This window comes from Vidua macroura, chromosome 5 (assembly GCF_024509145.1).
Source record: "Vidua macroura isolate BioBank_ID:100142 chromosome 5, ASM2450914v1, whole genome shotgun sequence".
NCBI lineage: Eukaryota > Metazoa > Chordata > Aves > Passeriformes > Viduidae > Vidua > Vidua macroura.
In genome coordinates this window covers 18,074,618-18,319,413 of record NC_071575.1, presented here as the reverse complement: position 1 = coordinate 18,319,413, position 244,796 = coordinate 18,074,618, and the positions used below count along the sequence as shown (strand labels likewise).

The 244,796-nt window shown below is 43.4% G+C and overlaps 11 protein-coding genes, 1 long non-coding RNA gene and 2 other non-coding genes across 31 annotated transcripts; 4 read left to right on the top strand and 10 right to left on the bottom strand.

Moving 5' to 3' along the window:
• Nucleotides 1-46,796: 46,796 nt before the first annotated feature.
• Nucleotides 46,797-62,430, bottom strand: NFAM1 (NFAT activating protein with ITAM motif 1). Its single transcript, XM_053978943.1, has 6 exons — nt 62,300-62,430; nt 59,906-60,244; nt 58,763-58,872; nt 56,165-56,266; nt 51,571-51,657; nt 46,797-48,963 (listed from the first exon to the last, which is right to left on the bottom strand). The coding sequence occupies exons 1-6, from the start codon at nt 62,352-62,354 to the stop codon at nt 48,904-48,906; spliced, it is 753 nt and encodes a 250-aa protein (XP_053834918.1). The 5' UTR covers nt 62,355-62,430; the 3' UTR covers nt 46,797-48,903.
• Nucleotides 62,431-76,024: 13,594 nt separating this feature from the next.
• LOC128808080 (suppressor of cytokine signaling 1-like) lies at nt 76,025-100,731 on the bottom strand. Of its 4 annotated transcripts, XM_053978888.1 has the most exons (4): nt 99,160-100,731; nt 98,275-98,378; nt 80,801-80,925; nt 76,025-77,628 (listed from the first exon to the last, which is right to left on the bottom strand). In XM_053978888.1, the coding sequence occupies exon 4, from the start codon at nt 77,560-77,562 to the stop codon at nt 76,879-76,881; it is 684 nt and encodes a 227-aa protein (XP_053834863.1). In that variant the 5' UTR covers nt 77,563-77,628; nt 80,801-80,925; nt 98,275-98,378; nt 99,160-100,731; the 3' UTR covers nt 76,025-76,878. The 4 variants fall into 4 exon arrangements, with proteins under 4 accessions (XP_053834863.1, XP_053834862.1, XP_053834864.1 ...); XM_053978887.1 differs by having other exon boundaries at nt 98,275-100,731; XM_053978889.1 differs by lacking the exons at nt 98,275-98,378; nt 99,160-100,731 and adding an exon at nt 90,848-91,033.
• Nucleotides 100,732-100,794: 63 nt separating this feature from the next.
• SERHL2 (serine hydrolase like 2) lies at nt 100,795-109,890 on the top strand. 5 transcript variants are annotated; one of them, XM_053978883.1, is made up of 13 exons: nt 100,891-101,194; nt 101,296-101,468; nt 102,270-102,494; nt 102,566-102,679; nt 103,750-103,791; nt 104,524-104,543; nt 104,735-104,809; nt 105,556-105,665; nt 105,937-106,016; nt 106,351-106,385; nt 107,141-107,217; nt 108,672-108,765; nt 109,090-109,890. In XM_053978883.1, exons 3-13 carry the CDS (start codon nt 102,347-102,349, stop codon nt 109,204-109,206), a joined length of 912 nt encoding a protein of 303 aa, XP_053834858.1. In that variant the 5' UTR covers nt 100,891-101,194; nt 101,296-101,468; nt 102,270-102,346; the 3' UTR covers nt 109,207-109,890. The 5 variants fall into 5 exon arrangements, with proteins under 5 accessions (XP_053834857.1, XP_053834858.1, XP_053834855.1 ...); XM_053978882.1 differs by lacking the exons at nt 100,891-101,194; nt 101,296-101,468 and adding an exon at nt 100,795-100,874; XM_053978880.1 differs by lacking the exon at nt 101,296-101,468.
• Nucleotides 103,871-105,629, bottom strand: LOC128808082 (uncharacterized). The gene is made up of 2 exons (XR_008437363.1): nt 105,541-105,629; nt 103,871-105,275 (listed from the first exon to the last, which is right to left on the bottom strand). It is a non-coding gene; the product is annotated as an uncharacterized LOC128808082 (long non-coding RNA).
• An 885-nt stretch (nt 109,891-110,775) lies between the features above and the next one.
• On the bottom strand, nt 110,776-114,224 carry RRP7A (ribosomal RNA processing 7 homolog A). 2 transcript variants are annotated; one of them, XM_053978885.1, is made up of 7 exons: nt 114,155-114,224; nt 113,753-113,895; nt 113,448-113,573; nt 113,052-113,175; nt 112,345-112,442; nt 111,734-111,932; nt 110,776-111,260 (listed from the first exon to the last, which is right to left on the bottom strand). In XM_053978885.1, the coding sequence occupies exons 1-7, from the start codon at nt 114,204-114,206 to the stop codon at nt 111,175-111,177; spliced, it is 828 nt and encodes a 275-aa protein (XP_053834860.1). In that variant the 5' UTR covers nt 114,207-114,224; the 3' UTR covers nt 110,776-111,174. The 2 variants fall into 2 exon arrangements, with proteins under 2 accessions (XP_053834860.1, XP_053834861.1); XM_053978886.1 differs by lacking the exon at nt 113,448-113,573.
• Nucleotides 114,225-117,268: 3,044 nt separating this feature from the next.
• Nucleotides 117,269-131,400, bottom strand: POLDIP3 (DNA polymerase delta interacting protein 3). Of its 3 annotated transcripts, none has more exons than XM_053978878.1 (9): nt 130,220-131,400; nt 127,211-127,598; nt 124,865-124,942; nt 122,888-122,983; nt 120,939-121,121; nt 120,036-120,113; nt 119,335-119,464; nt 118,081-118,147; nt 117,269-117,757 (listed from the first exon to the last, which is right to left on the bottom strand). In XM_053978878.1, exons 1-9 carry the CDS (start codon nt 130,240-130,242, stop codon nt 117,583-117,585), a joined length of 1,218 nt encoding a protein of 405 aa, XP_053834853.1. In that variant the 5' UTR covers nt 130,243-131,400; the 3' UTR covers nt 117,269-117,582. The 3 variants fall into 3 exon arrangements, with proteins under 3 accessions (XP_053834853.1, XP_053834851.1, XP_053834852.1); XM_053978876.1 differs by having other exon boundaries at nt 130,923-131,400; XM_053978877.1 differs by having other exon boundaries at nt 124,865-124,939; nt 130,923-131,400.
• On the top strand, nt 131,335-131,483 carry LOC128808263 (U12 minor spliceosomal RNA). The gene has a single exon (XR_008437424.1). It is a non-coding gene; the product is annotated as a U12 minor spliceosomal RNA (small nuclear RNA).
• A 153-nt stretch (nt 131,484-131,636) lies between these two features.
• LOC128807242 (uncharacterized) lies at nt 131,637-139,607 on the bottom strand. The gene is made up of 8 exons (XM_053977456.1): nt 139,351-139,607; nt 137,693-138,019; nt 137,184-137,237; nt 136,806-136,895; nt 136,140-136,320; nt 135,433-135,516; nt 134,777-134,851; nt 131,637-133,721 (listed from the first exon to the last, which is right to left on the bottom strand). Exons 1-8 carry the CDS (start codon nt 139,605-139,607, stop codon nt 133,470-133,472), a joined length of 1,320 nt encoding a protein of 439 aa, XP_053833431.1. The 3' UTR covers nt 131,637-133,469.
• Nucleotides 139,608-139,971: 364 nt separating this feature from the next.
• On the top strand, nt 139,972-145,474 carry LOC128807516 (heat shock 70 kDa protein 12A-like). Its single transcript, XM_053977974.1, has 4 exons — nt 139,972-140,253; nt 141,441-141,665; nt 142,031-142,202; nt 143,113-145,474. The coding sequence occupies exons 1-4, from the start codon at nt 139,972-139,974 to the stop codon at nt 144,171-144,173; spliced, it is 1,740 nt and encodes a 579-aa protein (XP_053833949.1). The 3' UTR covers nt 144,174-145,474.
• A 4,399-nt stretch (nt 145,475-149,873) lies between these two features.
• LOC128807891 (cytoglobin-1-like) lies at nt 149,874-153,344 on the top strand. Its single transcript, XM_053978573.1, has 3 exons — nt 149,874-149,968; nt 151,759-151,990; nt 153,163-153,344. The coding sequence occupies exons 1-3, from the start codon at nt 149,874-149,876 to the stop codon at nt 153,289-153,291; spliced, it is 456 nt and encodes a 151-aa protein (XP_053834548.1). The 3' UTR covers nt 153,292-153,344.
• A 6,253-nt stretch (nt 153,345-159,597) lies between these two features.
• On the bottom strand, nt 159,598-188,959 carry LUC7L2 (LUC7 like 2, pre-mRNA splicing factor). 7 transcript variants are annotated; one of them, XM_053978538.1, is made up of 11 exons: nt 188,602-188,959; nt 180,428-180,498; nt 178,648-178,742; nt 169,950-170,048; nt 168,981-169,091; nt 168,169-168,312; nt 166,956-167,132; nt 164,856-164,947; nt 163,958-163,987; nt 162,845-163,039; nt 159,598-160,525 (listed from the first exon to the last, which is right to left on the bottom strand). In XM_053978538.1, exons 4-11 carry the CDS (start codon nt 170,043-170,045, stop codon nt 160,333-160,335), a joined length of 1,038 nt encoding a protein of 345 aa, XP_053834513.1. In that variant the 5' UTR covers nt 170,046-170,048; nt 178,648-178,742; nt 180,428-180,498; nt 188,602-188,959; the 3' UTR covers nt 159,598-160,332. The 7 variants fall into 7 exon arrangements, with proteins under 7 accessions (XP_053834513.1, XP_053834512.1, XP_053834510.1 ...); XM_053978537.1 differs by lacking the exon at nt 188,602-188,959 and adding an exon at nt 179,174-179,279; XM_053978535.1 differs by lacking the exon at nt 180,428-180,498 and having other exon boundaries at nt 188,602-188,743.
• A 2,322-nt stretch (nt 188,960-191,281) lies between these two features.
• On the bottom strand, nt 191,282-191,979 carry FMC1 (formation of mitochondrial complex V assembly factor 1 homolog). The gene is made up of 2 exons (XM_053978540.1): nt 191,619-191,979; nt 191,282-191,527 (listed from the first exon to the last, which is right to left on the bottom strand). Exons 1-2 carry the CDS (start codon nt 191,745-191,747, stop codon nt 191,333-191,335), a joined length of 324 nt encoding a protein of 107 aa, XP_053834515.1. The 5' UTR covers nt 191,748-191,979; the 3' UTR covers nt 191,282-191,332.
• A 319-nt stretch (nt 191,980-192,298) lies between these two features.
• Nucleotides 192,299-192,371, bottom strand: TRNAR-CCU (transfer RNA arginine (anticodon CCU)). The gene has a single exon. It is a non-coding gene; the product is annotated as a tRNA-Arg (tRNA).
• A 409-nt stretch (nt 192,372-192,780) lies between these two features.
• Nucleotides 192,781-244,492, bottom strand: UBN2 (ubinuclein 2). 2 transcript variants are annotated; one of them, XM_053978530.1, is made up of 17 exons: nt 244,044-244,492; nt 239,835-239,927; nt 234,105-234,206; nt 225,127-225,264; nt 223,788-223,900; nt 222,278-222,776; nt 218,979-219,049; nt 218,165-218,294; nt 216,698-216,816; nt 215,939-216,052; nt 214,474-214,617; nt 211,280-211,330; nt 209,885-209,927; nt 207,704-209,236; nt 203,769-204,015; nt 202,930-203,019; nt 192,781-201,964 (listed from the first exon to the last, which is right to left on the bottom strand). In XM_053978530.1, exons 1-17 carry the CDS (start codon nt 244,461-244,463, stop codon nt 201,915-201,917), a joined length of 3,957 nt encoding a protein of 1,318 aa, XP_053834505.1. In that variant the 5' UTR covers nt 244,464-244,492; the 3' UTR covers nt 192,781-201,914. The 2 variants fall into 2 exon arrangements, with proteins under 2 accessions (XP_053834505.1, XP_053834507.1); XM_053978532.1 differs by lacking the exon at nt 244,044-244,492 and adding an exon at nt 241,030-241,096.
• Between the last annotated feature and the right edge of the window lie 304 nt (nt 244,493-244,796).

Sequence of the window (244,796 nt, the reverse complement as noted above, 5' to 3'; positions counted from 1 at the left end):
ACTTATTCTTTTTCACCTAAATGATTAGGACTCGAAATACAGAAGCATCTCACACACCCTCAAATCATCTGATTGTTTCATAGGAATTTCTCAAAGGCAAAAACCAGCCTGAAACAGTGAGCTGGGCATTCTCCGGGGGGAAAAAAACCCAGGCAAACAAAAGCCTAAACAAGATTTGAAAAAAAACACAACCTTTTTCTCTGCTTCTTCCCCTGCTGTCCCAACTTTCAAGGAAACGTGGCTCTCACACTGCTGTCACCATCTGAAGGAGATGAGCCCACAGTGAAGGAGGAGATAAAAGCTTAACACAGGAGCTGCCACATCTGGCAGCATCTTTGGTCCAGCCCACCCAGGACACCACACTGCCCTGTGTCCTCCAATGCCACTGACAGGGCAGGGCACCTGCCCCATCCTGTGCCAGTGGTGATGAGCCGCACCAGGATACCCAGCAAGTCTCCCCTGGCTCCCATGTGTGATGATTGTGCACTAAGGAACAAGTCTCTCTTCCTTATTAATCTTAGCAGGAGTAGTTATGGGTGCTGCTAGTCAATGTAACACCCACCAGAGCCCTGGGGAAGGCAGCTGCTCCATCTCCATCTCTTCTTACAATTCAGGATTGGAGTGGTTGCCTATATTTTCCACAACTTTCTTAACCAGTGCTGCGGTCAGAGGTGAGGTGATTGCTCTGCTTTTTCACTGCCTAATTAGTCACTGCAGAAGCTTATTCCAGACCCAAGATTACACTTTAACATACTGTTTCATTGAGAGAAAATAGAAACATTTTTACTGGGAGAATTTTCAAGTTATCCATCTGCCTTCAGGTAGTTTCAAAGTATCAGTCTTAATGGTTTTTGTTGTGCTTCATTATATTTCAAACCAGTATTTTTCAAAATGGGAAGTTTAAACATTAATTTTGAGAACCAGCTGCTCTGTGGCTGAATCACGCAGTCTGGCGGAACAATAGGAACAGCAGCACTCCCCAGCCCTCCCCCCCCCCCTCCCCCCCCGTTTCAACCCTGCATGGGCCATCCCGTTCTTATTTCCCGAAATAAGTCATCACAAACCATCCCTGCTGCATCCCTTCTCCTCACCAGTCCTTCCTCACACACAGACTTGGCAGCAGGGAAAAGGGAATAACCACCACCGAGAACAACCAAACAAAGCCAAAGGCATTATTGGGCACAGTTTTAAATCAGGCACATTACTCTCTAAACAGTAAAGGAAGACAAAAAATCCACAGACAACAAACTTTCTCTAGCTACTTTTTGTTGATGTTTTAAATGCTTTACATGTTAGAAGTTGTCCTCTACAACACAGGACAATAATTTAAAAGCCAGCAGGACAAATTGGCAGGGGACTGTGCCAAGCCATTAACACAACGGTTTGAGGGACTATTTTCTAGAGAAAGGAGGGTGCTATCAGACACCATTGTGACCTTGAAGAGCAAACTTTAGAGATCTTCCTGCTCCAAATTATTTAATGTGATAATCTAGAGTGTTCAGATCCTTAAAAAAAAAAAAAAAGCAAGCCTCATTTTGCCCTAAGTTTAGAAACATAAGGGTAATATCTGAAAAGTACAAATCAGATAATCTACAAAGGTAAATGAACTGAACATACCCTCTTCCTTATTCCATCCCTTTGCTTTCTTCCAACTCCTTGACTTAACCCACCTTTCTCCAAATCACTGCTTTCATTTGCGCTCCACTTCCTTTCCTTGTTTGATCTGCAGCATCTCCTTTCCTCTCACTTTTTGAAGAATTCTTCCCATTCCTGCAGCTCAACACCAGCCTCCTGCCAGTACCTCTCAGTGTAAACTTCCCTTTTATTCTGTCACTGGTCCCTTTCTGCCCCTTCATGCTCTTCATCCTAATTCTGCTAGGTCACCAGGTGTGTCCCCTCTTCTCTAATATTAAGATTATTCTACCAATATCAACTATATTAAATAAGCAGGAGCTACCTTGATTTCAAAGATAATGGAAACACAAGATAAATTTACAAGTGACTGAGCAAAGGCCACATGGCAAGTCAGTAGTATCGTACAGAATAAAATGCAGAATCAGGCTGATCTGTACCTGGGCCACTTCATAGTTTGAATTAGATCACAGCACTGACCAATTGAAATAGATTTATGTCAAGCCTAAACCAGAAACAGCTACTGGAAAAAAAAATGTTGTTTGGCTGTACATTGAAGTTATGATTAAAAAGATGATTAAATGTTTCTATTTTGGACAAAAAAAAAAATACAACAACCACAAAAAAAACCCCCTCAATCCAAACAAAAAAGAATGTCTTTAAAACCCTTTTGCTGCACTAATTCATTTCACACAGGGAACAAGGCAAGAAAAACATATTGCAGTGACTTTAGCAATGGGAAAATGACTGATACTTCAGACTGAGCTGACAGTTGACTTAAGAGTCATCACTAGGGCTAACATCTTCCTTCTCCCCATGGCTTCAGTGGTCTGGCATGTCTCAAAACTTGAAGGGGAAAAAAAAAAAAAAAGCCCTGCTGATTTCATAGGGAAGTAGCCAAAGAGCCTGTTTGGAGGATGAAGTCAACTACATATGGTTCTATTTATTTGTTTGTTTTGGGGTGGGGAGAGGGAGTCAGTGGCAAATTCTCAGCCCTAACAACCAGCTCACAATAAAAGCTTATGAAGTCAAGAGTTCCTCAAGGAAAAGAAACACTCTTAAAGTTTGTGTTTATTACATAAATGCCAAACATATTTGCAAGATTCCAAAACTCGGGCAGCATCCAGCTTGAATGATTAAAGAGTATTTCTCCTTGAGGATTTGAATCCAGCTCAGATAAACTGTAATCCAAAACTGCCTTTGGATACCAGGTCAATACAATCTACACAAAACCCCCTCTCTGTATACAGAGGTGATACAAAACAGGTACACTAGGCAGGTCATGTCCTAATGCATGCTTAGACCTCTACACCACAAACCAAACTCAGCTGCATTTAAATGCATGACCAAAGCTTTCTGCATTTTTTTTTAGTAGGGAGAAGAAAAATATCTCCCTAGGAAACAAAAATACCCCTTTCTCTATGCTTTATGAATGGGAATTGACATTAAAAAAAGGCAGGAAATGAGATAAGGTTGCTTTTTCCCTCATTTTCTGTATTATGACCATGACGCATACATACATTTCTACCTTTAAGAATATAACCACATACTCATATATAGCTGCATCTCATCCAAGCACTGGTCACTTGGGAAAACTTAGAAATTCAAGAATTCTGTGACTCTGATCCTACAACCATTACCAGTTGGGAGCTAACATACATTTCTTTTTTTGTTCATCCTGAAGCTTTGAATTATAATTTGCTCATTAGCCTAATAAATATCTCATCCTTGTGTGGCCCATAACAGCAGAAAGAGTAGTTATTATAGCAGTTCCCCACTGCAGCAGAGGAAGCTTGTCTGACCTCAGCATCCCTCAGCAAATACGGGTCCAGTATAGCCATGATCCTCATGGAGCTTTCCTGCTAACCTAGACACAGCAAAGCAAGAGGTGTGACTCTTCCCTCTCCAGAGTGCACAGAGACTTTTCTCCAGTCACAAGAGAAAAATCCCATCCCCAGGGGTTTTCTCCATCTGCTCCGGGTAAGAGAAAATTAACAGTCTGTGGCACAGGGGCAACATGTGCTGTAAAAAAGGTTCACTAGCTCAAGTGCCTTGGTTGTGCCGAACATTTCAGTTGTGAGCAACATAATTTCCTGTCATTCCACTTTTCCCAAGTTACCTCTACATCTGTCCTGAATCTATGTGAAACTCCTGTTTATACTTGCATAAGAAACTAAGAGATATTAACAGTAAACAGATTTTTTATTTATTTCTAAAAATCTTCTCAATAAATGACCCCAAAAAATGGGTCTGGCTGGTTTGGAGAATTTTTTTGGTTGACAGGGTTTTTGTTTCTGTTCTTTTCTCCTTTTTTCCCCAGATTTTTTGTTTGGTTGGTTGGTTTTTGGGGTTTTTGTTGTTGTTGTTGTTTTGTGCGGGTTTTGGGGTTTTTTTTCAAGAAAGCTGAGATTGTGATTTTGATTCTGTTGAAAACTCCCCTGGCCCATTCCCAAAACATATGCCTGATGAGCAGACCGATGACTCTCCCAAATGTACTAAATGGGGCAATTTTGGGACCTCTTCCAAAATCTCTTTCCATCTGTCCATCTTCTGCCCAGCAATTCATCATCTCCCCCAAATCTCTAACTGCACTTCATGCATTCTTCAGCCCTGGCATCGACATTTGTCTCTCTCCCACATTAACCCAGTCACATCCCACCTCTGAGCAACACCTTTGCTCTTCCTGGAGCTGTTTCCTTTCACCAACATGACACCAGCTAAATTCTCCAGTTTACCATTCCCAAAGCCAGGTGTCTCTGGGGCAGAACCCACTGCTGGCAAAAGGAAGAGGGATAATTCTGTCATAGATCTTTGTTTTCTGCTGCAAAAACAGGCACCAATCCAAAAAGCAGAGGCATCGAGTTCTGCCTCTTCTACACCAGCTCGCATGAGCTCCAATAGTCCACTTGTCCCTTTTCTCTTTGGGATTCCTTTATAAGCAAGGCTGAACCCTCTAGCACCATTATCTGACCTAATCCTTCCCTGCTGAAATCCCATCATTTGCCTGCACAAAACATGGAAAGAACGAGCACTGATCTTAGACTCCAGACTATCAATGGTCCCTGTACACAAGAGACTTAAGTACTAATACTGCATATGCCCAGAAGAGGTGGCAGAAAGACTCCTCTGCCTGCAGCAGGTGAGAGACCTGCAATTTTCCGGGGAATTGGGCTTTTTCCTTTAGCCTTCTGATTTACAGAGCAATCAATAGGTTTCTGCCCATTGCTGCCACCCCCTTTAGTTTCAGAATTGATGGGCGGCAGCGCTCCAGTGCTATTGTGTTACAGACAAACTGCGAAATGCCACCGAGGCAGTGCTCGGCTGAGTCACGCACAGTCAGCACAACACAACGGGCCGGCAGGGTTGGAAAGCTCTGCACGGACCTGACCGTGCCAAGGCATCCCGTTCCCACCTGTCAGCAGCCCTTGCCAATGCCATTTCTTGCCCCGCAGAGGTTTTGACAGCAGAAATTATTCTTAGGTCTCTCTCCCTCTCGCACATGTATACACATACACGCGTTTCATCGGATCACTTCTCAGCCTGCAATAGCCTTATCACACCCTCATAAAGCTGGGAAGTACTATTAAACGGGGATAACAGGAGAGGGCAACGGCAGGAAGCAGACGAGTTAGCTAAATGAGCTGAAAACAAGTTGTCAGATAACACGTCAAGACAATCCAAGTCCTTACTTCTGCTGAGGGGGCAAAGAAGCCCCTCCTGCCTCTTTTCCCTGACTAGATCTGGTTGAAAAACGTTGTCTTTACTTGGCTACTTTACCACAGCATACTTGCAGCAGTAACAAGGAATGCGGGAGACAACTGGGACCGTTCCATTTGGTAACTGCTGATCTCTATCTACATCAGCCTATCACAAAGCCATGCCCTTATGAACAACCTGACCCCTGCAAGCCAAATGCCAATATTGCTCCATGTCCAGGCCATAGATTTCAACTCCAAATGGCGAACAGCACCAGGTAAGTGCAAGCCTGCTTTCATTCAGATTTTTCCATCTGCTTCCCTTCCCCCAGCTCAGTCGAAAGGGGTTCAAGCCTAATTCCTGCCTTCCTCATCAGATGCCCACAGCCAGAGCTTACAAAGGGAAGCCCTCCAGCACATCCTCTTCTGGAGGTGCAGAGAAGCTAAATGTCATCAGCAGATCCAGGCTTGGGTTTGAAGCACAGCAAGTCAAGTCCTCATCCAGCACCTTCCCCTCCAGTGGTATGGCCTATCTTCTCCCCTTTCCCTGAACTACACATGTTCTAAATGATACTGCAGCCACAGCACTGGCAGGACCACTTAGTACAAACCTGCAGCTTGAGAAACAACTGTTTAGTGCATCATATCAACAAGTACCTGATCCATAACTTGACACCCAATCCCACCCTTTCACCTTCCAACATCTTTTGAAGGCATTTTCCAAGGACAACTTACAACAAACCGGCTTTCAAAGTCAAACAGACGTAAGAATAACTTAATTACACTGCAGCAGGTGACACACCTTTTCAAAGCTTTAAGGAAACAAAACACAAACCAAAACAAGCTTCTCCTCCCACTCCTCACAGAACAACATGAAGGAGTCTTACAGAGAAGCTTCTCCTCGACATCCTCACAGCAGGATCCTGGCTGCTGGTGAGAAAGCCAGTTTCCAAAGCCATTTCCCCACTTGCTGTCTCTGGGTGTGACTGGGAAGCAGGATCCATTTCATAGAAGAGCCATGAAAAAACCTCTCTGCCCACCACCCTATCCCATCAGGAGCAAAGGCTTTGCTCTAGCTCAGAGGACAGCCTTTGTGCTGGCAGGCTAGGGGATATTCTGGGCAGCCAGACAACACCACATTCCTCATTCCTTTCCCTGTGAAACTTGTATGAAATGCTGCATCTTAGACAGACACTTACTAGTGTTTAAACTAACACTTTCCAAAAGAGAAAAAAAAAAAAAACAAAAAACCCCACATTTAATCAATATTCCCAACTGGCTCAAGTGCTCATATCTACAATGCAAGGAGAAGAGAAACACTAAGAGAAGCAAAGAGAGGGGAAAGGGAGTGCTTTCAGATTAAATGAGACACATGAGAGACAAATGACAGAATGGTCAGCAAGTGCCTTCCAAAGTCACACAGCTGTATAGGAGCTTTTTGTACCAGAGAAGAGCTCTTATAGCAAGCTAGAAAATAAGCTGCTGTCTCCAAAGGAGTGCAAGGTATGGTGTGAAGAGAAAGTAAAGGAAAAGGGAAGCTCAAGCTGCTCGAGCAGCTGTAATGCTTTGACTGGAACCAGCAGATGATAAGCTGTAAAGCACATTAGCTGGATGTATAGGGTAAGTATGAACAGAGGGATCCCGCATTTTTGTCTCCAGCGCCTGCAGTTCTGGCAGGAGGCTCCCTGGATACTTGGACATGGAGGACAAGTAAAATTTCTTAGATGCAGGCACCACCCAGGAGGTGGAGGTATTGCCAAATTACAGTCTCTACAGCTACAGGATAGAAGCACATGGAGTTCCTTTGACAGTCCAGAAGACAGACTGGCCAGTATCTTAATTCAGTTAGACTTTTGCAAAGATAACAAAAATATCCACAGTGGTATCAGGCACAAAATCAGTTATAAACTAGTGCAGACCCTCACATTCCGAAGCATATGAAAGCCAACTGACAGAGACATAAAGAAGCAGCTTCTCTCTTAGGGTCATTGCTCCAAATTACCCACACTGGGGTAGTTCTTCACTTTCCGAGGATACCTGGCATCAGCTCTGGCATCACAGCCAGCTCCAGTGCCCCAGACAGGGTATCAGACCGAATGGGTCAGTGGGTCCAACAGTGGGGCAGTGTCTCTGGCACTTTACCATGGGCATAAAGCAAACCACAGAGCCATGACACCCCACCATGACACCCCACACAATGGTGATCCAGCAGGATGCCATGGTAAGAAGCTTGGAAAAACCACTGACAGTAGACATGGTCTATCCAGCCAACACCTCACTCATTTTCATCCATCATTTATGTTTATCTTATGTAACCAAAATAATGAAAAATCCAGCTCTGTGGTATTTGACATTGAATTTTGTGCTACCCCACTGCATCAGCCTGCAACCTAGGTCTCAGATGCATAAGAGTCCTACAAGAAACAGGAATAACCTACAAATATCGGGAAAGTAGATGCCCCCACCCAATAAGGATTAAAGATCAATAGTTTTCTGTGGCAGAAATGTGGCTTACAACAAAAACTCAGGGGAGGGGACTAAGAAGGAGGATTGAAATATAGGGCTACATTTAACATAAAGCTCTTCTAGTGAATGACACTTCTACTGTGCAATACCCAGCATGGCCCATCTTTACCTGAATGGCCCACCAATGGGGTCTGATCAACAAAAGTGCACATTCCACTGCTGAGGGACAGGCCAGACAGGCCAAGGCAGGTGAAACAGAGAGGCTCTGTGAGACCTCTGTGACCTCCACTCTCCCAAGGCACAAGCTGGAAGTCATTGCTCCTAAAAGGTAATGAAAAATTTAGAAGTTTGGAGCGGGGGAAGTTCAGATTCTATATTTGAGATTCTGGGAGCTGAAAGTGAATAAAAAACTGGTTGAAGCCTAGCTCTGCTAAAAAACCCTATGTGCAGACATAGAAACAATGCTCATTTTACATTAGAAACCAGGAAACGAGGTGGAAGGAGAATGCAAGACAGTGCTGTGTTTCTGCATTAGGGTTTTTAAGTACACTGCAGGATTTCTGTCTCAGAGTACTCATTGAGTTACATCAGACTGTAATGGCCTGTTGATTTTGAGAGATTATGGCAGCGCTGCTGAAGCAGGGGGAGAGGAGATGGAAGGAGAGAGAAGATGTGATGCATCAGCCAGCGTGCACACACATTTCAGATGATTACCCCTACACTCCTGTGCGAGAAAGACACGGCGGATTCACAGCAGGACCAGGAGCAGGAGCAGACCGTGCACGGGACCCTGTTAGCAGCCAGCACAGACGCAGCAGGCAGGCTTTTGCCCCTCTGGCGCAGCAGATGCCAAAAGCGACATTTCTGCAGGAGCCCCATCCAGGGCTGGCAGGACCAGAGCCACATGGCATGGCATGGCAAGCATAATGGAGAAGGTCAATCCCATGTTCAAGGTGTGCAATGTGTTCCTGAGATGGATTCAATCTCACTCTGTCAGGCTGACAACTTTGCTTGCCTGCCTATTTCTCTCTCCTGTATTTCACAGAAAAGATGGTATCCTTTCCTTTTCCTTTCTTTGCTCCCGGGCACAAGCAATCAAGAACAAAGGATGAAAGAAAAATGCAGGGGGGGATGGGGGGGGAGTGAGGCGGGGGAGGGACATTTGAGAGTTAGGGAGCAATCTTTAGCAGAGAGAAGATAATTTAAAAAAAAAAAAGAAAGGAAAAAGGAGATGCAGAGGCTTGGAAAAAAAACCCCACAATATGCAAATGAGGCAGAACAAGAATCAGAGCTGGAGAAAAAAATAAAATCACACTAAACTAACCCATGTCTCCATAAGCTCTCCATCTCTCAAACAAGGGGATGCCATTGGGGTGAGGGTCCCCAAACCCTTCTACCACCCTCCACCTCCAGCAGACACCCGTGACTCACTGCAGGCAGGCAATCTACCCTTTGGGGCATAGCAAAGGAAGGGAAGAGGAAAGAGTAAAGCAATTCTGGAGCAATGAAAATCCTTGCTTTCTCTCTGAGGTAGGGAGCTGTGGGGCAAACAGAACCAGCCAGGTGCTTCTAACACGATGTCTGTCAAACAATCTGATTTCAAGCTTCACTGGAGGAGTCTCTCAGCAGCTGCTTTAATCTACTGCAGCACTTTTTCCCCCACAGCAGGCTGCATTCCCCTTGTGCCTCCTCCACTCTTCCACCAGGACAGAGGTCCCACAGGAGCAAAGACCTCCATCTCAGCTGGCAGCAGGTTGCCTCACAGACTGAAACACCTCAGGCCATACCACAAGCTAAGGAGGATTAGGCTTGAACTGGAGCTTTCCAAAGGGCATCCAGCTGCACAAGGAAAAGCAGGATTTTGCTCCTGCAGATGACATACTATTCTTAATGCAGAGCCCTCACACTGCTCAGAGGTGGGTGTCAGCAAAGGTGGCTTCTTCTCTCCAGACCATGGAGTAAATAACTCATCCATCAGCTTGATCATTAGCGACTCCGTAGCTGGTGGTGTGTTACAACACACCATAGTGCAGTTACCCTTCTACTCATCATCATTTATTTCTTCTCCTTCCAAGGTATGGCAAAACATCAGTGTATGCTCCTCAGCTGGGAACAGTGAGAGCTGTAAAAGAGAACTAGGAAGCAGCAGGATTCCTGGCTTTTAGACAAAGTCTGGGGCTGACTCACCTGAAATACCACTTTTTAGTGGCAGGAGTGCTCTCTTTTTCATGTAAACAGCAGCTCCTCTGCTCCAGCTTTCTGCTCTCCTTCCTGTCCACGTTTCTATTTGAACCATTATCTGTTTGTCTAGTTCTGCCTGTGAACACCTGAAGCTAGTATGGGTTGGTCCTAACAAAATACTTTTTTAAAAAAATCTATCAATATCAGAAACATGGCATTACTTTTACTTATTACCAAGGAGCATCAACTTAACTTAGTAAATACTAACTGACTAGAAGTACAAATCACAGTTGTGTTGCAAAGGCTAGCTAAAAAGCAATTTCAAGAAGCTGACAAATTCCACACCAAAGGTGTCTAAGCTCTGGTGGCATGTGTGAAAGCAAAAACTAAGCCTTGCACCATATATTATGAAGGACTGTGGATATCAAGGTAAAGCAAACACAAGAAGCTGTGCTGGTATTGAGGGCAGTCAAATGTCTAAGGGGAAAACACCAAGAGAACAAAAGTACAGCAGTGAGAGGACAAGGAGAAGAAAACAGTAAGTTTTAGCAGAGATCTCTGCCATGCAGATTGGTAACTCCAATCAACTGCAATGGTCACTTGCACCTCCAGAAGCCGGAGTGGCTGCAGGCACTGGCTGTATTTCCCAGGAGCTCCCCTGCTCCCAAGTGTGACTTCCCCACCCCAGAAACCCACAGGGAGGCAAAGTGAGATGTATGTGCCTGTATGATGTCTCGGTTCACATCTTAGCCAGGTCTGTGTCCCCATCAGTAAGAACTGCCACCATAACTGAGACTAACTGGTTCTCTTGTCATGCTGCAGAGGTGACACAGACCACATGGGCACAGACAGGAAGCCTCTCTCTCTGTGGTCCCCTCAGGTCACAGCTAGGTACCCGGGTAGCACAGTGTGCATGCATAGCTGGTGTTGCCACGATGCGTGATGCCTGCTCGGTGAAAAAAGAGCATCACTATCTGGAGCTGTTGAGCCTGCGTCACTCACTGCAAGAAGCGGGGAGGGGGAAGACAACTACCAGCTTAAACCAGATTTTACTGGTAGGAGCATCACCAGAATCCAGGCTCTCAGGGACTTTACAAGGGATCCTGAAACATTACCAGCTGCAGTTGCAGCCTCCATATCCTCTGTCAGCCTGGAAAAACAACAATTAGCACACGTGTGCATTAGTGCATGCATGTGTTTGCATGAGCCTGCGGTGAAAACATACACAATAAACAGTACGAGGAAGAAAGAGATTGCTGTTTGAAGCTCAAAGAAGCTATTTGTAAGAATCTGTGTGCAACCGAGAATGAAAAAAAGGCAAAAATTACTTTCATCTTTCTGTGAGGCAGAGGGGGCAGGGAATTAAGCACACACACCCCCCAAAGCAATGCCCAGGAAAAATTATGCTGCTTGTGATAAATGCACTTTTCTGGTTCTGTGAAAAATCTGACATAATGAAAGTACCTTGAATGCAATTACTGGCACTTGTTTAGCATGGCAGGGCATTGCACTGCCACTGGGCTCACTCCTCTCTGCTCCCAATTAGCATGCCAAGTACTCCAGCCACACACATGGGCTCACAGGTCAGGGATTGGCGCAGAGGAGCAGCAAACAGCTACCTGCCCACCAATGAGGGAGCGAGAGATGTGCTGGAAAGCTCCAGCTTCCTTCATTTTACATCCTCCCATCCCTATCACACTCTTTTCCTCCACTCCTCCAGGGTCTCTGGAGGCAGTGATAAAAACCGCAAGCTCTCCCCCTCCTCTCTCAGCTGGTCTCATTCACAGCTCATGGCAGACCCGGTTTCCTCTGGGGACTCACTAATGAAGACGGCCAACGTTAATCTCTTTCCCCCTCCCTGACGGGTCGATTTATAGTTCCACGGAGAGTCCTGGATTGCAGCCAGAGGGCTTGACACATTCTTCTTGTTCCAAGACGAAAGGGGAGGGGGGGAAGAGACAGGCTTGCGCGCACACACACACTCTGAAGTCACACACACACACACTTGTGATTTGGATTCAGCTGGAAGATGCAGCTGGAAAACCTGTTTACCTGTTCCGAAACGGCAGCTGAAGGAAACGGTAGCCAACAGTGCCTTTGTATATATGTGTACATGCCAAACATCTTTGTGTTTCCATAGCACCTCTTCCAGCCCAAAGACCCCAAACCACAGGGATCACTCCCTCATCACCAGGATGAAATAAAGCATCGGTTGTGTGCCAGCAGCATTACCCGTGAGTCATTAGGAGAGGAAGCAAATGATAACTTCTCCAGGATAAATGGCAGGGGGAGGGAAAGGGGAAATTTTAGACAGGCAGAAAGTAATGAACTGGAATTTGGCCAGGACACTGAGGTTACTGTCCCCTCATCTCATGAGAAGAGGAGTGGGATCTTTAATAATCGATTGATCAAGACCTCGTCTCTACCTCTCATCCGTAAGAGTTTCCAGTACTGTTTGCAGCTTCTTCAAGAGCAGTGCTGGTGCATGGGCTCAGCTGTGGCTCAGAGAGAAATGCACCCCTCTGGTACCCCCACCTGCCCTTCTACAGCACTGCAAGGCACTGCCTGTACTGGAACTCTTCAAACCTGTCACTCCCACAGCTGCACCTTCAAATGAACCAGAGAGAAGGAGAGCCTTGGCTATTTTTTTACAACTGAGCTATGAGGGAGCATCCCTTCCTTTCCCCATGTGGCAGTCTCTGCCGTAGCCTTGTCGGAGCCCCTACCTTGGTGCTATTTGTTCAGCTCAGCTCCCCGTGCACACAGCGGACTGGCCTGCGCTGACAGCACAGCTCTGCTAATAGGGTCAGTCAGTGAGCTACTGCTGCAGAGCCGCAGGGGAGCACAAAACACTGGCTTTATTCCTGTAAGACCTATACATTATGTCCTCGCCCCCGCCCCCTCAGGAACCAAGTGGTGGATTTAAAAGGAGCACTGTCAACTCATTTAGGCCCATTATTTTGCACTAGAAGAAATGGCCTTTACAAATCTCAGTGGAAGCACACTCTCATTTCATCTTTAGGTAATCTTGAAGGTTTCAATTGCAAGGCTGTAAACCACAATGCAAAAAAAGCACAGACAAATAGATCAGATCAGATATGAGACTGCCCAGACACAGAGTTCCCTTTGCCAAGCTGACTGCAGAGCAAAAATAGAAATGAACACTGCACATAATTATAGTATTTTACATTTCCACTGCACTTCCATTCTGAACAATCCCCAAATGCACGCACATGTGCATGTGTGTGCATACAGAGAGGTAGGACATTGGGAAAATTCACTTACTTCACTAAAACCAAGAAATTGTAGTCCAGTGGTAACAGCTTGTACTGAACCAAAGCCTTCATTAACACAAACACACACACACAAGCTCATAGAAAATCATTATAATGAGAAACAAGACTAAGCCAAGCCACAGCAATCTGTAGATCAGCAGCTCTAGCACTTCTGCCGCTGCTCAGCATTTCCCCCAAAACTGAAGATTAGAAACTGATCTTTTATTACCTCTCGCCCTCTTGTTTCCCAGTGAAGCCCAAGGTGCCAATTCCACTTTGCTACTGCAGGGCAGGGGCAGCTCTGCAGCTGTCGATCCACAGACTTCCTTTCTCCTGCTGTCGAGTGCTTTGCAGTCTGTAAGCAGGCACATCCCCCAGCCCTGTGGGCTGCAACAGCCCCATTTTGCAGACAGCAGAGCATCTGAACGGGGGAACCAAAGCCAGGGACAGTGCCCAAACCACGGTGCTCCTCTTTCCCTCCTGACAAAAGAGCCTGTACCAGGAACAAAGGCCTGTTCTCTATTTTGTGCCACCCTGCTCTGAGCAAGGATGAAAAGAGCCAGGAAAGAACACTTGAAGATAACCAAGAGTGAAGACCTGACGCTCTAGCAGAAACCTTTGACTTTCTCAGGAGGCTAAGAGGCAGGGGAGAGAAGAGCACACACCTCAGCCTGGGATGCTGGGTCACTCCTTTCTCCTTCCTGTGTGTCTGTGGCAAGTCAGTCTCATCTTCCACATATTAAATATCTCACAGTAGTTTTAAACTCCCATCTGAGCACACAGGCATTTCAATGCTGGTATGTGGCCAAGCACATAAAGAATGGGGGTAGGAAGTTCAAGAGGAGACAGAGAAGGAAGCAGCTCTGAAGCACTACAAAAATGAACTAATAGGTCAGAAGCAGGGAAGGAAACAGTCTGAGGTTATGAAATGATATAACAGCTGGCTTGAGAACACTAGGTTGTTTTTTTTTTTTAAAGAAAAACAGAAATCTCACCAACAAAACAACGTAATCAAGTGCAGTACACAACTACCTGTTCAGGGAAGAACCTTGGCCCTTACACGAGCACGAGGCCAATATCTGCCTTTGATGCCCCTCAGAAGAATCTGTTCACTCAACAACATGCTGCAGTAATGTCTAAAGCTCAGTGAATGACTGGCCCATGCCTCTCTTAGCAGATATTCTGGAGCAGAAAGATATCTTGTCAAGGACACTGCAACAACACCCTCCCCAATACTTAAGGAAACAGTCATGGGATTGCCATCATCCTGAGAGGACTCCAGGTTTTAATAAGGTCACATCTGAAAGAGCCCCACCTAGTAAGCTGCATGGAAGTCAATTTATCGACCTCAGCACACAAAGTTGCGGTTGCAGGGTGTGTAGGTAATTCATACCTGATGCTCAAGGCCATCCCCTCTGGCTAAAAATGGGAGACCAATGCAATTTCTTAAGTGTAATTTAAATTAGTAATCCAGTGCTTTATTCAGAAATGCAAGGAAGAGCCTGGTTAAAACACGATTTTTATTTTGACAATGTCACTTTAACAACAAATAGCTGGCTGCTCAGTTCCCTTAGCAGGAGACAGCAGGTGCTCAGCTGGCTGATTTAGCAGCAGCCACAACTGCCACCACGAGCTGCTGGGTGCAGTTCACAGGCTGTAATTCCCAATTCCCCTGACGCAGATTCCCAAGGAGGGGGAAGGGCTAAGGAAGTGAGAGGAGAGGCAAGGGGGTGAGTTTAGGGTGAAGTGTTACTGAATTAATGAACAAACCTCACTGACACTTCCCTGGGGCATCCTCACTAGCCTGACGGGCGCCTAGGTCAGCTGCCTTCCCCCAGCCTTGTGTGCACACCTTCTTGCATTGAGGAATTAAAGTCCTTTCACCCCTCTTTCCCTCTCAGGAAATAACATGCACACTTTTTACATGCATGCAACACCAGCAAGATACTCTGTGATCTTCAGAGACCTTCCCCAATGGCCTCATTTTATGGAAACCAGTGTCCTCAGTAAACAACTGGAAAGCTGGAAGACCATCTTGTACAGCCTCGTGCCTACAGAAAATCAGGGCTATGGAAATGCATCTTAGAAGAGGGTATGGTACAGATAGAGGCCTGTGGCAGAGATTGTTAGAGACCACCTTACAATCATCTTTAAAATTAAAAATAGACATGTGCATGTGACTTCGTGGTTTGGTTTTTGTTGCAGTTTGGCAATTGTATTTTTTTAAAGCATACAATATAAAAACGTCAAGACAAAAATTCTTGCCATTTCCTTTACCTCACCCATCTTGCCCATTCAGCAATGAAAGTTTTTTCTAGACTGAAAGACTGTGAGAATCGGTGGGCCAAGAAAATGGTATCTCCTGAACAGCGAGAAACTGAAAGCTGTGTTGTTGAATGGGAATGGGATTTTACTCAGCTCACAACAAATTCTGGATGGTCTTCACTTGATTTTGCTACTGTCTATAGCAAGACTTGTATTTATTGAGTTGTTTTAAGCTGCAGAAAGGCAAAATTCTCTTACCTACAATTAAAGTATTAGAGCTCACAAAAACATCCATTATACCTCAGTAGCAGTTCTCTAAGGCCTCCAAAAAATTAAAACACAGAGCACACATTACTCTTTATTGCAGCCTTAGATATATCAGGCTTGATGACAGTACCATTTTTTAAATCTATTGAGATGGGGTGAATGGGGGAGATAAACTGGTACAAGCTTAGTTTAGAACAAACATTCCCTTTGGGTCATCTGTAAAACTAATCTAGACCTAACACTAGAAAGCATGCTCAAGGACAGAAACAAAATCCTTCCACTTTTTTTATAAGCATACTATCAGTGGAAGAGGTTTGAGTAAAAATAATAATATATCCGTGCGTGAGCCGACTGTTATTGTTGGCTACTCAAGCAAAGTAGGACGTCAACAACTCAGAATTTACAGGGCTGGGAGCCTGGTGGGTCCCTGGTTTTTATTTTGTGCCAATTCACATTCACTCATGCACCTGGGTAAGTGATGATGCCGTCAGCAACTTCAGCCCAGCTGGAAAAGTGGGTTAAGAAAGCAGTGGACACTCATCAAAAACTAGGTCTTGCCTTCAGAGGGGCACACAGGAGAGGCAAGCTGAAGCACTTTAAGTGGATGAGTAAAATGACATAAACACCTGTATGGACAGATTTATACAGAATGAAAATGTATCCCTGATTTGCCTGCTTCACTACTAAACCTATTTTTACTAAATCAGATGAAAGTTAATTTCAATCTAAATAAGGGTATGGTCAGATTAGCCAAGCAATTGGGTCAGGGCAGACTAACAAGTTGTTGTCCTTTCAGACAGATATCAGTAACTCACCATATGTGCTTCCAGTCTTCTGCAACACAAAGAAACTTAGAGTATTCTCAGAGAAATTGCCCACAAATTGTTTTTGTGAGACTTAAAAATCAGAGGGGCCAGTTTGGCTGGGAGTCAGCAATCTGGTATGTTGGCAGGGGCAGGCTACAAAGGATATCCCAAGAGTTGCCAGTCTAGCACTATTTCTTGGCTCCAAAATTAAACAGACATCAAATTCTTAATTTTCCCCCAAAAATACAGCTTTGACCCTGTAGGGATGCTGCCTCGGGAACACCCAGAGAAGTTGCCACCAAGAAGAGGCATGTCTGCTGTGGGACGTTTTCCAGCCACTCAGAAACAAGAAGCCAGGCAAGGGCTGTTGCCAATTCACACACGCTACTCCAGGACTGGGCAGTAACTCAAGAAAATTGCTTCCTGACATCCTCCCAGCAGTGACCCCAGCCATGCACCTGCCTCAAGAGATGCTAGCATGCCTTTATGACTTTGACAAGAGATGCCTCACATGTATTGGCTTCTTTACTTGGAGAAGGGCCCACCAAGCCACCTGGGTTCAACACCAGGTGGACAGATCTCCTGTAAGTGGACACTAAGAGATGAGCTTGTCACTGAATACAGGGGAAATACAGAGCTGGCACAGTAGCTGTTTCTTGAGGAACAACAAGTTGCTGGCAGCAGGGAAAACCCTAGTTTGGTGTCTACCTGATTTTCAGTCCTTCCTGCCCTGGGGTTACATCATCCTTGACTGGAATTTTGTAAGAATGAGAATACAAGGACAGAGAGAGATGTCACTGCTCCCCCAACCCTCCTGCACCAGGAGCTGGCTGGGTGTGGACTCAATCCATTGTACCTGACCATACCAAAACCCTTCCAGCCAATCTGCCAGCATGCCATGAGCACCATTCCCTCCTGGCAGTTCCATCTATCAGCACACCCGAAGTGCCAGGGTTGCTCGCTGTTTGCTCTCTCCCCCTCACCAGGGCTATGCAGCATTAATGTTTCACCGGCAGCTCTCGCTCTTCTCACAGCCTCATCAAGTACATCTCTGCTCTGACCTACTGCCCCAGGCAGCTGGCTCCTGATCCCCAGAACCCACAGCTGCCCTGGCCTGGCTGCCCCTCAACCCCAGCTGTGCTCTGCATGCCTTTGAAACAGGAAGCCCCAGGCAGCTGGCTCAGACCACCAGACTCATCCTGCCTGCAGTTTAACTGGCATATTAAGGCTGGAAGGGGAAAATGCCCAGCACCCGCCCTGCACCCCTGCCAACCCCCTCCCTTCCCCTGCCTGCCACCATAGCGTAAACCCTTTTGTTTCTCAAAAGTATTTCTCTGCAGAAATTCAGCAATTATTTCAGAAAAATCTCATCCCTCACCACTGGTATAAATACCATAGTCTGAGACAGTAGCTCTCTTGATGATTGCAGACAGTGGAATATTCCAGAAAAAAAATGAAGATTTGGGGAGGGGGAGGGGAGGAGGTATCTGGGATCCAATCTTTCTCTCCCTGCCAATCCCCTCCATCTCCAGCAGATTTCATTTTTATCAACAGGATTTCTGTGAAATTTTCACTCAATCCTCCCTCTCTCCCATTTCAACTCCCAGCTAAGCTCAAAGGTGCACAAGAATAACGTGCTGCCACCCTTTTCTTGCAGGCTGGACAAATAAGTCCTCAGCTAGCCACATGGAAGCCATTAAAAATATATTAACATACCCAGCAGGGTCTGTCACTTTTTCTTTTCCTCCTCCCCACCCCCCCCTTCTTCTTAAACACAGAGAAGGAAGAAATCTTGCCACAGTAACAAGAGGTTTTCATCAAGTCTCATTACCTCAAGCGCAGCCGCGCACCACAGCCCCCACAGAGAACAGCCTTCGGTTCCTGCTGTCATTAAAGGAACAAAGATCTTAAACAAAAATTAAACCCTGGACAGCATGAAGTTGGGAGCACATGAACGGATCAGGCAGGGAAGGGTATGAGAAAGCCAAGGGGATGAGCAGGAGCAGAGCCACCAGACAGGGCTCCACTCTAGCAGCTCCGGAGGGATGGGGCAGGTTAAACGTATCCCACAGAGAAGGGCAGAGGGAAGCATTTTCAACATTTCGAGCCAGCATCAAGGTATGCTGTATTTCCCACACTTAGTGACACAGCAACATCCTGGAACGTTAATAAGGCTCAGGGTGAAACCAGACCAGCAATAATAATAAAAAACCACAAAGCTTTGTCTCAGTCTGTGATGTTCCATGAAAGGATGATTTTGCACACTTTGACACATGTCCATTTTTACTCCAGGGGGTCCTCATTCCTTCCAAACAGTATCATGTCCCATACATCCTGGAGCGGCTGCACAGCACATCTTAACCTGCAGCAGCTGCTCTAAGCCTGAAGCAGGTGGCCGCTGGTCTTTAATAGCTCAGGATGAGGGTTTGAAGGGCAGAGGCAGCAACTCTACATTTAAACAAGGTGTTGTTAGTCAAAGGGCTATCAAGTCAAAGTGCTCTTAAACTGTAGTTTTTCAAGTATTTCTTTGAGCAAATCGCTGGGTTAAGCAGCTTTCCTCTCCACCTTGGCTACTTTAATCCAGATCAATTCCCTGATCCAGTTCAATGTGCAGCAGCACATTCAGCTGCACCGGCACAGCTGACAAGTAGCTGAGAAGCAGCAGCAGGAACTGCTGCAAACAACCCTCATAAAACTATACCCTCGGATTCAACAGGCATGACACTTAGACCCAGGGGAGCAAGACACTGCATGCAAACCCCATGAAAACAAAGGGAAGATGCATACTTCATACACGGTTAACAGGGAAGAGATGAGCTGAGTCAAAGAGGACACAAACTAACCAAAAATCTGGTGACAGTGTGGCCATGTTTTATGCACCTCTAGACAAGACAGAAGTTTTATTTCTCCCATGGGAGTGGAGAAAAGCAAAAAGCTCTCCCTTGTGAAATAGGCAGTGCAGTCAGGAAAGGCAGAGCTTGCAGAAGAACCAACAATGGCAAAGCACCATTTGGAAAGGTGGACAAAGACCTCTGAGGATCAAGGAGGATAGGAACCCACAGCTGGTGAGGAGTAAGAACTGGATGGGGATACCAGAGAAGTAACTCACTTGCAGAGCGGTGAGGAACAGAAGGGAGCCAGGACATGAACTGGAGGACACAGAGGCAGGATGAGGATATAGAGGGTCCATGCTGGGTACAGAGGAGGAGATCAGGAGAAACACTAAGAAAGCTACTTCACATCTCTGTGTCACAACCATTCTGGTTGTGAACAGTTTAATGGGTCATTGTCCAAACAGTTCATACACCCCCTGGTTTTGGAGTAATTACATCCATTCTTTAAAAAGACATCACATAACTAGGTCTACCAAAATTATAGAAGCAGATAGGAGTACTGACTGTACTAGAAACCAACTAGAAAATAGTGTCAATTTCATAATGATATGATGCAAGTCAAAGATACATTTGTCTCTGCAGCACTGAAATGTGCTCTACTCATCCCACCTTGGAAAGGGAATGCAAGAAAGTGAGGAGGTTCAGCAACAAAGAGAAGAGACCTGAAAAGTATCAAATGTTTTCATGAAGCCCACATGGGCAAAACAACAGCCATGTGCTGTGAAGTCTCCTAGCGCCGCTTTACTGTAGCACATACTAGGGCTGTGACACCGGGTGCATGCTGCTCTCCCCAGGAAACTTGTCCATCTGCTCACAGCCAGCCAATACAACCTGGCCTAACTCCCACCAGCCTAGGAAGAGCCACTCCTTGAGGATCAAGCAAGGCAGACTCTTCACCCACAACTGCCAAATTGGATACACTGCATACAGAGTCAACATTGCTGAGCCTCATGGTTGGTATTTCCACACCCTCACAGATGAACAGCTTGGCTGGGTTGCTCTTCCTTGCTGCTTCAACACAGACATCACAAACTCTGTCATGTAAAAGAAATCAAAAGCCCTGCTGTAAACTGATTGCACGAAAATACTGGAGTCTTACCCATACTTTTGGATTTGACAGCAACATAACTGGGTCATGGGATAGCTGTGTTGTAACAGATTCCTTGGACTTGGCTCTATCCAAGGTAGAGACAAACACGAATGCTGCTTCAGTGTGTATTTCCTTACTTGCCAGCAGCCTGGATTCTTGAAAACGGACTCAGATGACGAGTCCGTCTCGGATCACAAGTCAGGCCCTTGATGTGGGCTTCCAGATCTCAACTTCTGCAACAGCCTCCAACAGCAGTGCAAAGGACAGGGGAGTCTGAGCCAAGGTACAGCTGCCTACAGTTGAAACAGGTCTATAATAAATGCCAGAGGAGAAGGAGGAGCAGGCTCTAGGCAGCACATGCAAGGAAGGCACTGCTATTGATGCAGGCTAAGGTCATTCCAGGGACCAGCAGTCTGGCACCCATGATTAAAGCCCCATTAAGAAATGTTTCCTGACAGAAAAGTCTATTAGGCTGTGGAACAGGCTCCCACGGGAAGTGGAAGAATCCTCATCCCACTTCTCTGTAAGGAGTGATGGGACAGGCAGTAAGGGATCAAGCCCTAAGACTGGTGTGATTGATACAGAAAGTCTCGTAAGATGCCTCAGGAGTAACACAAACTTTAGAAATTTCCTCTGCCCCTCCTGCAAAACATCTCCTCTGCTGATACTGCTGCTTGCAAGGCAGCACCATGGAATACATCACTGTAGTCTGGGTCATTTCACCTGTCTGGAGGAATGGGGCTTCTAACCCACAGCAGATAACTAATGTATGCTACAGCACAGTCCTACCAATGGCTGCACCTCCAAAACCAGTGGGATGATGGTAGCACAGGACAGGAATGAGATGTGAGGAAATAAGAATTTCTTAGGCCATGCTACAGGCATCTTTATATTAACTCTGTCTGCATGAAATAATGCAAAGAAAGGCAGTGGAGGATGCAACTAGGATGGAGGGTGTTTACTAAACTGTGACTGAGTATGGTCAGACTTGTGTAATAGGATATCGCCTAACATATATGGAGATTATCTTAATTTACTGCAGACAATGTTCCTGTTGATAATACATACAGTATCAAGTAAGTTTCTGTCACACTGGACTGGCACTAACTTAAGTGTTTGAGGTCTGAAAGACTCTCTCAGTTTATACTGAGAGAATAAATTAAATAAATGAAACTTTTATTTAACGTTTCATTGCACCCCTTACATATTTCCTTTTATCTATTTTTTTTAATGTGAAAAGATCAACTTGGTTTTGAACTGTGCAGATCAATAGGAATGCTTACTTTGCCATATTTAATGCTAGCAGATGCCTATCTCCTATTTGGTTTGTGGTTTCATTGTTATGATTTTTGAGGGGTTTTGGGTTTTTTTCTGTTTGGGGATGTGGGGAAAAGAGGTGTTAAGGGTTCAAAAATTAATGCTTCACAAAGTTCAAAATTAATGTCTCAACTTGTAACACACTTCCCCTCTCCCACGACACTGGTTGCAGAAGCTACCCAGGGCTGACACCACTCATGAAGCTCCATATGGTTCTGCTTCTCCTCATTTCTCCTCAGCCTAACAAACTTTGGCACTGCTCAGATTTTCCTGGTCCTGAAGAAACAGGAGAGATTCCAGCAATTCCAGTTTCTCCTTCCTTTGCTTTTACATAGCTCCCATGGTGCCATCTGAGAAAAACCTATTGTAATGGCAAAGCATAAAGGCAAACTTGTCTGAACACCATTGGCAGTGTAATTTTTCCATACTGCATTCATTAATGGTAACAATTACTTATACTGCATTAGAGTTGAAGGACTTCAGTAACATCAGGGCACCTCAAGCTCAGCACAACTTACACATACACCAACAAATGTCTGTGCCTGACTAACAGGCTAGTAAAGTTTTTTAAGGTAGAAAGGCTTCAAAACAGATTGTCATTTTAAAGCACCCCTGAGTTGACAACAGTTTGTACAATTATCACAAACCACTCAAAAAAGGCTTCCAGTACACCTGGGAAGCGACCATGTACAGACTAAGTACCCTGTACGCACCATAACTCAGCAAGTGCTTTTTGCAGCTCCCTTCTACACTCAGTCATGAAGGATATAGATCATTACAGCCTCCAGCTATAGAGCTTTAGCTCAGAGAGTAGCAGCTCACACTTTCAGCTCTGGAGATCCCCAGTTCAATCTGCTGCATGTCAGCCAAGAGGGCAGCTGTCATATAATTACAGCCACAACTTTGCATGTGAAAAAGTAGGGAGAGCAAACAGAGATCTTATTATAGAATTCTAGTTGCAACCTGCTGAACAGCTCCCTATTTAAAGTAACTTCTTGTAAAGAGGAGGGAGAGGGGGCCAAAAAAAAAAAAAAAAAAAAAAGGCAAAAGAGGAAAGAAAATCTTTCAACTCAGCTTCCCAATTCCCTCTGTTTTGTGGAACAAACCAGTGCTGCTTTGCAGTCTTTTGTTCCAAATGCATATGTACACTAGATGAAGCACACAAGTGCAGAGCCAGGGGTAAGGTTCCTGGCTTATCAGTCCAAAAAAGAGAAAAAGGAAAAAAAAAGTTCTCATTGCTGCAACTGAGGCATCTGAAGTCCAACAAGGCATCACAGTTTCTTCCTGAACTATAACCATCCCATAGCAGCCAACCCACTTAGTTATTCAATTTAAGTATTAAAATTTAAGATCAAGAAATCTTAAGTCGTTTGCATCCTGTTTTCTTCAAGCTGTACATACAAGCTCTTAGGAAGATTTAACAGAATAGAGAATCCAGGAAAAGAGTATGTTTGAAATACAAAGGTACAAAGCATAGTGAAAAATTCACTCTCAAATTAAAAGTTATTTTAGTGAGTGCAACATAAAACAGTAAGACCAAGTTTCTTCTTATCCATTCATCTTTCTGCAGATCCTTCTGCACAGAGAGTCATTTTTGAGCCAAACTTTCTTCCAAGCCAAGACAGTCAAAAACTACATTTGAAACAATGTCATCCAGTTTTGAAGAAACTGGGGGGGAAAAAAAATCAGTTTTCTCCCCAGAACAATTCTAGAAACCTCTTTGAAGCTTAAGATACAGATTTCTTGCAGAACATTGTTTTCTCCTCGATAGTTCCATCCACCCATCCATCCATGACCCAGCAGTACAAAACCTGTGGGTCTCCCACCGCATGAGGTGAATCAACCATTTTGGACCGCGAGTAACAAATGGGAGCTAACTCTCCAACATCCTGCAAACTACTTACCTGCTTGCTAAATACCACTTAAGTGGACTAACCTGACTCAAACTGTTCAGTACCTGCCTGCAAGATCACAGGCTTGCTGAAACACCTCAACTAGTTCATGCATTCTACACCACTGGCCCTCCAAAGCTCCCTGAAACACGCTGCCATGCTTCCAACAAGATTTGAAGAAGTACCTTGTCTCCAGCCAAGCTGGAAGGTGTTCAGGTAAATGCTAATGCCAAGCACAAACTTGCAACAGTAAACTCCAGAACAGAATTCAGCAACACTTTGTATTTAAACCAGTTGAGTTCTCTGGTGACATCCTCTCATTAGCCTTGTTTCTGAAGACCCATTCTCATTTGGCTCAGTCTTCTGCTTCTCCCTTCAAGCAAGACCTACTCAGGAAACACACACACTAGCTTGACCATCTCCCTCCCTTAAGAAGAGAGTAAGGGAGAGAATAAAGGACACGAAGCCCAGTTTTGAAGACAGTTACATGCAGCTTCAGCAGCACAGATGCATTTGGGGTTGATTATGGACATGCAGCAAAACCCTGGCTGGGGCTCATCCCACAGGAGGAACCCATAAAAAAAATCACCTTCCACTCACCTCCTGCAACCAAGGAAAGCTCACAGACACCTGAGCCACACTTGTCCAACTGATTTGTTGGACATCAGTCATGTCCCTATGCAGAGATGACTGAAATGAAACACCATTATGCTATTTTCTGGTATTCTGTGAATTCAGCACAGCTAAAAGGTTCCAGATAGACATGATCTGAAGACCCAAATCCTCTGCCTACCTTGAGAACACATGCAGAGGGAACAGCAGCAAAACTTATACATACTTTTCTCATCTCTTCCAGCCTCCCAAGGCTGAAATGACTGACAAAGGTCCAAAATGAGGAACACACATAAATTATCAACACTGCACTAGTAGTCTCACTGTTGCTGTAACGGTCTAAAGACTTAACAGGCCAGGCTCTGCAGGGAAATACTACTTTGCTTCAAAATAATTCATTCAGGAAACTTACAGAGGACAAAAGAATCACTCTGCAGTACACTCTGTCAAACCCCTCAGCTTTAAGACCCTTCATTTTTAAAGCAAAAACAATTTTAACAAGAACAGGAAATTGATGTGAAGCATAAGAAGCTTCAGATTTCAAGTGAGCAACACTGGAACATCATTACTTCTGGACACAAATCCCAACACACACATCTTCTCACGCCTGACCCAGAAAGCCCATCCCACTTCTGAGAGCCAGGTAAATATTCTGTTTCTGCAGCCTCTCTGCTGGAACAGCCAAGTGGCAAGCCAGTGAGAAGACAATGGGGAGCCATGCTCTACCAACTGGAAGGGAGCCAAAAAGCCACTTCAGTTTGTTTCTTGGATTGCAACCTGTGCTTTACCCATGCAAGGCTACAGATTCACATTCCCACCAAGCTTTTATTTCATTCTAGGTCTCATGCAGTACCTGCTGCCACAGACACAGCTTCCTACTGCCATATTCACCTCCTCTCCCTTGTTGCAAGGGGAACAGTTTATGCAGGGGTATTAGTCTGCTTTACATTAATTTCAAGAACTAGGACAAATAACCTGAACTTTGACATTTCTGAAAAAAGATAAATTATTTTCATCTTCCTTAGTAATCAGAATAGATTTACTTTTCATTTAAAACATGAAGTTTCCCTCCCAAAATATCTGAAGTAGTCACTGAAATGTTTTCTTTACCAAAGCCTGCAAAGCCTCAAAACTATTAATAACATTTTGAATATAAAGAGGCACAACTTTGCTCCATACCAACAAAAAAAAAAAAAAAATCCCAGTCAAGTTTTCACACAATGAAGCAATTAATTTTTAAACAAGTTCTTTCTATTAAAAGTTCTCACATTTAAAAACCCAGAAAGGTTTCCAGTAACTCTAGACACCAAGGGGGACAAAGAAAAAACAGACCCTACCCCCAGATGGATGGCATTCCTCTCTTTGGGTGCAATGTGGTAACATTTGATTGACGCATCTGATCCATTCCAAAACTCCAGGCGTTGTTTTAATCATCAATGGGTAGAATCCTATTAATTTTCAGGAAAAAAAAAGAAAAATAGAAAAACAGAGTAGAATATGGATAAAGGACACAGAGCACCTCATGTTTGTCTAGCATATCCAGCTGTTTTAGCTAGAACCACAATAATCAACAGATTGAAGACCGAGTTGATGACAGAAACTCACATCTACCAGCATAAGCCCCTTTTCCCCTTCCACCCTCTTTCGGTCATCTCAACACAACCTGGAACATTAGTCCCATACCAAAGGAAATGAAATAGGAACAGGGAAAGGAGTGGGAAGAGATAAACCAGGGTAAATAGGGATAGCATGAAAAGCCTATTGGCATGCGACCAAGAGCCTACACAGGCCCTTGCTACAGCAGAAAACAGGAGATCAGGCACATACGAGGAGACAGCGGGAGAACAGATGTGGGAAGAAGGTTCAAGTGTCCCTGGGCTCAGGGGGTAAGAAATGGCAGCAGAGCACAGCAGTGAGCCCCAGCACACACAGTGATCTCAGCCTTCAGCAGCAGCACCAGGTGACCCACTAGCTTGGTGTCTGCCATCATAGGCACTTTCAGTATATCAATATTGATATTGCATGGTACGAGCAATGTTGTGTGAACCTTCCAGATCAACTAAGGCTTCCCAGTCTACCCATAAATTTATTTGGCTATCAGCCAAACCCAGATCCACCAACACTAACCACTTTTGCTCTGAAATAAGCCTCCATTTACACTCTTGCAAAAAACAGTCGCTGCTGTTTCATTTCAGCGCTGATGAGAACTGCAAGCCCTAAGGACCCACAAACGTAAGAGGCGGCACAATTCTAAAGGAATTTACCCATTCCAGAAGCAGACAGAAGAGGAGCATCTGACCCTTCTGCCTGGCCAACCAACACATCAGACTAGCCCACACATCAGACTAGCCCACGTCCCATTCAATCGAACCTGGAGACTGGTAACTTCCCACTAGAAGTAGTGGTGAATGGTCAGCAGAACATCAGGAAAATACTCCTGGTCTAGCTGACCAGCTGTCTGTTTGGGAACACAAACTGCACTACAGACTTCCTGCTGTTCCTTGGTTGTTCCTTATATCAGTTCTGTGTTCCCAAGTCTCAGGAGGATTACCAGCGGAGAAGTGCTGGATGAGGAAAAGTAGAGAAGGCAAGTACAAGCTGATGTACTGCAAAGGGAAGGAAGTAGCAGGTTGAAGATGGGATTTTACAGTGGGAAAACTGGTTGCTAGAGTGTAGAGCAGAATCTGGGGGGAACAGGAGGTGCTGGTCACAGAAAAGAGGCAGGCAAAGGCTTGCTACTACAGGGAACAGGAAAGGCCTGTAGCCCTGGGCTGATAAATCAGATATTGTTGCCAAAGTCTCACACCAGTCCCTAAAGCCTCTAGCATTGACTGGGGGGCTCAGCAACAAGCAGGACCTGCCACAAGTATGTCCACCCAACAGCTTCAGGTAGTCACTTAGGGTATCTCAGGCCCAGACCATTAAGTGCTCTGATGATATGGACACAGACCTTGAATTCCACATGAGACAGGTCACGTGGAACTCGCACAATGAGAAGGAGTCGCTGCTTTGCCCAGCCTACACAAGGACCACACAGCTGCAGCTCGTGCCTCCCTTAGGCTCTTCAGAGCCAGCGGCTTCATTCCCAGCCAGCCTGCCTTTGTAACCAACCCCCTGCCCGCCAGGAGGGCCTGAACCCTGCACCATCAGCAGTGAAAGCACAAACCTCCACCTCATGCTCTAAATAATTAAACTCTGTGGGAGCATCAACAGACTCATAAAACTCTTACACAGACCAAGCCAGTCATTAATGGGGGTCAAAGATGAGTGCTCTATTTTTTTTAAGAGTGCTTTGATGCGTGGAGAGAGTGGTGAGAGGAGATCTTCATTACCCTTCTCCGATAAATTTTTCCCTTCCTGGCTATCAACACCTCCTACTTCCACCCAAACCCCATACTGCTGGCAATCATCTGGACAGCCAGAGACAATTGGAAGGTGTGTTTGGATGACATCTGTGCTAGCTGGTCACCTGCAAGTAGGGAAGCAAGGGGCCTTGCCGAGCAAAGCCAGGCTCTACCAGAGGCTCAGCTGGTGCTTATTACGAGGTTTGGCTTTCCCCAGGGCCAGCACAATGCTTAAAGTCATGCAAACCACAACCACACACACCGTCTCCCCTACAGCAAGGCACGGAGCAGAGCACAAGGCCGTAAAATATGTCAGGATTATTAGCTTGGGCTCAGAGCCAGAGCTGGGAGCTGCCACAAGGGTAGAGAGGCTGCCTGCAGCCCTGCAGGTCAGCAGGAAGGAAGTGGAAGTCCCCTGACAGGCAAGGAGAGGCAGAACGCAGGAAAGGCAAGCCATGGCTGAGAAAAGGTCACAGAAACACTAGTTTGACCCACCCCTTCTAGCCTTAAAATACATACATCTATATATATATATATATATATATATATATATTTATTTATTTATATAAATGTGAGCTTCTTGCTCCTGTGCTTTGTTCAGACATTTTAAGTAGAGGTCTGCTCTTCCCATTCTGTCTACATTCCCCTGATCCATACCAGCTTTGGAAATGGTTTCTTAGACTTTCCATCAGTGAAAGCCTTAGGTGGAAAGAAGGGAAAGCAGGCAGTTTTGGGGAAAGGATCACCACAAGACAAACACCCCAAGCAGCAGGCACGGGTGTTGGATGCTCTGTCAGCAGCTCCAATTCCACCTCACACCAGCCTAGCCTCCACATGCTTTCTCTGCTGCATTTACTTTGTGTGGAAGAGAGGTCCCAGACTGGAAGTGGCTCCAGGATCTCTGCTACTGTGCCAAAAAGTGACTGGTGTAGCAAGGCCAGCTTCTATTTATTAATTATAAGTAGAACTGATAGATGCCCATTTTTTCAGGAAAAGGGAAAAAAAAAAACTTCTCCCAACAAGAAGAAGAAACCTTCTCCCCAACAAGCCCCAATACTTGGACATTCAGAGGGAAGTTAGGAGATTTACACACATCAGTACTCATCTTTTCATGAACAAAAGCAGCAGCTGTTACTTCCCTTATTCTTGGAAATAAGGGGGTAAATAGCTAGGACTCTTGAGCCTTGGCACCTCTTCCCTCTCACCCTTTGGCTACCAGAGCTCCTGTTACTATTCAGGGCAGAAGTGCTCCACAGGGCACACATTCCAGGGGGCTGAGCCATCCCACGTGGCCAGGCTCAAAATGGCAGACAGCGATGAATAGGATAATTAGAAAGTACAACAGCAACCGCAACATAAAAACAAGCAGCTTCTATTACAAGAAACAATTCTATGGCATGGTTAGATCCATCACCCCATATGCTGGGTTGTGGTGGTGCCTCAGGAGCCTGCTGCTATTATCTGCTTGCAATCACATTTCAGCCCGTCTTTCTGCTTAATGCTCGAAAAGCAAAGCTAATCAGATTCGCTCTCTCTGCTTAATGTCTCCAGTTCTCAAGCATGCTCTGTACTGCTTCAACTGATGTTCAACTAACACTAGCCAGGAGCATGCAGTTCAAAAAAAAAAAAAAAGGAATTACCTATTAATTTAGTCCTTCTTTGCACCTATTTTGTCTAAAATTTCTTCTATGCTTGATCTTTGCAAACAAAAGTCAGGAAATTCCCATTTCCCCCTCTACACTACATCCGGCTCCCATATGAGTTCCCTTCTTCAAACTGCTCCTCCAGTGGTATCTGGGCAATTAATTATAGCACAGACCTCTCAGGCTTCCCTCTTACTCTCTGGAATAGCTTTTTAAAATATTTGCTGGCTAGGAACCTCCAGATTAGGATGTCTTCCACTGGCACAGTAATAGCCCTTCTTTGTTAATCTATCTGAAATGACCATCACATGCTCTGCTACTCCCTCTCCCTCCAGTACTATTTAATTACTACAGTCCTGCATGGGAACTCTAACGTGCTCTCAGCATTTCAGGTGTGAGGACAAACAGGACCCCAAAACAGCTGCTTTTTTACTGCATTCCTTCGCACTCCAAAGGGCAGCCGGAGCATTGCTGGAGTCAACTACAATACCTGGATCTTTATTAGAGCAACCATCACAAGAGCAGATAAGCTGCCCCCAGACAGGGCAGAGTGCATGAAAATTCAGCAAAGAGATCCAGGAAATCCAGGAAGAGACTGGCTTACAGGAACACCCATCATCATGAGGAGAAAAGTCACCCATTACAAGCACAGAAGATTTGCCAGAAAAACAGCCATCAAAAAAAAAAAAAAAAAACAAACAAACAAAAAAAAAAAAAAAAAAAAAAGCAAGTATTTACATGAGAAGAGAAAGAGATGTAGGTGGAAGACAAATCTGCCAGGATACATATCTCTATCCAGGAGGAGGGGAAAAAAGGGAGACTGCAGAGATGAAACCCCAGACAGCCCATCAGCTCTGCATCTGTACACATTCTCCAGCTAATACCCACTACACCAATCAGAACAATGGCAGCTCCAGAGAAGACCCCGATTATCAAAGCTCCTTCACTAACACTTCCCCAAAGGGTGCAGGCATGTGCAAAGGAATTAAAAAAAAAAAAAAACATACCTCTCAATGAGATTACTTCCATCATTGTCTATATTGCTCCCACTCTTACAAATGTGTCTTTAAAAAAAAATATTGCAGCTGGCTTATAAATGTGTCAGTTTTTAAAAAAACCCAAACATAGCCTTAAAAACAAAGACACTTTGTAGTCACCATATCCAGTGGCATCATTATTTAATATCAATGCACTGATTATTTCCTTTATTCACTCCATCCTTGGAACACAAAACTACTGTAACAGCCACCGGTGTATAATCTTACCATTCAACATGACACAAACCCTACAATAGCCTTTCTTTTGCCATGTCTTCAGCTACCAATGAGAAGAATTTAGGTTTAAATGCTTCAAAAACCCAACCCAACTACAGTACAGCATGAAACAAATCTCTAACTCTCAAAGCTGGAGCCAATTCTCTCATCCTTCCCTATGACTTTCATTATTTGAAAATGGCTGCACAAACATTTCTAATTTGTGCACCATACCAATTGCAACCTGCCCCTCCTGCCAAGTACAGCTGCTGGGTCAGTCCACACATGCACAGGCTCACTGCATCCTGCTGCCTCTGGCACACTGCTCTTCACTGACATCATCTCCACCTTCATGCTGTAGAAAATTCACCAGACAGGCACTGTTTATGTTCCTTTAGCCATAAGGCAATTGCTGTAGGCCAACAGATGCCTCCATCTCATCTCCAAATGCACACTCCAACCTGCACTGTGACCCTGCTAAGCAGATGCTTGAGCACGTGTCTCGTTGGACACACGTCCTCTCCGCAGCCAGCACGGGCTAATGCAGATACACCAAAACATCAGTGGCACAGCCAAGGCAGAAACACCACCCCTGCCAGTCAGCAGAAGCAATGTTTGCCTTGGCCAGTTCCCATGGAGCCTGAGCTTCATCTCACCCCAGGCTTCATCGCAAGATAGCACTATTCTACAACACCACAGCAATGTCCCACAAGGCCTTCCCAATTTCTGCTAGTGTCTGAAAATTAGTTAGGCAGTAGCACCTGGAACAACTGCAAGCCACAGTTCAGAGAAGGAGAAACTTCCTGCTGGTGCCATGGTACCCAGCCCCAGGCCCGGCTCACCACGGCATGCAGAAATATCTCCAGACATTTCCTCTCCTTGTCATTTACCCCAGACCACCTGGTCCCACCAGTGCCAGGGTCTCAGTCCAAACAGCTGCCATCACTAGGTTTGGGGGAAGAAGCTCTTTTACAAACTTAGCCTACAGCTATCCCACCAGGCAGTTTCCTTTTGCCCTCTCAAAAAGAATAATTACAGCTACTATTTTCTGAGCCTGTTAATAATAATACATGAGCCTAATAATAATAATTCTTAGGCTCACAGGAACTACAGTGTGTCTCCAATTGTAGAGGCAGTGAAACTCAACCTTTTCTCTTTTTTTCCCCCTTTTGAAAATACTGCTTGGGAATGAAGTCGGCACCTGGAGGCACAGGAGTATATCTGAGGGACAGAAGAGGTGCAAGAGGGAAGGGAGGGATCTGAAAATGAAAGCTGAGGGTGAGGCTTCACATTACAACTGAACCAGGCTAATAGGTCACTGCTGCCAAAAAAGGGGGGGGGGGGGCATTTTCACCTTTCTTTCATTCCTTACCTTTCACTGCTGGCAAAACAAATCTCGCCCCTCCTTAGTGGCAGCTCTGATACGAGCCTGAACCTGGTGAACAGGTTCAGCTCTCTGTCCCAGGAGAAAACAATTCACTTTTTTATGGTTTTGGGCAAGTCAGCTTTCCAAAAGCTGAACAAGCTGTATCCACAAGGCAAGGAATATGGCCACAGAGCCAGGCAAGGCATGATCACCTCTCTTAGGAGGAGCAACTGGTTAGATTGGGTCAGCCACAGCAAGAAAATCCATCCTAAAACACATGAAACTGCAGTTTCATCCAACAAGGAGACTGGTCAGCACAAAACAAGTGGCCCAGCTGAAAAGCCTGCAATAGAGGTGTTTGCTAATACTCATAGAACAGGTAGTTTTACCTATTATTAAGGTGTCCACACCAGTAGCATTTATGAAGGCAGCCATGCAGATGAAAAACAACACTAAAACTGAGCAGATCCAAACTAGATGAAAAAACAAGAGGTACTGCAGGATTTCCAATAATAATTTTCCCTATTTCTAAATAGGACTTTGTTATTATCAAACAAGATGGCTGCCTTCATCACTATGTTAAAGAAATGTCTGTTTTCATTACAAACTTAACAGTTAGTTTCAGGGTGAATTTTTCTTTTCCCATTATCTTCTACATCATCAGATGAACAAAAATTATGCTTTTCTTTTATTAAAAAAAAAAAAATCAAGCCCATATTAACTCCACTGTCTTTATTTCTCTCCACCTCCTCTGCTCAATTACTAGAAGCAATTTACAGACAATAAATGTAACTTCACAGCTGCCTCTATGAAGTATTCCCTTCATTTTATAGATGAGGTTACAGGCTATACAGAAATTAATATCAGCAAGGTCTACTTCAAAGCTGGATAAGCAAGAGGAACAGATGCACTCTTAAAGAACACAGATCATGACTCTACTCTAGTAAAACTAGTAATAAAGGATTAAGAATGTTGCCAGTTGGATATAAATTCTTTGAATGTATCTGCTTAAACACAGTAACAAACAAAAGCCTGCTTTGAGGTTTTGCCTGGGTTTATTTTGTTATTATTAGAAACAGCCTTATGAGATTTCTGATACACCACTCACAGACCAAACATTCTTGCCTTACTAGTAAACATTGCTTAACTGCTCACCTCAGGACTCAAAGAGGGTCTCTTCCCAGTTGGTGCATGGTCACCAGGAATCTGCATCTAGAAACTCCGTACATAATTTTAATCGATGCAGATAAGCAAGCCAGGAGAGAGCCCAGTGTTATCTGACACAGCCTCATGGGCTTTGGCAGGGCTCGGAGGAGCAAGAGCCAGTGTCTGTCGTTATAGCTGCCAGCCGTGACTGTGAAAAAGCATTGGGAGTAGCAACAGTAAAGGGGAAAAAAAAATCCAAAGGTGCAGTTTTGTGCAGGCACTCTTCTGATGATAACTGCTCCTTAAGGCTTCATAAAAATGCACAGCAAACTTGTCTTCTTCCACACATTATCAGAGCTCAGAAATAGCACCTGAGTCTAGTTATACAATTCAGCAGGCACAGCTTCTCCTAGGAAGCAACCACCACTGGCATGCAGGTACTCCAAAGGCTGAGTCATCTCAATAGGCCCTTCAAGGGAAAATAATCCTATTAAGAATTGGTGTGCTGGTGTTGAAGGCAAAAAGGAGTGCTAATTTTGGCAGTTAATTACACTCCTTCCACTCCATCCATTTTCTACCAAACCCAACACCTGAAGGTTAGTAAATTCACCATGCTCCTCCATCCACCCCCAAGGTCCTTTCTTGACCCTAATCCCCTCTTTAGCCAGCAACTGCCTGTCATTGCCCATTTTTCCTTATCCCTGACTAACATAAATTAGTATTTGTACAATCACAGAGCTTGAAAAAGTAATTTAGGACTTAGGCCTTCATTTCTAGTCTGCATACAAATTCCTTCACCTGAGGACAGGTTACAGCACTGCCCCCTCTCCTAAACTCTTCCAAAGGGGTGGACTGAGAAAGAAACCAGTGGCTTAGGTCAAGAATTTTACTTTTGAGACTGGTAGATCCGTTGTGGAGACTGATCCACTGATATTTTTCTAATATAAGAAGCACATAAAATGCCTAGAATTTGATATCTGCTTTTTAATTAAATTGAAATAAGTAAATCACAGCCTGTTGCCATGGAGAATGAACAGACACGGCCTCTTGACTCCAGGGCAGGATCAAGCAGGAGAGGCAGACAAGGCTGTGAAATTAAAAACACCTATTTTAAAGCAAATGGTCTTGATAATTAGCAAAAAATGTGGCATAGGGAAATAATATAACCATATGGCAGGAAGTGGTTTTCAAGGTGAACTACAAAGCCATTTTAAATAAATGAATAAGCTGCTGGAGCTGCTGGGTCACCCACAGAATCATATATGCAGGATTAAATGTGATTTTAAAAATACACCAAAAAATAGTAATTAGTTCTTCTTTAACTTTCCTACCTATAGCCTGCATCTGTATCTGTTCTTATTTTTAAGGACTTTTTCCAAGCAATTAATGCTTGCACCTATTTGCAGTTAGCAGAGAATCATCAAATTCAGACATTTTCAAAAGCCTTGCAGTTTACCCTGAAGCTAGAACCAAGTTTATGGGACATAAAACCTTTTATCTATTACTCAGTGTCATCACACAATCCTGGTAAGGTCATCAGACACTAATAATCATTCCTGAATCTGTGCACCCTTGTTATGACTTCCACGACAAAGTGACTTTGGAGAGAATTTGCCCTCCACACACCATGTGCCCGATCCTGTGCTACACCTCTCAAGAAGCACAGCTCAGAGAGAGTCAAAAAGTAACTCTGGTTTATCAGTGGGAGGCTGACAGCACATCCACGCTTGGCTGGTGGACAAGAGCCTTGCACGCTCCCTTCCCAGTTTGTCTGGAGTGCAGGGCATCAAAATATTCTACCCCTTTTAAGATACTTCTGCCCTGCTCAGATCTAAGAGGGCTGCAGCAAGGAAACCCCCTCATCACCTTTTTGAGCCCAGTCAGGGCAAATCTGAGCAAGACTGTCTAACAATTTCTAGTAAGCACGTGGCCCAAGTGCATCAAATTCGTAACAGCTTAAAATACTTGAAATAAACTGTAGCTGATGACTCAGTTTCAAAAATGTACTGTACATTCTTTTAAAGGGAAGGGACAGATGAACTAACTTTCACTTCAAACCTCCCATCTATGCTAGAGAAAAAGCCAACCTTTTCTCCTATTTTCCGTGAAGACAAGTTGTCAGCTACAATCATTTGGTCTTCCACAGCAGTTAATGACCCACATGAAACAAACTCTCAGGGTCTCAGATCAGACCCTTGTGACACAGCTAGTTGGTTGCATTAAAAACCAGTCACATTCTCAGCCCTCTGCAGCCCAACTTGAGCCAGCTACTGACAAGTTATCTTCTGTTTTCCACTATGGCCAAGAAACACCCACAAAGTGAGTAGAGCTGGGACAGAAATCTTGGGAAAAGCAGGAGTTGTGGGAAAATGCACAATTAAAATTAGTATTCTCTGTTTTCACAGTTTTGCCCAGTTTTGGAACATTTGCTGCTTTAACTAAAGTCACACTGCTTAAGATGTTTGGCTTCCATTAAAAATAAACTCCAGGTCCAAGTCTGCATGAAGATAGGCATAAACTTGCAAATCTGGTTAACCCTGGAGGACACCAATTCCTTAAAAATGCTAGAGTGGGGGCAGCACATGTGGGCTAATTCATAGTTTTTGAACAGTCAAGGCTAACAGCAGTATCTGCCCGACTTCTTTGCTCATGCACCCCATTTCTTCCCAAACCCTGCAGCGAGAGGAGCTGTGAAACACCTCAGGTGTTTCAGCTGCACTAGAAGGTGCTACACACCCTTGGCTTCCTCACCACCCAGCACCTTCCCTGGCATGCCAACAGTTTCCTACTGCTTGAACCACAGTCCTGCAATGCCACCCAAACACAAATGACTTTGCCAGAAACTGTTTCTCCCCTCACCGGCACCTGGCACATAGAGAGCAGCAGGTGGCTTGTTTCTCCCCACTTCGTAGTTCTACTTGCATTTAATTTTGACTTGAAGAGATTTAACACAATTGTAAAGGCTGGCCAAGCATCTCCCTTTGAAAGGGAACTGCGTTTTCTTCTCCATCTACACAAGCCAAGATAACCACACAGAGGAAGACTCCTTCCCAGGGACACTCCCAGTTGGACAGAGCCAGGGTTTAGGAGCACCTCCATTAAAACTCAAGCCAGTGGTCACTTGGCATATGAAGGAAGATACTAACCATGCCCAGGAGAGATTCTTTTCATATCACAGCATACTGGGTCACAAGCCAATAATAAATTAAAAAAAAACCAACAACAACAACAACAAAAAACACGACAACAACCAAAAAAACCCCCACTTAAACAACAATCAAAACCAGACAAAAAAAACCCCCCACCATCCCTCACACTGTTCCCTTCAGCAGCATCACACTGAACCACACACACAATAGAGGGGCCAAGAACCCTGCCCAGGTTGCCCACAGCTCCTCATTCCCACCACCCGTGCCACCGTGCCAGCTCCCTGCAAGCCCCTCCTGCACCCCCAGCAAACATCCCCAGGACCGCTTCCACCCACCCACAAACTTTGCCTGACATCTGTGCCCCCGGGACCACTTCAAGCCCCACCAGCCAGGTAGCAGGCTTCCCAAACAAGCAGAAGCTTCAGCCACAAGCCTTGCTGGGGTATTTTTTCCCCGGCAGTGCGGCTGCCCGGGCTCCCAGCGGGAGTTTCCAGCCCTAAACCTCGGCGGCTCGAAGAGCGTGTGGCACACGTGTGCGCCCGCCGCTGTCAACAACTTCCAGACAGCGTCCCAGTGGGCAAGTCCCGGGGGGCGGGGGGCTGGCCAGATCACCACCCCAGCAGTGATCTGGCCTGGGAAAGGACGCTCGTAAGTAGGACAGCGCTTTAACAAAAATAAAGATCACCTTAATATTATCCTTAACAGTCAGAAAGGTCACGACGTGGAGGTCCATAAGGGGGGGAGGGGAGGGAGATGGATAAGGGGAGGGGAAGGAGGGGGGTGGCAACGCACAAACCCCCACGGTTTTAACTGTTTGACTGCCGTAAAAAATGAAATAACATGAAGTAACTGGAGACTAACGAGACGGACAGACCCCCAGGCGCGGGGACTGCCCGGCTGCCCGATCCCCCGCCCGCCCTTTACACGAGAGAAGGCGGCGGAGGGACCCGGAGGAGGGAGGGTGTGGAAAGCAAATAGCACCCCCAGCAAACGCCGCACACGCCGGGGTCCCGCACACACCCCCTCGCCGCCGCTTACCTGTGCGGGCCGGCGGCCCTCAGTGTCCCATGGCAGCCCCGTCCCGCCCCGCCCCGCCCCGTCCCGCGGCGGGCACAGGAGCTCCCGAGCCTTTGTTGCGCGGAGGGGAACGGGAACGGGAGCGGGTCCTGTCAGCTCATGTGACGCGGCGGGCTCGGTCTCCGCTGCCCCTCCTTGCTGCTCTCCCCTGCCCGCCCTCCGCCGGCGCTCAGCGCAGGCCCCGCAGCCGGGAGCGGGTCTCGGGCCCGACTGGCTGCTGGCGGAGCGGCGGCGGCGGAGGAGGAGCCGGCGGCGGGGCGGGCTCGGCGGCGGGGCCGGGCGCGGAGGAAGGCGAGGAGGGCTCTGGCAGCGGAGCGCTGCCCGCCTGGAGCGGGAGGCGGCGGGGCCGAGCGGGCGCTGCCCTGCGGGCCGTCCTGCCCCCCGTGCCAGACCCCCCGCTCTGGGAGCGGTAACACGGAGCCCCGAGCAGGGGGTTTGTTCCCCTCCTGAGGCTGCTGGCGATGCGCTTGGAGCCCTGACGCACAGGCCCGGGCCTGCCGCTGCAGTCAGGAAAGTAAATAAAAACGTAATTATGTGCTTTCTAGTTGGGGCTCGCAACGAAAGAGAGGAAAACCCCTCGTTTTCTCGAGAAGAAATCTGAGGAATAGCAGTACTGGATCCGATCAGCATTCTGCCTTTGAGAGTGCTGAACAGATAAACCCTAGGAATCGGCTACAAGAAGCAGACCGTGACACTGCCCCAGAAGACTATGACCATGACCATGATCCTGTGGTTAGGTACTTACCAATAGCTGGGGTCTTCGTATTTAACAGCTCCCAAAGGAATTTTTTAAAAATACATTCAGTATTTTTGTTTTTGAACCATTTGAAAGGTTTGTGTCTGCTCCGTCATGCAGCAAGCATCCAGCTTTCTTCTTCAGAGAGCATTTAATCATCTCCTTTTGTGTGCCAAACTCTAAGTAGGGGGCAGAGAGAGAGTACCTTCCTGCAGGTCTTTAAAACCCCAATATGCTATTTTTCTTCACAATCCAAGACTGAAAAACAACACCACCAAGCCAGTAGAGGAAACAGAAGTGACATTTCTATCAAAAATGCAGACAGCTCAGAAAAACTCAGATTCCTTCCTCAAACACAACCACCAATTCAATGAGCATCTTCCCTGCCATCCCAAGATTGCTATTCCATGGGCATCCGTTTCCTAGACATCACAGCTGACATTAAAAATGGCACCCCAAAAGCTAGCACATACATGAGAACCTACAGACCATCCAACTTGCTCTATAAAGCAGATGCAATAAGATCAGCAGCCATTCACAGCACAACAAAAGGCTGTGAGATTCAGCCAGTCCTGCAGATACTTTTCACCTGCACTGAGGGGAACACCGGTGATCTGCTTTATACACGAAGATCACTCTTCCATAAAATAGATACAAGTTTACTACAATAAAGATACAATAGCAACAATAGCAATTTTGGAAAATAACTTTTCAAGGCATCAAGGTTTGTTTGGTGTTCGTCTAATGCTACCAAAATTAACAAGGATTAGCAAAGTCTCTAACCACATTAGCTTTCTGCCAGTCAGTTTTTCCTCTTTTTATTTTAGTCTCTGCTGTAGCATTCTCCCCTGCAACCACGTGCTCCTGCTGATGATAATACTCCATGCTAAAATCCACTCATAAAATATTCTCTTAAACTACTGGCTCTGAAAGGGTGTTTTTTCCCCCATGTCTCTCCTGCTAACCTTCAGGCTCTTCCTTTTGCAACTCATTACAGGAAGCAAATCCACAGATGCAAACAAGAAATAGAACCAGATACCACCAGAGCATCAAATATGAAATACGTCAGTACCACCTCACAGACAGCATAATCAATGCCCTTCCTCCCATAGAAAATCTGCTGAAATTCTTTGTTCTTGCATGTACTTGTCCCAAATCTCTACAGTTCATCATTTCATCCAGCACATGAGATACGCCACAGAAACCATGTGAATGAAACTAAATAATTGCTGTCTTACAACAAGCACATAAAGTCAGTCAGTAAAGGACATTAGGAGAATATTTGTCAGAGAGCAACAACATGAATGCCTCAATCCTTACCCCAAAGGAGACCAAAACCTTCCCAAAAGCTAAAGCTTGGCATTAAAACTTATAATCCCTCGATACTAAAGCTATGGATTTAAGGGAGATGTTGCCTGCCTAGCCTGTTACAGCCTCCCCGCTGACCTCTCCTTTGTCACCAGCACAAACAGCCCTTATTCGCTAGAGGTCCATGAGAAAACCAGCAGCCTGTCAGTCACTGCTGTTTACAACCTTTTCCACTTCATAGGTGCTCCTTTTTTTATTTTTCTCAAGTGGTCCAATTGATTAATATAATTAGATTAAACTAAGAGCAATTGCATCTAACCTGTAGCTAGCTTGAATATTGCTGTTTTCTGTCAGATCTGATAAAAAGACCCTGAGCCCAATAGCTGTTTGCTTTTTCTAGCTCTATCAGTTGATCTAATACAAGATATTACCTTTCACCACAAACCTTGCTTCCCTAGGATCTTTAGACCATCCTGGCTAAAATACCATTTTAATGTTTTGCCTTAACTGATTCCTCCATATTCTCTTATCTATGAAGTGGAATATGATCAAATGTATTCCCTTCTGTATCATTTCTTACACTGTTTTCATAAACACAATATCCAAGTACCTTCTAGGACTGCATTAGCTGATCTGACTACCTTCTGTCATATGAAGGGTTTGGTTTTTCTTTTTTTTTTTTGTTCTCTCCCCAGGAAGAAAATTATGCATGGAGCAAAGTTTTGGTTTTGTGATGGTTTCATCCCCTGTCCTCTATTCATGTTGCTTTGTGTTTATACCATAGAAAATGAGGACAATGGCAGTTTATGTGATAGATAGACCTTATTTCCCAAGGAAGCTAATTTCAGAGTGTTGTGCCACCCATAGAAACAGTCTCCTGCACAAAGCAACAGTTTACTATGTCATTCCCCACCAAAGAAAAGCTAATCCATATTCTTGACATTTGGGACAGAAACTTCCTAAGGCAAGAACAGCATTTTCCTTTCTCCAGAAAAAGAGTTTCAACCTGTGATCCTCAGTATGCGACATTCAAACAGATTGTGGCAGATTATTAACATACAGGCCAGCACTCTACACAGTTATAAACAGGAAAATCTGGAAACCAAAAAGAGTAACATGCCTTTTAATTGCACTGAGGCAGACTATCATAGGACAGCCTGGAAAGGAAATGGTGGAGACAGATTATTTAATGCTAAAAAAAGAGAGGGAATTTACTTATGTGTAAGGAATCACACTGCTGTTCCTCAAAGAGGAACCCTGAAAGATCCCACGTGTCTACAAAGGCAGTAGGTACAACATACGAGCTACTGAGAGTGAACATACTGAAACTGAGGTGAAGAGAGGAATCATCTGTGTTCAAGCACTGAAAGCAGAAATGCCAGAAGACCTCAGGGAGACAGTAGACAGCAGATTTAATATGTTTTTGCAATGTGATATGGCAGCAAAAATCATGCAGTTAATTTAATTTGGGGTTGTAAAGGCAGAGACCTCTTCTCAGAGATACAGGCAATAGTCCCATTTTTTAATATAGTAGTGAGACCGCAGCTCGAAGACATGTTTAGTTCTGGACAACGCGGTGCTAGCTACATGTCAACAACTTGGAGGGAAATAAAACAAGAGGAACATAAAAAGATGGAAGGGATTACAGCATGTGTAGGCTGGCCAAATAACAACTGTGAAGAGCATCACGGGAATTGCAGATGAGAACTTCAGGGGCACAGAAGCACCAGGGAGCAAGAAAGAATGTTTAGGGTTGTCTGAGTGAGTATAAATAGTATAAATATGAAGTAAATTAAGTAAAAGAAAACATTAATCTACAAGACTGCAAGATAGCATCCCACAGGAGCTCCCATCACCTGATTCACACAAGACTATGGAGCAAAGCACACAAGAAACCATTAAAGAAACCCTGACTGCAGGAAAGGTTTACATGAGGACAATATGCCTTTGGGACCATTTAACTGCTCACTGACTGGGACATGTGCAGAGCAACAGGTCCCAGCCCAGTACATGGAAATCTTCCTTCTCCACACCATTGCTGGAGGCACTTGCAGACCAAAATAACCATGTTAATAACAAGATGGAGTCTTGTATTCAGAGGGGCTGTGGGGAGTAAGGTCTGTTGTCAGAATTCTTCTCTTTTATCACTATGACTTCCTTGAGATGTCACTGGCTCACCATCTGCAAAAAAACAGCAGTGATGTTTTAATAAATATTCATTTGGATTACATGGACCTTTGAGTAGATGTCTTGGACAGCACTAACCTCTTCCAAGGTCTGTGGCAGGTACAGTTGTTAATTAGAATGAAAAAAAAAATCTTTAATATTCCATAGTTAGAGGGATGAAACCAAGATAGGATGTAAAAGATGTAACACAGGAAAGCTTGCACCCATAACACCTTTGCATCACATTGTGCCATCATATTTTCTAGCCTGTTATACAGAAAAGGAGACCTGACAGTTTCATATCTTGCTTCAAAGCAAGGGCTGATACACCATGTTGCCGCTAAGCCCACATGTGCCACACACTCATTGCTGGGGGAAGAAAAAACATGGGGAAAAAAAAAGCCAAAACAATTTTATAAATGGTCTGTAGGGAGCCTGAATGTCTTTTGGTTTTAATTTGGTGTATATTTTTTTAACACCACCCTTTAGGAAGGCATGTGTAGTGATCATTATCAGTTCATCCATACACAGAGCACACAAAGGTATACTCCCCCATAAGTGTTGACCTTAAATTGTCTTTCTCTACATAGAAATGTCATGATCTTCATGAAGGAAACCTTTATTTGTGTAAATGAAAAACATGGCTTAACACACACAAATATACAGCAAATGTAAGTGTACTAATATTTGACATAATCTTGTAAGGAATTGCTGAAGCATATGCTAAAATTAATTTATCAACCCCCCTAGCTTATCACAAACCTGTGACTGCTTCATTTGCACTCTGCTTAATGGTCCGTCTTTCTCAGGACAACATATGTTACAAATCTCTGTAATTTCATGCTCTTACCTTGCAGACCATGCTTAAAGAAAAGGAAAAAAATAAGAAGAAAGAAGCATTTTCTCCTTTCTTTTAAATGTAGCTCTTATATAAGTGCTCGGACAGGCACTGTCAGCTCTGAAAATTCAAGATTAATCAAGCAATTAAGAATTGATATCTAGTGAGTTATCATGACTGGAAATGAGAGATGCTGCATTCATTTTAGCTCTGCAAGAACCCAAAATAGCTAACCTGATTTTTATGGACAGCAAGATCTTAAATCTTATGGGGAGAACAGTTACAATTCCTTCTATTAAAGTGGTTCCTTCAGAACCCCATCTACTCATTCCTTAGCAAAGGGCCAGTCTGTACAGAGGGCCATGCTGGAAGAGCTTCAGATTCACACCCTGCCTTTACCTGAATGAGTCTGAAAGTGTACAGAAATCCCAAGAGAGCCATGATGAAGTTTTGCATTCTCTCCCCCATGTGCCAGCACAGCATTACACTGCACTGCTTGAATAAACAACCCAATTGAGCAGGAATTACATCACTTCAAAACTGTGGTTTCCTTTAAATATTAAAAAGAATGGCAAGCATTTCCATTCACCTCATTATCAGCATTATCACCTCTCCTCACACCTCCTTCTCCAGCATCTATTAGATGTTGTGATGGTAGGGACTTCCCTGCCTCCTTCCTTGGGAGCGGAGAGAGCCTTTGCAACTCAGCTGCAGTCATTTGCTTTCCTCTCCATGAGCTCAGGAACTTCTTCAGCAGTCAGAAAGACTTCATGGGTTGGATGAGCAACAACTCAGCACATTCCCTCTGTAAACATGTATTTGGAGAATTACAGCATACATATTTGGACTTTCTCTGGTAATTTGGATCTGATGAGCTTTCCTTATTGTCAAAATGATGGATGCCTCTGTAAAAGAGAGGAGTAACTTCTTCTGCAGCTTTGCTAGCTCAGCTAGGCAGATGCAGGTCTGATTGATACCTGCACGAGAAATCAAAAATGAAAAGCAAAGTGTGGCATAACCCACCAGGAAGAAACTTTATTTTCCCCTAAACTATAAGTATCTCAGCAGCTCTTAGCCAGCTACTGGCTCCTTCCTGGACAACCTGATAGAATTAAGAACACAGAAACCTGAATTCTGTTCCAAACTTCACCTCTGATGCTCTGATGCTCTTGGAAAAGTCACTTAAGCTCCTGAGTCTCCATTTTTCCCATGCATGAAGCTGAAATGACATACTGAGCCTTGCAAGAACTTCTGAAACCTCTGATTTTAATAGTACATGTCAGTGCCAAAAGCACCATTACGGGCATTACAGCACTAATTCTCTCACAAGGGAGGGAAGCTCACTGTGTCACAGGTATTTTGGATACAATTATTACCCATGGAAGTGCTCAGATATCATTGCACAAAATTGTAGGCAGATGAATCTTTCAGATGGGATAGAAACCAGAGGCCCTGACAGGTTATTAAAAGACATAACGTTTTGAAGAAGCCCATATGTTAGCTTTTTCATGTTCACCCTGTTCCAATTTGGATAATTATGCTCTAACTCTTTAAAGCAGGGTGGCTGACCTGCCTGGCCCTACCAGCTGTATATCCAAATCTTCATGTGGCCCAGAGTGATACAACACAACCCACATATTTCAAAAAGCTGAAGGAAAAGAGGAGCTCTAGGAGAGGTTCATCAGCTAGTAAGAAAGATTTCCTCCTGGAACAGGAGCCCTCCCCTCCTGCTGAAATAGTCCTTCTCTGAGAAGCAGCTTCTCCATGTCACTTCCCACAGGAACCTGCTAGTACTGTCAGGGCACCATCACACTTTGTCCCCAGGCAGCTGCACAGTGGCAGCTCTGTGATGCACAGATGCTGTGAACATTGAAGATTCACAGCTCGCAACACATTCCAGCAGTTTACAGGCCTAGTTATTAATAGTGAAGGACCTAGTGACATACTAGTTACTAATAGTAATCTGCATTTCTACTTTATCATGAAGAAAGAAAAACATTTCATCCCTCACAGTAAGTGGAGCCTGGCTTGTCTGAGGATCAAGCAAGAGAAGAACTGAAGGTTCTCATTCTTCTCTTGGAGATCACTGGTGCTCTCTGAGCTGCTCCTTTTCCTTTATAAACTCTCAATGATAATTCACTGTGCATTGCACATCTTGACCACCACAGAATCCCAAAACACATAAAAGAGCAATATCTGAGCCTTCATCAGTTTCCTGACATAGTAAAGAAGAGAAGCAGCATATGGTGCAAGGATTTTTTTTTTCACCACAGACACACAGTAAATTTTCCCGAATCCAAAATAAGATTCTTCCAAATGGTGAAAAGTAGTGGCAATTCCAAACAACCCCCAACATCTGGCTAATTTTGCATTTCAAATGCCACTCTTGACCCAGTGATGGTGTCAGCAACCACTCTCCTGTCCCTCACATGGGCAGTCCTGTGCCAAGACATTGGTGTCTGATGAAGCAATTGCTCCAGACACAAAAGAGGGATGCAAAAGAGGGGAGCCTGTCCTGTCCCCATCTCTTCACAGGTGTTGGTGGCACCTGGGCCATGGTGCAGACCTTTGAGGAGTGTCAGAGTCACCAGCCCCAGGGGTAGAAGACAGTCATGGCTGGGGATGTTCTACGTGGCTATAGCTGCCCACCCCGGGGAGTCTGTGGTCTGAGGGTTACTAGGGAAGCTGGCGGGGGCATGTGGGCACGCAGGGGACAGGAAAGAGAGCAGAGAGGACCTAGGGCACCATCTGGTGGCTTCACTCACTGCCTTCCCTAAATCCTTGTCTCACAGGGTCATAATATGGCCTGGCCAAGGGCTGAAAGAACACCAAGTCTTCCCAAGAGACAGCCCAGCTGGAACAAGAGACCCCCGCCCTTGGCCCAGACTCGCACACCTGTAGGGCACTGCTGGGTAGGACAGCAGTGAAAACCAGAGCCATAGTAACCATTTTTCTTGGGTGCTGTTCAGTCAAGCACTTCCCTCGATAAAGAACCAGCCCTAGCTGGGTATTTAGAGATGATTTGCAGTAGACACACCCCTGAGAAGGCTAAAGAAGAGAAGACAGAAGTAATGAAGGAGAACACTTTGGACATGTGTTTCGCTGGCGTTATCCACCACAGTAAGGTCTTGTCTGCAGATAAAGGCAAAATATAGTTTGCACTGTTTCATATGACAAACCAGTACCCATGCAAGAGCTTGTCCTCTGCAGAAAAAGATCAAATCAACAAAACTCTCAAGTACACCCTGGGCTTTGCCTTCTCAAATAAGGATTTGCTGTAAAGCATTACAAAAGAGTCCATTTAAAGGGAATAGATGACCTCAGTGTCACCAACACCCTTTGTAGCAATGCACTCCCAGGACCAAAGGCTCATATCTGGTGAAGAGGGCAAAGGATCCTAGTCCTAACACAGCACCTCCTTTAGAAGAAGGCAGGCAGTGCATTTCCACCTCACACCACTGCTTACTTTGATAACAGGTCTCCACTTCCCTGAAATCCTGTCAATAGAAAAGGATAATTCAATACCTGGGAATCAAATGTTATACCACTACCCGGGAGTCTGCTCTGTGCGTAACAGCACCATGCTGGGGGAAGCAAGCGAAGCTGAGGACCTTAGAGACAAAGTTTTAAACAGGAATCCATTCTCAGCCTTCAGTTTAAAGCAAAATGTATAGGGTGAACACAATAAGCCAGTCACTGCTTCTCACATTTGTGGAGCTGGGGAAAGTGATCCATAATTTCCTTTTTTTTTTTTTTTTTCCCAATTGCCTAACACTTAGAAATGAACACATTTCCTCTTGCTAGTAGCACTCATTTTTTGCACCTATTCTCATGGGCCACAGAGCCAGGTAAGACAAAAAGACCAAATGACAACAAAAAGATCAAGTGACTGCCTTTTCCCTGAACAAATCTCAGCTACAAAGTAGCTATACCAATATTATATAAATTATATTTCATAGTCTCTCCTACCTGTGCCTTCAGGCATTTCCCCATACCACTTGAAAACATCCCTGCTCTCACAGCCTTCTGCTTTATGCTTTTCTCTCTCACACAAGCTGTTGCTGCTGCGGCTGCCCATAGTGCATAAGAAAGTGATTTTAGGTTGTGACTTCATAGCTTTAAACTTCCTTTTTCTCATGCAGCAGCCTTTTAGCCTTCCTCACAGGACCAACCTAAAAGCCATTGAAATCAACACAGCGACCCCCACCCCGATTTAGACAAAGTTTGGCACACAGCCCAAATCCTCACATTTGCCAGTGTTTCTAAGAAATTTTCACTTTTCACTTAATTGATCAGAACGTGGTGTGATTCTTCCAGTACTTTAGCACTGACTGTTCTAGAATAGCACTTTCCATTCCAAATACTGTTCTTTCTCTCATGTTTTATTTTAAACAGCTTCAGCTTTTTAATACATAGAATTGTTCAGGCATAAATGTAAGAAATATGCTACTTAAAAAGGTAACAGAAACACAAGACAAATCAGCTCACTGCAAAGAGAGATTCTTGCCAGAAAATTTCCAGTAGCATCCAGTATTTTTAACATTTATAAAATTTAAAAAACAAAACACAAAGCCTAAGCAACATTATTTTGAAAGTTTTTACTTTTCATCTAATTCACCAGCATCTGCTAAATATTTTATTGCCATACTGCAACATATTTATAATTCATCTCATCATTTCTTCAAATTTGTTAAGGAAAGAAATTATTATACCTGTACAATCCTCTGTAAATTCTTCTGTGAACACAAATATTTCCTGGTCATATTAGTAAAATGTAAAACTTTTTACTTCAAAAATATTTATAATTGTTGTGATCACTTAACAAATTATAAATGGATTTAATAAGACATGCTGTCCATTCATTGCCTTTTCTGAAATGAATTCCTCAGCACTGGGAAGAGAAAAAGCATTTTTCTGTGGTTAAAGAAAGTCCAAATTGCATGTTTGAAATCTTTTCTAATAAAAAGAGCAAAGCAATAAGCGGATTATCTCTTTAAACATAGTATAGGAAGGTTGGAGGCCCCAGAGACATTTTCCACAGCCTCTATCTCTGATACATAGCAACATTATCTTCAGCTAGAGAGGGTCCTATGACCCTGGAGCTCAATTTTAATTTGATCTTCTTTAAAGAGGTTTCTACAATTCCTCTCAAGTTATGCTGCATATTCTTATTTGGGGTTGGTTTTGTTTGGTTGTTATTTCGTTGTTGTTTTTTAATATGAGATAAAACAGCCTCAGCTTTTTGATCTGCTGGTTTGATCATGTTATACAGCTATTTAATGTAACTCCTTCCCTATCAGAACCAGAATATGCATCAGCACAAATGGTAGGCAAGTTCCAGCTGATAGGGGAGAAAGAACTTGGACAGCAAATTCACTTCTAAGGCCTTTCTCCTCCTTCCTCCAGTCGTTCTAAGTTTCAGAACTGATCTCCCTGGCCAATAATGTATGGTGGGGGGGTAAAGAGCTTTACAATCTCTACAACAGCCAGCTGAAACAAAGGCAAACCGACTGGTTTTGGTGGGGCAGAGGTACCATGCCTGCTCCCACAGAGGCTCAAAATCCCAAGTGATAACAATGCCCACTGCCAAGAAGAAAAGGAAACTGGTGAGCTCCCATTGGACTTCTGCAGGCTGGAGCCTGGCCCCAGACCCGCCTGGCTTATGCAGCCCCAGCAAGGGACTTTCCTCACGTTCCCACCTCCTTGTTCCTCTTTCTTGTTCTGGAATGGGCACTGTCACTGAGACATGTTGTCAGGAAGGGATATTTTCTCTGTGTTCCTTTTCTCCACCTTTATCTCGGTCAGTGCATCCAGTCCTCACGGTGTTCCGCTGATATTGCTGAAGGGGAAGCATTTTCTTAGAGGCACTGATTTGAGTCGCCCCAGTAAGGTCGCAGCAGGCATCTGTGACTACTTGATGGGATTAGCAGATTATGAGAAAGCCTGTTTGCTGTGGGGTTCCTGAGAATGGGAAATGGGCAGGTGGATGCTTGGATCTGATTAAATTATGCATGAAGTCCTGTTGGCCATTTCGGCAAAGCCACAAGCACAGGATCAGATGGGCGGCTGCAGGTCAGGATCAGAACATCAAGCCAGCAAGCAGGGAAGTCTCTGGATTGTTCTACCACTTGCAGAGGATCAACAGTTAAGTATTTCAGCCGGGGCAGGTGAGAGAAACCTTCACAGATTGCCCATTCCCAAGATAAGTGCTTGACAAAAGCAGCTTTTCTTTTGCATCAAACAGCTTTGCTGCAAAATAGCTTTGCTGCATGAATGCAGACTGAGCCCCGAGGGATTTTAACAGATACATTCTGTTGTTAATGAAGGGCAGTTTAGAAGGGGCAGAGGGCTCACAATTCCCTCGTGGTTGTGCTCTGAAGTCAGGGTGGATCTCTCCAGGTATCTGCATCTCAGCAGGGATGTAAGAGAGTAGCACTGCCATACAGAAAGATGTCTGGTCCACATAGGGTCAGGTATCTTCCCTGTTAGATATTCTCATACAATGTATCAGAGGATTCTTCTAGAGTTTCTTGCTTCTTAGGTGTCTGCAGAATGATGAAAAGGAGAAAAAAAATGAAGGAAAATTATTCAAAAGATGATTAATTAATTCTTAATAAGCAGACACTGACGTTTGTTCTGTTAGAAATGGCTATAAGTGATCTGCTGAAACAGAAGCCACTACCGTGAGAAATGCTGCTCCACCAGAGACTAACGTGACTAATCCCGCCCAAGGGATAAAGATGCCTCCTTTACTAGTCACTCTTCCCCAAAAAAACTGTCAGACAGGGAGGGGAGGGAAAATTGGACTCAGTAAGAAAATAAATCACTTGGGATTCTGTGAAGGAGGAATTCCCTGACCTCCTCAATCCTGTTTCTTCAACAGTCGAGTCTATTCCTCACGACCGTTCCTTGTGTAGACAAGGCGCTGACAGACTGATATTTTAAGTGCTGTGTGGCACAGGCCTGCTGTAAGCAAGGTTACACAGCAAGCAGCTAAAATGCCACCGGCTGAACTAAGCCCTACCTACACTAGCATTTTCTCTGTTGCCACCACCAAAGGGAAACACTACAAAAGTGCTGAGTGGAGGCACCTCCAAAGCATGCAGGATTAACCCCTTGCTATCCAAACTGGCCAACGGTCCAGAGTGACAGCATGTAAATGCTCTTTTCCTGAGGCTTTCTGCCCTGCTTCCCTTTACAGCTCCCCCTCAATTGTGCAGCCTCCCACAGCAAGGGTTGGGCTGGACCCTCTGAAGCACAGTGAGCCACTGTTCAGCAATCTCAGCTCCCACTCACAGGCCAAACCCACTAACCCATAAGTCTCACTCTTAGGGAAAACACCCTCCTATATTCTGGCAAAGACAGCTGGAGGACAAGTGTCTCAAGTGGTCACAGCCCAGGATGACTGGGGGAAGCTGATCAAAGTGCTTGCAACCATAGTGGATAGTGCAAACTCTCCGGTGCTGAGCTCATGGGATCCTGCCACTCACACTTCCCTTCCTCCAGACCAGCAAAAGAACTGAGGACACTTGGAGTTGTCTGCTCTCACTGTGAGAGTTCATCCTATCCCCTCTCTGCTTTCTTCCCCTCTCTTTCTCCCATCTCTGCTTTGACCTCTACCCCACCCTGGCCGGGGCTGCCAGTGCCAGAACCACTCACACACAGATATTCCTCTGCTGTTGCTTTGTTGCTGCTCTGTTTTACAGACCCTCTGTCCCTCCAAGCAGCAGTTGAATGGTGTGGGCCACACACAAGCAACTCAGCACAGCCTAGACAGCTCCCTGGTGGGGAAAAACCCCACACATACTTCATCTTACCATCCAGACTGAATAATTTCAGAGGGAGCAGCTGGTAAAGGTATACAGAAGAATAAACAGGATCAGAAAGAGGGCCCCTATCCAAATAATTCAAAATGCAGCAAAACACATATGCAGCGATGCTGTCTTTTCCAGTGCATCATATAAGACAAGCCCATATAGAACAACCCATCCTTCCCCTCAATAAACAGGAACCTGCCACTGCTATTGCTACCACCACCATGGCGGTGTCACAGCAGTAACTGCAGGAGGTCAGTGGACATGGGACCAGAGCACACAACAAGTAGCTCTGACACAAAGGGGGCTGCTTGATTTTAGACCACCTTTTCCTAAAAGGTGGGAGTTGTGAAAATGTCTCAGACACATGTCCTTCATGAAAGAGAGGGCTGGTGCAATCAAGGAAACTCTCCCCAGTAGAACATTAATGGGAGAGAGCAGCAGATGTTTTCCAGGAACATCTTCTAGCATTGGAAGAGGATATATTTTTTTAAGCAGATAGGAGGTCTGGAGAAGAAAAGAAAAATTAGGTTCTGAGGACAGGAAGGAAATGTCCCCTGGGGTGCCTGATGCAAGTTTTGTCCATATGAAACAGCTGATGCCTGCCAAAGGCAGGGTAGAAGGCTCTGTGGGCCTCTTATCTGCTTCATGTGGCCCCTACAACTGATTTACACCTGCATATTCCTAGTTGCCTCTATTTTCACTATGAGTGAATTTAGTTCCTTGTCTCTCACTCATAATTCTCAGCTCAACAAGAAGATCCAAATCGAAAACATACCCATACTGCTTTTTCTTGAGCACCAGAGCTGACAGCAGAGATTGTACAAGCCCAGCCTCTGCTCAAACCATCTTTACTTCTGCTGCCATGAAATGGCTCTCAGGTGCTTAATGCTGGTGAGAGGAAAGTTGTGTTCAGGGTCTGCTGCTGGTGCACAGATTCCTTCAGCCCAGAGGATGTCTCAGCTGCCTAAATAATCTGGAAAGGGCAATAACAGGACCAGCACCTGCCCAACTTTTTATGAATGCCCATCTTGTTCAGAGGGAGCAGTCATGCCAAACCCCTCGGTGCCTTTCAGCATACGTCATACAGCAAAGCATCTGCACAAAACCGTGAGTGCCAGAACTGGTAGAGCTGCAGGAGCCAGGGTTCTGCTGGAAGAGAGAAGAGAGGCTACATATGCAGCCCAGCTGGTGAGTGCATGCCACATCTCATTTTCCCCTTTTGGTGGGACTGCAGACACATTTACTGCCTGCTAGGTCATGAGACTGTGTGGGGTTTCTTCCCCCAGGTGCCCAGGGCATATGGGAACTTTCCAAGAACATGGCCCCGGCCCTTACCTTCCCTGGAGGATTCTTTCTGTGTGATGGGTTGTGTGTGTTGTTCTCGAGGCTAGAATAGACATCAACTTGCTGCACATCCAGGCTCTGCACAGAGAGAGAGAAGGCGTCAAATAAAATATTAAGGTTTAAGATAACTAATTACCCACTGGATCGCTCCCCATATCATGGCTGACATTTTTTAGGGACCTCTGCCATCTCCAAAATTTTGAAGTTCCTGACCTTAACTTGGGCTAACAGAAAATCTTTTTCCCCTGAAATCCCTACAGTGCAGCTGCATCATCTTATTTTTTTTCAGGCTAACAGAGACAGGCTTTGATGTTGCCTGCCCTGTGTAAGGCAGTGGAGAAGAATGCCAATGTCCCTGCCTCCCTCTGCTCCAAAATTGTCCCAGAATGCGAAGTTGTGTGCACCAGGGTGACCACAGGCAAGAGGCGGTGCTCTGTACCACCTAAGACTGTTTAGGTGCCTGACAACCACAAGTTCTTGTTCATGATTATTCTGGGGACAAAGGTGAGAAAACAGGAGAGGCTGGGGGTCCTGAAGCACAGAAGCTGTCAGAAATGAACACACTTTCTGTTTATTGTCTGTGGGGTTTTTTTCTCCCAAGCCAGAACTCTCTTTTCTTCTTTGAGTGAGCAAAGAATAATAAAAAAAATCCATATACTCCCAGGCCCGCAAACATTACCATGGTCCCACTCAGCTACACAGAGAAACACACACACGCCCTGCACGCATATGCACTCGTTGTCCCCCAGGTAATCGTGTCACAGGAGATGCATGTCACTTTGAGTGATATTCCAGATCTGCCTGAAGGATCAAACATAACAATCATGAGGACTTTTCCATGTGTGTTTCAAGGATGACAGCAGGTTGCCAAGGTGGCTGTTTCTCTGGCAACAGGAAGATGGGAGGAGCTCTGGCTGCAAGAGGGGCAGATGGTATTAGTGGAGAGAGCGAGACACCCTGTAATGCAGTGAGAAGGATGAGTAAAACATGGAGGCTTCATTGAGGGCTGCCAATCACTTGAACCCTCATAATTTCATGCAGAGTTGCAAACACTCAGCACTTTTAAGGATCATGGCCAGCAGGACAGTGCTTTGAACAGGGCCAGAAGATACAGAAGCAGCACTGGGGAGTGAGTCTCAGAATAAACAGGCACTAAGACATGAGTTGGCCACAGTGAATGGGGCACTACATGGCTCTCACATTCCCACTGCTACTCTGGAAACAGTCAAATTATTTCACCTGTCTGCTTCCTGCTCCCAAAAACCTGCTTTGCCTACTCAGACATCCCCACCATTTGCACACACACATGTGCACACAGAAAATTCTATTTCCCCACACTTATTTTCAATTCTCTTTGTGATACTCACAGTGAGGACACAGTCTTATGTGCTGAGCTTCCAGAAGCCTGGCTCCATATCCCCTTGGCAGGACAGGCAGCCTCTTTCTCTACTCCAGTCTGAAGCTACTTGCAAGCAAGGTGTTTAACTGACAGAAAAGATTCCCTTCCCTCCACATGCCTTCTTCCCACGCAGGCTGTTAACAATGCTGGTCCTTTTCTGGTCAGTTGGAGAGCTGGTGTCTCCAACCACCATTTGCAAGTTAATTACTTTTACTTGGTCACTGATCACCTGCTACTGTCACAGTGAAGGCACACAGGCCACTCTCCTCCCTGCTGACAGATGCCTTCCTATCCCTGAGCAGCCTCCTGTCTCCCTCACACCTGGAAAAGCTCCTGTGCTCTGGAACCTGACTGCACCTGCACTGCAGGAGCTCTGTTTGCTGCTCAAAAAAGCTTGTTTGAAGTGTAAAGCAGATGAGGCAAGTCCCTCAGATTGTTATTTCCAAGCTGCTCATTAACTGAGCAGCTAAGCTGGAAGTCAGAGGATATACAGGTTTGGTTCTGGGCAGTGCAGTGAGGTAGAGCTACTCTACAACTGTAGGAGGACAGAGACGTCAAGGAAGGCAGTATAGAGAGAACAAAGTGGGTTCCCAGCTGCCCCCTTATTACCAGCCTTTTTGCTACCTTGTATGCTTTTCACTGCATACACCCCCAGGGACCACAAAATACATAGTGGCATGTGGAAGAACCACTGGGGAAGGTATTTTCTCCTAGGAATGTTCAGCAGGACAGCTTTGCAGAAGGTGTGTTAGGACCCTTCCCATACCAGAGATGAGCCTTGCTACCATGTAGGATAACACAGAGCATGTAATGAGCTGTGCCAGCCAGTTCCAACAGCATCTGTTACTTTGATGTCCAGTGCTGCCTCCTCTTGCTTCTGCTCCCAGCTTCAGACCTGCAAGGACACTGTGCTTCCCTGGCCTCATCTTCCTCCACCCAGACAGCATAGCTAGCATGTGCTGGCCTCCTGTCCAGCCCCTGATCTCTGACCTCCTTCTTAATCTCATCACTAGGAGTTACTTCTCACTTGTCCTTCCTTTTTTTCCTAGCCTTAGATTACCCCGATGCTGATCACAGATTTTTTTCCCTCCCCATGAATTAAGCACTGAGTTCAACACCCACCAATAGATTTTCACAACTCACCTCGTTTCAAACACAGTTTGCAGGGCTGAGTTTACACCATGCAGAGCCCCAACAAAATTTAGCTGTAGGGCACCAGAGTTCTTACTTAAAGGAAATAAGGTTTGTCAACTTTCTATTCCCTTCATCTGTCCTGAGGGCCCATCCAATGCAGGTTTCCATCCCAGGGCTCTCACCCTCCCGTGCCCATTATGCCTTGCAGGGCCATGCTCGCTGCTCTCCACATCACAGCCCCGCTCTCAGGGCCTTGTCTGGAGCGGGAGTTGCTGCTTCGAGCTTCCCCACTGCAGCAGTTGCTCCACAATAGGAAACTCCCGTGGGCAGACTCGTACACCCCAGCACGCAGGAGATGGTCCCAGGCTGTTTGCAGCCCTGCCAAAGAGGGCCAAGCCACCTGCCCTGCACAGCAGGCTGGCCAGGAGCCCTGAACAGCTGGTGTGTGGTTAACAGGCTTCACAGGAAGGCTTCTTGGGCCAGGTCCATAGGGCTCCTGCAAGCACAGGGGCTCAGCCAGCTTCTGGGATTGCCTGTGCCTAAGGCTGGCTCTGCTGGCTTGCTATATTAGCCTTAGTGGAGCCTGAACAGAATAACATGATGAAACATGTAATTAAGATGGAGCTAAGGATGCATGACGAGGCCGACTGAGCGAGAAATGGATTTGATTTTTTTTTTGTCTCCTTGCAGAAACCATCCACTTCAGCAGGAATCTACCCATTTGGATTTTTATAAGCCTGAATTAAAAAGAAATTACTTGATACAAATGAAAAGGTTTATAACCTGCAACCTCCTTTACCAAAGCATTGCCTTTTGCCTAGAATAAACATATCACGTACAATACATAGTGCTCTCTTTTAAACTGCTACTCCAAAAATTAAAGTGGTGCAAAACAAAACGGTGCCCCCCACCCAGAGTAAGAATGAGAAGTGGCAGGCCCATCCTCTTGTAGGTATCTGCCCCTGATCAGGTCTCCTGCATCCCTGGCAGAGCTTTGCTCCTCTCTGTAGTACATTCTCCAGAGCTTCGCTTTGTTTAGTTTAAATGATTTAGTTTTAATGCAGCAGAGCTCACAGGTTGTCCTTGGAGAGACTTTTCCAGCACTTACAGACCTCACAGACAGAAAGGTTTCCTAGTATTCAGGCAACATCCTTTTCTACTCACTTTCATTTTATTCCTCCTCGTTGGTCTCACAAGTCACAAGAGGAAAAAAAAAAAAACCAAACCCTTCCCTTCTTAGTGGAGCAGCCATCCCATGGGAGTAAAAGGAGAGAAAGGAATCCATATAACATGGAGCTGGACAGGTTGTAAATGGGATTAGGAGTCATGGTTTCTTGAGGTAGCTGAGGTCTAGGCCTGACATCTCAGGGCAGTCACTTCAATCCTACTACCTATGACACTGTGGCTACTGGACTCGAGGAGTGGGAGCAGTTTGGGAAATGGAAAAGGAGATCCTATACAATGAAAAGAGAAATGCTTAAAAAAAGAAACTCCCTTTACTTTCTCCTTGCCCATTTCCCCATGCTAGCTAGTGTGTCTGCTCAGGACTGCAGTAGTCTGTGACACTGACACCAGCGAAGGTGCCACAGCAGAGGCCCAAAACAGCTGGGGGTTGGCCAGGGCATCATGTCTCCGCCCCTTTCCTGAGGCATCATTCTCCAGCTGGGAAGGGCACGCCCTCATGACACTCTGCAGTACAAAGTGAGGCTGGGAATCCTTCTTCCTTCCTGACTTTTGGAGACCCTTCTACCTCTTCCACCAGGAACCCTCCCAGGCCCCACACTCGCTGCTCTGTGCTGCTGGCAGAGGGAAAGGTGCTGCACAGCAGGGCATGGGGCAAGGCTTGGGCACTGGGGAGGCCGTGACTGGGACTGGGATGGAGACACACCCAGTCCTGAGAGAAGCTAAGCAGGGCAAGGTCACCAAGACCAGGCTGGTATGAAGGTATTGCTTATGATTCAAATCATGACACATGGTCTGTACCATGGCAGGGAAAGGAAGGGTTGTACCGTGAGGTGGACAGAAGAGATGAAGGGTGATTCTGGTACTCACGTCATAGACAGGAGGTGGTAGTGGTGGTGGGCTGGCTGAAGGGAGCTGTGTTTCCACCTTCTGTCTCAGAATATTTGGCTGGTTCCTTCTAGGGCACAACACCTGCTCAGGATAAGACACCAAATGACACATTTGGAGAAAACCACATGTCCCTCCCCAAAGCTAAAATGAATACCAATGTCATATCAAAGCCAGCTGTTTGCACACCTCCTGAATCCTTCCACAAGAAAAGAGTGTTGGTAGTGTCTGTACAACACATGCTGGTTACTTTCCTCACTACATGGTTAAGTGTAGAATCCAGTGACTTACACTGGAAAGGAGAACTGGGGTCTGTGTGTACATATAAAGCACTTTCAGCACTGAAACCTTACTGGCTGAAAGGTGTAAATATTGAGCAGCACGAAACAATGCTACAGGACAGGGAGTAAAGCGGGGCCTTTTCTGCCTCTCTGCACTGGTCATAGTGCAGAGAGGAATTTCAGAGAGGCAAAATGCAATTACTTTTATCAGGATTTGGCAAGGAAGCTTTTCCTAATACAGAGAGTCTACAGAACAGCACCAAACAATCATTAATGGTGACATTTAGTCAGTGATACATGGATGCACAAGTCCAGCATGGAGTTGAAGGAAGAAGGTCCCTTCATCTGAATGTTTCTTGCATCAAATGAGTTCTCCTTGAACACATTCCATTCACACACAGATAAGGGTTAGCCCTGCTCAGCAAGCAAGAGAAGAGGCAGAAAAGGCAGAAGGCTTTGCTAAGTATCTCTGTTCTAATTCAGAAAGAAGTGGGATGATTATATTCACATCACATGAAAACGACAAACTGCTTTCCAGTCCATTAGTAACTAAGGAGGATGCTAAATAGCTTCTCTTAAAGATAAACATTTTTAAACCAGCAGGTCTGAGCAAGCTGTGGTGAGAAATATGGGCTGTGTTCTGCAGGAGGGCAAATGTAATGACTGCACAATCTCTTCAGACCCCAAGGAGAGGCCATAAGTCTGAGATTCACTGGCCCACCTCAAAACCCAGAGGTGCCAATTGGTGAGTCGTGACAGTGCCTCCCCTCCTCATCCCCACAGAGATACTCTCTCTAGGCAAACAGAGATGGGGGCCTGTCTTCAGCTGACTCCCTTTGCCTCTTACACTCCTTCCCCCACATCAGACTGCCTGCAAGGTAAGCCTCACGAGATTAGCTGGGCTGCCAACTGCTGCCGTTCTGTTTTCAGCCTCATGATCTCTGACTGTGTGTGCTGAAACCTGATGCTCCTTGGAGTCGAAGGACTGTACACGCAGCACAGCCTCCACATAAAAGAGCATGCAGAGTCTGCTGTTGTGGTGGCAGAGAGCAGCTTCAAGGAGTTATGGGGCATGCTCTACCTAGAAACCAACAATCCCAAATTCCATTCTAGAAGACGTAAGGGTGTTTTTAAGCCAGCCTTGAGATCTCTGGAAGAATGCAGATGATGCTATTGGAACATCTGAGGGTAGCAGTACTAGAAACAGTTGTTTTCCCCAAACGACAGGGATTCCAATATCATGACTCCAGATGGTTTTTCCACAGGGTCCATCTCATCCAGATCTTCTAGTTCTGCTTTTGGCTTTTCTTCTCCCACTCTTCAAATCCTTTCTTCCCCACTCCTGGTATCCCCTTTGCTCTCAGCTCCCCAGATTCCCCTTTCTTACCCAGGAAGTCCCAACCTGGGACACTAGTCTGCTCATCCAGGGGCCTCTGGCAATCCAGTCTTAAGACCCTTCTAGTGCTTCCTCACACCAGATTCTAGTCCCAGCTTCCCCCCTGAGGCTCATTCTTCCAGCCTCACAGAACCACTGATAATGGAAGGTGTCCCTGGAGATTGTATAGTCCAATCCTTGTCCCTTTATCTTTTTTTCCTAGTTATTTGTAATTTTCACACAGACTTCTTTGGGATCCTTGTCCTGACCTTCCCGTCTCACTCTGTCTCTTAATGTTTTCTCTACCAAACAGATGCCCAAGGCTTTGGTCCCCATCCCCATCACAGTGCAGAGGTTTTTTTGCTACAGTGCCTGAGCTCAGGAATGCATCTGCAGTCTCCTTGAAAGAGTATCCTCCATCTTGAAAGAGGATTAGAAATAGGGAAAGTCCTGCCATAAGGGTTGTAACAGATTTGCTCGGGTGCACAGGACATTACTTGTCTAACTGGCCCCTTCACAGGGGTTTTAGACAACTGAACTGGTAAATTGACAAAAGCCATGACTGAATATGCACAAACTGCAATTTTCCAACATCCCATCACAAGGCCACATCTCCTTGAATATTCTCACGGCCAGCATACTGCTAGTGTGCCTTCTTGCCCTGTGTCAAATCCTTGCTCTAAAGCAGAGCATGCTGTAGTCAAAATGATTGCCAGAATTTCTTTAATGGGCAAATCACTTACTGGTTTTGTCTTTCCTATCATCTTTTCTTCTCAGAAAAACTGAACTTAAGAAAATAAACTGGATCAGACACCTAGCATGGAAAACTTCATCATGGGGACTTCCAATTCAGCCAAGTTAGAAGTAAATGGAATTAATTCCTAGAATGCATCAGGTATTGCTTTTTGTTTGGTAATTACTTGCCTTTCTTTTCCACAGAAGCAGAGCTGTTGCAGTGATGCTCAATACAGCAAGAAGCACAGTAAGGGTAACAAGGATTTCCCACCCATAAGAGGTATTTATGTATCCTGTATCTGTAAGAAAGAAGGCAAAAAGTTCACAGTGTGAGTGGAAGCTACAACCCTGCTGTATTTTTAATCCTGGAAAGAGCCTTGAGAAAACTAAAATACAGGAGTACAGAATATGGTGGCAGAAATGCACACACCCTTCAAAACATACTCGGACTGAACAGAGAGCAGGGTGCAGCTGCAGAATCACACAGAAGATGCAAGGTAAAAGCAGCACTGTTTCACAGACAGAGGTGATATGAGACAAGAAATTTGGTAGATAGAGGCTGGCAAAGGTCTTTTGTGATAGGAGCAAAAAGAGAGATGGTGGAACGCACACAGGCCACACGAACTGGGAGGATGGGTACTGTAGGCATCCTCTGACCAGTATCACAAAGCTACTTCATCACAGCTCTTTGCTTTACATTAACAAGTTCTTCATATCCAACAGTCATTAATGCACATCCAGCCAGTCAGCAGCATGCACATCCTTATCACTTTTCTTTAACATTCCTCTTATGTTGCATCAAGCTTTCCACTGCCTTCCAGTGTGCTCATTAACAGACCAACCAACTCCCTGTACCAAATGGAAAAAAGGGAGGCATGTCAGTGAGACCATAACCTGTTCGTGAGTCCCTAAAACTGAGCATGCTGAACCTATACGTGTGGTAACAGCAAGCACCCTCCTAATGAGTGACCTTATCAGCTGCCTCTGTCACACTGCTGAAGGACAAACCACACTGTCTCCTGAACACTGACACCTAAAAGCACTGTCTGACCCAGTGCCCAGGCTCCCTGAATAGATCCTGACTCCCATGCGGCAGGGCAGACATAAATTACTGCCTCTTCATATGTTCCCATCTATGCATTGGGAACAGCAGAACACCTGTGCCAAGTGCATTTTAACTCTGATGGCAATTAGTATTACACATAAAGCATTATTCCTACCTGACTTCACAGCATGTGTGGATAGAGAAAATGAAGAGCAAAGATCAGGTTTCCATAGCCAGATACAGCTGATTTTTAACCTCCTGCCCTTCCTTTCTGGTTGTTCACTTACCTCTAATAAGGACAAACACTCCCTTTCCCATTTTTTCGATATCATTCCATATGACCTTGCAGTAATACGTGCCAGTAGAAGAGGTGTTTTCAAGTGGCATGATTCTGTAGTCATAAGATAAGGCAGCAGTCTTATTCTCTTCTCCAGAAGGAATGACTACGTTTTCCAACCTACTATAGATAGACGTCTTCTGATCCAGTGAATTAATCCAGTAATAGGAGATTGAAAATCTGGTGTATTTCGGCATGTAAGGGAAGATGACTTTACAGGGGATGGATATTCCTTCCTCGAGCAAGGCAACCTGGATTGGAGGTTTCTGCTGTACATCGACATTTCCTCCTGTAAGGGTAATAATTGTTAGCAGTCACCTAACCTCACTTTTAGTAAGGAGAGGGTGGCTGCCCCAAAGACAGGACCACTGTGAAAATAACCATACACCAGGAAGCATGCCTGTACCATGCAGTGTTGGCCCTTGTCAGAAGCTGAGTGATTCAGAGCATGTGCCCTGTGTGATCTGCCACATCTCTTGGGTAATTGCTGTCTGATCCACGATAGCCTGCTGCATTCACAGGCTTCCCCTTTTCTCTTGTGAGCTTCTCCATACAACAGCAGCACGCAGAAAGACAGGAAATTAAGCAGGAAGTGAACTGATTTTGCAGTGGTGTATGAACATATTTACAGCAGGTGAATAGAAAGCAATTTTCCAAGATAAATGCTAGCTAGACATCTCCTGAAACTCCCAATGTATAAACCATGCTTGGGAATCTACGTGTGGCCATGTGATGGCTCTGGGGCAGCGAAGGTGTTGTATGCAAGCAGGCGTTATCAGTGCGACTGTATACTTCTGAAAAGCAAGTGAGGAAGGAGATTGCATATTCCATATAGGGGCCAGCACCAAGGCCATGAGAAATAAGCCACATCTTAATCACTCCAAACCTTTGCTGCTCTAAAATGGGAGCAAAGCACAAGCCTCAATGTTAGCTACAGGAACTATCTGCAGATCTTAAGTATTCATACATGACAGTATCTTAGGCAGAGTTGAGAGCATGCCCTTCATATGCTTCCTCCTAATACATACAAGGCAGTTTAAAGTGATCTATCAGTGTAACTCAGTAGACAATGATGTCAGAAGTTAAAAGAAAGGACAAATAAGATGAGGAACCACACCACAGTTCACTCGCTGTTTTGTTTAATAAAAAGGAAAAAACCTAAGAGTGAGCCACAGGCTAGTAAGGAAACTGGGGTACAGGACTTCTTTGGTTCCCAGCCAAATCTGGGTTTGGTATCAGGCAGTCTCTGGATCTATTTATTTGTCAACTGATATAACACCACATATAAAGCAATTTAAGAGGAGGCTCTTTGAGAAAGGGAACTGGAAACTTACAAGTCTTCTCACAAAATGAAGGATTCTTTCAGAGACATGAAAAGAGAAGAGGAAAAAAAGGCTAGAGAGAGAAAGTAGGGGATGGGCAGGCTTTTCCATTTATGCTTTTGATGGGATTCCCTGGAGTTCTGCATCTAAGAACAGGCTCATAACAAGGTATTAAAGCTGTCCCAGAGCACAGCCAGGCTTGCTTTTCTGTCACCATGGACCAACGCTGCATCACAACAGCAGTGTCACCTCAGCACAGCGGGAGCTGGCATTGGAAAAGCAATTCAGGCTTAGCACTGCTGAGTGCTGAGCACTGAAGATTCATGGTGGGGGACAACAATGGAGAGAGGGCACACCTACTGCCCAGAAAAGACTGCTGGGAAGTACCATATGTTAAGGGAAACTCTCTACAGATCACATAGCCAGGGACAACAGCCTGACAGTAAAGAAGAGCTTAGGTTACAACACCAGAGAAAGGCTCTTGGCTGTAAAAGCAACTGAGATACAGTACAGTCCTCAGGGACATACTCAGTCCTGTGTACACTAGTTACAATATTATGGAAAGGTGGTAACAAAATCCTGCAGACACTGTGGGAGTGATAACTCAAGTGTTTTATTCTGGGCCATATTTTTCAAAATAATTCATCATCCTTCTCCTCATCTCTACATAGCAGAACACACATGAATATTGTTTCTATATAAGATATAGCTAAGCACTACTGTAACAAAAGAGAGGAGAGATCCATCTTCTTGTATTATCCCAGAAGCCACTAGGTTGAAAAGAACATACCAAGGAAAAAGCTGAGACATTTTATTTAGGTTATCTAACCCTTCTCCCATATTCCCCCTTTCTTGAGGATTGACTCTCTTAGCTTTGAAATGCTTAAAAGACAGAAATAGCAGCAGCATGCAAATTCCTAGAGGGGATCTCTGGAAATTAGCAAAAGATAGCAGCTGGAACTGCTCTAATATGCAAAACATGAGAGTAAACAAAAGGTATTAAAAAGAAAATATTTGTTTACCTCCACACTGAAGCAACCAAAGAAACAGGAAGATGACTTTTAGATTTGGGATCATGATGGGGGGGTCAAAGGCTGTAAGAACGCAACCAGACACAAAGATCCAAAAGGCAAAGCAGGTGGGGGTTTGTCAGGTATTGTCATGCCAGGGCAGCTGGTTGATCTCCTGTTTGTGAAGGGACAGGCAAGATGTACACACACTGCATTTGGCAAGCAGTTCCTGGCAGATGCAAGCTCTTCTGCTTTTTGGTCAGACTCCTCCCCACACCAGGGTTGACTTCTCTGTATTACAACGATGGTGTTAGATCCACTAGCGGGTGTCCAAAGACTAAACCACAAGCACTTTAACACACAGAGTTTGCTTCCTGATGACTGTAAAGTATCACATGCATTTGCAACAAACTGTCACCTTCCACAAAGCCTGGGATCACCTGTTTTGCCTTCAACACAGAAAACCAGTATACATATGAGTAGTCAGTAAAGAGCAAAGGCTCTACTGTACCCCTGACTCCACAAAACAGCCCTCTATGGCCAACTTCTCCAGTAGGTCCCTTCAGAGGAAGGCACTCACATTCACAAGTGAGAACAGCCAGACAGCGAATTTGTCCCAACAGCTGGACCGTTTCAGATCCATACCATGCTGGCTCTGAATCAGCTTCACAATGCAGGCAAGCTTTAAGTAATCTATTGTAGGCAAATCTAAGGAGAGCCCTTTGAAGAAGAAAAAACACGTTTTGTGGGAGGCTCCTGCCGCCTATACTCACGAAGAGTCTTTGATTTTCAATGAATGCTTGTTTTTAGCTAAGACATCTGCAATGCAACAGCTGAGCAGCATCTGACTCATAAAAACTCCAGTGGCTGAGAGGTCTCCACTTCTCTTTAGGCAGCTTCCTCCTTTCACACTTCTTGTGAGACAATTGCACTGTCCACAAGAAAGCACTTTACTGCAACTTCAAGGGTGCCCATTCACATGGGGTGCAGAGACTGGTGGGGGATGGTCATGTGGGGAAAGACCTAAGGCAGTAGATAAGCCTGTAAGCTTCATGTATTCAAAAGCACTATCTGTTGTTTTATGCCTCCAGACTTTGTAGGAACAAGGTTTACTCCAAACAACCTTTGGTTTACAGCATTTTTCCTCCTGTTCAGCCTGGGACAGGTCCCCAGGAGGAAGGGGTCTTGACACAGGGGGAGGCATGTAGCTGCATGATGCCCAGGGACAGCTGAGAGCCCTGACAGACGGGGAGTAGAGAAAGTGTGTGGCTCTCCAAAGCTGGTGCAGCAGCTGCACTCCTCCAGGGAAGGTTTAGCTTAGATTAGCCAAAACCAACTCCTCTCCCCAAGACATGCTGATGTGAGCTGAACGGGGCTGGTCTCAGCTGGAAATCACTCCTCACAGGTCCTAATGCTGAGCAGCAAGGGCAATCAAAAGCAGTAACAAGACACTTGGGGCCCACTTGGTATTTCAGATATGGAGGCACAGATCAGGCAGCTATGGCTCTGGGGTCACAACGGTATTCAGAAGCCTGAACGGCATCTCAAGGTAGTTGGGGCAGGGAGAGAGAAGGAAGCAGAGGCTCACTACCTTCCTGTGGAAGAACTCCACTGAATAGTGAGGGCTTCCTCAGCTCTTATATCATGCTCATCCCCATGGTAGCACACAGCTTTGTAATTTCCAGTATTGATGTATTTCTAGAGGACAGAACATGCTGCTTCTGCCAGCAATGTGTTTTAACTGTTATCAGCATTTATCTGCTTCAGGAATTCAGGGTGATAAGTGGATTAAGTGTGGTAGGTTTGTAGGGCTCCTAGGTCAACATCATCCTTCCGTCCTTTCTGTTCTCTTCCTATAAACAATCCTGTTGCCACTCAAAATGCCAAGTCCTAGAAATATCGCTGTCTGGAATTAAAAAAAAAAAAAAAAAAAATTCTAGCATTTCAAAAGAGATCACACATAAGACTCAGCTGTGGGATTAAAGGCACAGCCAGGCCAGAAATACATTCACTGCTGGGATTTGCTATGGTAGAGCTTACTGAAAAGAAATGGCTTTGAAACGACTACCCAGCAGCTATTAACTGCGAGACAGGATGACATTCTGTTCCTTAGAGCCTAAAGGGAGCCTGAATCTTTGAATGTTAAATTCTAATTCAATTTGGTCTGGGGATTCTGAACTGAGTTTTAACCCTGGAGAAATAAATGGGAGGAAGATGAGGAAAATCTGGGGAGCTGCTATTACCAGCCAGTAGCAGGACTGAACTGATCGCCCCAAAACCTAGGTGGAACTAACCACAATACCTGTGCCAAAGGAAATAAATTAAAAAGCTCCAAAGGAATAGGTCATTGTATGACCTTCACTCATGCATTATACAGTACATTGGTGCATGTGAGCCAGTCCCTACAGCATGATGAGGAGAGAACAGCCTGGCCAGTTGTAAACCCACCACAGCACTGACTGGCCAGGACCTGTATGGCTTGGTCCTTCTTTTGATGCAGCGAATGCTGGCACTTCCTGAAATTAAATACAGGATTGGGGTAGATTCAAGCCAGTTTCTGCCTGTAGTTGAAAAGTGGATATTAATTTCACTCAAGCACTTTAAAAAGCCCACAATAGTGGCCAGCATTCCCAACAGTGAGGAAAAGCACATTGTTCCGGCATGCATGAACAACAAGTTTGGGCAAGTACTGCACCTACCAGAAGTGCCTGTTCACAGCTGTGTCCAATGTACACCCACAAGTCAAGGCACACACACGAGCCCACACATGCCCCCACACAGCCAACTCCAGGGAAAGCATTAATTCAAACAAAAAGGCTGCTGCTAGCCAAGGCAAAAGCAATGCTGCAGAGACCACAACAAAGCCTCTTTATTGCTGAAGCGTTTAACACCACAACCATCCAAAAGAGAAACACCACTTGGCACACAGAAAAGCTCCAGCAGCTCAGCGAGCCTGATTGCACAGAGCGCTTCGGAGCATTCCCCAGCACAGCAGCTCTGGGTTTGCTGCTTTGTCAGAGACCAGCTCAAATCCCCATGGCTGGAAAGCCAGCCAGTGGCAACATGTGCACCTCTGAGGATTCACAATCTCTTTGACTCATCTGACCCCAGACTCCAAGGCGTAGAGTTTCCCTCTGTCTGGCAGCAGGAGTGATATCAGAGCCAGCATGAGCAGGACTGTAGCCCTGCCAGCATTTTTACCACTGTTGTGTGTTGAGTGCCTCTCAGCAGGGCTGGATGATGCTGAGGTAAAAGCTGCCAATGCCCTCACTACATTTCTACCCACTGAAATGCTGTAGGGAAGAGAATTATCAGAGAATAAATGCTGATGGGAAAACAGAAAATTAGGGGTGTTGACACCACCATGGGGAAGGGAGGGGACAGTTCTCCAATTCCCTTTCACCAGCAAAACACGTCTGCCTTAGAAATCACCTACTCCTGCTTTTTCTCTGCTCACCTGCTGGAAAGATTCCCAAGGACTAAGTTACCACCACTGGCCTGACACACTCTCAGAGCCGTGCCTCAGACTCGCGGTGAATCCCACCCATTCTCCTTCATTGGCTCCTTTTGTGGCAAGCTGTGGCCAGCGGGAATTCGCCTGGTGGGAGAGCTTTGCCTACTCAGGGTGACACCTTCCAGAAGAACGTCTACCTGGCCGGGCCTGGGGGTGACGCGAGGCCAGGGCGGAGCGGGCCATGTTAGGTCCGCCTGATCCAGGGGGTTAAATCTTCCCCCGGGCAGCCCTCCCCGCCTCCTGCGGGAGGCTGAGCCGCGCACACCGAGCCCGGTCCGGCCGTGCGGCGGTGGCGGGGCGCGCAGGGACGGGCGGCGGCCGCTCCCGCCGACCCGCGCCCTCGCCCACAAGATGGCGCCGCCGCCCCGGCCGCCCCCTCCCTGCTTCCCGCACCCGCCCACCCACCACGGGCCCAGGGCACCGGGGGGCCGGAGGAGATGGAGAAAACGAGCGCAACTAGGATCCACTTAAGGCAAAATTAATGCTAATTAACCGTAATCAACAGCTCGAGGAACAACTTTTACTCGGCAAGCAGCAGATACTGCAGTCGCAGTTCGCCCGTCAGGCACGAGCAGCAGACAGCAGAAGACGGGGTGTGGAAAAGGAAAACGAAGCGCTCTGCCGCGGGTGTAACCCATCCCCGCTGTGTCCTGCCCTCGGCGCCGCTCTCTGCGCCACAGGTCACTGTCCCCGCAGCAGCCCAGCCCATCATCCCCCGCACGCCTCTTGCCCCACCACCGGACACTCCCCTCGCAGCCCTCTCTGGCAGCGGCAGCCGAGTCACTTCTGCTGGGCCCTTTTGGGGGGCAGCAGCCCCCAGCCGGGGGGCAAAGCACAGGGAGCTGCCGGCAGCATTGCCTCCAGCCCTGGCACTGCCTCCGCACTCACAAGCCATCTCTTCTATGCCGAGGGTGCTCTGGAAACTACCAGTGCTAGTGAGGAGCACGGTTTTATTATGAATGACAATTCTCAGCTTGCAGAGGCCTCTTGGCACCACGTGTGGGTGCTTCCCACCACAAGCAAAGCCCAAGTACCTATTTCATGCCACTGACCAGTGATGCTGCACTAGTTTAGGGGCTGGTAATGGTGTTCAGCTTGCTGTGGTTGCCTCAGCAGGAGCAGGCTCAAGAGTGTCCCCACAGCCACAGACTCGAACACCTCGACAGCCCCCATGGGAGCATGAGTACGGGAGTATCAGGCACACAGCCCTCCCACGGTCACAGGATATGCCACCAGCCCCTCAATGCCACAACCCGAACAGCCCAAACTTTCTCACATTAGCAGCAAAAATGCTGGGGGTAGGATGCTGGGCAGGAGCAGGGCATGCTGCCAGCAGTGCTCTCCTAAAACAGGAGTCCCTGAGCCCCTGCTCGCCAGCTGCATGCCTTGAGGTGTGCACATCAGGCTCTGAAACTGTGCTGAGTGAAGGGCTGTGCATCTCCCCTGCTGGGGGTGAAGGGGGGCAGGCAGGCAAGTTTGGCAGGTGCCGGGTCCTGTGCAGGGCACACACAGGGAGGATCATGTTGGACAAGATGGCAGCAGTTGCAGCGGAGCCTCAGGACTGGTTCCTGCCAGCAATGGCCTCGCCAGATGGCCCTTCTGGTCTTGTCTGTGCAGGAAAACTCCTTGGGCCTCAGCCCTGCTTCGAGCCAGCCAGCTGTGCCAACCCCAGCTCCCTGCAGCCTGGCAACAGTTCCTGACTGCCTCCAGGTACCCAAGCCTGCCCCACAGCTGACTCCAAATCTAAGCTCCTTCCCCCTGAGCTTGTTCAAGTCCCTGCACTCCCTTTCACCCAAACCACCTCATTCCCTTGCCTGCTCTTTCTCTCCCTTTTTTTCTGGCTTTTTAAATTTCTTTTTCCTTTTAATGTCTTCCCCTTTTTTGGTTTCTTTTCGGGACCCTTTCTTCAGCCTGCAGGAGCTTTTCAGCTCAGGACATTGGGAACTAGAACAGGCAGCACAGCTGCAGTGACCCTGGGAACCAGCATGGACCCCCACAGCGGACACTTGAGTGCACTCATGCCCTGCTCTAGATTGGTACAGCTTTCCTCATGCACTCCAGGATTCTGCCAGCTCTCAGGAGGAAAGCTGGGAAAGGATTAAGTAGCTAAGTATCTCATTGGCAAGTGAATATATTGTTTTTTCTTTCCATTAATTCCTCAACTTTGCTTTGATTGTGGACTGTGGAGAATGTGCAGGCTGATACAGCTGTAATAGCACACCCTCCTAGGGTGGAAAAACATAATTTTGCCACCAGGCCCTATTCTGGCTATGAAAACTAAATAAAGGATCCTGGCAAAAACATGTGCTGGAAGAACCACATCTCTGCTAGGATTTTTGCCAATACAGAAATGTGTTTCATTCTGTTTTCCTCCCTACCTCTGAATTTCCCACCTGCTGTCTACATTCCTGGCTGACAGAACTACAGGACAAGGACTTGTAGTTTTGACCTAATGCAAGAGAAACATCATTGAGTTTTGTTTTTCAAACCCTTACAGACCACTGCTGAGTGCACTGGGAGTATCCAAGGCTGCTGCAGGCTATGGGGAGACCTGGGAGGGGTTTTGTGAACCTCCCTGTGGGCCTGGAGGTAAGGCACTGAGCCTGAACCCACTCCAACCCCTCCAATGGAAGGAGGTCTCCCTTCCCTGGAGAAGTGCATGATGACAGATGTAGGTCCCACAGGGATGAGAAATGCAAAAAAAACTGGAGTATAAGAGGAAGCATATCCTGTCTGCATGGAGACACAAACCTCAGCAGGAGCAAGTGCATGGAGTTGAGACTATATAGATACCATAGCAGGGTTCAGACACCTTCTTCTGTGACGAATTATAGCTCTTCTGTGATGAATTGTATCTCCATTTTGCTCTTTATATATATAGATATATAGATATATAGATATATCGATATATCTATATATATATATGTATATACATGTACCCACATTTTATACCTAGCTACTAATACTGCTGAAGTTTCCCTAAGACACCCCCTCTGTGTCCCCCTACAGCCCAAGTAATCATGCTGAGACCCTCTACCACAGCTGGGCCCACGGTTTCTCCTGCAGACTATTCTCTCCTCACTCTGTACACACTGGGGAAATCCTTCCCCACCCCAGTACTGCTTCCTTTATTATCTCTGCCCAGCTGTGGTTTATAAGTTGTTTAAATCTTTTCTAGGAACAGATAAAGATCACAGTTACCCAGAATCCCAAAACACAGACAGCTTGAAATGTGGTTAGACTCTGCCCTACTTTCATTGAGTTGAGAGCAAGGCTCTGCCAAGGTGCTCAGGGGAGACGAGATGTGAAAGATCCATTTCAGCAAATCACCCCTTCCCCCCAGCCCAAGAAATAAATCTAATGCAACCCCTCCAAACCTGCTGCATCTGTTCAAACCACATCACCTCTCCTCCTGGTTTGCCCAGGACTTGCAGGTGAGCAGGGCATGGGGCCATGGAGCCTGGAAGAGATGCTGTCCAGCACTGCAACACCTGGCACAGGTACAGGCATGTCCCCAAGCTGAGAGAGGTGCAAGGGATTCACTAAATCAGGGCCATGAGGATGGCAATGCAGGGTGTGCTGCAGATTAAGAACAAGATGTGTTGGTAGAGTTTTTGCTATCCACATGCTCACCGACAGCTTTTCCCCATAGCAAGTTGCTCCCTAAGCTGGGGGAGCTGCAGAAGTGGAAATGCTGCCTGGGACTTCCCTCCTGTGAAAAATCCCCTCCCTGGTAAGTCCACACTGGGTTTCAGAGCTGCTGTGTGCTCCCTGTGTGGCTCACCTCCAAGGTGAGCTGGCTCCCTTGCACTGTTCAGGCTCCTCTTACAGCAGTATTTCCAGAGATCTGCAGTGATCTAGGAAGGGATACTGCTGAATAAATGGCAGGGTTTTTTTTTTCCTTCTCTTGAATGGTGCCAGCCCACAGGACCAACCTGCAGACAAGGATGTGTGTTTCCCTCACCCATTTTGCCTGTGGTCTGATTCTGATAACCCTGGGCTTTTCTCACAAGTACTGCTGGTGTTCAGAGGAGATGGGACTTGGGCAGCGGAGAACACCTTGCAAATATATACCTCCAGCTCTATGACTTTCTCCAAAGTAGAGAATGTTTGCTGAATGATTCCACCTATATTCCAAGTGGAATACATGGAGCAGTACACAGAGCAGCCACTTGCAGACACTAATATTTCATTTCAAGGGTGTTACTTAACCCTGCTTGGAAGGGCTTGTATCAAGGCAAGGATCAGAGCAGCACTGGTGTATTTTTGCTGGTACTTTTATTAGAGGTAGCAACAGCGAGGTGTTTCTGGAGAAGGGTTTGCTGCAGTCAAGGCCATTAAGAGATGCTGAAGAAGGCTTCATCTGAAAGATAGTACAGATCATTATGATATTTAGTAACGCCACTTACAGGGGCTGACTTGAACAGCCTTGGAAGGAAGAATGAAAAAATCCTTCCTAATGTGTTTGTGCCAGCAAACACATTAGGATCTCCTGCAAGAAGTTTTTCCATCCTATTGAAAAGCTTTGTTAGAAAGAATGATGAGAATGGTAATAATAAGGCACTATAATTATACCTGATCCTTCTATAATCTTTCTCTCTGCAGAGTTCGGGAGCACTTTACTGCTATTATTGGATTTGAACAGTCCCATCTGGGTAACATACGACTGATTTGTTTGCATGGCTTATTTTAGGTATCTCAACATGTACATTAGACTTGCTTCATATCTGGTTGATTCCCTGCACAGCCTGGAAGAGTAGGAAAAGATCTGCAACTCATGTTCTCCACCACCCCATTCTCCCATCCCAATGCCTAGGAGAGCTACTTACAGAAGACCAAGGATAAAAGGAACCATCAGTCCTTCCCAACTCAGTACTGCAGAATGTACAACTGTAGTACTGAAGCACTTAGAACATGGAGGCTGGATACTACCAGGAATGCCTGGATTTACACCTGTATTATTCTAGGCTTGAGATTCCATGGATTCCAAAACAACTCAAGATGCACTGAAAGTCTGGCAGCAAGGATCTGGCAAACACCTCACACTCTGTGATCAGAATAGGCTACCTGAACCTTTTAAACAAAGGGATGAACTGTGTGTTTCCAGCAGACACAGAACCAGGGAAAGCGTGAGGGTGCTTGTGTCTTTCTGGATTTAGCATTCCTTGCAACACCATCTCAGTGACAGAGACACTGCTGGACCCTGGCCACAACTCCCATTCACCATGTCATTAAATGAGTGACCATCAGTGTCACGAACCTTGTTTTCCCCTTGCAGGAGCTCTTGAGTGTGAAGGTGGGCACTTGCTACTTCACTCTGCCAGGGCCGGGAGAAATGAGACATAATTGAAAATAATTCAGCCCATACTTAAAAACCCTAGCACAATACAAAAACTATGGTTTACGTGACTTGGACAGTTTTCAGTCTGAAAATCACAGCAATTTGTCACTAGTTTGCAGTTTGAGGAGGGAATGTCCCTTTCAGACTGAATCACCATAAAACAAGCACAAGTTGCCTGATCCTTTTGTTCCTCTCACCACTTTTTAGGGATTTTTTTTTTTTTGTCCTGTGAACTGAAGAAGGGTTTTCTCCTGCATCCCTTACATATCCCACCTGGCTTCATTCACAAGGACAGATGAGGTTTCTAGTGTCTGCCCATCCCTAAGGCTGTGGGACATCTTGTTGAGGAGTTTAAGAGGAGCCATTAGCCCTGTCTAGTTTTCCTCTACTTAATTTTTGGTGTATTATATCCCGTTTCCTCACTTTCATTCTCCTAGATTCTTCAGAGCCATCTCTGTCAATTTGTTTACTTCTAGTTTATTTTTAAAAGACAAACCCCCAATGGACATAAGCTCTCAAGTCCCTTTTGAAAATGCTGTCTTCTCCATAAGTGCTTTGTTTGTGATCCTCTCCAATCCTTTAGGCTATTGTTTACAAGCTGGAAGGCATCTGCACTTGGGCTAATCATGCCGAACGCCAGCAATTCCCCCAGCATGATTTGTTGCACAAGCCAGTGGGAGCAGGGTTTGTTTTGATTAAGTTTAGTGTGGAAAACCCACATTTTGCTCACATCAGCCTGACAAAACAGGGAGGCCTAATCCAAAATCTTCAGAGAGGAACAATAATCTGGTCATTGATTTCAGTGGCATCTGGGACCAACTCAAAGACTGAAGGTTCTGATGGCAAGGATGGTGTCTTGGGAAAGCAGGTAGCTCAGGAGGCAAAAATATTTAAAAGTGTATGCAAGTAATTTCCTCTGGGATGGATGAACCTAGCAGCCTGCCTAGTGCTTTGCTTCTCAAAGCTCTGCAGCTCCTTTCTGACATGCAGTTAGTCAGGCTGGGAGCCCCCAGCTCTGCCCCCACCAGCCGTCACCTCGGGCTGATGCTGGCCTCCCCCAGTGCCCTCAGCTGACAAGTCAGGCTCCTTCACTCATTCTGAATGATGGCAATGTTTTTATCCTCAGCCTGTGCTGACGCTTGCCTCCAGGCATCAGATGGGTGTCCCAATTCTTCTGCTTGTGAAAGCTGGGAAGAAGCGCCCGAGGGCTGCTCCCTTTGGGGCTGCCAACAAACTGCTGGGGCACGCAACTGCACTGCAGGGCTGGGTGTACAGGTCTGCCAGGTGCAGACCCCTCTGTCTCGAGAGGCCCAGCACAGTTCTGGGAGCTCAGCACAGCTGTCCCTCACCAAGCCACTGGCTCAACTGGCCTGGGCTGCCCCCTGTGCTGCAGAGCCTCAGGCTGAGCCTAGGCTGGCTTGTTCCCACACTCCTGCCATAGCAGAGGTCTGCTCTACAAGGCACAGAACTCAAAAGCTCCACCTGGATCCTGCCTCTCCCCTATTTTCCAACTCTGCTTTTCCTCCTCCAGAGGTGCTCCATCAATCACCATTAATCCCTTTTTGTACCCACATAGAGGTTAGTCTTGCTGGTGGCCTGTGGTAGAGATTTCCACAGCTTAAGCTACTATACGTCACATGAAGAAATGTCTCCTTTTGAGTCTTGAAGTATTTCATCAGACGCCTCCCTGGATTTTTAAGAAAACACGTGGTCACCTACTCCATGGCATTTAGGCTTTACAGATCTCTGCCGCAGACCTCAGCCATCTCTTTTCTGGCTGAAGAGTCCTACTATCAAGCCAGCCCTTGCACAGGAAGCGTTTGGAAGTACTTTGCTTTGCCTGAATCAAAACCTCAGCTCCGCCAGCCCCAGCTGAGATCAGAAGGCAGCAGGAGCCTGCCAAGACCCAGGCAGCTCTGCAGGGAGGCATCGGGAGTTTCAGAGCGACTCTGTCACACCTCCCTCTCCCTCTGACACCTGCTTTCTCTCTGAAGGCTGCCCTCAGTAGCCCGGCCTTTGCACCAGGGAATGGCACGGGGCAGGCAGAAAGCTCCAGTGCGTGCAGTTTTAACTGTACAGATGCCAAACATCTAAGGAACTGGGGCAAAACGATCTCAGTAAGACAAAGCTATCACATTCCCCTAACCAAGGGGTGTTGTAAATTAAGGGGTTTTGCACACGTAAAGACTGAAGACACAAATTCACATTTTCAGAGGGACATCAGGGTAAGGGTCAAAACTGAGATCCTGTGGGTATACAGGCTTTATTTTGAAGCTACCTAAGAGTTCATTTCCCAATCACTGAGGATGACCAAATGAATTTTTAAAGTGTTTTTGCACAAACTTGTGTCTTTTGGTGAATCCTGATCCCTAACGACATACAGACCCTTATGTCAGAGGTAATCAAGTATTATTACAAGAGCTGATGGCTGTGGGGCCCCTCCTAAGCACACACATGGGTACATATGGAAGTTATTAGCAAGTTCCAGAAAAGAATTTTGGGAAATTAACCCTTGGGGCCCCAGAACACTACCAACAGACAGCTAGCTGGGAGCAGACAAAGAGCAGTTTCCTGCTGGATGCCTGCAGCATATTGGGACTGAGATCCAGGCCCTTCACAGCATGGTAGAGGAAGCCCCTCTCGCAAGCACTAAACTTTTCAACTTCTGCTGTTAGGAAGAACACTTGAAAAAAACCATCTGCAAAGCCTGTGTAAGTTTCCTCAACAAAGTGAAATGAGTCAGCTGGAGAAATGTATAACATAACATATAAAAATGCAAACAATTTTCTTCTATTCCCCAAATGGTGCTCAAGAGGTTGTGAGGAAGTTTGCAATTTCTTTTTAAGTCCCCTTAGGAGCCACCAAAAGAAACATTTGGATACAGACCACCAGGAGCTACTCTTACGTGACAGAGGGACCAGTTCAGAGGCAGGGTCATTAAAGTGAACATCTCCCACTCTAATGAAAGCAGCAGGATAGTGTTACCCCATGGAAGTAAATTCTTACCCTTTTGCTTTGTACGTCTTTTTTCTCAAGAGCTGAAAGAAAAAGGTTTCTCTTCCAACATCCAAGCAGAGAACGAAGGATTCTAATGCTTGCCTCAGCCAATTCACTTTCCTTCACTTTCCTGTTCTTTCTACATTGATTTCCTTTCTTGCACCAATCCTGATCTGCAGAGTGACCTCTCCTTGGGAATAATGAGGATACTCACACATGATGTGCTTTCAACTTCCACAATATAACAATGCTTGGCAGTAATTCACTGCTTTTCATCCACAGATCTCAAATCAATTCGCTGCAGCCCTGCATGGAATTGACTTACTTGTAAGACTGAGACAAGTGCTTGCTGTGCAATTAAAAAAAAAAAAAAAAAAAAGAACAAAATAAAGTAGACTTTATTAAAATCCAAACAATTTCCTTCTCCCGTGGTGTAATTTTCCTAAAGCACAATCCAGGACGCAAATAGGGCTCCTCTGCAGCAGCTACGCAACCCAAGACAGTCATTTGCGGCCAAATGAGAACAGTTCACAGCCAGGTCAGAGCAATACCATCAGAAAGCTCTTCCCTCAGTGAGGTATAACCGTGGCCAGAAAACAGAAGCATTCCTGTGCTCAGTTCTAAACATGGAAGAAATTATACTGCTCCTCCACCCCCCTGCTTTCTGAAGGGAAGGCAGGAAGGGAGCCAAGGCACCTCAGCAGACACCTTCAAGAAAGCAAAGGATCAAGGGGTGGACATGATTCCTGGGCCAGCAGATCCAGTACCACTCTTCCATGGCAGAGAGGGAGGGCAGCTGTGTGGCTGACCCTGCTGAGGCAGGGGCTTCACCCAAGAGCCCAGGAATGGTCCCAGAGGTGCCCAGAGTCACCTGAGATGCTGACAGCAAGCAACACTATGCCCACATGTCAGCCACCCCAGGGCACACATTTCCTGCAGAAATGAACAATCCCAGCTCCTGCTTTTGCTCTGGGCTGAGAGACGCAGTAGCTGCAGGGCCACCAAGCTGCCTCTAGCCTCCCTGCAGCTGGAAGGAGCATGCAGCAAGGACAAGATCACCACTTCCCTGACACTTATCTAATTACCCTGGTTGATAAGCCAATGCCCTGAAACAGGCAGCCAGGCACCTCACCACCAGCAGAACAACAAAGCCCTCCAGAGAATAATTCAGAGCGTCTAAGTTTGGCTCCTGTGATGAATCACAGCCTGTATCTTTGTCTGTGCTGACCACACACTTTAGTTCCTCAGATGAAACAGCTGAAGACAATAGAGCAAATTCAGTGTATTCTCTTCCCCTGTTCAGCTTTTTTCTTCCATACAGGTCTGAAGAGGAAAGTCAGCATGAGCAAAGCAGGCTGCCTGCCCAGCTATGGATATTTAGCAGCCTATGAAATGGTTTGGCTCAAATTTTAGAGTATCTGAATTTCTTCTTTCATGTAGCTGTTTTCAATCACTTATTTTGAAGACATCATACCTACTATCCCTGAAATGAACCATGACCCTATTTAAGCCAACTGTGTTCCTCCCATTTGTACTCATACTCACCAGTTAAGTTCACTGATGCTGTGCCCTGTTCTAAGATCTTGAATTACTCATTTTTTTTCAAACACTCAGTACAAATTTTAAGGTACTAAAAAAACTTTCTAAAAATGTAGGGCTGAGATTTTCAGAAGTATTCTCTGTTTAGAAAATTCTTCACTACATTACACTACAAGATGAATTTAATGTTCTCAGCTAGGACCACTCATTTGTGCTCTGCTTTTGTTCTTTATGAGAAATTCACTTATTCAGTTTCATTTTGATTGCCAAGCCCGGGCACTAAACTAACTGGGCTTCCAACATTACAAGGGAATGAAGTTATTGCCATATATTCACTGACTTTTAAAAATCAATATAAAAATTTTATTAAAATTTTAGAAGTTTTATATAAAAAATTCCTTGCCTTTCAGAGGCAAAACCAAAACATCTTCTGATGCTCGACAGATGGCAGCAGCACACTATCATATGAGCTTAAGAAAGGGTGCAGGATCCCATCTCTTCACACCCTCCCAGGGCAGATACAACTCTCCAGACCAGGGTTATCTCTGCAGGAATGCCATGCCCTTAAGTACACATAACCCCATCTTCACTCTCAAAAATCCAATCGAATAAAGCAATGCAAAAGCCAGTGAAGCTGCATGTATTGTACATGGCTGCAATGTTTTCACTTGGTGCAAACACCGGCCTCTGAAGTAAGTAACAGGCATCACATTCGTGCTGCAAGGAGTGAAACATGCTCTTGCTCCACCACAGCTTCGTGGGTCAGCACAAGGGTCATGCCCATCGATGTCCAAGCTGCACTGCTGTGGGACTGGATCAGCTGCACTCCACCAGGGCAGACTTGAGGCAGAAATGAGCTCAAGCACTTTGGGATACAAGAGAACACAGGGCTGACCTGGGAGGACAGGCAACTCACCTTTTTCTGAAGCTTTTAAGTTATAAATGGAGCAAAGAGCAAGACTTGGCAGCAGTGGCAATGCCTGCTTTTTAGGTCTGGCTTTACCCCAGGCATGTCTGGGAAAGTCACACTCACTGTGTATGTATGAGGACACATCTGTGACAGCCACTGGGTTCAAGCTCCGTTCCCTCTGCCCTCCCTCTTCCTCTCCCAGCAGCCAGTTCAGCATCACTGGTGTGGCACAAATCCCACCAGCACAGCCATAAAAGAGGCATCTCCTTTCATCTCCCATATGCATGGCATCATCTCCTAGCCCAAGACAGAGAGGGGCTGGGGCCAACGCTCCCCTCTGACCCTCCCCTTCCATCCAGGGGTGAGAACACCTCTTCCCTCAGACACATTCCCAAGGAGCCCCCCAGCCCTGCTCTGTCCTCCGTCGTGGCACCAGCAGGGAGGCTCCGGCAGCACAATTCCCGCAGCGTGGGCACTGCCCGGCGGCTCCGGCACAAGGGCTCAGAGAAGATCAGGGGAGTTCCCCCCATCTCATCAAAGTGCAAGGGGTTGTTCCGGGTCCCTGCCACCACCAGCTCCAGCAGCCGGACCACACAGTCTGAAAACCAGTTCTTGAGGCGGAAATAGCCCTCCTGGAAAGAGATTCGAAGGCTGACGGGCCCCGCGGGCATCCGCACGCTCAGGCTGAACAAGCAGTTCCCCTGCGAGCTGTCCCGCACCAAGTAGGTGCCTACAGGCTCCCGCTGGAGCTTGGCGTGAGCCTCCCCCACAGACAAGGGGCCCCAGTAGAAGTCACTGGCCTGGAGGATATTGAGGGATCGCTCCAGGACTTCCCACTCACAGCTGCGAAACATCCGGAAACGATCGGGCAAGCCGGGTGGCGCGGGGCTGGGGAGAATGCTCCGATGCCGCCTTTGCAGACGAGAAACAGTGGTGTGTGTGTTGTGCAGGTCATCTGGCCTCCCTCTGATCATCTCTCAAAGAGCCCATGAATCCTGGAAAGGTGCTGCCTTTACCATGCTTCCTCCTTTGCATCCAGCCTGTGGGACAGAAGAAGAGTGAGGCAAACCCAATACCTTCTTCAACCTGGGCAAGACACTTCCCAAGGGAGAAAGACCAGCAGGAGTACCACAGAGGGTACCGAGGAGCTATTGCATGTCACTAACCCCCAGCTGCAGGGAAAACCAAGGATATATGTGTGGAAAGGGCTCCAGCTGGGTCCCCACCAGCAGAAGGTGGCACTTTACAGAGCTCTGAATGCATTGGGTTTCTGTGATTCACAGCCAGGGGCTCCTGCACACCCTCCAGCAGGCTACTTTGAACCTAGCAGATCTCAACATTTCAAGATTTCCCTCTGCTAGATGTTTGGTACTTTTCAGAGTGGCCTTGAGATTGGAAAGGTGCAATGACACCACAAATCAAAAGGGAAAGATTTCCTAAAGGAGGAAAGTATCATTTACTTTGTCATTCAGTGAAAGGTAGAAAGGTTTCCTCACACTTCTCCAACCCTTTCTCCAATAAAAAGACTGACAACAGGACTTAGCAAAAGCAGAAGACAGGTATGAGCCTTTCTCACCAAATCCCAGGAACCACTCCCTTATCCCAAGACAAGCCTGTTTCACTATGTCAGGAGAAAGCAAAGGTCTCAGATCAAGCCCCCTTCAAGAAATGTTACATCAACTTCAAGGCTGAGACTACCTTGAATGAGTTCACTTAACACTGGTACCAGGCACTGCTGATGCCCTTCTTAACTTCTGTTTCTTCCAGAAGGACAACTCCCTGTGCCTGCAGACAATGCTGCCCTCTCCCAGTCACCATCCTCTAATGTACTGTCATGACCCTGCTCATCTCCTGCACCTTGTGTTATCACCAGGCTTTTTCAGAAATGCAAATTTCTGAACCCAGTGTTGCCATCAGCCATCCAAGTCACTTCAATTATATTAAAAAAAATATATATTCTAAATGTGTGTGTCTGTATAGGCACAAATAAAAAAACCACAGCCCTAAGCCAGAGGCTCATTCTGTGTGAGAAACTGAGCTGTAACATACTACTTCCCCAGGCCTGACAAGTCAGTAGCTCACTGCCAAATGCTGCCCTCGCTCCCTTGACATACTCCATTAACCCAGTCATACTCACTCACAGCACAGCCATGCTTGCAGCAGAACAGAGTGCTGGCACAGCCTGCAGCAGAGGAAGAGACACACTTCATCTCCAGCAGTCCCCCCCCCCACCCCCACCACAGACTTGCCAGAGCATCGAGGCTTGGGGCTCATATCAGGCAGGCAGCCCCCCAGGGAATGTGCAGAGACCCGTGCTGGGCTTGCTCTGCAGGGAGAGCTTCAAGTTATGCTCAGCTCCTTGCAATGTTCCCCTGTCTCACACCCTTTGCCAGCTACTCAAAAGCCTCACATTCCTTTTGGTGCTCGTGCCAGCTGGGTGGCCATGCTGGTGGCCACACTCTGCGCCCTGGGAGAGGACAAACATCTTTCCTTCACAGGGGCACAGTAGTTAGGGAGAGCAGGCATGGGCCTGGCAGTGCCTTACTACAGACATCTTTTCTAGTCTAACATCTTTCTCAATACTTAACAGTAATACCAATAATGTAGCTGCCAGGCTCGTTTCATATATGGAGCCATAAGCATCCTTTCCAAGAGCAGCCTGGGAATCTTATCCAGCTTATAGCCCTGTGATTTGCAGTCCACAAGCTGCTAATGTCCCTGGTACTGTTCTGAGTGCTGTTGATACTGCCCTCTACGTAGTTTCATAGTAGGAGGGAAATTCCAAGCTTAGAGAAAGGTGGGAGGGGTAGGAAGGAGTTAATCAAGTTGGGTTTTTTCTTTTCCATTAAAAAAAAAAAAGGCAGCAGTTGAAAGCTGCTCAGACCATTCAGCAAGTCAGAATAAATCTTAGGTGAAGGTGATTTAGTGAGCAGGATGCAAACAAACACAGCAACAAGGGCCATCTATCACCACTGAAAACTCAGCACAGAAGGCACCACAAGAAGATGCAGCATCTCTGTCCCTCTCCTTCTCTCTGCTGGGTGAGGAAGCTACAGGGCTCTCTGACATTAGCTCCTATAGAAAACAAAGGTCATCTGCCAGGTGCTTCCAGCGCTGTGGCTAAAGCTTCAAAGGAGTGATAAAGACCCTTCCTAAACAGCAATTTTTCTTGGGTCCAAATGGAAATTTTGCCAATTTCACGTGTCGAGGTTGGAAATTTAATTCAAGCATGAAAACAGAAGCAGGCAGCTGTCTTTCAATTCCAGACTAGTTTTAAAAATAACAACAAATATATAATTTGTTTAAAGCTGCAGATTCTATTTGACAGAAAAAAACCCCAAACTGGTTTGTCCCAGTTTTCAACCTTTAGTCATTCACCCAAGTCCTTTAAGAAAAATCCACTGCTACTAGAAATCTGACTGACTAAGAACTGAGAGTGTCAAAATTTCAAATTCAAAGTAAATGCAAAAATAGCACCTTGACAATTTGTTCACTTGGTTTGAAATCTACATATAGGTCAGAGATTCAGTGACCCATTTCCAAGAGGTAAGTGCCTGGCCTGCAGCACAGCATTAGTTACAGTAATATTAGCCCTAGAAGTGCTTCCTGACACTACCTTTAAGGTTCACTTTAAATGGGTCAACAGGTCCTAGGCATACATGGCCTCCCACATCAAGGAGGATGTACATACCCAGGATTAGGAATAAACCAACCCAGGGCATGGCTTGGTTTTGACACATGCATAATTAAATCTGCTGACTTGTCACACCATGATTTGCTTTTCCTCTTTTCCCCTCCAAAAAAACCCAAAAAACCCCAACGCCCAAACAAGTTACTACCTCCCTACTGCAAGTCAGAACAATGCTTGCAGTCAAAGCAACATACCCTAAATGGCTGGTGTCCTGCTAATTAAAAGGCTGGATATGTTTCCCCAGACTTTCTGATTTACTGCAAGTTCAAGAGTTTTTCAGAAGAAGTGCTCTTGACACAGGGCATTCTGCTTTCCTCCTCACTCACGACCCAGACAAGGCAGCATGTTTTATATAAGGAGACAATTCTAGTTCACCAGGGGACTGTACACAGTGTATAGTGTCAGCCAAGCCAGCCCTGCACCCTGGGGCTTGACAAATCTGGCATGTTCAACATCCGCCTCAAGTACTCAGCTACGATGCATCCTTGCACTCTTCTTCTAGGACACTTGAAAAAGCTTACCTCTTTGTCTTTGCCACCCATAGGGATGAGTTTCTGAATGTCAGGACTGGAAGTGGTCCAAATTCAAAAGCTCTGATGCAGCACTTTCCAGTTTTTGCACAGCTTTACTTAAGAGCAAATCCATCCTTTGAAAAGAAAAAGACATCCGTCAAGCAGGTGACTAAGCCCATTAGTTTGCTGTAATGTGGATCTAAAATACAACAAATCTGGGGACAGGTTGTTTGTCTCTATCTCTTTGATCTGTGTTACTGTAGAAACACACATACAGCACTTCAGATAGCAACAAAGACAGCAGATTGTTGCTGTTGTTGTTATTATTGCTATTTACAAAGCCATGAGCTGATTAGGTCCAGGCAGCTCACAGGTGGCCCAAGGACAAGTGGAAAGACCATAAAGTTGCCATCATCTTCCAGAAGCAGGAACCATAAAACCCAAATGTTAAGAGATGATGGCAACAGAAATAAACCTAAGGATTCAGAACAGCAAAGTCCCAACTTCTACTGAATACAAAACACAACATTTAGAGTATCTAATTTGACACCACATAGGTATCCATTCACTGTGACCCAATTGTGACCCAATCTGTTCTGGCCCACACTCTTTTGCCCTGCTTCTCCGGCTCTCAAGACTTTTCCTCCTCACCTTGCAGATGGAAAAGTAAACTCACTGACCTGGTGGAGCAGCAGACCACCACGTGTGCAATCACCTGTCTGTCAGTGGATCCATCAGCAAGCTGAAAAGACAATCCCAGCTTTTGCATGCCTTTCAGAGGCAGGCCCTGTACGGCTTCACTTGTACCCACATAACATCACTTCTCTGCATCTTCCCCAGCCCAGTCCGAAGTGGGCACACACACCACCAGCTACATTGGCTTGCCACTAGCAAAACTGCAGGTTGATCCCATTATTACACTTTCCCATTACCGCTCCATTTGGCTTTGGCATCTCCCAGATATCAACCCTGCAGTTCCCAGAGCAGTTAGATGGAGGCTGGGATAATTAGGAAAAGCTCTCCCTAACGTACCCTGCAAGCCCTTGCGACAGCGTCGCTACTCCAGGCAGCAGAGCCGGAGCAGACATCGCTTGTTTGCACGTCTGCATCCCACAGAAATGCGCTGCCTACTGATTTGTGGCTGGGAAAGCTGTTTCAAAGGAAAGCTTGAGCAAAGGGCTGGAAGAAACCTCCCTGGTAAGAGCCAAGCACGCAGCACTGGGTTTTAATGGTAGGCCAGCCTGGTTCTCAGGCCGCCACTGCCTGCCACACACCAGCACTGGTTTGAATCGCGCCATCGCCGCCATGGTTCATGGTCACACCAAAGCCCCTTGCCATGAGAACCCTGCCACAGCCAAGGTGACCAGGCCTGATCCAGAAAGGGATCACGGAGGGGGCAGGGAAAGGAGATGCACAGACAGACATGCCAAAGAGAACAGAGGGAGCTGTGGTTAGAGGAGGAATGTGGCCCAGCTCAGCCAAGAGGACCAGTGTCAATCACAGCCAATTTCTCCAGCACAAAGCAGACCTCGGAGACATTGCTGTTCCCTCTGTCTTTTATGCCATGGCAGTTTGATGTGAGGGTGCCATTATGTCTGAAACATGAGAGAATATGTGGGAAAAAAACAAACCACACCACACATACATACCCCAAACCAAAACTGCATTTCCCTAATACAACCAGCATCCAAGGATGCAACATTTAATAAAATAAGCTGAGGCAGCACACACACTGTGGCAGTTCCTATTTCGCACAGCAGAGACACAGTGCAGGAAGATCCTACATGCTGCTCTGGGAATCAGCAGCTGGACACTTTGCAAGAACACTTGTCTTATCAAAAACCTCCTGACATTTTGAGTCTGGAGAACATACTTCAAAACCCACAAATAACTTTGTTATTAATTAATTTTAATCTGATATTAATGTTTGGTATTTCTTAACATATTTTTCTATGACATGTGCTTTCTGAATGAACATGGCACTTTGCTGATAGGGGCTGAAAGGGTTTAATTCCAAGAAAACCAACAAGACAGTGTGATGTGTGCCAAATACTCTTCAAGGCAGGGAGTCTGCAAGCACTTTCGTTTCTCCATGACATGCATTAATAAAAACCCAACAAGGTGTCAGTTTAAAGGAAAAACTAATTGTCTTTACTGGACTAATTGAAAGAGCTGAAAGAAAGACATCCATTTTTAGGGTCCCTTCTTCAAACCTTGGAAATACTATGCACTTTCAGAAATACTTTCAAATAAAAGAGCCTATTCCTCATCTAAATAGCCCAATGTGAAACTGTAATCCTGCCATTTCAGAACAGAGAAGCCTCATCACTTCCCTGAACTCAGAGACTGCTCTGCAGTAGCCATGAGCAACTACAGCTTATTCCACAGCAAGTAAAACTACCAAAACTACCATCTGATTTCTGCCAAAGATATCTTCTACCGAAGATTGAATTATTTCTGCCTTCTGTAACTGGGGAAACAAGAAGGAAAAAAAATAGAAAAAGGAAACCAGGAGGAGTTACTACTAAGTTCCAAAGCTGCAGCTCAGCCTATCCTGCTATGGCTTCAGCAAAGAGAGTTGTTGCTTGCCTCTGGCCAACAGCATTTTTGGTAAGTGAGGGAAGCCCAGTCGCGTTGCTCCTGACCTTTGCAGTTTCACAGCGAGCAGCCATTCCTGTGAATGTCAGTGCTGCACAGCTACACAAAACCTCAGCCCTGTGCTTGGCCAGGGAACACAGACTCTGTGCTGCTGCCTTGCCATCCCTCCCTCCATACCACACACCAGCTCAGGAAGCAGCCTTCTGGAAAGGTGGCTGGAACTCTTTCCACTTTGGGGCAGAAACAAAGAGATGGGGAGAGGGCACAAGGAGGAAGAAGAAAGAAGCCAAGATAACAGCAGTCCCTCATGTCTCCCTACTTGAAATGCTCTGTCCCATCTCCCTGCTGAGAAGGGGATCAGTGGGAAGAGGGCAGCGATGCCCAGGGCTGCCTCCAACCCATCATGGCTGCTCAGCATTGCCAGCTTCCCCCACCCCTAGACCGGCAGCACAGGTACATTTCTTCTGCCTCTCTCTACTAAACTGACTTTGTTCCAGAACCCTGTTTGAGGAAATGAGTAAATCCCGAGACACAAAGGCCATCAGTGGTCCCTGTGACAACCACGGCTTTTTATCAAAACCATCACACTGAGCTGGAAAGGAATTCAAAGAAGCAGCTAACTCCGAGAAATTAGCAATGTCTGCAGCTAAAGCTGGTTCAGAATCCTTACCAGAACTACGCTGTTAGAGGAGTCCCAGATGATTAACCAACAGGAGCACAGGGGGACAAAGGAAACACCCTGCCTTGACTCTTCAGGAGGACCAGCTTCAAAAGATGTGAGGGGCCATTATGCAGCACCAGTTACTGTGCCTTCAGAGCAAAGGGCAAGGGGCAGAAAGCACAGACACACCACAACACTAAGTTTTATAGTGGGGGATTTCCAGCACACAAAATAAAGAAACTAGTCCTGGGAGTCAAAAGTAGAAAGAATTTAAAAAAAATAAGTCATGAAAGGTTATTTAGGAAATCTTAAGTGACAGAGTGTGCAGACCTCCCACAAATGACAGCACAGAGATGCTGCCTGGCTAAGAGGACAGGCTTGAGGGACAACACAGGTCACACTGCAGGTATCAGCTGTAGGTGCAACAGCTGGCAAGGGCTTCTGCTGTGGATCAGAGAATCAAACTACAAAATCACAGTCCTTATTCAAATCTCTCTACAACCTCAATAATCCTTCAGAAAATGAAAAAACTAATCCTGGAGGAGCCAATATAAAGGAATATAAATTATTGACAGTAGGGAACAAATTTATATGAGGACGGCTGTCATGAAACGGGGACAGTAGGTGGCCAAGATAAATGAAACAAAACCCAGAAAACATATGGCATTTTCAGTTTTATCAAAAACAGAAAACCTCAGGGGGAATAATTTAGTTGAGTGGAATACCAGCTAGTGGGGATAGGGACACTGCAGAAAAGTTACACAAGCAAGCAGGTATTATTTTTTTCTTGCACAGGATGTTGAGATTTCCCAGTATTTAATGCTGGTTAACCTGAAAGGAAAAAAGAGGATGCTCTATCTGAAGAGATGGGGGAAAGTGACATTAAAGCAAAAAGCCAGCTAGGCACAGTGGACTAGAGATTTGGAATTGGAAATGGATAGGTGAAATACAAACAGAGGTGTTCTCTCAAGCAAATCAGCTGCACTAGCAATTGCCAGAGGGCTGCAAGTATTGGAAGGAACTTTTTTTGACATGTGCTGCTAAGGCAGGAGCAGCACAAGGCTATCTGTTGTGGGGGAGAGCCAACCCATCAGGCAGATGGCACCTGAAGAAGCAACAGATGACAGGACACACTTTGTGCTTCCCTAAAGCAAGTCAAAAAGCAAGACACGGCACACGAGCTAAAGAGCCAGCAGCACCCCAGGACCTGTAACAGCAGATGGGCAGAAGACATGGAGCAGTCATGCCACAGGGTGAATGGGAGATAGAAGAGGGGTGGCCAGAGGAAACCAAGGCATTTCAGCCCCTGCACATCTGGTCACTCTCTGCCACCCTCCCAGCCACTGCGTCTTCCCCCTGGTTTGACTCAGCCCACTTTGCAGAGCATCCCACCTCACTCCTCAACAGGCTGGTTGGTACAAGCAGCCCAAAGGCTCCTCCATCTCTTACACAAGCAGCTCCCTCCCCCCGACTGTGCAAACTCACATGTTGACCCAGGTCTCTTCCTAGAGTTGTCTCTCCATCTTCAAGCTGTCATTACCCACAACACCTCAAACCCCCATGGCCTAACCTTGCTCCCCAGCAGGCAGCTCACAGCCTCGTGTTACTTAAATCTAGGCAGCCAACTCAAAACATAGTGAGCCCTCTCCATTGCCTTCCCAGGGTAAACAGTGACAAAATCACTCCCTGCATGACAGAGAAGTCAGAGGTCATTCAAAATTCCTCAGCAGGAAAGCAGCAGGAGGTCAGGCAAGACTCTGTCCTGACACACGCAAATGCACGCAGGCTTGAAGAAAAACCAGCTGGGTCTATATTTTCAAGAGCAATAAATTAAGTGGTGCAGCTGACCAATGAGCCGAGTAACTGTGCTGAGGGTTCATTAAGGAAAGCTCCAGCTCCGAATGCAAAAGCAGTCATTTAAAAACCAAGAGGCAAGTGGGACTGGGAAGGTGCAAAATGGATGGGAACGTAACAGTAATGTCACCACCTGAGAGAATACAGTCAGTTCTAGTTACCTGAAATAAAAACATACAGAGCTGAAACAAAGAGGGTAGGCCTAAAGATGGGTAACAAGAAGCAACACGTAACTGTACAGAGAGAGACTGGAGAAATTCCTTGCTCAGTTTAGAGAATAGATACATATACAAGAGGATGCCAGAGAAAGATACAGTACAATCAGGACATTCTTTTTGTATTCTTTCAGAAAACCAGATGAGAGGAAGTTCAAAGGTGACCAAGATTAAGAAGTAACTAATTTTAAAACTCATAAAAGGAAAAACTCCAATCATGTAGACGGGGGAAAGTGAGAGAGCTGATCTGAGGAGTCTCATTTCTCTTCTCTCTCAAATGTCTTTGCTTTGTTTCTATGCTATACCTACCACGTCATGCTTTAGGCAGAGGAATCCAGCAGCAAAGGGCTGGGTTTTTGAGCAACACCTTTTTAAGACATCTCTTAATCATTCAAACCGGACATAACAACTAAGGGGAGCTCAGCACAAGGCATAAATGCCCTTTGTGCAACACTGAAGTAGTAAACAAGGGCATATGAAGTCAATATGAGGAATCAACTATGGACCTGCTGTAGAGTTAAAAAAGCTCTGTCCATGTTTTCCTGGTTCTTTGATGACTAAAAAGAACAGCACCTCTTCTTTGGATCTGCTGACTTGAATATCAGCGTGCACCCTATACAAACAGCAGATTACAGTCTTTACTGCTAAAGCAGTAAATATTTCTCCAGCTCCAACTTCTCTCCTTCCACACCACAAAATCTCACCAGAAAACAAGGAAGAACTAAAATATGGATAAAGAACAACACTGCTGGTCTGTCAAAAAGCATAAACAAACCATTCCTGCACAATCAAATCTGTGCTCATCACCGCTGGTGTGGCAACTGAGGCAAACTTATGCTGAATCCCCTTAGCTTCAGCAAGGCGCCTTCAGCAGGATGTGCAGAAGCTCAGCTACAGTACAGACTGCAGATCTCTGGCATTTTCCACCTGCTAACAGCCACACTCATTTTCTTAGCTTTAGCCTAAGTTTCCAAATAAACTTTGCTACTGAAGAAGTATGAAAGTAGACCCATACTGTTTCTGAACTGCAGAATCACATACACGCAAAAAACTCCCTTGTTGCACAAGTCACAGTCTGAAGTCAAATTTTTTTTTCAGCATTTGCAGGCAGTGAGGGGAAGGACAAAAGCCCTCTGCAACAAAGGCAACCGAATGCTGCCAGCTTAACCCAATTTTGCCAGCCACTGCTCCAGTACAAAGCTAAAGGAGCCCATCTGCAAATTTAACAGTGGCACTATTTGATTCTTCCCCTCAGCTTTGCATGTGTTTGCGAACAAGCAGAAGCACACAAAGTGCAGGAGGAGCAGGAAGGGAGAAGGCAGAGAGAATGTGCATTATCAAAATACCTTGAGAACGGTTCTTGGAAATGTGCAGCCTGCAAGCCTGTATCAGACACTCATTTCCTGTGAAGTGCACACAGGCCTTTTCATTTCTCCACTGAAGAGGATGAAAATAAGGGGTAGATCTGAAGTCTCCAAAGACAACACAAACCAGAATTTAGCCATTCTACTAAAACTGAATTTACATTTTTACACTATTAAATACCTATTGAACAGAAGCATTGAGTTCCAGAACTTTTAAAAGTAGGATTTTCAACACCTCTCACTTCTAAATGTTAACTTGGAACCTTGCACTTGGTGAGGGGCAAGGGGGAAAAATTCTACTCGTCATTTTGATCACTCACTAACACAAAGTCACCAAATCCTGCTACATCAAACAGCACTGCCCCTTTTTTTTTTTTAAAGTTTGAGACTGATTTCAGCAAAATTTCAGCAAAATGGTGAGCTAATAAATATCTTACTGAGGCAGAAGGGTGCAGGATATGCACAAATGCAAACCAGAAGAGTAGGTTGTAATGAAATAGACTGACAGGATAAAAGTTGCTGTCATACCTGCCTCTACTTACACGTAATCAAGGATTTAATTAATGTAGCACTTAATTGCATTATTTTAAATAAATATGCCTCCTACTGACATACACACTTAACACCTTTACTCTTTAAAAAGGTATGGTCCCTGTATGGCTTACTCAGCTCTCACACCATCCACATCTTAAGTTACAGAGATGCATGTGCCTTCCTCTCCCATCTTGTGAGCTTTTGGCAAGCACCGCTAGCTGAGGTCTGCAGCGGCCTGGAATAACAGCTCAGGAGCACACCACCTCCCCACAGCTTTTATTAATCTAACCACAGTATCAACCCAAATAAAATGATGTCATATTTAAGTATTGGCACTATCTCTTTATTGCTGACCAAACCAAGGCTGGAGGAATCAGGACAGAGAAGCCTGTGGGTGGCAAGGGGAAAGCGACTGGTAAGGAGCTGCAGGGAAAGACTAGGAGAAAAGAGCAAAACATTCCTAGTGGGGACAGAGAAAAAGAGAAACAAGGGAAAAAACACAGCTCTAAAGTCACATTTTCCCCTTTGTTTCTCAGCAATGCAACCACAGTATTAGTGACAGCAATTAAAAATTTACACCACCCAACCCCAGCTCTATCCTTGCGCAAACCGACCACCAACTTCACAGAAATCCCAGCTGGACTGAGGAGGGTAAGAGGCACTGGCTGCATGCTTGAAGCTGTCATCTGGAAACTGAATTTGGCCCTCTCTGAGCAGGCACAGTGGGGACAGAGACACACACCTGGGAGGATCTGAAGATGCTCAGTCTCTCCCCAGGGCTCCTCTATGCCCATTTTTGGGGACCCTAGCACAGTTTACCTGTGCCTTCCAACACAATCTTACAGAAAACCTCTGTGTTGCCACTCAACTCCACTACATTTAAGTAAGTGATAAGCCAGGTTATTAGAAGACATGCAACATACAGAGTATTAACAAGGAGCACAGAAATAACAAAGGCCCAGATCCCAGTTTAACTCAGGAAAAGACAGGAACCTGTGTGGGAGGTTGGCATCCCAGTAATCCTGTGGGTTTGTGCCCAAAAGCCTTCCCCTCTGGGGGGAACAAAAATCCATACTTCAACAAGTTTTAAATCACATACCCAGCAGAATCACTCATGAACACAGAAACAAAGCTTGGCTTCATCTGCAGCGACTGGCCACATTTTGTCGTAACTTGATTCAACTAAAAGCAACATTATGTGATAATACAGTCTCAGTCTCACAAACTTCTGTGCATGTGCATGATTTTAAAGCACATGACTATTGCCCTGCTGTGACTGAATGGGCCATTTGACATTCACACAGCATCTGAATTGCAGTTGCAGTTGTTTGGAGAAAGAAGATATGCTTGCATACCTTCTTAAGGACACAGTCAATAGAATGAAACATCAGGAAACTAGTTATTTCTGATTCTACTCCATTTTACAGAGTTGAGTATGGTCAACATGTGACTGGGTTTTTCATTTTAATTCTCTGAGAGCTGCAAGGACTAGAACTAGTAAATTGGACTGTCTGGACCACATAGTCCTAAATAGCAGCTTGCTAACAATACTCTTTACCCTCAACTTTCCAGAACAATGGTCAAGCCACATCCCCCTTCTTCACCATGCAGGAGAAGAAAAAAGCCAGGGACATTAACTTAGCATTCTTGAGTTCCTCTTAGCTACCTCTGGGATTTATCCAGATCCTGTTTCCAGGCTCCTATTAAGCAAGAAGTAATATACACTTAAACCAAATTTTTAAAAAAGGAAAAAAAAAAAAAAAAAAAAAGAAACCTAAGAGTAGCATGAGCTGAGGTTTTACTTGGTAACCATTCCAAAATTCTCAGTAGCAGCGCGTGTGTTTGTGGGAAAAAGTGAGTAGCAGATCCTGCATGGCTGTGAGCACCATGACTCAGATTGCATAAAGAAGGAGGATTTAGCGATAACCTTTGCGATGAGGCTTTTCACGGGTGCGCAGAACTGATCTTCTGAGAAATGGCAGGTGTGAGGCTGCGTTCTGACTGTGCCAGGTCTGGAGGATGTCGAGTTTCTCCGCCCTTCAAGGCAACCCCAAACGGGTATGTACACCCCCGGTTCAGTTACCCCTCTTCCCTGTAACGCCTTCACTTCTGGCAGGCAGCTCCCTTTTCCAGCTAAGACTAAGTGTAACACTCTGAGCATCGCTTCTCCAGTACTGTGAAGACCAAGTTACTCGGACCTGTGCGGCTGCTTCCCTACAGACCCATCTAAGACATTACATAATTTGCAGGTTTCACTTTAAAAGAAGCATCTCCCTGCCCTGACGCTGTGAAGAACACCTTGACAGCAGGACAGTCCCCATGGAGCCTCCCAAGCTACTCCCAGAACCTCGCCGCCACCCCAATACAGCACATGGCTCCCTTCAAGACCAGCAGTGAGACGCCAGTACCCCAAATCTCCCTCGACTCCTCGGGAAAAGCCCCCCAAGCCCCAACACGCTCCTTCTTCCCAGCCAAGAATGGCCCTAACGCCCCCAAGAGCCAAATCAGCGGGGGCTGCACCCCCTCGCAAGCCAAGGGGGGATCGGAGCAGACAGGCAGATGGACGGACAGACTCCTCGCAGCCCACCCCCCAAAAAGGCCTTTTCCAGTTAACGCAGCACAACTTACTCTCGGCACCTCCGGGGCCACGGGCTGGCGGCGCTGCCTCCGGTGCGAGCGAGCGCTCAGTGCCGGGGCGACAGCGGCGCTGCCTGGCCCGGCCCCCGCCGCTCTCCCGCCCCGAAGCCAAACGGAGGCGGCCCCGCTCCCCGCCGCGCTCCGCATCCCCCCCCGGCCCCTCTGCTCACAAAGGGGCCGGTGCGCGGCTTACCGGGGGCGGCGCGGCTGCCCCGCCGGGCCCTCCTCGGCCGCGGGGCGGGCGGGCGGCGGCTTCGGCTCCGGGGAGCGGAGCGGCACAGAAGGGAGGGGAGGTGTAAGAGGGGAGGAAACCCCCAAAATGTTTCTTTTCCGAGGAAGGAGCCACAGGGGGAGGGGAAGGGGAGGGGTTTCTCCCTCCTCCACCACGCCGTCTTTCCACGGCGTGGCTCTTGCAAGGAAAAAAGAAAAAAAAAAAAAAAAGAAAAAGTAAAGAAGAATAAAGTTTGGGGTTTTGTAAAAGAAAACTTGGACGGATAGGGGAGAGAGAAAGGAAAAAGGGAAAGGAAAATAAAAAAGATGCTGTGAAAGCCCCTCCACCGCAGACTGGCAGAGGAACCCCACCGGGACGGCACCGCAGCATCCGCCAGCCCCGGGACCGCCGGAGCCACGTGTCGCCTCGGGGAGGCGGCGGCCCGTCCCGGGTTCTGCCCCTCCTCCCAGCCACCATCAGCTACCCTGCAGCGCGGGGCTGGGGCACCGGGGCTCGCAAGCACCGGGGAAGGGGCAATGGGAGGCGGAGAGGGGGGAGCACAAGGCTCTTTACACCAGCGGAAAACAGAGAGCCTGCCCCGACCTTCCCTGCCAGAGTTCTCCCAGCTCCTGTCGGGCACTGCAGGAGCTCTCAGAAGGACACCGGGCACCCTGGAAGCACAGCGTGTGTGGCGGGGTAATACGCACTTAAGGAGCGTGCCCCGAAATGCACTCAGTTGTCTTGATGGGTCAAATTAAAATATTGGAAATAATGTAAAAAAATCACAAATGCAGAGAAACGTTATGATATGAAATATAAATAGCACACCGCATATTGCTGCTCAGAGAGAACAGATGTAATAGAAGAAATTATAAACTTTGGAATTCAGTACAAACCTCACAGTTTAAAGGCCTAGCCTGTAACGAAACTATGATTTGATCATGTTATCAGAGCTCTCCTTCACCTACATACTTTCTTTAGATGCTGCACACATTCCCTGCACACATACCAGGTGATTTTTCCTGTTGAAAAAGCCCTGTTGAAAAGTTTGAAAAGCCCAAATGCAGATGTGCTCTGGCTGCTCTGTACCAGCCTAGTGATCCAAAGCAGCTGTAATTCCAGCTTGAGCAGCAGACTAAAACTTTTACAGCTGCTTGGCATTGCTAGGGAGCATAGAGCAGTCAGAAACACCACTGAATCTGATCCTCAGCCTTGCCAGAAGTTCCACTGAGTGTTGAGACATCAGTTCTTGTTTTTTCTTTCAACCAAGCATGAAGATGTTGCTGACCAGAGAAGAATTTCTGAACTTCCATAAGAATCTGGGAAAAGCACTTTATTCTTTTTCAGAAAGGCTTCAGTGGGAGGACCTGCCACTGGAGCTCTAAATCACAGCAGGGATGAAGTGCTCATCTGTTCCATTTTTGGTTTTTAAGTAGGCTTGTCACACTTTTCTTTGTATTTTTGGATGGGAGCTTCAAAAATATCCTGTGGTTTGCTTCACAGTTGCCTAGTAGGGAGTCTGTTTCCCTCTGTGGATATTTATAACATTTATTGGGTGACTTCATAGACTCTTTCAGCCACCTTGTCTTAATGTTAAATGGCCTGGTCTAATTATACCTTTTATTCTTCTTCTTCATCTTTGCCTATGAAAAGTTAACATCCAGCCTCACTGTTCTGAGATTGTCTGTGGGTCTTGCTCATACTTCTCTCATCCACTTGAAACTGTGACCTGGCAGCAGTTACAGCTGAAGGGTATTGCAGCAATCATCTTCAAAAGCCAGTGAGATATGTCACAATGGCACCATTGACCACAGCTTTCCAAAGCTCACATTTGAACCACAGGGTCCAAAATGCCTTCAGGATCAAGGTACCTCTGAGGTGGCTTCATTATAGGTGGAAAACACAAGGGTGCTGAAATAGCTTGTGTCCTGTGCCATGAAGGAGGAGAAGGCAACCACCTGAAAGGCTTTGTGTAATGAGAGTGAGAATACAGGCAGACTAATTTGAACACTGCCCACTGCTGCATCTCTGGAGAAAGCTGGATCCATCCTAAAGACAGATTTTGAGATGCCCAGGATGCTGATGACAGCATGACAAGGAATAGCTCCCAAGAAGGTGCCAGGATTTGTTCTTAGGATTTACAAGTTTTATCCTACCCCTCCTTTTTTCCTCTGCACATGGATAAATATACCCTCACTATCACTGATATTGAAACTTTAAACCACATTAAACATGAAAGAATTAATTGGTAGAGCTGCTGACAGAATGAACCATTTCCAGAGAGTTTGGTCTGAAGTCTTGCTGCTGAGAGCAGTAGGTCTGAGTTCATTCTACTTTTGGATCATAATTCTACTTCGTGGTGTTTCTCTGCTTGTTCTTCAGCAACCTCCAAGTCTGGTAAGTTCCAAGATGTTGATATCCAGCAGCCCAAGAGCCAGTAACACCCTAACACCTTCACTTCTTCTCAGTGTGCACATTCCTTACATCTTGCATAAGGTAGAAGGAGCCACAGTCTGCCTATTTACTCCTGTCACTTTGGGAGGTGTGGGAAAAAGAACAGTATTTTGGGGCAGGTCATTGCAAACTACTGAATAAAGATGGTTTTCTGGGAAAGCAAAAGGCAAACATTGCTTCAGAGGAAGGGAGAGGATAATATGATGAGGGAAAAGAACTGGAGATAATGAAATGCTGAAAATCTGCAGAAGAATGGAAAAAAGATACCAAAAAAACAAAGGAAAAGAACATGGAGGGCAGAGAGGAGGGAAGATGAGTGAACACATTAGATCACCCAGTACTGACTTACCCTTCAGCTTTGCAGACCTGTGTGTGGAAGCTCAGCTGGGGCTGGAGCACCAATTCCACATCACAGGTGACCAATTACTTAGGATCTCAGTGCCTTACTGGGCCCCCAGCCAGACCCAAACATGCTGTTGCCCACTGGTGTGGACACTGACTTTCTGGAAGGGATCTGAGTAGGATATGCAACTTCCCTGACAATGTAGCTGACCAAGTGGTCCAGAAATAAGCTGGGGGGTTCCTGCCAAGTGGTTAAATGGGAAGGAGAGGGAGAGAAGAAAGCAAGGGGAAGGCCTGGGTACCCTGGATTGAGAGGTGATGCAGGCAGAGGCTGAGTACAGATATGAGGATGGAAGGATGCTCGTGGGGTGGGTAGGAAATGACTGCCACCATCTCCTGATGTGCTGCAAATCCAACCTGCAAAGAATACAAAATGTATGATGTTTGATTGAATTCAGTCTTAGGCAGTTTTTCCCTTTTGACTTTTCCTCCCCTTTTGAGATGGTCTCTCTCTTAACTTGCTAAAAACCTCCTTTTAGGAGGTGCTAACAGCAAAGCATTAAGAAGAAGGAAAAAAACCCAATTCCACAAAAAGAGAAAGCCAGGAGGACTAAACCAACACACAAAAATCCCCCAGCCCTATTCCTCTGCTTCCCCAGGAAAACAAACAAACAAAAACCAACCAAACAAACACCTTCAGTGGTTTAGAGTGAGCAGAGGCTGGTTTTGTTCCACTCTTATGAGAAAAAATAGCACAAGTAGTGGCTCCTTTGCATGAAGTGGTGGCAAGGCCCCTCCTTCCTCTACCAGAGCGGGGCTCTTCTCAGTAACGAAGAGAAATTACTTTCCAGGAAAGCGAAGGTACAGGGGCTGCCCAGAGCGCGGTGACCCAGCGCGGCTGCGGGGAGCCGGCTGCCGCGGCTTGCGGGCTGCCAGCCCCGGCACGGAGCGGCTGCGCTGCCGTGCCCGGCGGCGCCGCGTGTCCCGGAGCATGGATGGAGCGAGGGGAGCCAGAGCCAGCCGCGCAGGGGGCAGGCCGAGCACCGCGGCCGGTGCGCCTTCACGCCAGTTTGCAACACCTTCTGTTGTCGCGGCTTTCCCCGCTGGCCGCCGCAGAGCACGAGTTTTCACTCGTTGCCAGTCCATGCCCCTGGGTCACTTGAGGGAGGAATTCCCAGCGGACAGCGACATTCTGCGTTTTCAAACAAAGCATCAGGCTGCATAGTCTGGAAGGTATTTAGGTCAGATTTAAGCAGCTGCAGTCTTTTATAACTGTACAGCAAACCACTACCTCACCTCTGAATCTTGCCTGCATGTCAAACACCCTGGAGCAGTAGAGGACAATCCGGGACAGGGGAAACGAGATACCAGCCTTCCACACCACTGGACTCAGGTGTGAGCTCCTTGGCTCTGTGGCCACATAAACCCATAACCACCCCAGATGACTTCTCCCAACATTGCTGCCCAACAGACATAGAGGTGGAAGCTCAGTTAAGGGTTTCATTGCATCCTTGAGGTCTGTTGCCTCTCCTTGTTATCCCACATTTTCAGGACGTGTTACTGGAGGCTGAAATGGGTGGATCTTGCCCAAATGTCTTTGCTCAGAATCCTTCAGTCAGAACATGTAGCCTCAGTCCTGCCCATGCTTTCCCAGATTTGCCCTCCCCACACTGAGGTGGGTGGTGATGCTGAACCCCACTCACAAGGACACAGGCACTGAGTTCACTCACTTCGGGCATTTCTCCAAAGCAGACAAAAACAGCCAGGAGAGGTTGTTTGCAGGGAGCAATCCAAGACAGAGACCCCAGAGCAGAAAGGTCCTAAGTCATTGTTGGACCTAGAAACAGGGGTTTCCTCAGCTGAGAAACCAAGTCTCTAAATAAAGTAAAACAATGTAAAATGCAAGGACTATAATTTTGGGAGCAGCTGTAGCATTGCAGGTTGGTCCCATTTGACAGCAGTGTCTATTGCAGTAGACTAATTTCCAGACCACTCTGCTTTCCAGATGATCACAGGACAAAGAACTCTGTCACATTAATCATTGTTGTTTTGTTAAACATCCCATCTTCATTAAAAAACTGCCAATGGTTGGAAAGCTGCCAGCACCCTAAGTAAACCCCTGAAGTGTTTAACTCCTTTCTCCATTATCGAATGTATACCTCGTCTCTAGACTGTTTTTTTTTCTTGTGCCATTGTTAGGCAGTGTGACAATCAGAGGAGCAAAAATGCAATGCTACATAGGTATACTAAGGCTTTGATCATATTGGTCCTAAATGCTTTTCTCTCATAAAATATCTTCCAACTCCTTAACAGGACTTAAAGCTCTGCCAGGAAGCCTCTCCAACTTGTTCCCTTCCTCATTGAATCATAGCTGTCAAAACTGGGAGTTCTTTCACACCAGTAATCACCCCCATGGAATTAGCAGACACAATATAATCTCCTGCAATATAATCTCATTACACCTGTTCCACATTCCCTGCTTATACATCGGAGAATGGAGTTAGCCTTTCTGACTGCACTGGGAGCTCACACTCAGCTGCTGCTCTGCTGTGAGTCAGTCCTTCACCAGAGTCACTTCTTCCACAAACAGCATGGCCAGATAAATTGTGGCCCAGGTGGAGTAACTCACCATTGGACTGTTTCAACCCCCCCCCCTTACATGCTTGTATCAACTTTAATATTTTGACACTTGCTACCTAGTCAATTCTCAGTCCAATTACTACAAAAGGTGTTAATTTGATATCATTCCAGTATTTTAAAAATCAAAACACAGTGTAAGACTGTATCAGTTTCCTTGCTGGAGAGCTATTCGTTCAACAGTTTTTACTTTAGTCAGCCAAATCCATAACCCAAATCTATAACTTACATCTCCAAAAGTTCCCAAGCAGTTTTATAGATTCTTTTCCATAAACACATGAGACTTAGTGTTAACTAGAACTTTTCCCTTGTTTTTAAATGATCCTAGTACATGCTATTTCCTTATTCTGTCTGAGGTCAATAAGGAGCTGGTGGGCCTGTAACTACAAGTGTCAGATTACTTACGGTTTTCACTATTATTTCATCTCAGCCTATGGGGAATCTGCCAGATTTTCCAAGTGAAAGATGGTTAAATCTAGAAAACAGCTGGAGATAAACTTCTCTTCTTCCCCTGCCACTTCATACATGAAAATAGGTGCATGCTCTAAAGGTGGATATGGGTTTTGTAGAGATGTGGAGAGTAGCTCACCTCGCAAGTTAATATAAACAGGCCCAGGGGATGAGAACCAGCAGAGTACTCCTGAATCTGTCCCAAATATAATAGATTTTCTGATTAAGGAGGAAATGGAAAGCTGAGACTGGAAAGAGTTTATTTGTATGATGGGTGCTCATATATAATTTATATGCAATAAATGTTTCTAGCCATTTCATTAGCTGCAAATAAAGTGATACAAATGTGTACCACTTGGACCTGATGCATGGTGTGTGCCTGGGGCTGCTTCCAGCTGAATGGTGGTGGCTCATGTGGGAATGATTTAACACCCCAGCAGCCCCACTACCCAAATTATGTCGCAGGTGAATCCCTGAAGTAGATGCACTCCACTTCTTCAACTACTCATTGCTTGTCTTCAAACAAAGATTTCCATTTAAATTATCATATTGGCCTCAGACTGTGGTGGGTAAAGAGCCAGCATCTCTTTGTCTCTCCCACCTTCTGCACAGCTGGAGAGCTCTGGAAAATCTGAGTTTAGCACAGTTGGTTACAGCATGATGCCAATAAACAAGGAGCACAACAGATCTGGAGCAAGGGAGAGAAACCAATCTAGCCATCACAGCATTTTTTTTGCACTTAATATGTAAGCCACTTTTTCAATCAGAAATTCACATAAATGAAATTCAACAAGAAATTAAGAAAAAACCAAAGAAAAAGTACACCACACGAGGTACCTGGATGAGTCTGTTGCTGTTGAGCAGAGCCCAGAGATTGTGGGATAATATCCTACCCCAACTCTTCCCACCTGGGGAGCTCATTTAAACTCTTGAGACTTCCTGGGACCATCTCCAAGGTAAGCAAGATTTGCAGATGGAGCTCAAACTAAAGCCTGTGAGCCAGCATGTTGGAGCTGCTTGCATGATAACATGCTTGCCTGTGATCACTTTTATTTTCCTGTCTACTATAGATTGCAGCACATGCTCACAATATGGGGCTTTATATAGAGGTGTGTCCTCTATATACCCTCTGAAAGAAATCAGTTAAGCTAGCAATAGCATGGGGTTTTTTTATTTGTATAACTGCACAAGAGAAATTGGGGTACAGGACTATTACTAATAAATTAACATAAATAGATCAATATGTCAGTACTTCAGTGCTTGAATCCAACCAGCTATGGGGAATTTGTCCCCTGGTAGCAATCAATCTGCTGTACTTAAAGTTTCCCCACAAGATCTGCAGCTAGCACAAACTGATCAATGCTGTTCCAAGTCAGTGGAGCATAACAGTTCTGCATGTCCCAGTGTTCACCCTTGCAGGTCTCCTGCTCCTTTGCAAGGACACAGAGGTTAAATTACCCTTTGCTAAGCACATGGGATATCTCACACTAACTCACAGTTCTTTATTCAAAACCAGTCTTTCTTACCACCAGTCCAGTGTAGCACAGCCAACACCTCAGCACCTTTTCAGGTGGAGTCTAGTTTGGTCCTCCACGAGCAGCAATTCCACTGCAGTGGCCTGTGGCACTTACTAGAAGTAGATGCAGCAAAATGAATTCTGTGAGCCATCCAAATTCTGCTGTGCCTCCTGCATAGGGCCCTCCCCCTGGGGAGTTTCCCAGGCTGTGCTGGGGGAGATGCACAGTCTTGTAAGATATTGGGCTGCTCTTTTAGAGGGGTGAGTAGCATTGCTAGAGAGGTATGAGGGACCTGGAGGACAGCTCAACAATCTGGCTTTGGCTAATAGGGTGACAGTCCTGCTGCTGAGGGGAGGCTACAGAGCACATCCCAGCAATCTTCTCCACTTGGAGCTCTATCTGAAATCACCTACTCCCCATCACTTCTGTGAGGATTTCTTCCTTTCCCAACAGGCAGCTGCTGATGGAGCCTCCTACCAGAAGTGATTTAGGATGCAGGTCACAGGAGTCTAACATCACTAGTGAATGCATTATTCCCGCCTGAGTCCCAGAATAATCTCTGTGACCCAGAGCAATGAGAGCCCAGATCCTACTGGCTGCTGGAATGGGGGAGAGAGCCCAGTGTGGTGGTCTAAGACCTGTGGGTGGTGATGCATATACTGCCAGGGCAAGCATTTACAGCAGAATCCCAGGATTATCCCAAACAAGGCTTGTGCCCAAAATCTAGTATTAGGTAGAGGTCAGGTAGAGCTCCAGCATGTAGCTCTCAGGGGATGTTGCTTGTGGGTACAAGTTCTTGGAGGTGAAGCTCCCCATGCCCCAAGCACAGGTGGTAGCCAAGGCCTGGGAATAATATGTGCTGTGATTGCATGGCTGGCTGGACAATTCCACCACCTTCAGTGGGCTCATTTCACTGCTCCCCAGAAGTGGGTCTGGCTCATGAGTGGCAACGGATTTTCCTGGCCACGACCCGTTGTTCCACCACCACTGGAGTGTGTGCCAACAGTCCACATAACTTCTCATGGCACAGGGAAGTCATGCCACAGACTGAAGTCTTCCTCATGAGTCATGTCATAGACTGAAAAACCACAAGCCTAGCAGCAGCCACTGCCTAACAATTACACTGCCTAACAATTACACTGCCGTCTGGTGGCTTCTTTAGGAGGAAGTCCAGGAATTCACAGGAGGGCCCTGCCCTCCCTTAGCAGTAGTCGCTATTTGATTATTGTTCATTATTATTGAGTGCATTTTACAAATCTGTTCTGCCACGCTGTCTCTCACTTTTCACCTTTTGTAATCAGCCAACTACCTCTGAGAGTTGTAGGAAAGAAGCTGTAGAAGTTACTGTGGCCTCTCTCCTTCTGCAAGGCTCCCCAGCCCTTGTAGTTTGCTTTCCTTGTTCCTGAAGTATGGAGACCTAAGAGAAAGCAAGGCACTGGACACTTTGCAAACGTGTTAAAACTCATGTTCTGATTTCCTTTCTAATGGCTCACATGGAGAGGAGGCTGTGAGCTACACAGTGCTCTTGTTTCTTCTCAGTGATGGGTCCCCAAGGTTATGTTTCAATGCTGTGGTGCAGAGCCCATTTTGCCAGGATGAGTTAGAGCTAGGTAGGAGAAATAGGGCTCTAAGCTTCTACACTGGTTTCTTTCAAGCTTTTTAGGCTATTCTGAAAATATATTGTGTAATTTAGGAAACTGATGTGCTGAACTGAACATAAGGCTTCCAGTTACCTTTATAAAAATTATTCCCTAAGAACATACATTCATTCTGCCTCCTTCAATTGTAGCAGCAAGGGCTTCCACTGCTCACAGTGTGATTTGACTTTGCTTCCTCTGACTGCAGAGTCCTTGACTGAAGAGGAATGGTTGTGGTCTGCATTAGGCTTAGCAGACTAACTGCTGGATGGAATGAGAGGCACCAGCAAGCAGCCACACTTGGGTATTGGCTTCCTTGAAACTTGGTCTATGCAGACATCACCTTTTTGGGCAATTAATGAGGCAAACCATATAGAAACCTCTCCATCTGAGAGGGGTCTGTTTTCACAGAAGAGGAGTGGAGTGGCTGAGGCAGTGCTGTCCACTGTGTATCTGCAGCAGCTTGGCCCTGTAGTAGAGTCAGTTCATTGCGATGGGTCACAGTATGGGAGGGTGACTCTTGTCCCTGAAGCAACATGATTCCAGCAAGTGTTAGGAGTTCAGAAGAGTCTCTCTATCAGAGAGTGACAGAAGTTCAGTGTCAGTGTCAATCACTGGGCCTGTTTGATGTCAATATGAAGCCCCTGGGTCACAGTTAAAACATCTCACACTGTCACCACAGTACAGGCAGCTTCCATCGTCAGTAACGTGTCTTCTGGAGGTAGTCAAGGATGCAGCCATACCTCCTTGATTTCGACTCCTTAGAGATTCCCATCACGCCCAGGAGGTTGTTCGCAGCTCCAGGCCCCACAGCCAGCGTTAAGTTCCCGTTCCTCTTACCGAGCCCGACGCACACAGAGGCGGGGGCCGGGGCGCCCCAGGGAGGCGGGCAGCGGGGCGGTGCAGCCGGCCGGCCCGGCCCTGCCCGGCCCCGCCGCCGCCTCTGCTCAGCCGGCCCGGCCGCACGGAGCGGTAGGAGGGCGCCGGGGCGCCGCGGGAGGGCGGCGAGGGGAGAGGGGGCCGGGTCGGCCGTGACGCTCCGGGAGCTGCTCTCGGCGCCGGGCGAGGGTCGGTCCCCGGGCAGCCCTTCCCCGGGGCCGGGAGCTGGACCGGGACCAGGCGCTCCAGTGCACCCCGAGGCGAAGGCCCGGGTGGAGCGGCGCCTCCTGCCCGCCCAGGGAGGCCTTACCCCGGGGCCGGGGGGATCATAGGGCCGGAGCCCGCTGGGTTCAGGCAGGACCGCCTGGGGAGGGCCATCAGGCTCTGCCAGAAGCCCAGGCCCTCAGGACAGGGTAGGTCCATGGTCACACTATGGAAAGTCAGCCCACGGTTGTTTGTCAGGATCTGGCCCGGCGAGGGCAGCTGGGATCTGACACAGCCCCGTGATCAGCAGGCAGCGCCACGGTTCCTGGGAAGAGGGCGTGGGTGATGGAGACCGGCACTCCTGCAGCACTGCTGGTCCTGGGCCGAGCTTAAACACACTTATGGGGAGCCCCAGGCTTGGCTGATTGGGACCATCAGGGCCCTGACGGCAGCCTACCCCCTCTGTCCTCACTCCTTAGAGAGGTATGGGCTCAGGAGGGATTTGATGTAGAGTGATTTAATTGCTGTGCGGTCTCAGAGGGCTATTTAAGGGAGCAGATACGCAAGACAAGTCACTTGAGAAGGGGATGTGACATGAGAGATTTGGAGATAGGTTGCCTGTGGCTTAGGGATGAAAGGAAAATGTTTAAACCACCATTGGAAGGTCACCAGAGGCTGGGTTCACTCAGGAGCTGGCACTTGAGCAAGGGTCAGTAATTGCCAGATAGATGAGATGGTTTGAGGTCGAGCAAGTGCCTGGCAGGTTGTGGACCCATATCCCATGCAAAAGTTCCTGGCCCTGAGGGGTGCACAGGTGGGTGGTAGCAGTCACCTGCTGTGCAGTGTGGAGCCAGCTGCTCTAGCAAATGTGCCAACCAGTGGTGCGAAAGAGAAGCACTAAGGTAAAAGAGGGCAAGGTGGTAACAGTCTAATGCTGGAGGCAGCATCCTTATTCCCCAAACTGTCTTTTTGGCGCAGGACAGGTGCCTGGCTGACTGCAGCTAGCTGGGGGAATTCTGCGTGGTTCCTTCTTGCCAGATCTCCTGTGCCTTCTGGTCAGGTTGCAGCTGCTGCAGAGACACAGAGAAGGCTTTCTTCTCCTGCGTAGGGAAAGCTTATTTCTTCCTAGGAGCATAGCTAGTACGTGCTGGGAGGAGGATTCCCCAAACAGGCAGTCAGGAATGGCAGCTTGGGATGTTGAATGGGGAGCTATAAATCACCAAGCTGCTAATTAAGACCACAGGAGACTGGTGAGTTACTAAAGACCTGTATTACTCCTTTCAGAGCTCTAGACCATTAACAAGACCCCTGGGACCTACTCCAAGTACCTGACTCTCCAAGGACATCACCCTGTTTTTGGCATGTCCTCAGAGTTGAAGTTCCCTGTGCCCTGGGGACATGTGGCAGCCAAGGCCTGGGGACCCTCGGAGGGACACCCTGTGCTGTGTTTGCATGGCTGGTTGGACAATGCCAACACCTTTGACAAGCTCATTCCACTGCTCCCCAGAGGTAGGTCTGGCTCATCAGGACGGCTTGCGTTGTGTGGCCCGTCTGCACATCTGCTACTCTTTCCCTTTCAGGTTGTTATTATGTGGCAATGGATTTTTCAGGCCATGGTTTGTCCTCCCACCGACCTGCAGGCTGCCCCTACCATTTCCTAGATTATGTGACTGATGTGCGCCGGGTGGCAGCAGGTAGGTAGTTGAAGGAACCCTCGAGGAGGTGCTTGTGCAGGGGTGCTGTATTGGTCCTGCTCTTTCCAACAAGCAAGCAGCATTTTCTGCCAGGAGAGGAATGTTCCCCCTGCTTCTCAGTTTGATGTTAGCCAGCGCTTTGTGACTGAATAAGCATCCCTCTTTCTCACTGTTTGAGAAAGGAAGAAACTGTAAAACCCTGGATGTTTCTGTACTAAAAAAAAAGCTGTAGTGGTGAAGTGGAGGATGCAACTAAATGGTTTTGCCAGACTGGCTTTTTGGAAGCAGTCAATGACCCCTAAGCAGTGTTAGGTGTAAGTTGGAAGCTTCTGGTTCTCCCTGATGGCAGTTTGCTACTTGCTTTAGTATCATGCAGAGAAATCTGAAAGTCAAAGTGTTCTGTACTCCTAATAACTCCTGATATAATTGTCCATCTGTATATTTAGCATGTGTGGTTTTACATTCCCCATTCAGTATACAAAAGAGCCTCTAGAAGCTCTCAGATGTTCCAGAGAGTAAATCCCATCTTTCAGTGAGATATATTTCAGATGGGCAGCACTGATAAAGCTGTATTTTCCTATATGGCTCCCAGAGTGCCCTAAAAATGGACTGAAGAGCCTGATGTGCTAAATGGTGCAGAAAGCTTTCACTTGGAATCATACTTCCCTCAATGCAGCAGACCTGGCTCTGTGTCCTTACATGTCTTGCAGAATGCCCTGCAGCAGGATGCTCTGTAAAGGTTTCTCTCTTCCACCAGATGCTACGCAGTCAGGCTCCTCTTCTTCTTTCCAGTCTCATATCTGGCAGTGAACGGGACTTTGCTGGAGTTTGTTTGACATACAGAGAGAGCTTGAGAGCTGTATGACTTAACTACCATGGAAATGAGGTGGTAAATGCTCTTTTTCTTTAAAATCAGCCTACTTAGCTGCTTGGTTTCTGGATTAAGAAGCAAATGTGGCAGTGCAAAAACCCTCCTGGGAGGAAAGGACCCATGTCAGTGGAGAAGCAGCAAGATGTTGCTGCTCTGGTTTCTAATGTAGCACTGTCTGTTTTTCTCTGTTGCCATTTAGCCTTGCAGTGGAGACGGTTCACACTGATGGGTCACAGTATGGGTAAGTGGCTCTAGCCCTTGTAAACTGTGAGATTAATAGAAAGCAGTAGATAATTAACATCCAAAACACGCTGCTAGGAGCTGGGTTGGAATATTTATTATATTATGCCAAATGCCAGGTTCCTGCTTGAGTGATTCAGAAATCTGTTCCTGTGCTTGAAATGCCTGTTTTCAAGACCCTGCCATACAGACAGTGGTAACTCTTGCTGTAAGAATTTCCCCCACTCGCAGGTCGGAACAGTGAGTGGTAAAGAGGGGTGGTCTACACAGGAGAATTCACAGCAGCAGGCCTTCCTGCCTGGTCCCCACAAAGCCTGGGAACAGCCCCATTTGGTGGGCTGTAAAGCTGCCTGAGCAGAACTGGACTCCAGGATCCATCCCTTTGAGCTTGGGATATTATTTGATTTTGCCACAATTTGGAGTTTGCTTCCCAGGGCTGCTCTAGTCACAGCTAACAGGACCTGCACACCAAGACATTTTAAAGAGTAACTCCTCCTTGGCCTTTGCTGTCTGAGGGAGGTGGGAATGGCACAAGATGGGGAACACAGGAGGTCAACAGCCTTGGTCTCTGCCTGCATGTTGTGGGCTGGGAGAGCTCTCCTCTGTAGTGGGGTTTTGTCCCATAGTACAATGCACATTTTTATCTCTGACGCAGCTCCTGCTGTGGGGAAAGTGAATTTCTGTTACCAGGGGCTGTTCTGTGCATTATTGAGCACCCTTTTCTTCTTTGCAGGTGGGGCTGTGGCAGGAATGGTGAGTAAAGCATCATTTCTTCATGGGGTTGTGATTTCTGCAGCTGCGACAACAAATGGGAGAGGAATGAAGGGACAGATCTGGATCTCAGGGGAGGAGAGGCCCTTCCCTGACCCCTCTCCCATGCAACAGGATAAAGACATCACTCAGTGCTCAGCTTTTCATTTTCTTATTGTTTCATCTCTCTTCAGTTCTGTTTCCTTTATCCTGAGATGGTGGACAAGCTGATCCTGTTGGAAAGTCTTGGCTTTCTTCTAGCTCCAGAGGTTAGAGCTCATGTGTCCTTCCCTTCACTTTTTTAAAATACAAAAATAGATGGTTTTTTTCTTTCCTTCACTTGTTCAGAGAAAGCACTGATGTGACAACTTCCTGGCAGGTCACACAAGTCCTAGGGCTCTTTCTTTTGGCAGGAACTGATCTGCTCCTTGTGGCACAGACTGAAGTCAATCCTTAGGGTGGCCCTTGGGGCACACTTGTAGAACTCCACATCCTACAGTCCCTTAGCACTGAAATTTGCTTGTCTGTGCCAAGCCTTTGTACACAGGAAACTGGAACCTCTGACCAGGCAACTGCCAGCTGAGGTTATCTTTTTGCCAGCAGCTTATTGGGTGACCTGGGTACAAGATTGGTAGATTTTTTTCTGTTCCTGGCAGTTCATAAAGCTACATTCCCAACTTGCCGTCATTGCTACCAGATGCTGGAGTTTTCGCTGGCAGTAGTGGGACAGAAGCCCTAGATCAGAGAGACAAAAAATACCAAACTTTGGAGAGCTGTCCTCAAGTCAGAAGTGAGGTAGGAAGGGTTAGAAAAGATGGCAAGGATAAAAAGTTATTAAGTTCATTACAGCAGTATTGATGTTCCCTTTCTCTCAGCATTTTTAATAAGATACCTGTAACTGGTACCAGTTCTGAGGGATGTTGAGGAGTGAAATTCCCTCTTCCACTCTCCAGTAAGGGGTAAAATCATTCAGAAGAAAGGGGTTACTCCTCTTCCCTACCTCTCTGTGTTTCAGGACACTGAGGCATGGCTGAAATCAAAACGCAGGGTGATCGACAGACTACTGAGTCTAGAGGCAAAGCAGCAAACTCCCAAAGCACGGAGTCCTGAAGCAGCATTGCAGAGGTGGGTTCCCATCCATCCTCTTCATTTACTGCCTGCCTTCACCTTGACAGAGTTAGAGCTGCACAAATGAGAAAGGAAAACCATCCCTGCATTTCATCTTTCAAGTCCTTTTCTGGAATCCCAGCAAGATTGCTTCTGCTGCCAGAAGGTGCTGCTTCTTCCTGCTCCTTTCTGAAGCAGCCTGAGAGCTCACCGTCACCTTGTCATGGCATTTTTGCTTCACTTCCTCCCTTTTCCCAGCATCACAATCTCTCTGCCATGTCTCCCTCAGGCTTTTAGAAGCAAACAGCCATCTGACAGCAGAGGGTGGGGCAATCCTGCTGCAGCGAGGAGCAACTGAGACACCCGCTGGTAAGGGGCTGTGTGCTGCTGGGCCACTGCTGGGCGTGGGAAGAGACTGGTGCCAACAGCCATTGTCTTCTGCAGGGTACAGGGTGCCCTAGCTATACATCTACACAGCCTGAATGGGATCAATTAAGTCAGGAGGCCGAGTTCTCCATTCCCAGCAACTGGGTTTGGTGCTCAAATCATAGAACAGCTAAAGAAAAAAATTTTAAAAAAGGAGAAATCTGAATTAATCCTATTCCTCCCATCTCAGAAAGTCTTGGGCAGACCCCAAAGTGAGCTAAAAAAGAACAACTCCTGCTCCTATGAAACATGAAAATCTTCTGTTTTTTCTTTCTAGGGCTGGTGTATAACAGAGACATGAGAGCCCGTACGGTGAGCACTGCTCTTCTGATATGCCCCCTGCTACTTTGGAGCCGTGAGCTTACAGAACACTCAGATAGAAGATGCCTGCTCACTGAGCTAGGGCCTTCCTCCACCCAGCTGCTTACTTTCTGCTTCCCCAATTCCCACATGTCCTTTAAATTATGCTTTTAAAAGAGCCTGCACTTGATCATTGATTCAGCTTACAGAGTCACTGGAAAATGTTACCGTTTGTTTTTTAAAAAGTTCCTCTGCCCCAGGGCCTCCTGGCCACATTTGCCTGCTGTTAACAAGTCTTCAGGCAGCAGATGGATGGATGCTTTCTGTCAGCTTCTTTGTCAGATGACCTGAAGGGGAGTCGAACAAAGTCCTTAGGTTTGGTATTTTGATAGTTTTGTGCCACTTTTGAGCAATTAGGGCCTCCTCTATCTGTGCTACTGTCAGGATATGGAAGTCAGGGTAATGTACTCTCTCCTTTTTAGTAAAAGAATTTTTAAAGCTTTTCTCTATGAGATCATTCCCATATGTGCTGCAGCCCAGCAGGCAATGCTGTTGGCAGCCCTGAAACACAGCTGGACAGAAGGAGCCTTTGCAGAGCCATCTACTCCTGTGTGCAGCCTGGACACGTGTCATGTCCCAGCATGGAAGCTTCAGGGCCACAGTTACTTCTATCTTCAGAGCCCCTTGTGCAGGAGGGCTTGGGGACACCCTCTGCTCCCAGCTGCTGTCCCTGAGCTTTGACACTTTCCCTCTCTTTGCACCTGCAGCAGAGTCGAGAGTTCTTCACGGTGGAGCAGTGTGTGAAGCTCCTGCAGAAGATCCAGGACCGTGTTCTCATCATTGTGTAAGTGAGGCACAAACCATACCAACCCTTGCTGTCTCCCTCAGTAGAAGGAATGAAGGCTAGGAAGGAGTCCTCCACTACCCCTTCCTCTACACTATTCATCCAGACTTTTGGCCAGCTGGTGTAACAGTACAGCTTCACATGTGAGAAGTATTTCCCAATTCCCCACCACTGCCCTGGGTTGGGCAGGCTCCTAGAGAAGGCAGACAGCAACTGGAACATCCTCCCAGCCTGGCACTCTACTTTCAGGCTGGGACTCTCTGGTGCAAGGAATTGACTGAGGAAACGTTAGTCCTGCCCCATCTTCCCCATGCTCTTGGCCTCACAATCCCACCTCACAACTTTCCATTCCTTGGTACTGCAGCAAGGGGCCATCCTGGCAAATACATGACTCTCCACAGCACCACACCTACTTGCTGTCCTCCTGACCTGAACTCTACCACAGTCAGCAACCCAGCCTGCCCCCTTCTCCAGGCCCCAAAACCTCTTGCCTGAGCAAAGAGGTGAATCTACAGCAGTTCCCATCTCCTCCAGCTGCTCCTGAAGCCCCTGGTCTGACTGAGCTCCTGCAAGCTCTCTCCTGTGGCACCTGGGGCAAGCAGCTCTGGGGACATGGCCAGTAGCTTGCCAAGCTCTTAAGCTGTCTGGGTGCACAGCTTGTCCTGCGAGTCATCCTCTGCTTTTTCCCATCTCCTTTGAAGGCAAGGTGTGCAGGGCTCTGGCTACCTTGGCTGGTGGGGTGCTGTTAAAAGATTGTCTAGAAAACAAGAAGTGCTAGCAGCTGAGAAAAGAGGTGCAGTTTTGGCTTCCCTGATCTGTTGTAGTATTGTAACAGGTTCAGGTTATTCCTGCTTGTCCAGAAATGTAACATTGTGCTGAGGCCCAGTCCTCTGTGCCATAGAAATGCCATTGAGCCTGGGATGTTCCCTTGTCCCACCACCAGCACAGTAGGAGACAGCATGATCTTAGCTCTGTGGGAGATCAAATGCTGACTTCTCCAGGGCAACTGCCCTGGTACCTCCCTCTCTGAGCAGGCCATAACCTGGCTAAATAAGCAGCAAAGAGAGGCAGAAGGGACTGAGGGGAGATGTGGAAACTCTAAGGAAAGAAGTTAAGAGTAGAAGGCAGAGCAGGGGTAGGGAATGATGCTTTCAGACCAGTTAAAGAGTCAGCTCTGGGAGGACAATATTTAGCCAGTCTCCACTCTGATACCACTAGGCAGTCACCCAAGGTTTTACACCTTTTAGTTTGATAAAAAATAGCTGCTTAGCCAAGCTGGGCAGTGCACTCTGACTACCATGTATGACCCTGTCACCTGCTGTTTACGAGCAGCCTGGAAAAAACAGTTGGGTTTGTCACCTACTGTATTGGGGACACTGATTCTGCCCAGGGCAGCCACAAAGACAAATGGAGGCACACTGGGTGCTGTACTAAGCCTCACTGTTGTTTTTCAGATCAAAAGATGGACTCTTGGTACCACACAACCTACCCAGCAGAAATCACTTTGTGAAAGCCCTGCAGGAGGCATTTGAGTCTACCCTCAAAGAGGTGAGAGCAAACATCATCCTTGAATCTCGATTTGCCACCAACCTGGGAGCAGCAGCTGGGAAGCAGCTGACCTTGGTGGACACCCTCCACTGGTGATTGTCCTGAACAGCACAGCCCTCACATGGGGGAGGGGGGGGGGGTGGAGTCAGGGGAGGAAGTCAACTTTGTCCCTGCTGCCAAAGTCCCAAGTTAGTACTGCCCTCTGGACCCAGCTCTTCCCTGCCTCACTTGCCCTGTCCCTTCCCACGAGTGTCACACAGCAAGCAGTGTGTGCTTGAGGGAACACTTTCCTAGTCCACATCTTCTTGTGTCCTTTCCCTCCAGCACATCCAGCTAGCAGAAGTGCCTGGGAGTCATTTTGTGCACCTGAATGAGCCCGAGGTGGTATCTGGGATCATCAGCAACTTCTTGACAGCACAGAACACCAGGGCCAGACTCTAGGAAGCCCTCACAGCTGCAGCAGTCCAGGAGAACTGGGAGCTAACAAGCAAGCTCCAGAATTGTCACCATTCCTACCTCACATCCAACATTAGATCGTGATAATCTTTCCTGTGCTTAGCTCACTGCAGGGTGGAAGCAGGTCTGCCAGGGGTACTCTGAAGGAGAGCTGAGCAAAGTATCTCATTTTCCAAAGGGAAAAGGAATCTTTGCTCTACTTCGAGCTCTGTGAGTACAGGGATAGAGGCCCAGAGTGGCCTTCCCCTTGGCTTACTCTGAACTTGCACGCTCCGAACAGAGCAGAACATAAGGCAGAGGCATCCTCTGTGACAGCAGCAGCACCACCAGCTTTGGCACTGCAATAGAGGTGGCTCATCTTGCCTCCTCCCTGAGGATAGTGCGGACAGGCTGCTCCCAGGATTTAAAAAAAACAAGGAAAGTGTTCTCCTTCTCTGCTTACTTCCATAGATGCCTGAGCTCAGAGGGCCTCAGTGTCTCTGTTCCACTGTGAGAGCTACTGTTTAAGAATCAGCTTAAGTAAGAGCTCACCTGTGCAGAGAAGGCCATTTTAATGAACACTAGAGAATCCCTAATCCTCTAGCTGAAGCAGTTGGGAGAACTACAAATTATGGAAAAGTTGGCAGAGACAATTTCTGTCCTAAATAAAGATCAATGCTCTAATGTTAAGTCTGTCTCCTTGACTCTATAGGAGAACAAACCTCCTTTCTCTTTCAGGCCACTCACCCAAACAGCTAAAATGCATCTTGGGAAGCAGCAATTTTTACACACTGTCTGCCTTAGGTAGGCCTTATTAAGGATCTGCCTCCCAGTTAAATTGATGCAAAAAGCCCACTGAAGCAGGCAGGCCTGTCATCTCTGCAATCAATGCAAACTGTATTTGCAGTCAGTTTTTTAGGAGAGGGTAAATCCATTTTATCTCAGTTCTCTGGAATTTACCACCACTCCCACCTTACATTCATGGTCACATCTCTAGCGAGGCTGCAGATAGTAAAATAAATGTGTAAAAGCCTGGGGCTGGGTGGGTTACTTCGATTACAGACCTACCACTATTCCAGAGCTGCACAAATGCTATAGGAGCAGTACAAAACCATTGCCCCACACCTAAACATGCCTGCTGCCATCCTTACGTGCCTTCTGTGGGCTGGGGACAGGTTAAGTGGAAACAGGGCCTGGAGTTTGGTTTCTCCTTCCAAACCAGGCTGCTCAAAGTGGCATTTGTTCTTGCAACAGTGCTGGGTATCAGGAATTTCCCATGGCCTAGACAAGGCTGCAGAGCTCCATGCACAGCTGGATGACTGGGCACTGCAACACTTGGCCAGAGAGGGAATCACCAAGAGAAGGGGTAGGGCTCTGTACCAAACCACTGATCTTTCCTTGTGACAACAAGTTGCAGTTAGGTTTTTCCTAAAGTCACTTCCCTCCTCATTCCTTCAATAAAATGTGCAAAGAAGCATCAGGTTACAAGCCACAATTTTTATCACCACCCCAGCACACAGGGAGCTGTTTCCTATGGGAGACTGGGGGACGGGGGGGAAGAGAGAAGCATTCCCGTGTTCTGAAAACAGTAGCAGCAGTTTATTTACAGTTCTTCAGCCATTCCCTGCCCCTGCAGAGGCTGTGCTAGGTCAATCCCAGTTCTCACCAAGCTTTAGGAGCTGTGGTTTTGGGTGACAGGGAGATACATGTTGTCACAGGATGTGCTTCAGCCCCTTGACCTGAGCACCCTGAGAAGTGGTGCCATGGGGCTGAATGACAGAAAAGCAGGAGGATACTGGTGCAAGTAAAGGGAACTTTCTTCCAGCAGCAGTTGCTGGGATCTCCAATTTCAGATCCAAGGGTAGAGGCAACCCAAAGCTGCCTCAATTCCTCAAAATCCTTTGGCAAATGGAGTCAGTAGGCATCTCTCCTACCCTCTCCAGCACAAGCACCTGAAGAACAGCTCAGTACAACCTAGTATGGCCGAAACTTGCGCTGGGCTCGCATCAGTGCAATCCTCTGCTTGTCCTCCTCAAATTTCTTCCTCAACTGGGCAATGTCTAAAACACAGAGAAGGCGAAAGAACAGGTCACTCAAGAGCAGCAGATCTCCCTCTCCTGGGAGCTTCACTTCCACACAGTGGAGGAGCTCAGTCCCAACAGCCACAAACACACATGTCCCAGAGCAGGTCCTTTTACACCTCAGCTGAGTGCCAAGCTGGGACTCCAGCTGTTTATCTCCCACGGTGCTGCAGCTCCCTCTTGAGGAGGAATTGGCTAGTTTCCCCCTTCAATCACTGCCTTTGTGTAGACTGAATAAGCACCTCTTGGAAAACCACACCCTCCCACAAAATATTCCAGCAGTCCTTGCTAGGACACCTTGCTAGGTGGTGGCAAGAGGCCATTCAGATCCAGCCAGCCAGTTGCTTAGTGGCAGCTGGATGTAGCCTCCCCTGAAGGCAGAAGGATGCTCTTTGCACCACAGTGTGAGAGACAAGACCCAGGCAGGGGTAGGAGGACACTTGAACACTCACGCTCTCTCTTGGTCTCGCGATGCTGCCAGGCATAGAAGTTGAGCAGTTCTTTGCGGGCCCTTTTCTGTTTCTCCTTCTCCAGCACACGCAGGTTGGCAGCCTCTGTCCGGGGCAGGCCGGGCTTCCGGCCCTTCCGGGTCACCTTCACCCAGCCCTCCTCATCTGGAACACCCTCCTCCTTGGCTGCTTTGGCTTCTTCCTGTAAGGACAGGAGGGTGAGGCAGCCCAGTGCAGATGCACAACCTATGCACAGCTCCCCACAGCCCTCCCTTAAACACAGGCAAAGTTACAGCTCCTGCTTCCATACAAGATTTAAAGGAAGGCCTGGGATCAGGGCAGCAGACATTCAACTCTCAGTCACAACACTGCTTGCTTGTCAGCTACAAACCAGTTTATTTGTGGATATCTGTTGTAAGCCCTGGGGGAAGGGTCAGGTGTTGCACACCAAACCTGGGTCTGACTGCCCACCAGCAACTGGGAGTATAAAACCTCTGCCGAACAGAGAGACCCTCAGCCCTTTCCACTATGGCTGGAGCACTGAGAAATCTCTCTTCTTTCCCTCTTCCCCAAGAAAACTGCTTAGCTGGGTTCCTTCCCTAGCCTGGCCTCACCTCTGCCATCTTTTTATCATAGTCTTGCATGTAGGCATCCACCTCAGCCTTCAGCTCCTTCGGATCCACGATGGAGGCCTCATAGCTGGCGATCCACTCTGAGACAGAGAGGGCACAAGGCAGCAGCAGCTGCTGTTAGAAGCAGGCTAGTGTGGTGCTTTTGGGCAGCTCTAGAGTGAACTCTAGCATGGGGGAAGGACGTACTCATCCCATTTGTGTTCAGCTTCCCCCCTGCCACAGCTCAAACTGACTTGGCTGAGAGCACCGTCAATATGCCATGGGAAGAGTTTGCAACTTGCCCAGGCAGAAGTGGGCTAGCCGTAAGCCCAAGGGGCACAATATTCAGGGCTGTGCTTCTGTCAAGCAATTATATGTGAAGTGCTGTCAACTTGACAGACATCCCGGGCCTGTTGCACAAGTCTGGTCTCCATTTTGAGGACAAGATGCAGATAGTATCTCTGAATCTATGCAATACTGAAAAAATGTCAGGAAAAAAGGACCCTTCCGCACTCTCCCATAGGGTCACCAGACCAGACCTAAACATCTGGTTCAGTAAGATTACCACTCTGCAAATAATAAAAGAACACAAAACACTGGACATCCCCCCAGCTTAGAACAAATGGGACATGCAGGGTAGAATTCAGCAAACAATGAGTATAGTTCTTCCCCAGCATTAGCCCACAGAAAGACTGTCAGAGCTGACATACTGCTGATGCCGGTTTTCACAGGGTGGCTCTCTGTTGATATTAGCAAAGGACCTTCCTGTGATAGAGCCTTGGCTGCCTGGACAGCTGCTGGTTTCCTGAACACCACGTATGCTACTTGAAATCCCTGAAAGAAAGAAAACAGCCCAGTGAGTCAGATATGTAAGAGAAATTGGTAATGGAGCAAGGAACTGCAGTACAAATAACTTAAAATAAAAATCAAACCACAAGAGGCAGTAGGACAGCAAAAAAAAAAGACAGTGTAAACTTAAGTAAGTAATCATGTCACCCAATGTCCCATATGGTTTCCTGTGCCTCGTGCTCTGAAGAGAATAATTCAGTATTTGCCATCTTTTCCCACTGAAGCATTAGTATTCCTCTCCCCCGCCCAAGCTTTACCTTTAGAGTTTTGTGGTCAAAGAATTTGGACGCCAGTTTATCTTTTTTCTCTCCTGGCCCTGCCTTGTCACGGATGTCCACAGACTGCACATGCCCGCAGCGAGAGAACAGCCTAGACAAAGAGTCCTTAACACGAAGAGTAAGAGAAAACACGCGGTACAGCAAAGCAGGAGCGATGCCTCCCTCGAACAGCCGGCAGAGCTCTCCGGGCGGCTCCCCGGCCCCAGCCCGACCCTCTTGCCCGCAGCAGCCCCGAGGCACGCCGGCTCCCGGGCCCCCAAGCCCCGCCCTCGGCCCCCACTCACCGGGCCGCAGTACGGGGGCACGTTGAGGACGAAGAGGGTGCGGCGAGGCGGGTGCGCGGTGTCGGCCCCTTCCCGCACCTGGTGCTCCTTCACCAACAGGCAGTGGTGCGAGCGCTGCCGCTCCGCGAACTTCACCGCCAGAGCTGCGAGGGACGCACCGCTCTGAGACGCCGCTGCCGCCCCGGCCCCGTTCCCCGCGCTGCCCCTCACCCGTGTACCCCGCCGGTCCCGCTCCCGGTGCCCCGCGCTGCCCCTCACCCGTGTACCCCGCCGGCCCCGCTCCCGGTGCCCCGCGCTGCCCCTCACCCGTATATCCCGCCGGCCCTGCTCCCGGTGCCCCGCGCTGCCCCTCACCCGTATATCCCGCCGGCCCCGCTCCCGGTGCCCCGCGCTGCCCCTCACCCGTATATCCCGGCGGCGCGGCTCCCGCCGCACGCCCCGTGGCGGCCGCCATCTTCTCTGCGCGCGGCGGCGCGGGGGCCGCCGGGAGCTGTAGTTCCACGGGCGCCGCGCGGCCCTGATAATGGCGGCGGCTGGACTCGCCGCAGCCCCGGGGTTGAGTTCATGTTTTTGTAAAAACAGTGTAAAACTCACGCACTGTCCTTAATCCGAGAGAGGCAAGTAAATCTTAAAGAGATGTAGAAACATTCAAATGCAATTGTTTTTAAAGATTCTTGTTAATAAAAAAAAAAACTCAAAAAAGCTTTACAGACGAATTTGTAATGGAAGACAGAACCATTTTAAAAATACTGAAGCAAGACAAATGTAGGAGGTGACAAAATATGACATGATATGGAGAATTGATCCAACAAAAAGTCAAGTTAATGAGCATTATCAGAAGGTACATGCAAAAGCCATGAAAATATACCAAACTTGCACACTGTGGCATCATTTCAGAAGTCCTCACACTTTTGAAATAAAAGAAACCCAAAATAAACAAAAGAAACACGATTACAAATTACCTACCACCTGTCCTGGCCAGCCATTTAATTTAATATCTAAATTAATGCACATTAATTCAGAGTGCAGGCAATTAGTATTTCATATGCAAGTTCATAATTTCTACCAGCCCAGAAGGAAAAAAAAAAAACACAAAACAAAATAACACAAAAATATAACCATGTTGCATGAGGATAAATGTAGAAAGAAGGTGGTAGGTTCGAAATCATGATTAGCATGACAATTGCAGGATGCCCAGGAGAAACTGGAGAGCCAAGGTGAACTACCTGAAAGGGATTGGGAATAATCTGGTAAAAACTGGGAATAAACAGTTACTTTTTGTTTCAGTGCCCAACAGAAGAAGCCATGCAATGGTGCATTAAAGAGCTGACCAAGACCAGAACATCAATGTACACCAAGACACTGCTGTAAGACGAGCCATGGAGTGGTGTTTGGACACCCACATAATTCACCAATTTGTAAAAAAATAAGAATATGCTGCCATGGATCACAGAGCTGTGGAACAGAGCATACTTCCTTCTTCCAAGGAAGTATGTCAATGCCATCATAAACTCTCAGATAACTTAAACATAAGGGAGAGTTTAACTGTAAGTTAAAATGCATCTTGCTGCTTGGCTTTTCAAAAGGACACAAATCTATTAATCTAAAAAATCCTTGAGTCTCTCCATTCTTTCAGAAGAGGCAAGAGATGCGCCCCCAATACGTTTCACACTTACACAGCCTTCTGTCTAGCTGGTAATAAAGTATCCCACTTCACCTAGAACAGATACCCTGATCTCAGAGCTGGTTTTGCTATAAAATTACTTTTTAAATGACTAGACTGTCAGTAACAAAGGTTGCTTTTTTTTTTTTTTGTAAAAAGAGAATTGGAATTACATGGACACAAATGGCTTCAATTTAGTAGCAAGAGTCAGCTGCTAATTTGTATGAAACAGACTAAAAGGTAACAGAGTAACAGTTCTCTCACTCATAAGTTCCTCTTGCTCTTCATCACGTTATCAGTTTGGAAATTCCTACATTCACTCAGGAAGCGCAATTGACTCAATGTTAGAACACCACCACTTATCTTTAGTTGCTTCACAGCATCTACAAAGGCTTAGAATCCACTCTCTGTGTAACAAACGTTTATTCAGAAACAGGTAATACATTATCTTCTCCAACCCCTAATGTTTCCTCCCCCCCTCCCTTTTTTTTTTTTAATGAAAACACAGGTATTTGGTGGGCAATCTAAAAAAAGGAGAACAATAGCTGTCTTAGGTCCCCTCCCCTACAAACATCTGATGCTCACATGATGCACCCCACCAATCATGGTGTCACTGCCCTTCAAACCAAAGAGAGTACTCCAGAAAAAACAAGTCCTGCCAAGTCCTTATTTTTTCCATGGCTAAAAGGGATACAGTGAGATTAAGGAATGGTCTGCACAAGCTAGATAGAAGAAAGAGTTCATACAGAACAAGAAAGCAAAAGAAACATGGGGTTGTCCAAGAAACGGAATCTGGACTTACAGGAGCCACTCAGCAGAGCTGAACAGAATGGATTAGGTTAGTTTCCCAGCTAGTAGGATCAAGTTCAAACCCCAACCCGATTCTGGAAATTGCTCTCAGCTTTCCTCTCTTCCAATACAGTTTGACCAAAGACAAAGGAGTGGAGCTACTGGGACTTTTAACATCCAAGGCGCCAATGCGGCACAAACAATGCGAAGTACTGGAAGTGCCACCTAGTGGCCTGTCACACACACGCGCTGCCCCACGCCAGTCCTCGCCGCCCTGCACGGGACTTGACACTCCTCTCCCGCGTTCCTTACACAGCGCTAACTGCCCGCTGCTCCTAAACCTCTCCCTGAAGCCACACGCTGCAGCCATCATCCTCCAAATCCAGGCATGCCAGCAGCATAACTGCACAGCAGCCAAACAAATAGCATCTCTCAAAGAAACGAGTTCTCAGACACAAGACTCGGTGTGTATTAGGATCTGAAAAGGGTCTCAGGTCCTTCCTTTTTATAGGAGATTGGCTGAGTTAGAAGCCAAGAAAGAAACTCATGTCCGTGCATCAGCAGGAGGAGGCAATATAATCTAATGGGAGTCACACAACTGGGCTTCCTCTAGCTCTGAACATGACTGGTTTTTAATTTTTCAGTCCAGAAAGAGGAGAACAACTGAGCTGACCCTCCAGAGCAAATATCCTTGTACAAATGCCAGAACAACCCTCCAGCACCACCAGAGTTGAAACACCCCCGCCCAGAGCACGATGGCCAGTGCACTCGCGCATACATCCCTTCTGCCTGATGTCTCCGCTGGCACACCGCGGGCAGCTCAGCTTCTCCCGCTTCTTCTCAATGTCCCAGCTGCTGAGCAGGAAAGTGTCCAACAGCCAGAAGGAAGAGTTATGCCACCAAATGCACACAAGTCCCTTCTGGATGGAGCCCAACCTGCCTTTGTACCCAGTGCAGCAACTTCAGAAACAATGTGGTGCTCTTTCCTGTGGACAATCAAGGGGATGCACCCTTTAGTTAATGGTCAGTCAGAAGAAAACAGAAGGAGATCACCACTCCTTCCCTCAAAGTCTATGTGCACTTTTAATGGCCACTGGGGGCTTTGGAGTAAAGGATGAAGTTACATGGTATATGCTTGGTAATACATTACTGGCAGAAGGGGAAAGTTATTCTCTTGGGAAAAAAAATCATGGAAGAAAACTCCAACTATGAAAACAGAAAGTACACACACAAGAGGAAACACTATTGTACAGTAAGGTAGCGATCATAGAAAACAAAAAACTTCAGGACAGGCAAATGCAAATAACATCTGCACTCCTGCACTTTCCTCATCCCCCAGCTTATATGAGTTTTCCAGTCCACTGCTTGCTCCCCCCTCTCAGAGTTTAATTTTGAATTCTGTGGGCTGCACGGAGGCAGAGACCCCTGAGGATTTGAAGAGTGCCTTCAAGATAGTTTCAGGGTCCACTTCAGCTGGGGGATTTGAGGAGGCGCTTGCACTTGACCGGCGTGGTTCCCCTTCCTTCTTCACTGAAGGGGTATCACTCAATCGGCTGGAGGATTAAAAAAAAAAATTAAAAAGGCAGTATTTAACCTCTCTTTATGATAAATAAATTTTACCATTGTGTCTGCATTTCCTGTTATCAGTGTTTTCCCCTTACCAGTATCAGAGAGAAAGGTTTTAAATATGTTTTTCTCACAAGAAAATATCCTCATCTCAGCCTCAGGGCTGAGAACACTATGTAGTCAAGCTACATTGCACTCCACTCAACATATTGTGGCACAGAAGGGGAGAGAAAGAAAATTCATGAGACAAAATTCTCAAAATAGAACCTGCAAAAGCATTTGGACCTTTTCCCCACTGAAGGACACTTACAGCAATATAGGCTGGTCTGAGGTGATGACATTCCCATTCATATGAAGATTGCATTTCATTGGCTGACCTAAATAAAAAAAAAAACCACAAAATTCATTCTATCAGAAGTGGAGTAAGGCAAGATCCTTGAAACATCACGCAACAGTGCAAGCAATAGAGTTTGACATGCTGGGGAAATATGAGAAAAAAGAGCTGATAAATCTTTTGTTGCAGAATCATAGCAATAGAAGAGCCACTGAAACACTCAGTACCATATGAAGGATCATACTAAATAACAAGTTACACAGAAGTATGAAGCCTTCAGTAGGGACACAAGAGGATCTCCCATTCTTAGCTGTCTGCTCCTCATCTGACATGCATAACATATCACTCATCAAAAGAAAGAAAAAGCATCTATTTCCAGCTAAAAATTAACAGTTCAACAATAATTTCAGTTTAACATGGTTAAAAAATAAAATTGCATTATTTAAAGTTTATGGAGAATCTGATACTAACTATTTTACAAGTCCAATTCAAAATGTTCCTGAGTACACCCTGAAACTATTGCAAATACGAGTTTTACTTGTATTTTGCAAGTAGCTCTGTAAGCAGGTAAAGCCTTCCTAAGGACTTTCTGTGGAAGAGGTTTTACAACGACTTCTATGAGCTAGACACAAGTTTGATAAGAGGATCAATGTTTACCCCGAAAGAATTTTCTACCAAGGTTGTTGACATAGAAACCAAGAAAGAAAGAAGGATAAATAAGAGAAACCTGCAACTGCCTATTCCAATAAGCACTTTGTTTGTCTCTCGTGACCAACGAGTAAAGTGTAAACTTACGAGTTTTGTAAGAATGTGTAAAAAGTACGCATGCTATAATAAAAAACTGTTTGAAGCCTTCTGAAAATGGAGTGTGCTGCTTTGTACTGTCTCCATCTCAACTATGACAACTTCACAGCTCTTGGTACCAAATTAGAAACACAAGGAATTTAATCTGAAAGTTAGACCAGGAGACTCATCAGGACCCTGCCTCCAGCTCTGAATCTTATTTTTCTAGGAAAATGTGGGTAGGGTTTTTTATTGCATTTAAATAAACTGAGCATATATCCAGCTAGTTACACAGCAATTATTATCTTATCTAGCTCTTGAACTGATTTTCTGGTATTTCTCTCTTGATAGCATATTAACATCTAAGATACTTTTAAACCTTCCACTCAGGTGGAAAAGTCATTCTTGATTTATTTATTCTACATGCAACTCTGGCATCAAACTTACCATCTAAACACCTGTTGTTGTATTTCTTATATGCTGTGATAGCATCTTCTTTCTTCACAAATACTACCTCAGCCACGCCAGGGTGCACCAGCCGGGCTCGCTTCAGAGCGCCACACACACAGAATAACTCCTGAGGGCAGAGACTCAGTCATGACCATGGTCACATCAAAGGCACTACATGAGAAGGGTTTACTAGCTTCATCACACCACCCATCCTGCTTATTAAATACCTGACAGGATCTGGACACTTCTCTTACTGTGTTTGTTATGGTATAAGTACTTGGCACTAGTAATAGACAGTACACAAGCAGGGAAGTGCAGGGCCAGTACCCAGTAATGTTTTTCCCACAGGAAGACCAGATTCATTCTCAGCCCGGTGAGAATGGAAGCCCCTAGATAATTTGGATGGGGGCATGAGTTTGGGTAGAAGAATCATTTGGCATGAACTCTTCTTCTAAGTGATGTCAGGTGTCTCAAAATACTCTGTGGGATTTTGTCCCATGTTCTTAAGCACACACTTTTTAAAAAAAGTGTAAACAACCCCCAAACAATCAGGAACCCTCAAAGTTTTTGCACAGACAGTAAACCCACATCACACCTCTCTTCACTGCATTCACCATAGATCAAATGATTTATCAGAAGAGCTAGGACACGGAAAGGAAGTGTCACTCATGCACAGTCTGGCAGAAAGCAACACTCACAACAATATCTTCTTCTGTGACTCGAGGATGCAGATTATTTACGGTCATCTTTGTGCCTTCCAAAGGACTGAATGCCAGCTGCCAACACAAACAAATGCATCACAGAAATATGGCACACAATACAGCACAGCAGAGAAAGCAATAAAAAGTCACTAAGGATATATCTGGGAATGTCTGTACATACATGCAAAGGAGAGAGCTACAGCTAGTAATAGGAAAGTGTACTAAAGCCCAGCTCATCTGATGGCAAAAAGGAGCTTCTTTTCCATGCTAGTTTTTCTCTGAAGTAACTTTTCACTTATTCCCAAGAATAACATTAATTTAACCTGCATACATAGTACTCTGGTCATGCCCACACTTTTAACAGCCTGTCTCTGTTGTACTCTACACCAGCCAGCAAACTCCAAAATACAGCTCCAGCCTCTCAAGAGCATGCTGAAGTCAGCACACCTAGAAACATCCGGTGGGTTACTTGTACCAAACATCAGGCAGTTTGGCAAAGCAATTCCAGGCAGGCTGTCCACAAATTGCCTGGGAGGTCTCATGTGTACATTTGGAAGAACTCTTTTTTTTTCCTTGCTAGCTGGAGTGGACATAGAACATAGGAAATAGTGTTAAAACACTACTCCTAGGGACATGAAAGCCACCAAGGAGTGTCCAAACAATTGCCACCTTCCCTTCCTGTAATATGGATTCCTCCAGGATCATGTGCAGGGAAAGGATGTTTAGACAGGTTCCAAATTCTTGGGACATGGACTGCAGTTATCAGAATAACCTTGATGATGTCCCAGAACTAATGGTGAAAGGCAGGCACAAATGAGCTGCTCACATGTCCAATGAACAACAAGTTTCAGATGTTTCAGAGACTTCTACAAAGAGCATTTTCCCCTTCCCTGAGCTCACCTCAACAGGTGCTGGCTCTTTTGGAGGCACTTCCTTTGTCACTAAGGTCCGGGACATGTTTGCCAAGGCCTTTGTCCGCATAGGAGGGGGAATTGCAGGTGGAGCTGTGTATGTATCGTTCTGGACCACTTTAGTCAGGGGAACAGTCTTGGACAGAGAGAATTTATTGCTGCTCAGACCAGTCTACAGGAAGAAAAAAGAAAGTATCTCAGAGCTACAGCCTACAAAAGCCATCACTCTTCTTCAAGCACCACCACCAGAGTATTACTAGTATGCACTGCATGTCCTTCCCAGTGTCAAAACCACTACAGTGCTGAAGACTATCAAAAGGCTCAGAGAAAAAAATCAGCTCAAGTTTCTGGGCATAAACATAAAAAGGTATGCTTATCCAGAAAGAGCACTTCCCTCATAAGCAATTTTGGTTTCATACTTTTCATAAATGAACTTTAACAATATGATCTGAATTTGAAAAGCTCCTTTCATCTGCAGGCTTTCAAGTACTTTATATAGAGTTCACAAAGATTGCTCATTAACAGTAAGATTGAGAATCCACAGAACAAAATGCAGTAATTCCTCAGAATCGCCAAGCTAGGGCACACAAAGACATTGAACTTAGGCTGAAATACCTGAGTTTAAAGCCAGACTAAAACTTGTGCTTGAAAGCTGATGTGAACACTGAAAAGAACAAATTTACTTGTGAAAAAAACCCTCAAAAAACCCTCATAAGATTATTTGAGAATCACAAATAGCTGAAGCTCTAGTCTGAATACCCACATGAGGAAATAAATTCCTGGGGTAATCACAGTACTACAGTGCCTGCATGAAGGTAAAACCACATGAATTTGCTTTTCCAAGACCAGAGGATAACTTAGCCCAAACCTATGCCCAACTCCTGAAACAGGGCTAACTTCAAACACACATGAGGTTGGCAAGGGCCTCATCCAGCTAAGCACTAAATATTCAAGAATGACAACTGCACAACCTCTCTTGGTCTCTGTGCCAGATGCTGATCAATACTGTGAGAATTTCACCAACTAGAATTTCTTTTGCTGCAGCAAATTTATTGGTTTGTTTTCCCCATGGTCACTCCTGAAAAGAACCTTTTCCAGGCAGTGAGAGTGGACAGATCTCACTACAGCCTTCTCAGCCTCGAGACACTGCTCTCTCACCCTCTCCTTGTGCATAATACAATGCAGCCCTCAGACCACCCTGTTAACTGGTTCCAGTCATGTCTTTCTTGTATTGCAGAGCCCCAAGATAGGCACAGAATTCTGGATGCATTCTCAAAATGTAAAACAGCAATAATTATCTTCCTTGATTAATTATCTACAGTTGGCCTTTGTTGCTGGAAGGATGCACTACTCACTCATTCTTAGCAGATCGCACAATAGGACCCCTAGGCTCCTTCCTACAAAGCTGCTGATGCTTTCTAGCCAGTCAGTTCTCAGTTTAAGCTGCAGAGGGCCATCCCATGCCAAAGGCAGGACCTTATATTTGTACTGAAATTCCATCTTCTCCAGAGCAACAGTCCTCCCCAACAAGATGCCTACCTACTAAGATTTTTGCACTGCAAGAGATTTCCTGCTTTGATGCCCAGTCTCCAGAAGCAGCAGAAAGCTTCCCTTGCTGATTTACTCCAACAGTAACAAGACAGGTTCAGTGCACTTCCTCAACAAGAAGAAAGAGCCAGGATGCAGCAACCTGCCAGCAGGGCAGAAAGCAAACATTCTGGCTGCTGAGAGCCCATAAACCCAGTTACCCTAAAAGAACTCTGTTCCAAAAATAACAGTAGAAGCATTGGCACAAAGGAAGGGTGGGGTGAAGAGCAAATATTTGAGGAGAAAGCATAATTTACAGACTTTAAAGCAACTTAAGTCCTCTTAAGACACAGCCTCTGTGTCCATGCAATGTGAGCATGGCATGGTGGGGACTGTTAGATAACCCCTTACCGAGTTGTGCAGGAAACTGTTTGTGGTGGTGATTTTCATCTGTTTGCTAGGAAGGGGAGAGACACTTTCATCATCATCTTCCGTGTCATATAGGCCCTGAAGTAAAGAAGGCAATAGTTTACATGCAGGAAGATTTCATTGAGACATTTCAAAAACAGGCAGTTTTCTCCTGCCTTCAGCCTTCAACCATCTTCAGCTAATGAACACAATTACACTGGATTTTAGTTTCAGGTATGTAAGTCCATGTCAAAACATCAGTATAAAAACTATTGGACTTTCTTTCCAAAAACACCAGAGTAAAACTGTTTCCCTAGATATACTGAAACCACATACAGATCCCCGTACTCCTGGACCTCATTAGGACTGCTGAAGCTACATTATTGCAATAAAGCCTCAGTGTCTTACTTTTTAGCACTCTCCTACCTTTACAGCTGAAACCTGTGCATGTGATTTTTAAATTAGTTTGGGGGTGTATGGTGGGTGGTTTTTTTGTTTCTTTGCGGTTTTTTGCTGTTGGGTTTTTTAAAATTAAACAAATGCCTGCTGAATACACTTAAATGGAACATTCCTTTTGAATAGCCTGCTTTCCTTAGCACAGGACATATCCATCTGGCCCTAGAGAACACTGCACTAAGAGCTTTACTGAATGAATAATTAATTTTCCAGTTCAACTTAACACTCATAGTCTTGCCTTAAAATACTGAGATGAGCTCCTACACAAGCATTTTTTCGATTGACCCTAAATAACGTTAAGAAGTCTAGACACGTATAGGAGTACGCAAAACATAAGAAATCACAACTGCAAACAGCTTCCCATTAATTCAGTAAAAAGGTAAAGAAAAATGGAGGGATTAGCAATGAGAGCTTGCAAAATCAGTGGGTTGTCCATAGTCAGCAAGATTCTGGTTTACAAACAGGGAAGTTGTTCCAGTGACACAAATGCTATGAAGGAAAAAAAAAAAACCAAAATGGACAGAGAACAGAGGAGAATTATGCAGAAAATAAAAGAGATAGGAAAAACAGTAGGCATCAGGACAATGGACTTGAGTTTGAGACAAAATGAAATGGATTCCACGTTTACAGTGATGAGGTCAGAATAATGAAGACACTTCCTTAAATAACAGCTTCTGAGATAGGTGAGGGTAGCAGGCCAGCATAAAGGTAACATACAAAAATAGCTAAAATTACTATAATCATGGGAAAAAAAAATCACATGACATGATATTGTGAATGTCAGATTTCTAGTACTTCATGCAATACTTTGTGTATACACAGAAAATAACATAAATAATAAAAATATCCAATTCCTCTCTGAAAGCACCCAAGGTAGTAAGGTGGCTGAATGGCTGGGGGCTGTGACAAAATCTGTTAAAACTGATCCCAGAAAGACAATACTCTAAGGTCTTTCTCAAAATCTGCTTGAAAAGGGCTACGGGAACTCTGGAAGTACATCAGAATCCTAGTTAACATCATGTTAACAATCCCTATCAGGATTCCAGCGGTGGCCCACAGCTGGGATTTCACAGGAAGGTTATACCCTCTCCCACCTCACTGCAGCACATCTGACCATGTACAATTACATCCTCTCTCTGAAGAGGCTGGCAGCATGGTGAATCAAAACAATCAAAAACTTGATCTGATGTGGTGTCATAAGAAATTTATACAAGAACATCAGAGCTAGAGGTCAGCCTCTAGGGAGAAAAATATACCATTAGCACACAGATAAAACTGGGAATATCTGCTTCTCATTCCTGTATCTCATGCAGATAATACACTAGGAATCAAGATAAGTTACACTAAATGAAAACCTCAATTACCATGAACTATCTTAACCATGCAAGACATGATAGCTAAGCTGATGGAGAACTTTCCAATGTTTTTCTTTCCTACTTAAGAGTTTTCTTTGCACCTGCTAATGTTCATGGACATATTTTCTTCCCTGTTAAAGGTAACAAAGAGTACAGAGCAGGTACACACCTGTTTATGTGTATGGTTGTTCACCACATTGATCCTCATTCCTGCTGGATGAGAGTGTCCAGGAACTGGAGCCTTCTGCTACAGTTAGAGATAAAGAACCAAAGCATTAAGCATTACAGTCCACCAGGTTAAGTTCAATAAGATCAAAGCTTTAGTTGAATACCCTGAGATCACTTAAATGAAACTTACCTTCCCTGCTTTGAAACATATTACCACAATATGCTCTTAGGTAACACCTGTATTTCCTGTGATATGTTCAATATGAGATAGCTTCACTTAAATTAAAATCTAAGACCACATGAAGAAAAGGATTCAAATTACTTAGGGTTTAGTCCTAGATTACTGGGAAGAGAAGTTAACTTCAGTCCTGTCAGGACTGACTAGATCTACATTTCTGCCAATACAAAACCATGAATGGGGTAAGTCAGAAAATGTCTCTTCTTTCATGCTGCAGGTAACTAAACATACATATCTCCATCAAACAAAAGGAGAATATACACTGCCCCTTAGCACTAGAGCTGGAATAAAATGATGCACAGAATAGTGTGCAGCCCACTATACCATGAAACAGGGAAACCACAACAGAAGGAGGTAGGGAATGTAGCTGTACTAATCGATAACTGAAATCATGCAACAACACCCATAAAAACGCCCTTCTGTTTTTTTGAAAAAGCTGGAATCTGTCCATTAAAGAACACCTATTCTTACAAAAGTAGTCCACACAGGTAATAAAATCTTCAGATTTGCATTTTTTCTAGACTGCAACTTATATCATAGCACCTCATGTTTCAATTTGCTGATCAAAGAAACAAGGATACCCATCCTACAGAAACAGCAGCAAACCTACTGTCATTTTTTGGTTTCAAAGATTTTTTCTTTGCTTTATGATAAACAACACCTCAGGACAGCACATTTAGAGCTGTGTGTTGTACCTTGGATCAAAGATACACTAGTTTGATTCCACTTCCATGTTCAGGAAGATAGGAGGGTCAGGGGTAATTTGGAATTTCAGTACAAATCTTTTTTTAAATGTTTAGATAATTGCTTATGTGCAAAGTTCTGTCTAGAGTCTGAATCACCATGATACCCTATGTATAAATATACATGTTCCCTTGCACTATGATGTCTAACAAAAATTGGTCAAAACAAGTCAAACAAAAAGCCCACGAAACACCAGGTCAGAACAAACAGCTACTGCACCAAGTCTCTGGAAACTACTTTAACTCCGAGAAACTTTGTAGAAGATGTTCAATTCCTCCTGGCTGATGCTGGTGATTTGGCTTAGAAGGACAGCAAGAGTACTAATCACCCTCTTAATTAACAACTGCTGAACAGACTGCTCTACTGCTCTGCCATCAGCTCTTCTTACTGCTTCAAGAGTCCTTTCTCCTTCTTACATCAGCCTGCCAGGAAACCTGCGGAGTAGTGGGAAATTTCCTAGGCCAATCTCATCTAGGCTTTCAAACTCATGACAATAGATTTCTGGGTATGAGTAAGCACACTACTGATTTTTGGGAGGTTGAAAATGGAAGAGGTAGACTAGGAACTTCAGTTACATGCTTGTAGAGGTAAGAAGCAAAACCACTCAAACAACAATCCCAACAGTCTGGAAATTTCTCTTCTGACTCTACACGTTGTATCTAATAGACACAGTTCAAGAGCAGTTGTTTCTCAGAGAAGCTGGCTAAGAATCAAATTGCTATGCACACAGCAAAATGAAATAAGAAAACTGGCCCAGGAAATCAGCAGGTCAAGGTGATCAACTGATTATAATACAACTGAAAGAAATCTTGAGCCTCAGCAGGAATGCTTCATGTGATCAGGCAAATCCCTGGAAACCAGACAAGTATAAAAAGAGAAAATTGTAGAACGGCTCATTGAATTTTAAATTTTCTTAGATACAAACACAGCTGCATATTCTAAACTGCTATTCCACCACTAGGATAAACCAGTTATCTATACAGGACAATCCACCACATCAGACTTGCAAAGAGGGGCAGTATAAGAATGACAAAAAATCTGCATCACTTTGTTTGCATTCAGGTAGGAAAGAGACTATTTAACCATTCAAGACATTTCCTTTAATGCTGACAGGAGCTCTACCTCAGTCTTTCTGGGCCCAAAATTAAAATGAAAATTTAAATGAAAGGTGTGATTCTACAAAAAGTCCCAAGCAGCTGCAAGGACCCACAAAAGGATCAGAATCCCACCCCACAGGCTGGGGTCTTTCTCAAAATTGTGTCATTGTTGCTTTTCTTGTAACCACATGAACATACTAATGTATTATCATGTCAACTGAACTGCTGCAGAGTAACTGAGGGGCTCAGAGGTGACTCATTCACCTACTTGGATAGTTTTGGTGATTTTCATGGCTGGATTTACTGTCCCCATAGCTGGGCTGATAGCGGCTGGAGTGCTCCTTTTTAAGCTGATCTTCTCTCTGGCATCCACCACTTTGGTCACCTTTTCAGCAGCAACACTTTGCTGCTTACGGGAATTCAACATCTCTCGAGCATCCTGCACCTTCCCTTTGATTTTGAACCGAGCGTCCTTTTGAACCAGTTTTTCTCGGGCATCTTTAACCCCCAGTTTGTGCCGGGCATCAGTGAGTCCAATCTTCTGTCGGGCATCAAAAGTCTGCTGGAAGCTCACAGCTGGTGATGATCTATTCAGAAGATTTTGCTGGATCCCAATGCGAGATCTTACACCCCCAAACACTGGCCTTGTGTTAAGTCTGAGGGGGGAAAAAAAGAAAGAAAGAAAGAAAGAAAGTTTCAGGCATTACAAATGTATTTGTGTTGCTGCAAACAAAAGTTCATTATTACTGCGCAGAAATTCACTCCGGTTGGACGTCTAAATACAACAGTAGAACTCCTAAGCTCTTTTATGCTACATTTTTTTTCTTCTACATAATCAGCTAAGGAACTGATTTCCAAAATCCATCCTTAAGCTCACATTTACAAACTAAAGGGTCTAACTTCAGCTGTGCTAAGTACATACTACATTTAAACAAAATTCAACAACTCAGGTACTTTGGGGAAACCTTTGAAGCAAAGAGGAACAGGAACAGACTTTCTAGCTTTAGGAATGAACAGGTCTGCTAAAGCATCTTCTGTAATACAATAATATATCCTGATAGGAAGGAAACATGTAACTACACACGATTTCAAGAATTCTGGGCAGCAAGAATTTCAGATTTGTGGGAGCGCAGCAACTTGAATTTTAGTATGTACAAGCACCAGTAACAATCCCAGTTCAAAGCCACCAGTTTCAAGGTTGATTAGCTTCCAGCAAGAATAGTCATTAGTCAAATTACTTTTTAACATGACTTTTTAACTCCCCTGCCAGGGGAGCCCCCAGGGAGTTGCCCAACTTGGGGCCAGCAAACTCACAACTGCCTCTTCTTTAATCTACTAAAAGAACTACTGCACTTAATGGCCTTTACTTTTTAAGCACATCATTATCACAATACTGAGCACAGAAAGACAACAGCCCTCAAAAACTATAGCATTTGTACTTGCAGACAAGTATTCCTAAAAAGCAGCACAATACAGGGTGAAAGCTAGAACTACCTTCTTATTACAGGTCTGATACACTTTTTCAAAATCTGCCTTAAGAACAAAACCAGTTTATCTAAATGGAGTTCCTCTGATGAGTATTTTAAAAGTTTTTTATGCCATTGGGTTTCTTTGTATTAAAAAAAAAAAGACAAAGTAGAAAGAGAGAGAAAAAATATTCTTGCTGTTGACTTTTTAAAAGTCAAAATAGAGGGCTAAAAAGTTCATCTGCTTTCAGAAATGTGTTGTCCAGTATTATAAAGTGTAAAAGCAGATACCTGGAATTTGTTGTAATAAAAGGTTAGTATCACAAAATCAAATTATGATGCTATTTCAATTCTTTATGCACCTTTATATTAGTATTTCCTGATCTAACTCCACAACCTTTACATTATTTACAGTCCTGTATTTTCAATGGAGAGATCTTTCAAAAAAAAAAAAACAAACAACCCAACCACCCGAGAGATGAAAGAGTTAACCTCTGCTTCTGCCTCTTTCATTCTTGTGTCTAGATGTCTGGAAACCTGGGACTGGAGTTCCATTTTATTATCTATCTAAGAGTCCTATGGCTGCTCTCTCATACAGCCAAAGCAAACTAGCCAGAAGAAACAGGAGGATTATGAAGACCATCTATGAAAATATACCCAGAACACAGGAGACTAACAGTACCCATAAAGCAACAGACACAGAGCAAGACCTTCCTTGCAATTTTAAAAAGCATTTATTTAGACATGTTGAAAGCATTCAGCTGGAGCGCTGCAAAGGGCTGGATGAGTGGTTCATGAGGGAGATCAAAGTACAACCAGAAATGTATCAACATTTAAACTAGAATTAGTTAAGACTCTTGATGACAGAACCAAATGAAATAGGTTAAGAAACCGTACTGAAGATTACACCATTTCTGAAGAGTTGTCTTTACCCTAATAAGCAACTCTCTTTCACAGGTAATTGCTTACCCTACAAGAGCATTAACTGCAGAGGTATTTGTGCCACAAACCTGAAACAAAAGCAGATCTCAAACATCTAATTCACTTTCCAAGATTCCAAGCTCTGGCTTGAATATGTTATGGACCAGTACATTTTATTAGTGAAAATTTTTCTGTTACTTTATCTAGACTACTGAACAGCAAGAATATAATGATTTAAGTTTATTCAGTTTATCCAGACTTCACAAAGCCAAGTCTGCTACCTCAGGAATTTATAAAGTGAGCTAAACACAACATACAAGAAGAGTGGGGGGCACAACAATGCTCACAGTGCTGCAGAGGGATTATTGTTCGAAAAAAAAAAAAAAAAAAAAAAAAAAAAAAAAAAAAAAGCAGGAAGAATTCCTGAAAGAAATGAGAATTAAGGAGGGATTTGAAAAGGGATAAAGGAGGTACTTGGGGCATACTAAGCATCCTAAGACTCTTCCAAATATGCAGGATAACATGAATGAAAGTGCAAGGCCAAGGCTTTGTCTAGACTAGGATTTAAATATGTTTGAATGTTTTGGTTGTATATGTTAGCAGGTAACTCAGAATATTACTCCAGACATGTAAGTGTATACACATTCACAGTCAAAAACGAAGACTAATAAATTAAAAACAGAAAAAAAAAAAAAAACCAAAAAACAACAAAGCAAGAGCACACTGAGCGAACAGAGACTGGGGACAAGTTCTTCAGAAGCATTACGAGACTACGGCAAAAGCGAAAATGAAAAGCTACCGAAGGAGAATCCAGGTAAGAACTGCCAACTGTGGCAGTAAATGGCCCAGCCTACACTGGAGACATCTGCCATGCAAAGAAATAATCTGACCTTGCAGCTCCAATCTGTAACATGCTCCACGTCCTCTCAACCACTTCAAACAATCAGTCGGAGCGCCACTGACCACGCTAGAGGGACGACACCTTCCGAAGTCCGGGCAGCCTCGCCCGCGCGGGTGCCCGGCGGCCCCGGTCGGTTACGGCTCCCCGAGCACCAGCAGCCCTCCCACGGCTCTCCCACAATGCACCGAGCCGCTCCCGGGAGCGCGGGGGCACCGGCCACGCCAGGGCACTGCCTGGGTAACACCTGCAGCCCGACGGCGTTCAGGGGCGCCAACCCCGTTACAGGGAGCAGCGCTGGGTTAAGCGGCGGGGACGAGCAGGAGGCGGCGGGGACAGGGCAAGTCGGAGAGTTCAGTGAGAAAAGGGACGATGCCAGGAATCCCGAAAAGACCGAGAGGGGATGGGCCGGTGAGCGCTCCTGCCCCACCGGGACAGCGCCAGGCACAGGGGCCGAGATGGGGGCCCGACCCCCGCCCCGGCCCTGAGTGACGGCCGCCGCCGCCAATCGCGTGGCAGCGCGGTCCCGCAGGCCCGCGGCTCAGCCAATGGGAACGCGAGGGCGGGAGCAGGGCCGGGCCGCGCCGAGACAGCTGCGGCCCGCAGCCCCCGGAGCGGAGCCGCCCGAAGGGACTCTCGAAGAGCGGCCGGGGGCCGCCGGCCCGAGGCGCTGCGTCGCCGTCCCAACCGCTCACCTCCCCTTCACCGTCACACCGCGTTTCCGTATGAGCTCGTCCAGAGACAGGTCCGCCATCTTCTCGCGGCCCCAACGATGAGACGCAGCGAGCGAGTCCCGGAGGTGACACCATACGACTTCCGCTCCTCGCCCCGCCCCCAGAAGTACGGCGGGCCCCGCCCCGGCTCCGCCCGCTGTGACGGGACGCCCCACAACTCCCCGCGGTCCCCGGGCCTCTCATTTGCATACGGCGCGGCACGGCGCGGCTCGGTTCGGCCCGCTGTAGCGGTTCCGCGGCGCGAAAGGGGACAAGAACCGGCCGCATTAGTGAGGACACTGTAGCCCAGCTAGAGGCTGCGTCGGGCGGCGCTCGCCGTGACCTGTGGAGTTAGTGCCGAGCAGTGTCACAGCGGCGCGGCGAGCTGTAGGGTATGCCTTAAACTTATGAGTAAGGAAAATAACGACCCGGGGTGACGCCCGGGTCCTCACTCCGAATGTGAGAGGAATTTTTGCGCGGGTACAGGTCGCCCCTGGGTGCCCCGCTTACTTCGCGGGATGCCCGGGTGCCGTGATCTGCCCGACCCTCCGTGGCCCGAGTGCCAAGAACAGAACTGCCGGGGCCGGGGCGTTCCGTGCTGCTCCGAGGGCCGGGGAGGCGGGACAGCGCCAGGGCCTCACGCGGGCGCAACGCAAACAGAAATTCCGACCGGTCTAAAGATCAGAAATGCCTTCACCTGTGTTTGTCTCTTTTGCTCTGCTCCCTGAGGTCCCTTAAGGGTCTTCACGAGGCTTAGAAATAAACCACCAACCCCGCCTAATAAATACTTCACGTGTCTGCAGGAAGCAATTCCTTTTCTGTTCTTCTGGGGGAGCAATTACACCGTTTAAAATCAAGCTAAGGGAAAGGGAAATGGCGGTGAGCTCCTCGGGTCCTGCCCTGTCACGAGCTGCACGGCCGCGGCTCTGGGTCTCAGGGCGGGCCGTGGTGCTGCTGGGCCTCCCTCAGAACGCCCCTTCGCAGCACGGCACAGCCGCAGCTTCTCCCAAATGCAGCTTTGCTCCCGCCCGCAGCTCTGTCACGAGGCTCACTTGTGACCCCTTCGCACCCCCGTTGTTCCCCTTTTGCCGTTTCCCCAGCACGGGATCCTGAGCTGCAGTAACTCTGGGGCTTTTTTAGTTCACTTGTTCTATTCCATAATAGATACTTCCAATAAGGGTCTCAGTTTCTCAGAATACTCCAGTTTTCTAGAAGCCAATTTTCTTGCACACACCTGGATCCCAGCTCATGTTGTCAGTGACCTGCAATATGCTTAGGGAATACTAAATTCCTGAGAGAAGCAGAGCAATTTGCTTGCAGAGACCTGCACAGAAATTTGCCTTTCTTTCTGGAGGCCCATTGAGAAAATCCCAGGGAGTTTGTGCAGCCGAGGAAACTGATGTATTAGAAACAAAAACTGGAGAAAAGGATTTGGCAGGTGTTGAGTTATAAGTGGGTCTTGGGTCTACAAAGAGATAGGAGTAGTTGTTGTTTGTTGTAAAGTTGTTTATTGTATGAATACATCAGTATTGAAGGTGAAGAGTTTAGAGTATTAAAGTTTGTGCTAAAAGCTTTCTGATATAGATTCTTGATGTTCTCAGTAGAAGCAGTAGTAGTTAGTAGAAGCAATTATCACCTTTTTTGTACCCCAGTGTAGGGGAAATTTATACATAAATAATCTAATCAGCTAAAAACATGAATCTAAAACATTCTTCCTACACCTATCCGAGCTTAATTCTAATGTGTGAAAGTAGTGTTATTTTTTACAAAAAATCTACTCATGTAGTTCTATCTGTTCTATTTAGAAATGTAAGCAATGTTCTGCTATGTTTTTGTTATGTCTAGAGCTAAGCTAATTTTGTGAAAGGTAACACTACTTAACTTTAAACTAGGATTTAGGGTTTTTTACTAGCTAATATAGATTCTTAAGGCACTTAAGATATATTTCTACTTACTGAAAACTAAAACTTACACTCCTATTTCACGTCTGTGTGGTTTAATATATTTTAGTTTCTCTAAAGGTTCCAATTCAATCCCTGTATTCCTTTCGCTCCTGAGGGACTCAGAGAGGCTTCCATTCCATGCATTCTAACAGCAGGCACACAGCAGAATTTAGAGTCTTTTTTATTTGGTAATTCTCAAGTTGCTGACAGAATACTGTGTCACACCAAATCACATAAACATGCATTTGCCTCATTGCATCCCCATTATGCCATGGAATACAACGTCTAGAGTTCTTTGGTCCAGTGCTGTGGCATATGTGTAGCTGAAGGACTTTGGGAGAGGTAAATTGAACAGATGTGGGAAAGCAGGGAGTGCTAACAGGCAGGTGGCCTTTGTGAGGAGACAGTTGGAATAGCTTCAATTTTTAATACAGGTTTGTTAATGATGATTTATCCTAGGTGTCCTAAGTGAGGGATGTCTAACTTACTAGCTCTGAAAAACAGGCAACATGGGAGAAAGAAAAGCAGAGTATGGCATAGCAGCTGTTTCATCTTGTTATGGCTAAGTAAGTAATTAGCCTGACTCTCAAGTCATTTTCCTTTGATCCCAGACTACACCTTTCACAATAATTTCTTCCCCACGTTTCATTATGGGCCACAGAAGTGATGCTTTTTTCCAGTGCACTTCATCTTTCTTGTCCACGTGCTCTAAATGGCTTCTGTTCATCCTCCACTCAGCTTTAACTGGTGGGTCCTGAAGAAGCAGCAAACAATAAATTTGGCAGCACTGCAGCAGGAACTGTGTTTCATTTTCAGTTCTTATGTGAATGGCAGCTTCCTGAAAATCAAATGAGAACAGTTTTCCTTATGCTGATGTATTGTTATGTTGCCTCCCCGCTATCATTCTGTGCAGCTGCTCCACAGGAACTAAGCACTCAAGAACTTCACTTGTCAAAGCTGCTGGTACTGTTTGAGTGGGAAATGCAGGGGTCCCAGGGTCACTTTAAAGATTCTTTAAAGATTCTTTTATTTACTAAGTACTGGCTTCTAGATTGTGCCAGTGTCCAGCCCTTGTCTCTATTTCCTCATAGATCTGCAAGGGGTTTGGTAAGACCAAGCTCTTGGAAAAGCCCAGCAAGATGCAAAAGGAGGAAGCTCCTCTTTGGCAGTTTCATATATCTCTGATATATATGTCCTCTCTTCCACAAAAAAAGCCCACTAGAGACTTGTCCATGTGGATAGCAGGTGTCAGGGCTCTGTGCACATCAACAGCCTCTGCACGCTTTCCTCTGCCTTCCCAGGGGTTTGGCTGCATGTGTTCAAGGTCAGCTCAGATTTAGCACAACCATATAACCTCGTATTCAACTCCTGCAATAACAGTCAAGCTGGCAGAAAGGGTGGTGCGAGAAGGAGTTATGAGAAGCCTCATCTTCACCCAGACTGGCCACCAGTTGACCCAGGAGCTGAGTGGTGGCTGGGTGCTTGACTGAGCTGTGGTGTTGAGCTGATGCCTGTGCCCAGTCTTGCTGGTCCTGACCCACAGACCAACTTCACAGCTTGGTCTTGACCTCGTTGGTCACTGTGAGCTTGCCCAGTTGGTCACTGGTTTGTGGCTGGCCCTGATCACCACCACTGGCCCTTTGCTCTTTGCTCCTTGCTTGGGTCCAGTAGGGCTGTGCCTTTGTTAGTAGGGGCATGACCCTGCCTGTCCTGCTGTACTTCCCTTACAAGGTTACATGTACTTGAGAATATTTTGGGAGTATATGGGCTGGAAGGACCTGGCCACAAGTGGAAAACAACCTCATGCAGAAGGGAGACCTCTCATGTTTTAAATAACAAGCTGCAGAGACAATTGAACCATTGCCCCGGTTCCTGGGCTGTATCTTTACTCACTTGAACAATCTTGTTGTAAACCATTGAGTTTTGGTGATACTGTTGCCTCAACAGCTTCATTATGTCTTGCATCACCTGCAGAACAATCATATCACAAAGCAGGCTGTTACTATGTGGTGAGGCAAATACTGGGGATTTTTGTTTCTTATATTGGGTCAATCAGTAATGGAGAAGTCACTCATTTCAGGCTTTGGAAGAAGGTCACATAAAAGCAACACAGGGCTGGAAAATGCTTTCTGCACTCATATATGTGCTTCATCCAGCTGGACAATTCAGATATGCAAGTGTATGGCTTTGGGATCATGTATCCCAATTCGTATCATGGGACACAGAATAATTTAATTTTGGAAGGCTCCCACAAGGATCCTCAAGTCCAGCTCCCTGCTTCTCCATGGAATAGCTTAACTCATCGAAAGAAAGACCTGTTTTTTATCCAGTGCTGCTCTCATACCTAGGGTTGTTAGAGCTTGGCCCCAGACCTCTCAGCTCAGAAGTTATTCCCAGTGTCATTGCTGACAGATATTGAGCAGTGTCCTTAGCAGAAACAAACTTCTACATAAAATCGCAGATGCCAATGGCCCTTTTACAGGCCATAAAAGGCCCTTTTACAGGCCTTTTACAGAAACATAAAATACCTTGGTCAAAGGTATTTTTACCTTATTCGAAGGTGGAATGTCAAGAACTTTAAGTATGTGATCTGTTCTCTGTTGTATATCTTTTTCACAGGCTTCAAACACCTTCTGCAGTGCAAAAACAACTGATTACAGCATCAATCACAGTGAAACCACAGGTGTAGTGTGCAAAGCTGAGAAAACATCTGCATTAGAGTTAATTGTAGGGCTGCTAATTGACTGAAATATGTCTTCAATAGCTGTAAAACAAACTGTTTCATCAAGCTGCTTGGGTATTGGAGCCCATTCTTCAGCATCTGTGGGGTCTTATCATCACAGTCAATGCTAATAATGGCCTCATCTCAGTCTTGTCCTTTAAGGTAATACCACTTTGGTATTTTCCTTTAGATCTCTCCAGCATCACAGCAGTGAGTCAGACATCAAAATGAGGTCTCCCAGCTATCAGTTCAAGCACTGACATAAGGAAAGTGGACTGTTTTCCCACTTGTGCTTAACACATGAGAGATGGGACTAGTATTTGAGTGTGCCCTTCTGAAAGGTAGGAGGAAGAAGGTCACTGTCAGTTTGATCTCTACAGCATTCCACAAGCCCTGCTAGGCTGCAAATTCAGCGACCCAAACTTAGGCCCCAACCCTGTCTGGTACTGAAATACAAATACTCAAGGGTTGCTATATGGCTACACCATAATTGATGTGGTAAGAATCAAATGGAGAAAATGGACTTGAACAAACCCTAATGGCGCGACTGCCTTCTTCATACGTCCAACGGTAGGGCATGGAGCTCCTGACTTTCTCCCATTCCTGTAGCCGGAGCATCTCGTATCTCTCCAGCACAGCAGACAAACGCGAAGGGTCAGTGATGTCCTCAGAGTGTTGGTGCATGGCCATTGCTTTAGCCAACAGCTCTTGGATTCTAGGTCAAGGAGAACATTAAAAAACATATCTAAGTCAAGATGAATTAATGAGCAAATGTAAATATTTTACTTGTGAAACTGTTCAATTAATCCCATGTTTTCTACAATGCACTTCTCATTTATATTATATAGCTGGCAAGCAGCTTTTTTTTTTGTGGAAAATAGTGCTTTCTCAGCTCAGTTTTGCATGATTATAGTAGAATCTGATCAGAGTGGCATCTTGACAATGTCATTGCAGACTGATTTCCTTTACTCTTTATTTAGCTGGTTTACCCCAAGAATGTCTTCTTCCCTTTGCAGAGCAACCCAAACCATCTTCCAGAAGTCAGTTATAAAGAGATGCTGGCAGGTTGTAAGTCTGGAGAGAAGGTGTCTGGGCTGTCTGGTCAGAAATAGAGTCCCCAAGGACTGGAGGAAACAAGAAGTATGTGGCTTTTCAGTGTAGAAACACACACTATGTCTGAAATATGAATAAATACCTTACCTTTCCTCTAGCTTTTTGGTCTTCTCTTTAAGCATCTCGTTTTCCTCTTTCTCCTTACACAGTATTTGGATTAGCCTTTCAGGAAGTGCTCTGAAACAGATTTGGGAGATCTCTTTATTTGTACTTGGACACTGACACAACAGTGGACGTGTCCCTATTGAATAAACTGAATTCAAGAAAAAAAGTTCTGAGGTAGGAAAGCGCAAGAGCATCCAGGAAAACTCCAGGGGAGCTGAACACCTCCCCTAAAAGCTCCCTCCCAGAATTTATGCTCAAATCAAGTGGGAAGATATTTACATCAGAGGAAATGGAGGTGTGGTTGTAAGGATCATGATTTTCCCCTCTTACACTGATTATTAATGTCAAGAATCACATTACCTGTTGTGACTATCCAGAAGGTTCAGTAGATACTGAACAGTGTCAGACAAAGTTCTGTTCTCATTGTCCATCCATCCATAAAGGAAAGAAAGAAACAATAAACCACATTGCAATCAGTGGGCAAGTATGCAATAAAGTCTTAAAAAAATGCACAAGCTAAACTTCCTCCCTCCAATTTCTGATCAACCCATAGGGAAAAGAAATTTAGAGACCAAAACTTGTCAAGGCTGTTCTTTGCCAGATGCTTGGTTTGTGATTCTGTGAGTCAATACCAACAGTGCAAATAAAATACCCAAAGTGTAAGATCTGCTCGTTACATGGTGCAAATCCAACAGCTTCTGTAAATTGGCTCTGGGTTCCCAGTATAGCCTGGGCAAAATTTATTGCTAATGCAGAGCCCTCCCTGTGTCTGGCTCATTTTCTGTCCCACCCACCCTTGTGTGCACCAGCTACAGTTCATTGTCAGAGGCCACACTAAACGGTGTCATTTTTGGTCACTGGACTCTCACATTATTTTTTTGTCCATATTTTTCATCATTTCGAATATTTCCTTTGTGTTCTTGCTGTCCATCTCTTTCATAATTTGGAACATTTCCTTCGTTTTTTTGTTGTCCATCTCTTCTACCATTTTGAACATTTCCTTTGTTTTTTTATTGTCCATCTCTTTTATCATTTTGAACACTTCCTTCGTTTTTTTGTTGTCCATCTCTTTTATCATTTCGAACATTTCCTTTGTTTTTTTGTTGTCCATCTCTTTCATCATTTCAAACATTTCCTTCATGTTAGAAGTCTGGTCTCCATAGGCTGATGGCTGCTGTGAGGTGTCAGATGTATGTCTGAGGAAAAGAAGAAAAGGGAATTCCTATAATGAAGCAGGGTAAGAACACATCCTCAAAAAAAGTACTTTATCATTGCCAGTCCTGTGAACAGAGGCTTCATGGCTACATCCATGCCAGCAAACGGATCAGAGACAGGACAAAGGGCACACGGGTGCAGATTTGGCACGAGTGGGGTAGCACTCTCCCAGTTAATGCCTGATAGAGCTCAGAGGACTCCACAGGCTATCTTTGCCAAGCCTAAAACTCAAGCTATCTTTTCATGTCCTTGCTTGCTGTACCTATTGTAACTTTTTCTACTTTCAGACTTTGCAGCTGCAGCTAGGTCTAAGTTTTCTGTTCCTGTTTCTAAGGCCTGCTTTTAAAGCTTTCTAGAAATCTTCTTACTTTTACTATTTCCCACACCAGGGTATGCCGAAACCAGGAGGGTTTGACTAATCATTAGGTCTGGATAAAGTGGGCAAGATACAAGGACAGCTCCTGAAAAACAAACTCAGCCCAGACCTGCAGAGAGTGGGAGAGCAGCAAATGCAGGTGACTGTTCTGCTAAAACCAACTTTGCAATGTACGAGGTTTTTTTAACAGAGGAGTACAAAGCTCTGCGTTCTCAAGGTAATTTTTTATTTGTACAACTGCTCTGTGTCCTATTTCCTCACAAGGATCTCAAATATCAACTACTGTTGGAGAAACAGTCCCAGATTAAGGTGCTCCTGCAGCTTGGATCCAGGTGGAACACAGAGCAAGCTCATCCCCACAACCAGATGTCAGAGCAAGCCTCAGCATGAGGCTTTACCTTTGGTTTATGCCAATAGAAGGCTGCACAGCTACTGCAAGGGACTCTGCTGCCCCTCTCAGCATTACTCCTTCCCGCTGAAGCACATTTTGCTTTGTTTACTTGGATTGATTCCTTTCCAGTTAAATCACTTCACTTTTTCACTGAAGACACAATCTTTTTCTTTAAGCTAAACAATCCAGTAAAAAATTTACATTTTAGTCCACCTTTCCCTGCAAAATTGATGAGCTCAGAGTCAGAGCCACGAAATCCCAGATCTTGTCACATTATTTATACTGATCTTTCTAGTTCCTCTTTCACCAATTTAAGATCTGCCTCCCACTTTGGAGTTGAACTTGAGCTGAATTTGGGGACAGTAACCATCTCCGTGATGGCTAGAAAAGTTAGGAAGTAGAAAACAGAGCTCTTACTGAATATTTCACAGTCAGAAAATGTTTGCAATTCAGCACTCATACAACCCTCCAAGAAACTTTGTAGAAATATTCAGACCTAGGAAGATTAAATAAGATTATCCCGAGACACCCCTTGTGTAACCTACCTGCTGCCTTCTGCAGTTGTCTTTTTGGGATCAGTGTCCTCACACTGTCTTTCCAATGCCTTTCTTCTTCTGTTGCCAGAAACATTGCATGTATGCTGTGATTCTGTTCCTCTGGAGCCAGAAATGTTGGATGTGCACCACACTTCTCTGCTAGAGCCAGAACCATTGGGTATACTCCACTCTTCTCTTTTGCTGGAGCCAGAAGTATCAGGTGTATCTGACACTTCTGTTTTTCTGTGGCTAAAAATGTTGGCCATAACCCACATTTTTCTTTTGCTGGAGCCAGAAACTTTCCGTGTGTTCATGCAGCAGCAGAAAATGTTTGTTGAAATGTATGGGCAGCCTTGAGGACTGCTGATGCTGGTGGGAGTGCAGAAAGCTACTGATAAGACAGTTCCCTAACAAAGGCACTTTGCTGCTACAAAAAGCAGAAGAAAGCCCTGCGTCTTTACAGGAAAAGGTACAATTTACAGGATGTCTAGAGTCACATCACTCTCCAGCCAATAAAATCAGAGGAGATTGACCTTCCCTCTGCAATATCAGTCCTTTCAGTTTCAGTTCAGACCCATCTCTTCACTCCTCTCTGCTCCCAGAGCTGCGCACCTCTGCACTGCAGTGGCCATGGCCAGCCAGTCAGTCTTTGTTGTTGCTATAGATTTTGGCACATCCTACAGCGGGTACTGTTTTTCTCTTGCTTCAGGTACAGACCAAATCCGCCAGGTTTACTGGGGAGCAGAGCACGGGTTAAAGACCCCAAAGATGCCTACGAGCATCTTGTTCAACCAGAAGCAGGAGTTCAAATATTTTGGTTATGATGCTGTGATGAAGTACAAGAGCCTGCCCTCCAGCCAAGCTGACAGCTGGTACTTCTTCCAGAACTTCAAGATGCAGCTGTACAACACGGTAGGTGGAAGAGTTACTACTAATGGGGGTCGGGGCTATTCATTTATTTGAGGGGTGGGTGTTAGACAATCCATGAAGAGGGCTAAGTCTGGTTAATGAGAATGAATGAACACAAGTATTTTGATGAACAAAAGAAGAAATTCTTTTTTTTATTGCCAAAAGCTTCCAGGCCCTTCCTTTTGATGATGTTTTTTGTCTAAAGACAATAAAACATGACTGCATACATGGGTGAAGGCAAGTACCTATTCCTAAGAAAAAGCTGCCCTGTTCCCGAGGTTGACAGAGAAACTGGTCTCCCTCTGTGACTCCCTACCTTAGTCCTCAACAAGAAACAGGGATCAAGTGAAATTTCCTGTAATTCAAAGAAGATGGGCAGTCTCGGGATTACCTAAGATCTCATCCCATGTTATACAGCTCCTCCTTGTCTCTCCCTCTTTTGAAGTGTTATACTGAAGCTAATGTAAGGGTGTCCAGCTGTCCTTGAAGCCTGCAGTGGCTTTATCAAATTTCTCTCTGAAGGCTCTGTGCTGGTTTGGAATAGTTCACAGCTTTATCTGTGTTTGCTTGTTCAGCCAAACACCAGGCTACCTTAGGGCCTTCCTGTCTGTGCTCCAGGGTCCCACAGGGCCTCTCAAGCATTGAATAAGGCAGAGCACAAGGCCAGTCCCAGGAAAAGCCTCAGGTCCTCTCTTTGGTGGATGGAAGGCCTCTTTGAAGATTTTCCTTCCCAGGACAGCTGGGAATGATGTGGTCTGTCACCACGTCACCTCTGGAGCGGTTGGTTCTCATTCACTTTCAGTAGGGGCTGGAGAGAGGTTTTAGTTCAGAACTATTTCTCTGCATCTGAGAAGCAAATGGTGAAGAAAAATTTCATTACAGAATCACTCCCCAATGGCTCTTCAGGAATCTATAGGATCTACAGGGTCTTTACAAAATTTGGCCTAGGAGAAACAGCTGAATTATCAATCACATTGACATTTTGCCTACTGAATCACAGGTGTGGTGGGTAAGCAGTTTGGTAGCTGACCTCTGCCACTTAGACTGAGCCACAGTAGTGAAGTCAGTGCTGGGAGTTTGGTTTGGAGACAGGGGTGTCTGGGTGCCTTATGTGGTGCAGTGCTTGGTGTGAAGGGGACAGGTCTCATACTGACACTGCACCATGTGACCCTGGGCCTTTTTTTCGGTAGAATGTCACAGCTGGCATGAAGCTGAAAGCCACCAATGGAAAGTTCCTTCCTGCCTTGACAGTCTTTTCCGAAAGCCTGCGCTACATGAAGGAACATGCTTTGAACACCATTAAGGAGGCCTCTTTCCAAACTGTCTACGATGAGGAGGAGATCACTTGGGTCATTACTGTCCCAGCCATATGGAACGCTGCTGCCAAGCAGTTCATGCGTCTGGCAGCAAAAGAGGTATGGCAGCAAAAGAGCAGGGGTTACTCCATTTCCTCAAATTACCTTTGGAGGTTTCTTTGCCCAGTTGAGCCACAGGAATGCCTCAATATATAAACAACATATATTTCAAATTTCAGTCCGTTGGGCAGAGAAATCTTCCACATCGAGGGTGGTGAGGGAGAGTATGTCCCCAAATGGCAGTGCAACAGCTCTGCCCTCTCTCCCCACCGGGTAGAAATGAGCCCCACAGAGACCAGCAGTGCAAGAACCACCACCCCTGCATGAGCTGCTGGGGTGAGAACAGTCTCTCTAGCAGGTGATGTTCATGCAGCAGTTATCTCAACCCCTTTCCTTGACCTGACTCCTCTCTTTTGTCATTTTAGGCAGGAATTATCTCTGACATGCTCTCTAGGAACCTGATCATTGCCTTGGAGCCAGAAGCTGCATCACTGTGGTGCAAGCAGCTGCCACATGAAGGGTTTATGGCAGACAGCAGTGACAAGAAGAAGTTTGAAGACTCCCCTGGGATCCAGTATATTGTCGTTGACTGTGGAGGTAAAATTTTCCCTGTTTAACAGGTACCATCTTTGCTGGGCGTGGTGCATGGCTATTTCACAATATGGCCAAAGGTCCCAGAGCTTGGACTCCACTGCTGTGCTTGTCATGGTTTTTTTAATGTTATTTCTCACCTAATGAGATGCTGTGAGCAGGAAGAAAAAATAGGAGGAAAGAATAGGATTGTGTCTCACACTGCAGTGCTCTTCAGGCCAGACAGTCACAACACGAGGCCCTGCCTTCGCACAGATCAGCCGGCATGGTATCCCAGCATCAGCCACCGGCACGCACCACGTGCTCTTGTGTGGCCTGAGCTCGCAGCCTCCTCTCCAGAAGCAACTGTAGTTAGTGCCCAGTGAAGTGACCAAAGAGAAGAGCCAGCAGGCACTGGAGAGTAAATCATTAAGAATATTTGATGAAGCACTTCTCAGTAATATCTCTAGATTCCTGAGTTTTTTTGGTATGATGTGAATTTTCTGTCAAGAGCAGTCTGGTGGTTGCGAACAAATACTGAAAAGGCATCAAAAGCACCACAAGTTCCTGAGAGTCTTCTCACCACTGCTCAGGAGTCAACCACTTATGTGAGGAGGCCAGGCACGGTTTGTGATCAGACAGGAGATTGGCTTGTTCAGTGAGCAAGCCGGAGCATCCAGCTCAGTTATTATACAGAAATAACTGTAGGAGCCTCGTGAGACCAGGCTTTTACACAAAAGTGCATAAATTTAAGAAATCTAGAGAAGTACGGGCAATAGCAGAAGAGTGCAGATAAGGAAAGAAAGCGGCAGAAAAGCACATATGTCAATCGGGAATTCAGAAGATAAGATTAAATTCCGTGGAAGCTCATATACTTTAAAGCAAACAGCACAATTAATTTGAGTCTCTATCTCTGTGTGTGTGTTTGCACCTGTAGGTGGCACCGTAGACATCACAGTACACGAGATCCAAGAAAACCATTACCTAAAGGAGCTACATAAGGCAACTGGAGGTGGATGGGGAGGCAACAGAGTGGATGAAAACTTCATCAATTTCCTCAAGGAAATATTCAATGATGGCGTATGGGATGAATATGTGAAGAAGCACCCTACTGAATTACAAAATATGATGTACAACTTCAGCCTACAGAAATGCTCTGCTAGCAGGGAGGCAGTCTACATACATTGCTACTACAACCTGACCAGAGTGGCAGGGTCCAAGAAGGACATCTCCCAGTTCTTTGAAAAAGTAGCAGGAACTGTGTGGTGTGATGGGACAATCATGATTACACATGAGAAAATGAAGAGCTTCTTTGATTACAGTATCAACAATATCATTTGTGCTTTGAGGGAAATTCTTTGCAAACCTGAGATGGACAAAGTCCAGTATATTTTACTTGTGGGAGGCTTTGCAACCAGCATCATCCTGCGAGATGCAGTCAGGCAGGCCTTTAGCAGCAAGTATCACATCCTTTGTCCCATGGAGGCCCAGGCAGCCATTGTAAAAGGGGCTGTTTTATTTGGAGTTAATCCACACATCATTACCTCAAGAATCAGCTGTAGGACATATGGCTTGAGAGTATGTAGGAAATTTGATGGTGCTATCCATGACGCCCGTAAACGGAGGGTCTCAAAAACGGGTGACTATATTTATTGCACAGATCTCTTCCAGAAACTGGTGGAAATTGGAGAGTCAGTGAACATACACGAAGCTGTCCACTATGATTTCTTTCCAACAGAACCGGATCAAACAGAGGTAATCTTTGCTTTCTATTGTACGAAAAAACAGAATGCTCAGTATGTGGATGAAGAAGGGATGGAACAGCTTGGTTTCTGTGTAGTGCCATCACCAGACACATGGCTGGGGATAAATCGCAGGCTGAAGGTGAAGATTAAATTTGGGCTCACTGAATTTAAAGCCACATGTACTGATGTTACTTCCCAAGAAAGTCGGACACTTATAATGGATTTTTTATCTTATAATTACTCATCATATTGAACAGATCTTAGATGCCTTTTCCAACCATTATAAATCTAATAATTCTATGACTTCTACAGTAGAGGAGACAATTGGACCAATAAGTCCATCATTCAACTTTCTATTTACACAGGAAAACTACTGGTCTGATTCTCTGGTTCCTTCCATTCCTCACCAACCACCCTTTCAGTCCAGCACCTCATTTTCTCTTGTATCTGATAGCAGGTTTTTCTGCTGCTTTATCTCATGCCCTTTTAGCTTGCATCTTTGAACACAATAGTCCATACCACCAATACAATCATCTGTGACCTACCTGTGTTTGATGGAAAGCCTCTGGACTGGTGTCTGACTTACACATAAAGCAGCCCATAGCTGTTTATTTTAGCCTGATGTCTTCTTGCAGCTATGTCTTCTCTTTCTCTGATATCAGGTCACTTTATCTGGAGTCCAGGTTTAATTCTGCTGGGGGTGACATTCAGTGGATTTCTCTTTTCTTCAGAATATAATTTATATAAACTCTACGTAATTAAAGCTCCAGTGTCCCAGACAAGGGAGTTGAGTGAAGTCTAGGGGCTTGTGTCCAAACCTGTGTGAGTGCTGTTTCCATTAAATGATTGGGTGGTTCAGTCTCATTAATTGGGCAGATATGAATGCCAGATTGTAACATTACAGACATGAATAGCGCATATGCTGCTGCCTGATGCCTCTGTCCAGCTTTGGGTACTCTGCATCTCTGATTTGGGCATGATATTTTCTATATCTCTAAAAGCTGATTTCTTTACTCCTGCCTGCAGCACCTGTGCAAAAGTCGAGCACTGTGAAGGCTTCATGGGCCTAAATTTGTCCACAAAAAGGATGCAGTCCTGCAGTGTGCTGGGTCTGGCTGAGATGGAGTTAACTTTCTTCATAGCAACCCTTATGTTGGTGGGTGGTTTGAGTCCAGAATGATGCTGATAGCACACTGATGGTTCAGGGAGGGCTGGGGTTTGTGGAGTTGGCTTTCTTACACTTTACTAAGGATGTAAAGTTTCTCTGATGAACACCAGCCTCCACCAATGCAAATTCTTGGTTAGCTGGATACAGTGCAAGAAAACTCAGCACTGTCATCCTTATTAGTTGAACGATCACATTAGAGTCACTGCTGGCCATGTACTGAATGTTGTTAATCATGAAAGCAGCATTCAGAAGACTAACCTGCATATATGTTATGCCCTATAATTTGTAAAAGTGATTTTGAAATTACTACCTTTGCTTTACTACCTTTACAACCTTTGCTTTCACATTTAAAATGTTATGCATGCAATAAAAATATTCACAACAGACACCTGTGTGCATTTCTACCATGCTGGGTGGTACCACTCTGTACTGTTCATAAGGGCTGTTCTGGGGGCTAGGTCCCAAGAAGCTGAGTAATCCTGCTTTTTTCTTACCCTTTGCATTTGGTATTTTCACCAGTGGAAAGCCCAACACGGCTCCACCCGAGCTCACCAAGGCCCTGGAATGGGAAGAGAAGTATGGTCTGGGAAAGTGGCAGTGGGGAAAGCCTTTCCCACCCATGTGCTAGGTGGGCTTTGGGATTCAGACATTGACACCGACAGTCGTGACTGCAGCTCCTGTTTTGCTTGTTTTGATGAGCTGATTATGTTGATAACCTCAGACACTGAGCATGAGCAGATGCAGGTGTTTGTCCTTTCTGTGAAAGCAGCACTGAGTGTCAGGGTCTTGGGCTAAGCATCCCTGAAACCTGGCAATATGGGGAGCTCTACTCTCAGCCTGACACTACCACGGGTGTTGGGAAAATAAGAGTTACAGCTGCTGAGCCCCTCACAGCCATCCTCTGAAACAGCTGTGTCTGCTGAGCTGGGGATTAACCCCAGTGAACAACAAATAGGGTGTTTATGCTAAAATCACAGAATCATAGTTTCAAGGATAAGAAAAGACACTGAGGTTTGCAGTGCCTGTGACCAGGACATCAATGAGCTCTAGAGATGTGATGGCTGTTTGGATCCTAAATGGCTGGGTGAGTAGAAGGTGCCACCCATTTCTGTGGCTGGATCTTTCTAGCTGCCTTCTGCCTAAAGCACGTGATTTCTTGGAAACTGAGAGAAAGCAAGCCCCACTCTGCAGTACTGACACTGCTTCCTGGCAGTGAAGTGGGAGGCACATCCTCTTCTCCCCTGGCTGGGAATAGAAAGAGGAACAGCTTTGCCACAGCCCAAACACCATGGCTGTGCTTTCTGTTCCAGATTTCCCAGTGCCATGTGGCTCACCCTTCTTGCTTGATGTCAGAGGAAATTAAAGATTCACAAAAAATTCACAGTAACTATAAGTTAGCCTTGAAACCATGACAGTGGGGTGCTGGAGCAATGGAACTGGGGAGAGACCCTAGGAACAGAATCCTACAAATCCTTGTCATTGACAAGTAATGGATCAAATAGATTCAAGCAGAAACTGCAACAGAGATTTAACAATATAAGATTAAACAATAACTTAGCAACAGGTGATAGGACGTAAAGACAACCTCAAGTTACCTTAGATAATTATAATGTTAAAGAACACATCCCCAAGGGAATTTGTATGTGGAAATGACAGGATAATGAACTGGACTTAGATCAGCACATGCACATTAAAAATTTTGTTGCAGTATTGCGGCTTGGTGGTCCCCAGGGGTCCGTCTGGCCCCCGGGGCAGCAGCCTCCGTAGGTGTCCCTGATAGCGCTGTGCTGATGAGGCGCAGCCTGTCTGGGCCCCTGGGCTAGCTCCGAGCTGCTGGCTACCTTGCGAGCACTTGTGGAGTGATTTCAGCTCTGTGCTCGCAAAGTGCCTCAGCAGACGCAGGGATGGAGAGAGGTGAAGGCTGTGTGGAGTTCTGCGGAGATGTCTTTATTGGCAGCTTCTGCAAAGGGTTCCAGTGACAGCTTTTCCACTGAACTGGGCAATGGTATGGGTTTATATAGGCTGTTGAGGGATCAGGATTTGTCCTATGGCTGAGGTCGAGGAGCATACAACCTATAGCCTTACAGAGAGATAACAGGGGTCTGATGTGCGGAAGAGGGGCAGCTCTGTTCCACTCATCATGACTCTGCATTTCTTATCTTAGGCTAGTGACCGCCATGGAGGCCTTGCAGGGCCTCTGACTGCTACATTGCACAAGCATGAGTGACCAATCTCCTCTTTCTATATGATTCTTTTTTGGTTACCTTTTTGTAAAAAGGACTCTGCTGTTAGAAAATGTGTATTCTTCATGCAATAGAAATTATGCTTGAGAGGATTCACTTCCTTTGGCATAATAAACAAAACAAACCATGGGAGAGGAAAAAGAAATAAACCAAGCAGTCATCCTCTTGCCCACATGTGGGGAGGTGTCAGCAATGACTTCATGATTAAACAGCACATTTTTCATAGCTTTTCCATTTCCAAGCCAAAATAAATGGGTTTCTGGAGCTTTGTTGTTTCAATTACTAGAGATTGCTGAGATGTACCATAAATATAGCCTTGTTAGAGATGCCAAAACTTTAGGAGGGATTATTGTGTTCATTTTACAAGGACTTGGCAAATCATGCAGGGGGAAAATAGAAGATAATTTTCCAAAACAGTAAAAGTAGCACCAGAGGATGGAAGAATAGAAAAGCGTGTCACAGAGAGAGCATGGTGATGTGCTTGAGGGAAGATGTCATTGTTTTGTCTGGTCAGGGATTGCCCTGTGCTGCTGACACCTGGCTTGGTTGCAGACAAAATTGTTACACTGCGCCCCAGAACTGGGCCAACCAAGTAAGATCAGTGTGCCTCCATGGAAACATGTTTAAGAAAGGGCAGGGAACACTGAAAAGGAGAGACAAGTTCAGGGCAGGTACAGTATCCAACAGGATGATAACCAGTGGAAGAGCCCATGCTGGAGCAGTTGAGTAGGACACAAGGAGCAGCAAGAGCAAGGGACTCCCACACACCAACCCCAGCTCCTGCACCACCCATGGTCTCACCAAAAGGTTTGGTTGTAACCTGCAGCATGGGGTGGGGAAACAGGACAGGGGAAGTGAGGCATCTAAGTGTTGGTTGGCTGGTTTGTTATGTGGCAATAAAGTAATTGGATTGAAATTTCTCAACTCAAATGAGGTATTTTTTGGTCCATGACAGGATGTCTGACTATATATCAAGGGATGGAGCATGTTCATACTGCAGTGTCCCAGAGAAGAATGGGGGAGAGCAAAGAAGAAGTCTACTAGGGAATCATAGAATGTTTTGGATTGGAAGGGACTTGAAAGATCATCTAGTTCCAACCCCTCTGCCATGGGCAGGGACACCTTCCACTAGACCAAGTAGCTCAAAGCCCCATCTAGCCTGGCCTTGAACTCTTTCAGGGATGAGGAACCCACAACTGCTTTGCAGCTTTCTATCAGACTGCTCTTTGTTTGCTGTGAGGTAAAATGGGAGAGGGAGGCAAGAGGGGACAGATTTCAGTGAAGTCATTTGAGGCCTCCCTCAGCAGCAGTGGGGCACAACCCCACCAAGACCAGTAAGTCTCTGTGAGTTTGCAGCCAGCACTTTCCTTCTGCCCTGGGGTATCAGGCTGGTTTTTCTTGACATGCTGCATATTTTCCCCTCACACCTGTTCCTTCTCTCCTCTAAACCATCACAAACAATATGAGGTTTTGTCTGCCCTCAGCATCCAGCAGCAGTTTCTCAAGCCCCTTAGCCCTTATTTTGCGTGCGTGCCCTAGACTTAACCAGAACATTCCTGCCAGAGGTTAAGCCCAGGCATTGCGTGGATAATCCATGAAAACTTTTTGCCTCCAGTTCCAAGTGACCGTGACTATAACAAGTCCAGAGGTGCTGTCTGCAGCTCCACCCTGGCCCTTCTTTCACCCTTTATCTCTCTCCCTGGCAGTCAGAGCTCAGAGATAGGACAGAGATCCCAGCTGCAAGCCAAGAGGGTTAGGAAAGTGAAATGCCTGTGCTTCTGCCCTGGCTGTGCTGCACCCTTTACCTCCAGTGCTAAAATGAAGTGGTGTTGCAGGGCACTATGGCCAAGGATGCTATGCCACGCTGCCATCACCATCCCTGCAACACTGTCATTTTGGGCTGGAGAAGCCTCCTACCCTTATGGGACCAAGGCTGGGAGCAGCTGTGGGGTGAGTCCCTGTTAAACCAGAGAGCTGTGGGGAAAGCAGAGACTGTGGCATGAAGGCAGGACTGGAGAGAATTTCTGGAGCTAGAAACAGGATCTTTGACTGAAAGACCAAAGAGTGCCAGGGAGAGGGGCGGGCAGGGCATCACAGTGCCCTCAGCACAGCAGCACTCTTGGGAGAAAACCAGGAAAATCAGTGCTCAGGCAAGGATCGCCTTCAGGAAAAGGAGCCAAGCACTGGCTTTGGCAGGGGTGAGAGGGGAAGAGAACTGATCTTTTTTTTCCCCACTGAAAACTGCCTTTTTTCCTTCTCAGACAGTGAGACCTTTGCTTTGGCCCCTGACCTATGACTACAGGGCTAGTCCTCCTCCTCATGTGGTTGGTTTCTTTCCTGATTAAAAGTGATTAGGTAGCTCTAAAACCTGCAGAAATGTTACTGAGGGTAACAGAGACAAAGAGACCCTTCAAGATCTCTTAAATCCCCAGGGCAGTATTTAGAGAGCCCTGAGGAGAGAACTGGAGCAGAAAGACCCTGCCAGGACCTCTCTGTCCTTCTCCCTCCTGCTGCACCCTCTGTTGCCAACATCTCCTCCACCATGTCACTTTCTGAAGCAGAGGTGCAAAGTGCCCGTGGTGCCTGGGAGAAGATATATGTGGATTCTGAGGACAATGGGACAGCTGTGCTGGTCAGGTAAGGAAAGAGCCCATCCAACTGCTGCCCCAGAGGGGTGAAGGAGAGAGAGCAAGGATGGAGTTACTGCCTAGGAGCATGCCATGATGTTTCTCATGCAGCCCTTGCTGGGAAGAGGAGCAATCCACACAAGGAAAAATAAAAAGAAATGGGTAAGGGGGTGGAAAAGAAGAGACAAGAACAATATCTTCACCCATGTAAGGTAAAGAAAAGAAAGTGTGGCATGAAAGAGAATGGGAACAAATCGTGGGTGTTATTTCCCTCTTCCTCTTTACCTCTAAACTCTTTTAATGCTTTTTTTAAACTCAGTATTTCACTTCTGATTCTCCTTCAGCCTCAGTCCATCTGTTCCACTGTATTATACCCTTTCTGTGGACTTTCTTCTCTTAGTTTCCATCCTGTTTCCCTCTCTTTTGTTCACCTTTCACATATTCATCTGGGACTTGCATCACCTCCATAAGCATGGATCAGTTCAAATACTATTTCTAGTTATCAGGTATTTACCCCTCCTTTCAGCTTTCTTGTATATCACACCTTGTACCTGGATTACCCTCATGAAGCCTTACATGCTGCTCTTTCCTTCTGCAGGCGACACAATCTGTGCAGAGTTAGGGTCAGAAATGTAGCCATAAAATGCTAGTAGCATCCAGTAGCTTGCCTCCCTGGGGTAATTTACTCTAGAAGGTTTTGCTTTAGTGTCCTACAGCCCCAGACTTGCCTATAGAGAGTTTGGGGCTTCCCAGGATGAGAGACATGGCCATTATGGAAAGAGTCCAACAAAGGGCCAGGAAGATGATGAAGGGACCGTAGTATCTCTCCCATAAAGAAAGGCAGAGAAATCTCTGACTGTTCAGCCTGGAGAAAAGAAAGCTCAGGGGAATCTTGTCAATGTGTACATAAAAACCTGAAGGGAGAGTGCAAAGAAGGCAGAGCCAGGCTCATCTCAGTGGTGCCACGAGACAGGACCAGAGTCAATGGGCCCAAACTGAAACACAGCAGGTTCCTTTGAACATCAGGAAAGCAAACCATTTTGTGATTCTGTGAAATGCAATGTGGAATTTGCTATGGATATTTCAGGTGGATAACCCGTTTACCCAAAGGAGTAAACTGCTTTTTTTAAAGGAGTTTGACCAAGATGACTGTAATTGATGCAAGGTAATTTCAAACACACTGAATTGTGTTACTTTTGAATAAATGGAATCAGCAGTACCCCATACTCAAACAACAATCCCATCACAGGCAGTAAGAAAGCTTTGCAGTGGACTACAGGAAGGGGTTAATTAACAAAACCAATAGTAGGGCTTCTCTATGAAAACACCCACCAGTATCATAGTGGTCATATCTGCTGTCCAGAACATCTTTGGGAATATTAAACTGTCACAGTCACCCCATGTGAAGTGCTCTCACTTCTTTGTGAAAGTAACACTGAGAAAATATTATCTTTATAAGGAGTGGAATAAGTTCATTTTAAGGTGAAATGAGCAAAGTAAATGCCCTGGGGAGGTTTTAAGGTGAAATGAGCAAAGTAAATGCCCTGGGGAGGTTTTAAGGTGGAATGAGCAAAGTAAATGCCCTGGGGAGAGGCAGGGGAGAGAGGACTGGCTGCTATGTGCATGGGAGTTATGCACAGGTGCAAAAGGCAAAGGAGAAACAAGGAATGCAGAAGTGTCTGTTCTAATAAAAAGAAGGGGAAAAGGGACGTAAATGTGGAAGGCAAGGCCTGGAATGTGTGGCTGTGTCTGCACTGATACCTTGGTCCACAAGTCAGGACGTCTCTCATTCCTCAACAGGATGTTTACCGAGCACCCAGACACAAAGTCCTACTTCACACATTTCAAAGGCATGGACTCTGCTGAAGAGATGAAACAGTCAGATCAAGTCAGGGGCCATGGCAAGAAGGTTTTCAGTGCCATCAACGACATGGTGCAACACCTGGACAACTCTGAGGCTTTTCTTGGGATAGTGACCCCACTTGGCAAGAAACATGCCACCCAGCTGAAGATTGACCCCAAAAACTTTAGGGTGAGTGGGCAGCCCTCTTCCCAAAGTGTGTAATTGTGAGGAGGGCATGTTTTCCCCTTTGAGGGGGAGAACTGAGGAACATAGGCTTTGTATGTAGGAATACATATATATGCCTCAGAGAATGGAGGTGGTGGAAGGTGAGATGGTTGGTGGTGGAAGATGGCAGGAGTGAGAGATCTGGTATCAGTGGGGAAGACGGCTGTACAGCTGATGTGGTGCAGGCAGGTGATGTGGTGGGAGCTGCACAGCTGCCCATGAGCTGTAGAGGGTTTTCTCAGTGCAATAGCATTCCCACACCTGCCGTTTAATAACAAGATGCAGAAAACTAGTTTAACACTGGACTTCTGTCCCAGATGTATTTTTTATCTTGTAACAGGAGTTGAGCTTTTCCAGGACAACTAAACCAGCTGTTATTGAACAACAGTGACAACAGCATTGTCATAATTAAACAAACTCAAATAATAAATACAGGATCAAATTACTTGCTGAGATCCACCTAAAGTCACTAGCAGAGTGCATTTATAACTATTTTGTCTGCTTCACACAGCAAAAAGAGGCACCTGCTGGCAAATATTATTTCCAAATGAAGGTGATTTCAAAAGCAGTGGGCCCAATTTTCAATGAGTGGGAAAATAAGGCTTGATTTATGGTTGAAAATACTTTTTCAGGGTAAAAATGCACACAAAACAATAAATGCTGCACAGGAAAGGAGTGGCATTTCAAACTATACCAGCTACCTGACTGCAAGAACTCGGCTACAGAGTGCTGGATAGCTAATGAGCAGAAAAGATCAGGGAAAAACTTACCCCCTAAGCCATGTATTCCATAGGTGTCCAACAAAGGGCTCATCATGGCCTCTAAATATTTGGGACACTTCCCTGCCTGGAGAAGGATTGCAGTGGATGGACAAAGCACATCAGTCCTATGCAGCCATCCTTAAGTGATAGGTGTAGTCAACATTAACTAGGGTAGTTTAAAACACCAGCAGAAGTTTTTTGTGAATTCTATAATGCAGCTTATTTTCCATGCTCTGTTACAAGCTCTGCAGGTCATGTGCTGTGAATTGTTCTTGTACCCCTTTCTGCCCTCCAAGAATCCCAACTAAAGATATGTAAGTTCTTATGCCTCTAATATGGAGAAAAATGGTTGTTTCTTCCCTTCTCCTTGTTTAGATTATCTGTGACATTATCTTACAACTGATGGAGGAGAAATTTGGCGGAGACTGCAAAGCTTCCTTTGAGAAGGTGACCAATGAAATCTGTACCCACCTGAACAATATCTACAAAGAGGAGGGTTGGTGAGGATGTGCACCTTCCAGGCTTTTCAAACAACTTTCCAGCACTGATTTGCTGCTTTTGGGCCCCCAGTCACAGCTGGAAACATTAAAATTTAGAAGTAAAATGGCAAGAAAAAAGGCTTATACAATATAGATATCAATGTCAATAATTTCCTTAGCAAACTGAGTTTCTACAGCTAAACAAAACCTGCAGATACATCAAAGTCAACCAACAAATCCTGAGATGCTTTGCAGCTTCAGTGTTTCAGGTGGGTTCCTCTGGCCACCGTCCTTGAAGACTACATTTTAAGATGGTGACTTTAAGCTTTCTATTCCTAAAAGAAAGTCTTGCTGCTGCCAGCAGCACCAGCAGCTCTTTGGCTCACCTACCACCTCTCCATCCTCATGAATGACAGGAAGGAGACCATTTTGAAGCATCTCCAGAATCTTGGTAGAGGTCATTGCTTAAGAGGCCTGAGTATTGTTTTGTGTTTGAACCTAAACAAGGGGGAAGTGGTGTATGGGAATGACCAGCATCTGGGAGAGACATGAGGAAAATCCCATCTTGCATGAGCCAGAAGAGTCACCCAACCTTGATTTCTCAGAGCAGCTTTCAGCACAAGGGATGACAACACTGAGTGTGGTCACCATTGGACCCCCGTGGGCAGGGATGAACATCTCCAGGGTGTGCATTTCACTGTGTTACTCCCAGGAAGTTACTTGGGTTGAGTTCCCACATGAAGCAAGAGTAGAGCTCACTGCCTCATGTGCATTCAAAATGCACCCAGCTGAGGGAGACTGCTGCCTTGCTGCGTGGGCAGCACAGGGGGCTCAGCCTGGCATGGGACTCGTCCTGTCCAGTCAAACAGCCTGAGCCTCCCTTCAGTGCTAACTGGGTCCTGAACTATTTAATTGCTTTTGTTTGTATTCCTTAGACTTGGTGAAATAATCAGCTAATAAGTGCAAATAACCACATGCTGTTTTGCTTCAGTGTAATGCAATAAACACAGAGAAAGTAGATGTGCCCTCTCATTTGATTCACAGAAAAGGTGATGTGCAGCAGTGGCAGCTGGTTACAGTGCACATTTACTGGTGGTACTTGGGGATTTCCAAAACCAGCTCAAGCTCCCACCCAGGCACTCATCACACTTGTGGCAGCCAGGCTGCTCATGGTTTTCACTTAACCATGATGCAACAGTTTTGTAAACAAGTAAAAATGCAGAGTTTTCCTTCATTCAGCATGTAGTTTTCCTCACCCACTGCATTTGGCAAAGGATGCTAAATTCTAGTAAGTCCAGAAGAGGAACTCTAGCCAGAGGGGAAGATGGGGCAGAGGCTGCTTTATTTGCTTCAGTTTTCTGTTCAGCTTGGGGAGAAAGGGAAGCATATTGCACAGCATTGCCAAGGACTGTAAAACAAGAACAAGATGTGTAAAATAATATTTATAGTCTCAAATCCCTCTGAAGGAGTACAAGTAGGTAAAGCTCTGAAAAGAGGTGGTGCAGTTCTTTATTTCCATTGCTCTGCTGCAAACCAATTTGAGCTTCAGAAGATTTGAAGGCAGCAATTAGAAAAATTACAGTGGTTCCAAAGCAAAGTCCCCACCCACTTACCACCTTCCAGAGATGGAGACAGAGGCTCGAGCTGGGCTGAAGGTGCCTGAGGGCCAGTGCTGTAAAAGTGCCTTCTTTGCAGCCTCTCTAAGCCAGCACCTGGAACGATTTCTAGCCCTTGTGCACTTAACTGAGCATCACCATCAATACTTTAACACAGTCAGCACTTGTCAGATAATTTCAGCCTGGGAAAGGACTGTACAGCCACAGCAGCTCCTGCTGCTCTCAGGCCCTTTGTAACCTTGCTGGTGTCCAGCCCTGCTTTGCTGCTAGTTAATCCTGCCTTTCTGATGGTGCATCTCCTAGAACTCTGCTTGCCTGCAGTGCTCTGGCAGCACCACGGAGCCTAAGGGAAGGGATTTGGGACTGCAGTTTCCCCAGCAACAGGAAGTGAAAAGCCAGAGCCAGGAGAGGTAAGTCATGAGAGACTAATTGCCCGCCGACTCCATTATATACCCACAGAGGGGAAAGCAGGGAGAGCCAGGGCTAGAAGGCTAGAAGCAAACATTTCTTCCTCTTTCCTTGCATTTCTAGCTGCTGATACAACTCCTGCCCAGCAGTCTGCTGCTTCCCAGTTTTGCAAACTGCAGGGAAAGACAGATGTCAGGTCTTACTGAAAAGAATAAATAATTACATAAGTAGTAACAGTGCAAGAATTTATTAAGCAAGTGGAAAAAAGCGTCAAAGCAAAAAAACAAAGAGCAAGAACCATCATGCAGGACTGGATGAAGAGTGCATTAACATTTTTATAAGCCCCTACATCAGAAGAATGTATTTCTACTGCCTTGGAATAAAGGAAAATGATACTGAGGAAGGTGACATGTGAAATATGGGACAGAAAACAGTAAACTGGAGGGGTTATTAGGTGCTGCACACCTCTACACAACACTCTGCACACTGCAATTGCCTCTGAAGCATGGCTCAGTCTGCATTTATACTTAGTTTAATGCTGACTGCAACCCCCATCTTCCGTGTCCCTACAGCTAAACTCATCTGCTTGGATGTAGCCAAGCCTATGCCCTTGGCTGCCTGTACTGGCCCCAGGGGTCTGAAATCTTGCTACCATTCCCTCTTCAGCTACGCAGATAATCCCAGCTTCAAGGCTATCTAACATTTGCTCAATCATCACTTTGCATTGGCTTAGAGAGCTGGTTTACCAATTTTCTCCCATTGCCCTTGGGGATAGGTGGTGCAAGACAGGCTGGAGAGAGAGGGGCTTCAGGGCAGGGCTATCATTGAAGTAACAGGATGGTAACTCCCAGATTCAACAGCTGATTCAACAAGGGGACAGAGGAACAGCCTCCTGTGGCAGCTCCACTGGCAAGTTTCATGTTGTATAATGAGATAGAGTGGCACTAGGCCAAGCACCTCTGCTTGCAAATGTCACCATTTTACTGTGTGGTTCCTCCTGTTGCAGTGGGAAAAGCAACACAGAGGCTGCGGTGGCACTGGGCCAGACTGCCCAGGGAGCAGCTGAGCTGCCATCCATGGGGGTACTTAGAAGGCATGAAGATGTGGTTTAGTGGTGGGCTGGGCAGTGCTGGGTTAATGGGTGGATTCAATGTTCTTGATGGGCTTTTTCAAGGTAACCAATTCTGCAATTCCATGTTCAGGAGAGAATCTCATTCCTGGTAATGTGCCATTCTCCAGCTCCGTATCATCTTAACCTTTTTGTTTTACACTCCCCTGACTAATCCAGACTGATTATGAGATACAGGAATGATGCTTGCAGGTTCACTGCAGTTCAAACACTTTAAATCAGTTAAGTAATTTACTTTTTCTGCTCATTTTGTACATCTTCAGTTTGATAAAAACTGCTACGGAGCTACAACTGCATCAGCAAAATTTCCAAGATCTCAAAAGCTGATGCTCAGCTACAGCACCCCGAGGTTCCCTCAAGCGCTTCATTTCATAATCTATTTAACCATGAAGACTAAGGTCAGTCCATACCACTGTGGATATTCTCAGCTCAGTCAGAGAGAAAGAGAAAGGTTTTCTAACCAGGCAAGAGCCTGGGAAACAGTTGGGAAAGAATGTAAATAATTCTCTAATCTATCTTGTTATTCACATTGTTTATAGATATGTTCTGCTACTGTGTGTCATTCACTGCACACCAATGGTGTGACATGTTTTTACCCTAAGACCAATGGAATTAGTCTTCCCGATGTCCTCTATATATAGAGTGGTACATTTGAAATAAAGGGAGAGCTCATTTTCTTTGCCTTCTGATCTGGAGTTCTCTGTTCCCGTCCTGCTCGACAGCGACAATACCACTATTCAGCTGTGCAGCAGGAAATTTACAGGTGATGAATACCTCAGTTTTGCACTCCTGGAAATTAAGGTCATAGGGTTCTGAATGAGTGGAAGATCTGTATTTAGGCACAACTCTCCTCTTCTGATAGATGCTCCAAATCTTTTGCATCCTAAGTGTGTTTCATCAGTCATCCTAATTTTTTCTTCCCAACTGCACTTCAGTCCTGTATTTCCACAAGTAATTCAGATTATTTTATGAGAGAATCAGAGATACCTTCTTGTTTAACATTTAGTGTAGTACTTCCTCTACATAAGGAAAGCCACAAACCCAATCCCCCTTTTGTAATTAAATTGAAAAGCCATTTCTAAAATGGATGGCATATCATCCAGAATTTGCTAGTGTGGAGTCTAGGCACTGTTTTGTCACAGTATGTAAATTTTACCCACCCTCCCTTCCTCCCCCTTTATACAATACAAAATTTCTAGTTGCTGGCTGCAGAGGGAGACAGGTCCTCAGTATTTCTGGAATATCATTCCAGAAAGGAATTCCAAAGGAATCACTGGCACTTGTGCTATGTAAGATATATCTAGAAATGACCGGTCACCTTTTGTCACACCACTAGAAGTCCATTAACAACTATGTGATGATAGATGTTTTCAAGCACTTACACTCTGGCTGTAGCAGATGGACAAACACTGGTAACTTCCATTCATCAACCACCTGGACCATCCAGAAATGAAATCAAGAAACTGTCCCAGGAAGGAAACTCATGATCAGAATTCAAATGGATAAATAAATTAAAAAGGGTTAAGTAGTCATCATCACTTTGGCAGCTTAAAATTATGTGAATTCAAAGTGGAATGTGCAATGCTGGATCCAAGTCCTTGCAGAGGTCTGCAAAAAGGTCCTGTTACAGCTTTCACTGCCAGCCAATACACTGCTAAATTATCTTCAGAGTTAGAATTATCACCCATGTGCTCTGACCATACAGAAGATGCTACAGAAACGACACCGAGTACAAATGCACAGAGTGAATGGTATTACACAACAATGTTATTAGCAGGCCTTCATAGGCACTTGCACTAGAGAGACAGAGGCTGCAGAACCTGCTGGAAATGCCAACAAATCATTGCAAACACTACTCTTAAGCATCACTATTATGTAACTCAGTAGTGTGATCACAAGGAGGAAAATTTACCAATATCTAAATTCTTCTGTGTGGGAGTAGGGCATATCTGAGTAGTTTAAATACCCGAAAGCACTTTCAATCCAACAGAATGGACAGCAATCCCTTTGGATCAAGGGCACCCTCAGCAAGTTGGTGCAGTCAATGCACTGGAGGAAAGGAATACCATCCACAGGGACCTCAACAGGCTTGAGGGGTGGGTCTCTGTGAAGCTCAAGAGGTTCAACGAGGCCAAGTGCAATGTGATACACCTGGGTCAGGGCAATCCCAAGCACAGATCCAGGCTGAAGGATGAACAGATGGAGAGCAGCCCTGCTGAGGACTTGGGGGCGAATGAGGGGGTGGACATGACCCAGCAATGTGCACTCGCAGCCCAGAAAGCCAAACGTGCCCTGGACTACACCCAAAGCAGTGTGGACAACAGGGTGAGAGAAGGGATTCTGCCCTCTGCTTTGCTCTGGTGGGACCCCCAACGACCCCACCTGCAATGCTGCATCCAGCTCTGGGATCCTCAACACAGGAGGGACATGGACCTGTTGGAGTGGGCCCACAGGAGGCCACAAAGATCATCAGAGGGATTAAGAACTTCTCCTATGAGGGAAGGCTGACAGTTCAGGTTGTTCAGCCTGAAGAAAAGGCTCTGGAGAGATCTTACAGCATGTTCTAGTACTTAAAGGGAGCCTACAAACGGAGAAGGACTTTTTACAAGGGCATGTAGTGTCAGGACAAGGGGGAATGGCTTTAAATTGAAAGAGGGTAGATTTAGACTGGATATTAGGAATCAATTCTTTGCAGTGAGGGTGGTAAGGGGTTGCCCCCAGAAACTGTGGATGCCCCACCCTTGAAACTGTTCAAAGCCAGGCTGAATGGGGCTCTGAGCAACCTGGACTAGAGAAAGGTGTCCCTGACCACAGTAAGGGGGCTGGAACTGGATGATCTTTAAGGTCCCTTCCAACCCAAACTGTTTGATGATTCTGACTCCACATGTTTCTGCTTTTGAAGATTTTAGAATAATCAGATTGTAAGCAGAATGACTGCTTCTCCTAGCACACGTCTGTATGTTAAAAACTCTAATAATCAGATATTTTTTAAAATACTGAACTGCTAGTTAACCACCTTAACAGACCAGTATATCCTTGTTAAGTTATTGGACAATATGGTTTCTTTTTAATTTTTTTTATTTCTTTTGTTCTTAATTTTTGTTTGTTGTTGCTGGTTTGTTTTGTTTGTTTTAATACAATTAAAGATGTACTCCACAAGAAAAAGCAGAAAGAGTCCTTCTGGAAAAAAACAAATATATTGAACACATACCAATCAAATGGTACAGATATGGGACTGGCTTTGATTTCAAAATTTAAGTAGAAATAAAAAAGATGTAATGCAACAGCTGTTCAACTTCCAAGTCTAAATAGGCACTGTAAAAAGACATTTCCGCTTTCTCCAGCACACGTTCCTGTCTAAATGCTCCCACTGTAATCAACTCCTAGGATCCCAAACAAAAATAAAACCCAACACTGGGAACATAATCTTAAGAGTAAAAGTTAATATCCATCCATCCACCCACCCTCTTACAAAAAAAACAAACAAACAAAAAAATCCCCCCAAATACAACCTTTCAATGCTGCTGTTTTGACTGGAGCAGAATTGGAGAATTTATAAAGGTTCAAAAGCACCCAAGGCAAGTAGTACAATGTAATTTGTTCATTAACTTGTATTGGAAAGGAGATTAAAAACATTGAGATCTGCATCTTGGTACATAAAACTGTTGTCCTGAATAAAGAGAAATCTTTCAGGAAAGTTTTACAACTTGGTGGAAGTCCAGGACCCAGCTTTAGGCACCATTAATTCATGGGGTTTAATTCTGATTTTGTTATAACCACTTTTATATACTGTACATCTACCCTAATTGTATCAGTGTTGGAACTGCTCACTGGTGTCCCTTTGAACAACTGTAAACTAAACCAAAGTATGCAACTCCATAGGAAGCTAGAGATCAGGTGAATATACAGCCAGTTATATTTCCCCTGCTTCGCGCTCCTCTGAGCTCCTTGGCTCTTCCGATCGGCCGTTAGCACTTTCGTACGAACGTTTCTTGTCTTTGAAATCCCGCGGCGACCTCTCCCTCGAGCTTCTGTCTTTGTCACGGGATGTTCTATCACGATCTCTTGAACGCTCTTTGTCTCTGGAAGATCTTTCTTTAGAGGATCTGGAAAGTGCAGTGCATTTAAGAATTCAAGTTCAACATGAATTGGTATCTATCAAACAGCACTTAGATTTTATATTTTCCTTCTTTTTCCAACCCAGCTTTAGATTTATATAAACAGAAGTGTATGAGAAGACACCAAATCATTCTATCCTTTTCCCTTTCCTACTTCAAAAGACAAGTACTTTGCGGTAGGATTTCATCTATATTTATTACAGAGGCCAGATTAGGTGCAAAGTGCTTCAGTACATCTCTTACTTTCAGCCTACACCTCCAAGTTGACATTAACTGGAATTGAGCAGAAATTTCTCATCTGTAGTCTCTAGTTTAAGATCAGCCTCTAGCCTTTCTCAGCCTATAAATTACAAACTTAAAAAACAAATTTAAAAACAGGAGTTTGCTTAAAAGTAATGGGAAATTAACTTTCATAATTCTGGAAGGGAGGCTCTATATGACAAATACAAACCAAATCTGGAATCTGTTCTACAACCATACTTTGTTATAAGAATCAACCCTTGTGTGACTTTGAAAGGTTGGGGTACTACTCTTTTTAGATATTTTACTCTGATAAATAGGCATTTTCAAAACCTTTATGATGGAGGCAGAAAAGACCTATTTTGTTAAACAAACTAGGTAGTTTTAAACTAAATTAGCTACCTGTATGGAAGAAAAATGGATTAGACACCTTCCTCTATATTCCCTTACAGATGCACTTAGGTTTCTTTTTGAAAAACATTCCATCTGTATTTTACCATGTACTGCAATCGCAAAATGTTCTAATACAGATTTTTACAAAAAAATTTAACAGCTCACCCATCATTTCCTAGTTGAAAAATTTGGTACTCTGGATCATGAGACTGTACTCTCTCCACTTACAGAAAGTTACTGTCACTTAACCTCCCAAACTTCAAAACTAAGGTCTGCAAAATGCTCCTCTACTAATTTCCTTTTGCAAGCTTACAAAGAAGTGACCTCTCACATTAGTTGCTCATCTGAAAAGATTACTTTCCTTACAATGTAGTGTTTTGCAAGACTTAGTACTTGAAAGAACACTGGGATCCACAGGCATTACCCTATTCCACAAACTACATGTCACAGAAGAAGAGAACCTACACGCCAAATAAGAGCTTCATCCTGGAGCTAGTACAACTGTTCATCAAATACCTTGTGCCCAAGTCCCCTGCAGAAGTAACTATGATTTAACTCCTGGAATAATTTGAACTATAAGCCCTGCATGTGTGGCCACTTCAAAACCTGACCTTTTATCTTCTTGTAGGTCAACAGTCTCAGGGTTTTAAGACTGGGCACCCTTTTAGTGTACTGCTCTCGAAGTATGCCACAGTGGGTAACCTATACAAGATAGGAATCCTGTTTATGAGCAGACCTCCCTACCAAATGCCTCATTGTGCACTCCCAACTCTTTTAAGTTATGCTCTCCTCATTCATGTAAACAAGCCAGCCAATGCTCAGGAGCAGACAGAAACTGAACTATTCAAAAGCAACAGCCCCAGACTGCCCCCTGCAGTAATCTTCCCATGAGAGATCCTTGCAAAGCACAATCTTCAGATGCAGTGCAAGAAGTTTACTTTCAGGCATACCTAAACTTACTTTTATCTGGTGCAGTTCACAACAGATGGGCTCTGGTGTTGAGAACAAGAGCCCAAGGGAAAACCTGAATGCATTGACAGTAAGATGACTGCTGATATCCCTGGGTTCAAATGAAAATCAGCTGTTTCACTTTCTATGCTGCATGAAACTAGTATCAACTTGACACTAATACTCCATAGCACTCATCCAAAACAGAAATAATATATAACCCTGTTGTTGTTATACAAAAAAATAGAGAATAAAGCAGTCTGGTGTGCCAAATCCTAAATATGCTGAAGTTGTAACTGAAATCTGAGACAGACTCAAAATGTGTTGAAATTATTAAGTGGGAAGCACAAACTTAATTTAGTGTGAAAATTCTCACTGTGTGTTGGGAAAAGCCATTTATTAATACGGGTATTCTCAGTTCAGTCAGAGAGAAAAAGAGACATTTCTACCAGGCTGGGCCTGGGAGAGAGTTGGAAAGGAATTTAAATAATTCTTTATCTCTCTTGCTGTTCACATTGTTTATAGATATGTTCTGCCACCGTGCGTCATTCAGAGCACACCAATGGTGTGAGATGCTTTTACTTTAAGACCAATTAATTTAGTCTGCACGATGCTCTCTATAAAAGAGCCATGTATTTGAAATAGAGTTTTCTTCTCGCCTTCTGATCTTGGAGTTCTTCTGTTCCCGTCCTGCCTCAACAGCGACTTTTCTAGGGCAACATTCACCTCTTTTTGGAGCTGCGTTCTCGGCTCCTCTCCCTGGAGCTGTGCCTGCTTCTATGATGGCTGCGGCTCCGGCTGCGGCTGGTGGAGCGGGACCTGTGGCGGTGGCGCTTCTCACGGGATTTGGATCGAGTTCTTCTCTTCCGTTCCCGCGAGGCTGAGCGAGAGCGGTGCCTGCGGCGGTCTCGGGACCTAGACCTAGGAACAGAGAGGGCTTACAGCACACACTGCTCTCACCCAGCCACTCTCACCAGAGTACTGTGAACATGATGTGTAAGCACATCTGTACAGAGAACGGCCTGCAGTGTTCAGAGCCATTGCAGTGTCTGATTCACAGGCAAACAGACAGGGGAAAGCAACATTAGAAAGCCTACAAACTCCTTTTTGACTAATGCATAAAATTTTATAGTTAATTCATGACTGTATGGATACAGCATAGCCAATTCAGGATCCTGAAAGCAAAGAAAACAGGAAAAAAAAATCTACTTCTTTCTATTATAAACTAGTGTCTTTATCAGGCAAAGAAGAACTTCATGATGCAGTGACAGGGATCATCTGCCAGAATCTATGTGTTATGATGTTCTTTAAAAACAGGACTATATTGTTCCCCATAGCTACAACAAGAAAACTAATCTGGAAGGTTCTAAACACTATACAAATTTGGTATTTTCTTTTTTTTTTCCCCCCCAAATCACTTTGCAATCATACCTCACTGGTGACCTTCAACTGTGTAGATTTGAAAGTACACGCATACTATTCATGGGTGATCTGATGAGTTAGCCTAGTGCTTAGGGATTCTGAAAACATGGGCTATCACCAAAAGGTATTAGCCACAAGCTTTTGTAAAAAAGAAAAAAAAAAACAATTCTCTGTGCTTTAAGTGTTACTTGGGACATGAAGCTGCATTGTAATAGCCACAAAATAGATGCAGATGTATAAACTCAGTAGCATGGTGATAAATAGTGTACAAACACACAGAGAGATGACTATGTAACAGAAAGCTTTTGTTTGTAAAGATGGACATTTTAAACTAACAGTGCCAGACAGTCTTAAAATGTTCCAGCTTGTGAAAGGCTAACTTCACCGCTGGTATTCCTTGTCTGCAGATTTATATACCTTTTGGCATGCTTGCTGTGGGATCTGGACCTGAAATAAATGGAAAATAGTAATTTTTCTTAAGAGAATCTCACTATCAAATAAAGTGCAATTTAGTAATAATAAACCAGACTAGTTGGCCTGTTATTGTATTTCTTGCTTTAGCAGCAAGTATTTAAAGGCCTTTTATTTGATGTCAACATCTTTGTAACATGTTTATCAGGAAACACATCCCTGTTTTGTGTTGCTGGGTTTTTTAAAATTTATTTTTGAGACTACTCTACTAGAAGCCCAGAAGATTATCTAACCAGCTTTGTAACTTACATCCCTCCCACAGAAAAAAGCTTACAGGGGAAGTCAGTATTCCCTGATTTCCTGACAGGCAAATAGTACCAAACTGCAACAGATTTCGGGAATTCACACTGTTAACTTCTGAAACTTAACATGTCAAGAGAACTGCAGTTCAGGTTCCATTCCACTCTAGCCCCACCAGGCCTGGAAGCTACTATTCCATAGAAGAACAGGGAACTGGTTTCCTTAATCATACATTCAACTACTTCCAATAAGGAAAATTTCTAACATCTCTGAAGAAAATTGCTAAGAGATGTAAGGAGCTCATATGTGTGTAAGCTCACATCTGTCAGGTCTCAAAACAAGGTACATGCCTGAAAATTATCTCAAAGGCCCTTTGTTCGAGTATGTAGAGACAAAACCATCAGTAGTTTTTAAAAAGGCTTTTTATGAGAACAATTCCATGTTTTAAGATTAAGAATGAAATTCCATCTCAATTCTTTTAAGTTTCCAAGGAATGCAAACTATTGTAATTCTGCATATTTAGATATATGTACGAACTGTATCAGAGTTTTCTTATTAAACATAAATAGGTCATAATGCGCATGCAATTAAAACAGATCCCTACCTCCTTAGTTTCTCCCTTTCTTCTCTTTCTCTCTCCTCTCTACGTTTCAGACGTTCCTGATTTCGTTTCTCCTGTTTATCAGCCACAATTCTCTGAAAGCAAAAGAATATATTAAGTTATATTAAAAAATTTCTCACATGAAGGTGCCATAAAAATAATCTAGACAGTTAACATTCAGTTCTTTCCCTCAGGCATATCCCCTTTCCCTTGTGTATATTATTCCCACTCTCTTCCTCAGTATATATACATATATTTTATTTTTTTTCTTGAAGAAACAGAAGTTATTGCAGAAGAGCTGCACGTGGGTGTTACACGAAGACCTGAAATATGCAGAGTTAAATATTAAGTTTTTAATAAAGGGGAATTCAGAACAGTAAGTAATGCCTTTAATGTGAGAGTTTCCATGCCAATCCTATCATATTTTGGACACTGGGGAAAGGCAGAAAGGAATCAGAACTGGGAGAGTTAATTGTTTCTTAAAGGACTTGGTTGGGCCAACACCTAAGTTTTGAGGCTACTTGTTTCTGTATTATGACTGTGGGACAAAGTTAGAGCAGATGCTTCAGCTGATAGCCCCCAGGGTGAACTCACTACTACTGGGGACAAGGCACGCTCAGTAGAGGGCCCTCAGGTGTGGAACTCACAACTGGAGATCTGGCCAAACCCAAGTCTTGCCACCTTCTGGACATGATGCAAGAAATTCAACTCTTTGTAAAGACCTTCTTCTGAGAGGTGGAATTGCCCCAGCAGCATCTTGATTAGATCTCTGAGGAGAGCTCTGAGGAAGGAGGGGATAGTTATTGTTTTCTTTCTTTATTAGCAAAGCACTTTGAAAGATTAATTTATTGATGCTTTGGGAATGTGAAATAGTTATCCATGCATATTTTGTTCCAAATGATATAAATAATTAGTTATTTCAACCCTTTTTGTCAAATTATATCTATATTTCCTTGTACAACATCAACACTACAAGCAAGGTTTCTTGTTCAAGTGACTCTTTGCATAATTTCATGGAGGGATGAGAGGAAGTACACATGACCTGTTCTAGGCATCTAAGATTTAAGTTACACTAGCTATAGTGAGGAGCCTAAATTGGCAACATCAACAGGAAGAGTTGGCTCTCCGAAGGGTAAGTCACAGTATCCATGCAAGACAGCTGGAATATTGCAGAACATAAACCAAGTCAATTTATTCAAATTCAGTAGCAGCAATTTCTGCTCTTAGGAATTCAACCAATTTAGCTACTGTCTTTAGTGATTTCTACACTTAAAATGCTTAATTGAGCTGTGAACTCCGTAATTTGTACATTAAGGTCATAAATGGCATCAGTGTTCAAATCCATCCTCTTGAAAACTAGAAGTCCAGAATATCATTCCAGTAAGTCTTTCTTCTGGCATATGATTTCTGGTCAAGATAGTTTATAATATTCCAACTGGATTGAAAATGTTCAAGTTATAGAGAACATGCAACCTCCCCATAAGAATTATTTCTGACTTCAGGATATACATATATTGGTGTTCCTACTTTGGATAGCTACAGCCTTGAGTTGTTGGATTCTATTCAAAATAATTTCCTAATCTTTGTCCAGGTAAAATAAACAAATTGAGTTTTAGTCATTCATCATACAGCAGGCTGTTTGAGTTCTAAGCATTTCTTTACATTTTATGGAAAACTTTTCCAAGTGTTATCATCCTCCTTACTACATGCTCTTGTCAAGAGTCTCCTTATTACTTCTAGTCAATCATCTGGCTAAAAGCAAAGTTCATTTGGGTATCTCCTATGACTGCTAAGTATGTTTCAACATTGCTGTTGTTCATTCAAAATACAGTTCTCCATTTTAAAAGGAGATTCAAGTTCTTAGGTCCCAGGATGCATTACTTTGAATGTGTGTTTTAATCTACCTCAGTGCAAAATAGGTGATATTAAAAATCTATCCAGGTAATTGATGCTGAATTAGAATGTTTAGTGTTTTTAGGCTCATGAGATCCAAAAGTTTAAAGTGATATAAAAAATTCACATACACAGAAAGAAATATTCCATTAAGGTTGCCTGGCAAATAATTAAGTAGGAGCACACACAAAAAATGGAAGAATGATTTACCCTGAGTTCCTCAAGCTTCTCTCTTATTTCAATAAACCCCAAATGTAGTTTTCCTCCAAAGTGATCAGCAAGTCGTCGGTCATTGTCATGAAGACCAAGATAAGCCGAGCACACTTCACAAACCCGTAGCTTCTGCTGCTGAAAGCTAGAGGCAGGCATAGAATTCCTGTATACTTCCTAGAAAAGAAAAACATTTGCTGTTACTTCAAAATGCACATAAATACAAGGATGACACTTTACTGAAGATACACTAGAAATAACCAAATTCAAACACCCTTTAGTTAATTCACACTATTCATACTTCCAACTGTATCACAAAGATACAGGGCATGTTTACTTATTCTGAAAACTGAACATATTTAAAAGCAGGACATTGGGAACTGTTTCTGCAAATTTAAAAAAAAAAAAAAGTTGGGTAATTCCTACCTTAAGATTATATTACATAGAAGGATGATGTACTTTTTAATGTACAACAATGAATACACATTAACACTACAATTACTATGTTGACATATTATGAAAATATGACACCAGTTTTAATTCTGAACCCCATTTAAAACAGTATTAGTTTCCTGAGAAATCTATCTGCTTTTTAGACACTAATTAAACACATCATCTGAGCAAAATTTACCTGAAGACATTCAGATGATAGACCAGTAAGACTGCCAGCAATCCTACTGCTAACAACTGCAGATACTGATTTCTAGAAATTTCAGTATCTTTGTGTAATACAATATGGAAAAGCTCTTGGTGAGTTCTGTCACCTTAACATTACAAGGATAACTTTGACTTTCCTGGTACACAAGACATGAACTCTCTTTTAGTGAAGACAATGGATCACTTCACTGAAGCTTTTCCAGCACGAGATTACAACAGGATTGCCACAGTAAAAGCCATTAGACCAAACCAGCTAAGTCAGTGCAACCATCACAGCCACAAAGGTAGTGCCCTCAGATACAACTGACCAACACAGCCAAACTAAGATAAATGCATAATTTGTGGTAGGAAGTACAATTTTAAATGGTAGAGGAGTGTACTGAAGGGTAGAAACTTTTAACTGTACAGGATGCCACAAAGCAATTTCTTTAGTTTTATGCGTAGCAATTAGCTAAGGAATTGACAGAGATAAGACATTTTGCACTACACAGAGGCCAAGCAATTTAATAATTGACCCTACCCTTTCCATCCCCCAATTCTTATACAATCAACTTACTTCTGCTTCTCTCTTCTTTACCCGAGCCTTCTCCACTTCATCCATTACTTTTTGAGATTCTTCCACATTCCCATCAGCTCCGAGTTGTTCTACTTTGGCCAACAGTTTCCCAATTTCTTCATTCAATTCATGAACTCTTTCAGCCTTGAAATACATGTAAAGGCTTAACACAGGAAATACTCTTAATTATGGAGAACAATCTGAACTACTACTGAGTTATGATGTGCAAAATTAGGAGGACAGAATTAAAAGCAACACACAGAGAGAACTTCTCCAGTTAGAAGTGAAACAGAAAATGCCTCTCTGCAAAAAACACAGAAAAAGGCTAAGTTACCACGTCTATGTAAAATTCCAGAAAAGGATTTTGTTCAGAAAACTTCAAATAATTCACACTGTTACCTATATCAGTCTTGAAAAATTAGTATTTGTACAACCATTCCTCCTAGCATTTGCATTTATATGCAGAAACATTACAGTTTTTTTTTATTCAAAAAAGATCTAGAGAAAAGGACATAGATTTTGTTTACTTTATAGACAAAGTTTGGATCAAAAAGTGTTAAGAATTACTAAAATTTCTATAGCATGGATTCAGAGTCAAGTTTCCCGAGGTCAAAAATATCAGAGCGGTCTCTTCCCTCTGTTCTCTTCTGTGCCTTAAAGGCAGTTTTAGGAAGGATAGAAAAAATGTATTACTTTCCCTCCCCCCTCTTGAGTAGGAATTCTCAGAGTTGATATATTTTCAAAACTTGAAACTGGCTCCTTAGAAAAACTGGCTTCCAAAAAGACAGCAGTAACTCGTCTGCCATGCTTACTTTAGCTGCAACTTCAGCGCTGATCTCTTCTTGGGTTTCTGCTAGTCTTTTCTTAGCCACTTCTGTTCGCCGGTCGCAGTCTGCAATAAATGACTGCAGGTGGTCCATTGCCTAAAACATCAGTAAGAACAAGGATCAATGCTGTCAAGAATATAAATATTTCATAAGCTGTAAGGCTTCTTCAGTTTATTAAGGCTTCACTTCCACTAAGTTTTTATTAGTGATTAATGAAACAATAATCTACCAGCTCATGCTGACTAATCACACATATTCATACAAATGGTTTTAAAAATTATAGTCTACACATTGTCGTAGTTTCTAAGTATTTGCAGAAATTTGGAAGTGAATCTGTCTTAAGACAGAAGAAGAAGTAGTAGTGAGTATTTCTAGTGGCATTAAAATTGTTGGAAGGCTATTCAGGATCACTTCATCCAGCCATGACATGCAATACTGAAACTTTTTTCACTAGGGTTTAAGTAGGTATATTAACCATCCCTCCAAATAACAATTAAAAAACCCAAGCCCTTTTGTCCTAGCAAAGACTAACTTCCTAGTTGGGAGTTCAAAACAAACTATAGTGTATGGAGACACAATATATGATTTGTTATCTAAATACCAAGTTACTTTCTTTCTTAAGTGAAGAATTTAAAACTCTCTTCAAAGCATGCATACACAGCTTTAACAATTACTTGCTATTTGAAAACACTAAGAGAGAACTCAGGTTTATCATACTCTGAGAGGCTGTTAACAGTTCTATCTACAGATGACTACCAACACAAATTAGCATATAATCATGAAGAGGCAAGTATCTTTCATGTGACTGTGCCAGGAGTTTCTCTGCCTCTTCATAAAATTGCTTTTCAAAAGTCTTCCTTCAGTCTGTAACAGAACTTAACATCTGTTGCTCAATTTATCCACCTAAGCACACAAACTAATGCTTTCTCTCCACCACTAAGACAAAATACATACATCAAGCTCAAAGAAGAAATCTTGATCTTTGGATGCTATTTCATAGTCTGCCCTTAATGCCAGGTCATGCACTTTCAGGCATTCTCCAAGGTCCATTCTCTGAAAAGACAAAGGCAATGTGGTTTAACTTTTCAGAAGCGTTACAAGGCATAAGGTTAGCATGACTTTCTTTAACTGTCAAATATTCTGAAGTAAGTCATCTCCTCTGTGGTAATGAGAGTTTAACAAAGCTGTAAGATTACACCAGGTCTTTGATAGACATGCATGAATCAAGAAATAGTAACAGCAGAGAGAATGAACAGCTTATCTTATCATGATGGCTGTTTGCATTACAAAGTATCATTGATGTCCTGCAAAAATGCTGTTTTACCAGAAGTTCAAAAAAGTCACTGAAGTGGAACATCATGTATTGAACTTCAACAGTTTAGTAGAGCAAAGTTCCATGAAAATAACTGGCAATTAAATGGTCAAATTCTTGACCTGAACATGTCTGCACATTCCATGATAATGTGTTTCCATTATATTCATCACCTGAAAGAGCTACAACCACAGCACCATTGTAAGTACTGCTTAAGAAACATTCTTAAAGCATTTCAAGTAACACAACCAAAAATCAAATCCCTTCAAAATATTTTGCAAATGAGGGAAGATGAGCTGAATGTTGGACTATGTTCAAGAACCAGGGAAGAAAAAGTACAGATATTTCACTTGTAATCTAAAACTGGGCAGGAAGGGAAGGATGGATGTAAAAAGTAAGTAGGCTGCATCACTTATCTTGCATACAATGCCACTGAGGAGAGTGCCCAGAATCTTACTGGGTAACAACTACTGTTTTTAAATTGAATTTTGCATAGGAGACAGCATAAAAAATTCTAATTCAGTCTGCTCACAGCAGGTCTGACGACCAAGACAAAGCAACATGCACTTGACAAAAAACAAACTGAAAAACTCCATGCACAACCAACCACCAAAAAGCCCCAAACCAAAACTACCACCACCAACCAATTTGTAATGGAAACAAAACTGAATGAACCCAAAGCAGCCTCTCTGCAACAGCACAGGCTGATGTAGAATCATTGGAAGTGACTGCTATTTACAGCACTTAAAAACAGCAGTTTTAGTTAAGTCTGCTCTTAAGGCACTGCTCACTTAATATTAAGAAGAATTATTCCTTTCTTAATATTGAAAGCACATGACAAAAATTGAACTCTGATGGAAAAAGTTGTTACTGTTGTAACTACTGTTGCAGTTAAATAACAATTTTAAATCCAAACATAAAATAATTAATAACTTGCATTGAGAGTTTTGTAAATAGACGATCAATATTAACTCAGAACATGCTGGAAGCCAAATGAGTGAGGGTTTTGTTGAGTTTTTGTTTGCTTGTTTTTTTAAAAAATACTTGGATTTAAGTAAACAATCAAAGCCTCATAAGTATAGTAAAATAAATCCCAATTATTTTAGTCTTCTCAAATTTTTTACTTAGACTTCCAATGAAACCATTAAAGTAATTTTTATGGAAGCTGTTGGTTTATTTCATACAGAAGTTTCAGATAGAGAAAAAAACCCACATCAGTAAAATAAAGAATTCTGAACTTGAAAAGTTTTTTTATAAACTGCAGTTATTTAAATACCCTTCAGCCACCATAAATCTGTTTTCCGGAAAACATTTGATTGCAATAGGGAACATCTGACTGAACATCTGATAAAGGAAAAGATTAGCTTTTCCTTTTCCAACTATACAGGACCTCAGCAATTTTGTTAACTGATGCAAATCCAGAAAGACCTTGAAGCTCAGCAATATATTATAGAGGTCTCTTTCCAAGTCATGCTGACATTATTTAAACTGAAGCATTTTTTCAGGAAAGTACTTCAATACTAGGAGAGCAATGTGAAAGAACTTTAAAAAAGTTATCTGAAAATCAGACACTTGAAAATTATCCTAAAATTGTGAAAAGATTGACTTTATGCTGATTCATCTCTTGTACTGAATAAGGTCTTTAAGGCTAAAAGTGTAAAACTCAAGGCCAATTCTGTTTGAAGCGAGGCACTTAAGTTATAAATGTACAGATAAGGTTAGTGACACACTTCAATAGGTCTGAATACAGTGACAAAAAGCCTGAAACACATCCACCACACACAACCCCCCCCCCCCACTATTCTAATATGCAATCTGCATACACTTTGAATAAATGCATGAAATAAAATTCCATCATACACTAAAAACCCTCATAATTCATGTAACACTACCATGACATGCCGTTCACTTTACATGTGTTTTATGCTTCTTTCTATTTGGGTTGGATTCAACCTCCACAAAACAGTACATTTTCTGATTTCTTTGCCTCTTACTGGGAATTGTAAATCCAAAGCCTGAAAGGATGGTAATTAGTCTGAGCCAGCATTACTTGTGAGAAACATTCTGTCCTCCCCTTATCCCTGTGCTGTGCCACTCTATGCTGGCACATCTGCCTGTGCTGTTGAACACCATCTGGGTAGTGACTGGGTAAAAAATATCTTAGCAAACCAAATACAGAGGCAAATTTTTCAGCAGCGTACCTTTGTCCAACTTGTTGGGCAGCCATACAAACAATGTGCTGGGAGTATGTAAGGGACAACATAGTAGTGGACTTAAGAAGCTGGGGTCTCTTACAGTATTAAGATGGCAAATTCAAAAGCTGTTGAAAACTTTCAGTAATGTTAGTGGAAATTTTGAGGGACAAGGAGTATGTTAGGATTCTTTTTTGTTAGATGCCTCAATCACAACAGAAGAAATTTTGGCTACCCTTCCCCCTTTTGACCCAACAGGGCATCCTGATAAATACTTAGGTGGCCTAACAGGCAGCAAGAACAAGCAGGTACAAGAGAAAAGGATTCTTTATCAGTAGTTTTGATGCTGAAGAAATGACATCATTGTTGGAACTGCTCCTTAACACAGCCTATAGTAGTCCTGGGTAATCATTTGAAAGTCTCCACAGAAATATTACTACAAAATGTCTTTCATAAAAGTTCCATTAGCAAACTCCAATGTAAAGAGAGCTAAAAAACCCACCACTTTTAAAACTCTTAAGTAAGTTTGCATGCTAAACACAGAAACAGGCTAAAAAGCACTTCTGCTGGTGTAAGTTATGCAACATCAGGGAAAGACAACTCATCTTGGGGATGATTCATTACTGTCAAAAGTCTATGCTGGATCATGACTGCCAAGAACCTTAACAAGCACAGAGCAGCTTGCAGTATCATCAGGCTCATAAGGGTAGATGCAAAGTAGATGGACAGCAGATGAAAATGGACAGAAGATAGAGTAAGACACATTCTTTTCCTTTTCCACAAGTCCACCTTGCAATTTGGTGCCAAGACATGCCCTCCCTCCAGAGGCAAAGAATAAGCATTGGTAGTCTGCCATTTAAAGATCAATCACATGTGAAAGAGAAGATGGCTAAGAGGGAGACTCATGCTCAGACACTGAGTTAATGGAAGGCCTAAAAAGAACAAACACTGTTTTTCACTGTCAATACACTGACTTTCAGACAGACTTACACTACCTAAAAGTGATTTACAGAGCAGTTCAGATGAACAACACAAATAAAGAAAGGTGACATCATCCAAGTCCCCAGGCTAGATATAACTGAAGTTCATTGAGTGAGCTAAGCCATGCTTTGGATCGTTCTGCAGTTTTCTGCACTTTTACTGAGATTAAAAGCTGAAGAAAAGCCTGTATATTTGGAGACTCTTTATTGCAAATGAAAGTTATTGCTGAATTCTACTTAAGAAACAAGTGCATTCTAGTACTTGCTGACCACTTCTACAATACTTTATTTCTTAGTGTTAGATGGGCAATTAAAGCTGATTGATTTCCCAGAGCTGAGGTTTAAAAAAACGGGTCTTTCATAAGAAAAAACCTTTGTAGTGAAATTATTTAATAATAATTTTTGTCATCCCATCCACAAAATAGATACAATGTCTTTGGTATAATAAAGAAATATGGATTACATTTTGTTTGCATAGTGATGCTTCAATCAAAACATGTAAAAAAATAATTATCGCATGAATTAATTATGAGTTGACAAGGAAGAGCTAGCCAAGGATCTGGCAGTAGAGAATCTGTAGAGTTTATTTGCAAAATAAATGTGCACTCTGAGTAGCTGACAAGTAACTGAACAGGAAACTAAACTCTGATGTGATGCTGTTTCTGGAACATGAAATTAAGGTGGAGTTTTCCCGCCCCTTTTCCTTTTCAGCTTTTGAACTACCTACCTGCAACAAAACTCTCATTTTGGCACTTCTACAATTGCTACAAGTTCCTTTGACATCAGAAATTTGATTACTGAATATACTCTATACAGACTGCAGAAAGAGCACAGAAAAGCTAAAGGTACTAAAACACAAAGGGCAGACGTTGAGCCAAGTGACACAGTAGCACAAACTATCAAATGCTTCTAAAAACAGCAGGGATCTTTGACAGGTTTTTTCAAAGAAGATACTCTGGGCAGTTTTTATATAGATATTTCTTTTTAGATATAAAGATACCAAAGTAGTCCACATTCAGCAAGCAAAGAATTTTTGATTGTTTGTTTGCTTAGAGAGATCTGACATTGCTGAAAAATTGATACTGGAGGAACCAGATCTCTTCCTTTATCAAACTGTCAAGGCACTACTAGGGTCAGTATGAGAACACTTACTACTGATAAAAAGAAGCTGAAGACAAGACTCTGCTGAAATCTTGCTTATTATGAAACTCATTCTTCAGCTGCACTAGCAATTTTATTTTGAACAAATGTCTAGACTTGTGATAAAACTCATCCTTTCTTGTAGGCAATACATATTTAGAAGGGGATTTAAGTTCTCTGACTCCACTAACAGTTTTAACTTTTGTAGGACTTCACTAGCAGGAAAGAAATGCTGAGCAAAAAAGATGCAGAAATTATTAAGTTGAAGTCCTTAGTAACCATTGAATTCCAGCTACCTTCTGAAGTATAATACTTTTAAAAAGACATTTCTCCATGTAACCATACTCTCATTTCTAAAGACTTCAACTTCTTAGAATAAATCACTACCAAAACTAGCAGCAGTCTTATTATTGAGATATTTCAGTGTTTACATAGTATTTGCTCTTCTAGCCTGACTACAGAACATATTAACACTGAGGTTGATAACCATGCAGAAAGTAACAAACCCCCCTTCACCTCAATAAATTAAACCCATTAAAATGGAATGCGATATGATCAGTTCACCTTCCTGGTGCTGGCCAAAGAAATTAAGAATACATTTCAGGAGACTTGACATGATCACTTGAGAGGACAACACTGCACTTCACAATTCATCACCACTGGGTAAAAGGCTTCAAACTGAGATACCTTATGCAACCCTAATTTAATTTGATTTGCTAAGCTGAAGCAGTTCACATGATCAAATCAGTCCTGAACTGAGAAGCTGATACCCTCAGACACAATGCCTTCTAACAGCTTCTAATGCTTTTTCTAGAAGTACAGCATAAAATCACAGTCCCACCCCAAACCACAAGTTTAAAGCATAAAAATAGCTCCAGAACCAGTGGGACTACTGGCAAATAAATCAACTACAGACTAAAACTCCTTACTTACATCTATCTGCACATGTGTGAACTATCCAAACTTATGCAGTGAAAGGAGATACAGACAGTACATTCAGTGAGCCTAAATGGATGCAGCCCACTGTGAGAGAGATACACATGGGCAGGTGAACTCCTTTTTCTAAGCTCCACTGCCTAGAAACCTTCTGACTTCAGTGCAAGCTTCAACACCCAGCTCCTCAGCTGAAATCTAAATTTAGATGGCTTAATCTGGAGCTGAATTCCACTCCTAATAAGATTGAAGTTAGCAATGTATTCAAGTATATTGCTAAACCAAGGTCTTGATTAATGTGGTTGTTAGTCAGTAAGAGTCCTGAAGAGCTGCATACAATAAATTTAGGAACATCTAAAGATATACTTAACTGCAGGATGAGCCAACAGAGCCTACTTTCAGGTTTGGATTAAATAAAATGCAAGAATAATTTTTTTTTTCTCAATAAATACACATAAATACAAAGTTAACTCATTGAGCGGATAAGAGTTTCTGAACCATCGTTTGCAAGACCACATATAGTATTTGTGAAACTTTTTTCATCAAGGAAGTACCATCAAGTTGGTAAGAAAGCCAGATTAATGCAGAAGTGTTGGGATTTTCAAAGACAGCTACTGGGTTACAACTATTCAGGACACTGCTACTTAATAATAGCCTTACTAAAGGTACTAGTTTTAAATCCTCCCACGTTGTCAATTTCATTAGTACTCTGCTACTCATTCAGAAACATACAAAGATAGAGAAAACACGCACATCTTATAAAACCCACAGGAGACAGCGGAGACCTTACATCCAGAGAACACTACTTAACAGGTTCATTTCACCAGGCAGAGACACTTCTGACTGCTTTGACTTGACGTTTCCCAGTCTAAATCCCAGAAACTTACTAGCACAAAAACATATCCATAAATAAAATCCCTAAAAAAAAGTATAAACACACTACACCTTTATCAACACATACTGCAACCTGAGGAACACGGGTTTTTATTGTCAAGGGAAATCAAAGCCTTTGTAGTGTTTTCAGAATTTGGCCATTAAGGGAAAGAACACACCAAAATAACAGGGCCTATTCATATGAGTCCCTTTGTTTGTCTTGTGTTATCTGTGAATGTCCTCCCTGAGTGGTTTGAAAGAGTAGGTGGACTAGAGAGGTATAGAAGTCTGCATTTTGCAGACAGGAACAGTAGTAAACAGTACCTAGGAACTGTAGATCCAATATAGACTTAACCTCATAAAACGTCCCCAGAGAACTTACTGTTTCAGGAGCATTCAGGGACTTGAATTAAAAAAAAAAGTCACCCAGCTTTTGTTACTATAGGTCTTGAATGCCAAGACGCATCAAGATCTTCCTAATGAAACTCTGGAGAAAACTTCATAGTCATTTTCTAAATCGGTGAAAAACTGTTCTATAAGACTCCATGCTTCCTGCCCTTTTAAAAACTACTGTTAAGAGAGAAGGTCCATTCCTGTAGATCTATGACCAGGTAAACAGCAGAACATCACATGGCCCAGGTAAAGCCTGTCTCTTTTGAGTCTCCTTTCTACTACTCCCACTAAAAGGATTAAACTAGTCACTGCTTTTCTGCACCCAGATTTTCATTGTTGAATGCATTTTCTGGTAGAATGACTAACTGCATGAGGAAGGAAAAGACAGATATTCTCTAAAGAAGCAGTTTCATTTAGTATTCCAAGAGCTGCAGCAAAACCTGGTATGAGGCTGAAGAAAACTTCCAGTGAGCATTTAAACTGTCAGCTGCCCCAGCCTACATGACTGACCTGCAGTGTAAGAGGTGCTACTGCATGATACCTATGACTTTTATAGTTCTGAAGTTAAACATTTCTTTACTTACAGATACAGTTATAGAAATCTTTGTTTACAGAAATCAGACCACAATGAAAAGCTGTCAAACAAATCTTTCACAAGTTTCTTTTTGTGGATTATGATCAATGCATTTGTATGTTTTGATAGCATACCAGTATGTCCCAAGCAGGAGTTATTTTGCTCACCACATAACCAAAGCACCATCCAACCTAACAGCTGGATGAATAGAAACACATTGTTCTCCCTTTTCCCCCATTTTGTTTGGCCAGTAATGCACAAAACAGTTCAAAATAAAACTATATATACATTTATACACAATACTACGTCAAATAATCCCTCAGACAGATTTTCCAGTACTTATTTTCACTGGTGCCAAAGGATAATAAAATGTACCAACATCAGTGAAAAAAGCTACCCTAGCAGCATCAAGAACAGTAGGCACGTGGGACTCTGAATCATGATACTGAATCTCTCTACTATTAATTATTCTAATCATCAAACATTAAATTATCAATGAAATATTACTCACTTGCCTTTCACAAAAAATAAGCTACCTTAAACATGGATCACAAGGTAAAGCACAAGCACACTGACAAAGCAAAGCTACTGGCCTGTGTCAAAGGCCCTTGTTTCCTATGCTCATGTAGTGGAAGTTCTACTACAGAGTGCACAAAAGTCCAAGTCAAACAAGTTACTAATATGCCATAAATGGAGATTCAAAAATTGCTTTAGAATTTATAACAATGGCACAGTAACTGGATATTGTATAGTAAGTGTCACTATCATATTAAACACATCTCAACTTTTAGAAATTTAATTACTTGAACTTTCAATTATTTTCATTAAAATATTTCTGAAGAGAGAAAAAACTGTACTTCTCTATACAAATACATCTGTGGAATGCTTTCCCACTACAACATACATTTTTAAGAAAGTAACTTCATAACTTACACATACAATGTATTTTATTTCTTTCTATTACTTGCAACTGTGCCACTGTAAGGCCACTCTGCTGTAGCGCAATTCACGTCCATAACGTTATGTGGCTTTTCATGTAAACAATGAAATTTAGGTAATAATTAGCATATAGAACAGAAGAATTCTAAAATTAACTTCAGAACCCATAAATTAATTGTTTATGAAAGTTCCTCTGAACTACCAGAGAGTGCTAGATAGTCACTGAAAACAATGAAATTTAAGGAAATACTACAAAGAGCAGTTATAATTCAATTTCTCCACTTATCTAAATAAAACATGAAATTTAGCTACATACAGTTCCAGAGAGCACATCATGAGGGCAGCAGTTGAGAAGGTGGCTCTTGCACACTCGGTCATCACTGAATTTGATTCGCTGGCGGGTGGTGTCACCTGCAATATAGAAATCAGCACATTCCAGGTCAGAAATCTGTGTCAGTCAGACACGTCCTGCAGGTTACATGCAAAGCGTTAACAGTGCCCTGTCACATACTGAAGGTCTATGGAAACTAGAAGTCAAAACACTCTATGCTTCTTTGTCAAACAACACCAAAACCACAAATGTGTGTTTTAATGCTCTATAATGCTATTTTAAAATCTTCTCACACTTCCCCTTCAAAAATGCAGCAGGAAAAGTGCTTGAAACCAGAAAGTCAGTATTAGCTTAAAAACACTTTGATACAATAGCATTTGTTAAATGAGCTATATAATGCTCTGTTCAGACTTTGCATGAAACAGTGATGTATTTCTATGCAAGAATTAGCATATCAAAGCGACCTCATAAACATAAAATGAAACACATAAGAGTCTTCACCAAATCCCACCTGATACTCATTTTATGATTTTGCTCTTGGATGCAATACACCCTTTAACATCTGATGGGAGTAGCATAAAGAGTTGGCAGAAGAATGATTTTAAATGCTTACAAACCTGAAAAAAAAATCAAACATACGGGCATAGCCTCTATGCAAAGTATTTTAGAGCTGTTTGCATATCTCCATATGATAAACCTTTTTTCTTCTACATGCTGTTTGTTGGGGTGGAACATCTTAATTATATCTTCATTGTGGCAGGTTGCAGCTCCTGCATCAGCAAAAGCATCAACCTGCCCAGATACTGAGGTCCAATTGCGAGGTTAAAGAACCCCTTCCTGGAGCAAGACCTGAAGTCTTCAGAACAAAGTAACTGGCTGGTATTCTGGGGATGAGGGCTGAACATGTTTCCCTTTGAGTAAAACAATTATCACTGTTTGAAATTGAGAAGAGAGATCACTGCAATGGCTCTTTTCTTGTTAAGACACAGGCATGATAAAACACCTTAATCTTATCTCTAAAGATGCAGCCTTTTTTTTTTTTTTTTGGAACATAATTTGGTATGATTTCTTATAATTGAAAACCTACTGGTGAATTACTGAAGCAAAAAGAGCTGCTGGGAGAAAAAGTGACATACTTTTTCTCAGTATGTGAGCTCAGACAGCAGCCTCTTCCATTTCATCAAATATTTTAGGGAGTGTAGATACATTTTGCAGTTATTCAAGTTTTTTTTATGGCTTCATGATTTGAAACTCTAAACTTCTAGATTTAAATCTCTTTAACAATTCAATTCTTTACTGAGGTTAACTACAACAGAGAGGAATAAAAAAACCCGGATTGTTTTAATCAAACCTTTCTTACTATTATATAATCGGATTTTAAAATATTTGTTCTATGTATAGGATGCTAATATATAACATTTTCAGATGGGCCATGTTTCAGATTATTTAGTAAACAAAAGTTTTCATAAACAACACATGCTTAATTTGCCTGCAAGATACAACAGGTAAAACCTGTCACCCACACACTAAAGAGCTTCAAAGCAGTTCAACAATAGGTTTTCTAGAGGGCAACCTTACTGCTCGGTTATACTTACAGCACTAAAAATTCAGAGTAATCCCTTTATAATCATGCCTACTACTGCAGTGAAGAGTTTTGCTCTTTTTTTTTTTCTTTTTAGGAGGTGGATCTTTATTTTTTTTTTAAACACATAACTGCGTTTGTTCCACATTCATTAACACATCTGAAAAGTTATTGATAACTCACGGCTCGGCGAATGCGGGGCCTTTCTGACACTCCCTTGCAGATTGATGTAGGCAGGCAAAGATACATTGAACCTTTATAAATAAAACAAGGGGCCAGATTGTTCAGTTTGTATAGAATAATAGACTCTGCCAGCAATTTTAACACAGCATCTAGAAATACATGTTGACCGTAAAGATTCTTCTATATAAAGACACATCAACAAAATAAAGTATTAAAAAAAACAACCAAACAAAAAAAAACCCAAAACAACCCCAAAGCTGGTGGCCTAATAGCACTAACCTATCAGGAGTCAAGGAGTTACTAAAGACCAGAAAATTGCTCAAAGACTCAGGTTCCTTAAGCAAAGTTGGCAAATAGTAGTTTCACAGACATTACCTCCAAATAGCTTTTTTCACACCTCTACCATAACTAGGTACTGATACTACAGCTGAAATACAGTCTTTTTCATCAAAGTGGCTACCATGATTATCACAATTACCAACCTGAGGAAGACAGCATAGGGGAAAAAAAAAGTGGCAGAAACCAATCAACAATGGCTTTAAGAGTATTTTACACATTTGTATTTGTATTTTAAACTTTTATTCTTTCTGCACGGTGCCTTTATTCAAGCATTAAAAAAATGTTTAGAAAGGTTCCCTTACAAATATGATTGGGGTATTTACATTTTCTTTTCTACAAATAGCAATTTTATACATTTGCATTTCTTTGTAATATATGCTGTTTCAGAAGGAATATACAGAAAATTTATTCTGCTGCTGACCTACAGATGAATCGTCCTGAGAGGGTGATGGCCTGGGATCTACACTGGTTGCTGGAGGGGGAGGGAAGAATAAAATCTGTGGATCCACTATGCATCTGACATTCTGCCTACAACAGCAAATGAGATTTATGCAGATGCCTTCTAAAAACTAAAACAACACAAACAGATGTGTTCTTAAGACAAGAACTTTTGCAGCAGGTAACCAAGATGCTACTTCTGCTTGTCAAACTGTAGGGAAGTTGATACCTTCTTTGTATGGTCAAACAAACAAGTGAATGCTAAATCTAAATAAATGAGTATCAAAAAAAAAAAAAAAACCAAAACAAAAGCTTTGCATGTTCTGTAATAAAAAAGTAATACACCCAGGCAACAAATAGCTGCAGTCACCTAAGTTTTAAAAGTATTCTTGAACATCTATAAAGAGGACATGATCACTTCAGACCTTATTACAAATTCTTTTTTAATAGGTAAATAATTAAATCAGCTCGGAATAGCAGTTTATTTAACCCTGCCTCTGAAGAACAGCACAGTATTCAACTACTTGATCTTTAAGACTCATGCTCATTAGAGAAATGAAAGTATTTTACCACGGCATTACAGAAGTCAACATCTATTACTTTAAGCCATCCCTGTGTTTCCAATTAGATTTTTCTCCACTAAAAGAAAAATCATATGGTTGCTAAAATTTACATGGAGATAAGATAAATTAAATTTTCCCCAAGAAGCATCAGCTTTAGTCTTACTTAAAGTACCTGTCCCAAACGACACTTCTCTAAGAGATTACTTTCCCAGTAAACAGAGAACTTTGAAACAGAACTGAAAAGAAAAAAAGCAAAATACCAAGGAAACTTCTATACTTGCACATTTCATATCCTTTACAAGCATAAGAAAATTGCACACAAGGTATACAAATATTCAAGAGATTATGGCAGTAATCTAAACTTTCTAAAGGAAGTTTTCTATTTTGTATAAAACATACTGACTGCAAAATTAACATCAATATTTAGAACCAGTGCATACTGCTGATTAAGGAACATCTAGAGGTTAAGCTTACAATGTACTATAATGTACAATGTACTACACAACTCACTTCGAACTCCCAAATCTAATCTATCAGCAAGCCAGCACAATGTCATTCCTGTTCAGTATATTTTAATCACAAACCAGCAGAACAAACACTTATGCATCAACAATACTTAGCACAGTTAACATGCTCATAACAATGACTTCTTTCATCCAGCATCTCTTACTATTCTGATGTACCCTAATACACTACTGTCAACAATCCCAAAGCACTGATGAGAACTACCCTTTATAATCCAACTGTAACCTCTAATTGTAAACCAGTGGTGCAATCCATGCAAAGGAAACAAAGTGAATTTTCATTTTCATGCTGTTGACTTCCTGAATTAAGATACATCAACAAAAAATGGTTAACTTTCCACTCAAATTTTTCAAGCATGAGTCCCAACATATTGGCAATGGACTCCGAAAGCTTTATTCAAGAACTACTAACTGGGTGGAGTATGTGTTTAAAAACCGTGTATCAAATTCCACCCACAAAGCAAGCCTGGTCTAACCAGTATCCAGCACCATTATTTAACTGAGGCTTATGCAGGCACAGAAGATCCTGTTCCTGCTGCACAGTGAATGGGCAGCTAATTCTGACATTCTTGTCACTAACACTGGACATGTCCTGATCTAACACTTTTAGAATAACACATATTTCTAACTAGGACTGCTTCTGTTTTACACCATGACTGAAGCAACACAAATGAATGCAGAATATAATGAGACCATCCTTTAGCTAATGCACTACAAGTTGAACAAATATAGGAATGGTTTTCCTTGAGGTATGAATATGCCCATTTGCTTCTTCATAAATGCCATTTTAGACAGCATCCCAAGTAGAGAATAATTCCTCAAGTCCTTCACTGTTCCCACAATTTTTAAGGTATAAACTATCAGAACTTTATAACAAAGCCAAAAAATACAGACAATTTACTAAACGCGGTGATCGCTCTTAAAACCTGATCACTCCTGATTGACAAATTGTCCTGGACACAAATAAAGGACCTTTTCAGAAAGTTTGTGTGTTGTGACTACTTTCAGATTTCTGAGCTGATTTCAGTTCAACATTTTGGGGAGCTTTTGCAGAAATTCCTGTACATGAGAGATTTTTCTCTGCCTTTGCTGCTGCTCTGCATTTGAAAGCAGAGCTCTTGGAAGAGGCTCTTGGCTCCCTAGCCTGGCTCTCAGCCTGGTGCTACCCAAAATGGCTACAAAATCCTCAACAATGATCTATCAAAGTTTAAACACACATACCACCTTCTACCTCTAAGCATGAAGCAAAATGGAAACCAAAAATCTACCTAACCCTGCAAATACCTACATAAACCCTCCACCCATTGTTAAGTACAGAGAAATTCTTCAATAATCCCATACTAAAACAAATAAATGAAAAAAAATGGGTTACAAGTTCTAAATTACACCTCTGTTACTGTATAAAGTGTGCCACCAAACACAGGATGAGTAAAATAAGCACAGGAGTGTCAATTCAATTCCTTCCATACAATGAGGACAGAAAAGTCACACATTACTAACCACTACTAAGGATAACTGAAGCATAACCCAGAAAAAACAGTTAGGATGTGAACAGATGCAAAAAGGGTACTATAAGCTTCAAAGGCAGAAGAAGATGAACTACAACAAGAGAAGTGTTTGCTAGTAACAGTTGAAGAACTGAGTTGAAGACTTCAAACATGGCAGCTCAGCTCCAAAAGCTAGCAGGTGAAGCAAAAGGAGGTGCTGACTGGCACTTCATACATATGGCTTCTGTCTAAAGGCTCCGGAGATTTTTCTGCTAGTCACATAGCACAGTATTTGTTAAGATGCTTGGGAGAACCTTTTCATGACATGTAAGTCTCAGGAGCGTGCACAAATTCACATGTCTCTTAAGAGAATCTAATTAACTTTGCTAGATTTTTGTATTTCTAGACTGTAGTCTAGATTCTAAAATTTGAAGTGATGGCAATTATTTTTAAAAACACAAACCACCATCACATTTCTTTGCAACAGTCAAGTCTTAGCAGCTTCAAAACGTTGTGAGGCACCAGGGCCATTGGGATCTGCTGTCTGCACTACTGTCACAAGTAATGATCCTCCTTCACCCTCTGCTTCCAACCAGTTCTTCAGGCTGACTCCAGCACTCACCCCTGCAGCAAGGCAGAGCACATAACTGACCTGGTGGAAAATGAAACACTTGGGCAAGATAAGCTGATTCAAGTTCAAATGGGATCTTCTCCATCAGGCCTTTTACAGAAAACTTTTCAATCTTTGCCCATTTAAACTATATTATGGAAAAAGACCCAGTCCTGGGGATACTAATATCGATTGTTAACATTTCATTCAATTTGTAAATTACTCAATTAATAGTTATGATCCTATCTGTAAGGCTCACTCCTGTTTTCTGGAGAACAGGGATGGCAAAAGCAGGGTTTACCTAAGCGTACTATTTAAAAATGTTTACTCAACTTTACAGTTCAAAAATAGTATTTAAAAAAATTAAAGTCATACTTTTTCTATGTGCTGTGTACTCCTAAATGACAAGTCCCTGCAGCTCTGGTCAACAACAAAAAATTCAAGTTGAACTAACCTTTAACTATTCACATATGGAATAAAAACTCCTTTAGTTTAAGTGTTAACAGTAAAAAACACAAAAAAAACCCCAAAAAAACCAACAAAAAAACCAACAAAAAAACCAAACAAAAACCAAACAAAAACCAAACAAAAAAACAACCACCAAAAAAAAAAAAAAAAAAAACCAAAAACAAAAAGACCAAAAACAAAACAAAAAAAAAAACCAAAAAAAACATTCATTAAGATTAGCACCTGGTTTTCAGCACTACTTATTTCTCAATATTTGGAAAACCCGTATTATATATTCAGTAATTTATATTTAAAGCCTCTCTAGGTATGCCAGGTTATCAGTACTTGGAATGCCATTTCAGAGATGTTTTTCAGCCTGCAGTCATGACTATATTAAAAAAAAAACCAGCTTTTTACTAGCATCGAAATCAACAATAATTTAATAATTTTTTTTTTTATTTTGGCACAGTCCACATCCAATTCAGCTTTCCACTTGTCAGAGAAGTGTGCAAGAGAAGGTTAACCTAGGTAATATGCAATGTATTTAAAAAAACCCATGTGCTTTTAAGTAATAATTTATAAATGCTTTTCCCATGTGTGTAAAAAAGAACCACTCCTGCCATTCAGACATTTCTTTGTATTGACATAACTAACACAACTGCTTTTCAGATACCCCAGCTGTTTTCTAAGAACTGCAACCCACTGGCAAGTCCTGAGAAGCACCAGCCAAGTCCCCTCAGTTCCACTCTCTGTCAGGTGTCTGTCACATGAGCAAAGGCAGGCACAGAGCAGGGAGCGCTGGGCACAGCAGCTGCCAAGAGGCTGCCGAGCCCCACATCCTGGCAGGTACCAGCCAGCCAGCCGTGCCCTCTGACTGCAAGTGCATCCATCCTGCTGCCCAAACTCAGCCAAGGGAGGCAGCAGGCTGCCAAAGAGGTCGGGAAGGTCTCAGCTGTCCCTGCTCACAAGCACAGGGCCCTCTGGGAAAGGGTACAGCCAGGGCCAGGCCTGGAGCAGCACACCTGCTTCTGGATGGCCGCATGCTGGGCAGCCCTGTTTGACAAGAGGAGTCTCCTCTGAAACACAGATTATTTTTCATTAATATTCTTACAGCTTAGTAGTGGGTATTTTTTGAATCACCGCAATGAATACAGAACTGTACTTTCTAGGTGTTCTCAGAGCTTAACAGCAAATCTATAAAAACACTTAATCATTGCATCTTCCAGGCTTTTCCACCCTGGCCCTAGGGATACCAGTCATAATGAGTGTGCACATTGTCCCACAAATTACAGCCTACAGCTCATCTCCTAAAACCATGTTTGAGCATCTGATTGTGGAATTTTCAAAATCATTTTCAGGGCATGTTTATATTTTCTACATGATACTATAACCTAAAAGGGAAAAAGTCCTACATATATTCAGGCATGGACACTGGTTTTAAATTTACCTCTTGTTTTAAATTTACCTCTAAGTTTTTCCTATTCCCACTGACGAGATGCAATGTTTGATCTACCTTTTCAAAAACAGGTAACATTTTTAAGCCTCCATATTCTAAGCTTCTCAAAAAAACCCCGAACAAGACAAAAAGACCGGCCAGACTTTGTAAAGTATAAAAGTAAAAAGCAGTTTGGTAATATTGAACAGTATAAAACAAAAACATTGCCCAAGAAAGATTATTATTTCAGAAACTCTAAGGTGTTGCTAGGGAGAGCAAAATCAAAGACAATGGGGACAAGTGGTGAAATTAAAGTTCTGATCTATCGAGAAATTAAAAAATTGACACATTCTAATGAAAATCTGCAATTTGCATGTTAACAGAAATAGTCTATTTGTCAAAGGTAACAGGAATATAAAAAACCTAATGACCCCAAACCCCACTACTCTCAAGGTTAGCAATATTTCAATGACCTTGAGCCTGGCCTTGAATTTATTAAGTACCAGCTCTGCAAAAAAAGGTTCATTTTCAAGCCCTTTGTACATTTCAGTATAAATGATGATGCTCCAGCTCCACTGGACTTTTTTTTTTTTAACTAGAATGGTGTTACACAGAGATCCTCAATCCAATAATGGAAGCCAGTTTTACAAATGGTCTTTTCTCCTTATCCTTCCCCATCCTGCCTATTTTGTTTAAATGCTTTCTTTCTAGCCAGTTAGTTTCTGAACAGTTCAGCATATGTGGTTTAGGAATAACAGGGCGAGTGGGAGGGGGGGAATACAATTATCAATACAACAACTGCCTTCTCACAAAGCCAGAGAAAATATAGCCTGAAATGGCTTTTCTTGGTTTAGATTTTAGTCACTTAACATTTTTGGGCAGCTGTCTCAAGTAAATCACACTCTTCTCCCACCATCCAACAGAAAATACCTTCAGAAACTGAAACAGCTTCTCCATCCCCCTTAAACCTTCTGTGTAGTGTTAGGGTAGCACTGAGACAGCAATCTAGGTGCCAACACTGGGAAGACTTGAGTTCCATAAGGACAATGTTACTTTGCCAAGCACTTAGACATATGCAGCCACAACAGAAAGTATTGGAAAATCTTCTGGAACAAGACAAAACCACCCCAAATTAGTTCCTGTATGATAACAACTCGCTAAACAGCCTTACTCTGGAAGACAATCTTCGCTGAACAGTAATTTTGAACTCAGCAGAAAGCATTCACAACACAAGGAGAATGTGTAAACCAGTTACATTTTTCGAAATTCTAGATTATACTAAAAAAAGCTGCCATATTACATTAGCCCAGTACCAAGAGATGATCAGGACATACAAAGTATGTCCCAGTTCCCACACCCTACTCAGTGCATGGGGAAACAGGTAACTGTTAATTCAAAACGAAGCTTCCACAAACGTAACACGTCTGCAAGAGTGAGTACACACTGAGAATGAGTACCACATGCAGAACATTTAAATTATCTCTAATTGCTGCCTACCCTCGGGTGCAGAATTCTCTTGTTGGCAAGTTAAGAGCTGCACAGCGTAAGTGGAACTGCTCTTTTCCAGCAGCCCCCACAACTATCTGGATTTATGGGCGAGTGCCGGTTCAGACTTTCAAAGCGATCACCACGCACCCCAACAAAAACTGCGGGAAGCTTTATGCAGCAATACTCTTCCCTGTGTGACCGCAGAGCGATCTGAAACCTGACCGTACATCTCGTATCTCCCTCTGGGTATGACTGCCTCCGGATGTTAAGCTTTTACTTGCCCGTTTAGGGCGCTTGTTTTTAAAGGAGTTTGTCCTCTTGGGTCAATCCCACACTGCCTTTTAGAAAGCAACAGCCATACCTGCCTGCTGCCTAACACGATGGTTCGGGCCAGACTTTAGACAAATCTGTAACGACACAAAACCCCACCCTGCTCTACTGAAGCGGCTGTTGGCCTGGGGGGAATTTTTCTTGTTCGCTATGTCCTCCCCTCGATGATCAGAATCTCGAAAGCGTGTGTGCCCATCTACAGTGACCGGGCGGAAAGGCTGCGCGCCGCGGACACCGCCAGGAGCGGACCTCCAAGAGCAGCAGCGCGGCCGGCGCGGCCGCCCGGACACTAGCCGGCGCCGGCAGCTCCGCGGGGGGAGGCGGTGCCCGGCTCCCCCCACCCCTCCGCTGACGGTCCCGGCAGCCCCGCCCCGCGGGGGGTGCGGGCAACGGGCCTCGGGCCTGCCAATCACGGCGAACACGGCCCGGCCCGCCCGGTACCGCCGTGACCTCCGGGGCTGCGGCGGCTCCGCCCCCTCCTCCCCGCCCCAGCACGGCCGAGGAGGCACTTACCGTCCCGGGACGTGCCCATGAGCTGGTCCAGCATGGCACGCATCTGGGCCTGCGCCGACATCTTGAGCGCGGGGGGGGGGGCGGCGCGGCCCGGCCGAGTCACGCCGACAGCGGCCTACAAGGCCCGAGGCGCGGCGGGCGCTCGGCCCTGCCCCTCGCGTCACGGGCGGGGCCGCTCCCCCGCTGCCGCGGTGGGAGGCAGGGAGCGGGTGCTGCCCCCGCCCGGCTTTCCCGGCGGGAAGCGGAGCGGGAAACTCGCTTGGTGCCGCACCCGGTGCCGCCGCACGCTCCCTTACTCCCGCTCCCTCCCGCGCCCGCCACGCGCGCGCGCCGGCGGGAACGGAAACCCACGCGCACGCGCCTTGCGCTCCTTCGTCCGCTCCGCGACGTCAGCACGGACGGGCCTCGGCGCTCGCCCATTGGCCACGGCCTGCGCCGCTCGGCCAGTGACGCACCGCGCGGCGAGGCTCCTGATTGGGCCGCCGGGCTGGGCCCTTGGGGCGCGCTGATTGGCCGGGAAGGCCCGCGTGGCCGATGTGACGCCACGGTCTCCGGGTCAGCGGCGGCGCCGGGCGGGGCCGGGAGCGCAGCAAGGGGACAGTTCCCGCCTGGGGACAGTTCCCGCCTGGGGACAATTCCCTCTTGGACTGACGGGCAGCACCGCTGCAACGGCCCCTGCTTCTCTCAAGTACCGACTACAGTCGTGGTGAGACAAGTTATTGTAATACCCCGCTAACTGGAGAACCTCTCTTAAAACTGAGACTACCGGCATGTGTGGCTGATAATGCAACTTGCAGGGCACCAAGATCCATTAAAAAAAAAAAAAAACAAAAAAACCCAAAAAACCAAGGAATTTTACCCATTCTAACGCCTGCATTTTGTGACTCTTCCTTTGTCAACCATCGTGTTGCCATCTAGTGCCCAAAACCCGTCACAAAGATCAGTTCTAATCGTCCACAAGCGTTGCCGTGTTCAAGGTTAGCTCCATATGAAAGAAAAAAGGCAACACGCAACCTCCCCTAACAATAACCCCCTCACCCCAATTATCTGCATTTCAGAAGGACTTGCAGAGAAGATGCTCTTCTGTAACAAATTTAGGGAAAGATTCTCTACCCTGTGCCCTTCAGCTAATTAGAATATGTCCAAGCTTTGATTTCTCTTTTTTTAATCTAAATTTACTTTTGTTAGTCATCACGTTGCATTGAAGGGGAAGTGAATGGAAGAGACACCAATGCTTGTTAGAACTGTCTATTTAGTACCTTGGTATGCTTAGGGGAAATTGAAAAATTTTAGCGACTGTTTACACCAATACCATACACGCTTGAGTTCCTTCTACTCTTTAAAGAGCATCTGTGTCTGCCCAAATGAGCGCTTTTTAAAAAAAATTAAATTTTCTTATTTCCCTTCTCAAGCAATATACCATAGAATGCAGCAGTTCTCATTAACTAATGCTGAACAAGCAGCGTGCCATTACCAGTGAGTGGTGACATCTCACAACTCTAATCTACTGAGCTGAAAATAGGTTGATACTTTCCCACCTGTTATATCAAGGCTTTTCAGAAAAAAACCACCATTTAACTAGTGAGACGCTGTGAGACTTGCAAACTGGAATTCTGGTCAACAGAACCCTAAAACTTGTAGTTCACATCTCCTTGCCTTACCTAAGCAGACCAAATTTTCCCTGTTTTAAGGATCTGTTGTGCCACTCCACTATACTGTGGGGATTAAACCATCCCCAAGTTTTAAATACGGGGGAATGAAGAAGTAGACTTAGATGAGCTGATTCTCTTTGCAAAGCTTTTCTGACAGAACACTTTTGTTTTCCCTGGCAGTAAAAAAACCCCAACACACACATTCTAATTTTCTTAAGAGTTGTTTCAGGCTTCTCCCCAGGTAAACATCACATTTTTAGCCATTTAAAGTCATTCTTGTTATAAATTTCTTACATATCTTGCACACAATTCAACACTCTCCTGTGAACAGCAACAACTCAAGACCTTTTATAAAAAGGAACTCGTTGCTCCAGATTTGTGAGATGGGCGAGAAAACGCAGTCTCATTTGTGTACCTCGTGTGACTGGCTTCAGTCAGTTCCCCTCCGCTCTTCTGAGATTCAGAGGGTGAGGGCAGCACAGGAAGCTGGCAGTTGCACAGTCGACTTTTCAAGGAGACAGAGAAACATGTAACTCATTAAGAATTCATCTCTCTGAATCACTACTGCTCACTCACTGCCACGGTAAAAACCAAAAACGTCTTTAAGGTGGAAGAGGTTTGTGCTACTGCAGTGCTCGCCAGAATCCACAGATGCTCCACATCAGAGACCTTTGTTCTTGAGAGAGTAGGGAATGCCACATACAGAGTATGGCTGGAAAATGCTTCAGTAAACATTGGACAAATTCTCTCACCTACCGCTTTTGAATCACGTGGGGGAACCACGAACCCCTGCAAACCCATAGACAAGCAGTTCATCAGTGAAGGCTGACATGTTTTTCCACTACAGCCAACCTCTCTGTCAACCCTTGGAAGGGTGCCCACCATAACACACATTCACAAGGACGGGATGGGCGTCTGGGAAGCCTGATAAAGGGAGGGGGGGTTGGTTGTCTCCAGTTACGGCTTTCACACCATAGCCTAAAACTGACAAAAAGCACCTGCGAGAGAACCCAGCCCACTCCACTAGCTCTAGGATATTTATTTATTGAGGAATAAACATTGGGCACAGCAGTCCCGTCTCAGCCCTTCCCTCCCGGCTGCTGAGGCAGTCTGAAGCCCACCAGTCCGGCGACCTCCTGGGGCGAGCGCTCGCCCCTGCCGTGGTACTCGCGGTGCAGGGCCTCGTGCTCCCGGACGCTGCGGAGCAGGCACAGGTAGGTGGCGGCCTGGAAGTGCAGCTCCTGCTGGGCCCGGCACAGCTTCTCGCTGGTCACCTGCGGGGAGCGGCGGTCAGGGCGGCCCCGAGGCCTCGCCGAGCCCCGGGGGCTGCCGGGGCGGGGGTGGGAAGGGGAAGGCCGCGCGTACCCGGTGCGCGCGGAAGGCGGCGAGCACGTGCCGATAGGCGGGGCTGTCGCGATAGGAGCGGCCGGCGGCGTGGCGCAGCTCGCGCAGGAGCGCGCGCAGGGTGCGCAGCGGGGCTCCCAGGGCCGCCATCTTCCGAGCCGCGCGCGGGCGCGCCGGCCAATCGAGCGCCGCCGCCGGGCCTCGCCCTCGCGCCCCGGCAAGTGCGGGCAGTCGAGCGCCGAGCGAACGATCGCCTCCTCCTACTCTCCGCCGCCCTCCCCCGCCATTGTAATCGGCGCCGGTCGAGTGCCGGGGGTCGAGCGCCGAGGCCGGGGCGTGCCCGCTGCACGTCTCGCGCTGCGCTCTACGCCTCGTAGGCGGCCTGTGGGAACGGAGCGTGAGCACCAGGAGCCGTCCGAGAGGCGCATCATACCGCAGGAAACCGGCTTGGGCGGCGGGCGCGACCCCGCCAGTTTCTGGGGTTTCTGGTTTAAAGGGCGCTTCGGGTCCCGCTGGAGCCAGAAAGGGACGCCCAGGAAAAAGTGCAGGACCGCAGAGCCGACGCAGCCGGCGGCTCACAGGCGTGCGTGAGGCGGCATGGCTCGAGTGCGGGGGGGGAAGAAGAAAAGAAGAAAGAAGAAGAAAGAGGAGGAAAGAAAAGAAAGAAGAAGAAGAAAGAAAAAAAAAAAAAAAAAAGCACCCACCCCAGATGGGACTCGAACCCACAATCCCTGGCTTAGGAGGCCAATGCCTTATCCATTAGGCCACTGGGGCTGCCGCAAGAAAGAGGGTTTTGTGTGCTTACTTATCTCCTGTCTCCGCCCCCTTTCCTTTTATGGTGTCTATCGGAGGCCGGTGATTGGGCAGCGCCGCCCAGCGCCGCTGCCGCGCGGTCCCCTGGGAGCCGGGGCCCGGTGGGGCCGAGCTTCCTCAATGGCGTTGCGAGGCTGCACGTTCGAAAAACGCGGTGTTCCCACAGGGAAGCGCTCCCTTCCATACTGACCCCTTAGCGCTTTCTAAACTCTGCTCGTTGCACAGTGTTACCCTTGCTCGGGAGCTTCCCCTGACTGAAGAAGGCTCCCACCCCAAAACCGAAAAACCTGACAAAAAGCCCCAAGAGGGCCAACCTTCAAGTGAAACCTTTTCCCATTTTTATTTTTGTGAGAAATCACAGACACAGGGCCAATATGTACATTCCTCTTTATTTAATACAGCACAGACACGTGACACATAAAAAAACAGAAAAGTACACTCATGAAAAAGCCTGTCGCAGTCAGGGACAGGGAACAGCTACGCCAAATTGAGTAAGGCTCCTACTGCAGAACAGGGGTCTGCCGGCAAGGGTGGATCCCAGAGCAAAGTCTGCTGCCAAAAAAAGCTTGCGCTCCTTTCAGGAAAGCAGAAAAGGGCAAGTCCCTTCTGGAACAGGTGAAGGCAGCGTTACCTGCAAGGTTTGCAGGATACGAACCCCATGACTGTGTTTGGATCAGAGCACTGATAAAATGAAATGCTCTCCAGTTATTCTCACAGAGGGCCAATAGTCCTGACCTCTGAAAGCATTGGACTGCTCAGGGATAGGAAACCTGAGTACCTAGAAGGAGTGAAGACATCAAGTAGTCACACAGGAGAGAGTTAAAATTAGCCTCCCTGACAGGGCTCTGCTAGCCACAACTGGGAATGTGCAGGGAACTAGCCAGCTTCCCAACTAACAAAAGACTAACAGCCATTAAACTGACCAGAACAATATACACATTGGAACTGACACAGGCTTTTGAGGCAGCAGCTTCTTCCTTTTCCTGCTTCAGTTCAGGATGGAGATAAAGCAGGCACCAGTTCCTCTGGCAAAGAGCCTTACACATTTTAAAAAAATTAAAATACAAAAAAGGGAGACAGGTGTATTTACAAAATCCATGGCTGGTACAGTACATCATTTTTAAGACACACTAAATGCTACAATCTTTCAGGTCCTGAGATTATTACAAAGAAAAAAAAAAAAAAAAACCAAAACAAAACAAAAACAAACCCCCACAACTCAAAACTTGTGTTCAGGTCCAGTTTTATAAGGAGAGAGGAAAGAAACCACACATTTAAAACACAGTATCCCTTGAAGTTATTGGAACACACGTCCCTAAAAAATCCAAATGAAAGTGGTGCTTACCATCCAAATGTAGCTGCATTTGGTTGTTCAGGCTTGTTGTCACAAGAGGGGAGCATTTCATGGGGCAGTTTCCCTGGAGAGCTCATCAGGTAAGCACAAGGCTGTTGGGATCCTCTCTCCATCGCTAAGCCCTATGACCCGGAATGCGCGAGTGTTCAAAGGAGGAAGGTGACCTTATGCAAATTCATGCTGGACTGAGGACAGCATCACAGGAATCACCAACTCAAACAGGTTTGCCATCTCGTAGTAACTGTGCACTCCTTTGTTTGAAGCCAAGGAATGCAAAGAATTCTAGCTGTGATTTAACATGTGTTAATAAAAACAACAACAAAAAATTCCTCCAGCTTTTTGTTCTGAGCTCCTCATTGAAAGGCAGCAAAATAGTTTCTCAGCCCTTCATTGTCTGGGGGATCACAGCAAGTCAGGTAGAATTAAACTGGCTATATCCAAACTTGCTTATATATATATATGTATTTTTTTTTTTTTTAAAGTTACACCAAACAAAGGATACGGAGGCCAAACTGCTGTGGAGGGGATATTCCCCACTGCCGTTAGCTGTGCAGGGCACTCTTCTTCACTGACCCTCTTTTAACAGGCAGGCCTAAAGGGACCCCCCTAATGAAGTATTCTGAACATAGAGATTTTGCATCACCAGAAGTTATCATCACAGATGCCCTTTTATTATAAGCATCTGACCTTAAGCTAGAGAATGGCAACTTTTTAAGGATTACTCATTAAATGCTTCTAACTCTCAGTAAAAGACTACAAGAGACAAATCACGTTAACAAGGATACTAGTTTAACTGCTAAAATATAGCACTCCTCAGTAGACTTTTTGGGGGTAAAAAGTAGTAGTTAATTTTGCCTTTTTTTTTTTTTTTTAACAGTAGTCCAAAAATAAAATTTATCCATCTATTTCCAGTACAGATCTTGATAACTATGCAAGAACATGGTACTAATTGCTACATGATGGAATCACCGGCAATAAAACACACACTACAATTCTCACCTCTGAGCTAAATTGTTATTTGTAGTTACATACAACAAGACTAAAAGACCAGTGAGAAATACCTGGGGACTGGGATTTAGTTTTTATTTAGCTGGTAACCTTGTTTAGAAGCAACTTCATATCAGTGAGAAATTAATTTAATTCACTTCTGATGCTGGAAAGAAACCTGGGATGTCTCAAGAGTTTCTTCCCAAATCCAATCTGTACATTAAAAAACATTTCTGCAGCTTCTTAATCCAATTGTGAGAGCTGAATATCCTACAAAACTCTCAGACTAAAACCTGTCACAAGAAGTGATTTTAGCTTCCCTCTCAAGCAACTTCATGACACTTGACATTACATGTTGCACCAGTGAAAGGGTTTCTTTTTTAAAATACATTTTTTTTTCATGTTAGCAAAAAGTTCTGCATTACAGACATTCAAAAATACTCCATTTTCTTTGGGTAAAATTTCAATATTAGCTGGGGTAGCTGGGGAAAGGAATCCATGTAACACTGAAACACGTAAATACTTATCTGCATAGTTGATATTAGTGACTACTAATCAAACTAAGGCCTTAGCTGGAAAAAGCTGAGAACACAAAAAAGTTTCTTCCCCCACTCTGGTGAAATCTGCTAAGTCTTAATGAAACTCTGTCTACCTCAGCAACTACTCTGTTTGGCCTATGATAGAGGCATCTTCTGAGTGGTTTTATTTGATTCTCCCACTCTTTTTCTCTTGGTACTAGACAATAGCAAATATGACTATTTATTGATATAATGCATCTGCACACATTGCTAGGAAGAAACAAAAGACCCTTTTTGCATTGCGCACAATAGGAGCCAAATATAGTGTACATTGCTTGGTTGGGATTACGTCACCATAAAGAAAAAGTTAGTAGCGGATGGTTGTTGTTTAAGCAGGAGATGACAGCAATGGCAGAGACTGATACACACTTCTAAATACAAAACATGGTGGTGGTTGGAGGTAAAACTACAGCTGCCAAAAATGGCTACAAAAGACAGGCCTATATCTGTGACTACTGACAAGTTTAGCAGTTTTACTTATGAGTGTGCAAAAACAGTTGCAGGGAATCTTTGTACTTCCCCAGTTTTGGGCCAATTCCAGGCCATGTTGAACTCTCAGCATAACTCACAGCAGCACCAGGGCTTTCTAGAGCCCCAAAAGCCTATTACAGCAGCAAGGGATCACTGCATCATAGAAAAAGGATGATGAAGCCTCACCAGAAGTTTCCACAAATAAAGCATTCCCCTACACAACAGTTATTTTTCCAGTCACCCAGTAAGCATACTTCTGGCTGCTTATTTTGGCAGTGATTTCTTAAGCAGTAGACAGACACAGATTTTTACAACAGCTGCATTTGTTAAAGACTGCAACAGTCAGCCATCATCACCAGCTGTAGATTCCTCATCCCACATATCAGCCCAGGATGAAGAGCATGTGTGTTCAAAAGGAATTAAACAACGTAATTGGTGTATGTGGTAAACTTCACTGAAGTAACTTCACTGATGCACCTAAGACAGATGAAGAAGCACCCTCAACTACCACTCCAACTGGCTGAGCTACCAGCAATAGTCCTATCTTTGACTGGCACCATTAGATTGGTAGGAGAAATCCACTTACGGCATAGTTTGTCTAACAGGTTAACTCAAACATGTGAAGACAAGCCAAGAACTGAGTTAGGCTATTCTCTGCCAGGAACATATTTGGTACCATATTTTCTGGCTTCCACACTGGTTCTCCACCCATGAAGGACTCATCATTCCATTCCAACTCTGCAAAATAAATGCTTCCTTTTCATATTGCAACTCAAAATTAGATCTTCCCTAGGGGAAGCACATCACAGAACTAGAACAGTCTAGTGATGCATATGCATGTTACCTTAAGTTTAGCACTTGGTCCACAAGTGAATTGCTAATTTCAGGTATTCATGTTTATAATAATCATAAGTTAGATCCTCAGCACAAAGCTGTTAAGATCACTAGATCATCTATTGCAGATAGCTAGTTTTGTCTGAGAAGAAGGAAACAAGCACAGATACTATTATGAGGGTTTATCTGCAGCTAAGAACACATGAACTTACTGTTCATTATAGTAAGAGAAGAAACCACTAATGAAATCTCAACAAACTGAGAAGTACAACTTGAAAAGTACGTCATGACATCATGGCGAGTGACTTAGGCAGCATGTGAAGCATAGCTAGCTTTAAACTCAATTAGCAGCTGCACTCTTGCAGGTTTTACCAAATTCTTTCTTACATAGGATGCATGGTGGAAAGTGACAGCTTTGGTAAATGTGAGAATCCTTGCAGTAACTGGTATCAAGTAGATGTGACCAGCTGCATACAAGATTCTTGCAGTTAATCTCAATTCAGATATATTGCAAGCTGCTATTTTAACTTTATTTACCTCCCAGCTCCTTGGGGCTGTCAGCCACACATCTCTGCCTCAGATTCAGTGATTGTGTGAAGCAGTCCAGTAATTAATAAGGTTGCCAAACAGGGCCCATAATATTTTACTCATGATCTAATTAAGAAACAAATTCAAAACCTTCAAAGAAAAATGCAACAAGTTTCATTCCCGTTAGCCACTTCCTTTCTCTCATGCACATTTACACGCACTCATGCACACACTCTTTTATTGTACTGTCATCTTTGCACAAATGTTCAACCTTGAAGTAGCATTTAACAGAGCCAGGAGAATGGAGAAGGATGAATAAGTTTCAGGAATATTGCTCGTGTGTGTGTGTGCACATGTGTGCGTGTGAGAAAGAATGCACAAGCACACAGAACCAATGCCACAGTACAGCAGCTATGAAGTTACACACATTACACACATGGTTTTGTTTTTTTCTTTACAAAAGGGAGAAAAACCCCAGTTTAACAGCATAATGCCATCTTGGCAAGCTTAAGATTTTCCTCCAAAATGCTTTCCAGCACTTCAGGCTCGCTGAGAAAAGTTTAGAGAGGGTAGGGAAATAAAATTTAAAAAAAAAAAAAAAAAAGGCACTTAAACAAAGGACAAAGGCCTGAATCAAGTAAGTCATGAAGGGTAACAGCCATTTCACCAGAGCTTGGACAAATAAAAGTCTAGTAACCTTCTTAATAATTTCTTTAAAATTAAAATTGCATAAAGTATTACTGAATCAGTTGTTTGCCTAATGCTTTAACTTTCTGGTTCATTTTATGAAAAAAAACAAACAAGCAAAACAAAAAAAAACTAACAAGCCCAAACAAAAAAACAAGTGTCCCTTTAATGATTTTCCCCCCAGTTCAGCAAAAGATGAAGTTAGGTGTGGGAGAAAGCCTTCCACAGTTTAGCTTGGCTGTAGGTTTTCCCTGCAATGCCATCTTCAAAAAGAATCCAGAACAAAAGCAGAAGAGGGACCACTGTGCTTTCACCAATTCACTCAAAAACAAACAAACAAAAAAACTGAAACAAAAAAAACCCATCAACCCAAACACCCGAACGCTTCTAATCCAACTGCGGGCAAAAACTAATCCAAAGAAAACAAAAAAAACCTGTAAACTAGATTAAAATTTGCTAATAAATACAGCCAAAAGTTCATTTTACGAATGTAGCAGCAAATGTGATAAAGTTAGTTGGAGTCCAAGGTGACTCCCAGAGGGTTACTGGTTCGCACAACTGATGGCAGCTTGGGAGAGTTGCAGATTTCTCTGTTTTCACGTCCTCAGGGGTCTTGCACCAAGTGGAGAAGGAGTGTGGAGGAAGGGTCAGGTGATGGGACTGCAGGAAGGAACAGGCTTTCAGCACCTGTCCCACCCCTAAATCCGTGCATCGGACAACTTTTATCAGATTCAAACAAAAAGCAGAACCTAAGTAATTAGAAGTTTCTTCTGATTAGCAGAAAACAGATGTGAAACCCACAGCATCTTGCACTTGTGACTCAGTTGATCAGTATTTAGACATGTTTCTCAAATCAACAAAGAAGGCTGGACAAAGTGACTTAGGCCATTTGTGTCTTGGAATGGGAGAACACTGCAGTTATAGTCCGAGGTATCAGGAAACTCTGCAGCCTGTTTTTCATCTAGCCTGCCTTCTTGCTTTGCAAGAGTCTCAAATTATTTCAAATAGCTACCATGGTTTTTGGGACTTTGGATCATGTAGCAGGGAATACTACCCAGACAGTTTCAACATCTAAAACCTGTGTTTGAAGTTATTGCTTGCATTTGTTTGGGGCTTTCTGAGAGCTTGACACATTAGCTCGTATACAGTCCCCAAACCAAGTTCAGCCCTGCTGCCTGAAAAGACAGCTCTACTTGGCTTTCTTATTGCTTGTGAATACTGAGGGTTTATTTAGTATGTACAACTACAGTTTGTTTATTAACAAAGGCCCTTAAAAAGTAGTAAAAACCTGGGGGGGAATGTCTTCAGAAGAGCTGCTGTGCAGAAAATAATAAAACATTGCAGTAATCTTTCCCATTCTGTCTATGCTTCCTGCAAAGGTCTCTGGGAACCACCCTATTATTTCCTTTGATTTGGCCTTGCTAGGTTTAACCAAGGAGAATAGAAAACAGCAAGGAAAGGGTCCCCATCCCCAATGCTGTTCATTCAAAAGACGCTCAGGAGCATCATGACTAACAGGAGTATAATGACTGAAAAGAGTTACCTTCTGGGGGTGGTTGTTTGAACTGATGTCACAAACAATGCATGGCCATCTTTATTTTCATCATCCTAGTATCTATTTCCACAGTAAGTATTAGTTTACTTGTTTCCCAAGACTGAGAAGCTCAATAGGACACAGAGGTAGGACTACTCCTACCCTCAAGATTTAGAGAGGATATTCTTCAACTGAAGATGAAGCATACTTCCAGGAAGAAAGGAATGCTGAAAGGGAATTTGTGCTGTAGTTATAAAGGGCTCCAAGTCTCCCAGTCTAAAATTTCAGTAAGTATGAAAACAAAAGATGACAATTTGAATGGGATGCCTTGATGAGGAAAACACAGAAGAGGTAGAACTCTCTTAGGACAGGGTCCTTCAAATATATTGCTGCCCAATGGCTCACTGCCACAACTCCCTAAGCTACATGCATTGTTAAAGTTCTCAGGTTTGACACAGTTCAGAGAATTAACATCCTGTCAGAACTGTTGGGCCTCAAAAAACAAAAGTTGGCTTCCTTCAACCCTTCCTGGAAAAAAGAAAAAAATATCAGATGAAGCTTGCACTCTAAATAGTTGATGGTATTTTGAAAGAATTTGTGCAGTATTAATGCAAGGGTCTACACAGCATTTGTGTTTCAACTCTAAACCTCAACGGAGATGCAAGCTTATCTGATCAACACATCACATAAAAAACATTAGCGCCAGCTAAAAAGCATTTAATTGGCAGATGCTGTGGAGTGAAACTAATGAACGAATGCATCTTAATTCAATCTGTCTTTCACAGAAGTGTTGTGCAAAAACATTTATTGCTGAGCTCAACCCAACATTTTTATACTAAATACACAATATATATTATTTTAAATTTATGTATATATATTTATATAAAATTAAAATGAGCTCTAAATAGAAAAGAAATTATTGTCTGATCTAAGAAAAATAAATCACATGTAAAAGAAACCTGCAAGCTCTAAGTAATCTAGCAAAATACATTGAAGAGTCATTATTCAGGGGTCAAAGTCTCTCTAAAGGTGTGAGATAACCAGTAGTGTCTGGTTCAGTCTCAAGTCAAACTACCAGATAAACTATCTACTAAGAATTTCAGCCTCTCTGGTCAAAGGAATGTTTCAGGGTTGAAGAAGAAGGGCATCATACTGATTTATTTGCTCCTTTTCCCTATGACTTATTTTAGTTTATGCCATTCTCACCTTTCATCTGACAGCTCAAGGGACTCAACAGCAAAGTTCTGTGCTAGTGTCAAAAGTGCAAGACGTGCTGGATGCTTCCTAATCTTACATGTGAACTGGTTGATGTATTACTATCAAAGAAAAAAAACCAAAACAACAAAGCAAGCTCCGCAGTCTTCTGCTACCATGTAAGAAAGAGTTCAGGTCAAACTCCCCAGGCCAGCAGGGGCTGGAAATGCTGGAGACAACCTATTCAGCCCCCAGAAGAGAAGGCACCTCTGGTCGCTTTTAAACGACTCCTCTTTGGCTAATGCCTGAAGCAGTATTAATCTGACTCTGGAATAGGTCACAATCAGCTCTCTTTAACTAGCAAATCAATATAATGCATGGCTTCTGGGAGGAGTTAGATAAAAGATGAAGCCTAAGAATGAGAAAAGAACTGGTTGTGGTTTATGAAAGACATGAATAGAGTATCTTTCCAGTAGCAAATAAGCACAAGGTAAAAGGAAGTTTAACAAATGGAAATACTGAAACATTAGTGTGATTTAAAAAAAAAGTGGGAAAGAAATGCTAGTCTGACCAATAAAATGTGGGTTTCTTTTCATGTAAATGGATTTCCATCCCCTTTCTCCCTTAAATAAGAACTTCTGTACTAAAAAAAACCCTGAAAATAAATCAAATAGTCTGTGTCTCACATATTGATGTACCAGGAGATCTGTTTTTGAAGACAATTCTCTATTGAGACTGCATACATCTGTAGGCTCCCTAAAGTGAAACAGCCTTCTAAAGCTGGATAAATGCCCATTATCAGAAACTGCTTTTGTCTAAGGGTTTAATTATAATGCAAAGTATCCCAGCACCATCTCTATTCTACATAACCTTTGGTCCATAACCATATAGTACACTCGGGACCTACACATACTGGGCACGTTGGGCACTAAGAAAGTGGATGATTCCACTTTATGCAATGAATGGAGAAAGCTATTCTAGCACCTTTCAACATCTCCACTTTCCATTGGACTTCACCCAGAAAAAAATGTTGGTGCTGCTGTGGGTTTGACAATCAATTTCTTTTAAGAGCCAATCAGAGCAGATAAAAAAAGGTTGTTTCTTTAGGCAATATCAAACTATGACCAGTCTGCATGACCAGGAGGACCAGTCCTCCTTTTCCTTCTCTCTTTGATCAAGTATTGTTTTATTTTTCTTCTTCCTCTCACCACAGTGCTTAGGATCAAAATATGTAAACATTGACAGAAACAGCAGCCCTGTGACAATAAGCACTTTCCCAACTGGGCAGATTCTGTCAGCCAACCAGAACTGCTTCAGCTCCCTTGCTTGTCCAGAAGTCACTGGTTTTTCCGCTGTAACTTAGTGTCCCCTTTACTTTGGCCTCCATCTGTAGTTGAGAGACAGAAACAAAATGGAAGAATAAAAGTATGAGTGAACTTTAGTTTTTGTAACTTACAGTAGGAGAGACAGGAATTTGGCAAGTTCAGCTTTAGCATCACCAAAAAGTACATTGTCTTTACTGAGTGGAAGACTTTGCATCTTTTCTGTAGTTCATTTATTAGAAATAGCATTGTTGAAACCTGATATATCAAGCTTCATACCAAAACACTGCCCAGTTTTTTTGGCAAATAAAGAATGAAGAATGCCCATCAAGCTGCTGCCACCCTTCCCATTCCTTCTCCGGGCCCCCAGAAAATGCATACAGGTGGCAAAGAAAGGTGTACACTCTAAACTGCACCTTCTAAAGCTTTCTGAAAATTTTCCTGCTCTAAGCCTTACAAACAGAGACAGAAAGTGTTCTGCTTCAAGTTTCTCTTCTCAATTAAAGTATTTCCTATCAAGCATAAAACTCCTAAGGAAAGCAGACATTCCATTAAGAAAACATCCCACCATTCACACATGAATATAGTCTTATAAGAAACATGAAGAAAGCTTTTAGCTGGAAGGTCAGTTTCTCCTTTGAAGGGGAAAGGAAAATTTTTAGTGGAAAAAAACTTTATGCAGCCTATAAACAATCATCTTAGTGTCCAGTAAGTACTATTCCTTTTTCCCCAGTAGTTGAATTTGTACACTTCAGTTTCTAGAATTGTTGTAATAAAGTAGTGGAATTTTTGAATTTTTTTTTTGTTCCTGACATTGAAGAGAAGTAGGGGGAAAAAAAAAATCATTCAGGTTCCAAAAATACTGCTACAATAGAGTAAGTTCTGCCAGCTGCTCCTAAAGTTTGTCCCTGTGTTGTGTCCTCTCTAAACTAAGTACTGGTGTACATTATATTTCAGTCTAAGGCAGAAATCTGACTTTTAAGTTAAAATAAGTTAAAAATAAATAATAAGAAATGTATCATGTCTTTACCTGTGTAAGCTTGCTGCAAGTGAGCAGGCAGAGGTGAGTGAGACAGCGTTGCTGCATGCTGAGCACCTGGCTGTAAACCCTTCAGTAAGTCTGGGGGAAAAAAGGGGAGAGTAAAGATAAAAAATAAATCTTGAGGAGAGAGGCAGTCTCTGTGAAGTAAGTTTTTGTTTTTATAGTGTGGCTGTACTAGCCACACCATAACTAGGCTTATCTCCACAACAAAGAACAGATATCTGATAGCATTTTGATGGCTGGAATAAGTCAAAGACAAACCTATGCAAATATAGCTAGCTAAAAGTCAGAGCAAGGACCATGCCTTGCTACTGGGATGCAACTCTTCATATACGTTGGTCTTTCTGCCAAACCAAATTTTTATGTCGCTTAAGAACATAAATAGCTTCTTTATAAGCGATCAGAAAAAGTAAATGCCATCTTGGTTGATAGTTCTTCATAAGAGAGCTGTTTGATATCTGAGATTGAGTTAAGGCTACTTTGAGGAGTTACCATATTAAGTCCCTAATTTGAACTGTGACATTTGAAGACATAAACTATACTCCTTTCTAAAAATAAGGTATTAGAAGTTAACCCAAAAAAAGTACATTCAAAACTAAACATATACCATGAATATAATAATGAAGTTAAGCTTATCAAAGGTGATTTACAACAACACTTAGGTATTATGTAAAGAAAGTTTTTACCAGTGAGGGAATCCCATTTACTCTCCTGTAGGGATTTTCATGAACCATATCTGAGTGTCTCAGAACTTTATTGCTTCCCTACTCAATTTCCATTTTAAGGATGCATCTTTCCCTATAGCACAGTGTCATAATTCCACTCACTCTGAGTTAGGCTGTGGTGGAAAGCCGCTGAGGTAGATCCCGAGGTGGTTGTCACTCCAGCTGTGTCCGTCCCAAAGCCAAGCAGCTCCAAGGGAAACTGGAAGGGCACAGTCACAGGAACAAGGCCACCCAGCATCCCAAAAGGAGCTAATGGTGCAGACGTCACGTTCTGACTGGTCACAGACAGGGGTGATGCCATGAGAGTCAGAGGTGAGGCATTAGCCAGTAATGATGCTCCTGCTGTTGACTATGCAAAAAAAAAAAAAAAAAAAAAAAAAAAAGCAATACTTCAAGATTTTTAAAGATCTGAATTGTATTCTTTTAGGGTATAAAAATCTAGTATTCCCCTGTTAAGTGTTGCTCTGTTGAGAAGTATAAACTATTAATGAATATCCACTTATATACCCAGGAAGTCTCCCCAGTGTTCATTTGCTAAGCAAGCACAATTATATTTCTAAAGAGGTTGCAGAGAAACAATGAATTCTGAAAATTAAGATTCATATGTAAGAATCCCCAAACTTAAGAAGCCAGGTTAGCAAAATGCATGCATACATATGTATGTCAGAGGAAAAGGCAAAGGAAAATAATCTCTCCACTATAAATGTCAAAATGAAGTTAAATTCACTGCAGCTTTAAAATAAAAATGCAAGATTAGCAAGAACATTTTATCTACAACAGCTCCCAAATCACATTAATTCCTCTAATATTAGATCAGCTTGTTCTTGTTTAACTATCTTTCCTTCACTGCATATACGTAATTTCATATGCTAATGTTCAGTCCTCTAATTATCTACTACAAAACAGTTAGCATAGAAAGCACTTTGAATCAGACTCCAACTCAGATAGTGTAGTTATTTGAATTAAAAAGACTCCGATGGAATAGGATTTCATATCTGTGCATTTTTACAAGTAAGCCTCAACTCAACCCAAAATTTAGAATAATTTTAATGAACACATGAGCTTAAAATGAAAATGACATTTCACTGAGTTCTGTAATAACAACTTACAGAGATAGCAAAGTCATGAAATCTCCTAGCACGGATAAGTTTTTATTACCAGTTTTGATCTTAAGATATTCCAGTGAAAGCAGCTAAAGAAAGGACAGTTTTTTCTTATGAGAAAACACAGTATTTTAAAACAGTGGCCCTGTAAAGGGAATTTACCTACAGGTGATGTTCCTAGCAAGTGTTTATATTGGTCATCTTAAAGGTACCAACTTCTACAACATACTCTATCCCACAAGAAGAAAAATATCAACACACTATTATTCTCTTTTGCCTTTAAAAGTATTAATTTCACAATAAGCTTATGTACAAAAAATTGACAGTTGTTCCTTGTCTATGTAATCTAGTAAAGGGCCACAAAATAAAAGCCATACAGTAATGTTTTGCAACTGTGAATTTGTAAACTGCCTGAAAACAAACTTTGTAAAGTGCTCTGCCAAGATCTTGCTTACTCACTCAAAAATGAGACAGAAGTACAGTGAAGCAAAGAGCTACAGAGCATGCTCTAAAGGAACTGCAGTTCAGATGTTTCTATTTAACTCATATACAATAGTTCTTAAGAGGGTTCATCCTGGTCACATAGATCTGAGTCATTAAGATCCTTAGAAGTGTAAGCCAGATTCTGCTCAAGAGTACTAATGGTAGGTAGAGCTTTTTAAGGAAATCACACATGTACTCTTTGGCTTTGTGCCCTTAAGATGGAACTTTCTGTGAGGCTTCAGCAGGTAGAAACTTGTATTCTGGTAAATAATTGTGTCAATCAGAAGTGGAAAATAGGGAAACACTTCTTGGAAGCTTCCTAGTTCAGTACACCTTTATTATCACACAAAATAATCTAGTTTCATCTTTAATGTAAGCAGACAGATTATAATGAGCAATGAAGGTACCATTCTCATCTTCTAACAGCATCTCAAATAGGAATTAAATCCTAAGGCCTTAAAAGAAAGGAGATTCATTTTCAGTCTTATGTGAAGTTTTAAGAGGAGTAACTAAGTCCTCAGTACACTGTTCCTAACAACTAGTCTGGAATTGATGTTGGTTCAGCAGCCAGCCATTACACCTTTATAGCTAAATAAAACCTCTGTTATCACAAATCTCTTCCCCTTTAGTGTACTTGAACTGGGAGGTAATTTAATTCTAATCTTTCCTTGAATGTACTCCACTGACTAAGCTTCACAGTGCACAGCAGCAACAGCCTTATTCCATGGTTTATCTTCTTTGATTTCATACTGTTCTTCTGAACCATTTTTAGATTATGAAAGTAATTTCTGAAGTGTCAAGAAGCCCACATGAAAGGTCTCAATCATTATTTTAGTGATACCATATGCTGCTCAGTACCTCCAGCTGATTTACCCCTTTCTATATACCAACACACCTTATTTTGCTGTTTTATAGTATGGACTCATGTTACTTGATTATTCACCACACACTCCCACACTTCAGTAGGACTGTGGCCAAAATGCATTTCATTACTCAGGTGATCAGTGTTTCTAACAAAAAAAATTACTTGCCTTCAACTACAGGAGGGTTTGCCAGAATTCATATCATCCAGCACAACACTGCTTATTTCCCTTCTCCTTCATCTTTAAGCACTACCACACCCATTTCATATTTTGTTCTACATCACAGCCATTGCATCCACTGAATTCTGCTGACTGCACCAGAAAGAAACAACTCTCTTCCCAGTCCATTCATTGTAGCCCTTTTTGTCTCCTCCAGGCACTATCAAGAGTACTCAAACTGCACTGTACTTGGTTCAGCTCTTCTCCAGACCCTATGTGGTACCTCAGTGGCCTGCACACAGCATAGTCTGTGGATCTTTTTGCCATTCAAAGCACCCAGTGTAAGTGAATGCTGTGTCAGAGCCTGTCAGACTTTTATTGCTGACTGTTCCAGTACAGTAGGATGAAAGACCATAGAAGTGTCTTATAAAAATCATCTTCCTCCTGTTATTCAGCTGCATTAAGAAGAATTTGATGGCAAACTAAAAGATTATATAATATTGCCAGAAGTCAAGTATACATCACTCCCATCTCCCATGTAACAGCAATGTGCACTGTTCAGAATAATACTAAGTTTTTCACTTGCTGTACACCAAGAATATAATTTAAAGCAATCCTACTTTTCTTAAGTTTTGATGACTTCAGCATAGAGAGCACTAGAGAGAGGAAAACATCAAATCATCTCAGTAATTAAGCATTCTCAATAAGAAGAACACAACTTGGGAAAACAGGTTGTCTTCTGGGTAAATAATGTATGTTTTAGGATAACAGTATTTTCAAAATATTTGTTTTGTTTGATTTGCCTTGTCTCTAGTGATAGTATAAGCTTTCAGTTTCTAGAGTATTTCTATATTAATGGCATGTCTCATTCAGTTTGACTAGATCCTACAAAATAAAATACATAGTCACAAATACAAAAGAAAAACCCTTGCAAGTGCTAATTACAAGTCTTGAATTACACTCAACCACAGGCAACTGAACTCTAGTTTTGAGGTTAATCATGAAGCCTGACAACAAATGTATGAAGACACCTTCTGGATGACCACCACCATTACAAATATGTAAATATGACAGAATACACAAATCAAATAATGCAAGTACATACCACATCCCCTGAAAATATGGTCACACAAAGCTTACCTTTTCTAGCGCTGTTAAAAGAAAAAAAGTGACTTCTTTTCCACAGTATGGACCAAGAAACAGTTTACAGTGAGGATTTGTTCCACACTGATCCTTGCATTTCACATCAGCTGGAAATACATATTCTTTAGTGTGAAATAGTTTCATCAGTATCAGCATTATGCTTAGAAAGGTAAAAAGTTACATTTATGACATTTACAAATCAAGATAAAATATACTAAGAATGTTTACCAAATAAATGTGATAAACATTAATGTAAGGCTCAAATGTGAACTCATTTGATGCATACCTGCACGCTGGCTGCTACAACTGGAGACCCTGAGGCAGAAGATGGTCTGTGTGGAGTTGACAATTGTTTAGTAGCACCCTGTGTTCCACTTCCTGCTCCCCCAGACAGACTAGTCCTACTAGCTCCACTTGAGTTAAGGTTACTGCCTCTGCTGGCAGGTACATTCATTCCAACTCCACCCAGATTATTTTTACCAACAGTTCCAGAAGGAGAAGAGTTGGGCAATTTTGAAGAAGCCTGAGGGTTTTTTGCAGGCTGAAGGCCTGAGGTGCGATTAGAGGACAGCAAATTCACTGTAGGAGACTGCCTGCTGATATTTACACCACCGGTCTGTTTATGAAGGGGGTTGTTGCTGGAGTGACTACTCTGGGAAACTAGTGCACTTGAACTGGAAGAACTGGGTGTTGTTGCAGGCCTGGGGGATGAGGTGGACTTGGATGAAAATTTAGGTGATGCATTGGGCTTGGGTGTCACAGAGGGCTTAGATGAAGTGGGCTTGGGAGAGGCAGCAGGCTTGGGAGAGGCAGCCATGGAGAAGGGAGGTTTGAAACCCTGGGAAGAAACTTGTGACACCATAGCCTTGGCTAAATAGTTACTAGAGGTAGAGGTGCTGGATGTTGTCCGAGAAACCAGTGGGTGAGACACTTGAGAGCCACTTCCAGATGAGGGATTAGACAAAGGCAGGCGATACACTACAGACTTATCTTGAGCCTTGATGACTGGTGATGAGCAAGAGAGTTTGGGATTATTACTCAATTTCACCACAGGATTGGTCTGTGATTTACTAAGAGTTGCTTGTAAGGGAGATACATATTTCTGTTGTACAGCTGAATGCTGGTGCACCTTTGTCACTTGTGATGTTGAGGAAGTACCACCTTGAGCCTCAGCAGATGACACCAAGATATCCTTGGTTCTTTGAGAGGAGGTGGAAATAGCTGCTTGAGTCTTAGAGGAAGAAACGTGAGTCTGAGAAGAGGAGGAAGCAGCTTGGATCTGACTTGACCTCTGTAGTCCTTGTTGAAGTAGTTTGGCTGGCAAAGGCTCTAAGGAAACCTTGGGATTTTGAATTGAAGATCCAGCAATAAGGCCTGAAGAGATACCAGTGTGAACCAAGTCCTGGGGTTTCTTTGGTACTGGCCCTGTGTGACCAGCAATAAGACTTGATGAATGGGATGTTTGAGTGGGCTCTACTTTCTTTGAAGTTGCCAGAGGCAACTTACTCATAATGCTTGCTAGTTTCTCTTCCCTCAGCCCAGGGCGAGGTCTGGATGTTGGTGTGTCTATGGTGGACCCAAGAGGTGATCCCTTGGCACCATTATTGATAACTGCCAGAGCATCAGAAACAGAGTCCAGTGAGGGTGGGTGGAAAGAAAGGTCTTCATCCAGTGAGTCATCCAAGCAGATAGTCTCTGGAGCTGCTGTGCAGCTAGAGCTGGCTGGGGTGCACACAGCTGCACTGGAACTCAGTACAGTAGCACAACTTGAATTGACTGAAGACATACAGGTTTTCTGTTCTTTTTTTGGACTGGAGTCCTGAAAATGAAGGGATAAGAAACATCAGGTTTAACAGGCTTTCTGAAATTGATTTAAGGTAATCTTTAGTGTAATACTTTTATTCAGTAGATTCAGACAAACCAAAGATCTACTACTGAAATTTTCATAGTAAGATACTTATAATACCTAAGTGCTAGAGCCATGTCTGCTAATTCAATATTTGGATTTTAAAATCTAGCATTGTTGCTCCATATAACTGAAAGTGTCCCACACAGTGAAGAACTACTAGTATTATGAAGAATAGGGTAGCTAATCTGATCACTTAGTAAAACTGCTACTAAATTAAGACAACACCTGGTCACGTCAAATGAGGATCTCTATCCTACGGTATCCTTCCAACCACACTGTCTTCCAGTGTTGCAAAGTTTAACACATTCAAAAATGTGAAACATCACTGGAACTAGTATCTCTTCATAGTCAATTTTCAAAAAAACTAATACAGCTTAAAATGGCAAAGCTATACAGAGGTATTTTGTACTACATTCTTTGAAGTAATCCACCACCAAGTCAATAAGCACTGCCTGACAAACCTTCTGCAAGAATTTTTCAGGATCAGAGGCAGAGGTTGTATCAAATGGTCACATTGGATCATTAAGTGGGTATTCAAATATCTTAATAGGCTTTTACCTTCACTTTGGGTTTAGGGGCCAGAATCACCTTCTTCTTTGCCCTAAAACAGAGGGGATAAATGTGCATTAGAAGACCAAAAAAAAGGCAAGTGATTGTCATTTTAAGTGTTACCCTGATTACACCCCAATAAACTAGAATGATGGCTATAGGAGTCCAGCTTTAATAATAAGACATCCTTGAAATGAAAAATGGTTTAAAATATAGAGGGAAGGAAAAATAGCACACTATCAATTCATTTTTCTGATCATGTATCTCTATGTAAATAGTTTCAAAATCAACTGAATTGATGATATAACCTGACATATAGATCAGGGTATATCCAGAAAGCTAGTTTTATTTTTCTGATTTAGAAGAACCTCAAAATATCAATTAATTTCAGCCTCTTAATATTATGAGTTCATCTACTTAGCAGAGCTTTGTCTATACTGAAGTCTTCTAGAATAGCAATATAATTTCACTTTTTACATTGACATTTTTGTCCCTGAGGAGGATGCTTCCTATTCTCATTTATTTCAAACCAGATAAAAACACTTTCTTTCCCCTACAAAAGTGATTTGTTGCTTATCAACTATTAAAACAGTTGTATCTAATTTGTGTGTTGCAAGAAGTAACTTAGCAAACTGTCAGATTTTCTTCTGCAATATACACGAACTGCGGCTATGCAAGTAAGGATAGCATTAAGGATTATCAGTTATCAGCTTCAACTTAGAGGTTCAGCATTTCACACTTTATTTCTTCAAGGGCAATCAACAGATTTACATCTTGTAGGCAATTTTTGATCCTTTCCTAAGCAACTAGAAATACACCTAGTTAAAAAAAGACTTTACTGTAGGTGGACCATGACTCAGTTTTGATGTTATGTAGAAAAATATCCTATGCTAATCACATTTATCACAAAAGTTGCAACTGGAGTTTTATTTAAACTCATAACAATTTATTTGAATTCTGACTGAATACGGACAGCTCCTGAGAGGAACACAGTGTTGTCTGAAAATAAAGATGATAAAATCCCACTAAGATACACAGACTTCTGTGATTAGAGATATTTTTGAGGAAAATAAAAAAGCAGGAAGTACTGCAGTCGGAGTTCAGTATAACAGGCTGAATGTCAAAAATTAGGCAGTGTGTAATACTTTGAGTAAAAGATATTAATTCAAGAATTAATACCCCTGGAGTTTTCTAGCCACTTCACAAGTGAGTTAAAATTTAATGCCACAAGAACGTTACAGTTATACGCCTAAATTAAAGCATTAAAGAAGATTTTAAGTATCTTCAAACAAATGCCAAAGTACCTCCCTTTCCTTCCCTCTAAAACAGGTAGCAGGAAGATGAGAAAAGATGCTCTGCACAACCTAAAGAGCTTGTAAAGCATGTTGTCCCTGTTATACTCACGGAGCAGAAGTGAGGTGATTGTGAACACTTCGGCTTTCTTTAAAAAGCATCCTAAAAGAGTGGTGAGAAAATACACATGAAATTATTCTACAGCAACAAACAGCATATGACCACTAAATACCAAAACATCCTTTGGTTTTCAGAACCAGCCTTTGATTATCTGTCCCCAAGGGAACTAATGATTACTTTGCCTTGCTGTCATGGTATAGGTCTTGGCATCCATGAACAGAAGATCTAAAAAAATTATAATAAACTCTTCACACTACATGTCCAACACACTGATCCATAGGCTTGGGTTTGTGGTCATTAATCTCTTGTAGGGTTTTTTTAAAGCACAGAAGATAAAAGGCCAAACACAGTAGCCAAGCTTGCTTCTAGCTTTCTTTAGTACTTTTACTACTGAAAAGGTTTTGAAAGTTTAATAAAAGAAAAACCTTAGGCTATTTTGTATCACTTCTCTAAATTCAGTTACACTGGACTTAGACATACATGTTACTACAGAGCCAAGGAATGGCAGGAGCCAGTGTGACAAATCTCAACACTTGCCATGCTTTTATTCAATGTTTTCAGCTCCTTAGTTGCCAAGTGGAAAGTGAAAATGATGGCTGACCTGTATCTATCCTATAGCTTACTATTCAAATGCGGCTATGAATAGAAAATGAAAACTTGGTCCCCTTCCTTGTTTCCAGATAGGCAAACTAGGACAGACAACATTTTCTTACAGCACTGCCATCACATTGACACTGACCACATCATGAACAGCTGTCTGAACAAGAGCTTTTCACCACTGATAATACAGCCTGCAGAGCTACAATAATTACAAAAAATCCGAGTGTCCAAAAATCTCACGTCGTCTCGTAAGAAAACACTGATCCTCTCACTACAGTTCAGTGCCTTACTTCTCAGATTCTATTTCCAGCTCCATTTTCACATTTTCTTCACCACACTAACCTCCAAATCTGTACTGCATTGTACCAACAGAGACTACTGAATGCCTATGAAGAACATCATGGAGCAAAACCAACGTTCCTCATTACATGTTTAATGTGCCACCTCCCAACCTATACAGCTTCTCCAGAGTATTTCCCTTCCCACTTCCTTCTTGGTGCTTTATCTATTCCTTAATCTTTTCAATTTGGAAATTAAAATTCAAAATTAATCACAGGCCCCAGTAATTTGTAGCATCATCCGTCAAGGTTAAAGACAAAATTTTAAGTACTATAAAAGGACAGAAATCAGACATGGTACAAAGAAAGGACAGAGCAGTATATGAGGTCCCTTCTACCCTTAACAATCCTTTGATTCTGTAATTTCAAGTTATGATCAATACCTTACCTCTTCCTTCCTTATGAAGTTATAAGAAACATTAAATACAATTAACTTTGAAAGTGCAAGAAATTTTTCTTCTAAGCTGAACCCACAAAGTTCTGGTACCATAGACTATTCTGATTAGTAAGAATTCCTTAAAAATACATGCTCAGTAGATCAGTTTTAGCATTAAATACCTATTTTTTTTCAAGTTTATATAGTTCCTTCTCACTTGAGGCCACATAGAAAAATGAAAAAATTATAAGCCTCCAGCATAATCCCTAACATAAAATCCCAACAACATGAGCATTCAGAATACAAATTATGTGCTGTATTAGGAATTACCACTGCCAGACTCCAGGACTTTCTTTTCCTCTTTCTATGCAAACCTGTTTGCCTACAAATTACAATATATCACTTCTTTAACAGAACGCAGGAAAGTGCCACCCAGTAGATACAAGACAATTTGTAAATCATTATGGTACTAAAACCACTCAATTAGTAAATTAAGTCTTGCTGGTTAATGGGAAGTTATGATCTGTCACCTGTTGGGGTTTGTTTGGTCTGTTGGTGGTTTTAGGGGGCACTTTGATTTTTGTTTAGTTTTTGTCTTTTATTGTTGAAGCCAATTGTATGGGTAATTTAAAAGCTCAGGGAAATTTTCAGCAGACTTATCAAATGGAAAGGAGAGAACTGTATGTTTTATGGCTTTCCAATACAAAATTTTAACATGCTTCATTTCTATGTATTTTTGAATCACCTCACACTATTTCTTGACTATTTCTCCACTATCATCAGTGATCTTTCTGTCCTATCTTCCATTCTTAAATTAAACTGGGATTCTCTGTCTCATCTAATTCAATAAAATCTTCATAACAGATAACATCTCAGTCATTAGCATACTTACACAAAAACTAAAAAACTGAGCAAAAATAAGTCAGCTGTATGCCAGGAAGTGTAAAACTTCATTTGCTCTTTTTGTTACTATTTAACCAGTTATTTCTACACTGACTGATCTCAGAAATATCTCAGTACGGTTATTTTTACAGCTTGATACAGATTTGACTAAACTAAAATCAAGGTATTCATGAGCAAGTTGAGTAGTTGTATAATTTAGTTTTTACAATCAGGTTGAAGTTTGATGAAATTATTTTTTGCAGTGATTGCTACAAAGAGAAAGAACTCAGGCCAAACCATCCTTGCTCCTCTTTCACTCCAAACCATTAGAAATCTCTGCCAAACCTGCACTTCAGAACAGTTTACTATTGCTCCCATTTTATTTCTCCCTCTCTTTTGTGTGGTTGTTTCTTACATCTGTAAGAAGCAAGTATAGAAACTGGTGTATTTTTAACTACTGTAAAACAGGGCATCCCAATTGCAAGCAAGAAAAAGAGAGCAAAAACCTTAAGTCTATTGTGAACACTCCTATTGAAATTCTAGCTTGTAATTTTAAAGCCTGTGTGAGCAGTCTGATAATGCAGTGTTCCAACATACAGGCAAAACTGATTTCTAGATCATTATCACTTCCTATATCACATAAAGAACTTTCCAAGCTGTTACCCTCCCACCTCATACTTCTCTTCAAATGAAGCATCATGCTTCATGCTGTGTTAGAAGCAGCAGTAAATTCAGTCTCTAGGAGATGAAAAAAGCAAATAGCTGTCCAAGGAAAACAGTGGGTTTTTTCACTCTCAGGCTTAAAAACAAGACAGAAAATTCATTTTAGAAAAATATTTGTTCTTCCAAACTATTCCAGCTTCACAAACATATTCCTAAGTTCCAACCAATACCAATAGTACATGGTTGAGTCAAGTGTAAGACAATAAATAGGAACCAAAGAAATCATTAACACCAAAATGAGTAGATACCTAAAGCAGTTATCTTACCTTGCCTGCATCCAGCCTTTAGGCCAAAGTGGTTTCACTTCTGTTTCCATAAAGGTTTTGAGGTAATCTTCAGCAGACTGACTTCTATTTGGCTCTAGCTCATAACATCCCAGCTTGATCTTGACAAGATTACACAAAAGAGACCTGCAAAAAGAAACAAAATAAATATATTGAAAGACATAGTCCTTTCAAAAGCTCAGCAGAAAAAGGTTAAGAAATTGAAGCTGTCTACTGATAGTTGTAGGAAGTGCTCAGTTCCAACTGTGTTTTTTGGAAGTTTATGCTGCACAAAGTATTGCTACTACAAACTGGTATGCTCTACCATTGTCACTTCTTCATTTCCAACAGACTCTATTGCTCTTATTTTCATCCTACTATCATTTTATAATTTGTTTTACATTTTCTTTGTGGTTTTCTCATATTTAGAACATCTTCTCTCACTTTCCTCACAGTGATCTCTGATTTGTCTGAAAGGAAGTGAAATCCATTCTACACCGAATACTTCTACAGAGGATTCTTTCTGACAGGGATTTTGTCTTTTGTTCTTAAAAATATAAAAGCACACACAGTTAAGTAACATCATCCTTTCAGAGCCTCTTGAATGAAAAAAGCAACAGATTTAAGTATCTCTCCCCTCCAGGTCAGTCCAAGCTATATTGCTTGTACGTATTTAATGAAGCTTTCTTCCCTGTTGTCTTCACATACTTAATAGACTCGTTGAGAGAAGTCCACCAGTCCCTTCTAGTAATACATACATACATATATATACACACACTCTTGTACTAAAATTATCTTAGATCTTGCATGGGAAATTACTAATTTAGAAAGATGTGCTTGCTTAAAAGTCTAGATTATTTAAATACTACTCATCTGAGTTTTCAGAAAAATCTGTTCTAGGAAATCAAACTCTACCATCTGATCATTTCAGATAAGAATCTGTGCTACTCTTGAGAGATAAAGAACTTGTGTTCAGAGGGAACAGAAGGGGTTAAGATTAATGCATTATTCTAGTTGTTGTTGGATTGGGAGGCTTGCCAAATCTTTATCACCAATTTTGATGGTCTGTTCTCCTATGGCAGAAATCTCTAGTGCTCATTGGTGTTTTGTAACATATTCCTAGAAAGGTGGGAAGCAGTTATAACACTGCTTACACCTATTCTTTACCTAAAGAGGCTCAAAGTCCTGGAGCCAGAAAACTCATGTATTTGGATAAAGCAGAAAAACAAGCAGTGAAACTTGAAAGGGTTGGACACAGGATGATTTTTCCTTTCGAGTTAAAGATGAAGATGTTTCACCATTACAGAACTCCAGTTTGCCTGTTTAACACCAACAGTCTTCAAGACTTCTTCAAGGTGTAATTCTGGGAAAAATTATTTATTCAACTCTATAATGTAATAACATCCTCTTGGAGATCCCTTTATAAAGTCAGTGAAAATTCTTGGTAGAAAACGTAGTTTTGTCTTACCTCACTGTGTCATCCCAGTGAAACTTCTTTCTGGGTCCAACAACCCTCTTTCCAGGTTTCTCATCATCGTCTTCCTCTGATCCATTTTTCTCTCGTTCATCTTCTGCTTGCAACCTACAGTTGGAACAATTATTTTCTTTAGAGCTATACAACACAGACAAAATATTTCATTGAAAAAGGAGTGTTGTTCTAGGTGTTAGGGGAAAAAAGTAACCCACAGAGGACCTGTTTAAGATTTTTGCTACGCTTCCTTATAGGATAAAGAGTTTTACCTCCCTCTCCCCACTGCTTTATTGTTCTCAGACAAGTGAAAAGAACACACTGTACAGATGCTTTCACTGATGCCCCTATGAGCTTCAAGCAATGCCTCTACTGGGAAGTGTCAGGATACTTATCAAACTATTAATACCTCTCCAAGTCTAAAATTGTTTAACTATGATCAAAACAATTACAATGAACAAAGACAAAGTATATCAATAATCTCAACACCCCATCCTCCTCAATTAATCCACCCTTTTAGGAATCAATGAGTAATCCTTCAGATTATTTTTTCTATCAAGACCTATCTTACTCAGTGAATGGAATTTCTCTCTGATATCAGACAATAACACTTACACAAAATTAAGTATTTTGTACAATTAAAAAAAGATACCCTTAAACTGGAGCTGAGTGATTTTCTGAGCTAAGGAAGTAAACAACACGGATACAAACTTCCAGCTGGGTTCTAAATAGGCTTGCACAGCCTCCAGAATAACCTACTTGGCATTCTTGGCTTGATTGCGGGCCTGACAGTCCTCCTGATACTTGCATAACTGTTCAGGCATGACGTTACTGACAGCCAATTTCAGCTTCTGCAATGGCTCTCTCAAGCGGTCATCCTGTGAAAAGAGGAGTACCAAAATAATCCTATTAGATGTAAAATAAAGAGCATTTCAGAGAGTCTCATGAAGATTTCTGGATCACTCCCAAGGTAACATTTCCAGTCCTATTTATGGACTGCAACAGACATATTTCTACACGGCACTTGAATCCTGTTAGGTGCAACAACATTATAAAAATGCATGTAAGTCTTGAGATCAGAAACAACAAAAGATAGTCACAAATAAATGCATCATGAACATCCCAAAACATTATGACATGATCTCTTTAAATAATGCTTTTAAATTAAAATAGGGAAGGGAAAAAAAACTTAAGGGGGAAAAAGTGAAATAAACTGACCGATCAATATCTCAACCATTTGCAAATAAATAGCCTATTAATCAGGTCTCCAAAAACTGTGGTATAAAAACATCCTAAGTAATGAATAAAATATGAGTATGTATTATATTATCCAAGTAGTGGATTGTTATTACATGCAATTTATGTACCTGAAAGGTAGGGACTATGTATTAGAATATTAATAAAAATATTGAGAATTTCAAACATTAATGTAATGTACTATACACTTCGCTACATGTTTTAAATTCACTTTCTACATCTTCTGACTTTACATTATAAATTTTAATTGCTTATTGAAAAGATCTAGAATATTATTTTATGTTTATCTGCTTAGAAATAGCATTTGAATCTGTTTGCCTTATTAGTAAGCACCAAGATCCTCATTCATCTTCAGATTCTCTGCAAGATTTAGTCCTGGATATTATCTAAAGAATCTGGTCAGGGTACTTCAGATCACAGACAGCTTTTTTATTCAACAGGAAAACAATCTTCAAAAGAAAAGTAACTGAAAATGGCATATGAAGTATTTGTAAGACCTAGCCACAAAAGGAAATTCGAACAAGTAATATAGGCTGGGTCATCTATTATCCATGTAGCCTTCCTTTTTTCTTGACACAAAGTGAAAACAAAAGTATGTATTTTTAGCCTGTCATAACCATTATTACTGTGGCTTTCTAATTCTGCTGCTTTGATATGTACCCTGTGACTACAGTAATATTTAGTGATGACAGCAGAAACACTCCTTAATAGCCTGTATCCAGCTTTCAAGATGAAAGCACATCATTCTCAAATAAAGACTCTGAAATACTTAAAATATTTCTTCCTAACATAGTGACAATATCATTTATATAGAAAGAAGCTTTTAAACTTATCTAGCAACTGATCCAAAATATTTTTTCTTGATTTGAGGCTGTGTGGCTACTGCTCTACTCTGCTGCAGTCAGTCCTCCTTGCTGTCACATAATAGATTCCTGCTGGAGCTCCTCTCCCTCCTCCCTCTCTCATTACCTGGACATTGAGGTGTAACTTCTTCAGGCGCTTTATCAGCGTGTCCTTATTGCACGGCACGAAAGCCTCTAGGTGCGAGTACACTCCATTGCGGATGGCAGGATTCACCTCCTGTAACTGCAGCTCAATACTGACAAACAAACAGGAGACACTCAGAGACACACTCCAAGGTAAAGATGACATCTGAACAAAAACCTACTAAGGAAGCTTTAGAAACGTAGTATATTCTAGCTATGCATACCAAAAATAGCAGCTTGGGATATTTTCAGATAAGCTTTTTTATAAAAGGAAGAAGTCCTAATCAATGGCAAGAAACCATTCATGTATGTACTTGTCCAGCAATGTTGAACACTCATTCAAATTTAGTTTACACCCACCACTGTGAATCAAAATTTGACTGTTAATAGTCCTTTAGAGATTACTTTTATTTCTTAGAATATGAACATAGAACTTTCTATATTAAACCCTTAACTGAAGATTACAAAGAAAACATCTGGTGTTTGCCCTCATGAAAGCTGAAGATCTTTTGAGTAACAAAAGTGGGAGACAGGAGTAAATAAAGGCAATTTTGTTGAATTTTACACATGAAGTCAAGGACCAGGGTACTGCAAAACATTTTGCACTGGATAAAGACAGGCATGACAGGAATTGTACGCATATATAAATCTCTTTAGCTAATAACTAGAGCTTAGACTGATCTACCTTCATTGACTTTTAAGGGATTTGTTGGAACAACCTCAATAATACTTCCTCTTCTGTATTTTTCCTTTCAACCCATTTCCAAAAAGGGAAGGTTCTACAGATAAGCACTTACTCCAGAAGAATATTATTCATGTCTTGTGTGAAAAACTTCTTCCTGCCTTCTTCATCAAACATCTTGGCAGCCTGGAAATACAATTTAAAAAAAACCATTCAAGTTCATAGTGTATTTTGAACCAACCATCTTTGTATCTTTACTTTTGCAGCCATATCATATTCTTATTTCCCAGAAAACATTACTTGGAAAAGAATAAAGAAAACCAAGCTATTCTCAGCTGCTTAGAAAAAAACCTGAGGATTGTTATTGTTATACTCAAATATACACACCTTGCTCTAGGGCAGACAATCATTCTGTTTAGGGTCTGCCTGGATCACTGATGTTAACACATTCATCTTTTGAATAACCATTAAGAAAATGGTAGATGCTTTATCACCATCACCACCACCAACATTCTACTATCTCTGTTTTAAAAAGAGAAGTATTGTTTGACAGGTCAAGAAGGCAAGAGCATTAACTAACATTTCTACTCCATCTTTTTCTACCTGCTATGTGCTTCATCCAGTCACATCTTTCCAGCTTTCTTAGAGTTCTCTCAAACCTTCACTGCAATTTCTACAATGGGATTATATATGCTAGAGGAATACCTCATTCCTCCTTTCTGCTTCTGTCCAGCATTCTTGCCATCTTTAGACTGTATCTTTAGTATTTTTGTCTGGTATTTTTGTTCTTTTTATCAGAAGTTTTTACTGATCTCCCAGCAATTCCCATGCAGAATCCCTTTATCTTTGTTCTTATCACCTAGATCCCTTTTTTTTCCCCACAAGGAATGACAGCTTATAGGACAAAGCCAATTCCCTGTACCATTCTACAAAAATCATTAAGAACCTTTTTCTAGTGTACATCTACTCTGCAGAAATTCAGAAGTCGAGAAAAAAGAGCCCTTAAAAAAACCCATAGAATGGTGACTTGCAATAATATAGCTAAAAACTACAAATAATCCAAGTAATCAATGTAATTCATTTATTACTATTAAATACTTACTGTTCTTGCTCTTTGTAACTGACCCATTTAAATTTGAAAAAAAAATAGTTTTCTATAGATTGTGAACTCTACCTCTCTTCCTGTGTGAACTGCACAGGAAAAGAGTGTGACACTGTCAAAGCCGTAAGGTAGCCCATTGTCTGAATGCTTTATTGCTTCAGTCATGAACACTGATACTGGAGTTTGAAGTTCCTGCAAAGACTGCATTCCACTCATTGTTTTCTACCATAAATACAGCTGTTGAGGGGATGGTACTATGTGTTTTAGAACACTGAAGCATTTGTCCTACTAAAAAATTTAGAACAGTTATAGATGCTTGCAAGTGATAGGGTACCAAAAAGACAAGTCAAAGTCTTAAATCCGGTACCTTTATGTCTAATTGACACAAAGATTAGAGTCATCATCTAATTTATATAAAGCAGAAAGAAAAAGCTTTAACATTTTGGTCCCAGGTAGACCTTGAAAGGCAATTCCAACATTATAATATTATGCTGGACAGCATTGCGGGCTTTTAAACCGAGCAACTCTGGCAGATTCAAAAAACTTCATCACTAACTATGGTTGGGTTCTATTTCCAGAGTGATTATCTTGACAGTGACCTTTAAAATAGAGTAAAACCCCTTTTATTTACTTTCCTTCTTGTATACAATATTGCCTTCTCTCATGGTAGTACAGAATACCCCACTTGGGGAACTAGAACACATCAATCTATCAAAGGAAGTCAGGAAGTTATTGCCTTTAGTCAGTGGCTTTCTAATCTTACTATTTTTATAATCTTGAGATATTCTACTCCATCCATGGAGCATAGGCTTCTTCCTACAGCTTTAAAAACTCTTCTTTGTGCTAAAGAGATTTAAAGCTGTGAGCGTCTGGTAAATATTTGAAAAGATTCTTTCATTTTTAGTGCTTTTTAGAAGGTGTCTGATTACAATTTACAGGAGATATGGAAATTGCAATCTTTAAGTCAACATACAGTCTAGTTGTTCCCCAAGCATAAACTTCCTCTGCTTAACCAGGAAGCTTTCAGAAGACACTGTCAAAAATGGAAGAGTTCCCAACTGGTCTAGAGGAAGATATCCCTGCCCACAGCAGGGGGATTGGAGAGGATGATCTTAAAGGGCCCTTCCAACCCAAAGCACTTTCTATGAGGAGTTATGTTTTCCAAGAGCCACTGAATTAAAGATGCCTCCCAACTGGTTTGGGATTGTTATACAGAGAAGCAACATCAAAAAACTTGGGGTAGGTCACTAACGCTTCCTGAATTTTGGCCTAATGCATTTCTGCACTTTTGCTAGCAGCTTATTGTTGATTCATGGCAAAATTAACCTGTATACTGAAAGGCAGACAGAAGCTCCTTCACTTCAGTAAATATTAATTCATTGGCTGTATTTAGCTGGGTATGTTTAAAAATAAATAAGAAAACTAGAAGACACTTCTATACAGGTAAAAGCAAAGCAAGCTCTGCAATTATGTAAATTATTTTCTTTTTGTCCAAAAAAGGAAGTAAGTTTTGAAAAAGCAGTTAACTATGAGTAAAGAAAAGCTGCACTTTATACTAAATAAGGAAAAGCTGCACTTTATTCTAAGTAAGGAAAAGCTTTAATATCATAATCTGAACAAGCAACAAATTTATTCTCAACTTATTATTCTCAACATCCATAACAGAAACAAGGAGTATGTAATACCTTAATAGCTCTGATCCCTTTCAATAACTTATTGGAATATTCATAACTTGTTTAACATCTTTCATCCCATTTTTGAGGAGCTGAGATTCCATGCTAACCTTCCAGAAGAACAAGTTCAGTTTTGTGGTTGGTTGGTTTGTTTTTTGTAGCTGGGTGGTGGTTTCACTTGGTTTTTTTTTGTTTTTTTTTTTTAACTGGCAAGTTAAAGCCAAAAAACCAATACATGGATTTTTAAGCTGCAGTCATATTTCAGGTAACCTCCTCCAAAGTAAGAAAACACCCATTCCATTTAATAATTCAAGTTAAAATAAAACTGGTATTTCCATTATGGAGAAAAACCCATAAATAAATGAACATTACAAGTTATGAAGTGTTAGAATTGTACATAGAAAATTTAGAAAACCCTGTTTCCACTGTGAAACAAACACTGCTAAAAAAATTGACCTGCATCATCTCTGCCCGTTTTCATCTGAGTATAAACACAGCCTTTAAGATTGCCATTAACATCAATTCTTCATTTCTAATGTTTCAGCCAGCAATTCAAGGATGACACTCAAGGTCCTAATTGTTCTTCCTTGTTCTCTCAGGTTCTTGAATGCAATCCACTACCAGTGAATTTATACTTACTGTTCGAAGGTCTCCAATGCGCTTTTCAAGTAGCATAGGCAGACCTTCTGGGAGGGCAGGTACCTGCTTGGGTGTCATGACCTGAGAGGTGTAGGTTGCCTGAGTGACATTTCCATTCTCTCCTGACAGCTCAGACACCGGGCTGCCATCAGAAGTGCCATCAAGCAACTTGTCAAAGTCAATGTCTCCCAACATCTCCAGGGCACTTTCAGTTTCTTGCAGGAGCTCAGGTTCATTTGTGCTACCAAAAATGGAGAGGACAGGATCATTGATCCTAAGATTCAAGTCAGCGATATCATTTCCTGCACTGAGAGAGGAAGAAGGAATTTTACTAGGGGTAGAGGTTGCAACAGTCACTGGAGGTTTTGGACCAGGTTCCTTCTTCCTCATGGCTTCCTTCTCTTTTTGAAATTTACGGATCATGGCAGCTAGAGAAAGCGAATCTTTATACAATTTCTTTTTCTTCTTCTCAGACTTGTGTGAATTTAAGGCCATTACTCTGTAGAGGAAAGAAAGCTTTCATTAGCATGTGACTTTTGAGGCTTTAGTAACCTTTAACAACCAACTCAAAGTTTAGTACAATTAAAATTTATCAGGGGGAAGAAGCAAGTACTTCCTGCTTCCATCTTCTGACCATTTTATCGATTACCATAAACCTTAGGCAGTCATGTGGTTACACGTTCTCCAACTGATTTGTTACATTTTATACCCATTAAGGCAAAAGTTATTTCATTTTGACTTCTCAATTTAATTATGGAGAAGTTGGCAAGTGTTAAAACTTATGGCAGATTTACAAAACTAAAATACTTAAATTTGCCTCCCAAGACTGCTTAATTGTGGCAGGCTGCCTGCACAGCATATCCGTTAAAATTCTTTTCATTGTTAAAAATTTTTAAATGCAGGCTCAAAATCTATATTTTATTTAAACTGAGAATTTTCCACCAATTTGTCACTTTGAAAAATGAAGTCAATAAATTTTCAATATTCAATGTTAATATTCATAGTAAGACAGCCTCCATCCACTGAATAATAGTTTTCTAGTAGCCACCTAATCTAGTCCCACCATCATAATCTTTCTATGCTAGCCTCAGAATTCAGCACAAAGTCAGTAAGAAATATGCAGAAGAATAATTAAACTGTATTTACAGCTTTACAGATGAAAAACAGAGACAGGAAGAAAATTATTTTTCATTAGAAGATGCAAATCCTAGTGCTATCTTAGATGTTGGGTAGGACAATGATGTTTTATGCTATTCATAATACTCAAAATTTATTTTCTGTGATTTGTCTTATTATTCCTTGCTCAAAGTTTCAGGGGGCAAAAATTTAGCCTGTAGGACTGAGTCATATAAAAACCCCATACAAATTCTGAAACAAAATCTATAAGCTATTAATTACAGTATAAAAGTACAATATTTAAAAGAGCTGTAATGATCTTGCTATTGCACACAATCTCAAAGCCAAACTTCAAATATAATTCAAGGGTTCTTACCAAGAAAAAGAAACCTACCCCAGCTGCTTAGGAACTTTCATTTTCCGAGGCTTCTTCTCCTTTTCTGTCCCTTCATCTTTTCGCTTGCGTTTCTTCATTCCACGATCTTCACTTTCTTTCAACTTTGCTATCTAGAAAAGAGATCAAATAAAGGACAGTGATTCTTCCACCCTAAAAGACTTCTACAGCAAGAAACATTCAGTTTTCTTTACACTTTCCAATTCAGAGCCAGGAAAAACACCTCAATGTGTGTAAAGGCAAATGGTATGATGGGACTCCTAGCAGCAAGTGAAGTTACTGACAAGTGTTAATCATGAATCATTTTTAAACAGTGAGGAAATTTAGAGTTTTCAGTAAGAGAAATACTCTAAGGTACATGCACACTGCTGCCCAGCCAGTATGGCCAATGGCTACCTTGGAATTCCTGCACCTTCTTGTGCTACCAAAGTTTCACTGCTGACTATGAAGCTGCCCACTATGAAACATCTTTGCTGGTCAATACAGGACACCTGCCTCCCCTCCCCTACTGACCCTTAGATTATCTGAGGGTGCAGGGCAGGGAAACAGAAAGCCTTCAGATTGTGCAAGCATTAGACAGCAACAGGTAGAATTATGGTGTAGTTATCAACATCATTTTAGTCACAAATCAAAGCCATAGCATCATACAGGTTGCTAGAAAGAACATTATCGGCATCCCAGTGAGAGTCAGGACAAGAACCTTAAAATTAAGAGTTATAGAGCAGGAAAGGACACCAGGAAGAACTAAGTTCTCAGAAATGGCATGCAACTTGTGAATCATATTGCAATTATGTTTGCGTTGACTGTAACTTGTCAAAGTTTATAGAACAGCATGCTGTTTGGAAAGATTGTGTATATAATTTTAATATAGTTATTCTTATCAACTGAGATTGTTTTAACAGGTATTTTGGTTTAAAATATGGTTTAATGGTTAAATATGGTTAAATTTGGTTTAAAATTCTCAATATTAGGACAATTTCATATCATGCTAACTTTGTGCAAAATCATTAAGAGCAGCAGCAATGAATTTAAGGTCTCATCTTGTATAATAAAATTCTTACAGAATTACAAAATCATCTGTCAGTTCAAGATGGGGGGATACAATTTGTCAGGCTGGCTAAACAGATGCTTAGTCTTACAAGACTGGACAGCCTGCAGACATTCTCAGTTAGTTACTGAAAGCTAGTACATGAGCCACAAAACAGAAAATGCAATAAAACAGTACCATGCATCATTCTGCTTTTGGACTCTTCATCTGAGCCATTCTAAGCATATCAAATATTTCAAATGTCCACCTAGCTTCTATTTCTGTATAAAAGCCTTAATTAAAATCACTCACTTTAGGTGGCCTATGCTTTTTGTCTTCTGCAAAGTCTTCATCCTCCGATTCAGATGCCTGGCGAAACTGTAGTGTACCAGTGTTGATATAAAACCCTCCATATTTGGTTGTCAGGGATGCAGGAACCAATTCATCATACTGGGTAGGAAAAGAAAGATGAATTTATCAGCATTTCTTAATAAACTAAACATGTATTTAATTCACCAGTCCCTATACATAAAAATATATATATATATCAATTCACAGCACAGCTTGCTAGAATAGAAACAGGATAGCAATTCTATAATAATAATTATATATAATAATAATATATAATATTATACTATATAATAATATATAATATATAATAATGCTATAATAATAAATATAATATAATAACATATATAATAACATATATATAATAATTATATATAATAATTATATAATTAACTCGCTGAGGCACAGAACATTAATATCACAGAGCATCCTTTCAAATAAATGCCCTTTTTTTAACAAAAAGGCAGCATTACAGCATTAAAACCTACTGCTTTCTCAAGGCAACTCACCGAAGTGCCCTGCTCAAAACCCTACTTCTTTTAAAAAGTTCCCTGAAATTTTCTTTTGATAAAAATGATATTGCAGACATAAACTTAATTTCAGTGTCTGTAACCTTATTTCCAATTTTAGATGTTTAATACAATGTTGCCTCTTAAACAAATATCACAATGCCAGGACTTTTTTCATTTGAAGGCAAACATTTCATTTTGTTCAGACAATTTTAAAACCACAAGATGTTTCAAACTCTATCAATAGTTTATTTTGAAAAGTACTTAGTATTTATGAAGAAATTTCCATGTTAGCATTATAAAGCTGAATCTCAAAAATACTGAAATCCAAAGACATAGAAAAAGTGGTCAATAATCAGTATAGAGGATGACAATATCAATTGTATTATTACATGCAACCACCAACCTCCATGCCATGTAAAATATACTGAAGATAAAATGGTTTAAGAACCAAAAAGTCTAGGCTACCAAAGACTTTTAGACAGGAAGAAGAGTTATCCAGGAAAGTAAAACAGTAAACATGTACTTCAACAAGGAAGCTGGAAAAAGAGCCTGAACTGGAGGTCTACCCAGGGATTTAATCTGAGTAAGTAGTTAGAAACGTCCCTGACTCATCACCTTTTATCTTCCTGGAACAGAGAACTTCACAAGCAGTACAGAAAGACAAAATGGGAAAAGTGGTGACAGCATTTATATAGTACCCTAAGATGATATGAAAAGCCAGCGCAAGACAGTGAGAGAATCTATTAACTGAACAAAATGAAAGTGAAGTGGCTTAATAGTGGACTTGTCATTCATCTTAAAAGACCAGGAGGACCATGCAAAGTAAAATTGAGAGTGGAGGTTGTGTTAGAATTTCAGAGAAAACTCATGCTTTTTTTCCACAGCTCTCAGAACCAGCTTCATTAGGTGCAAGGAAATTAAAAGTAGAGAAAAGAAGTTACTATCCACAGTGCTTAAGAGACAAAGGAGACATTTCCCATTTGAGCAGACAGGGTGTGAACTGAACTGGCAAGGGTGGGGCTATAAAGGATCAAAACTGAAGAACACAGTGGTTGCCAGGTTGGAAGGAAAAATATCACACAGTCAAAGCTGGGACCATTATCATAGGAAGCAAAAGCCAACACAGTAAAGACTGAGATGCAGAGCAGTACAGGAAGGCCTGGGTAACATACAAGTAAGGATTAAAGACAGTCCACAAATGAGGAATCATGAATCACATGAATCACAGCAAATTATCTGAATTATCAACATGCTGTGTGGCACAGATCCACTGGATCAAGGCAACAAGAAAGGCAGAATTAATTTAATATACAGAATGAATGTATTCCATAACAGTCAACAGGCAAGTAAGATCAGCAAGATGTGGATGTATAACTAAGCAGCTGAGGTTTCAACAGCTTCTGTTAAGGACTGTGAAGTTAGTCAGACCTTCAAAGACCTTTCTGATATTCAGTTCCTCTTAACCCTTGAGTAAGACTACTTTTCTTTACCAAAATCTGTTTTTATCCTGAACAAGGTATAACTTTTAACTCAATGTTATATTTTAGACATAGGGGCCTGCAGACCACAGTGTAGCTAGTACACCCCCCTTTGAACTAAACTTACTATTTTCTAGTGCCCTAACTAAACAGAAAATGAGTATGTTTGTATAAGGTATTAGTAACAGAGATTAGGCTTCATTTTGAAGTGCTTCCAGAACTCTCCGTTAAAGGAAACATGGCTCTAAACCTTCTTATGAATTCTAAACCTTCTTATGAATTGTTTTCAAGACCTTTGCTTTAAACTAGTTTTTTCTGGGTATGAAATCACACAATTTATCTTATGAACAAAACTAAGTTTAAAGCCTTTTACAGTGTTCTGCTCTTCCTTACACATTTCAAGGGCAAATCAAAAAATCTCAGACCTACAAAGAGACAGGGCTTGACTGACTCCTGTGAACACAGGTTTGTCCTACGACTGATTATGGAACCATCCTGCAGGTAACAAAATAAGACTGACAGACTGTCTGACCATCTAAAAAGCAGGTTCATATCTAAGTTATTTTAAGCTATTGTCCTTGAGCTACAATACTACACTTTTAGTGCCATTAATCTAATTAATGTTTTGGTATGAAAGAATTTATTTTTTTAAAAAGTAAGTTAACTGGTTTCAACTTCATCACTATACTAAGAACAGTGAATTTTTATGGACTATACCGATTTCTTTCTGAAATCCAGACCCACAGCAGTATCTTATATTAATATTGTCTACTCCTCAGTCCAGGTATTTTGACCACAATCCTCAAATATTCTACTGTGATCCTTCTTCTCATTCACCTCCCTTCCAGACAATAACCTCCAAAGGTACACAAGCGAAAAAGTTTTTAAAGACTTCTGTACTAAGTCTTGGAAATGAGATTTAGTGCAAACATGTCTAAATGGTTTAACAAATGCAGCTTGTTATTATTTGTTGTGTAACAGATAATGCTTAGCTAAAACATAAGCAGGGATAATTTTTGTACCTTGTTTAGTTTATTTCTGAGGTAGGTCTAACCAGCTTGGGGTGGAAGGAACTGTTAGTTGATACTGATCATCAGTAGCCCACTGAATAAAGGCCAAGCTACTGAAATTACGTTAAATACAACTCCTTCAGTGAAATGGACTAAATATCTACACAGGTCACTACACACTTCAGATACTTCAAACATAGAAAGTTGATTGATCTCTATGCTTCTTCAAGATGCAAAGAACTGAAATGCAACACTTTGGCTTTGCCATCCTTTAAGGCTAAGTTTTCCGAAAAACACATAACTATCTTTCAAATAGAAAGATAGTAATAGAACCTACAAGGAAATCTTGAACAAGGTTAAGGGGAAACAATGCATTGCTTTGCTAATCCAAGGAGATATCAAAAAGCAAGCACGAAGACCTTTCCTGTAATAAAGAAGGTTTCTCTTCCAAAATGCACAGGTAAGTTGGCAGGTTGGTTAGTTTTTCTTTTAACCCTGGGAAAAATGACAGCCAGCAGAACACAGAAGAAAAAAACATACGAGATTATAAAAGATAAAATACTTGGCCCAGGGTAGCCTCATAGGAGAATCTTAGTTTAGTAGGCAGGATATCATAAGCCATCAGCCCACCTGAGCACCTTGAGAGAAGTACCAATACACATCTATTCTCCTGTTGTGTTCCCATCTCAACCAACACCTTTTATACCTTTCCAGCAGCCACCAGAGCTAGGCTATTAGCTTAAGTGACCTTCACTTCACTGAGGCTACATTCTTATCACCTTGAAAACATTTCAGCCAAAGTTATAAAATGTATGACCAGTCATGTGACCACTTTTATCTGTACAATTCTTTCAGAGTCTGACCTACAATGAAAATCTAGTTCAGTGTTAAATAATTATGTAATGTATTACTTAATCTCTCCAGGTTTAATGTTACAGAACTACTAGAAGATTCTGCAGAAAAATAGTTATACTCCCATTTTCCTCTCATCTAACATGAAGAGCAGATTTTCCATATATGACACTTAAGACAAATGCTCCTAGCAAAGATCTGTTATTCTGGCATGTTATAAACCTCCCTTTGTATTACATTAGTAATCATACTGTTTGTGTATTTTTTGGGAAACACTTAGTTTCACTGCTTTAGGTACTGCTTAAACAAATTAATCTCCTCAAAGAATAGCTGATCCTGGGCCATGATCTATCCCTCTAGTAGCTCAGATTACTTTGAAAAGTGATTTTGTGCTCTTCAAAAAATTAAATCTAGCAAAACACAGGACGTTGCTACAACCATTATTATTTCCTTCTCCTACAAATTTAAAGAGTGGTACTACACAGGCCAGATACAAGCTTCAGGTGTTTTCAAGAACCTATGCAGGTGCTGAATTTTCAGTTTATTCTTATTCTTTCCTAAAGAATGGTATGCCTTTTTGTAGAAGAAGCACAAAAACTACTACTGCTTTAACAAACATCAGACGTGCTCTGCAAATTCAACTACCTTTGTTCCTCTAGCCATTTTGGTTCTTGTATCTGCTTAGTTCTTGCATCTGTATCTATTGGTTAGATACTCCACTTTATGCCTAGACGTATTTTGGGGTGAGGAAGATAAAAAGCCAAGAATCTACAAATTGAAACTTGTCCTTGTACTCCCTTGAATGCATAGGATATAATGGGGGCCAGCCGGCAGGCGTCCCCTGAAGACACGCAGGAAGCGTGCACGACGCGTTATTAAAGGTGACACGGTGCGCTCGGCTAAGTGAGCACTATTCCCCAAACACACAACTTCCAAGCCTGGGCAAAGTGACAATGAACAAGGAAGACAGTACTAATATAAACAAACCAATCCAGAACCAATGAAACAGTTGGCAAGTCAACCTCTTAAAAATAGAAGCCTTAATGCACCCTCATGTATTCAGTGCGGATGAGGCTTACGACTGAGGTCTACAAAGGCAGCCTTTTCCAGATGAAAAATGCCACAGTGTTCAACTTCTCTCAATACACCACGAAAATATTTTTAATAATGGTTCCTACGGAGTATTCTTCTGTAAATGCCTCTAACATTTGCGGGTTGATAACTTGGTTGCTTTGTTAGGTTTTTTTAAGAGACAGTCATCTTTTTAAAACAACAACACTTTTTTCCATAGATAGCATAAAACAAACTCTTTAGAGTAGGAAGAATGAGAGAACAGTACCAAGTTGGCCTGGAACTACGTCTGGCCCAGAACCTCACAAAAATGGTAAAAATTTCCATTCACACACTGAGCTGCCATTCCCTGAAGAGATACTCTCTTTGCTGGGAAAAAGTTTCTCAGATATTCAAGAGTTTTGTCCAAGATAACCTTACTGATAACCCATCAGCTTCAGGTTTTAGAGGCAAGCCAAGGTAGGAGAAAAGAAGGTAATAATCTATCGTATCTTTTTAAGTCTGGAGAAGACAAAATGAGGACAAATTTATCCTGCAAACATGTGAAAACTGTATTTCATGACACAAGATTTTTGCAGAGACCAAGCCCTTAAGTTATGGAAAGTATTCTAGGGACCCCAGATAGAAACAGCTTTTAACAGTGTGTCCAGAATTACTAAAACCAACACAAAATCTTTAAAAGGTTTTCTTTAAAGATGATCTGAGCTCTTGAGGCAAGATTTAGCTAAAGAAAAAGTAAGATCTTCCTTTTAGCTGAAGTACCTGTTTTGGAGAAACTTTCCATGTATGAGAAACCATTGATATGCTGGTATTCTCTAGTGACCAGCACAGGACTTCTAAACACATCAGTGTTTAGAAGGCTACTATGGAACTATGAATATAACAGACTAGATCAAATATTTACACAGGGGCCTGGGTGTCTGAAGAACTGAACTGCCTGCTTCCCACTGCTCTTGGCATTCACATTTAGCTTCAATTCCTGCCAGTATGGGTACCTAGTATCAAAAAAATGCTACTTATAGATTTGTACGTCAACAGTTCTTTTTCTACATTCATCTACTTGAAATGGAGGAAGTTTTTGGTTTGGCTATCCAAGCCTTGTTACCTTCAAGTAAGAGAAAACAGCGTATGTTTTCATTAACACTTTAAATTCCCTCTTCTGTATTGCATAACAGAAAGCTCAGAAAGCACTGTGCTCCCTTGCAGTCTCTACCTATATAAAGCTTACATTGCCAGGAAAGTATTCAACCAACCAAATAATCAGAGGTCATCACAAGAGCAAGTAATCAGCCTGATCTGGGTGGACATGCATGTGTGTGCAGGAAAAATAGACTGGGTGAAAAATTCTACAGGAATTCCACTCCACAAAGAATGTAGTTCTGGGCAGCTTACACTATCGCAAAACCTATTTTCAACATCAAAGCAGTGGAAACACTGAGGAGGGGCAGCTTTCTTTGCAGGTTATAGACATTTTGTATAGGTCCATTAAGATAAGCAAAGATTAGGACTTGCCACCAGGCTAACCCCTATAGAGCAGTTAGAAACAATAGTAAGCTGGTTGTGATTTACTTTTTTACTGGAATTATCGCAATCCACTGACTACAGTCAAAATGCTCAAGCCAAGAACAGCTGCTCACATAGATTTCCTGCTTGCCTGCAAATGCATTTACCTCAAAATCTGTTTTTAAAAGGAAAGTATCTCTAAAGCTATGGAATAAATCTGTTTCAGTGCCAAAGAGCTCAGTATTTCTTTCACAATTGTAACAAGAAAAAGGACTAAAATTCTGAGAAAGCTTTCAAAATTTTTTTTCTGGGGTAGAGACAAGCTAATCCTGGAGTAATTCAAGAGGCACTCATATTCACTTTTCAAGTGCTTGTGCCCAGGATATTACAGCTTTTTATATGTAAGAAAGTGTGTCTTCTAAGAAGTAGTCCGGGGCCTGGCTCTAACACATCTCAGGGTACATGGCAGTTTCATAGTTGGCCATACAGAAGATGAGCAAGCCAGACATGTAGATTTTGTTTCTGAACACTTCTCCTGTATCCAAGGCAGAATGATGGAATTAGAGGTTTTGCTGAACTTCAACTCGTACAAAACCCTTAAGCTCTACAACAACATGGACTGCAGCTGGCCCACTAAATATTTTTCTTCTTTTCTATATTAAAATGGGGATAACAGCAAAACAAAGATGGTCTCTCACTAGTCCGTATTTGTAACGCAGACATGAGGCGTAATGATTTGTTGAGGACAGCAGTCTTTAGAGAATACACCATTACTCTCCAATAGCTTCCACAGCTAGGACATGATGCAACCATCTGGTCCTCCAACAACTGCCTTTTGTACATTTTGCAAGGACTCTGGCAAGAGACAGAAGTAAATGTTCCTGCAAATCTACCAGATCTGCTGCTGGTAGCAACACCAATGCTGGAAGGAGGCACAGTATGCTAAGTATTAATACAGCGGACTCATACTTTGACAGAGACCTGTGCTATGAGTACTGCCAGTGTTCAAAATCTCCTATCAGATCTGTGATAGGACACAGTAAATCCAGGAAAACCTAGCTGGGACTTGGGTTGGGTATCATAAAATTTTAAAAGTGAAGATGATGAACTTAAGCAACAGTGAGAAACCAGATAAACCTATAGGCTCAAGTGGTTTCTCAGCAGAAATGAAGCACATCTGTTCCTACCAAGCTGGAGACCAGAATCTGACCTTTGGAAAAGACATATGAAGGCTTAGATCCCAATATTGTTCCAGCAGCACAACCAGGAGTTGTGAGATAATGATAGAACAGTTTAATATTGGCAGGTTCAAGTTTCTAGACAAAGAAAAATGACAAACTAATATAAGTTACAGTAAGCAACCTTACAGCAAGCTCTCTCTCCACACAACCTGCTTCAGAAACTACCAGTGCACACAGATAAGCTCAGCCTGCTATGCACTGTGGTTTACTGCTCAACTTCTGCTGAAAAGGGTATCAGCTCTGCAGACACTTTCTATGCACCTCACACAGGTCACAGGACCAATCAATGCAACATCTACATGCTTAAAACTTCACAGCTCTTTACTGTAAAGTTTTAGAATTTAAATGAAGGCTTGACATAATGTATGCTAAGCAATGCACTTATGTGCTTTTCTTACTCTTTTCTCGCAACTCCTTTTCATAATCTTTCCTCTCCTAGTCAGAATTCCAGCCCACTCCTTCTCACAGCAGATCACTGCTGTTTTGTCCAGTGTCACTCAGCACTGGAAGAAATTAAAGGCTGGCATGTGACAGCTCTTTTTTTTTTTTTTACTTGACTAAACTATACACATACTTCTTTCTGACATTTAATAAGGAAGAATTATACGAGGTTTCTGAGCTTTTAGATAATCCACTTTTTTTACCAGGCTTTGTTCTCATTTTCATAATTTTATATATCACCTCCAAGATATCTTCAAATGCCCTCTTATAAACATTCTGATATCTCTGATACTGCCTGCACCAAACTAATACCTTTTTCTTTTACTTCAAGATGTGTTTTCATTTCCAAAAGATATTCAGACAAAGTAAGCAGTAATATCCTGCTGTTTAACCTATTTTGTCTCAATTTTTTCAGACATATTCAATGTTCAGAATAACCATCCTATTTTTACTGGTTTTTAAGAGGAGAATAGCTTCCTGATCTGAAGTAGGAAATCTAATGCCAGTAACCCACTAATAATCCAGAGAGCTAGTATAAAAAACGAAACAGAGCCAGTGTAATTTCAGTCAACAGCAAATGAAGCACACAAAAATATTTTCATTTCTAAAGCTGGAAAACTATTTGATCTAGGAGTAGCTTTCTTAATTCTTTGGTGCACAATATCTTGAGTAAGACTACAAATATAGTAATTCATTGGTCTCCCAAAATAATATGCCCTTTGCATTCACATCAGTTATAGACAGGTACAAAGTATTTTCCCTTACCTTTCTTCTGTACTGGAAAGATAAAGCACTGCCTCATGATTTCTTGCTGCTGTGCTGAAGCTTACTTACCGCTTCAGAATTATCAATGAAAGGGTCCGTCTCGTCGTAGCCGTAACCTATATCGATCAGATCCTGCAGGCGATCTTTCCGATGTTTGTGGGGCTTGCCACCCTGAAGACAAAGCAAGTGTTACATCACATAGGAAACAAGAAAGCAACGTCCTAAAGCCTATAAAACATAAGGCATTGTAGGAATAGTCATTCAAAGAATTAGCAGTTTTGCTTTCTCGAATGTTTCCTTGAAGATGGTCTAGAGGACTAATGAAAATTTTCACACACCAGAATCATCCCTGAAAGGCAGTCACTAGCTACCTTTTTCTGCAAGACCAAGATCTTCCTAACATTTCGTATTTAAAGATGTTTTCCTGTCCTGTGGTTTTAAAGTATAGTGTTTGGACTGCTAATGATAGAAAGGCTGGGATAATTTAGAAAGTGTTAAGTTTTTCAGTATGTTACAGTGTCATTACAAGGGAAAATAACGACAGCCTGGACTTCATTAAAGTGTTTCCCTACACAAGATGGATTAATTCTCTATAGTACATAAAAAGTTGAGTTTTAAAACATAAAATGTTACTTGAAACATTACTTAAAACCAGAAGCTGCATCAAAAACTATGGATGGGTTCACTTATCTCCAGGAGACAGTAAAATTAATTTTAATTTGCAAGTATTCTTTTCATGTGGAAATTTCATTGTTAAGTCAAGTAAAGACTCACAGCCAGTTCAAATATTCAGGAAATCTAAACTTAAAGTTACACAAAAATCTTCTTAGGATCTACGGCCTAGTTTTCTAGCTCACATATGTTGTCAAAATCATCAATAAAAATCTTAAAAGATAAAATTCTTGAAAAAGCACTGCCCTCATTACAATGGTAACTTCCACAAATTCAAGACTTGCTCCTGAAACTTCTCTGCCTGCACCCTACAGCTCTGAGCATTCTTAGAGCAAGTCAGCCTTTCTAGCTGTGACATCCAAGTACAATACTCCACTAGTTACTATGAGAATGCAGAGGCAGTTTCACCCCTGCTCTTTTATGAGAGGTGCAAGCATCTCAACAACTCCATTTTAACAACATTTTGAGAACATGCAAGTTTGTGACCAAGTAAAGCATGTGCTCTTGCAAGCAAACAGGAATCTCTCACATATACTTAAATAAAGAAATGTAATAGTCCTATGAGAAAAACCTCAAAAGTAACTTCAGCTTTTAACTCACATTTCCAAGCTACATTCCAAGCTAAGCGAAGTATTCCTATCAGTCCTATCATCTCCTACAATCACTCATCTGGAAAAACATCTGAATGACTGCACATTTCCAAAACATGTGGTACTTTTTAAAAAAAAGAAAGTTTGCATGAGATGAATGAGAGATGAAAAATTAAGTTAGAAAAGGCAGCACTTAAGAATTCTGATTAAACTCTTGTGTGAAAGCTTATATAATTTGTGATTCTGACTTAGGTGCCAGCAGGCTAAGAATGCTTCAGAAACCATATCTCACCTGTACTGATCTCACTAATGTGCAATGCAATCCATCTCTGTACTACATCTATCTTGCTAGTAACCATCGACATTCTTGTTTGCCAGTCTAAAATCTCTTTGCAGCAATGGTTATCCCATGATTCTATGATTTCAGTATAATAAAAGGGCAATAATTTTTTTTTAAATTTCCAATACATTCTGACTGCCTGATAGTCAGAAAATCAGATATGGAACAAAAGTAGCAACAAAAAAAAAATAAAGTCTTATAATAGTTGAATGAACAAAAGCAGTCTTAAAATACTACCTGTACTCAGACATATGAAAATATCTAAACCACTGTGTGCATAATTAAGAGATTTTCCTTCAGGCCTGGCTCTAACCAGTTCTGTTTAAGGAACTGTGTTGAGATTTCATATGATCGAGATGTTAAGGATGCCAGAGTGCAGCAGATGAATGAAGGGATTATCTGTGTCAGTGTCCACCATGCAGCACTTCAGGGAAGTTTTATTATTGCAACTTTCCTCCAACCTTTTTGTGCCAGAACATAAGTAGTCACAATACTAGAGCAACATTACGGTGCCTAGTTCCTGAAGCTGCAAATACTATTCAAGTATTCAAAAAAAGCCAAAGATGACTTTAAGATATTAACTGTGTCATTAAACCTTGCGTTTAAACAACCTTTGTCTAACAGGACTAGAAGGTAGGTGGCAAATAAAATGCCAATACCTGAAGAATCTTGAAGAGAAGAATCTATAAACCAGTAAACCTGGTCTTTATGGTGGATAAGTTAATAAAAGCTATAAACAACAGAACCAGCAGGCACAAGAATATACAGAGCAAGAAGAAATGTTGGTAGAAGAAAGTATTTGAAATTGTTTTAAAATGTTCCAAACATCTTTAAAAACAAGAAACTGTCATGAGATAAGGAAGATCCACTTAAACTCATGTCTGATCTACAGCTAGGAAAGAAAAGGTAAGAATAGGTATCGCATTTTGGCAAAGAGTGATCAGCAAAATTATTATGGAATATGCATTCATTCATCTTTAGAAGAAACAGAGCAGGTGAGAGTTGGGGAAGGACATGGGTCTAAGATGACAATTCACTGAGGAACGTAAAGGAGAAAGAAAACAACTGAAGAATCACTGAAAGACCTTACAGTTGCTCTGAAATTAGTATGATTAATAGGCAGTTAAATTCAGCATCAATAGAGCAAGATAATCTGCATAAAGTACAACCTAAGCAAAAAAAAAAAAAAAAACCCAAACAAAAAAAACCCCAAAAAAACACCATGCTGCAAATTTGTTATGCTGGTCAGGAACCAGTGGAGTTGTTAGGCACAGTTCAGACATTTGCTTAATCAAGAATGGTCAAAAAAAAAGAATTGGGAGTTATTAAAAAAAAGGAACAGAGAACCAAACCAGAAGTCATCATTATAACACTAACAAGTCAGGGCATCATACCATTAATAGGCTTTCATTTAAAAAAACTATTAGAACAAAAAATAGAACAGTAAGCCAACAAATATGTTTAAACATAAAAACCACCACTTCCACACAATAACAATGTTAAAACACCACAGCTGGAGAACTAAAGTGCTGGATTCTGATGATAACGTCAAAATCATATGCAATGTGCAGAAGAACTGGAAGTGTTTCTTTGATTCTTGCAATACAGAAACTATGGAGCACTACAAGAACTCATGAGGTTTAAACACTGTGTTTTTATATGACAGTCACCATGATACTCCAGTGCTGGGGAACACAGAAATACGGTAATGATCTGGTAGATTTCTGGCAGAAAGCTTTAAGAAGATTAAACATGTGACCTTTGGCTTTGAGAGAAATTAAGATACAACACAGACTGCCAGACAGGCACAGTGAAGTAATATCAATGAACACTTGCTCTATTATACTTTCAAGTATGGGGTTCCACTAGTGTCAGAGACTATGCTACCATCCATTAGATGGATCTTCGTTTTGATCCAAGACAAGCTCTTACATACGTACAATATTGTCCAAGGTTCAGTATCATGTGTTCACAACAGCATTTGATTTTATCTAGAGAGTAACAGCAATCAAAACAATGGGAACCCTTCAGATCAAATTTTTTATGCTGATGTTTAGTATGTGCAGCAACTACAGAAGAGTTCTGAATAATCAAGTAAACAAATGGTACATTATGCATTTTGTTTTACAAAAATACACTTTTTCATAGTCTTTCCTTAGTATCTTATATCAAAGAGTGTACTGATTCGGTTATGAGTACAGAAATTTATCTGAAAAGAAGTAAAAAGTCTTCAAGGCAGACTGCTCTTCATGCATCAAATCTTCCAGAAGTACTGCCACATGTTATAATTAAAACCAATGTTTGAGTATTTTAAACAGATATCTTAGTTAAGTAATACCTAATTAAAAGAGGATATAGTACTTCCTGCAAACCTTTTGCAGGAAGAAAAAAAACCCCTTTATTTTTTTCTCATACAACCACTGATTACAGTTACAGCAAACCACTGTTATGGAGTGTTACAGTGTAACTCCAGCTAAGAAGAGTATCCTGAAGCTGGTCATTCATTGAGGAGAAAGGGTATCTACCACACCAGAGCCCTGCTCCTCTTGAAGCTATGCAGTGAATGTCTCAACACAAGAGGCAGAAGATGGCTGGATGCTGTCAGAACATGAGCAATTGTACTGGGTCAGTGTTCAGAGATGTGATTCCTCTGAGCACGCATGGCAAGTAGAGACTGATGGTTCTTATATTGGAAGAGAAAGGATAGGGAGTTTCTAACACAAGGAATCTTAATCCCTCATCACCCTTCATGCTTAGTGGTTCTAACCTAGTAAGTGGTTCTTTATATAAAGACATTCCCTTTCATGGGGTTGAAAGGGACAAAAGGCAAGTCAGAGAATGAAAGGGAAAGAATCAGAAGTGCAAGTAGTAATGAAGATGCAAGTGCGCCACAAATTTAGACTGTTGAAATTTGTGATTTTTTGTTACCTACTGCTTTCCAATGGTTAAAAGCATCTATTCACCCCTTTCTGTGACCACTGAACATCGAACTGTGGTTTTCTTAAGTCTAATAACATGCTTAGTCCATAAATGTACAGGTTCAGCTTTGATGGATGCATAAACATATGTAAAATTAGATTGCTTCCACTACTACTCCCTCCTACATATATTGCTTTACATACTTCCATTGACTTTCATCAACTGTAGTTAAGCAACTTGTTTCAGATATTATAAAATCCTTAACACTTTAATAGCTGAAATGAGTTTTCTAAAATAGTGTGATTGAAACATTTTTTGCTCACATTCAAAAAATTATTTATAATTCAAATTAAAAGCAAACAGCATTTTGGAACAGCCTTCTCAATTCATATAAGAATGATTATTTCCAGTTGTATCACAGCTAACATGCCTTGAAATAATATATAGACTGAGCACTTAGAAAAATCTGCCCTTTCCAGAAAAAAAAAAACCCAACCAAATAAGTCAGACAAAAAAGATTTTAATATGTATATTAATAGCCGAAGGTACAAATGACTGCTCTTGTTTCCCTTCTTTATTATTGAGGTGTTCTATTAGTAATCCAGAATATCAACTTGCCTCAGCATGATGATGAGCTCTGATTGCCAGCTCAGACTTAATCACCCAACCCTACCTATATGAATTCTTAAAGACCTGTTTGGGTGTGGTTTTTGTCAACATTTTCTGATTTCGACCTTCATTTACTAGTGAAAGGCTCTTTATTTTGCTAGCTAGTGTTGTTCAAGTCACTCACACTACACTTTCAGAAGCCAGTAGAGTATCTTTAGGCAGTTGGCAGCTACCAGACATTCATTGAGCAATGATTTACTATTTAACAAATAACTTCCTATGGAAACATTCCAACTAGTCAGGACATCAAGATTCATCAGTATTTAGCCCAAAGTGAAGACCTGTTGAATAGTGCACCACAGTATTACATAAAATTTTTTTCTTCCAGAACAGCGTAGAACATGAATATTGACCTGCATCTATTACCAAGATTATTCTTTTCCAAGAATAGCTTCACAAGCTATAACATCTATAGACAAATCTATTTAGCAGACTTGTCTGATAGGCTTGTGGCAGCTTCAGGGTACTTAAATGAAATACTGTGAGACAGTCATCACTGAAACATACAGAAGTCATTTGACACTACATTAGCAACCCTATTCAGGAAAAAAACATTATCTGTTATCACTATTAAATATTTGTATTTTTTAACAAAGTGCAGTAACTCACATATTTTGCCTCAAACTTCTTGGCAAGCATTTCTACTTCATGTCGCTCACGTTGTTCATCATTATATGGATCCTCTAAATGAACCGATTTCCTCTGAAAAATGCAAAAGTTACACATTCATTCCATAAGAAACACAGAGTGCATCTCAAAACCTATGAAATGTCAAAAAACAATACTCTAATGACTAAATAGTCTGAATTTATACTTCATCTCTAAAAATTACTTTGATCATTGAATTACCATCTAGCTACCTTTCTTCTGATGACAACAAAACCAGAAGAATTAAGATAAATACTCAGATTTGCATTTTCCCAAGCATTCCACAACAACCTCAACTAAAAGTCTAAGCATAAGAGAGAATTATGGCCATTTGAGGTTAGAAAAAACTCTCTCTAATCACAACTCCTTTTCACCTCTGCTTCCACTCACTGACCCCTCTAACAGCTGTTACGATTCTTCTAGATACAACAGACAGGATGTACATGGTGTGTTAACCAGGAAGGAAGCAGCCAGAAGACTAAAAAGCTCAGTAAATGATAACAATAATTAATAGAAATCTTTTATATAAAGAAAAAAAAATTACAGTGCAAGAGTTAATTTCAGTATTCATAACTATGTTAAGCCACAAAAGAGAATTAATATTCCAGCTATACATACAAGGAGGGAGTAGCCCCTTACTTTTTTGCTGTTTTTTAGAAAAGAGGTTTTCACTGAGATAAAGTCAATGAACAGGGTATACATAGTGCTTTTGTTTTTTTTCAATAAGTGATGGCAGAAAAACAGGGCTGCCCTCCTTCAACCTGGAGTTCACATAAATACATTAATTGCCAGAAGGGGGAAGGTACTAGGATGATAAAATACGGTGGAATGGAATTCCATTTTTTAGCATTTTATGGATGGCAACTAATTTTACTGCACATGGACTACTCACCAATGAATAAATGAAGATTTATGAAAAATAAAAAAAACTAAGTTCAGAAAAGCAAGATCCTGCCTCCATAGTATAAAAAGTCAGTATATTGATTAAATGGTGACCAAACCAGCTCATTAGCATCAAGACCAATGTAATGAGGAAGGTAAGCTAAGCAAAACTGCAAACACCACATAATTATAATACATTTTCCAGACTGAGTATTTGGAGAAAAAATTAATAGAGGCTATAGTTACTCCTAAAACATAAATTAAAGCCACTTACTTATTTCCTGCAGGCATAATTAAATATAAAATACTGCTCAATTCATGAAACACCATTTTCTCTACTTATAGCTGGGAAAAGGTATTCCTTATCTTCTGCTAGGCATATGTGGCTTTTTTCTAACTGTGAAAGGAGACAAGGTTGAGCCTAAAGATCAATAAAACTTAGTACTTAAGTGTTAACTTGCCTCTCTCCAGCAAACACTCAAAGCTGACTATCAATTTGTTTAGTTAAGCAGTACCTAAAACTCAAATTCAAGCAAATTTTAGTTTTGACTGTTTCTAAGGGACGGATGGCTCTCGAACTAAGACATTACTACTTCAGCACCTTTGAAGCCTGTTTGACAGAAGCCAACTTGAGCTTCTGGCTCATCCACTTTGACTTGGGTTTTATGCACCAAGCCTCAGTCACCCCAAAAGAAATGGGAGCGCACTTTCACTTCCGCCAGCATTTAAGAGGCAAATAAACCCTTCAACTACACACACTTATTACTCACATTCAAAACTTTACATAACTTCTCCCAGAAGATGAACTCTACAAACAACCCTATCAAAGGATGTCGTCTTTATCAAGGCAAAAAAGGACAAGGACAGCATAAGCTTTTAAAATAAACATTTCTACTAGCTTCTGATTCAGCACAGGAACCTAAATTTGGAATTAAAAAAAAAAAAAAAGACAGAAGTTGCACTGCCAAATCAGTTTTGAGATTCTCTATCACTTCATTACTATATTACTACTATTATCATGGCCTATTAAAGCCACATTTGAAGTTATGCCTGTGCATCAGTGCTTGCCTTCCTTTGGAGAACTTTTCTTGGTTGCTACAGTTCCAAGAATACTACAAGATAGAAAGACAAGCCCCAGACTTTGTAGTGTTAAATTTTAATGGGAAAAGTTATAAAAAAGTTGAGCAACTTCTTATAAGGGAGAAGTCAACAACAGCTTTCAGAAAACCAAATCAATCTTCACCCCTACAAAAAATCTGCATAGTAAAGTATCTGAACTGTTAATTTTAAATTGAAACATTACTAAAACAACAAATGTTGAAATCTGAAACTCCACTTAAAACCACAAAATTAACTACCAATTAGTTACTACCTACACTGAAAAAGTAAATCTCAAGATTTTAAATCTTCCCTAATATTAGAGTAGCTTTTCCAGGTTTTACCATATAACAAGCAAGAAATTTAACTGACAGGCCAAGTATACATCAGGTTTTAAACATGAGTAAAAGTCCAGAATCACTTTAAATGGATCCTAATTTATGACACTGTTTTACATAGTAAATCAGCTGATTATTTCACAACCCAGTAACAGAAGTGCCATTATGATCCATTCATTTTAATTTGGACTCTATGGAGCTGAAAATATACAAAGTTTCTTACAAAGCATTACTATCACTGTCTCTACCATAAAAGCAGTATCTGATCCCAGTTGTACCGAAATTCCCTAAATCAATGCTCTCCCACCCCCAGAAGACATGGAATTTGCATCAGAACTACATCAGAAAGAGCCCGTTTTCCCTGAGTATGTGATTAAGATATTGGCAACCTTCAGAATAAAAGGCAGTTATGGAACTGCCAAAGGGAAAAGTCAGCCTTCAAGTACTGAATCACTTCTAAACACTAACACAATTTTCACCTTCACGGAACTGCTCAGAAAGATTGCACTTCAGAGAGAAGCATGATTATATTACACTAATTTTGAGGAGTCATAACTGGCACTGTTTGCCCACAACAGCTGTAGGACAGGATGAACAGAAGGAACCTTTTAACTTGCATGACAAGATCTGAGGGATTAAATTCAGTCACTGATTTTTCTGCCTTCCACATTTGAACACAATCCAGTGTGTATATCTCTCCTACAGCAGAAAAAGTGAGCAGCCCGCTAAGTATAGTTACAGCGCCATCATCGCCTAGAAACACTTTGGTTCAGAAGAAAAGTTTCAACCATATTCAAGTTTGTGCTGGATATAAAAATTCCATGGCAGTACCATACTGGTATTTGATACTTGCTTTTATCACCAGATCTACCAAAACCTTCTAAGTAGTAGTTACTTACTTGCTCTCTGCCCTTTTCAGTAAGAGACAAGTTTTCTCTAAAACTGTGTACTGGATTAAAGAGAAGCCACAACTATTTAAATCAAGTACAACTTCAGTCAACCAAGAATGAGCAGCTCAAGTGTAACCAGTTTAAGGACACGCGTCTCTCCTTCCTACTTGGAACAGTGGGCCCTGTTGATTGGCTAACGCTGCTTGCTTCCTAAAGTTGTCTGCAGGAGTTTTGTCCTTAAAAAAAACAAAGTAATTCAAGTATCAAAGACTTTCTGCTTGGGAGGGACAAGCAAAATAAGAACACTTTGGTTTTTTTTTTCCTTGAATTAAGTTCTCAACACTTACAGGTGTGGTTACCGGTTCAACATTAACTCATTTATCCCTGTCCCCTCCAAGACTACAAAAACTCCTATCCAAGTCTGCTAATGATCACGTACTGCTTCTCGAGGCTTATAGCAGAGCTGGGCTTTCTTTATTTACCTGCACACAGCCTAGGGACAACCCGGAATACAGACCGGCGTGGTCAGTTTCCTCCAGCTGCCGGCAAAGACCTCTCATGATGGGAGGATGAAACACCTCTCCGGGCAGGGAAGGGGAGCGGCAGGGAGGTGAGCCGGGGTAAACGGGACACAAGACAGTGTAGCTCCTCCGCCTCAGCCTGCACCAAAGGCCAGAAGCCCTTGGCCAGGTCGGGGACAAGTGGGAAGCCTCCCCTTCCCCCCAGGGGCACGGGCGCAGCCTCAGCACCAGGAGGAGCCCGCAGCGACGGCAAAACAGACGGACTTCCCTCCAGGACGCCGCCCCTCCCGCCGTACCGGGACCACCCTCGAGCAGCAAGGGGTAACCGATAACACTATCGGCAAGGCCGGGACCGCCGGCAGCCGAGAGGAGGAGGAGGAAGCGCGGCGGGGCCCGTGCCGGCGGGAAGGGAGGGAAGAAGGGGAAGGGGAGGTCCCGTACCCGCGAGTCCCCACACAGCAGCAGCTCCGGGTAGCTGAACTCCACGCAGCCCTCCTCGGTGGGGTCCTTCAGCACCACCTCCAGGCGGACCGTCTGGCGGAGCGGGAGCGCCTCCCGCGGCGGCGGCGGCTCCTGCCGCCCGCTCTGGCGCGGCGGTGGCGGCAGCGGCGGCGGCTCGGGCCGTGGGGGCTCCCGCTGCGGCGGCTGCTCGGGCCGGCCGGGGTCGCGGGGCGGCTCCGGGCGGGCAGCGCTGTCGCTGGGCGGCTCGTGCGGCGGCGGTTCCGGCGGTGGCGCCTCACGGCCCGCTGGAGGTGGCTCCGGGTCGCGGCCCGCCGGCTCTCGCTCCAGCGCCGGGCTCTCGCCCTCGCGGCGCCGCACGGGTGACAGGCTAATGAACGGCACCCGGCGCGGCTCCGCCATCCTCCGCCGCCGCCCCCCCCCCCGCCCGCCGTCTGCCGGCCCCCGCCTCACACGTTCGGTGACACCGCTCTCCGCGCTCCCTCCCACCGGCCCCGGCTCCTCCCTCTCCCTCCTCCCCGCTCCGCCGCCCGGTCGGAGCTACCCCTACGTTCTCCTCGCCGCCCCCGCCATCTTGGCGCCCCCCCACATAAATAGAGCAGCCCCGCAGCCCGCGCAGGCGCAGCTGGGCCCGCGTCGCTGCTGTTATTGCTCAGCTTCCCCCGGACGTCAGCGCGGCCGCCGCCGCCCACACGCCGCGGGCGCCGGGCCCGCCCCCGGTTGCCGGGGCGATGC

Coding starts and splice junctions, on each gene's coding strand:
- NFAM1 (XM_053978943.1), bottom strand. CDS start 62,354: ATGATCCCAAATCTAAAAGTCATCTTCCTGTTTCTTTGGTTGCTTCAG. Junction 60,245..62,299: donor TTGGTTGCTTCAGTGTGGAG/GTAAACAAATAT, acceptor TTACCCTTACAG/GAGGAAATGTCGATGTACAG. Junction 48,964..51,570: donor GAAAGAATCCTCCAGGGAAG/GTAAGGGCCGGG, acceptor ATCATTCTGCAG/ACACCTAAGAAGCAAGAAAC.
- LOC128808080 (XM_053978887.1), bottom strand. CDS start 77,562: ATGATCAGAGGGAGGCCAGATGACCTGCACAACACACACACCACTGTT.
- SERHL2 (XM_053978882.1), top strand. CDS start 102,347: ATGTCCTCAGAGTTGAAGTTCCCTGTGCCCTGGGGACATGTGGCAGCC. Junction 102,495..102,565: donor CATTCCACTGCTCCCCAGAG/GTAGGTCTGGCT, acceptor TTTCCCTTTCAG/GTTGTTATTATGTGGCAATG. Junction 104,544..104,734: donor GTGGGGCTGTGGCAGGAATG/GTGAGTAAAGCA, acceptor ATCTCTCTTCAG/TTCTGTTTCCTTTATCCTGA.
- RRP7A (XM_053978885.1), bottom strand. CDS start 114,206: ATGGCGGCCGCCACGGGGCGTGCGGCGGGAGCCGCGCCGCCGGGATAT. Junction 113,896..114,154: donor CGCGCCGCCGGGATATACGG/GTGAGGGGCAGC, acceptor CGTCCCTCGCAG/CTCTGGCGGTGAAGTTCGCG. Junction 113,176..113,447: donor TTGACCACAAAACTCTAAAG/GTAAAGCTTGGG, acceptor TCTTTCTTTCAG/GGATTTCAAGTAGCATACGT.
- POLDIP3 (XM_053978876.1), bottom strand. CDS start 130,981: ATGGCGGACCTGTCTCTGGACGAGCTCATACGGAAACGCGGTGTGACG. Junction 124,943..127,210: donor AAATCACCAAAACTATCCAA/GTAGGTGAATGA, acceptor CTCTAACTGTAG/CAGAAGGCTCCAGTTCCTGG. Junction 118,148..119,334: donor CAACAACAGGTGTTTAGATG/GTAAGTTTGATG, acceptor TTTTTTATTTAG/GTCAGCCAATGAAATGCAAT.
- LOC128807242 (XM_053977456.1), bottom strand. CDS start 139,607: ATGGCCAACATTTTTAGCCACAGAAAAACAGAAGTGTCAGATACACCT. Junction 137,238..137,692: donor AATATGGACAAAAAAATAAT/GTGAGAGTCCAG, acceptor CAATGAGAACAG/AACTTTGTCTGACACTGTTC. Junction 135,517..136,139: donor AAGGCAGTCGCGCCATTAGG/GTTTGTTCAAGT, acceptor TTTGCACTGCAG/AAGGTGTTTGAAGCCTGTGA.
- LOC128807516 (XM_053977974.1), top strand. CDS start 139,972: ATGGCCAGCCAGTCAGTCTTTGTTGTTGCTATAGATTTTGGCACATCC. Junction 141,666..142,030: donor TGCGTCTGGCAGCAAAAGAG/GTATGGCAGCAA, acceptor TTGTCATTTTAG/GCAGGAATTATCTCTGACAT. Junction 142,203..143,112: donor TATTGTCGTTGACTGTGGAG/GTAAAATTTTCC, acceptor TTGCACCTGTAG/GTGGCACCGTAGACATCACA.
- LOC128807891 (XM_053978573.1), top strand. CDS start 149,874: ATGTCACTTTCTGAAGCAGAGGTGCAAAGTGCCCGTGGTGCCTGGGAG. Junction 149,969..151,758: donor GGGACAGCTGTGCTGGTCAG/GTAAGGAAAGAG, acceptor ATTCCTCAACAG/GATGTTTACCGAGCACCCAG. Junction 151,991..153,162: donor TTGACCCCAAAAACTTTAGG/GTGAGTGGGCAG, acceptor CTCCTTGTTTAG/ATTATCTGTGACATTATCTT.
- LUC7L2 (XM_053978533.1), bottom strand. CDS start 187,309: ATGGAACTCAAGTCTTCCCAGTGTTGGCACCTAGATTGCTGTCTCAGT. Junction 169,092..169,949: donor ATTTCTTCTTTGAGCTTGAT/GTATGTATTTTG, acceptor CTGATGTTTTAG/GCAATGGACCACCTGCAGTC. Junction 163,040..163,957: donor CACAGCAAGCATGCCAAAAG/GTATATAAATCT, acceptor CTCTGTTCCTAG/GTCTAGGTCCCGAGACCGCC.
- FMC1 (XM_053978540.1), bottom strand. CDS start 191,747: ATGGCGGCCCTGGGAGCCCCGCTGCGCACCCTGCGCGCGCTCCTGCGC. Junction 191,528..191,618: donor CCGCCTTCCGCGCGCACCGG/GTACGCGCGGCC, acceptor CGCTCCCCGCAG/GTGACCAGCGAGAAGCTGTG.
- UBN2 (XM_053978530.1), bottom strand. CDS start 244,463: ATGGCGGAGCCGCGCCGGGTGCCGTTCATTAGCCTGTCACCCGTGCGG. Junction 222,777..223,787: donor AAAGTTCCTAAGCAGCTGGG/GTAGGTTTCTTT, acceptor TTTCCTCTACAG/AGTAATGGCCTTAAATTCAC. Junction 209,928..211,279: donor AATCACCTCACTTCTGCTCC/GTGAGTATAACA, acceptor CCTCTGTTTTAG/GGCAAAGAAGAAGGTGATTC.